Source organism: Amphiura filiformis, chromosome 12 (genome assembly GCF_039555335.1).
Source record: "Amphiura filiformis chromosome 12, Afil_fr2py, whole genome shotgun sequence".
Classification (NCBI taxonomy): domain Eukaryota; kingdom Metazoa; phylum Echinodermata; class Ophiuroidea; order Amphilepidida; family Amphiuridae; genus Amphiura; species Amphiura filiformis.
The window spans coordinates 60180905-60414693 of NC_092639.1; the positions used below are offsets into that span (position 1 = coordinate 60180905).

The window sequence follows — 233789 nt, forward strand, 5'->3', positions numbered from 1 at the left end:
ATTGCAAAGACTAATGAACTCGGAGCGTCAGGTGTACTCGTTACGTGGATTGAACCATCCGCGACCGATGTTTCACCTGTAACACTACACCGGTCTCACCAACCATCTACAGTGTTTCCTGTTGGGGTTACAGATGTTGCCTACATTTTTATCGATGCATCAAATAATGTTGCTACCTGCACCTTTTCAGTCACTGTAGAAACAGGTAAAGTACACTATTTTCACGTGTTCACATGTGAAAGTACGGTATAAGAAACAAAACTACTATTCAAACGGAGAAAATACCAATGATGGCCTTTATTATTTCCCTTGTTCACTTTGCATAGTGTCTTAAGGGGTCCGATAGCAACGTTTGCACAGTATTTTTTGTGTGTACCTTGAGAGCACATCAGGCACACCCAATTGCATTCTGAATACGAGGAATGTTCTTCCGATATCATATAATTATATTTTTTGAAATTCACAATATAATACAAATTTTATGGCAAATTATTAAAATTTGATATTTTTGACATTTAACCGTTCTAGAAGTAAATTCTATCTGATCTAATAATATGTATTTAAGTGTATGTAGCTGGGAGGAAAAGCCGTCCATGATTTGAAAACTTGAAAATGGTTCAGTTTTAGGAGGTGTGATCAATATTGCTTTCATTTAAAGGGCATATCTATTGCAAAAACAAGTTTAACTCCATTCGAAGAGAATAATGATTACATTACAAGTTGACACTCGTTGCAATTTTTTTATTCGTATTTCTCCTGAAAAAAAATTGTGTTGATAAAATGCTGGCTCGTACGACCCCCCCCGTTCGAAGCGAAATTGATATCCAAGGCTGACTGTTGACGTACAGTAAATGAAGAGGACACTATTCACGAGCAGTACAATAGCACATGAACCATAAAGAGCTCTTTTGATGTTCATTCATGTATAAATGCGCGACCTTCATCACGAGAGATTGGAAATGGACAACAAAAGGTTAGCTCCCGGGCCATTAAAATTGTTTATTTACATGATAAATACAATATTGATGTCACGCTCAAATTCTAAGCTCTTACGGTAACATTGATCTAAAATATTTTAGTCCAATTAGTTTTCATCAAGTTGATATACATATGAATAATGTAATATCACAATTTACCAATATATAATAAAGAAGCGGCCTGATTTTATCTATATGTGTAAAAACCATTAAATTTGTAATACTTGATTCAGTGTTTTCTTCTGATAACAAAAACAGTATACGTTCTGTGCATTGAGAGTGTTGACAGTCCATTCTCTCAAAGCTGGCACACCTCATTTCATGACATCACAGTAGTGTCTAGGTTAAATCTGTCTCGTTCAAACGAACTCACCGATATCAATTAAACGACATATTTTCTCAAAAATGGAGTCATTTTAATTGTCATCATAATATTAGCTTGCCAATGATATGATGTTGTCCGAGCAATATATATGCCCTTTACCTAAGGGGGGGGGGGGGGGCTATGTAATAAAAACTGATAATATATATGGTAAAAATTGAGGTTATATATCTCATTGTTTTAGTTGACACAACACCACCAACTGTCACCGATTGCCCCACCCAAATCGAGACAACAACTGAACTCGGTACTAACGGAACTTACGTAAATTGGACAGAACCAAGTGCCATGGATCTATCAGGGACTCCTGAAATACATCAAACACACACTCCCGCAACTCTGTTTTTACGGGGTGTTACTGTGGTCTCGTATTTATTTCTGGATATATCAAATAATACTGCAAATTGTACTTTTCAGATTGTCGTAGAGACGGGTAAGTTTATTGTCTTTCCATTTTTTATATCCTATTTGCTACCTAACATTGATACCTACCATTAAAACAATATGTTTCCAATTTGTTAGTTGTATTGCTTCAGCGGTTTTGATATGGAAGCAAAAACGTGTAGTATAACAATGTGATAGGACAGTACGAGCGTACATACACTACCGATGTATGAAGTTACCATAATTCACCACGTTTTTGTCAAATAAAGAAAATGAAAAAAGAAAAATGAAAAATGATTTGTAACAACACTCCGTTATAGAAAATTTGTCTTGTGTATCCAAAAAGAAGAGGGTATAGTTAAGTTTTTAAGGTATTAATACAACATGGTAGTTGTCAGTGGTGGACTGATTTCAACAAAAGGGAAGGAAAAAGACGTTTCCCTTCATTATTTAGCAAACAATCAATTTCTGCCTATAAGTACCTTTGTGTGTATGATTCCCCGATTTTGCGGGAGCACACTCATATTATTATAATTATGATGTTATAACTACATTACATGGGAAATGTTTGTACTTATGTCACGAAAATATAAACAGTATAGGATGTTTAATATCGAGAATCCAGCGGGGGTTCAACAACCTCTTCCCCTCGTAGTTAGTGTTACAACATTTGCCTTGAGAGAACGAGATATTGATTTATTGGTAGAGTTTAAACCTATACACACAACTAAAATTGTTCACTTACGTGAGCTTTCGACACGACGACTCTGTGTCTTTTTCAAACTGATGGTGATTGAGTTATTGATCTGGGATGTCACATGACGAGCTGACGATGTCATGTGACAGAACAGGTTCATAGACCGGAGGTAGCTGGTGGCGGCCTTTGTCCTTGTTGAGTGAACTGGGGTGGCGTCTGATGTTGATGGCTTCCCTTACACCACGATTAAACCAGTTGGAATCCTGATCGAGCACTTTCACGTCCTTCCACGCGATGGTGTGTTTCGCGGCTTGAGCGTGTTGAGCGACCGGCGAGGAGGCATTGCTCTTGCGTTTATGTTCCGTCAGCCTGGTGCTAAGCGTGCGTTCAGATTCACCCACGTATGCAGCGGGGCAATTTTCACATGATACCGCTACGTGGATATTGATTGTCTTTGGCTTTGACACTACAGTTGATACAACGCCACCAGTTGTCAGCAATTGTCCAACAGACTTTGACCAAGTAAGTGGACGGAACACACTGTGGAATGAACCAACCGTGTTTGATCTCTCAGAAAACATCACTGAATTCAAATCCAATTTACCTGGATTCTTCTTGGTTGATACAACACATGTCAGTTACTCCTACACAGATTCTGGTGGCAACGTTGCCTACTGTAACTTTACAATCAACGTAGCGTGTACGTATAAACTTTTTTGATAGGTAAACTTTTATCGTAGACTCTTTGAATAAAGTAACAGCAAACTTCTAAATATATAAACAGAAGCATCCACAAAGGGGGGGGTATATAGTATCACCATCCACCTAATGGAAAATTTTGAAATTTTCACTACCAATATGTTTGCAGAAACTATTATGCACAATTGAGTTATCGTCAACAAACAGTGCTCCTTGAGCATAGCAACATACAGTACTCCTAAAGCACCAGAACACGCAGTGTTCCTGCAGCACAAGGACACACAGTGCTCCTGGAGCACAAGGGTTATGGTTAGGGGTTAGAGCTCCAAGCTTATGATGCCTAATTGAGCTTCAGCACACACCCTGGAACGCAAGGGTTCGAGTTAGGGTTATTAGTGCTTCAGGAGCTTTATGATCACTGGGCTGCAGAGCACTGCGCTCTGACGATAAATCAATGTTGCAACTAATAGTGTATATCTTGCGATGTGTTTATAATCTGTAAACTGTTACAATACTGGCCATACGTCACGCACGTCACATACAGAGACGTGGTGTCTTTTGGACCCAATACCCACAATATCGATTAAATTACGCTTATATTACACTAAGGCTAATTTAAGGCTACAGGTCTAGAGACTTTGGGAGACGGTCCGGAACTTTTAATGTAACTAGTTAGTAACGTCAACTTTATTTGTATTGTCCAATAATTCTATAATACTAACGCTTTCCCTTATGTAGATGACTTTCGACCGCCGTTGATAACTGGCTGCCCTTCGGATATCTATACATATGCAGAATTGGGAGAAACAGAAGTTCCTGTTTTTTGGACAGAACCGTTTGCTGAAGATGACAACGGACGCGTGATGCTGATTTCAGTTACACATTCTCCGGGAGAGAGTTTTGACATTGGTTCCACTTCGGTCATTTACACTTTTGCTGATGATTCATATAATACAAGAGAGTGTCGTTTCAATGTGACCATTGACATAGGTTAGTTTTGTGTATCGTCGTGAAACCTGTATAATAAGCCAAATCGGCATTGGAATTTTGCAATGCATTGTGGGACAGTTTTTGCAGTTTTGGGACACTTTGTCCTTTGAAATATTGGGGTTTTGTATGTACAAAATATAATCTAAAATGTTTTACAATAATTAAAAAAAATATAAAAAATATTATTATTTTATAAATTAATTATTTAAGTATTTTTAATGATACATTATGACAATAATAAGTAAATTAATAATAATTACGTCAATGTCCCCGATATGTCAGAAGTCAAAGTGTCCCAAAACTGTTAGAATGGCGATTGGGCTTATATGAATTATTTGGTAACTATTAAATCTAAAAATTAAAAGTAGGTTTCAAAGTGACCGGTGTAATGAGCTATTGGTTGTTATTGTCAATTAATTTAGCCATCTATTGTTTAATGTATTTTTATGGTTATTTTAGTTGATTCCATCCCTCCAAACATCCATGACTGTCCGTCTGATATAGTAAAGGAAATCGAAGTTGGCACATCAAGTGCATCTGTATTTTGGATCCCACCAACAGCCACTGATGTGTCTGGGAATATTACACTCGTGTCACAGAGCCATCATCCGGGAGATACATTCGCAGCGACAGACACATCGGTTGCTTACATATTTTCTGATGGGAGTGGCAATACAAATTCGGGTAGTTTTGATATTGACTTCAATGAAGGTAAATTGTCTTGTTGTCAATGGTTTGTTGTATATGAAACGTCAAGAAAAGCAAAAGATCATTATTTTAAAGACATATTAAGTGGTCAGATAAGCTGTGACGCAAGTGGCAATAGGATGGAATATACGATTACGAAAGGCGAAAACATGCTATTTTACACACACACTGCAAAAAATATTTTACTCTCAACATTAAGTAAAAAGGCCACAACTCAACAGGTGAAAAACAATTACTCAACATTGAGCTTATTCACAACTCAAAAATTGAGTAAAAAATTACTCAACATTGAGCTCATGTTAAGTAATTTTTTACTCATTTGTTGAGTTGTGACCTATATGAGCTCGATGTTGAGTAATTTTTTACTCAAATTTGTTACTCAACTGTTGAGGTGTGACCATTTACTCAATATTTTTTGCAGTGCAGGTAGTAACATACATGACATAGGTGTTTAAGGATTATACGCATGATCAAAATGACGGATGACCTATGATTTTAGCATCGGCATCACAACAAATTACAAAGATGACAAAACAAAGCATGGATTGATACTAGGGGTTTGTAGAACTATATAGATTTGAAAACGCTATTGCCGCTATGATCAGTACAGGAGAAAATAATACAAGAACACACGGGGCCTGCAGGAATGAGGGAGAAATCGAGTTTGATCTTTGACAACAACGAAACGACAAGAAATGTAAGGGGATAGTAAGCGGAAAACGTTCATAATAGAGACATTGCGATTTCCAAACGTAGACATCGGACGTACGTTGATCTATTCAAAACCACTCTCCTGTATCGAAGCGAGGTCACGTATTTAGCTATTTTTGACGATATTCCACGTGCGAAATCGACGTAGATACATCGTTGAAAATGCAAAAAAATTGTCCATTTTACAATATATTAAAGACAGTCAAAGTTAATGAACATATGAAGGAAAGTCTAATTATTATTGTGATCCTTTTTGTTTGTAACAAATCATTATAATAAAGGTACAGCGATGTGTAAAAAATGGACTAAATTTAAACGCAATATTCACACGCAGAGATTGCCCATTGAAATGTGTGTGATACTTTGCGTTAAAAAATTACATTGCGATTTCCCATTTTGGATCCAACGTAGAATAAAAACGCAGATTTTACCTCATGTCTAAGTCCATGCAACGCGCCCAATTTTCAGGACGAAAAAGTCTCATTTTGAAAGTAAAGTCATGATGTATGTATGTAGTGATCTTTAATCTACTAAATATATGTTTTGGGGCAACTATAATATTTGGGGAGCACAAAAAACAATTAGGTTTAATCAGTATGTAGGTCAAATTTTTAATCAAAATCAAAAGCGGTCTGTTTGAATTTAGGAACAGACTCAGCTCACTGTTATTTTTTCAATCACTATGCCCTCTATCGACCTAGGTTAGAAGCTGTTAGATTAGATCAAATATTATAGTCTTTATTCTGGCTTTCTTGTTCTCCTTCGTGACGAATGAGCACAATCCAGTCTGGAACCGATACTAGCAATATTCAACACCGTATTAACGTACGCGAAAACGTACGTGCCACGTGCAGCGTTTGGAAAATCGCAATGGCTCTAACATAATAATATACGCCTGTACATTTCAATGAACGTTGACGACAAAATGTGATATATTAGCAATGATTAAGGGGTTAGCATAATGCGTAATTTATTAATTACATTTTAGTCGACACGCATGCACCAACAATTATTGGCTGTCCACCAGAGACGATTGAAGTGCAAGGATCTAAGCGTCTTTGGGTGCAACCATCTGCAATAGACGAATCCGGTAACGTTACTCTTCTCGTCAAAACGCACTCCCCTGGAGACATATTCCACGCCGGCTCAACTAACGTTATGTACATCTTTGCTGATTCATCCAACAACATGGCGGTGTGCAATTTCAAAGTACACGTTTTTTCTAGCATATCTTCAGGTATAAATATTACCCAAATATCTAATTTCGTCTACAACTTGTGATCCAGAACCACAATGATATAAAGGCCGCAAGCCCGGCATGGCTGAGGCTGCCGACTTTTATAGCAAAGACTTCAAGCTAATGGAGTTCAATATAGAAGAGCCCTCAAGACACTAATAGCATTGTGGTCCTCTACTGAAAGTTGGACGGAATAAGATTTTGCTAAAAATTTACTCCATTTAATAACATAGAATGAAATGCACACAATGTCATGTATAGATGTTCACGCTAATAATATTTGCCAATCATAACCAGCAGAGGGCTTTTCCATTATGAATTTGATTTGAGAAAAATCTGTACAAACTTACGTGTACGTACTACAAATTGCAAACCATACCATTTCGCAAATGAATCCTGCCGTATGATGTTAATCATAATTTGCGCCGCTAATTGACATGATTGATTTCTTTCCAGCAAATAGTTCCTATATCCAAATTGACAGCGTAGCTCCAGTCGTGATAAACTGTCCTTCGGATATCCATGAATTCGTTGAATTTGGCACATCGGAGAAGACGATATCATGGATGGTACCTTATGCAATAGACTTGCAAGGAACTGTAGACATGGTGTTTGCCTCCCATCAACCAGGAGACCAATTTCCTGTAGACTCGTCTACTAACATCTCATACATATTTGAAGATGATTCTGGTAACCAAGCATTATGTGAATTCTTAGTCTACGTCAAAGAAGGTATGAAGAACAATGTTAAAAATTACGAAAAATTCTCAAAACAACCAAATGTTAAAAGGCCACTCATTTTTTATGGGAGATAATTATTTTCAGCATGTGCCTTTCATGTCTACTATTGCTTAGCCATTTATATAATATTGAGTACATTGTGCATTGGTCAATAACGAAAGTCTCTGTTTTACCTAGTGGACACTATACCACCACTGATATCATTCTGTCCGGATGATATCAGAGAAAACATTGAAATGGGAACAATGAGTAAAGAAGTATTTTGGATGGAGCCAACAGCCACCGATTTGTCGGGCAATGTATCTTTGACGTCACAAAGCCACTATTCTGGTGAAAACTTTGGAGTAGGAAAGACAGAAGTCAAGTATACATTCACAGACGGGTACAGCAACAGCGCAATATGCACTTTTTACGTTATTATCATGCCAGGTTTGTTGCATTACGTATATAAATATAATCGTAGTGTAAGATTGAACATATAATATCATTCAACTGACTAAATAAAGAGGGGGTATGTGTATGTTCGTGTTGATTGTTGTGTGGGAAGGTGTGGGCGTTCGTAACCATCCCCCCAAACGGAGACAAACATGAAAAACCACCGTGGAAACTGCGGACGTTCCCGGTTGCCAGGAAGGGCCCGGTTGACCCAAATTGCACGTTAAAGCATATAAACATGAGTCCGCAGTTTCCCGGTATACCGCGGTATAGGCCGGTCCACGGTTGTATGGTGATTTCTCAAATGTGGCCCGGTTGTATAATTATTAGAAATTTAAACGTGTGCGTCCCCGCATGCTGGAACATTGTTGGTGTTTCGGTGGTGCGACAACATTACTTTAACGCTACAGCTAAGGCGCTTAGGATGTTCAAAATTTGAAGTCGCTCAAACCATTGAGGTTTTTACGGCATATAATGAGAAAGTATGGATACAGTTCTAATCGTATTGCCTTTCCCCCCTAATACCTTACATAGTGGATACCCTAGTACCAAAGATTGTGAATTGTCCACACCAAATAGAGAAGGAGATTAAGGTGTCAATGATTACAACACCTATAACGTGGACAGAGCCACTAGCTATAGATGCGTCTAGGATCATCGTTGAGAATGCTACTCACAGACCAGGCCAATTGTTCCAATTGGGATTGACTAATGTAGCTTACTATTTTGAAGATGAATTCCACAACAAAGCTGATTGCAACTTCACTGTCTATATCACAGCAGGTATTATGAAATACCAGTTTAAATAATCGAAATTGTATATCTGTTAAACGTATCTTTAAAATAGCTTAAGTACGTATTATTTGTATCATAATGATAAGAAGTCATCACTTATTGATGTTTATTGAGAAAGTTGCAGTTTTAAAATATCGGATCATAATATTATGTTGCTTTTGAACGTACCGAAATCGTAAATATTTGATACAAATCTTCAATCAAACAAAGAAGCTGTTGGGAAATTGTCTTGGTCTGCACTGGACTGCTTCCGCCTGCAAGGAAATCTACTTGTAGTTCATATTTTGAAAAAAAAAAAGAGAACCATCATAACATGATCTACATATATTATGTTCTCATCAGTTATATCTTGGAGACCAGTATATATAAAATAATCATTATTATTATTTTTTTTTTCACTATGCAAGAGGACACAATACCACCTACGATATTGAATTGTCCACCCTGGATCGACACTACCATGGATGCAGGTTCAACTTCAATTAACGTAGCTTGGGTTGAACCAACTGCCGTGGACGAGTCTAATGCCACATTACTATTCAAAACACATGCGCCTGGACAACCATTTGAAATTGGATACACATCTGTTATTTATCTGTTTGTTGATTTGTCACACAACTTGGCTGTGTGCAGCTTTGGTGTTAACGTAACCGGTAACCATGATAGTGTCAAGAACCATGAGAACGGTAATTAATTGACTAATTTTCTTTTCTTCTGGTATTTACATAGAATGACATTAAAATTAATCAGCGTATTATCCGTTACACATTATTTTATCACTACTTCGTAACATGAGGATGACAATTTTCTACGTGACATTGCGGTGATCGGAAATTACTCGGCGGAACAGCGTGGCACACTGGTTAAGGTATTTGCCTTTGGTGCGAGAGATCTTGGGTCCAATTCCCATTAGGACGAGAAAAAACACTAATCCGCTCTCCCCGTGGTCCATCAGGGGGCAGACGACCCAAGATTAAAGACCTTGTTGCAGTCGGTTCCGATCAGGATATAAGCCCGATTGCTGGTTACACTTGCATGTCCTGTAAAAATGCCCGGACCAGCTATCTATGGCGACACCCTTCACCAGGTATCGTGTGTCTGACCGGCATATCGTCATCTTTATTTCCTAGATTTCAGTCGTTAATGTCTAAATATGCATGACATAAAAAAAACCAAATGGTCAAAAAAAACAAACCCCGAAACGGTCAAGTCAAGTTACCATTGGCAAATGGGCAATCTTACTCATTTAATGGTCAAGATTGAAAGATAAACATGTACACAATACACCAAATACGTCAGGTATTGTCAGGCGAAACTAAATCTGATGTAAGAATATATTTCAAATATTTAGTGCATTAGTCCGATTAGAAAGCGTTATGGTTTATTAATACTCCTCATATTCTCTAAATATAATATTGAATGATCTATTTGGGAGCGAGTTGCATAAGAGACCTGCTAATAAGAAAAGTTGATGTTTTTTAATATTCCATGAAAGTGGACTCAGCACCACCAACAATACTGAATTGTCCGGCCAATACCGACACCACCGTGGAGGCAGATGTAACTCCAATCAGCGTAGTTTGGGTTGAACCAACAGCCGTGGACGCGTCTAATGTCACCTTACTATTCAAAACACATACTCCCGGACAACCTTTCGCAGTGGGATTTTCGTCTGTCATTTACCAGTTCACTGATTCATCAAATAACATGGCTGTCTGCAGTTTCAATGTCAACGTCAAAAGCGGTAATTTTAATGAAATTTTCATTCGGGATAAATCAGTGCATTTGTTTTGTAAATTAAAATTAATTGTTGAAACTTCGTTTGTTTTGAGACTGCGTTTAAGTCAGTGCCTGATTTTTACCTTTCTGCTGTTGATCAGTGGCGTACGTATCATCCGGCAAATTTATATTAAATGGTCAAATTTATATTAAATGAGAGAATGCTCTTGGTTTGTACGATGTCTATCTTTTCTCACATTCAATTTTAGTGGATACAACAAAACCAACCATATTGCTGTGCCCATCAGATATTCGCAATTCTGTTGAGGTCAGAATATCTCATGCATCTGTGTCTTGGTACCAACCTTCAGCATTCGATGATAACGATGGTCAACTCTCTGCAATCTTCTCAACACATGAATCCGGACAGACATTCCCAGTTGGCGTGACCCAAGTATCGTATATGTTTGCTGATAGAGCCAATAATACTGAATTCTGCAATTTTTCTGTCATCGTTAGTCAAGGTATGTTCATTTGAAATTGGAAAGTAATAATTCATCGGACTTAACTCAAGCAACATTGACTACAAATGTGTTGTCGTACATTTAAAATTCAGGTAAAAAATGTTTGCGGTTGTTGCATGTCAATTTGTCGTTAATTTATAGTATTGAGTATAGAATATGAAAGCTTTCAAATGCTTTATGCATGCGACAAATATTTTGTTCAAAATTTTGACTTTCCTACACGATCTTTTTCATTTAGTGGATACAACACCACCCTACGTCACCAGTTGCCCATCTAACATACAGAAGACATTAGAAGTAGGTGCACCAGGAATATCTGTGTCTTGGTACGAACCATCTGCTAATGACAACTCTGGAGATGTGACATTTTCAAAATCTAGTCACAAGTCAGGCGAATTGTTTTTAAAAGGTTCAACATCGGTTTCCTATACATTCATGGACAGATCAAACAATACTGCAACATGTGACTTTCTTGTGACCATTAGAGAAGGCAAGTGTTCTTTGTAAAATCAATATGATTGGCAATAATTATGCGACGTATTGACGGTATGATTGTAATAAAATGTCGGCTTGATTATTGCATAAAAATATTGGTCTGGTATTTAAATGTAATAATTAATGAAATTCTAAATTCAGGGAAATATTTCGCGATAAACGACGTACATTGCTTTTGAATCTTGGCATGTAAAATTGTTGTGAATTTATTCAGGTTTTGCACTTACAATTAGCAAGAGCTATTCAAATATTACAGCTAGGGTATTTAATTATCCCTTTTTAACACAGTTCTTTAAAGAATAATACTGATAATAATCATTTATTTCACGATGTAGAACCAAGCTTTACAACGATTTTTTTTTGCATTTTAAAATTATTTTACCTTACCATAACAGAGGATACAATACCACCTACCATAATGAATTGTCCGGCCGACATTGACACCACAGTGGAAGAAGGTGTAACTTCAACCAACATAGCTTGGATTGAACCATCAGCAACAGACACGTCGAAAAATGTTAGATTACTATTCAAAACACATACTCCTGGACAACTTTTTGGAAGTGGGTACACGTCTGTTATTTACCAGTTTGTTGATTCGTCACGCAACTTGGCTATCTGCAACTTTGACATTAATGTGACCGGTAGCTTTAAGAATGGTAAGTTTTTCCTACTTTTTGCGGACAAAGCATTGCATTTTATCTTAGTTATAATTACTCCCAACTCAACCCCCACAAAGCTTTCATATGTTAAAAAATAAAATCAGCACCGTCCCTTTAGTCTACAAGTTATCGCACTTTGAATTTGTACCTGTATTATGTATAATCTAAACACAAGCTACTGGTGTTAAGATTATACAGGTTGATGTTTGATATCTAAACATGTCATTTAGCTACACGGTAGAGTTGTAAACACTTTTTAGGCGTTTGTAACGCGTTTAGATACAAATTGTAAGTTTGACTAAAGGAATAGGGGGTATGGCAGTTATGTATTTTTAATTGCCAATATTTTATGCGTTATTTTTAGTATGGTTACAGTTTTTGAGAGTTTTATTTCCATATATTTCTGGGCTTGGCCGGCTTGCCATTTTCTTAATTGTCGTCATTAATACAGATCACCATCATTGGTCGTCATCATTAAACTCATTTTGCATGAGTATTGGATATTAAAATCCGTTTTTACTTTTTATATTTATAAAACTTTCAATAGTCGATATCATCCCTCCAACAATCCACCTCTGTCCACATGACCTAAAACGAGACATTGAAATCGGCTCATTTGGAGCAATCGTTGATTGGAATGAACCAAAAGCAACAGATGCGTCGAATGATGCAATGCTTCTCGTACAGACGCACGTTCCAGGCACGTTCTTTGCTGTTGGAACAACGATCGTCACCTATATATTCAAAGATGATGCAAATAACATGGAAAGATGTACGTTTTCTATCACCGTGAACGCAGGTAAGTTTAAAAGATGTCGCTTTTGCTGCGATATGTAAGTGTTTTTGTACCGTAATAAACAGCACAATTATTTGCTTCAGCGGTGAAAGGTACGCCGAACGTCGAACCCAATTCTGGTCCTCAGGCAACTTCAAGAGGTAATATTTAAGGTGTGTTAGCTGCTGCTTTAAAGTTAATACCCAATAGTAATCGTGGCTAAATTATTCATGTTATTACACAGTCTTTTTATTTTTACCAGTGGAAGCAGCTTCACAGTTCAAGATTTTCAACTGTCCTTCAAACATAGTGGCTACAGCAGAATCGGGAAAGAATCAAACGTTTGTTTCATGGGTGGAACCATTTGCCATCGGTCTTTCAACTGGATCAAGAATATCGAGTACTCATCGTCCAAATGACACGTTCGGACTAGGCTCAACACCAGTCGTTTACGCTTTTGTTAATGGTAATGGTGACCAACAGCACTGCAACTTCACGGTTAATGTTAGAGCAATTGGTAAGCATTAGTTGTTCGTTTTACCACTCAACTTGCTTTCATAACTGTATGTGCAATCAAGTATATATTAACGTGGAATATGTATAAGCATTAGTTCTAGAGTTTACGTAAACTCACCTTTGTTGTCCAAATACAACGATTTCGTTATTTGCATGGGTCCCTTTCATGTGTTTGTATGTAGGTGTATCGGAAGTTAAAGCGTCTCTGAGCAAGCATTAATGCGCAATATTCTAACTCGTCAGCAACCACATGTCATTTAAATGTTGACAAACTATTTTCTAAAAACGTCTGCCAAAACTAGTTTGCCATATGCCAGCATTGTCAAATGTTGATGAAGGGTGTCTTTTAAAAATGTTTCCATGATCTTTATAACCATGATAGCTCGACATTTAATTAGGGGCTCATTCATATATTTTTATGATTTAAGGGTGGTTTATGCCCGAGGGGCCGCTTGAGCGCGGGTAGCGACAATAGCAAATAAAAATTTCATGTTATGTGCTGAAATTTAACCGTTTGGATAAAATGTTCTTCTTTAAAACAACAATTGTAACGTTAGCGTATTTAACAAAGAAAATGGTATTCCATGTGATGCATTAGGATTGGTTTCAAATAAAAGGAATAAAGCTTAGGTTACCTTTTCGGTTACTATTGTAAGTATTGGTATATCATGTTGGTGGTGGGGGAGGCTGTTGTTGGAACAGAATTATTCTATTTAGAATAAAGCTTTGCATATTTAATTCTTCAGGATTATTTTTTCCAAAAGGGGTATTTATTTCTTATGATTGACTGTTTGGGAATAAAGACGAGAATAAAGAATCTGAACAAGTGTTATTTCGTGACTTTTGTTTAATCAATACTGAATTGTATTGCAAACAATACCTCGCCCTCAATATCATTATAATACAAAAGTGACGACTTGTAGTTAAGTGGGATGATCACGAAGATATTTAAGAACCTTCAAGAAACGCTCATGATCAGCTCTATTTTAATGAATGAAAGTTTCCTCTTATATGTTAAACGTATTGATATTAAAATGTTGTATTACCTGAATTCCAATTATTCAACTTCAGATTTTTGAAGTTGGCATTCAAATCAATTACCAGAGAACTTTAAAAATTGATTTGAATATTGCTTATTTTTTCAAGATAAAAAAAAAGACCAAGATGATGCTGGGTTTGTTAAAGAAACCAATCGGGATGCACAGGGGCAAGCTGAGAGAAGTGTGGATGCAATCGCTGTTGCAGGATTAGTGATGTCATTGCTAATTGTCATAATCGCATTTTTAGTTGCGTTGGTGTTGTATATCAGGTAAAGATATACGAAGATAATTATGAAATGGAATGTTTATTTCTTATAAGACAATTATTAGAGACCTTGCGAAATGAAGTTACTTTAACTTTAACTTTAACGTCTTGGTTTTGAATACATAATCCTCTATAATCCTCTAGACGTTAAAGTTAAAGTTAAAGTAACTTCATTTCTCAAGGTCTCTAATATTGCTTTAAATTAAGTAAAAAGGTAGAAAAACTAAATCAGATATACTAGAGAAATGGGAAATTCATACCCGATTCATTGTAAAATATTAGAACTCCGAGTATAGGCCCCTACTCCGGAGCGCCCACACCAAAAAAAAACACCCCAAAACAAAAACAAAACAAAACAAAAACAAAAACCAGATGCCCCCCCCCCCCATGTCTGCTTATGGTTTATATTTCATCGGCTAACGTGGTCAATGAATCTCTGTATAAAGCTCAGTGATCTTATGTAATTGCTCTACGTGTTTGTTTTAAAAATAAAACATCAATAATGGTGATCAAGTAATTGATTGAAATTAATATGACACAATTAGACATGACAATAAAGAAATTGAGATTAAGGAGCAAATAACAATAAGGGCATAATAGAGAATGGACATATAAAATGTTAATAACTTTGCAATCAGTATGCCATAGACTTGGAGATTTAAACATACGAAAACGGTACTGAGCAGGTAAATAATGGTAATAATAACTCAATTTCAAAAAGAGCTTACTTTTTCTGAGTGGATCATATAGTGTTACATGTATTTTTTTTTTCAAAAATAAAATTTAATATCGCCTATGATGATGTACTTTTACTTTTGTATAACAGAAAACAGAGGAAATCAGAATGCATGGATCTGGACGATTATAGCATGTCTACAATGTCATCCCAGAATCCGGCTTCAAAGATGTAATTAATAGTTAGGTCATTATAATTGTGCTTGAATTTAGCAAGTTACAATTTACTTACTTCGTAAGTAAAATATCATAAGAAGACAATGATACAAACACGTAATTGGGATTTTAGTAAAAAAATTACATTTTGTGCAGCCACAAATGAAGAGCTGATTTCCAAACCGTGTTAAGTCAACATCCACATGTTTCTCATTTACTTTTGTGATACAATCACAATTACTTTGACAAGTTTGTTGACATTAGCAACAATGAGTTGTACCATCAACAAGCCATTATTTACCATAACAATGCTGGTTAACAATACGAGGGTTGACAAACAGAAGGCCTTAACTCACTTTTGGCCATTTTGAGATTTTGGTACCAAAATAATCTGTAATACCACAGATTCTTAAAATCATCAAGCCTTAAGGTTGGTCTGAACCCTGGAATTATGGAAACTTTCGGACCTCATAACTGCTAAATTATTAGTCTAAAGAATATAAAAGTATACATTTTTAGAATGGAAATGACTTGATGAATTCATCTGTGAGGTCTGATTTGGGCCAAAATGCTCATTTTTGGAGAAAATCCCAAAAAACAGGTTTTTTGGCCCAAATTTTTTCGCGCAACGTAACAAAAAAATTATTTGGCCAAAAAAATTTTTTTAATTATTTTTAAAAACTAGATAAAAATATCTAGGACCCGTATTTTTATTTTTTTGAATTTCGACCAACTTTCAGAAATTTGCACCAAAAATGGTCAAAAAATGCAAATACGGGTCCCAGATATTTTTATCTACTTTATAAAAATAAGTAAAAACCTGTTTTTGGGATTTTCTCCAAAATGAGCATTTTGGCCCAAATTGGACCTCACAGATGAATTTATCAAGTCATTTCCATTCTAAAAATGTATAGTTTTATATTCTTTAGACTAATAATTTAGCAGTTATGAGGTCCGAAAGTTTCCATAATTCCAGGGTTCAGACCAACCTTAACTCAATTCAACTTCCTATTGCATCTATAGCACAATAAATACTTGGTCACATCTCAATGCAAAATATTATTTTACTCATTTATCTCAAGAATCAAAGGCCCCACACAGTATTGTTACTGCATCCATCCACTGTTCGCTTTGTAATGGTGCATCCAACTGAAATTATAATACATATAGCATCTTTAAAGATTATTTTCAATATATAATATAAAACGGTATTTATATTATAATTCATGTAATCTCATGTAATCTTAATATTTCTTTACAAACAATTACCAACTAAAGTAGTTTACAGATGGAGAATGTTGTTCTGCGTACTTTAGTACCTCATTCGGCAAGATGCCATTTTAGTTCTTAAACCTATACCACTTTGAATGAAAAAAGGACTTTACCTCGAAGTACGCAGATTATGATCCTAGGGCAGTGAGCGTTACTAGTCTGTCACACTATAAAAAAAATCGATACAAAAGGCAACGGGAATCGCCCTGAACGAGGAAATATTCACATTTGTCACTTTTGAAACTCTACATTTTGTCATTCAAATGCATATGGTCAATTCCAGCCAAAGCGGGCCAAAATTCTCTCTGGGGGCCATTTTGAAAATGTTTTCCTTTTCAATTCTAGACTTATCAAATGAGACGATCATGTCTAGTGAATCATCAGGTGGAAGTGCCATCGGATTGAAAAATAACTTTTCTTGCTAGACCAAATTAAGTGTTAAATGCGCATATGCATGTTACCCACGAATTCAAGCATTTTTCACCTGTTGTACGCCATAAAATTTCACTTTCTTTAATATCTTTCAATATTTTATGTGTGACTCATATACACTAGAAATCGGTGAAGACTTTGAACGTAAAATAGAATTTTATTACATATAACTACAAAGAAATATTTTGGTTATTACAAATTTTAAGAAAGAACCAGGTGTACAGTTAAGATTGTGTCAATTCTTCGAACTCTTTCCAAAGTGGCTGTCATTTAACATTACTGTATTATTTCAAAAGATTAGAATAAATGCTTCATATAAATATAAAGTTAGATTTTGTATCTCGTCGCAGGATGAGGATCTCGGATGGATTCGTGGGTAACTGCGTCTGGAAAATAGCAATTCCTATTAATTTTCTTAAATAAAAATACAAAATACTTTTCCGTATGTCAATAATTCAGGCTGCAATGGCACTAAAATGAATTTTAATCAAAATACAGACTACATGGAATATTTAGAATGGATCATTATGGCATTTTGGGTATAAAAAGTTTGAGAATAATGAAGTTGCCAAATTCAAATAGAGCAAACAGTTTTATATTATTATTTTAGTAAAATCATTCCATATTTTCATGCAGCAATATTCTATTAACTCGTGTTTGACAGTTCCTATGAACTAAAACACTATCAATACATTGTTAACTATAATTTATGTAGGGATTCGTGGGTAACCAAAATGTTCGTGGGTAACACATATCTGAAGGTATGTATTGGTAAGCGGCAAAATAGAAATATTACAGAAGGTTGGAAACCACCATGCGGTTATTCCTCCATTGTGTTTCAATGATTCCCGTTTCTCTAACCAATTGCATTTACCCAAAAAATGGTAATTTAGGATAATCAATCAAAACTTCATGATGCAGCTTCAGTATACCTTCAAGAGGACGCTATTAAACAGGACTGTTTTGGAACCTATTTCGCATGTTTTCAAAATGTTAAGATGCATAAGAAACATATAATTTACGAGTAAATCCTTGGATTCGTGGGTAACGCCGAATTCGTGGGTAAAGCTATAAGTACTATAGTACCGTTTGGGGTTTGCGTTTCTTAGGTGTATAAACTGTAAGTACTGTCAAAATTATAGCATACCCATGGCTTGAATATGTGCTGATTTAAACTTAAAATAAACAATCTCCTTATTTTTCAAGGTTAGCATCTATTCGGGATTCGTGGGTAACAAAAGTTTAAACCGTCGTAGATTCTTTTTTAAAGCGATGAACGTATTTTTACGATTTACAATTTTAAGCGCTTGTCAAACTAAATTCAGTGTCCAAAGTCATTAAATGTTAATTTAAGTTATGGTAATTATATTTGCTGGACTCGTGGGTAACAGTTGATACGTGGGTAACGTCAAATTTGATTTTATGGAATTTTATGGGTAAAACGTATTTGCATAAAATAATCACTTGGACCTCAGAATTATAGAACGAAACTTCGTTTCATGATATAGTCATGTATGGCATATTCACTTAACATTTTTCAGAACGATCATTTTATTTTTGATACGCGGGTAACAAAATTATTAGCCAAATTGACTTAATGGCCTCTAGAGTCCACAAACTTTGGTGGAATTCAATCGTTTTACATATGATGAGAGATCATGCAAACGTCTTTCTAACGGTAATAATTTCATTTTGATTGAAGGACATTCAATGACATATATGGTGCTTTATCTTTGAATTCGTGGGTAACGCCAATTCATTTAAGCTATCATAACTTGTCCCCTGGTATGACTTACTAGTAAAGGCCTATATGCACAAAGAGAGCACATTGGACGTGACATGATATGCTCCATCAATAACGTGATTTCCTTTATTAATGAGATTTTAAAGTGGAAAGTTAACATAGAGAGAATTTTGTCCCGCTTTCGCTGGAATTGACCATATACGTCGTAGCTTTGGGGAATAAAGTCTCATAGTGCCGAATCAGGTATCAAAATACGCAGAACAAAATTTCAATCTATCGACATCTTTGTTTTGTCAGTTTGTTAAGATACTTTTTGTGCGCACTATAAAATATGCGCAGAACCAAGAAAGATCCTTGATTTTGACTGTTCGCTGTTCCAAAAGACCCCCTTTTTCCTGTACGCCGTCAGCTCCCAAAGATTCCGGGGGAACATACCCACCAAAAGTTTTGATGTGCTCCCCCCTCGGGTCCCTCCAAAGCATTTAATCGTGTCGTCTGACGGTTACACTGTGATCATTGTATTATATCATATTATGGAAAATCCCTTTTGATATAAATGTGTATGTAAGGTAATGAACTTTCAATAGGACTGGGAATCTCCAGTTTTACTAGTTTGGCATTAAAAAAAAAACCCAAACAGAAGCACGAGATTTTAGTGGTTGATTTTATTTGAAGTTTTGTGTTTTAGAGTAATGTGAGTACTGCTATGTACCTTCAAATAAAGGTACCTGCGAGCCAGTCAATTTGCATAGCAAATATTGTGCTATTGATCAAGCTGTAACGAAGACGTTTGAGAGTATATAATAAGGGAATATACGATCGTATGTTTCTGCCGAGTTGCTTAAGTTTAGTTAATGAAACAACACATCTGTCAAAGTATGTGGAAACAGCGTGGATGAATGCCTGTTTCATGAGAAAAGTGAGTGAATGGTTAAAGCAGCATCGTTTTGCAAATTGTCATCTGTGCAAAGATGTGTACGCAAAGGATATATATATTACACAAGTCAACAGTCCTCTTCACTGCCCAAGTTTAAATCGGGATATACATCAGTCGTCTGGTTTTTTGAGTGCAACAGAACTTCGTAACCAACAACAAATTAATAAATAAATAAATGTCGGCGATTTAACGTGCGCTACACTTAAGTACCAGCACATTTCAAAATTGCCATTAGGATATATCAGAATCATTTCCGCTTCCACAAGTCCACAACTGATGCGCAGGTAGTGTCAGTTGACTTAGATTGTGATTGTCCCCAGCAGCTCCCCATTTTACACCTGGTTGCCCAAGGACGCAACACAATGACCTCGGTGGGGCTCGAACCCACAACCTTTCGATTATGAAGCTCACACCCTAACCATTGGACCACGGTGCTTCCCGTGATGATGAAGACAAGATGAAGACTGCCGGATAAGTAAACATTGAAAAAAAATTATCATTGTAATTTATTGATTGTATGCATGTTTGTATGCAAGAACATTGTTCAATCATACTATACTTTTCTTTAAAGATTAGAATTTTTTAACTTGATGAGGAGTGACTGCATTCTACTGACAACCAACGCTAAAAGGGCTTTCCAGCGTGATTTATTTCAGGAGGGGGGGGCAATAGATCATAGCAGCAGCAGTGAGCAGCACACTCCATCAGCTCTCACTCTATCATATGATTATACTGGATTTACTTACAACTACCACTTGATTTATATATGGAAATGTTCATCTTGATACCAAGAATCTGCAGATAAACTTTGTTTTATGGTTTTCATCATTATTTTGGAGAAATTTGTGACTTTATATCTGAATTTTCCTGTTATAATACAAACTTCAGCTATTGGTATACACACACATGTACATGACTGTATTGATTTTTTGTTGTGTCAATTGCTGAACATCCTGCCTCTTCACAATGGACTTAACGAGGATAACAGAGGGAGTCACCCATCTATGGCACTCCTTCAATGCCACATTCAATGGTACTTTTAGTGGTTTTACAAACAAGGAAATATATGATAACTCAATGTGGAAAGTAGAACCAAAAACACAGTCAACAACCATAGCTGTACATCCAGATATCTTCGAGCGCCTGAATCATGAATTGAATACACATTATGGTTGTCCGCAAAATAACAGAAAATGTGGACTTATCTACATCATCATCATCAGTCGGCTGCGGAGCAGGCGACTACAAGCTTTCTCCAACTAATGCGATCTTGGGCAAGCGAAACAATTTTGTTTGGCTGCAGCATCCCTTCAGTATCTCCCAGGAGGTGCTGGACATACTGTAAGTACAGTGTGCGCGGCCGTCCCGGTTTCCTCTTCCCATGTGGTGGAATATAAAGCGCATATTCTTTCACAGGCTCGCCATCTTCAAGACGCAGTATATGGCCGAGAAATTTGAGTTGATGAATCTTGACTCTGGCAACCAGTGGAGTGGTGTTGGTCAGGTTGTAGATGGTTTCGTTTGGAATCCGATCCACACGCTTGATGTTTAACATGACTCTGTAGCAAGATGTTGCAAATGCATTGATCTTGTTTTCCATGTCCTTGGTAATTACCCATGACTCGCACCCGTACAGAAAGACAGTAACACACGTTGTCTGAAACAGCTTTCACAGAACATTAATACCTGACACTCTAGAACAAGTCACAATCACCTGCTACTCATCAACAAACACAGTATCAGTACAGGGTACTGCACATTCAACTTGGGTAGACACTGTTCTTCCAGAAATTGCTGAGAAATTGTCTGATAAGAATGACCTATCTACTGGTGATCCTGTGACATCAACTCCTATGCCAGTAAATAACTTTTCTGCGCCAATACCTAACTTCTCTCTCAACTATGATGACTGTCCACCATCTCCTTGCCCTACACCACATGAAGAAAATGCTCTACATGTCTCAAGCTCTGCTCAAACTCAAGTGTCAACTAACTGTACTGAAGTCCAAGCATCAGTTAAATATGTAACAAAACATATTCAAACTACGTCTTCTGGGGACACTGATGCTAAACTACGGAAGCAACATATTGACACTAAAACTGACTTGCGCAATGAAATCAGGCGCTTAACAGACTCAAATAATGACTTGAAAAAGCAACTTACTGAATTCAGGGAACTTAGGTCAGCATATGTACAACTATCCTCTTCCTATAAGGAACTCTCCGACAGAAACGCGGTTTTGGAAACCAAATCAAAATCTCTTGAAAATGTTCCCACATCATCACAACCTTTCGTACATCCAAAGAAAACTGCACCCACTTCGCACTGTATATCCAACAGCATATCAACTGCAAATAGATGTTATACTCTTGAGGTAGAGGACTGTAATGAAGTTATACCTCCAGTTGGACCAGTAAGGCTGCCCCTGCATTCACAAAGCTACACAACCCCTAGCCATAAAATCGTCAAGAAAACTACAGCACAGAAAAATAGAACAACTGACAAAACTTATTTGGAAGCAGCATTGTCAAAACCATCAACCCAGGTACCTAAACCTTCATCACCGGCTGCACCACAGAAACCTCCTATCGATCCAAGAAAGAAGCGAGTTGTGCTAATTATGGGCGATTCCATCCCCAAAGGACTTATTGGTAGGAGACTGTCAAGTCGCTACCGAGTTGTTAATTACAGTCTACCTGGCAGTACTCCCGAAATGTGGCTGAAATTTGCACCTTCGATTTTGACTGAAATTCAGCCGAACATTGTCATCGTTCATTGTGGGACGAACAATATCCATCTCCAACAACCAGCATCCTGCATGAACACACTGCAACAACTTGGTGAACTCATAATGAGAAGCGATGATGTTCATCTTGCCTTCTCTGGACTGACTGCTCAGATGAAGATGATGAGACAATCATATGTTGTAAGCATCAACCGTGCAATCGCCCACCTATGCAAGACGAAGGGCTGGACATACATTGCCAATGATAACATTAATCTTCACCATGTAGCTTTCGCTGATGGAATTCACTTGAAACCAAGTGGACTTCTTGCTCTTGCTAAAAATTATATTGACTATCTTCGCGGACTGGATAAATCCCCTTTTCTCCAAGATCTCTCATCGTGGAAAAGGGGTTAAATGAAAATAATATTGTTAATGTGACTCTTTCAGATCAAGACTATGATAATGTAAATTATTCTGATACCTTGACAACAAATTGGTCTGATTGTGGTTTGCTGTTGATAATGATATGATTTATGATGTTTCTAATAATGTTGATAATAATATACAAATTGAAAATGATATTGATGCAAATGTTTCAAAGAAGAATACTGATATATTTTCTTATAGAAATGTTTCAAAACATGATTATTCTCATATTTCAGATGTTGAAGTTTGCTCTTCAAATGATAATACAAATACAGTGTTTCCTTGTAGCACATCTTCTAATGATGCATTTATGTCACCTAGTAATACATATGTTTTAAATGATAACACTTCTGATTGTAAACATAATGTAAAATCTATACCTAATGTAAAAGGTACTAAAATAATACATCTAAACATTGCCAGTCTCCCCAAATATATTGATGATATTCGTTATGTTGCTCATATTAATAATATTGATATCATTGGTCTTTGTGAAACTCTTCTTGATGACACATTTTCTGATAGTGAAGTTGCTATTGATAATTTTTCAATTCATCGTTCTGATCGAAATAGGGATGGCGGCGGAGTAGCTGTATACATTAAGGATAATATAAATTATAATATCCGCCATGATCTTATGCCAAATGATCTTGAAATTATATGTATTGAATTGATGCCTCAACATTGTAAACCTTATATTATGATTTATTGGTATAGAGTACCTAATTCATCTATTGATCTCTTTAATCACATTGACATTGTTCTCTCCAAAGTTGATTCAGAAAATAAGGACTATTTCCTCATAGGTGATCTCAATTGTGACCTACTCTCTGATCATCCTCATTGTTATACTAAGAAGTTAATGGATTTAAGTTCATTTTATAATCTTAATCAGCTTATTAAGGAACCTACTCGTATCACTCAATACTCTAAAACTCTTATTGATCATATTCATACATCAAATTCTAGTAAAGTAACTCATTCAGGTGTTATTCATAATGGTATTAGTGACCACTCACTTATATATTTTATCAAAGGGAAAGAACAGCATCTCAATAATGGTCACAAATATGTTAAATCCAGGTCTTATAAACAATTTGATCATTATTCTTTTGTAGACGAACTTAAGAATGTGTCATGGGTTTCTGTGTATCAAGCAGCAAATATTGATTTGGCTTTGGATAAATTTGAATCAATATTTTTAAATGTTGCAAATAATCATGCACCTCTAAAAAAGAGAAGAGTTAAACCAAATACAAGCCCATGGTTAACTCCTGCTGTAACTAATTTGATGCGTGATCGCGATAATGCAAAATGTAATGCTATTAAATCAAATAAATCTGAGGACTGGGCTCAATATCGTGCTATTAAAAATAAGGTTACCAGTGCAATAAGGAAAAGTAAGCGCACATATCTTACCGATTCACTTGCTTCTTGTAAAGGTAACACTAAGAAAACATGGCAGCAATTGCGCCACATCGTGCCATCTAAGAAATCATATTCAAAAATCAATTGTATTAAAACCAAAGATGGTGAGGTTAGCAATAACAAAGAAATCTCTAATGAACTCAATAAATTTTTCACATCTATTGGTTCTAATCTTGCTGCTGAACTTGGTAGAAATGATACTTGTAAATATAATAATGGTTGTGATGATGATGTAAATAATGTAATGCCTTTTGATATTATCCCAGTTACAGTTGACTATGTACTCAAACAATTATGTAATATTCCTACCAATAAGGCAACCGGTCTTGATGAGATTTCTGCCAAATTATTGAAAGCAGGAGCACATGTTATTGCACCAATATTAACTCACATTATTAATTATTCTATTATGTCATGTACTTTTCCTACAAATTGGAAAAAAGCCAAAGTCACACACCTATTTTTAAAAGTGGTCAGCATTGTGATCCAAATAATTATAGGCCCATTTCCATTTTGTCTGTTGTATCACAAATTATTGAAAGAGCCATTTTGATCAGTTTTACACTTATTTAAATTCTCATAGTCTTATTTCTCCCAATCAGTCTGGTTTCCGACCTCTACATTCTACCTCAACTTCACTTGCTTCCATAACTGAAGACTGGTATGGTGCTATTAATGATGGTAATATAATTGGCATTGCTTTAATTGACTTAAGAAAGGCATTTGACACTGTAAATCACAATATTCTGATTCAAAAACTGAAACATTTTGGAGTTAGCAAATACAGTATTGGATGGTTCAAAAGTTATCTCTCTAATCGTACTCAAGCTACTTTTGTAAATGGTACACTTTCTAACTTTGATTCTATAAATTACGGTGTTCCTCAGGGTTCAATCCTAGGACCACTCCTTTTCATTTTATTTATTAATGACTTGCCTAATTGTCTTCACTTTTCTCAAATCAGTATGTATGCTGATGACACTATAATTTACTGCTCTGCCAAAAATGACATTGATATTGTAAATAGCTTAAATAATGATCTGTCGAGTATCAAATTATGGCTAGACAATAATAAACTGAGTCTGAATGAGAATAAAACTAAATTTATGATGATGGGTTCACCGCAGCGACTAAGTAAAATTAATAACAATGTACATATAAATGGTAATGCTATAAGTCAGGTTTACTCCAGCACCCATCTAGGCGTAATAATTGATTGTAATTTAAATTGGCATGATCATATGGAAAATGTTTGTAAAAAATCTGCAAGAAACATCTCAATGATCAGAAGGGCTAAATATTTTGTCTCTGAAAGTACCCTTAAAATTATCTATAACTCTATTGTTGCGCCACACTTCAACTATTGTGATGTAATTTGGGGCAATTGTAGCAAAAATGATTCTATTAAGCTTCAAAGATTACAAGCAAGAGCTGCTAGATATATTTGTAATGTTCCTTGGGATACCCCAGGAGCTGAAGTTCTGGAACAACTTAAATGGTTATCTCTTGATAAGATTAGAAATATCCATCTTGCTGAATTTATGTATAAAGTGACAAACAATATACTTCCTGAAAATATATGTAAGGTATTTACGGAAAAGGAATATAAATACGACCTCAGGCGCAATCCAAGAAATGTTAATATTCCTTTTCCTTCAAATAACTATAAGAAGCGTAGTCTTTCTTACAGAGGTGCTACTATGTGGAATAATTTGTCATCTTCAGCACAGTCCTCTGTAAGTCTTGCTTCCTTCAAAAGACTGTTATTCAGTGATTATGATTTAAATTTTACCTAGTTATTTTGCATTATTTATTTTTCCTACTGCTTATGTATATGTTTTTTAATTTCACAGTGTATGTTCTTATTTTTTGATATTATATCGTTGTTTATATTTTTTGTAAAACACGGCCCCAGGGAAGACCAGCTCAAGGGCTGATCTGGGCCTTTCCGTGTATAAATAAAATTTGAATTTGAATTGAATATTGACGGAATTTTGACGTCGTCATTGGTTTAACACGTAAACACGAAAATGTCTTAATCAATTCCAAAAGTGTATGTATGTTATCAAGCACTATTTTATCAGTCTAAATCCGTTGAGGTTCGACAATGAACATTGTAAGTACTGTTTTTTGATTTTTTGTATGAATAACGCACGATATGTTATGATACATACTAAAAATTTCCCCTGTGTGAACAATGTACACGTGGTGTAATGGTTAGCATCACGCAAGTGGTGCGAGTTCAATTCCGGCGATAATAATTTTTTTCTTCACATTCATTTTGAATCCAAAATTATTCATTTTCATGTGAAAATGTATACATTGCACTGGGAAATATATTTTGTGCATTTTTCTTTCTGTAACGGGGCCAATAGAGCTAAAAACGCACCTCGGCTCGGGGGAAAAATAATTGCGTAATCCAACGTCCAGGCAGTGTTGCGTCATATTGTCTGTTTGGTTACGCTATTGGCTGTTGCCGTATTAAATAACGTCGTACAACGTCGTCTGATTTTTTGGGTTGCCAGTTGGTACCAGCTTTCTCATATTTTTGACGAGTTCCTGCAACAGGGATCCAAAAACTCCCCAGAAGGAAAACCAACAGGTAACTCAAAAAATACGTTGGAAAGGCTTCTAGCGTTGGTTGTCAGTAGATTGCAGTCACTCCGTATCAAGTGTTGACAAAGGCAACAGTGGTTGCTGAATCGTACACAATAAGTGTATTTTATCTGGATCAGATATTACGATCATTGGTTACTAGTTGATAGCTCAATTGTTTCAAAATTACGCTCTGGTTTTTTTTTCGTCGCCTAACAGGTCACATACTTTATCGACATTTTAATTATATAGGATAAATTCACACCAAACCACTCAATTAAGTCCTCCTTAAAAAAATTCCACTGCTTCTGCTTGATGGGCGACATGATTGATTTGATTCCCAGAGTAAATAAAATAATACGACAACTAATCCTGAGAAGAAAATAAACAAACCAAACATTAAATACGTGACCCTAATGGTAAAGTACAATTGGTAATTTGAGCGCTTAAAAGTGATACTCAATTTGGCCAACATTATTTCCTTTTCGAGGGAAGTATGAAACCACTAACCTTCTGATACGTACAGTCAACAACCCTCAAACATTATTGCATCAACTAAATTGGGGAAATACTGTGGTGTTAGTTACGAAATATTTCTCTTGTAATATCTGTCCTGTTATTGAAATATTTTATCAAAATATGTAAAACCACAATTATGTCTGCCATATCACTTGGAAGTTATCGTCGGTTGCTACCGTTTCTTCTTGCTTTTTACACAGTGAAAGGTTAGTTACCATTACTTCTTGCTTCATGTATATTATTTAATTTAAAAAAAAGTATGTCTAGTTGGAACTATGGTATTTATTTTCATACCGTATTATGTCAATTTATGTCACAAAAATAACTTCACTAAATAAAAATCTAATGTAACAATGACACCACTAATGGTGTAATAAAAATGGGACCTCAGATGGTCAACAAAGGAGTCAAATTGATACCCGCTTCACCTAATAACTAATATTATGGAGAAATCGCCAACAAGTATATTTTTGAAACAAATACTCTTTTCAAAAAAAAAAGAAGAAATACCAGAAAATTTTTTTATCTGTTTTTATTGGCCTAATTTTTTGATTTTGAGTTATTGACAATATATAAGGCGACAAAATGAACTTCTTAAAATTCACACTCGCCAATCTGCATAATTATAAACATCACAAAATGATGCATAAAATGGGAAATAAACCGAAAAATGAGAGAATTGTTTCTTGAGCCGATTACGCTTTTTACGATAAGCTTGATTGCTTACCTATAGATATAGATGCTGTATTCATTGAGGTATCGTGTATCTAAGTCATCATTTCACCGAGAAAATTAACGTGGAATTAATCGCCGTTGATATAAAAATTGGATGAAAAAACTCGAAAAAAACACACACCACATTTTTAACAGCTAAAACGGAGCCGTTCGACTACGAGGTTCTTGTGAGATCAGTGCTTACCACTGAGCAAACTAATAACACCCTTACCCTTTGTTTCATTGTATGCATATGATCATGTCAAGACAAACAAGTTCACCTTAACGTTAATTAATGCAAGAAAGGTAATTTGTCAGTTTGAACATTTTTTCGGAACTTTTTGTATATTTTCTACGTTTTTTAAATTAATGGCATTTTTTGTCACCAGTCATGCATCCTTCGCTTATTGAATATCATTGGAATAACAAAATTGAGGTTGTCATTTTACGATTACCATTAAGATCAACATTTATACAAGGTGTCCCATAAAAAGGTTACTTGTAGAAAACGAACCGCATTTTGTGATGGTAAAACAAAACAATGTCATATTTTTAGATTTTTAGATATTATTTATTCCTCCTTCTTGTAACTGTTTGCTAAGTTTCAATTCCGCATCTTGACAGCAACTTAACTTATAAGCGCAAGATGACAGGGGTGTCAAGAATGGCTAACTATCAAAATATCGCACAACGAAAGTTGAACACATAGACGACTTTGTTTTCATATTTTTTCTTTATTACCTTTTATGTTTCTCCTATTTTTCATTGTTGAACTTATTGCACAAAAGAAACATAATGAAAAATTAAATGTTGTACACTGAAAATAATTCAGTTTTAGAGGTTCTTGACACTTGGTGCCTGGTGGTAACAAATAAAGGAAGATGGTTGTTTGATAAAGACACGTTTTTGGTGAAAGCAGTTCTGCATGCTGTATCATGAATAAGTAACATAGAGCAAGTACTAAAATCAGAACTTTTATACTTTTTGACATATGACGCTAACTAGTTTATCTCCTATACCCACAGCACAGCGCTACCAGTACGGGTCAATTACCTATGTGAGTGTCCCTGTGTTGTGTGCATACATGCAGTTAACAATAACTGCATGATGAGTTATTTCTTTCTGACGAAACAAGTCTGAATTCGACTTGAAACTATGGGCGACACATATTTGGCATTTTGAACACTTTATCGGAGAAATGTGCCAATTGTTAAATGTATTTAAAGCAGATTGCACTAATTACTTATGTTTTAAAACATTCATTTTGAATGATAAGCATACAGCAATGGAGACCTTCGTCTTGTTCGTGGAGCACATTCCTGGGAAGGACGTTTAGAAATAAATCACCGTCAATATACATACTACGGGTATTCAGATGATTGGGGTACAGTTTGTGATGATGGTTTCACCGAAAGAGAAGGTGGTGTTGCTTGTCGACAATTGGGTTTTTATGGTGTATCAACGGTTGCCACAGTGACGTCTTCACAACGGGGTAAGAAATGCAAGCAATCATAACCATTTAAAGTTAGTGTTCCTTCCAGGGGCTGTTCGTTCTAAGTATGATGATGGATATCAACCTGGATCATGTACTTATTCATGTACAGACCATTCGCCACAGAAGTGTTGCGTGTAATCTGATAGTGCCATGTCAACTTGATAATGCTTTTGAGTCCTGAACCACGATCAAATTGATCGCCACACAAAGTATACCATATGTATGGTGAGCGTGGTGAGTGAGTCAGTTACCAGGGAGTTATTTGTTCGTGTCTACGAATGGGTAAAATATGCTGTAGGAACAGCATTCTTTGAGAGCCTACTATTAATATAAAGATAGGTATAGAAGGGATACCAAAGAAAACAAATAGCAAGGATCATGCAGCAGAATTACGACATACAGTAGAAAAGGAACATGAAAAGATTACATTTATACGTTTCACTTAAAGCCATATTGTAAACATTTCTATAAAAACAGATTAGTATTTCTTTTTATAAAATGTTAGCTATCACTGTCAGATATGTCCCTTTTTAATTTTGAGCCGAACAAGTGAGGTAAAGCAAAGAAGATTGGAATTTACTACCAGCGCCAATACGTGTTACTCCGGCGTGCGTAATACGGTACGATACTTTGATGTTTGTGTATGATTGTCACCGCACGCCGTGTACGGCTTGTGTCATGAACATCGCATACATGTTCGAGTAATATATCCATTGTAATAATAAACCGTTTTATTAAGATGGTTTATCCAAAATCGTATCTTTGTTTATATTACAATCGCGAAAACCAGAATTAGAAAATATTGAGGGCGTCCTCCTTAGGTAATGATACACAATGACTTAAAAACCACCCTGGCAGAGTAGCAAATTGGACGTCAAGTCCAAAACCGTTTTAAAGAGTAATGAGATTCTTTGTCGCGCTCTCCGGGGATCAATGGGGTTGATCAAACATTATGTATCATAATGCCCGGGGGGGGGGGGCACTCCCATTGTGGCCTGTACACCATCCGCGATAATGAAAACGCGTAAAAGGGTAGTTTTTCATGGGTATGCTTAGGGTGTCAAAAACATGAAAAGTTGAAAAAAAGGGTAGCAAAATTGCAATTGCTAATACCCGGAAATGAAATTTAGGGTATGGAATTTGATGCAAGGAATAAAATCCCTGTTTAGGGGCGAATGTTACCTGTTTTGGGTATCATTTTAGCTAAGGGTTAAATTCTTGTTTAGGGTGCTTTTCAAAAGTTGATTATCGCGGATGGTGTACAAGCCACAATGGGAGTGACCCCCGGGATCATATGGTCCCATTTTAGTTTTTATTTTATTTTATTAAATAAATTTGTTGTTTTGTTTTATTTTGATATTACTAGGAAGTGGATATATTTGGTTTGACGGTGTATCGTGCACCGGGAGGGAATCTCAATTACAAAGCTGCAAGCACAATGGTTGGGGATCACACGATTGTGGACACAGTGAAGATGTTTATTTAACATGTATACACACTTCAGGTAAGTGTATCTACGACTGTGTCTAATTAAAAGAAAAATATAGCCCGATCAGTTATTTGGTCACAATCAACAATACTATCAAAGGGTAAGGCTTCTAAATTCAAAGTTGCAAAGGCTGCAGGGAGTGGGGGGGGAGCACAAACTTATGATGTGCTCAGATGCTACCCGGCAGTGAATCGTTGCCAACCCAGATACTCCATGACAGTCGGACCGGACTGGACGTTGTTAATTCTTCACACAGTATAACAATAGAAACACAATTATCTTCAACCTACTACGCTAATTGTAATTTTGAAAACAAAGTACAAAATGTGATTCAAGTATACATCAGTTATGTAATCACCCTAATTATTTAGGATTATTCCCTTTCATTTGTATCATTATCGTTTGTTCTTGTGCAAAGATTGGTGAATCAATATGTTTAAAGGCATGTTTGAAACATATGTTGTACTTTGTTCTCAAAATACCGTACCAACAATAGCTCTTTTTCACAGACGTCACCGATCAATCGATATTGGGTCCAGCGCATACGAGTCATTAGCACCCAAACGCAAATACTGAACAACTAATAACGCGACGCTCAGTGATGTGCGCGATATTGCTAGCTCGCAGTACGCGTTAAGTTCGTCATGCCATAAGAAGTAAACAAAATGATAAAAACATTCTAACTACTGCGATCTTGCAGCATCCCTTCAGTATCTCCCAGGAGGTGATGGACATACTGTAAGTGCAGTATGCGCGACCGTCCCGGTTTCCTCTTCTCATGTGGTGGATCGAATATAAAGGGCATATTTTTCATAGGCTCGTCGTCTTCAAGACGATGTATATGGCCGAGAAATTTGAGTTGATGAATCTTGACTCTGGCAACCAGTGGAGTGGTGTTGGTCAGATTGTAGATGGTTTCATTTGAAATCTGATCCACACGCTTGATGTTTAACATGACTCTGTAGCAAGATGTTGCAAAGGCATTGATCCTGTTTTCCATGTCCTTGGTGATTACCCAGAAAGCTGCCCATGCTAGTGCTTTTCTTCTTTTTAGGTCTCCAGCACTAGAGCCCATCTTGAAAGCAAGTGCCCGTGGGTAGCTATCCATTAATGTTTCGTTGCCTTGGCCAGCGTCTTCATGCGTTATAATTTATGCTCGGATAATTGTGCAATCTTATCACGGATGATTGCGTTTGCAATTGCTTCGTGCTGTGGGATTTGGTGAGCACCAAATGTATGAAGACCCCCTACTGAAGCTGGCTTATATTTCTTATTTGTTTGTCTTACAATTTACGAGACAAAGAGGTGTCATCAATGTCTTCTTTAGTGATGGTGCCAAAAAATATGCTATTCCCCGTTATTTTGATCAATTAACTATTTCGAAACATCTGAAACATGTTCACGTCGCAAACGATACATAAACGCGTGAGTTTACTTTATTACTTACCATATAACCACAGACTCAGAGCCACCAATCGTAAGTGGATGCCCAGATGACATTAACACGCTCAATGAACTTGGAACGACCGGAGCTATAGTTTCGTGGATTGAACCAACTGCTACTGATGATTCGCGTGTTATACAAACCCGGTCTAATGCTCCGTCAACAGAGTTTCCTGTTGGCACGACAAATGTTGCCTATATTTTTACGGACACATCTGACAACATGGCTACGTGCACTTTTACCATAACAGTAGAAACAGGTAAGACAACATATTAGAAACAATTATTGTAAGTTGCAATTAGGCTAATTAAACGTGTTATAATTGTTTAGCGTATGTCATTATTAGTTTTTAAACGTTTCAATTAGTTTTTAGTTTAAGGTTAGCAACTATTTTAAACTGTTGCGATTTGGTAGTTCACACCATCTGGCGAATGGTTGTGAGCTTTCGCAAAAATTGCATTGATCATTTCATAGCGAGAGTGTAGAAGAATTCAAATATCTTGATTCTTGAGTTATGTTGTAAAGTGGGCTGAAACAACAACACTTTTGTAAAACTTACATACCTCATTAACAGCAATAAATCAAGCACGTTTTCAAAGTATATGATTTGTAGAATGAACTTGTGCAAAACAAGTGTTATTTTTCAATAATATATTATTTAAAATAATGAAAAATCGATATTGTGGCTGCTTCGACCAACAGTACCCTTAACGAGCTGCTCACTTTTGTACACCGGGTGGAGTTTAAAATTCCCATCTGGCGTGCCAAAAACATTGCCTTTTGGCCAGCCAATAAAATATTTAATCACCCCATGCTATTTAACCCTCCCGGAACATACTTTACTCCAGTAGTAACTATTGCTGCATATAGATATTAGACGTGATACTAGTAAGAAAAATCTTAGAGTAAGTCATTGTCAATAACTTAAAATTGTTTTTAAAGAGCGAAAATCGATGTTAGTATTCGCAGGGGAACTCTATTTATGTTTCTTACAGTTGACACAACACCTCCCACCATAACCAATTGTCCTCCTGAAGTTGAGACAACAACTGAACTCGGTACAAATGGAACATACGTAACGTGGACAGAACCAAGTGTCACAGATCTATCAGGGACTCCAGAAAGACATCAAACACACTATCCTGCAACCTACTTTCCACTAGGTGTTACTCTAGTTACGTACTTGTTTGTGGATAGATCAAATAATACTGCAAATTGTACCTTTCCTATTGTCGTAGAGACTGGTAAGTTACATAATAAGAGCAATATAAATATATGGTCTAGTTCGTTAGTTCTTCTCTAGTTTAAAAAAAATCAAATTCTAGCGTTAATATCCACGAGTTCATATACGTCTGTGATATGTTATTGATCTAAAGCTATTAGAATATTGCTCAAACCTTTTGCTATTTGATGATCAGATACTCGTACAGCAAACAAATGTTATTCATTATGATGAAATATAAGCACACACATATGCTAAAAAGTAATTACCCCTTTATTACGAGATAGTATTCTATGCATCAAATTTTAAAACCCCGTTTTGTTTCGCAAATTTTGATGCCTCGTTTGGGGTAGTAGCTCAAATATGTTCCCATGGTTACCCTTTTATTGAAAAAGATGCCTATTTAAAAGTTGTTGCACTTAATCCCAGTACTAGAGTGGCTGGTTGTCACTGGTCATCCTTGACCAGTCATGTGGAAATGTAATGGTACACTGACCTTTTTAGCGAAACTTTTGAAAATCCATCTTGTTTATTCAAGGAGTCACCATGGCCACACATTTTGAGCTATCCAGACAAATGGTATAAAAATTTTGCAGAATTAAACTGGGTTGTTTTGCTATTTTAGTTTTTTTAAATTTGATGCATAGATTTTGAGTTCTGGCGACAGAATATATTCTGAAATCACTGAATATAAGGGGGTGGTAACTTTTTGGTCTGTGTTTATTTCAGTTGATACAGCGCCTCCGGTTATCAGTAATTGTCCAGATGATTTTAAACACGTGAGCGGAAGGCATGTAGTGTGGACTGAACCGACTGTGTTTGACTTCTCAGAAAACATCACTGAATTTAAATCGCATTCACCTGGATTCTTCCTGGTTGTTACAACCCAAGTTAGTTATTCTTACACGGATTCTGCTGGGAACATGGAGTACTGCAACTTCACAATACGTATATTGTGTACGTACAATTCTTATTTGGTAATATATTAGACTTTTGTCATCAAACATCTCGTCGGTCGCCATATATAGTAGCGTATGATGATTTCGGTCATTTTTTTAAATGACATTTGGCACAACTGTTTTAGATATCAAATTCTTCAAGTACATCAAGTAAATAATCTCAACTCGTGTACGTTTTCACTATGTAGATGACTTTCAGCCACCATTGATAACTGACTGCCCTTCGGATACCTACATGACTGCAGAACCCAACGAAACAGAAGTACCTGTTTTATGGACCGAGCCGTTTGCTGAAGACGACAACGGACGCGTAATGCTGATTTCCAATACGCATTCTCCGGGGGAAAGTTTTGGCATTGGTTCCACTTTTGTTATTTACACCTTTGCCGATGATTCCTATAATATAAGAGAATGCCGTTTCAATGTGACCATTGACACAGGTTAGTTTTCATGAAACCTGTATGTGTGGCGTATTCAAGGGTGTGGGGTGTGTAGAGTCATATGACTATAAAAAGTAAATAAACAAAGTGATTAAAGCCTTAATATACGACCTTTTTTCAGAATATACCTTTTTTTTTCAAAACCGATTTTTTTGGGGGGCATATTTGTAATACTTTATAGTAAAACGGGATGATTTTCTGTTGGTCCGACATATTATCATATTTTTTCAGATTATGATAATATGTCGGAATGATCGCAAATCTTAATCTCCTACGAAGCCAGTTTGGTTACGCTCTCTCCACACATGTGGATGGAGCGACCAAACTGGATGTGTAGGAGATTAACTCTGAGGCCGCACTCGGCGGGGATTTGCCATTTGGTCTACTCCATTTGGTCTAATATCCATTTCGTCTACATCCATTTCGTCTAAACCCATTAGGTTTATATCCACTACGTCCAATAATCATTTGGTCCTATAATCATTTGATCCGATAACCATTTGGTCCGATAACCATTTAGTCTAATAACCATTAAGTCTAAAACCATTTAGTCTAACAACCATTTAGTCTAATACCCATTTGGTCTATAACCAATAGGTCTAATAGCCATTTGGTCTACAAACCATTTTAGTCTTACAAGCATTTAGTTTATTAATTAATAGACGAAATTGTATTAGACTGACTGGTTATTAGACCATACGAGTATTAGACCTAACGGTTATTAGACCAAATGGTTATTAGACTATATGGTTAGTAGACATACCGGTTATTAGACCAAACAATATTAGACTAAATAGACATTAGACTATATGATTATTAGACTAAGTGGCAATTAGCCTTTCTGGTAATAGACCAAATGAATATAGACTAAACGGGAATTAGACGAAATGGTATTAGACCAAATGGCAATAGACCCACTCGGCGTCGTAATCCAAAAAGTGCGAGATATTTCCAGTGATAGAGGTGACGTTTATGATGGTGTTTCTTTGCAAATTTCCAATGTTTTTCGCGTCCAAATGTATTGGGAACTTTCATAATGATTACATATTATCATTTTGGAAGAAAAAAAGAAAACTAAAAATTTAAAAAGATCGTACATTAAAGCTTTAATGATAAGTGACTGTTATAACTTAAAAGTAAAAGTCTAATCTTCATCTTATGTTTATTGCATTTTTATGGTTACTTTAGTTGATTCCATCCCTCCAACCATCCATGATTGTCCGTCTGATATAGTAAAGGAAATCGAAGTTGGCACATCAAATGCATCTGTATTTTGGATCCCACCAACAGCCACTGATGTGTCTGGAAATGCCACACTCGTGTCACAGAGTCATCATCCGGGAGATACATTCGCAGCGACAGACACATCGGTTTTTTACATATTTGTTGATGGAAGTGGCAATGAAAATTCGTGTAGTTTTGATATTGGCTTCAATGAAGGTAAATGGTTTAGTCGCTTTGTCGTGCATAACGTAATATAACAAAAGGTCTAGAATTTTGACTATGGGATGTACGGTATGAAGGCAAAAACATAGAAATAGTGTCATAAGTGACTTAGATGAGTTAGCCATGAAATAGGTGGTTACATGAGAGTTTTGGGAAGAGTAGCATGATAAAAAACAAACCAAAAACAAACAAAAACAAAAAAACCGCCGACCACGTCAAGTCGACAACATTATCTCATAGGTGATAAAAGGAAGGTTTTTATTTCGAACTCTAATGGTGACCCGCAGGTCAAATTGCTAGAATTGAACATTAAACACACCTAAACAGACACAACATTGAAACAAACAACTATACAAACATCTAATCCAACCCAAACCCAGTCGGCAATGGGGATAAAGTGCCTTGCCCAAGGACACAACACGTTGGCACGAGCGGGGCTCGAACTCACAACCTATGTATTATGAGTCGGGCGCCGTATCCACTCGGCCACACGTGCTCCCACGAATGTGTACACGCCATACTGGTGGGTAATGATAACCAGTACCAACGACGAAAGAGTTGTGATCTTGCAAAACACGACAAGATAAGAAAGATGGTCGGATACCGACTGTTGTAAAAGAAAATAAAAAGTGCGGTATTGGATAAGAAAAAAAGAAGAAAAATAAATGATTATTTAACTTCCTTATTCTGATATAATTTGATGAATTTTGCTGATAAATTGAATGACTGAATGATTGTTTTTACATTTTAGTCGACACACGAGCACCGACAATTGTTGGCTGTCCACCACAAGAAATTGAAGTACAAGGATCCAAGCGTCTGTGGGTTGAACCATCTGCAATAGACGAATCCGGTAAAGTTACTCTTCTTGTGAAAACGCACTCCCCTGGAGACATATTCCACGCCGGCTCAACTAACGTTATGTACATCTTTGCTGATTCATCCAACAACATGGCGGTGTGCAGTTTTAACGTGTATGTCTTTTCGGGCATTTCTTCAGGTATTACGTAGTACTCGTCATTTATTTTTTAGAATAAAATACACACACAGTCATGTATATTTTCAGACTTATTTGCCAATTGTAACCACGGCGGAGTGTTAATTGTCTTCATTAATTTGTTTAGAAAAACAAGTAGAACCAACCATATGATACTGATCATAATTTGCGCATTTGATTGATTTCTTGGCAGCCAATAATTCCTTTTTCCAATTGGACACCATAGGTCCAATAGTGATTAACTGTCCCTCCAATATCTACGAATCGGCTGAATTTGGTGTATCTGATAAAGTTGTATCGTGGATAATACCATCTGCAATAGACCTCCATGGATCTGTCGATATGGTTTACTCCTCCCATCAGCCAGGAGACCGATTTCCAATAGACTCTACAACTGACATCTCATACAGATTTGAAGATGATTTTGGTAATCAAGCATCGTGTGAATTCATGGTGAATGTCAAAGAAGGTATGGAGAACAAACAACGAGAAACATTCGAAAACTACTCCCAGCTATTCAAAACCGTGATATATTAAAAAACAAATTGGTCCTCCCATACCATGCATACGTTCCCACGTCAACTTTCTTCATGAAATGATTATATCGCTTCAAAACCAAATACAAAAGAATACCATTCGCGATTAATCTTACCTGCGTCGCTTTTTTGTAGTAGCATAAAGTTAGTTTTAATATAAAGCAGTATAAAAACCTAATAACAAAATATCACCTACATAATAATGTGTAATCAGTTTCGCGATACTTTGCGGTGGAATGAACTGAAACTCTGTGGAAGGAAGTTTGAGCAGGATTTGCAGCTAAATAATATAGCCGAACTCGCCCTATTCGAACGTCAGCGTGATTTTCGCTTACACGATGCTGCATTTTCATCTCATTATATTTTTTTTCAGCTAATATCTCTTATATCCACAAGGACACCACAGCTCCTCTGGTAATAAACTGCCCTTCGGACATTTACGAATCTTCTGAATTTGGCACCTCGGAAAAATCTATTTCGTGGGTCATACCTATTGCAATAGACCTTCATGGATCAGTGGAGATGGTTTCTGCCTCCCATCAACCAGGAGACCAATTTCCTATAGAATCACCAACCAATATCTCATACGTATTTGAAGATGAATCTGGTAACCGAGCATTATGCAAATTCGTAGTAAACATCAGAGAAGGTATGGAAAACAATGGCGAAAGAATATATTCTGAAATCACTGAATATAATTTGTTTAATATATATTGCATAGACATTACTAGAATCTTTCAATATACTTGGTCTATATTGTATAATGACGAAATTATTGTCTCCATTTTTGTTTAGTTGACACAACACCACCGATGATATCATTGTGTCCAGATGATATTAGAGAAAACATTGAAATGGGAACAATGAGCAAACAAGTATTTTGGATCGAACCAACAGCTGCCGATTTGTCAGGCAATGTATCCATGATGTCACAAAGCCACTATTCTGGTGAATACTTTGGAGCAGCAAAGACAGAAGTGAAGTATACGTTTGAAGACGTGTACAGCAATAGTGCAATATGCGCTTTTTACGTAATACTTATGCCAGGTATGTTGCATAACTGAATGACAAGTAAGAGTCAAGTCAATTTTCATCCTTGGTCGGCCAGGTAAAATCAAATTCATGTATGTGACATATTTATTGAGAGCTATAGTTCAGCAGCTCAGGGTCTTCGTAAGAGACCAGTGCAAATGTTTGGCGACCAAATGTTTGGAACAAAGGTTTGAAAGTATTTTTGGCATACCTGAAGGATATTGAACAAATTTGACTTGGGCTGGTCATGAGGAATCTTGTCTGGTCATAAGTCGTCTGGTCTGGCCTGGTCATAAGAAATCCAAAAATGTATAGTTTGCCTTATCTACTACTTTAAGTTTCGACGTTGTGAGTAGAAATGTGACAAACGTCAACGCACTTTCGGCTGGATGCAATTTTACTTAATGCCAATGTAACTGGTAGATGAGACTGTCAACCTGCGGAAAAGCTGGGCTAAGTCACCATTAATTGCACCAGAACCCATCCCGCATGCATCATGCATCCACTATGAAGGGACAAACTCTGGTGATAATTCCTACCATTGCTTTCCTCTCATAGTACGGATTCAGACAATTTAAAGTTTCATCTATCTCTGATGTACAGTTCGTGAGCTACAGGCAAAAAGATAAGCTGTCAAGTTTTAGTTTCCACGGAGGATTTTAATGAAAATGGTCTCAGATTGTTCCGCTTGAAAACAAAAAATCGTTTTGTTATCTGGAAACAGGGCAAATAATTCAGTTCTGTTGATCTTGACCTATTTTGTGATGTAACAAAACATCCAAAGCAATGTAACTATTATTTTCTTGTTGTTTGTTTGGTTTTGATCTTAACCAATTTTGACCAAGTAAAATGTCACCCCTGCATAAGGGACCATGTTGGATTTATGCAAATTAGGCACTGTTCCACTATTTAGATGTTAGTTGCAATTAGTATAAGTCAGTCCAAAATTTTACTTGAGAAAGAATTGATACAAGTATTAATCTTTTTTATTTCTTATTTTGAACCAATTTCGCGCAGTGGACACATTGGCACCGAAGGTTGTAAATTGTCCACGACACATGACCAAGGAGATTGAAATACCAATGAATACCACACCTGTAACATGGACAGAGCCACTCGCAATAGATGCATCTAGGATCATCTTTGAGAATGCTACTCACAGACCAGGTCAATTGTTCCAAGTGGGATTAACTAATGTAACTTATCAATTTGAAGATGAATTCGGCAACAATGCTTCATGTAACTTTATAGTTCATTTAACAGCAGGTATTTTATTTCGACTCAATCGTATATGTCTTTATTGATTTTATAATTACAAAAATTAGCGTTCATGACAGAATACAAGTTAATTGTTTAAAATCTATACTCATAGAAGGGGTTTCAATAAATTGGCTGGATATTATTTTATAGTGTATCTATATACTCACCATAACACAGCTTAAGAAAATTGTACGATTTTTTCGAATATTAGAATTTGGTATAACGACCCTTCCTTTTTGTTTAAATATTTTTAAAAAAAATGATATTGTATCTTCGTCACGTGTCACCATGGTCACTATTGGTCAGCGACCTGTATGATATTCTTCAGCTCGTGTAATAATTATGTTCTTGTATCACCCTCAAAATCATTCAGTTATTATATTATTTTGACCAGTTGACAGTACGCCACCAAGAATACATTTCTGCCCAGATGACATCAGTGGAGCCATTGAATTAGGGATACTGAAGAAGAGGGTTTCATGGGCCGATCCATTTGCATCCGATCTGTCAGGCAATGTGTTCTTAGTTTCACAAAGTCATTTTCCTGGTGGTTTATTCAGTGCTGGCAAAACTATGGTCAGCTACCTGTTTAAAGATGTAGTCGGGAATGAGGAAATGTGTATCTTTAAAGTGATACTCAAATATGGTAAGATTAGGAGAAATGTAAAGTTTCAATTGTTAAAAATTGTGTTAATATTATTTTAAACAAAAATTTTATGTACCAACTAGCCTGTTGAAATGAAAGTGAATTTGTTATTCAGATATATTTTAAGTTACGCTGAGGACACAAAAACATTCAAATTCCCGGAATTATATCTTGTAGTTTTAATGTTACTAACAGAAACACAACTTTTATTGCTTGAACACGAACAAAATTGAAAATATACAAGAGGATGTTTAATATAATTATTCGTTTTCTTCACTATGCAAGAGGACACAATACCACCTACCATATTGAATTGTCCAACCGATATCGACACCATCGTGAAGGCAGGTACAACGTCTATTAACGTAGCTTGGATTGAACCAACTGCCGTGGACGAGTCTAGAAATACCACATTGCTATTCAAAACGCATACTCCTGGACATACATTTGGAATTGGGTTCACATCTATTAATTATCTGTTTATTGATACGTCACATAACGTGGCTTTCTGCAACTTTGGTGTTAATGTGACCGACAACCCTGGCAACGTCAAAAACGGTACTTTTGAGAACATTTATTTAATTTCCTCTGGTATTTTAACAAATTAACATTCTAAAGTTTAGCCTACCATCACACTACTGCGATCAATTCTTCCCATCCTGTGAATTGACCTTTTTGGTTAGACCTGTGATGTCCTCGTTTGACTTCACCGATGTACACATCCTTTGGGCGCACTTCAAATCGCAATTACGATGTGCACATTGGCATGACGATATCTCATGACTACTCTCTTAATACCAAAGATTGGAATATCAATCTTAAATATTGTGTTGAGGGAAAAAGATTGAAAATACAATGGAATTTAGTTTGAATTTTCAATCTTAAAGACTGATTTCTCAATCTTAATTTGGACTTTTCCCTCACCCCAATCTTTCCATTCTAGAAAGTACCCGCAAAAGCTGATGGGAAAAGGTCAATTTCGGTAAACCCCATAATTTTCTTTCGGTTAGACCCGAAATGTCTTCATTTGATGTCATGCCGATGCGCACATCGTTTAGCAAACGTCGATACTGCGCATTGCAAATCGCGCCTAAAAGACCAATTAAGAGTTTTTAAATAATATTTTGGTCATCGAATATTTCTTGAATTTCAGAGACGTGGCAATAAGGAGTTACTTTTAACTTCCATTTTTAAACAATTTCTTCACAGTAAAAGAGGACACGATACCGCCTACTATATTGAATTGTCCAGACGACGTCGAAACCACCGTGGAGGCAGATAAAACTTTAATCAGCGTATCTTGGACTGAACCAACTGCCTTGGACGAGTCTCGAAATGCCACATTACTATTCAAAACGCATACCCCTGGACAAACATTTGGAATTGGGTTTACCTCTGTTATTTATCAGTTCATGGATTCATCAAACAACATGGCTGGCTGCAACTTCGGCGTTAACGTCAATAGTGGTAATTTTTGGGTGTAGTTTTTCTGTTTTTCGCTTGCAAACAATGGAATATATACCATTTTCTATATACGTTCATAATCATGCTCTTGAAATCAAGAATTATACCAGCAATGATCTTGCCTTCATGAAGGTTTAACTTTGGTTTGACATTCGAAACTTTCCCAATTTTAAATCCTAAAAGACCTGACTACTGCAATCCAAACCCACGCTAAACTTTTCGGTTTTTTTACGTTAGTTTTCCATTTACATGATTTAGTTAGATTCAGTCACCCACACCTAACAACAATCCTGACTTACAACTATAGCTATAACCAATTGCACAGTCAAATCTACCAAGTGGCCAATGGGATCCCTTTGTACCCAACATCTTTTAAGCGTTTGCGCGTAAACGCATTTTGCCAGATTTGTTTTGCGAATTTACTGATTGACTGATGTTGACCGTTTCCATCACTTTCGTTTATAGTGGATACAACAAAGCCGTCCATATTGCTATGCCCATCAGATATTCGCAATTCTGTTGAGGTCGGCATATCTCATGTATCTGTGTCTTGGTACCAACCTTCAGCATTCGATGACAACGATGGTCAACTCTCTGCAATCTTCTCAACACATGAATCCGGACAGACATTCCCAGTTGGCGTGACCCAAGTATCGTATATGTTTGCTGATAGAACCAATAATACTGAATTCTGCAATTTTTCTGTCATTGTTAATCAAGGTATGTTCATTTTGAGAATAGCAATTATACTCGGTAGGCATCGAGAAAACAAACTTCGGACTTAACTCAAATTTTCATCGACATTGCTTACTGATTATTGTGGGCGGTTAATGCAGGTCAATTTTCGTTAATGTATAGTAAACTTTTCTACTTGATCTTTTTCATTTAGTGGATACAAAACCACCCTACGTCATCAGTTGCCCGTCCAACATATATAAGACAGTAGAATTAGGCACACCAGGAACGACTGTGTCTTGGTACGAACCAACTGCTGATGACAATTCTGGAGATGTGACGTTATCAAAATCTACTCACAAGTCAGGCGAATTGTTTGAAATCGGTTCAACATCAGTTTCCTATACATTCATGGATAGATCAAATAATACTGCAACATGTGACTTTCTTGTAACCATTAACGAAGGTACGTGTACTTTGTAAAAGCAAAATACCTGTACAGGTTTTTGAGTTGTTTTGGTAAGAAATAGGAACAGTTCTTTTTCTAAAAATTCTGATGATGTTAAACTCAATCATAAGTACAACAAACACAAACATCAAATGAACGAAAGAGATTCTCTACTGTATTTCCTCATTAAATTTGATGATTTCGACCCATACAGTCTTCCTTGTATCCTACAATATACCCAATACTATGAATGTCTAGATGTTGAGTACATCACAGTAGTACCCGTTGACGTAGGTGAGGTGTAATGTTATGTAATGTTTCTGATTTTATTGGCAGATATGAAACAATGTGACATAAGCGGTAACTGAAATAAGATGTCGGTTTGCCTATTGATACGCAAATAATTGTTCTGGTGTTTAAATGTAACATACAATGAAAAGCTAAATTACGGGAATTTTTTGCCAACAAACGACGTAATTCACCTTTTCGATAAATCCCATAACCCTTTGCGAGTACACCTGAGAACTCGTCATTTTACGTCACGCCGTTCTGCGTCGATTCGCACATCGTTTATCGAACATCGTTACTGCGCATTGCAAGTCGGCGTGACGTAAAATGACGAATTCTCAGGTGTACTCGCAAAGGGTTATGGGATTTACCGAAAAGGTGAATTGCTTTTAAATCTTGGCATGTGAAAACATGGTGTGAATTCAATTCATTCATATTTTGTACTTCAAATTAGTAAGAGCGAGCTAGTATAATACACGGATTGTATAATTTGAATGATTTACTTTGATTTTCTGAAATATAAAAGAGGACACAGTACCTCCCGCAATATTGAATTGTCCGGCTGATATCGACACCACCGTGGAGGCAGGTGTAACTTCAATCAGCGTAACATGGGTTGAACCAACTGCCGTGGACGAGTCTGGAAATGCCACATTACTATTCAAAACACACACTCCTGGAAAACCTTTTGGAATTGGGTATACATCGGTTATTTACCAGTTTGTTGATTCGTCACGCAACTTGGCTATCTGCAACTTTGACATTAATGTGACCGGTAACGTTAAGAATGGTAATTTTGTAAAGCTCCTACAGGCTAAAAGCCTAAAATATTTTTGCTCATCGTCTATTACAGAATTGTAAACAGGTTCCTTAAAATACTACATTTGTGTACGCTCGAAAAGTTTATGATCGCTTCCAAAATATTAAAAATATGGAACTTTTAATTAAAAAGTGATGTGATTGCATTACATTGATAATATTGTTTTTTTTATCAATTATTTCAAGCTAGTGCATGTTTTGGTAATTTATGTTTGTGGACCCTTGCTGTTCCATTCGAAAGTGCCAGGTTTTTTACACTATAAATGGGTACCAGCCAGTTTTGTACTATTGTAATACAGTTTCTATGTATATTTATTGCATCCAGTGGATATAATACCGCCCTACGTTACCAGTTGCCCGTCTAACATATATAATACAGTAGAGGTAGGCACACAAGGAACGACTGTGTCTTGGATTGAACCAACTGCTGATGACAATACTGGAGATGTGACGTTATCAAAATCTACTCACAAGTCAGGCGAATTGTTTCAAATTGGTTCAACATCAGTTTCCTATAAATTCATGGATAGATCAAATAATACTGCAACATGTGACTTTCTTGTGACAATAACAGAAGGTAACTAAAATGAAAAACCAAGAAATAAAATAATCAAACAAACAAACGGTAGAATGCGACACAGTGATTTTTCATTATTGAGTCAATGAGTCTTGGGTTCTTCATTTTGTGGTAATGTACCTAGTGTTATTTTTAAGGCGTAGAAGTCACTTTTTTACTTTTTCCAAAATTGGTTATACTTTTATATATTGTAGGCCTTACACGCACAACAATGTGAGTATGTTGTGCATTGTTATATTGTTTATTCTGAATATTATTCTCACCGAATGCATTAAGATACCTTCCCTAGTTGACACCACCCCTCCAACAATATTACTTTGTCCACATGACATAAGAAGAGACATTGAAATGGGCTCATTTGGAGCAATAGTTGATTGGAATGAACCAAAAGCAACGGATGCGTCGAATAATGCAATGCTTCTCGTACAGACGCACGTTCCAGGCACGTTCTTTACTGTTGGAACAACGATTGTCACCTATATATTCAAAGATGATGCAAATAACATGGAAAGATGCACGTTTTCTATTACTGTGAACGCAAGTAAGTTTAATAGATGCAGCTTTTGCTGCGATATGTAACAGTATTTTTTGTACTTTACTAAAATAAACGTCGAACCCAACTTTTGCGTGACACTGTAAACTATTTAACTGTTAGCTTGACCACAAGGAGAAGATCAGCAACAACATGAAGCGATAAAGTTAATACCCAATTTGAAGAAAATAGAGTTCCTCGTGTCTGTTTGACCAAATTATTACACAGTGTTTTTATTTTTCCAGTGGAAACAGCTTCACAGTTCAAGATTTTCCACTGTCCTTCAAACATAGTGGCTACAGCAGAATGGGGAAAGAATCAAACGTTTGTTTCCTGGATTGAGCCATTTGCCATCGGTCTTTCAACTGGAACAAGAATATCGAGTACTTATCGTCCAAATGACACGTTCGGACTAGGCTCAACACCAGTCGTTTACACTTTTTATAATGGTAATGGTGACCAACAGCACTGCAACTTCACGGTTAATGTTATGGAAATTGGTAATCACGAACCATCAGTCCTTTTTTACCACTAACTTTCATCATCATCATCATCAGCCGTATTCAGCCCACTGCAGGGCGAAAGCCTCCCCAAGTTGGCACCAAAGTTTTCTGTCATTTGCTTTTGCCATCCACCTGATCCCTATGAAACTTGCTATTTCATCCCTCCATCTGACTTTCTGTCTGCCTTGGTGTCTTGAGCCCAGTCAAGGCCTCCATTCTGTGACATTTTTTGTCCATCTATTGTCTGTTGATCTTGCAAGATGGCCAGCCCAATGCCACTTCTTCATCTTTATTGTGTGGATTATGTCTGTAACTTCTGTTTGGCTCCTGATCCATGCCACTGTTTTCCTGTCCCTTTTGGTGTAGCCCAGCGTACATCTTTCCATGCTATGCTGTGCAGTTTTCAGTTTTTGCTCCATCCTCTTAGTAAGTGACCATGTTTCAGCTCCATAGGTCATGGCTGGTAGTACACATTAGTTGAAAACCTTTCGTTTCAGACAAGTTGGCATCTTACTTCTCATGATGTCATTGAGCTTGCCAAATGCACACCAACAAGCCCTAGTCCTCCTCTTTACTTCATCCATGTGGTTGTGAGTCATGTTGATTAGTTGATTAGTTGTCCTAAGTACACATATTGGTCCACCTTTTCTATTTCTGTGTTCCCTACCATGACCAGCTGTTCTGTGGTGAACTGGTTGAACATGACTTTTGTCTTTTTCATGTTTATCTTTAGTCCCACTTGATTGCTTCTCTGGTTGAGATCATTGATCATTTCTCTTAGGTCTTTAGCATTGTCTGTTATTATGACTATGTCATCTGCGAAGCGAAGGTGACTCAGGTTGTCTCCGTTTATGCTGACGCCCTTACTTTCCCAGTCTAGGTGACGTATAATTTCTTGAAGTGCCGCATTAAACAGTTTAGGTGAAATGGTATCACCTTGTCGCACCCCTCGTTGGATAGCTATCTTATCACTGTCCTTGTGGAGGCGGATTGTTGAAGTGCCCTTGCTGTAGATAGTATCTATTATCTGGATGTATCCAGGATGGACGCCTTGCTGTTTGAGGGCTGTGATGACTGCCTGGATCTCAATAATATCAAAAGCTTTTTCGTAGTCAATGTCTTAATCAATAATTAAATAACGAGTATTATGCTATTCTGCTTGGACGATATTCAATACCCTGACCACTAACTTTATCTGCAATCAAATATATATATTACTACGAGTATCATGCTATTCTGCTTGGACGATATTCAATACCCTGACAGTAAAATTATTGATTAAGACACGGAATAAATCTAAACATTAGTTATAGAGCTTACCTAAACTCACTTTCGTTGTCCAACCATAACGACTTTATGTTTTAACGGGTCCATGTTGTTTATTAGGATGTGTGTGGGTGGATTGTCCGAGTAAGACTTAATGCGCGGTATACTAGCTCGATACTATTCCAGTTTTATGACATTGAATACGGTTTTTAGCTATTGGGAAGGAAAGAAGGAACAAAGAAGGAGAGAAAAGGAATAAAGAAGTTGGACTGAGTTATCGCCCGGGTTTCGATCCTAAGACCCTACGCGTACCAAGCACTCAATCGGCGACAGGTATCGACGGATTTTCGCTGGATAGGCCAATGAAGCCGTGCGTTATATATGAGTTTAGGGTGATTGCGCGGGATCGCATCACGCGGGATGATGTATGCGCAGTGGTTTTGCTTCGCCAGATTGGTAAGATTTTATAGAGTTAGGGATAATGATATGGTCATGAATTCCGCAATGGCCATGATGGCTAATACCAGATTATTCTAAACATTCCCATCCAGTGCCTTATGCAATTCGCTGAGCGCGAGTAGCGACAATAGCAAAAAAGACGGTTCACTGTAAACGAAATCTATAGCGTTGCTTTCTATCTTAACGTATTACAAAATGGACAAATTATAGTTAAACTTATGCGGTTATCACGAAAATATTTAAGATCCTTCAGGGAAAAAATGATCAGCTCTATTTTAATGAATGAAAGATCCCACCCCCTTTTCAAATAAATTATCAGACATTTAAAATTTTTGAATATTGCGTTTTTTCTTCAAGGTCAAGAAAAAGAGCAAGAACATGCTGAGTTTGTTAAAGAAACCAATTTGGATGCACAGTACCAAGCTGAGAGAAGAGTGGATGGAATCTCCGTTGCAGGATTAGTGTTGTCATTATTTATTGTCATAATCGCACTTTTAGTTGCGTTAGTGTTGTATATCAGGTAAAAATATACGATGACAATTATAAAATTAAATGTTTATATTATAACAGGTGGAAAAACTTATAAAAAATTATCACTAGTGGACGCAGTTATCTTTCTACGTACACACAACCCAGTTAAAAACGCTTTTGTATTTAATTACATTTTTAAATGAAACTAATCCGGCAAAAAAACTAGCCCAGATATGGTATGGAAATGGGTCGTTTATACCCGACTCATTGCAAAATTTTCATATAGTTCCATTCCGAATATCGAGCTACATATTTCTTGGACCAACATGGTCAGTCTCTGTAAAGCGCAATGCTCTTATGCAATTCCGATATATAAATACGTTTTTTTTAAACAATAATGATCATATTGATTGAAATTAATATGACAGGATTTGATACAATCAGACCAAATAAGGAACAAAAATAAAGACCAAATAACAATAGAAGCAGAAATTGGATAAAAAGTTAATAGCTCCTTAACCATATTATGAGCTCATTGAGGTACTGCGCAATTAATGGTAATAACTAAATTCTCAAAATGTTCTACTTTGGTCTGAGTGGATGATATCGTGTCCCAAAAAGAGCTATTTGAGCGAAAAATAACTCTGTGTTTTAATATCATACATATACTTTTACTTCTGTAGAAAACAGAGGAAATCAGAATGCATGGATCTGGACGATTATAGCATGTCTACGATGTCATCCCAGAATCCGGCTTCAAAGATGTAATTAATAGTTAGTTCATTATAATAGTGCTTGAATTTAGCATTTGCCTCGTGGGGAAGTTGGAACGTAACACATTCGTTACTTTCCCGGATGAAAGTTGTAACTTAAGGTGGTACTACACCCTTTGATAAATTTGTGACTATTTTTGCATTTTTCTCAAAAATAAGAAAACACTGGTAACAAAAGTTATGTATATTATAGGGGCAAGGAATCAGTTACTACACTGGAATTTCAGTGACTCAAGACAAGAAGTTATTGATTTATTGATCAAATATTGGATTTCCCTCATTTTTGACTGTAAATCCACAACTGTTGTCTGTGCTGAAATAACATTTCCAGTGCAGTAGTTATAGTCCTTGCCCCTATAATATACATCTCTTACTTGTCACCAATGCGCTATAATTGGTCAGGGGTGTAGTACCACCTTAACCTCGTAAGTAAAGTAAAATATCACAAGAAGGCAATAATTTAAGACGTAGAAGTGATATCAGTAAAAACTGCCTTCGGAAAATTTGTACAGTTATATACCAAGGAACTTAAATGATGTATGAGAAGGAGATTTGGAATTGTGGGTAAATTTACTACTTGCTGGTGCCTTTCGATTTCAACCACATCCCAAAGTACTCAATTGGTGAGTATTATGGTATATAGTAGGCACATTCCTATATTAATTTCACAAACATGTACTAAAAACTATTCCTTTTTAAGTCGATGGCACCCAGGGATATCGATAGCACTAGTCTCAGATTTCACGCGTCATTGATTTTGAAAAAAATTCAGCCGGCAGTAAAAATGGTGACATCAAAACGGAAAAATTCTGACAAAACTATGATATATAGCTCACGGTGATGTGCGTTGGAAAGTTGGGAAAAATCTTTCATTAGCGAACTATATTACTTTGAAAAGCTTAAAAGTTGATCAAAAATAAAGCTCGAGGACAGAGTTGAAGCCTATCAAAATCGAAACTCTTACACTAAATGACTGAATTTCACGCCTAAGTTTAACACTAGGATTTGAAAAAAAATATAGTATCAAGCATTACAGGTTTTTCCTGACATTTACTGAAAAATGAAAATTATTGCTTCTCATTTGGCAGAGAAAATTGATTTTACATTGAAAAGGTGTAACTCAAAATTTTGCTCATTTCAACACCAAATTCTATCGTTTGCATTGCCTCATTAAATGACTGAGTGAGCCTTGTACAACAATTATAGATATCGGTTGACCACCGTTCAGAGGGAAGTAGCTATATATATATATATTATATCAGCATGGTCGTATGCATGGCAAGGTAAATGCATAGCATTAGCATACCGGACCGAGTTAGCTTAAATTCACTTCATTACGTTCACCAACTTCATCAGGCCAAACATAAAAAGTTAATTGCATCACACAATGACACAATAATTGCATAACCTACGTGCAGTGACGGTGCCATGGGGGTATGGGGCAGCAAATGCCCACAGTCAAAACTCTTACCCCCTGGTGCGACGCCCCCAGTAAAAACCCAAAATTACGAAAATATCTACTGTTTGCTGCAATCTTGCGCAAAATTTGTTGATTTGCCCCACCCCATGAAATTCAATTTGCACCCATTTCCGGGCAAAGTTTAACATTTGGCCCCATTTGACTTTTGACGTCTGATGACCTAAAATTGATTTTGTTTCATGATTCTTGCACATCAAGGGTTATTTGAACTAGGTTTAAGCACAATCGCACACTGATTTCAAAATTTGACCACTCCCAACCCCCACCAACCCTCTCCCCGAACTGGCCATGCTTCCCTCCCGCACTGACCTCCCGCACAACTCTTGCGCACATCCCCTATCGCCACGCATAATTTAAGCTCGATACGTCAATATCATAATCATCACAGCAATGTAAACACGATGTTGTCGGCCTAACATAAATATGACGCTTGCACTGATAGTCACAATGGAGTCAAGAGACTCTCGAAGTGGTGTAAACTAGCACTGACTCTCAAAAGGGGTCACCTGACTGTCACAAGAGAGTCAGTTGACTCTACCCGTGGAGTCAATAATGACTCTACCTGCGGACTCTCAAAATGAGTCGAACCTGGCTGTCACTACAGAGTCTTTTGACTCTACCCGTGGGGTCAATTGACTCTACATTCAGAATCGTCGACGGAATCAAAAAAATTATCACTCTTTAAGGGAGTCAGACTCTGTAACTGCTTGGCTTTTGATACCTTGGGAACGTATATTCTCCCATTCCAAGGGGATGGTGGTCTAGCCAAATTTTCTCCACCGTGTCGTCTGACGATCGCATAAACTGCGTGAAACTGAGAGTAAAGTCTGCTATTCCGGTATGTCTATACTTCGAATTTTATCTTGATGTACATATATGTGATGCGATCAAGCAAAATCAGTCGGAACTCGGCAATAAAAAAATGTCAGTTTCTTATAGATTAGTAAAAAGCATTAACAAAGCACGATTTTGCAGAAAACCCCATTAAAATTGAACAACCAGTTCCAAAGATATAAGCAATTAAAGAGTTTCTAAAACAAGAGGAAACAAAGGGAAATTTTTCATTTGTTTGGCTATATCTCAAAATCAATATTTCCGAGTTCCGACTGATTTTGCTTGATCGCATCACATATGTGTATCATTATCTTGTGCTTTTTCGGACTGTCGGAGTGACCCTGTAACGGAGTCAGGGTTACTCTAGGAGCAGAGTCCAGCCACTTTGCGACTCTTTGTTTAAAATGACTCCATATTGGGAGTCAAATGCCTCCTGTGTATAGTCATCAACGGTGACTCTTCAGCGGAGTCAAGACATTCATGACTCTTCAAGGGAGTCAGATGACTCACAATATGGAGTCATTCTAGACATAGAGTCGTAGAGTGGCTCAGCTTTTAGAGTCACCTGACTCCAGTTTTGCTTTCAGTGTGAGCTGTGGTTGTTCCCAGCATCTAGCGAATGGCAGTGAGCTTTGGCAAAAATTGCATTGATCATTTCATAGCGAGCGTGTAGAAGAATTCAAATATCACAGATTCACTTTTGTACGTTCTGTGATTCTTGAGTTGTAAAGAGGGATGAAACCACAAATCAAGCAAGTTTTCTAAGTATATGATTTGTAGAATAAACTTTTGCAAAACATTTTGATAATGAAAATCTAGGCTTGCCTACATGGTTTGGGTTTCAGAGCAGCAGACTGTCAGTATATTTCTCTATTCAAAGATATACCATTTCGACTTCTTGCATTTTATTTTTATTCTTTACAATTGGGTTATGAGCAATTTGTGCCTGTTTTTGTTGAACGTTAAAGAAATAAAATCGTAATTTGAATTTATTCTTGTCTCATTTTATTATTGCTGCTGTTTTTGTTGTTCTTATTATGAGGTTTATGATAAAATCACCTTTAAACCCTCAAATATTTTCCACCCGTAAACAAAATCATCCAAATATTTGCCTAGAGTTCAGAGAAGCTATCTTATAATTCCCACAATGCATTTCTTCCATTCTAATTTTCTGTACTGGTTTTCTATCCAGTACAACATGGCTGAATAGTGATAGATGTGAGAGCACACCCAGATTTTGCAAAATATGTTTACTTTATGACTATCGACCCATGTTTAGTCAGCTTTTTCTCAACATGAAAACAAAGGGTACCTGTAGAAAGTCATAATTATGCCCTTTGCTATAATGAGGTGATGCATCACGTTGCAAAGGATTCTGGGAAGGGTAAGACATATTCTCTGCCTTGAGTCCCAGAGTAAAAGAAAAAACACACCAAAAATCAAAACTTCTGTTGTTGAAAGATGGAACTCAATACTCAATAGTATGGCAAGTATGACTTCCTTTCCGAGGAAGTCAACCGCCAACCTTGAATAGTGGCGTGCCTGGAATATTTGTCAGCGGAACAAAGAGCGTCCCAGAACACCAAGTATCTTTACATATTTGGTAAAGCTTGGAAATTACAAGCTAAGGTAGGAAAAATGTCAAATTCGCAGCAAAGTTTGAAGTTATCTATAATTAAATAGAGGCATGTTGGAAAATACTTCAACCAAATTAATAAGGATGTTTAATAAGAATGGAGAAAGCATAGATTATGTAACGCATTGCTCCTTTGTGCCGATTTCATTTCCTGACAAGCTATTCATCCAGTAGTACCTTTTGTTCCAGAAAGGGTTGCCGACATTAAATTGGTAACTGACCTGACTGCGTATTAACGCTTTACGCGACTGTCAATAAGTGATCAAAAGAAAGTTATATGAAAGCGCCTACTTGAGCGTCGAGCGGTACCTTCCGTTCTAATACAGCACACGGGTACGGGCGTGGTTGAGTCGTGGCAAGCCGTCGATGTACAGTTATTTCCCACCCACCTTATTTTAGGCGCATCATTTTACATGAATTGAATCGAGTTGCTGATCGATTACCCGTAACAACGTGGTGTGGCCGCCAGGTATAGGTCCACGTCTATCTGTTTCATGCTTTATCAATTAAAATTGTGCAGTTTATTCTCGACTGGTTATGATGGTTATAGGCTTATTAAAAAATGTTTTAGTGGTTTTTTTTTTTAAATTTCACACATTTAAAGAAATAGAGCGAGGGAGTAATACACTGTAGGCATAAGAAAAAATAAGTGCAGAGAAAGGAAAAAAGGAAGGAATGAATAAATGTAATAATTATTATAGTCACTAAACACATAACAGCACATTTTCCAATATGTCACCGCTCAAATCGGCAGAATAGATGAATAGATGCTGCAGTCCATTGGAAATTAATGACTCGGATCAATGCATGGTACTTGTAGGCCAAATTTGTTCATAATTTTTGTGTAAAAACAAAAACACATGTTGGTTTAGAAAATTCAATAAAACGATTCAAGCTGCATCATTGAATGAAAAGTTATATATTTGTAAACAATTATCATGTCAGTGCGTTGTTCAACGCTAATTATGAATAATTTTGAAATTTACATAATCCATAAAGTTTCCATTTTGCACACATAATAACATATTTATTATATGCATATATCTGTAACATATGAATAGCTTTTATGTATGACCACTTTAAATAAATGTTGGTATTTATATAGCGCCTTTCACATGTGAAAATGTACCAAAGCGCTTTACATTTATGCCGCCGTCGTTAGAATATGTCAGCTGCCATACAATGCCCAAGGCATGCTCATACCTTTGGGCGGTGCTCAATGGACAGTATTCGTAACAGCTCCCCATTTCACACCTGGGTGGAGAGGAGTAATCGAGATAAAGTGCCTTACTCAAGGGCACAACACGATGGCGTCGCCGGGGCTCGAACCCGCAACCTTCCGATTATGAGTCGTAGCCCGTTCCGCTCGGCCACCGTGCTCCCATAATTGAATTTCATGTGCAAGCATATTTACATTTGAAAAGCGCGCCAGTATAAATCGGTTGCAGTTCATTAGTCTAAAGGTTCATTTACTCCGAAAATGAAATAAGGTTCGTTATGAAGCCTAATCCTAATCCTTTTCCTAATCCTAACACTATCATACCCCTAAACCTAGCCTTACACCCTAAAATATAACGGCAACCATAATCCTAACTCTGACCCTGACCTTAACCATATTCCTAACCCTAGAATACCCTTAAAGCTAACTTTAACCATTTTCCGACTATAAATGATCCTTCGAAATAATTGGTTGTTCCTATATAAAAAGCGAATAAATTATTGATCGTACAGTGAATCATTGCAAATTGCTTATAGAGGTTCCCGACATGTCTATAACGTTAACACTATGCGAATAGATATTCAAGATTCCAAGATCTTTCTATCATAAAATATTTGCAATTTGTGATTCCAAATTAAATCTGCAAATAAATGTTGAGTGTATTCTGGGACACACTGTATAATATTAAAGCAATATTGTTCAAAACAACTGGAAACAGTGCGGTGTTCGTCACGAGATATTTCTCTCGCAAATCTAGCCTGCTATCAGCCATGACTATTGAAAGATTTCAACCAAATCAGTAACACGCCAATAATGCCTGCCTTCTTACTTGGAAATTATCTTCGGTTGCTACCGTTTCTCCTTGCTTTTCACAACGTGAAAGGTAAGTTACCACTATGCTGATACTTGTCTCATTATTGAATTTACAATTTTCTCCGCATGTCTAGCTTCCAGTTGAAACTGTGACATTTTGTAATAGCAATGATTTTAATGTATGTCACAAAAATTAATTTGTTTGTTTAATATGTTTATTTTTTCACTACTTTATTTATACCTGTATTATTATTTTTTTCAATAATAAGCATGGTATTCTCGCTCGACTCCGACCCCGAACAACCATCTCGTTCTTGTTGGTGATGAGGAGTCGGGAAGAGGACGTCTATTTATACATGAGCAATACGGTTCTGGCTGGCTGAAAGTTTGTCATGCCGGTTTCACTTATAGAGAAGGTGCCGTTGCCTGTCGACAAAACTATAAACATGGTGTAATAGAGGTTGCCACCGTGCCATCCGTACAAGAACATGAAGAAGGTAAGATATAATAGACGCTCATTTTTGTAGACGAGAGACCTTTAAACTGATTCTGTGATTTTGAACCTCACCATCCCAATTTGATGCAATCCATATGAGTTACATATATCATTCATGGGTATCTCTGAGTTTAACATCAACACACTTTAAACCACTGGTCCATCGCTTTAGTAGGGTTTTCCTTATTTTTTACAGCGTGTTTTATGGCGAAGCACCAGGCATTAGAAAAAGTTAGAGCAAAGTATTCTACTTTGGTTAGAGGGCAATCAAATAAATTGTGTTTGACCCTCTGCGTCAATTTGACGTTTGCTTGTCAGCTTGTCCGCCTGCTCACTTGTAACCATGTTACTTCCCATTTCGTATCATTTTCTAGGATTTTGGAATGGAAATTTTTCGTATGCCCAGGTAACGTGCCGCACCGGTAGTGAACATGGAATTTCATACTGCAAGCGAAATGATGATTATCATGGTTATTGTGCAGATGTTTATTTAACATGTGCGACAACATCAGGTACTGCATAATAAAAGTACATAAAACAATAGATAATATTATTATTAATGTAGTTCTGACAACGCGTAACCATGGCAACCATGCCCTGCCTGCGGCTTACCGACTGCGTGTACAAAATGTACCCAGTGCGGTAGTAAAATTCAGCAAAGTATTTAATGTTAGGCAAAATATAAGACCTATCCCTTAATGACACTTGACCTCAAATTTTTGAAAGACGCATAATCACTGGCTATTGCTATTGCGTATTTGCCATCTAAGCGATGTAATAATCGGATTAACTAGCATAAAAATAGATGAAAACAGTTTTTGAATATATCTCGCTGCACTAGTACGTTCACGCGGTACCTCTGCATTGAACCATAGATGTCAAAAAGCAGGGATAAAGACCTGAATCGCAATTCTATAGAATATTCATATCATGCTGATCACTCGCAACGGCGAAGTTACAATACCGCTCTTTTCAAAGATACTAATCATACAGGTGCGAGTGATTAGCATTTTCTGTGGACGGATTATGGTTTAATGCATAGTTGCTGCGTGACGGTTGTAGTGCCGTGCGATCTATTAAAAAAATGTATTTGTCTATTGCTATGGTAATTAATCATGTTACATCATCACTTCGTCAAATATTTTCGGCCACGCCGTCAGACGCTCAGCTTCTCCTTTTTCTGGATAAATCATGGTAATATCTGGAGCTTATGTTTGTCAGTAGTAAGGACGTATCCTTCATGTAGACCTAATGGAACTTGATAACCCCTTTCAGTGGGCGTATTCTTGTAGACCCGTTTAATTCACTAATTGTGACCAAATAACCACGTAAAAGGCTTTAAAATGGTTAGAGCTCGCATTTCCTCTACATGCTCAAGGATACCCATTAATGCCCATTTTAAGTTTGGCAAATCAGTAACTTAACGTTCAATTTTTTGAGCAATTTGGTAAATATTCATTAAGTTTTTGTGAACAAATTCAACCAAAAATTGCAAAAATGACAACGTCTCTGGTATAGTCACACCAACTCTTATGAAATCAAGTGCATGCCACTGGATTCATGTATTGTTAGCTATTGTAGATACCACCCCATGTAAATTAGAAAACATAAATATTCAGAATTTGATTTAGCAAATAAACGTTATTTTGATTTAATGTTGATAATAACTCTTTCCCCAACTCATCTTGTATCTGCGTTGCTATTCTTCCCTTCCGTGGGCTAGTAAATCTTTTGATAATATTTTTAAACCCGTAAGAAAATAAACAGTTTTCTTGACAGATTTGTGAGTTCTATGACATTAACCCATAACCTTACTCCATTATTTAGTATAGTCCACAACCAAATCTCATTTACTTGTGTGATACAATCACAATTACTTTTGTTTGACATTAGCAACAATGAGTTGTACCATCAACAAGCCAATAGTTACCACAACAATGCTGCATAACAACATGCAGATTATTTCAAAGGTATATTTTAAAACTGGTCAACAACACTCACTTTTTGAACCGAATATTTCAGAGAAACCATTCTCCGTCCTCAGCGGTGTATTGCTGTTGGTAGACTGACTGATGATTCTCCAGTAACAGTGTTTCTAGATGTTGTTGACAATGTCCTTTTTGTCCTTTGTGATGGTGTTTCTAGAAGAGAATTATATATTCTAGAAAGTTTTCGGCCCCGTCCCTATTTAGGGTGGGGCTTGTCTCTTGTTTGATTTTAATGGCTTCCCTCACTTTCCTTGGCAAAAACTTGTCTTCTCTGCAGAGGACTTTAACATTTCCAATGTCCGGTTTATGTCCGGTGTCCTTGCTGTGCTCTGCTAACGCCGACTGATTTGAGGTTGTCTTGGCAGTGTGTTCTTTCAGGCGCTCACCGAGGGTTCGCTTGGTTTCACACACGTACACTTTCTCGCAGCCTTCACAGGGTACACGGTACACAACTCCTGACTTGTCTTCCTCGCGAGGTTTGTCTTTCGGGCAACAAGTAATTGCCGAAGCGTTTGGTGCGGTTTGAATACCACCGATACACCGTATTAACTGCCGAGTATTCTTTTGACCTTTTCTGATAGGCCCTGGACGTACGGAACTATAACAAATGTCTTATTTTTGGAAGAGGATTCCGAATCGCACTGTTTTTCAACCGGTTGTTTTTTGGGTTGAGCACGTTTAAAACTCCACTCCTCGTAGCCGTGATTTATTTCTTTTTCTCGATGTTCCGTATCAGTAACTAAAGTATCTGCCCGATGGAAAAGGGTTCTGATTACACTGACTTTGTGTTCAAGTGGATGGTGGGAATCAAAAGCCAAATACTGGTCAGTATGTGTAGGTTTCCGGTAAATACTGACCTTTACCGTACCGTCTGTTTGTCTTTTTACCAAAGTATCTAGGAATGGTAATTGACCGTCCTTCTCTGGATCGTTGGTAAATTTGATATGTTCATTTTGACTGTTAATGTGGTCAGTGAACTGTTGGACTTTCTCCTTATTGATTACCACGAAGGTATCGTCCACATAACGAAGCCAAATTCTTGGGGGTCAGCGGTGGATGTTAGCGCTTTGTTTTCAAACCATTCCATATATAAGTTGGCGATAATCGGGCTGACCGGGAGGCCCATTGCGCATCCATGATCTTGTTGGTATAATTGTCCTCTAAACTTGAAATAAGTGGTGTTTTAAAATATACCTTTGATGTCTATTCCCAACACGTATAAATCTCTTCATTCGCGATGCAGATTATTGTTCTCATTTAGGAAACAACAAAGGCCTCACATAGTATTGTTACTGTGTATCCACCCACTGTTTGCTTTGTAATTAATTGATATTTAATTTTTCCACTTTAAAAATGCATATCCAAAAACTAGTTAAGTTTTAGTTTCAAGTTTTCATAATTATTTGTGAAAATTCAATTTCTAATTTAATTTAACAAAATATTAAAATAGAATAGTGTTTCTAAACTATGGAAATAATTAAAAAACGCGACGCGACATCGCTGCGCGCAGGATTTCTCAAATACGATATGCCCAATGGAGATGGGATAAAAAGCAAATTAAAACATATTAGTTAGGATATAGAATGAAGTAAAAGCTTTCCATGAGTCCCATAGGAACCTATTGGGGGGGGCTCATTGTCCCAAATAATACAGTTTTTTAATTATATCCATAGTTTAAAAACACTATTTTAATATTTTGTGAAAAATAAGTTCTTGAATTTTCACAAATATTTCTGAAACTTTGAAACTAAATCTTGATTAGGTTTTGAGATATACATTTATAAAGTGGAACAAACAAATATCCCCTTCTTTAAATATATCATTTCTAATTTAAAAGGGCATTTTGTGATCCACAGCCTCATCCCCCACTTTTCTCAAAAAAGTTGAGATTTTTATATCACTGGAAACCTCTGGCTACATAATGTTTATGTACAAAATATTTCTTGCAGATTAATTCGTTTAGCAAAGATATCGTGAAATTTGAATTTCGTTCTGGTGCACCAGAACGAGATTACAACGCATTGTCTATGGAGCAGTGTAATACACATATCATGCATAACTCGCGAATGCAAAATCGGAATCAACTGAAATTTTGGGAATAGTTTTTTTCGTGGATATCCAATGAAAATGACATAAATAGAGGATGCTAGGATCACGAAATACTCCTTTAAGTCCTTGCAAGGGCATATTCCCAGGAAATAAGCTCTTCAATTATTGTATCAACAGGCGAAGATTTACCATGGGTAAATGGATGCCCGCATGACATTGTTGTCGTTACTGAACTTGGAACGTCTGGGGCAAATGTTTCGTGGACAGAACCAGTTGGTTCTGATGACGCTTTTAGCCACAGAATCAGACTACAACCCAAATACCGGTCTCATGCACCGGGAACAGAGTTTCCTACTGGGATAACAACAGTGTGTTATTGTTTCACTGACAAATCTTTCAACACGGTTGCATGTTGTTTTACAGTAAAAGTGGAAACAGGTAAAACATCTTTATCCAAACAATTTATTTGCAGTTGGGCTAAGGTAACATACGACAGCTTTCAAGCTTTGACTTACGTTTGGTAGCCAGAATGGTGAGAACTTAAAGTGAAAGATATCCTACTTAAAGGAAAATTTTCTAGGGTGAAATTTTGTGTAGAAACTGAATCTGACATAAAAAATGCATAAAATTCAACTTGAAAATTTTCCCCATAGCACTGTACAGGCATATTTCGGCCCGAAGTCTTCAAATTTGAGCAGAAATTGGTGCAAAAAAAATAAGTCCTTCAAAATGGGGATACTAAGGGCTAAACAAAAACATGTTGCTCTAGAGGGATGCATTGGTAAGGGCAACATGTCTTTTGTTTAGCCTCAAACCTCCCAGTTTTGAAGGACTTATTTTTTTGGCAAAATCCGTGACTTTTTTCACACCCTCAAAATCCTAAGGGGTCATGGGGTAACATTTTGCAAGTTATTTTTTTTTCTGTATATCTAGCTTACCTGTTTGTTATATCACCATTTAGCTATTGAAATACTGAGCAAACAAACACTTAAAGCATCCCTATAGCTCATACCATTGTGGAGATATGGTCTTTTCAAATCGAAAATGATGCGAATATTGTATTTTTTTCTAAATCAATTGTCACCCGAACCCTCAAGTTTCTACCCCTGCTACAAAAATAAAGAAATATCTGGATCCCATTCAATGCTTTTAATATCACAATTGTACCCTTGTTACACAATTAGTATAGAAAATTAGGCACTATTTGATAGTTTTCATGTTCATACATTCACAGGAAATCTGCAAGTCAAAATTTTTGTCACCCAAAAACGGCTATTTTCGGCCAAAATCGGACATAAAATTGAATTTTTCTTGAAATCTATAAAAGATAGGGAGTTTTAAGTGCTAAAATCTGATTCTAGATGATATTTTACCCTTGGAAAAATATAAACAATCAAGAATTTTTTTTATTGTTTTCACCCCTAAATCCTTTTTTTCACACCGGTGTCCGCCAAACGTAAGTCAAAGCTTGAATGCTGTCATACGTATTATTTTTTGACTATTATTGTTTTTGACGATTTCAATTTATTAAGGTTACACGAAGAAACGTATAAAAAACGTATAAATGACGTATAAAGTTGTTCTCTAAAACCGCGTTTTCTCAGCAATCAAATATCGCAGTGAGTCAAAAGTTGGTGCATGGATGTATCTTTACATTATTTTTGTGTGTTTATACACATTTTTAGAATCCGTTTGAAAATCCTTCGTTTAAATCATTTTAACGCACCATGTTCACAAGATCAAAAACACGTTCCATGCAATTTTTTCAAATGTTCGCTCCGTATAAAACCACGCAGAGTGATTGTTTTCTCCTTTTTTTTTTTTTTCTACAAATCGACCAAAGAAATAATGTTGCCATGGGGAAGAACCAAATACAGTACCGATTACATTTTATTAGCCCATTTTTGGGAACAATTTTCGAGAATCTTGTACCACAAAACACTGTTATGTTACATTATCGATATCTGGATTGTGGAACGTTAATTTTGATTTCTAACTGCCTACATTATTTCTCAAATGTCTGTCGCTTACTTTACCATTTAAATTTCACTCCAAATTTAAGCTACTTTTGCAAAAAGCGAGGTTTTTCGCCATCGATACCTCCGACATTTACAGCGGTGATGAGCTTGGTTACCATAAGAGCCTGTTATGCACTATTCAATAATAATCAGTTTGAGATCAATCAATTTCATGTGACCCCAGTGGCTCAATCGGTTAGCGCGCTGGACTCACGTTTGACTCTATAATACTATAGTTTTGAGCTGGAAAACTTTGGTATGTGTTCGAGTCCCTATGTGGTCCATTCCATTCCATTTATTTTTTTTTATTTTTCTCTCACTTTTTTTCCTCTTTCTTGTTCGTTTCTTTCTTTCTGACTGTAGCGATTGATTGTTTTTGCCCGTTTTTTTCATTATATAATTCAGGAATTTTTAGGCTATACTATCGTCTAATAGGCGCGGCCTATGAATATATTTTTACAAATTAGATTAACAAAATATTGGTTGTTGGTTTTGTTATTGTTGTTGTAGTTATTATTGTAGGCCTATATTGCATAATCAGTGTATAATAGGCCTATTATAGCCTATAGAAGCATTGATTTATTTCATGACAGATATCATCAAGGATAATTTTAAAAATTGAAAATTTAGAAAATCCAAAGGAAAATTGCCGAAAACGGCTGCCCACAATCAACCCCCCCCCCATCAGCCCATATGGTCCTATCATGGTCGCCCCTCCCTATCCCTGCAACATATAGGATGACTCACGAGCCGCGGTTTGTCCGTGGCCCTAGTTCAGATTGATACACTATTGTACTCGTGAGTTTATTCTTTTCTGCATGGCTGTTTACATTATTAACTTACGCCCCTCTGGAACCAAGCCTTGAAAATCAATTGTATTTAACCTTAAACGCAGTAACCTTAAGGGTGACGGGCTGTCTTTAGAAATAAAAAGACTTTTTCTGTTCAATCTTAAAACCTTGAGCAACCTCAATGTAACGAACTTGAAATGTAACTTATAAAAATACTAGTTTTTATATTCTATGGTGTTACAAATTTAAAATAGGACTACGTAGTTTCACAACGGGGTTCACCGTGTACATGCGTCCCGGGGGGTTCACTCCCATTGTGGCCTGTACACCATCCGTGATAATGAAAACGCGTAAAAAGGGTCGTTTTTCGTGGGTAGGCACGATACGCGCGTATCGCGTTTAGGGTGTCAAAAACATGAAAAATTGGTAAAAAGGGTAGCAAAATTGCAATTGCTAAATACGCGGAAATGAAATTTAGGGTATGAAATTTGATGTTAGGAATGAAATCCCTGTTTAGGGTGTCGTTTTAGCCAAGGGTTAAATCCTTGTTTAGGGTGCTTTTCAAAAGTTGATTATCGCGGATGGTGTACAGGCCACAATGGGAGTGACCCCCCGGGACATGCGTATCCTGTAATGCAGGATATAGACGAATCCAAGTAGCCAAGTCATGGTCAGGATTTGGTCGGACATCTTTGGGTAGCCGATAGCACCAACCTGGTGTTTTGAGCGTCCAATTGTGCAAATAAAAGCCGCCTAACACCTAGAGAAGATGTAAGGACGAGGAGGGTTAATAGAATAATAGCTAATAATGAAGATAATTCCGCAGGTAATCCCGTCGCATCTACATAGTCCTTTTGTTCGCAAGTACATCAATGCATAGATACCGCGTATAGTTAATCCGATTATTATGTCACTTCAACAGCGAATAGACCATGCTGTGTGTTTTGTCGAAGGGAACTGTATAATTGTGTTATTCTTTTGTCTACCTGTGTTTTCGCGGAAGGTGTAAAACGGGTGATGGAATGCAGTTTAAAATTTCCGCCAAGGCCGAATCATTTCACATTTTGAGTGCATTGTAGCCGACGGCTACCCAACTAAAGGCTGCTAGTCAGGTGTAGGAATGCGTGTATTTAGATTCGTCTATATCCAGCCACGGTTTTCCCCGTGTAGATATGGGTGTGCACGGTGTGTTCACGGTATGGGTGAATGGGGTCTAGTTCACGTAATTACTGTAGCAGCTACAACATCAACGTCCGATCTTTTCATACACTGACTACGTGTATCGTTAATATCACGGCGCCTTTGCTTCAGTAAATATTGCACACTCGCAGGTTTCAGAATGAAAACTTGATTTCCTTTCAACTTTTGCGAAATAAATGATTTCAAAGAACGTTTTGTGCTAAGAACAGTATATTATATTATTTTATAATCGTCGTAATTTTTATATACCAGATCATCCTCCCTAAAGACCAGTATTATAGTACGAAGCGAATACAAGATTAACGTTCCTAAAAACCAGTATGTAGTCAGACGTGAATATATTATTATACTATTCGGGTATACGGTGCACGTTTTGCAGGTGCACGCGTATAGCTTAAATCGAGCAAGACAATATCATAGTACCGGGTCACATAAGGCTACGATCACATAGAAGTATACTATTCGGGTATACGGTGCACGTTTTGCAGGTGTACGCGTATAGCTTAAATCGAGCAAGGTAATTTCATAGTACCGGGTCACATAAGAAGGCACTATTCGAAAAGGCCGTATACATGCGTATAGTAGTATAGTGGGAATAAGTGGGAATCGTGCGTGTTCGATTTTAGTGCAGCGTATACCGTCCTAATTTTAAAACTAAACCATATGTGGGTAAATTCATTTCTTTTAAATAGATGCACTATCTAATTCTGCACATTATGACACCTCATTGAATGCAATGTGACCTCAAGAAGTAAACTTACAAGCATTTGATTAGACGAAGAAAATTGGTAAACTGACCTATCATGCCTAGACTCGCTAATCGCTATACGAAATACGCTCATTCGATCAGGCTGAGTTCACATAGTATACTCCTATATGAACTCAGCCTGATCGAATGAGCGTATTTCGTATAGCGAATACCGTATACCGTATACTTCTATGTGAACTCAGCCTAAAGACCAGTATTATAGTCTGATGCGAATACCATATTATCGCCCCTAAGGACAAATATATAATCTGACGTGGATACCCGATTACCGTCCCTAAAGACCAGTATATAGTCTGACGCGAATACCATATTACCGTCCTTAAAGACCAGTATATAGTCTGACGCGAAAATCATATTACCATCCTTAAAGACCAGTATAATTTATAGTCTAACTCTCTATTTGTACATGAAATTTACCCCAAGGCAAAGGAGCACACGTGCGACATTAGGCGAACGTTTACGTTACCATATTACAGTCCTAAAGACCAGCATATAGTCTGACGCGAATTCCATATTACCGTCCCTAAAGACCAGTATATAGTCTGGCGCGAATACCAGATTACCGTCCCTATAAAGACCAGTATTATGGTCTGACGCGAATACCATATTACCGTCCTTAAAGACTAGTATATATTCTGACGCTAATACCAGATTGCCGTCCCTAAAGACCAGCATATAGTCCGATACAAATACCATAATACCGTCCCTAAAGACCAGTATATAGTCTAACACGATTACCATATTACCGTCCTTAAAGACCAGTATATAGTCTGACGCGAAAACCATATTACCGTCCCAAAAGATTATAGTCTGGCGCGAATACCAGATTGCCGTCCCTAAAGACCAGTATATAGGATGACACGAATACCATAGTACCGTCCTTAAAGACCAGTATATAGTCTGACGTGAATACCAGATTTTCGTCCCTGAAGACCAGTAAATTATATAGTCTGACGCGAATACCGAATTACCGTTCTAAAATACCGCGCGACTGTAATGGTAAAGATAATGTATATATGTTTCCTTACCTCGACAAAACATTTATCTGGTAAGTTAGCTTAAGTTGCACTTACTCGAGAATTTGTAGCTGGATGGCAAGGATTCATTTCATAATCAAAGGCACAGAATATTATTTGTAGCGTCTAAGAAAATGCGATGATAAAACAACAATAAATTATAATGAATAAGGTACTAAAAGTATTTTTTACAGAACTACTATGTCACTCTTGCTTATTATGGTAAAGGAAGTAATGATATTTTCGTGCCATATCTGAATATGAGTTTTACATGCATAAATTTTTGACATCATCTCAAGAACTGGCAAAAGTAAAATCCTGATGCAAAATATCAGGAATAATATTACCGTCTTCATATCATGTAAATAAGAAAACATACTTTTCCCTTTGTCATAAACAAAGCAATTGACATAGTGTGACTTTTGTTACCAGTGTACGTTGTTTTGTGTTACAAAGTATTAAAAGCACAAGCGTACTCATATCTTGCTCATCGCTCAAGAGACATTAAAGGCCCTATCAGAGTATCCCAGCGAAAGTGTTATAACAATTAGAGTTTGTAGGATTGGCTTAAAAGTAAAGGATAAGTTAATATAATGTCAGTAGGGGTTCCTTTAAAAACAATTTTCAAAACCGAAGAATACGGCGGTGTTGATGATAATAATGAAGCTCCATTATTGCATATAGCTAAATTTACAAGTGTCCGTACGTTCGAACCTCCCCTACATTTTTAAATACTAGGGCCTACCCATTCTCGTTACAAAAATGCAACAAATCTGATTGTGATTCTTTTGATTTTCTGTTTTAAGGAATCACTGAAAGGGCCTTTAGAAATACAGTATCATAATTTTGTTACCATCAGTTATCACGAAAACATCATCCCAACTAAGTGATGACGTCAGATGTACTGAATTAAAGCTCTTTACAATTTGATATTCTTATGGCCAGGCCGGTTAGTACCATAGATTTGTTTCGCGAGGGTTGAGGAATTTTCAAAATGTGGACCTAATTTCCCTCTTCCGATATGTTAACTCACATCCTGAAATGTAACTTTTGGGTTATTTCGAACAGTTTCAAATTAAAAAGTAGTACCTTTTCGTGTTTTTTTTCCTAAAAGGTTATGACAGTGGCCCTTCTTGTCGATTGGGGGAGAGATGACCAAAAATGCATGAAAATTCTACATTTTTTACGATCGCTTGACTCGCAAATGGGACTTTTTGGGTCCACCCACTCGCCCCCCCCCTCCCCCTCCCATAGTTACGGGCCTTGGTTTACTGGCCTGTCCATGACTTAAATTGTATGGTGTTGTCATTTTATCCACTTTATTTTCACTATCACAGTTTATTTTGATATTTTTAAGTGCTTTGAACTTTGTTTATTTCCCATTGAAGCATTTAGCGCTGGAGGTCTTCGTCTTGCTGGTGGAGCAAATTTATGGGAAGGACGTTTAGAAATGTATAGGTACTGGGAGTTTGATGATTATAGCAATCTTGTTTGGAGATCGAGATGGGGTACTGTTTGTGATGATTTTTTTACTGAAAACGAAGGTGCCGTTGCTTGTCGACAATTGGGCTATTATGATGTATCAGATGTTGCCATTGTGACATCCTCACAACAAGGTAAGAAATATGGAATCGATATTGTGATAAAAAATTACCAAACACCGTGTTTCTTCCCTGGCTAGCTCGTTCTTTATTGAGCTTTTACCTTAGCAATGTAACCATGTCACTTTCTCAGCTCACTGTTTTGGAAGATGAATGTTAAGTTTATTAGATCTTGGCTTGGTATAAATAACTCCAGTAATAGGGACATCATGTTTATTCCTAGAAAGTTTGGGGATTAGGTATTATCAATCCTACTACCACGTACATTGCTAAAAAGATTTCGTTTCTGTTATCGACTTTGAACTCTGATGATCCTCAAACAAGACATAGAGCACGCTCATCACTTGAGCTACATATGAAAAAGCATAAAGTGAACATGAACAATATTGAATCTTCATTTGCTGGCTATTGTACTGATGAAAACGGTAGATTGGTTAAGCAATGTGCGGTTAAGGGATGGGGTAATTTATTTTTAAATTGAAGAGAAATGGGATGGATTTTGGCATGTTTGCTGTGATTGTTTTTTTATTTGAGCATGATCACTTCTGTAAGGTCATGGGAAATTATGTAAATCGGCTTTTATATTTGATGTTGCATATCGGCTCACGCACTTTTTTTACAAAGTCCCTGTACTCTGATGACCCTATGACCTTTTGCTGGTATGTTGAGCACTTTAAACAAATAATTATAGTACTTACCTCCTACTTTAGGAACGTGCATATGCCTTAATCTTGAATCACAGGGAAGACTTGCGGACCTCGAGAAAGCAGATTATGCATGTTCGATGGAGCATTTAAAGAATGATGATTTAAGTGTCGACCTGATTAAGTTTATCACCAAAGCTAGACTCTAAATCGCTGAATCAAATTCATTGCTCCATGTAATGTTTCCTCAGGTCAGCAAGTCGTGCCCTCTTTGCAGAAATCCATTTGTTATTTCACATGTAGCAAACGGCTGCATGCAATTTCGTTACAATTACATTTCAAGACATAACCGGATCATCAATATCCTTGAAAAGGAAATTAAAAAATACAACAGGTGTGATATCTACCGTGAAAAGATCATCTCGGGTGCCCTGATCACGAATGACGATGATAAAATTGAATTCGCAAACATCTTTCAGGACATTCAAGCAAGTAAACCATTGATCACGAAAACATGAAGTGTTTCATCTTGGAAGTAAATTGTCCTTTCGATGCTTTCATTGAGGAAAGTTACAACACAAAGTTCCAAAAGTATACTCCTCTTTGTAACTTGCTCACATTGTGCGGATTTGATTGCAAAATCCTTGTCTTCGTGATTGGGTCACTCGGCCATATTCATCACTGTTTCCGAAGTGGGTTGAAGAAACTTGGCTTCCCCAAACGTGTTGCCAAGGCTGTTGCCAAGTATGCTTCTGTCAGTTCCATGATTGGAACCAACATCATTTGGAGACTGCGATACAGGCTCACCAAAATCAATTAATTATTCCTGTTCAATTTCATGTTGTTTGTAGTTTATTCATGTAATGATTTATAATGCCGCTTTGGTGGCCCAAATGTATTTGTTCATTATTGAATTAAAAATTCGTATATGAGGTCACTTTATCTGCCGGGATTCCACACCCGTTCAAACCCGGCATTATGAGGTTGCACCAAACATCTCCGGGACTGTCAGACGCGAGAGGTAAAAGTGACGTAACACATAACACTGTCGACAATACAACGGCAAATCTGCAAGCAGGTGTAGAATCAAGGAAATTTGACTTCTCTGAACATGTGAAGTTAACGTTCGAATTTGTGGAACACAGCAGGAAGCAAACGGGATTTCTATCGTATTGTATTTCGGGAGTGGTGAAGTGGCATGGGAGTATTAAATGGCAGGAATGGAAAACATAATTATGGAAGGATTTGAGGGAGAGTTTATGATTGAAATGACAGTCAGTGGCGTTAATACTAGGGGCAAGGGAGGGCACGTCCCCTGGACGCCGTCATAGTGGGGCGCCAAATCGGCGGCCGTAGGTCGATTCCGCGCCCCCTGCAAGCGGTGAAAGTCAACATTTTCAACATGAATTATCATTTAAGACCGTTTTAAGACCAAAATTCAACTTGATTATAACTCATGAACTAATATTACCCCATACCAAATAAAGCGCATGCTACTCGAAGTTTGCAATTCATCTGTCGGTAAGAGTAAACTCCTTTTATTTGTAAACCCCAATTTGGGTTTCCGTTTCCTTTTCGAGTTACGGGGCTCTCTTACATAAATGTTACAGGGCCACTCCCGGAAATTCCTGAGCCCTTCCCTAATTACTCTCCGTAAGGTACTGGGCCGTTCCGGGAATTTACCGAGCCCTTCCTATACACAAAGTGTTGATTTATTGCATCCATACATTTTTGACGTACAATTTGACATACATTTCACGTATGTGATGCATGGTTTATTCGGCCAGTGTGGCACGTTAGATCGTCATACATACTATTGTCGTGGTATACGTCAATTTGTGTCAGGTTGGTTCAAACGGCTTATAAAGTTTAATTTTACACGGAAGGTGGGGGGAGGGACGGTGACTGTGCAAAAATTATTATGAGTGTAAAAAGGGTGGGGTGGATTTTGTGTAGCAGAAACGGGGAACAAATATTATTTATAAAATAATAAGTAAGATCATAAGCAAATAATACTTAAATAAATAAACAAATAAGAAAAATAAATAAATAAATAAATACATACATAAAAAATATACAAAGTAAAGTTCGCCATTCGTAAATAAATAAATGAAAAAATAAATACAAATTAGTTATGTTTGTAGGGGGGCTGTGTAATAATCATGAGCCCGGTGTAAATCAAAGCATCAAAGGAACAATGCGTTACGTAATTTATTGCTTCTCCTTCGATATCAATTATCCTTGCAAATTAGCATCGAACCTCCAGCCAATATTCCTTTCCAGTGCTAGTAGGGATCGGAACTAACTTTTTTTGCTCAACAAAGTTAATATTTGTCACATTTTGTGACTTCAAAAAATGTACACTTTTTGTATATTTCTAGGAGGTAGTAAAGATATTTGGATTGTTGACAATGAAAAGTGCTCTGGAAGTGAATTTCAACTACAAGCCTGCATTCTACAGTACCGTTATCCAACGGATACGTGCGGACACCAGGAAGATGTGTATTTAACATGTTTGCCCACGTCGGGTAAGTAAAAGGCTATGCAGAACGAAAGAAAAGAACAGTTTAAACCATTCAAAGTTATATTACAATACAAGCGTAAGTGTCGCCGCAAACTCGAGAAACAAGATATTCCTGAAAAAATTGGTGTCAGTTCCAATTTACAATGTAATTATTATTTGAATGTAATGTTGAAGATGGAATTGCATGAGAAGTTTTGCACGGCAGCACTGACAGGAACATTTAGTGGTAGTTCATTTATCATTAAATAATTATACACTTACATACGTGTTTTGGCGCAGCGTCAGCCTTCTATTCTAGCTAAAAACGTTTTGAAAAATCAAACAATATGCAAATGAGGTAGTTAATTGGCATATTTTGCGAAAAAAATCGCATCGGATCTTACGGCTCCCCCTTACCACCACATCAAGTTACATCCCTATACACCTCACCAGTTCTGTGACATGGCAAAAACAAAGACAAAAATCACATGGGATCTTAAGACTGCCCTTAACCATCGCCCCACCAAGTTACATCTCTATATGCCTCACCAGTTCCGAAAAATGGTCAAAAGCATTTCGACAAATAAAAATATAGGCAAATTTGGTGACTAATTTGCATATCTTGCGACAAAAATCGCATCGGATCATACGACTGCCGCTTATCACAACCTCATCAAGTTACATCCCTATACGCCTCACCGGTTCTTCGAAATGGCAAAAAAAAAAACCAAAACAAAAGTTAAATATGCAAATTAGCTACCTAATTTGCATATTTTGCGCCAAAATTGCATCAAGTGTGGGGCAGCCACTTACCACCGCCCTACCAAGTTACACCCCAATACACCTCACCAGCTCCGAAAAATGGCAAAACCGTTTTGAAAAATCAAACAATATGCAAATGAGGTGGTTATTTGGAATATTTTGCGACAAAAATTACATGGGATCTTAAAACTGCCCCTAACCACCATCCCACCAAGTTAAATCTCTACACGCCTCGCCAGTTCCAAAAAATGGAAAAAAGCCTTTTTTTTAAATAAATAAATATGCAAATGTGGTGGCTAATTTGAATATTTTGCGACAAAACTCACGTGGGATCTTAAGAATGCTCCTTTACCACCACTCTACCAAGTTACATCTATATACCCCTACCAGTTCCGAAAAACCCATGTACCGGTGAAACAGAGTTTCCTAATGGGATAACAACAGTGTGTTATTTTTTCACGGACAAATTTTTCAACATGGTTACATGTAGTTTTACAGTAAAAGTGTCATTATCAAAACAATTTATTTCAGTTGGGCTAATGTAACGTGTATTAACCCCAGAACTACGAAGATTTTTTATCCGTCACAAAAAACAAAACAAAACAAAAACAAAACAAAACGCTCAATCGACCTGAGACTTTAATCGTAGATCCATCCTTTGCGCTCAATTTGAAATTTTTACCCCAGCACCTTACCCGGGAGTAGGACCGGTCATCAAAATGATCAAAGAAAAAAAAAAAAAAGGGGGGGTTGAGGCCCACCATTGGTTTCTACAGTATCAATTATTTTCATTTCTACTGTCTTTTTACTTGTTATGTTAGTTATAAAGCATTTAGAAATAAGCATTTTCTTTCATATTTAGGAGAAAATTTGGTGGGAAATCAATTTTGCCTATATTTTTGTACACAGTCAGATTTTCCCAAATTTGCATGGGCGCCCTCAAATTATGACGTCTATATCTTCAATACGAAAGGTCAAAACTTTCAATTGATCGTCGGCTTCTCATCCCACTTACATACACTTTAATATAAATCATTGGATTTATAAAGTTTACTTCGAGTACTGTTAAATATCAAAAATATCAATTTTTAATCATTTGCCATAAAGTGTGTATTACATTGCAAATTTCATAAAATCAAAATTATTTGATATCAGAAGGACATTCTTCGTATTCAAAATGCAATACGATATGTCTGATGTGCTCTAATGTCCCACAATAAATACTGTCCAAACGTTCATACCCCACCCCTTAAAGCCAGCATGTAAATTGACGCGAATACCTGATTACTGTGAAAGAACTATATCGTCGGAAACTGAATCGTTTGGGTACTTTAACGCATAAACCAAACATAACCGATGTGGTTGAGAAATATATCAACTATCATCTACTTTTTGTTGAATTTTGACAATCGACCGCTCCTTTTTTGAAATAAAAGTATTTTACGAAACTACCTCATTTTCAGCCCGTTCCACAGAGTCAAATATCTATCAATCACAGACGCCTCATGCGCTGACGATGAGCAGTACAGTCATCGATTGATATTAGAATCAGTGGAAAGGTTTGAAAATGAGGAAGTTTTGTAAAATTCTTATATTTCACGAGCGGTGTGGTCAATTGTCAAAATACCCAAACAATTAAGTGTCCAACGATACAGTTCTTTCAGGGACAGAAACCCTGTACCAGATTACCGTCCCTAAAGACTTTTGGGCTATTTCGAACAGTTCAACATGAAAAAGTAGTACCTTTTCGTGTTTTTTTCTAATTGCGATCTTCTTGGACATAGCTTGAAAGGTTATGATACGAGGGACGGTCAATAAGTTCGTAGAACAAGGTACTTGAAAGAGTGTGGCCAAATTCTTTCTATCTCACTCTTGAGCAAGGTCACTACAAACCTTAATGCACCCGTCGCAATTTTCTTGAAACCTTTTATGTTAACAAAGTGGAAGTCTTCCGATAGCTCCTTGAGCCACTCTTTGGTGAAGGCTCACCAGCATTGATCACCAGCAAACCTGATATTACGAAGGTAGAACTTAAAATTCTAAAATAGGTTTAACTAACTGGAGACCATGCCTGAACGACATTGTGGTTACTTTAGTTAACTGACCCCTCTTTCGTGAATGGCAGCTTGACAAACTAAGAATAGCGTACAGGACACACTCTGAGAACAGTCACATTCCTACCATCAACTTTCTGCACATAATGGCTTGCCTCAATTTTGCTATCAAAATTTTATGATATATGCCTGTGATTGTACTTTCCTTTGGCAAATGATCTGTCATCAAGACTCTCCCTGGATCTCAGAAACAGCGATGAAGACCTTGCACTATGGTGACCGAGTGCTGATCTTCTTAGGGGTGGGAGATCCAGGTGCTTCCACTAAATGCACTTGTATTTCCAGTGATTAATGTAAGTCTTATCACCTTTAACCACATATAGATTAAACTTGCCTCGGTCCTCATTCTAAGTGTATAGAAGGTGTGAACCTGAATATGTGAGTTGGTATCAATTTTGTACATGAAGATTCTGGGACCCCATCTAGAAGACACCCTGGAATACCCAATGTTAATGGCTTAATGTTCAAAACACATTCATCAGAGTTGTCATATTTTGTGGCTATCTCATCTTTCTTGTTTGGCTCTTTATTCATTATCAATGCCACTGTACGAGCACGTATATCATAAGTGGTGACGTCAGATAGTCTTTTGGACCTTGGATGATCTTCAAGGACGCTCATTCCATTCTTGAACTCTAAAAACCATTTCGTTGCTGTTGAATACCAAGGACTTCATTACCATTTAAAGCAACTGTACATTGTTAAATTTCATTTGAGTTTTCACCGCCGTCCGGAGAAATTTCCATAATGACCCTGTATTCACTTCTGGTAGTACCTGTGAATTCATGGAGGTAGGCTTCCTCTGAAGAGTGTCCTGCCCACATACATTGATGTATAAATCTAATATCTTTGCAGTAGTGTTTTGAAGGAACAAGCTTTCAAATGAGACCACATTTAACATGATGCAGTCATGTCTACAGTAGAATTCATCTCGACCTTTGCAGGACTTAAACCCCATTAAAAGCTATTAAACCAAGATAACACTCATTGAAGCAGCTCAACTGATTAAATCAGAGCTTCTCTGGTTGTTCACAAGTGTCTGTTTTCAATGTGCGACATCGCAATAAAGCTGGTATTATAGCTTCAGTTGGGTAACCGATTATAAAGGAAACGAAAGGAAACAATGGTATGTGTACCTTTGTTCACGAAATGAGACAAAGACCTGCTTTTTGTTAACCAGCATTCTTCAAAAAAGAGCAACATAATGATTGTTGACTTAAGGGTAGACGAGGTATTGTTGGTCGAAGCAACCTAAAATCGATTTTCATTATCTAGATTAATATATTATTGAAAATTAACACCTTGATGTTTTGCAAAAGTTTATTCTACAAATCGTATACTTTGCAAAGTTGCTTAATTTATTGTTGTTAATTAGTTATGTACGTTTGACAAAAGTGTTGTTGTTTCAGCCCTCTTTACAACGTAACTCAAGAACTGCAGCATCTATAAAAGTATATCTGTGATATTTTAATTCTTCTACACGCTCGCTATGAATTGAGCAATGCAGTTTTTACCAAAGCTCACTACCATTCGTAAGATGCTCTGAACTACCAAATCACAACAGTTTAAAATAATAAATAACCTTAACACGGTTTGGAAATAATTTTTGGTGTTATCTGTCGTTTACATATCCTTCCTAAAACACAAAAGTGCGACCGTCTCCAAACATCTAAATTAGCTAAAAATTTAGGACATGTTACAAAACTATATTTTCTAGAACCTATTTAGAATAGTTAAAATGTAGCTTGTACCGTTTTTTGTGGCATCCTTCAGAAGTGAGCGGTCCGATACCAATATTTTCGGTCAAATCTCCATTCAATTAACACGGGGAGTTGGCTAGCTATGCCTTGCCCTCACTCATATTTTACAAAAGTGCGACTATTTCTGAACATCTAACCTAGCTGTAATTTTAGGTCATGTTAGAGAAATATATTTGCTAGAAGTTTGGAGAATAGCTAAAATATTGGCTGGTTATTTTTCACACAGTGATGTTAACTAGGCAAGTGCCCATTCTTCCAACGTACATCATTTGTAGAGGTCACGCGTCAATGGTGAGAGCACTGTGTATTGTGTACCGGAAAACGGACAGTAACTGCAGTATGACACCGTGCGACAAAGTAGCATACCGAGTTCTACGAACTTTTTGACCGCCCCTCGTAGTTGCCCTTCTTGTCGCACCCTACCATGGTTTACAACAGGCCCGTTACCAGGATTTATTGGGGCGGGGGTTGTTTTGGAAAAAAGTGGACTGGGGTCGGATTTTGAAAAAGTGGACATTTTTTTTCATAAAACTCTCTTTTTGCTGGCTACGCTCGCAAATGGGACTTTTGGTTGCACCCCTGTTACGGGACTGGTTTACGGGCATGTCCATGACTTAAGGTGGCTGAGTACTCTCAGACATGCATGTAGTAAAATTGCCATAACGTTGTAATGGCAAGATGTATAAAAGTATACTTTTTTTAACGGCAAAACATCAAGGAATCTGAATATAAATACAGATTTGGGGTAAAAACAAGAGTTTTGAAGAAAATCACAAAAAATTGAGTTTTTGGCAATTTTCAAAAAAAATGCCAAAACCGAAAATTCACAAACGCCTATTTGCACAAAATGATGCCTAAAATCGGAAATAGACCAAAAAAAAAATAAAAATGAGAAACCCGTTTCTTAAGGGAAGGGGTATGAACGTTTGGACAGTATTTATTGTGGGACATTAGAGCACATCAGACATATCGAATTGCATTCTGAATACGAAGAATGGCCTTCTGATATCAAATAATTTTGATTTTTTGAAATTCGCAATGTAATACACATTTTATGGCAAATCATTAAAAATTGATATTTTTGATATTTAACAGCAAAAAACTTAGGTCTTTTGGAAAAAAAATCCATATCTTCAATATGAAAGGTCAAAATTTTCAATTGATCGTCGGCTTTTCCTCCCAGCTACATACACTTTAAGAATATATCATTAGATTTATAAAATTTACTTCGAGGACTGTTATATATATCTCCAAAATGTGAAAAATATCGAATTTTAATAATTTGTCATAAAATTTGTATTATGTCGTGAATTTCATAAAATGAAAATTATTTGATATCAGAAAGACATTCTTCGTATTCAGAATGCAATTTGATAGGTCTGATGTACTACAAAAAATGCTGTCGAAACGCTCAAAACGCTCATTCCAGTTCCCTTAAGGGAAGGGGTATGAACGTTTAGACAGTATTTATTGTGGGACATTAGAGCACATCAGACATATCGAATTGCATTCTGAATACGAAGAATGTCCTTCTGATATCAAATAATTTTGATTTTTGAAATTCGCAATGTAATACACATTTTATGGCAAATCATTAAAAACTGATATTTTTGATATTTAACAGTACTTGAAGTAAACTTTGTAAATCTGATGATTTATACTTAAAGTGTATGTAGGTTGGATGAAAAGCCGACGATCAATTGAAAATTTTGACCTTTCGTATTGAAGATATGGATTTTTTCCCCAAAAAGGACTGTTATATACCAAAAATTTGAAAAATATCAAATTTTAATTTGTCATAAAATTTGTATTATATCGTGAATTATTTGATATCAGAAAGACATGCTTCGTATTCAGAATGCAATTCGATACATCTGAAGTGCTCTCATGTCCCACAAAAAATACTGTCGAAACGCCATAAACGCTCATTCTAGATCCCTTTATTTCACATTTAAGCATTTAGCGCCGGAGGCCTTCGTCTTGCTGGTGGAGTAAATTTATGGGAAGGACGTTTAGAAATGAATAGGTACTGGGAGTTTGATGATTTGTACAATCTTGTTTGGAGATCGAGATGGGGTACAGTTTGTGATGACTTTTTTACTGAAAAGGAAGGTGCCATTGCTTGTCGACAATTGGGCTACTATGATGTATCCAATATCTCCACTGTGACATCCTCACAACAAGGTAAGATATATGGAGACGATAAATAAATAAATGTTGGTATGTATTCAGCGCCTTTCACATGTGAACATGTACCAAAGCGCTTTACATTTATTCCGCCGTCGTCTTGTCGTTAGAATATGTCAGCTCGTAGGCATGCTCGTACCTTTGGGCGGCGCTCAATGGACAGTATTCATAACAGCTCCCCATTTCACACCTGGGTGGAGAGGAGTAATCGAGATAAAGTGCCTTACTCAAGGGCACAACACGATGGCGTCGCCGGGGCTCGAACCCGCAACCTTCCGATTATGAGTCGTAGCCCGTTCCGCTCGGCCACCGTGCTCCGATATTTGTGAAAAGAATTACCCAACCACTTGTTACTTCTCGGGCTAGTTGGTTTATATATATATATATATTACATTTAGCATGTTTACTAGCTAGCTGTACCTTTAAGATACGTAACTTGTAGCTGACTTTCACGGGAATGGAAGAAGAAAAAACAACAGGGAGGTAGTGTGAGGAAGTGAGTAATGCTTGATTCGGGGATGAGACGGGAGCGGAGGTCACATCAGCGGAAGTGAGAATGGAGTGGATTGAGGGGGCTGTCATTTTCTTCGGAAGGGGGGGGGGGGGCATGAATATACTGGGCGGGGTCATAGAATTTTGAGACCAAAAATAGGGGGGTTGTAATTTTTTTATCAACCAAAATAGGAGGGTTATAGAATTATTAAGGGCTGGTGACCCAAAATTTTAAAACTTTTCAAAACAAAATTTGCGCACAATCTTTAGTTATACAATACAAGATTTTTGCGCACACCGCGCGCCTTCTTTACACTTACGATCAAAATTTTTAACGTGTTTCGCGCACTCCGTTCTAAAATTTTGGCCTGCGATAAGGGGGGGGGGGGTCGTAAAAAATTGACTCCGGTCACCGACATATTCATGACCCCCCCCTGCCAAAGAAAATGACATCCCCCTGAGGTCACTTTATCTGCCGGGATTCCACACCCGTTTAATCCCGACATTGAGAGGTTGTACCGATCATCTCTGGGACTGTCAGACACGAGAGATAAAAGTGGCGTCACACATAACACAATATAACGGCAAATATGCAAGCAGGTGTACAGGGTGTTCTGAAAGAACTGAATCGTCGGGAACTAATTTTTTTTGTTCTTTTATGCATAAACCAAACGTAACTAAATAACAGATGTTGCTGAGGAACATATCAGCTATCACATACTTTTTTAAATTTTGACTACTGCCCGCTCCGTTTTCGAAATAAAAGATATTTACGAAACTCCTCATTTTCAAGCCTTTCTACGGAGTCAATATCTATCAATGACAACAGAGGCATCATGCGTTGATAAGCTCATCTTAATTTTTAATATCAATAGATCGTCTAAAGCCCTCCCCAAATTAAAAACCAATAACAGAATGCGGTTTTGATTGATTTTTTTTAACTTAAATTTTGTGTACTTGTGGCAAGGATAGTAGAAGTTTTTTATTGAGATTTACGCTTTGGACTATGTTGACGTCTGACGATGTCAGACGTGAGATTTTTGTGTGGTGGATCGGGACAAAAATAAAACAGCGGAAAAACTGAAATTTACTCATCCAGCCGGAATAACGCGAAAAAACGGGCGGTAGTTACTAATGCGCGCGGGGGCTTTGAGACGAATTATTAAATCAAGATGGCTTTAGCACTCTGACTATAATACTGTATAGATCATCGATTGATATTTGAATCCGTGGAAAGGCTTGAAAATGAAGGAGTTTCGTAAAATTCTTATATTTCAAGAACGGTATGGTTATCAGTGTACTTCGGTTATATTTATAAATGCGCTTTTATAAATACGCACGTGACCCATGGGCACGACACACCATAACCAGCAAGCGTGACCAAATCCTCATGCATTGACCGCTATACAGAAAAGGATAGGAACTGTGTAGATGAATATCATCAAATTTACGTATTAATTGAATTGCAAATTTATTACACATTTTTCAATTCCGAATTTGTAATATATTATCAAAAACAACATTTTGAAAGTATTTGACGACGGAAAAAAATATTCAACGACGGAAACGTTTAAAATAATGTCACAAAGTTGAACAAATAAGCAATTTTGCTGCTCAGCAGTCTTATGTTGTTCCGCCTTTGAATTCAAATGTATAGGAGCACCACTCGCTATGTAGAAGGTCACTTCGAGACATACTGTCTATAAGCTGTTATGGCAGCGCGGAGGTGGTCACGTGCGTATTTATAAAAGCGCATTTATAAACATAACCGAAATACACTGGTTATTGCCAAACTTCAAATAGTATGTGATAGCTGATTTATTCCTCAACCACACCAAGCATTTAGTTATGTTTAGTTGTGGCATTAAGGTGGTACTACACCCCTTAATAAATTTGTGACTATTTTAGCATTTTTCTCAAAAAAAATAACACATTGGTAAGAAAAGTTATGTATATTATAGGGGCAAGGAATCCAGTTACTACACTGGAATTTCAGTGACTCAAGACAAGCGGTATGTTATTTATGATAAGAAAAGAGGTACCGCTAGAATGTACCTCATTTCTTAACATATATAATGAACTGCTTGTCTTGAATCACTGAAATTAATTAAGTAATTGGATTCCTTGTCCCTATAATATACGTAACTTTTAGTGTGTAGTTATTTTTTGAGAAAAATGCAAAATTAGTCACAAAATTTATCAGGGGGTGTAGTACCACCTTAAAATACCCAAACAATTAAGTTTCCGACGATACAGTTCTTTCAGTATCTAGACCATCGACCGCCCATCCAAACCACGGCACGAGATTAGGCGAAGCCACGTATCCATGATGATTTTGACAGGATGACCGGAGTTACCATGCGCGTAGAAATACAAGCCCTTTAACGCGGACATCTCAGTGGAAGTCAGTAGTCTATATTATACTTGCTGGTATGGATCCTTGCCCCCGGGCGACACAACCTCTAGTAACGCCACTGATGGCAGTGTTGTCATAAGATCAGGACTTGTCTCAATGGGGTTTTTAGGGATCGGGATTAACTTTTTTGTATAACTTGGGTTTGTAACAAAGTTAATATTTGTCCAATTTTTGTGATTTAAAAAACTATTAATAATTTTGTATATTTCTAGGAGGTAGTGAAGATATTTGGCTTGTTGATAATGAAAAGTGCTCTGGAAGTGAATCTCAACTACAAGCCTGCATTCTACAGTACCGTTTTCCAACGGATAAGTGCGGACACGATCAAGATGTGTATTTAACATGTTTGCCCAATTCGGGTAAGTATAAGGCTATGTAGAGGGAAAGAAAAGGACAGTTCAAACCATTTAATGTTATATTACAATACAAACATAAGTGTCGCCGCAAACTCCATATAAAAAATCGGAGATGTGCCGACACGGGAATCGAACCTGAGACCTCCCGCAATACTAGGCAGACCGCAGACGTCCTGACCACTAGGCACTCGACCATCGGCTCTCTGTGATAAACTGGTACCTTCTCCCATAGGCGTAGATCCCGGGGGGATGGGGGGCTGATGGGGGGGATTTATCCCCCCCCCAATATTTTGCCAGGGGGATGGTCCATAAAATCATCCCCCCACCCCAATGTTGACGCCTGATAATGGGTTTCTGACCAAATTAACCTCATATGTGCCCATTTTAGCCCCAAAAGTGCAAATTTTCGTTTTAGCTTCAAAATAGCAAAAATTTTCGCACGCATTTATATCATAAACTAATTCTGTCGCCAAAGGGTGCTGGATTGACTATACTTCAAGATTTTTTTCCAACTTCATCCCCCCCCCCCCCAATGTCAAAAAGAAATCTACGCCACTGCCTTCTCCGCTACTATTCCCCCATTCAATTCCCTTAGTAAAGTGTAATAATATGAGTTCAATTCTCATTTTCATTCCGATAGACACAGAACCACCGATCGTAAATGGATGTCCAGATGATATTTACACCGTAATTGAACTTGGAACTGAGCGTGCAACCGTTTCCTGGAGTGAACCAACTGCTACCGATAATTCACGTTTCACACAAACCGAGAATTATTATCCAGAGAATTATTATCCGTTTCTTGTTGGATTGACAACTGTTGTTTATGTTTTCAATGATATATTCAACAATAACGCGACGTGTACTTTTACAGTTACAGTAAATACAGGCAAGATAATCTTCGTATATTGTAATGTCGTCGGCCGTATCACATAAGCTCACATAGTAACGTATTTGCAAAATACGCATTTCGAGCAAATCGAATTTGAAAATTTAGCTGCATACTCTTAAAACACTATTGTCGATTAAAATGTAATGCAAGTATACCATATTTCCAATGTAATTCACTTACCACTGTCAGTTTAACCAAGGCAAAATAGTCCAAGTGCACCGTTAGGCAAATCTTTACGGTATGTGCTTTCTCGAACTACCAATACCGTTTCAGTACGTTATCTGCCCTTCATGAGCGACAAACCAAGATGATGAATTTGCTATAGCGTTATGTATGGTGAAATTTTAAAAGGGTATTTCGTGATCCACAGCATCATCCCACCACTTTTCACAAAAAAATTGAGATTTTTATACCACTGGAAACGTCTGGCGTCAATGTTTATGTGCAACAAGTTTCTTGTAGATTAACTCGTTTAGCAAAAATATCGTGAAATTTAAATTGTGTTCTGGTACACCAGAACGAACTCAGCACATTGTCTATGGGGGAGTATACACATAATCATGCTGAACTCGCAATTACAAAATCGGAATCAACTGAAATTTTGGGAATAAGCTGTTTTCATAGATATCTACAGAAAGAATGTCATAAAAAGAGGATGCTAAGATCACGAAATACTCCTTAGTGAGTAGTATTTGGGTATAATATCTTTGATCTCAGTAAATCAAAGTTATTGGCATAATGAGCTTCCAAAGCTTTCACTGGATGTTAAGTTAAATATTAGTGAAGTGTTCATCTTATGTTTAATGTATTTTTATGGTTACTTTAGTTGATTCCGCCCCTCCAAACATCCATGACTGTCCGTCTAATATAATAAAGGAAATCGAAGTTGGCACATCAAGTGCATCTGTATTTTGGATCCCACCAACAGCCACTGATGTGTCTGGGAATGCCACACTCGTGTCACAGAGCCACTATCCGGGAGATATATTCGCAGCGACAGGCACATCGACGGTTGTTTACATATTTTCTGATGGGAGCGGCAATGAAAATGTGTGTAGTTTTAATATCAAGTTCAGAGAAGGTAATTTTTTCATGTAGATGTAAGTAAAGTGATTTGTATGTACAGCCTGTCTCAAAAAAATGTGCACGTTAAAAGCGCCATCTTTGGCAATAAGAAAAAAATACTGATGTGACATGATGCTACATCAACGTCAAGGGATCAGTCCTAGCTTTCAAAATACCGTTTGTTTCATTTATTTTGGTTTCGGCAATCTAGAGATTTGCTTCAATAAACAAAAATGTATGAAAACCCTTTTGTGCTACTTTTTAGAACATTTAATAGAATGTTATATCCAAATACCTGTACAGTACGGTTAGAACATTCATTGCTCGTTAAAATGTCAAACGTATACGATATACATTTCGTTGACAGGATTTTGATTTTACAACAGAGTGTGTAATATTTCTTTTCCTTTTAACATGTCTTGAGTGACAAAGAGAACACTATTTACCATAAAAGTCATTGACATGTATTGAATTTTACAACAGAATGTGAAATATTAATTTTATCTTTTAATCTGTTTCAAGTGGAAAAAGAGAACCATTATACCTGTATCATGATAAAACAGTAAAAACAGTTATAACAATTTTGTATTGTTGTGTAATCGATGCATTCTATTGATTTCACGAAGGATAAACTTGATGATATCATTGATTTACATGTACAGCCCTTTTTCCTAGTAAAAGTGGCACAATTGTGATTTTACCCTTTCGTCAAAACATATCTCGAGATTAAAACAAGACAATTAAACAGCACAAACGGCATTTGAAAACTAAGACTGCCCCCTTGACGTTGGTGTAAGCATCTAATTGCCAAAGAAGTCGCTTTTTACTTGCACAATTGTTTTTTGAGCCAGGCTGCACATTGAAAGGTCGTGATAGGAAGACGAAATGAAGAAAAAATGAACAAATTTATTAACTAAATTAAACCACCAATGTATTACTTGATTTAAATTGTTCGTCACATCCTTAACTGATCAAATCATATCGAAATACGGTATTGTGTTCTGATTATTACAACAAATGTGTTTTCCAGTGATAAACAACATGGAGTTAAGAATCTGTTTGATTTACGAAATAAATGCATTAATTCCCGAATAATAATACCCTTAAAATTACCGAAACTGCAGACAGCAATGTTTTTGACGAATCTGTGAACTGATAAACGATGTGACGTTATCAAAATGTGCTCACGAGTCTGGTGAATTGTCTGACATTGGTACGAAACGGGTTTCTTATACATTTATGGACATATCAAACAATACTACAGCATGTGACTTTCATGTAACGATAACAGAAGCTAATTCTAAAGTTGGCTGACGCTGAAGCGTGGCTATTACTTCGTTTTAATTCGTTTGGCTTATAATTAGCAAAAATATTTACAGTGTAGAATGTTGTACACACATTAACGCAGTGTTACCTGTCTTAACTTAACTGGCGCGAGCGTATGTGAAGTTACACGAGCGTAACTTCACATAAGCTCCTAACTTAACTGGCGCGAGCTTATGTGAAGTTACATTAGCGTAATTTTGGACTTCACATAAGCTCGCGCCAGTTAAATTAGGACAGGTAACACTGCCTTAATGTGTATACACCATTCTACACTGTATATATTTTTGCCAATTATAAGCCAAATGAATGGTCTTTTCATAAGTAATAGCCATGCTTCAGCGTCTGCCAACTTTAGAATTAGCTTCTGTTATCGCTTATAAACACAAACTTAGAATATGTTTTGCCAATCATAAGCCGAAGAAAGTATACTATATACTGTGGCTCGCCTCAAGTTCGGTAGTGACGTCAATGCATTTTCAGGGTTGCACTGCATTAGACTTTACACCTTTTTTTTTTTTTTGCTATTGAATTAGCTTCTGTTATCGCTTATAAACACAAACTTAGAATATGTTTTGCCAATCATAAGCCCGAGAAAGTATACTATATACTGTGGCTCGCCTCAAGTTCGGTAGTGACGTCAATGCATTTTCAGGGTTGCACTGCATTAGACTTTACACCTTTTTTGTTTTCTTTTTTGCTATTGACATCCGTTGGCTTCAAACAGTTGACACCATCAGTCCACCAATTCTCATCTGTCCACATGACATAAAAAGAGACACATCAATTGGCTCATTGGGCGCAATAGTTAATTGGGAAGAACCAAAAGCAACAGGTGCGTCGAATAATGCAATGCTTCTCGTACGATCTCATGCGCCAGCCACGTTCTTTGCTGTTGGAACAACCATCGTTACCTATATGTTGTATGATTCAATTAACATGGAAAGATGTTCGTTTTCTATCACTGTTAACCCAGGTAACTTTTTAAATAATGTATTAAAATACATTATTTATATAATTGTAATGTTATGTTCTTAGAGTTAATGTATAGTCCGACACTTAAGGGGCTGTCATTTTTTTCAGAAGGGGGGTCATGAATATACTGGGCGGTCATAGAATTTTTAGACCAAATATAGGGGGATTATAATTTTTTAACACCCAAAATAGGGGGGGTTATAGAATTATTAAGGATTGGTGACTCAAAATTTGCACGCGCTCCGAGCGCATTCTTTTAATTTAACAATCAAAATGTGCGCACAATGTTTCGTTATATAATGCAACATTTTTGCACACTCCGCGCGCCTTCTTTACACACACGATCAAATTCTAACACGCTCCACACACTTTCTTCGCTCTAAAGTTTTGATGCGCTCCTCGCCTTTGTTCCGGCAATGAATAATATGTCTTGAGTCTGTGTAGGTGGAAAGGGAGGGGGGGGGGGTTGGCATAAAAAATGTTTGCCCCAAGATAGGGGGGTCGTATTTTTTTTTTGCCCGCGATGGGGGGGGGGTTACAAAAATTACTCCGGTCACCGACATATTCATGACCCCCCCCTAAATGACATCCCCATTATATGTGCAATTATCCGAGCTTATCCGTAGTAAAAACTGCCCCGTTTCCATCAGAAACGATTGCGTGTCTTGTTTTTTATCAGCTAAATATCTTATGGGATAGCTTGAAGACAAATCGAGGTTGCAAACGCCTTGATCGTACATCCGTTTAACTATTCAAAACAACTCTCTCCTGTCATGATTATTTAGTCAGTATTTAATATTTGGACGATGACCCGATTGACAGCCCTTCCCCCACTTTACCCCCATCAAAATGGAGATTTCGATATCAGGTGAAAGCTCATATTTTTCTCATTAACCTGTTAACATATTGAAATGAGTTCTCAATCAGTATATTTCCGAATAATCATCAACAATTGACTGATTAGTCTTAAATGTGGTATACCACGTTCGAGACTAATTTGAGAGTTCCTTGATGATATCTTCGGAAAGACACAAATTTAGTACTCCTAATTTAAACATGTTGATATCATTTTATTACACGCATATCATTAATAACAACACTACACTGTAGACATGTTAGACTACCAGTATCATGCTGTATATAAATGTCAGTAATTCCATAAGGAATTAATCAACTTTACAAGGAACATTTACATGTTCATTTTGCATGAATGTTTGACAGGGATTGCATTTTATGTTACACGTAAGTTTTTAAAGAAATCCATTTTCCAAATATCGGGCCACCTTCTTTTAAATAAGATCAAGGATATTGAAAAACAAAACACGAAAAGACTGAGGTCTAAATATTAATACGATCTGCAGCGAGGCGTGAAAATGTTCATACGCATGGTTCATACGTGCAGATTGTCCATTGAAATGTGTGTGAAATTAGCCGCATAATAAAGAGATTGCGATTTCACATTTTGGACACAATCCGCGGGCACAACACCCACCATGAGGCGTCGCAATCGTCTGATTTTTACCACATGCCGTGAAAGTGTGGTGTCATTGGAGTCATACAGATGAGAATCCTGTCGTATAGTAACGGGAGTACACAGGGTCTTATAATGTGTAACCCTCACAAACAGTATCAGGGTGGTTTCAAGCCCCGATCTGGCACTTGAGTTCCTGACCTCTAACACCTGAAATAGACTTTAAACAGAACAAAAACTAACATCAGGAGTGGATTTTGAACACCCCTAAACCCTATCGTGTTTATTTTTGGTATTACATACCTCATTGGTCAAGCGCTTGAAAAGTTTCATCTTGGATCTCGTGTTGATCACCAGAGTTGCCGAAAATTGGTATTATACATAATAGTCCCTCAGATATGATCAGGGTCGTATTATTATCAATTTGTTCATATATACGCGCTATATAACGGCGCACTTGATTGGTCGAGAGCCGGGCATAAACAACATTAATGCCCGGTGGCTCGGATGTGCGATGCGGTGTGATGCGGTGTAGGTAAAAACGAAGGAAATTCATAGTTTTTAATGATGTTACTTGTTATTATTTTGATGAAATAAGAATCACAAAATGTTCTGGTATGTAGGAAGGGGTTTCGTTCAGATATCTTCATGACTAAACGGTTGTATGCCCAAGCGGCCCTCGGGCATAAACAACCGTTTAGTCATGAAAATATATGATATCTTATTTGTTTCAGGAACACTAAACTCTCGTCTTATTGGCGGAAGCAAATGGAATGAAGGTACAGTTGAAGTATTTCACAATGGTGTCTGGGGAACAGTGTGTCATAACAACTGGGATAGGAATGACGCAACGGTAATATGTCGAGGGCTAGGATTACCACACGGCAAAGCACAGGCAGAATCGATTGCCTTTTATGGGCAAGGATCTGGTCCTATTTGGCTCGATAGGGTGCAGTGTTCAGGTTCAGAAAACAACATAGATGAGTGTAAACATCGTGGTTGGGGAATAACTGGGAACAGTTGGCAAGGTGGCTGCCAACACTGGGCAGACGCTGGTGTTGCATGTATAGATGGTGAGTAGTGTTGTTATTCGATTATTCAAAAATTTTACTGTGGGGGTGGTCACATAATGGATCCCTGATTTGAGTTTTCTGGGATTGGGTGTTTACGCCCATATTTATTAGATGGATCCCCATTGGAAATCCTGTTAGTTACCAACGGGAGTGTCAATATTATATATAATAAAAGATTTAAACATAAACCATGTTGTTTTTTCCATTGATATGGATAACTATTAATAATAAATAATAATAATAATAAAGAAACATTTATGAAGCGCTTAAAACATAAGTCGCTAAGCGCTTTACAAAGCATGCCTTAATTACAAAAGTATACAACAAATTACAAGTACAACAAACATGATATACCGGAAGCGATTTACAAAGCATATATAGGCCCTTAATACAAAATTACATATCAAAATAACATAAACTACACCAAAACTATATAAAGCAGGTAATATTGAAACAAAATTATAGCAATATTAAAATAGTCGTAGCAGAATTCAATCAATATCATCGTAAAAATCAATGTACATGAACGTATGCAACAGAGTTTAAAAAGAAAACCACCGGGGTTTTCAATAAAAAGCAGGACAAACATCCGTGGGCCCGTCACACGCAGTACCCGGTTTCCACGTTGCACGCTAATATTAAAAATGACAATGCGATAAAGAAGTAAGGGGAGAGGTTGCTAGTACTCCACCCTTTATGGATACACATATCCAAAATTATAAATACAAATGGCAAGGCATCAAATGGCAAGGCATCAATAATAGCGCACACTAAACAGATTGCACACACAAAACATGGTAACAGGGGAGAGGTTGCTAGCACTTCACCCTTTATGGATACACAGATCCAAAATATATAAATGGCAAGTCATCAAAAGCAGACACAAAAAACAGAGCATGTTATAAAGGGGAGAGGTTGCCAGCACTTCACCCTATAAATAAGGATACACAGATCCAATATAAAAATATATACACAATAAAAACCATGGTGGTAAACTGATGTTTTAACAACAAATTCAGATTAACAAGCGTAGCAACTGCGAAAAAAGATGCGTTTTGAGGCGCGATTTGAAAATTGATAATGTTTCAGCATGTCGAATCTCACTTGGTAGGCTATTCCACTCGATTGCTGCTGCCGCAGTGAAAGATCTAGCACCGTAGGATTTTGTGGACCAACGGAGAACTTTAAGCAAGTTTTCAGAAGATGATCTTAAGGTCCGCTTTGGAGCATACCGGTGAACAAGATCGGTAATGAACACGGGTGCCATGCCATTTTTAAAAAGCCTTGTAGGTGACGAGCAAGATCTTATAAAGCGCTCTATACTCAACTCGAAGCCAATGCAGTTGGCGGAGGAACGGTGTTATATGCTCACGCCTGGGTACACATAAGACAAGACGGGCAGCAGTATTTTGCACGGGTTGTATCTTTGCGAGCTCACATTGTGGCAATCCAAACAGTAGAGAGTTGGTGGAATCAAGTCTGGATGTTACGAAGGCATGTACAAGCGTTTGAGTGGTATTGCTATCCAGGTACTGGCGGATCTGCCCAATTTTCCTTATTGCGAATAAGGCAGATTTGCAGACACTATCAACATGTTTGCTCATACGCAAAGAGGAGTACATGATGACACCGAGGTTTCGAGCACGCGGAGATGGAGTAATTACCGAGTCGCCGATAGTCAGGGGTAGGATGTAGCGTAGACTTTTTGAATTGTGATGAGAAGTGCAGGAGTTCTGTCTTCTTGTCATTTAGAACTAATTTGTTTGAAGAACACCAGGATTTAATATCAGAGATGCAGGCTTCCATCTTCTTAAGTACAGCGTCACATTCTTCTGGCTCAAACGTTAGATACAGCTGTGTGTCATCCGCGTAAACAACGTTGCTTATGCCATGAGCGTTGATGATGTCCTGAAGGGGAGCACTGTATAGTGTGAACAGAAGAGGTCCTGCGACAGATCCCTGAGGAACACCATACAATAGAGGCAAGCTGTCAGATTCAACATTTCTGACACACACGGATTGCGTTCGGTCACTCATATAAGACTTGATCCACTTTCTAGCTGTACCAGTTATACCATAACGAGTGGCAAGACGTTCGAGTAAAGTTGTTTGCTCGATGGTATCGAACGCTGCTGAAAAATCCAGCAATACTAACAGCGCTTTCTTGTGCTTGTCGAGGGCACATAGGATGTCATTTTGTACCCTTAAAAGAGCCGTCTCCGTGCTGTGGTAACGTCTGTATGCAGATTGCGTGCGTCCGTGGAGATGGTTGATCCTCAGGTAAGATTGAAGCTGGGAAATGGCAACTCTCTCGACCAAAGGTCAAATAGGAGAGGTTGGAAATGGGACGATAGTTGGCAAACTCGTCTCGATCAAGTCCAGGTTTCTTCAATAGTGGCACAATGTTTGCGTGTTTGAGAGTTTCAGGCATGTTACCGGAGGACAATGATGTATTTACTATCCTTGTGATGATTGGTACGAGTTCCCCCATACACATATTAAACACCTTAGATGGTAAAGGATCGAGTCCACAAGATGTTACGGATGAAGACTTCATTACTTTCAAAACATCGTCCTCTGAGACTAACTCGAACTCAGAGAAAGAACTGGAACATTTCTCGTCGATCACGATAGAAACTGGTGTGAAGATCTTATTTTCAAGGCCAGTTTCTTGACTTTGTCATCAAAAAACATGGCGAAGTTATTAGCCAATTTGTTTGGACTTTCATGCGATGGAAGAACTTCCTCTACCTTTGGCTTCGAGAGCTTGTCGATGACGCGGAAGAAGTTGCGTTGATCAGTGTCTTCCACTTGAGATCGATGGTAGGAAGTCTTGGCTTGATTCAGTAGATCCCTGTAGTGCTCACATTGGTCAAGATAACATTGCTTATAAACCGTTAGATCAGTCTTTAACCATTTACGTTCGCGACGCCGTTTTTCCTGCTTAGCAGCACGCATGGCATCAGAGTACCAGGGTGCGTGGGGTCTCAGTACAACAGATCGTTGGACCACAGGAGCATGTTGGTTAATGATGTCCAACAAGGTGGTATTGTACTGCTCAACCAAGGTCTCGGAATCTGAGGCAGAAGACTGTAGCAAACCTGAAGTTTGAATGCCCTTGATAAACGTTTCAGAGTCAATATCGCGCAATCTACGAGATTCTACACGCTTGATACTCGTACTAGGACCTGGTTTGAAGATATTGACGTAACATTTAACAGCCGCATGGTCAGATGGCATATCCCAATACACTGAAGGCGATGTCACAAGGTCATCCTCATCCCTGGAAATAATTAGGTCTAACGTGTGTCCTTTCTTGTGCGTTAGACCAGTGATATGCTGGCAGAGTCCAAAGGATTGAAGCAAATTGGAGAACAAGAACGCTTCGCGATCTTCTTCGTTGTCGACATGGACATTGAAATCTCCGGTCATGAGCAATTTTCCAGGAAGCACCGTAAGAGATTCCAACAGAGAAGAAAACTCTTCCAGAAACATACTAGATGTCAGTTTGTTTTCATCATTGCGAGGCGGTCGATAAATCACGAAGAGTCGCAAAGACGTTGATTTCGATGTAACAGTCAAGTCACGGTGTTCAAAAGATCTAAACGAACAAGCCTCATTAACATGAAAAGACAGTCCATCGCGAATGAAAATACCAACTCCTCCACCTCTTGAAGGACGTGGGAGATGATGGAGAGTGAAATTCGGAAGGGTACGATTAATGTCGGCAATAGCACAATTATCTTGAAAATCACCGGTGAACCATGTCTCAGATTATAGCGCTAGAAGATCGACTTGGTTGTCGATGACAAAATCACAAAAGGGCAGCTGACTTGATTCCAGATTAATTCCGGAATTAATGTTAATCAACCCAGTTATCCCGTTAAATGCTGACCTGAGTGTCTTTCAATTTTGATATGTACATGTGTGACCAAGTGTTATCCCATGGAAGAAACAGTGGTCATCTTAAAATTCTAAGGACTCTTATTATACCAATTGAGTAGAACAGCATTATGTGGACACTCATTATACAGGGTGTACTTCTTTACGATTCTAAATAGGCTAAAATACCGTACTGGTATATTCAGATTCATCGTCAAACTATTACGAAGCACCAATTTGTTTTGTGTCGCATACGTAATGACACTCAACTGGTTTGGTGATTTTACAGAAAGCATCATTTTTCAAATCAACAAAATGTGTGTCAAGTTATGCGAAGAAATGTTTTGTAATTTTAGGGGGAGTAAAGTTTTAACCCTTTATTTCAATAGATTTACATCTTAAGCTACTTCTCTACATGTATATAACATCGGAAAGTTCATGTTTTGCTAAAAAAATACAATTTATGAATGACGGACTTTTTCAACACGCCTACATTCTAAACTATCCGTCTAAAAGACGGATGGACGGGTCTTCAAGAATCGGACTTTTGCTTCCATATAAATTCAATTAAACTTACATTTGCTTTATCTTAGAGTCAAACGTATTGTTAAATTAAGGTATTCACTTTAACTGTTATATAAACATGATCTGGTGCGATTTTAAGAGGAAGCCTAAAAACTTAACTTTCAATAACCTTAAGTGTAATCGCCTAATGGTAATACGTGTTCATATCGTCAACGTACTCATCAGTAACGGTGAGTATTCATTGCACTGTACAGGCATTTGACACTCCAAAAGCGTATATACGAGACTATCACCTCAGTTTTCATTGTGGTGGATAAAGGTGGTCATAATAAACGGCCGTTGATAAACGTGGCTCTCTAAGGTGCTTATTAATACAAAATGGATAACTGTTACCCGGAGCTCGCCAATTATGCGATGATCACGAAGATATTTCCTAACCAATCCACGGTTGTCTGATAGCATGTAAAACTACGTCATTTTTAAGAAAAGGTGAACACTGATGGCGCTATTTATCTTAAATCGTATTTTCATCTTTACAAGGGGTAAACACTGGTATAATGGCATTAAAAGAAAAAGATAAACAAATAGTAACGACATTTTCAAAAAAATTTTATCATGAAATGTCAGGAATAACTTATATTATTTGGCTAAATTAAATTTAAAACATATGTAAATAGCGCTCTCAAAAATACCACAAAAAAGCAGAAAAAGATGAATTAGTTGGAAAATAAACGAAAATCTAGTTTAAAAAGAGATGGAAATATAATGTACATATTAGTGTGATAGTTGTTGGATTTGTCCAGGTCTAGAATTGAACATATATAATGTTTTGTTAGAAAATTTAATACATCAAACAACCATCAGCTCTATTTCAATGAATGAAAGTTTTCCACTAAGGTGTTGATTTTTTTTTCATTTCTGATTTACAGTTGACATCACGATTACATCTCAAAACACTTTTAATATTTTTTGTGTATCTGTAACAGGAACCAATCAGGACGCACAGGAGCAATTGTAAGAGAAGAATGGTTGGATAAGTTGTATATCAGGTAAAATATCAAAATTAAACACATCTAACCGGTGGTGTATTCAAACAATCGGAGTGCTGCTACAGGCGCGTGTCCTCAGGTAAACACACATTTATTTAAGAAAATAGAACAGTAAAAAACACAACATGATAATGTGCTGACATACTAGGAAATAGGTATCATACCCTCTTTATGCAAACATTTTCTCCCCAGAGAGGGTTAAATAGTAGATTTCTTTGTTCGCGTCTGGTGGTTTATATCAGGCATGGGCAACCCACACGTGCGGTGCTGGGACCCACATAAATATTTTGTGATATGTAATTGCGCGGGTTTATTGATAACAATACAAAACAATGATGATCAAATTATTAATCAATATACTTTTTTAAACCTTATTTTTCATAAAATCACAATTGTACATAACAGAACAATCTATTTTATTAATTATTTCTGCCAATCGGAGTTTAATATCGCATATGATGTACTTATACTTTTGTATAACAGAAAACAGGGAAAACCAGAATGCACGGAACTGGAAAGTAACAGCAGGTCTACAATGTCATCCCAGCGTCCGTCTCTAAAGGTGTACATAAAACTTAGTTCTATCAGAATTTGCTCGAATTTATGTTTTGCCTCATGCAAATTTCGAGTTGTAAATACCAAGGGCAGGCTGCAACCCATCCGTTACTTGCCCGGTAAAGTAAAGTAAAGTAAAGTAAAGTAAAGTAAAGTAAAGTAAAGTAAAGTAAAGTAAAGTAAAGTAAAGTAAAGTAAAGTAAAGCAAAGTAAGTTAAGTAAAAGTAAAGTAAAGTAAAGTTGAGTAGAGTAGAGTCGAATAGAATAAAGTAGAGTAGTCAGAGTAGAGTAACATAAAGTAACCAAGTAATATTATTATTATTATTATTATTATTATTATTATTACTATTATTATTATTATTATTATTATTATTATTATTATTATTATTATTATTATTATTATTATTATTAAATATGATCTTTCTTCTGATGCCCAACTCGCCGAAGAAGTGATGTAATAATCGGATTAACTACCATCATACTGCAGTTACTGTACGTTTGCCTATACACAATACACAGTGCTCTTTCCCATTGACGCGTGACCTCTACAAATAGCCCTACGTTAAAAGTATGGGGATATGACTAGTTAACGTCGCTGTGTGAAAAATAACCGGCCAATATTAAAAGTACTCTTCTAAAATTCTAGACAATATAGTTTTGTAACATGTCCTAAATTTTTAGCTAATTTAGGTGTTTGGAGAGGGTCGCACTTTTGTGTTTTAGGAAGGATATGTAAACGACAGATAACACCAAAAATATGAAGAAATTATTTCCAAACCGTGTTAAGTCAACAATCATTATGTTGCTCATTTTCAAGAATGCTGGTTTACAAAAAGCAGGCCATTGTCTCATTTCGTGAACAAAGATACACATACCATTGTTTCCTTTCGTTTCCTTTATAATCGGTTACCCAACTGAAGCTATAATACCAGCTTTATTTTGATATTGCACATGAAAACAGACACATGTGCACAACCAGAGAAGATCCGATTTAATCAGTTGAGCTGTTTCAATGAGTGTTATCTTGGTTTAATAGCTTTTAATGGGGTTTAAGTCCTGCAAAGGTCGAGATGAATTCTACTGTAGACATGACTGCATCATGTAGCAATAGGTGAAAACAAGTTTTGAATATATCGCGCTGCACTATAAGCAGCTTGCACTCATCACTTGTGTATGTCTGCGATCATAGATTATTACAATACCGCTCTTTTCAAAGATACTAATCTTACAGGAGCGAGTTATCAGCATGATATAGTTCAATGCAGAAGGTACCGCGTGAGCGTACTAGTGCAGCGCGGTATAATCAAAAATTGTTTTCACATATTGCTATGGTAGTTAATCCGATTATTACATCACTTTGACGGCGAATTGTGGCACCAAATTTGATACATCTGCAGTACAAGTGACCACTTTACTGACCGAAACGTTCTGTCCCATACAATGGTACCACCGCTTTCATGAATAGCCTTACGTAATCTGTTAAATCTTCATGTTTATCCTCCTTGGAAAAACTGGCATGTTTTCATTCGGTTTTATATCTACATGTACATCAGGCGGCAAGTGGCATGATAGAGCCGGCAACTTGTGAAACCGCCCGGCCGTATGACATTTTCCATTTACTCGGTTAGTTTTGTTGGGTTCATTATCGAACCCCAACGGTTTTAGCTTGTATTTATATTATTTATTAACATAGGCCTATTTGTTTGTGATATTTCAAGCGTTTTAAAATTTCAAAATAATCCCATTCAATTACACGGTTGACGATGGAAATTTACTGAATTTAGAGAATGCACGGCGCATACCACCTGATGTACATGATGTACAAACATAGGCTAAATGATAAGAAAAATTACTGTCATTCAAAATTCGTTTCTAAAGAAGTACACATTTTGTTGATACACGTACCAAGCAAAAAAGAAAAAGAAAAAAGCAGAACAATAAAGTCAGTTACATCAACCGAAATAGATTAGTTTTCAAGTTAGGTGATATATAACATGACAAGTATCATTTAACAATAAATTCATTTGTTCATAACACATTGGTACATTGCAGTACGAATATGCATGCTGCGAACAAACTTTATCTACCACAAACGTTTCAAAACGTAAAAAAGGGGCCAAAGTTTCAAAGTTTAAAAAAAATTCCTATGCGGCTTTTCACCCTTTTTCACCCATTTAGTAAAGTCGTAATAACACGAAGAACGGGTCATAATTTTTACATGCAATCATTAACACTTATAGTTTTAAGACTGTTCGAAAGCGGTGCAATATGACGTAGGCTATCAAAAACATTTCAAGGTTTTGTCTGTCAACCTGCTGCATATAGGCCCTACACCTGTACATAAGGCGCAGAATCGCACATGACGATGAAGAATTTAACAAAGTGAGTATTTGCTACTTTACTTAAATCAAAATACATTATAACGTCTATACGGAAAAACGCACGAACATTCATTTACTCTAATAAATAAACACTGACAACTAAGAAAACCAACAAGTAGCCTATAGATAACTTTGTATGGGTCTTTAGAAACTTTAATAAATGGGACCAAGTTTTAAAAAGGATGAAAAGCCACACAGGAAAGATTTTTTAAACTTTGGCCCCTTTTTTACGTTTTGAAAGGTTTTTTGGTAGATATTGATTCCTTTTTTATGAGTTGGATATTCATATTACGCGGTTAGTAGTTCTTTGTAGCCATGCAAGGCAAACTAGTTGGATATCCATATTTCGCGGTTAGTGGTTGTTTGTAGCCCTGCGGGCAAACTAGTTGGATGTCCATATTTCGCGGTGAAAAGCCACACGGAAAAGATTTTTTAAACTTTGGCCCCTTTTTTACGTTTTGAAACGTTTTGTGGTAGATATTGATGATTTTTTTTGAGTTGGATATTCATATTGCGCGGTTAGTGGTTCTTTGTAGCCCCGCGGGGCAAACTAGTTTGATATCCATATTTCGCGGTTAGTGATTCTTTGTAGCCATGCGAGGCAAACTAGTTGGATATCCATATTTCGCGGTTAGTGGTTCTTTGAAGCCCTGCGGGGCATGCTAGTTCGATATCCTCATTTCGCGGTTAGTGGTTTTAACGACCCGTAACCACCCCAATCAGCTGCATCAAGATAGACTATTCCAATATTTCAAATTTTTTCGCACATAATTTCTGTGTAGCGTGGAGAATCATTTACAAGGGATTTTGGAGATAATTTTAGGGAAATATAGAATGCTGGAAGAAACAGATTAAACATTTTCCTGGAATGAGTACACCATACTCTTTCTGTTCCTATAGATTTCGAAACTGATATAATTCTTAAAATCTCATCATTATAGGCAAACATCTTATGTAGGCTTCCATTGCATCGTCAAAACAAATCACGCACCGTCTTATTCTATTAATACGTTTACCGGACCTTTGGACGTCCAGCCGATCGATTCCACTTTTTTTGTTGGGGTCTACGTCTGTGAACTAAAATTGAGCCAAATTATAGGCTTTGGATCTAAAAAATTTCAATTTTTTCCATAATTTTCAGAGTTTGAGGCTGGAGTATGATGCAAATGACGGTCTTGAAGAACTGCCGGAAAGCCTGAAAAGGGGATCCTTGACCGCCGCACATACCCGTACCATCTTTTCACGTGAGTGCCCCCCCGCTCAATGCTAGCCTTTCCAATATGCTTCTTGCGTGGAGTGGGTAAATAAACGTGTCAGGTGTGAAGCATGAATAGAACGAAAGATTAACATCGTTATATGTGATGCGATCAAGCAAAATCAGTCGGAACTCGGAAATATTGATTTTGAGATATAGCCAAACAAAGGAAATTTTTCCTTTTGTTTTCTCTTGTTTTGGAAACTCTTTAATTGCTCATATCTTTGGGACTGGTTGTTCAGTTTCAATGGGGTTTTCTGCAAAATCCAGATTTGTAAATGCTTTTTACAATCCTATAAGAAACTGACAATTTAATATTTCCGAGTTCCGACTGATTTTGCATGATCGCATCACATATACGTCTGCAGATGCTCATATTCTAGTATGAACTTCCATTTGAAATACTTGGGCACTTGTGGGTTCGGTATAGATTACTATATACAATTAAGTATGATATATTTTCGATGGTAAATATATATTCACTTTAAAAGTTTGTAGTTTTCATAATTGCAATTTGTTAATATTATATAAAAAGCACATAAGTCTATAATTGTAAGAGTATCGGATCATTTCGAATGTTATATATTAACTGCGAAACGCCGGCGGTAGAGACAAGCAATAAATGTGTATCTCAGTAATTACCGCGATTCCTGCAGTAGTTTTTATGAATAGAATGCAATAGCGGATACAATAGAACTCTATTACAGGCAAATAAACCTCATCGCGTTGCTTAATTTCACTTCTTCTTTTTCATTAACTAACCGTTATTTTTAAACTTTAGAAAACCTCGACCAAGGTTTTTAATACTTAAGTCAAATCACACAATTATGTAAAATTTGTTTAGAAGCATGTCTTACAATAAAGGTATTATAATATATGAACTGTGCATCTTGTCTGCATAGAGTGTGACGTGAGCTGAGATATTTGGGTTGAAATGCAGTTTTTGTGGTTTTTTACCTTTATTAACAAAATTCATTATGACAACTTGCTGAAATCAAAGGTTTTTGCCCTATGACCACTTCAAAATCGAAAGGACAACATAAAATGATCATTAAAAAATAATTATAAAAATGGATTATTATACGAGTTCTACCTCCATCATCACATCTCTGTTATTTTACGTGCCAGATATTGAAATTACTCATGATTATACTCTGAAATCTCAGCTATCAAATAAAAGTTGTTTGATGAAAAAGTAATTTTTGGTTCTTTAGGTACAGATTTGGTACGTCGAAAACGGTCAAAAACTGAAGCCGAAAGTTGAGTAAGCATCATTTTGAAGCTTTGGATATAGTCTCCATAAAAACATTTTTAAGATGGGGTTGTCCCACTGCTTACTCAGGATAAATATTTTGTTCCTATTTGAGCTCTATGAGTTGCCTTGGGATTTCAAAACAAAATAAAACACGTTTTATATCAGATGTAAACATCGAAAGGTTCAACAGACACACAAATCTTGGTGAAATTTGGATAGCTTTCGACTAGACCACGTTTAAGGGTAATTCGTAATTACGTCTTTATTGTAAGCAATGGATGGATTTAATGTGCAAATAAGATGAACAGTTTGTTAATATACTATACTTACAAAATAAAAAAAAATATGCATCTTATTAGATGTTAACTTATGATCCAATTAATACGACTTCAATCAACAAGTGCTCACCCGATCGAAGTCAGCAACCTATTGAAAAGGTAAATATGAAAGCTGTTCTGAACATGTATCGGTTTAGTTTGTGCAAAAGACACGATACCCAGTAAAACTACAATCTGCAAGCATTAGATATTGATTAAATTATTTGAACAGAAATAAAGCAATTTGATAATTTTGAGAAATAAACTTGTACTGATATCCACATAGACGTATGGGCAACCTTTTAAATCAAAATCTTTATTTTCAAACCGTTTTCGACGTACCATGTATGTATTCATTTTCACCAACACATCTAAACAACCAAACATCACATTTTAATCAAATAACTTTTAATTTGTAGCCAAGACTTAAGAGTATAATCAATTTCCTGAGACGTAAGATAACAGAGATGTGATGATAGAGGTTGAACTTTTTGAGTGACCCTCGTATATTATAATGAAGAATAGTTTGGACTACCGAGAATGTCTCGATACCTAGGTAACGCAGCAAAATGGGTTATTTATGTCATAATACTGACGGCCTACGGGTTGTTACAATTATTATTTATTAGAATTGAGATAACACAGCACCAATAATTTGAAACTATTTTCATCAAAATTGGAGCAGTTTAACTTCAAATTTAACCTTTGACTTCATGGCTCATAATTCCGTGAAGTCGGAGGTAGGTCAAACTATTATTTTCTGAATTATTATAATCAGAAGAATATTATGTACACGAAGGTCCATATTAGATACAAATGAATCACTCTCTCATGTTCTAAATGGACCCCAAAAAGTTCATATTAGACGGTTGGAGTTTTTTTTTTAATGCAAGCGATATTTCAAAGGATCGAGAAAGAATTCAATTTTTTCCAATCCTCCCAGCCTGCGTACGATTGTGTCTATTATTTTGATAGATTACAATTTCATAAAATAAAAGTAACAAATATTGTCTCTAGATGAGAAATGGTTAACATTGAAAATAAAAACAAGTTATACTAGTTTATATTGTATGTATATCGATTTACTTAAAAATGGGGATGTGGGATCATATCATATATCATATACCATGTACTAACGATTACAATTTGACCAGTTAATATTTTGAAAATATGTTAATATATCTGTGTTTAAATTCTAACAGGGTTCATTACATCTGTGTCTTCTTTAAAGTATAAACAACAACCACAGAACATCGAGGGTTGAGAGCCAGAAACCTTAAACTATTCCTTTGTGAGTTAAGGGGGTACTACACCCCTGTGGTAAATGTATGACTATTTTTGCATTTTTCTCAAATAATAATAACACACTGGTAACAAAAGTTATGTATATTTTGGGGGCAAGGAATCCAATTACTACACTGAAATTTCAGTGACTCAAGACAAGCGGTTCCGTATATATGATAGGAAATGAGGTACATCCTAGCGGTACCTTATTTTGTATCATACATAACGAACCACTTGCCTTGGGTCACTGAAATTCCAGTGTAGTAATTGGATTCCTTGCCCCAATAATATACATAACTTTTGTTACCAGTGTGTGATTAGTTTTTGAGAAAAATGCAAAAATAGACACAAATTTATAGAGGGGTGTAGTACCCCCTTAAGGCTTTCTGGTTCTCAACTCTCAACATGTGCTAAAAGTGTCAAATAATGAATACATTTGAAAGAATGTGTTTCTTTGTCTCTAATATTTTTTTGAAGAATGAGTATTAATTACAATTCTCAAAATACTAGAAAGTAAAAGAGAGTAAAAAAGTAAAAAAGTAGTGGCTGCGTAGGTTTGAAAAATGATAAGTAAAAGAGTCCAAGAGCAGAAATATTTGGTGTCAAACCACATTTGTATAAATTTATTTGCGTAGCAGAATTAAACACGAATTTTCGGTCATAGATCTTTGTCAAGTAAAAGAGAGATGTATATGCACACATACTGCATTTGGGTATAGAGTGTGATAATAATTATCTGGATTAAGGGGGAATAACACCCTGATTTTCATCAGTACCCTCTTCTTTTTTTTTCTTGCAAATTTATAAAGTACATATCTGTGTTCATCACCTCATGTCATATGAACTTATAAAATATATCTTCATACAAAGTGTTTTTAAACCATTTTAGTAAGCCATTTTAGCCCTATATATTTTTTGTTTACTGTAACCTAGTAACTGAGATGTGTGTTTCATAACAAACCATAATTTATTCTATTGAACATGTCCAAGTAGAATACATGAATAGAATACATTAAATCCTTTGTTATACTATCTATAGAAATGTACTCACTGATTATAACACTGAATAAATTAAATACCCCTAATCTCTTCCACATAGACAATTTAATACCACACCATGTATGTATCTTGTATAATGTGTTGTTAGGAAAAGAGATTAAAAAAGGCTATGAGGTCATCAAAGGTCAGGTTATAGGTCAATTGGTTCAGGTCAAATTCAGGCATCAATTTTGAACAAATGTGATAGTCTGTGATATCATACATGTCATAATGAGGCATCAATTTTGATATTTTGTCTGTTACTGGATATATAATGGAAATTTGTGAGGTGGATATACTAAAATACCTTGGGATGTAAATGGTGAGTACAATTTAGATTGCCTAGTTGAGATGGATTGGGCAAATAAATATAAAATAGTTACCAAAATCACAAAAATGAAGCTTACGGAAAACTACCTAATATGGTGGTATAGATGACAAAAAATACAATCTTTTTCAACATTGCTGTAGTGTGGTTGTGGTAACCGGTTACCTATTGCTTAATTAAGTTTCAGTGAAATAGTGTCGCAAGTTCAAAATACAAAATATAGCTCAACATTGAAAATAGAAGCATTTTAACCGATTCGTTTTTTGATAGTTGTGGAGCACCAAGTTCATGAAGTCATAAAAGAAATCAGGGACCACTTATTCCCATTTTACATATCAACATTATTTCCCTAATGTGTTAGCAACACATATCCAAAATTTTAACAAAATCCGTTGATAGTAAGCTTTCCAAAATGAAGTGAATTTAAAACATCAGTGATGTACCACTTTTTGGCTTATACCAATAGAAGTATGTACGCGTCATTGATACTGATGCCACTTGAACGAGAAGATTTGCCCCTTCATTTTGCATACCACTTTGTCCAATTTCTTTTTCTCATTTCTTCACAAAATGCAAAAAATGCAAAAAAAAATGCAATGGGTGTAGTGCCCCTTAACCCATGAAAACTGACAAACCATTTATAGTGTTGACCCATGTTGCAATCTTGACAGTTTGTTGCAATATACAAACATACTAAGTAGCTTAGGTACTGCAATCTCACCAAGTTTGGGTAAATCCATCAATTATTTCAAGCAACTGATCCAAAATCAAAGGGCAATGACTTATATGTATTACAATATCACGGGTAAGCTGAGTATATCGTATCAGGATGTGCAAGGTATCATCATCCGCTTCAAAGTTTCAAATCACAAAGATTTTTTGAAGTTAGAAACTTGGGAGCGTTGTGTAGAATCAATCCAGCATTTTATGCAAGATGGTACTTGAGGCGGACATGAAGCTTTTTGTTCTCTGGTTTCAAATCGGTACTTTGATATTATCTTTGGCTGGATTAGTAGAAGGTAAGCAAGATTTTCTATACAAAAGTTAAATTTGTACGGTTTTAATCACTTACAATTATGTATAAAGATCAAAACAGTATAGTATATACACGTGTCGGTTTTTAAGGGTCTTAAAAGACTTGTCAGTATGGTCAGACATTGATGAAAAGTATAAAAAGGGGGCTTATTTAGTTTAAAGCCCATGGCTAACCAATACGATCTTAACACTTAAAACAAAAGCAATTTTTTAAATGCACTAAAACTTAACTACCAAATAAAGAGGTCGAAAGATGGCAAATTTCGTTCTTCGTATATTTTTGATACCTCATTCGACACGATGCAACTTAATTTCAACAACTTAAACCAATTTAAATGAAAACACAATTAGTGAAGCTTTTCGCTTACTAGACGGTGAACCAGTTCAAAATGTAGTAAAAGCATATTCCACAATTTAAATGGATAAAGCGAGCATTTCGAAAATGATAATTTACACATGCTTTTCACTAGAAATACGCAAATTAGAAACAAAGCGCCGTGAGTCGTAATCTGTCACGCTTAATGATCCTGTTACAAAAGGCTGCGGGAATTCCCCTGAGTAGACCCCCCTCTGGTCCGTGGATAAATACCGGTAAGGTAGACTATACCATTTTTAAACCACCCAAAACATGGACCCTCTACTGTAGACATTTTCCCTTTTTACCTGGGAACCAAGGGAGAACAGTGCCAGTGCATTGATTGGTCACCCCAGATTAAATAATAAATAAATAAATAAATAAATAAATAAATAAATAAATAAATAAATAAATAAATAAATAAATAAATAAATAAATAAATAAATAGACATTTTCCCTTGCACTTCCAATAACTTTATGTGAAGTTCTCTTTTACCGAGGAAGGTGCGGGATTGGACCTTTAGCGTATTAGCGCAATTTTGCTAATCACGCTATTAGCATAGGATTAGCGTATAGGGTCTATGTAAATTAGCGCTAATTGCAATGCTAGCCAAAAGATGCACTAATTCGCTAAAGGCCAATAATTTTTTTGACCAAAACTGCTCTAAGTGAGAGGAACGCAATTAGCGCTAATAGCGCTATTAGCGCTAATTAGCGCTTTATAGCGTTTTAGCGCTAATAACGCTAATTAGCATGACCTAGCACGCTGACGTTAATTTGCTAAATTGAAGGTGAAGTCCCAGTGAGAGGGGCGCAATTAGCGCAATTAGCGCTATTAGCGCTAATTAGCGCTTTATAGCGTTTTAGCGCTAATAACGCTAATTAGCATGACCTAGCACGCTGACGCTAATTTGCTAAATTGAAGGTGAAGTCCCAGTGAGAGGGGCGCAATTAGCGCTAATAGCGCTATTAGCGCTAATTAGCGCTTTAGCGCTAATAACGCTAATTAGCATGACCTAGCACGCTGACGCTAATTTGCTAAATTGAAGGTGAAGTCCCAGTGAGAGGAACGCAATTAGCGCTAATAGCGCTATTAGCGCTAATTAGCGCTTTATAGCGTTTTAGCGCTAATAACGCTAATTAGCATGACCTAGCACGCTGACGCTAATTTGCTAAATTGAAGGTGAAGTCCCAGTGAGAGGGGCGCAATTAGCGCTAATAGCGCTATTAGCGCTAATTAGCGCTTTATAGCGTTTTAGCGCTAATAACGCTAATTAGCATGACCTAGCACGCTGACGCTAATTTGCTAAATTGAAGGTGAAGTCCCAGTGAGAGGGGCGCAATTAGCGCTATTAGCGCTTTATAGCGTTTTAGCGCTAATAACGCTAATTAGCATGACCTAGCACGCTGACGCTAATTTGCTAAATTGAAGGTGAAGTCCCAGTGAAAGGGGCACAATTAGCGCTAATAGCGCTATTAGCGCTATTTAGCGCTTTGTAGCGTTTTAGCGCTAATAACGCTAATTAGCATGACCATGACCTAGCACGCTGACGCTAATTTGCTAAATTGAAGGTGAAGTCCCAGTGAGAGGAACGCAATTAGCGCTAATAGCGCTATTAGCGCTAATTAGCGCTTTATAGCGTTTTAGCGCTAATAACGCTAATTAGCATGACCTAGCACGCTGACGCTAATTTGCTAAATTGAAGGTGAAGTCCCAGTGAGAGGGGCGCAATTATCGCTAATTAGCGCTTTATAGCGTTTTAGCGCTAATAACGCTAATTAGCATGACCTAGCACGCTGACGCTAATTTGCTAAATTGAAGGTGAAGTCCCAGTGAGAGGGGCACAATTAGCGCTAATAGCGCTATTAGCGCTATTTAGCGCTTTCGTTCTTATCGTAATCGTTCTTATCGTTCTTGGGGCGGTTTTCGGAGTTTGTTTTTCTTTATAAACATCCTCGTAGGTATCATTCATGAGTAATAGCGCTAATTGCGCCCACTGACTGGGACATCGGTTTTAAACAACGCGGTTTTCGAAAGCAATGGTGTAGCGCTGATGGACAAGAGCGTAATAGCGCTAATTGCGCTCCACTGACTGGGACATGCGCCCCATGACGCTAATTAGCGCTAATATAGCAAAGTAGCGTCAGATTGCTAGGTAACGCTAATTAAGGTTATTAGTTCTAAAAAAAAACAACGCGGTTTTTGAAAACAATGGTGTAGCGCTGATGGACTTAAGCGTTATCGTTGTTGGGGCGGTTTGTGGAGTTTGTTTTTCTTTATAAACATCCTCGTATGTATCATTCATCCATAAATTTTATTGGTTTTAAACAACGCGGTTTTCGAAAGCAATGGTGTAGCGCTGATGTACTTTAGCATAATCGTTCTTATCGTTCTTGGGGCGGTTTTCGGAGTTTGTTTTTCTTTATAAACATCCTCGTAGGTATCATTCATGAGTAATAGCGCTAATTGCGCCCCACTGACTGGGACATCGGTTTTAAACAACGCGGTTTTTGAAAGCAATGGTGTAGCGCTGATGCACTTTAACGTTATCGTTCTTGGGGCGGTTTTCGGAGTTAAAACGCTAGATCACGCAAAATAGCGCTAATTAGTTCTAAAAAACAACGCGGTTTTCGAAAGCAATGGTGTAGCGCTGATGGACTTTAACGTTATTGTTGTTGGGGCGGTTTGTGGAGTTTGTTTATCTTTATAAACATCCTCGTACGTATCATTCATCCATAAATTTTATTGGTTTTAAGCAACGCGGTTTTCGAAAGCAATGGTGTAGCGCTGATGTACTTTAGCGTCATCGTTAGTTCTAAAACGCTAGATCATGCTAGATAGCGCTAATTGCGCAATTAGCGCTAATTAGCGTAAGAGTGCTAGGTACCGCTAATTAGCGTTATTAGCGCTAAAACGCTACATGACGCTAAATAGCGCTAATTGCGCTATTAGCGCTAATTGCGCCCCACTGACTGGGACATCTACAATTTTCTAATGTAGCGACAGAATGCCAGGTACCGGTTATTAGCGTTATTATCGCTTAAACGCTAAATGACGCTAATTAGCGCTAATAGCGCAAAGTAGCGTCAGAGTGCTAGGTAACGCTAATTGCGCTAATTAGCGTAAGAGTGCTAGGTACCGCTAATTAGCGTTATTAGCGCTAAAACGCTACATGACGCTAAATAGCGCTAATTGCGCTAATTGCGCCCCACTGACTGGGACATCTACAATTTTCTAATTTAGCGACAGAATGCCAGGTACCGGTTATTAGCGTTATTAGCGCTTAAACGCTAAATGACGCTAATTAGCGCTAATAGCGCAAGGTAGCGTCAGAGTGCTAGGTAACGCTAATTAACGTTATTAGTTCTAAAACGCTAGATCACGCTAAATAGCGCTAATTGCGCTATTTAACGTCATAGTGCTAAATACCGCTAATTGTGCCATAATTAGCGTTATTAGCACTAAAACGCTACATGATGCTAATTAGCACTCATTAGCGCTAAAACGCTACATGACACTAATTAGCGCCAATTGTGCTATAATTAGCGTTATTAGCACTAAAACGCTACATGATGCTAATTAGCACTCATTGTAATTATTAGCATTAGCGTTGGTGCTAACTCTCGGCGCTAAAGTGCTAAAGAGCCAATCCCGCACCTTCTACCTTTTACCAGTCGAGTTTTCTATACGCCATGTTCGTGCTCTCACTGCCTTGCCGTTTGTGTAAGCGGCTATACTTAGCCTGACCAATCAATGCAGATCTCGATAGTCTGTCTATTGATTACAACTTTCCGCGGGCGCAAAATGACTATAGACCTTTTTCCCTTCTTCCCATCATGCACTATTCCAGGGGGGTATGAGTATCGCAAAATACATCATCTCCCCATGGGAGTACAGAGTTATGTACATTACATTCTGGAATACGGACATTTCGGCTGGTGCCTTCATCACAAAAAAGGAATCACCGATAATCATGATAATGGCGCACGACTCACTAATACCTTTCGGGGGCAAAAAACAACAACATTTCTATGCCTTATTGACATGGTGTAGTCGCAAAAAAAGTTTCCTGTTATTGAAACCTAACTTTGTATACATTTTATAGACCGAGAGGTGAAAAACTAATGACGGGACACGCAGTGATATATGGTCGGCGTCCGTTTCACATTTTTTCGGAGATGAAAATAAAATGTAAACAATAATCTCTTACACAGATGTTCTGCATCGCTCTGTAACTGCATCACTCGTGTATTCAATAATTGCATAATTAGTAACATCGATGGCCTTTACGATAATCCGCATATATGGAATCAGTATGCCCATATGTGACCATCCATCTCAAACCGCTCGTAAAGTCGGCAAATTGTATTTCGAGTTACAGTGCAAAATATGCATAGAGGTTGTATTCATATGTCCCTAATATTTGTCCGACATGTTTCTCATTTTAGTTCAGTCAAACACCAATCTTTAATCCTATTGTTGAAGAGGATAATAAGCTTATACTTATGTATAGCATTAGTAAAAAGCTTAAGTCTTTGTTTACTCTGGCTAAATCCTGTTCAAGTGGTGGGTTAACCAACAATTAACAATGAGAGGACATTCATAAACCTCGTTCAGTTGGGGATGATTTGAAGTGACCGCCAATTATGACCATTTGATATTTAATACCAGCAATGTGGAAAAAAAGAAATAATGTAGTGCCAAAATAATGTACCCTTTTACTGATAGGTCTGTCACACTACGACGGACTGGATCAACGTACATCACCGAATACAAAAATATTTTATTCGGTGGAAAAATCACCAGTCCGGCAGAAGATTCGGTGGGATTTTGGGTCCGATTCCCGTTCGTCTCTCTATGCGTTGTGGCCGCTAATAATCCTGCAGGCGTCTTATATCCGATCGTTCAACGTCCGACAAATGACCGGATTTGGGGGTCAACGTCCGACAAATGTCCGGATTTGGGGGTCCGATTCCCGTTCGTCTCTCTATGCGTTGTGGCCGCTAATAATCCTGCAGGCGTTTTATATTCAATCGTTCAACGTCCGACAAATGACCGGCGAATCCGTCGCATGTGGCACCAACAGGGACGTCCACCCTATCAGAAAAGTGGGGGAGGAGAGGGTGTTTGAGAGGGTTTTTGACCCCTTAGAGGCAGTGACGTAGCAAGCACTTTTTCAGAGGGTGAACAAAGTGGGGAAAGACAACTTTTAAGGGGGTAAATTTTGACGAAAATGGTCAAATATTGGCTAATAAGTACAAAAGGGCTACAAATCTGATATATCAGGGCTCGTAATTCCAGGTAAAGCATGCATGGATTGCTATGTTAAAGTCAGGAATAGACCTATAAGCCCGTCTTAAATACTGACTTTGGTGACAAAATATCACGGGCCCTGCATATGGACTGGCCGGCAGTAATTTTCACAGGCTTTTGGGCCAAGGAACCACATTTAAGCACTGTCTATAATAATCACAGGCCTATACTTAGGCTTACTAGTACTACTATCCTGGGCCTACTCAATAACGTATACAATTTAATCTTTTCCATGTTTTCTCTTCTTTTTTCTTTCTTGTCAATCACTAAAACTCTACCCTTCAGAAAGTGTCCCTCCCTCAATACTACTTACATGCATAGGCCTACTACTAAATTACGTGCAATTTAACTTTTTCCCTTCTCTTCTCTCTTCAATTTTTCTCACTTTCGTTTCTTTTTTTCTCACCTTTCCGCCTTTTTTCTACGTGTCAGTCACTAAAGTACTGGGGGAAATATGATATTGCGTCACACACCCTTCAGAAAGCCCCCCATGATCGATGCACATGTTCGCCATAGGCCTACATCCGGCACAAGCGCCTGCGAAACCTTGCAAACACCTGCGGTATATAAACGAAAGAATAACGAACAAACCCAGGGTATATATACAGAACAGTACGAACACACATCGGACAACTTCCGAACATGTGTATTCGGCACACTCCGTTTCAAGTTTTGTGCATGCACAAAACTTGAAACGTATTAATCGACGGACTAAACAAACATCACCTAACACGAAACGCATTTGGCGGATAATAACAGGACATATGAAGAACATAAAACGAACATTGACGAACACTAACGGATTTCCTAAAATACCATCCGTTTCTTATACGGAAGACCGATCCGGTGTAGTGTGACACTAAGACGGTCTGGGTCAACGTACATCACCGAATGCAAAAATATGCTATCCGGTGGTGAAGGCCTCACAGGAACGTATTTGCAACGAACACGGGCCGAGTGCAACGAACAAAGAACGAACATGAACGAAAGGAGAGCGAACAAACTCCGGCAATATGCAGCACCATACGAACACACATCGGATAAGTACCGAACATGTGTATTCGGTACACTTCGTTTCAAGTTTTGTGCATGCACAAACTTGCCGACGGACTTAACGAACATCACCTAACACGAAACGCATTTGGCGGATAATAGCAGGACATAAAAAGAACATAAAACGATCATTGACGAACAACAACGGATTTACTAAAATGCCATCCGTTTCTTATCCGGAAGACCTATTCGGTGTAGTGTGACAGACCTATCAAGGAGCAAAGTTTAACAAGTTATAACTGGATAGCGTTTGAAGTCAAATGATATATCATTGTAAAGCTTATGATATATATTTTCTAAACACGGAAGAAAACAAATTAACTAGGGGCCGACTTTACGAGCGTTTCGACCTGGACGGTCACATATTAAGACAAAATAATTGCAAAGACCACCGGATGCACACGATCTATGAGGTTAATTGACTACGCCATACCCCCTGGAATAGTGCATTGTGGGATAGAGGGAAAAATGTCAATAGGACTGGGCCATGCATGTTGTGTGCAAATCATCGTACGTAGTTTTAAAATTATTTGGAAGGGACTTTTCTAACAAAATAAACAGTCTCGGTGGAAGAGATTTAATAAAAAGAGTACTTCTAATGGGAAATGGAAGTAAAATGTCTACAGACGAAGGGCCCTTGTTTTGGGTTGATTATTGTATAGTCTACATTACCAGTCGTTAGCTTAACTCACCAATTTTAATTGGCCAATCAAATGACAAGAATCTTTGTATGAGTTATAATTTTTAAAACTATTATTATCGTAAGTCAGTTTGAATGGAAATATTACATTTATTTTGGAAAATCAGAAACCTCTTATTATAAATATTTTTATTAAGATGATTACATTGACGCATTGTTCTCTCTATTTTAAGGTTATGGGTGTGGAACAACCTTTCAATTACAATATGGTACACCGATTATTATCCAATCGCCATATTACGATAATAATGTCTATTGTGCCTGTACAGTCAATGCACCAACAGGAGCGCAGATTAGTGTTCAATTCCTACATCTAGATCTGGAATCGAATTATGACTACGTCAATCTCAATGGAAATAGTTATAGTGGTGACGTAATTCCGGACGTTTACCTAACATCAGGAAATCGCCTAGAGATCTTGTTTACAACCGATGGTAGTGTAACAAGGAGTGGTTTTCGTTTGAACGTGTTTATAGGTATGTAAGAAAAAGTTAATTTCTAAATCATTTACATTTTTAGTTTGGTAATTAAATATGTTTTGACATACCGTAATGTTTGAGGTCAGACAACAAGGTACATTTCAAAATGTTTAATAATTTGCGGATCATGACCAAAAGCTTTTATTATATTTTTTTATTTGCTATAAAATATCTAATTTATTCATTATCCATTGTTCATTATAAATGTTATTTTCTTATATTTTGTATATGTCAAAGTTCCTTATTGTAAAATTAATTTATATTGACAAATTTATACTATCTGTAGCAAAAAGCAAGGGAAATTGTGTATTATCAAGGGAAATTTTGAATTTATGGTTACATTACAACCCGTCTTTACGAGTATTAAATCGGAATTCTTATTATTCCTAGAGAATTGAACCCGTATTTGAATCGAGAATTTCGAAATATTAGGGAGAGTTGCACTGTCCAAAGATCGCAAACCGAAAGTTGATCAGTGTTTTATTTATTAATTTTATTTTACTTGTTCCGATCTGCTCCTAATATAAATAAATATTGTTATGAATCACATTATTGTTTTAAAGATGATGAAACGGCACCAGAAATAGTGGGCTGTCCCGATGATATCACTATAACAAATGAGTTAGGCACAGCAAGAACACCTGTTACTTGGACTGAACCATCTGCAACAGACGTGTCTGGGGTTCCACAGAAAATGCAATCACATCAACCAGGGGCGGGGTTTTCTGATGGAGTAACAACGGTACAATACACTTTCACCGATGCATCGAATAATGAGGCAACGTGCTCTTTTTCCGTAACAGTCGTAACAGGTGGGCAATTTTATGTGGTTGAAAGTAGCAGTATTTTCAAAAAGTTTATCGGGAGAGACGATATTATGATTTATTATTGTAAGATCTTGTGGGTAGTTTAAAAGTATTGTTAGTTATTATTATGCGCATGATATTATTAGACACATCATATGTGACGTGTCACGTCAAAAGGAGACACTTTTGGGCAGGTTATCAATTTCTCAAAAAAATACAAGATGCCAGTTATATTCCTGTCTGAAACTTTCAGACAATATTTTTAACATTAATAACATCACAAATTCGCAACAAACCCAAATTGTGAAAAAATTACCCACGGGCAGATTTTTGGCTATTTCTCCATTAACGATCCTGCCCAAAAGTGTCTCCTTTCGACATGACACGTCACATATGGCGAATGTTGTATCTCAGACTTGGAATGTGTAATAAAGTCTACATACTGTTACGTGCAAACCAGTTTTTTTTTGTAGAAATAGGTTGTTAGATAAACGTATGTGCCATATTTCGTGAAGAGGTCAAACTTTAGCATACGCCAGTATTTGATGCGTATGATACATGATGAGCATGGCTTAAGGGGACTCGATCTTTTGTGCGTAATAATAGAGTGCCAGGGGATTCACTCTATCATTAAAAAAATTATTTGAAGAAGTCAAAGAGCCCTAGGAATAAAAACTGTGGTGTAATTCACGCCAGATACAATTTCTTTATACGACAAAAATTCATTTTGGTAATCGATCAAAAAACAAACGTTTTATATCAATTTTAAATTTAGCCTGAATCCATAAATATGGTACCCGGGGGGGGGGGCACTCAACTTAAATTTTGGTATGGGTGTGCGGCGCGGAGCGCCAAACTTTGGGAATTAAGAACTGATTTTCGGGCAAAATAGGGGCTCTAAGAACTGATTTTCGGGCAAAATAGGGGCTTGAAGAACTGAAATTAGGGCCAAATTATAGGCTGTTGAGCTAAAAATTTCTAAATTATTACCAAATTTGAGCTTAAAGAGCTACAATGTCAGAATTTGAGGCTCAAAGAACTGGAGCAGATCCAAATGTGGGGCTTAAGGAACTGCCGGAGAGCCTGAAAAAGGAACCCTTGACCGCCGCACATACCCGTACCACCTTAACATGTGAGTGCCCCCCCGGGATGGTACCTCTCGCCCTTTTTTAGGTCAAGGCTATTTTTACCATTATGCAGCGAACCATTGTTGAAGCTATTTCACATACATGTACAAAACATTCTAGAGAAAGAATGGGGACATATAGTGTTGAAATCGTAAATTTTAAGGTCAAATTCCTAAAACCAAAACAAAACATTGCGACGCAGATAATTCCCGACTTACGCAATTTCATCATCACATCAGTGTCTTTATTATTTGTTTGAAACCTTTTCCAAACGTTCGTGCTATTTATGCATAAAACGGCTAATCTATCTTTACAATTAAACGCGTCTTTTTTTAGTAAAGAAAAGGCTAAAGATGGCATAATGAGATTTATCTTTTATCATTACACTCATACGCTCAACTGCCACGGCGGCCGACCGGTAAAGCGCTTGACGCGTAATCGAAGGAAGTTTCGAATCGCTGGTTCGAGTCCCAACGAAGCCTGTGGAAACTTTTTTTTCTTAAAAATTCATGATCGCATTCCGAAATGAGTCACTTGTCGGTAAATCATGTATCGTATCCTTAAAAAAGAATTTTATTTTCTTTCTTTTTATGTACATTTCCAAGTTGATACAATAGCGCCACAAATAATCGGATGTCCAGACGACTTTAACCTTACAATTGAACTCGGAGTAATGGTTAAACATGTTAACTGGAGCGAACCTACAGCTACCGACGCTTCTGGAAGCCCAACAATGCTACAATCACACTACCCGGGTACAGAGTTTCATATTGGAAACACAGCCGTGTATTACAACTTCACTGATGCCTCACATAACACCGCAACTTGTATATTTTCTATAACTTTAGAAACAGGTTAGATTGATTGAATATACAATATAAAATGATTTCATCATGTAAAAATATATGTGTTGTATGATGACAACTATGAAATCATAATGCCCATTGTCATAAATATAAACCTGAATTGATGAGTATCTATTGCGTTGTAAAAGTGTGTTTTCATTATATCTTTCTACAGAGGATACCATCCCACCTCTAGTGTCACAATGTCCATCTGACCTACACACTTTTGTTGGAAGGTTCGTGACATGGGCTGAACCGACAGCATCCGATACATCCAACAACGTCACCGTGACACGAACAACTGTTCCGGGCACATTCATAACAGTGCCGACAAGGGTTGTCTATACATTCTCAGATTCATCTGAGAATAAGGCATATTGCAATTTTACAATATACGTTGACAGTAAGTTTCACATTTATTCCTTGTTAATAGATGTGTCATAGTCAAGTTATTCGTAACTGGTCCAAGGGCCAATGTAGTCCGGCGTTATTGCTGCATTTCTTCCGTTGCGACAATAAAGGTCCGTTCATACTACCACCACATTTGCGATGCGCTGCTTTGCGATGTCAATATATCGATTACTTTTGCCGCAACTCAACGCAACTCGTCGCATTTCCAAGTTAAAATGTATTTAACTTTATTGCGATATCGCAATGCAGTAGTTTGCAGTACGATGCAATGCGACAACACACCGCATCGCAAAGCAACGCATCGCAAAAATGCGGTAGTAGTATGAACGGACATTAAGGCTGTTAAGGTTAGCCGAGAGTTTTTCATGCGCCTGATTTCAGAGGGGCGTAAGTTCATAACAGAAACAGCCATGCAGAAAATGAACAAGCGTACTGGGACGTAGGCCTACTTACAATAGAATATTGATCCACGGTCAAGACATGAAACTTGGCTTAGCTCGTGCCCGGAGCTCGTGAGTCGGGGGCGGGCGGGGGGTTCCATGGGGGCCGACATGCCGGCTCGGATGCCGGGGAGGGGTACAAGCGATTTTCGGCAATTTTCATAAGGATTTTATAAATTTTTAAATTGATTGGGGCACTTCGTCAAGCTTCGCCCTGGAAAATGTGTTGATTTTGAATTTATAGCCTTGATATCTTTGATGAAATAAATCAATGATGCTATTCCCCTGATTACAATGTAATAGGGTACAACAATAACATCAACAACAATATCAAAAAGCAATTATTTGCAAATCGAATTTGGGAAGAATATTCAAAAAGACAGACTTAGCAGGCCTACAAATTTCTGAATTATATAAAGTGAAAAACAATCAATCACGATTCACTGCAGTCAGCGAATCAAGCAAATAAAACTAAAAAGAAAGGAGCAAGAAAGAATAAAGAAATAGTGAAAAAGAGAAAGAAAGAGAGAGAGAGAAAGAAAAAGAACGAAAAAGAAAGAAAGAAAGAAAAAGAAAGGAAGAAAGAAAGAAAGAAATGAAAAAAAAAAAATGAAAAAAAAAAGAGAAAGAAAAGAGGAAAGAAAGGAAGTAAAAATGAGAAAAGAGAGAAAAAAGGAAAGATAATTCAGCCACATGGGGACTCGAACCCACAAAAATTGTTCATAACAGATTCCCAGTCAAACGCTCTATCCACTGGACCATACATCAGCTTACGCAATTTCTTATTCTCGAGGCGGATATGTAACTATAATTTGATGTAATTACTTGATTACAATCGCGTCCGCACAATGGCTCTTAGAATAAACACGCATGTCGGCGCTGAAATTTTGAACGAACTGATGGAGGAAAAACCTCGTTTTTTGCAATACCAGCTTCAATTTGGAGTGAAAATCAAATGGAATAGCAATTGGCAGAATGTTGAGAAATAATGTAGGTATTCAGATGTCTAAATTAACGCCCCGTTATCAAGATATCGATAATTTCACAAAACAGTTTTTTCTCAGACAAGATTCTCGAAAATGTTCCCCCAAAACGGGCTTTTTAAATTTGATCGGTACTGTATTTGGTTCTTCCCCATGGCAACATTATTTCTTTAATCGATTTGTAGTACAATACAAAAAAGGAGAAAACAATCACTCGGCGTGGTTTTATACGGAGCGAACATTTGAAAAAAACTGCATGGAACGTGTTTTTGATCTTGTGAACATGGTGCGTAAAAATGATTTAAACGAAGGATTTTCAAACGGATTCTAAATTTTTGTATAAACACACAAAAATAATGTAAAGATACATCCATGCACCAACATTTGACTCACTGTGATATTTGATTGCTGAGAAAACGCGGTTTTAGAGAACAACTTTATACGTCTTTTATACGTTTTTTGTACGTTTCTTCGTGTAACCTTAACCGCAACCAAACATCCAAAATCAGAATTTACAGAAAGTAATTGACTTTATATCTTTGTGTGTTAAGGGGATACCACCGCACCAACGATCATCGATTGCCCTACAGATGTACAAGCATCAATGGAATTAGGAGAAATATCAACACCTATTGTTTGGCAGAAGCCTTCTGCGAGAGACCAATCCGGACGTGTGATACTTATCGATTTCACCCACTTACCGAGTCAATTATTTTCGACTGGATCCACAAGAGTAGTGTATACATTTGCGGATGATTCTTTCAACTTGGCTTTCTGCAACTTTTCTGTTGTCGTCCACCAAGGTCAGAATTTCGTAGTTTCCTCTGTGTCTCAATACGTCTTTGATACATACATATTTATATCCTTACAGCAAACTCTCATTACATTCCTTAGTGTTTGATATTTTTCTTTTCTTTTTACTCTTGTAGTTGATACAACTCCACCTACAATATCTGATTGCCCAGCAGAGATTACCATAGAAATCGAAATGGGTACACCCAACATTGCCATTTACTGGACACCACCATCTGCTACTGATTTGTCAGGGAATGTATCTCTCGTGTCGCAAAACTATTCTCCTGGTGATAAGTTTACAGAAGGGAGGTCACGTGTCAGCTACATCTTTTTCGATGGGAGTGGCAATAAAGCATTTTGCGAATTTGACATCAATGTCAAAGAAGGTGCGAGCCAAATCTTTAAAAGTGCTGTTAAAACAGTCTATATTGTGACTATTCTAAAGAAACCTTTAAATCATAAAACATTATGCCGTATTACCAGTGTACTTCGGTTATATCTATAAATGCGCTTTAATAAATGCGCACGTGACCCATGGGCAGGACATGCCAAGACCAGCAAGCGTGACCAAATCCTCATGCATTGACCACTATACAGAAAGGGATAGGAACTCTGTAGATAAATATCATCAAATTTAAGTATTAATTGATTATTACACATTTTGCAATTCCGAATTTGTAATATGTTATCAAAAACAAAATTTTGAAAGTATTTGACGACGGAAACGTTTAAAATATAATCACAAAGTTGAACAAAATAGACAATTTTGCTGTACAGCAGTCTCATGTTGTTCCGCCTTTACATTCAAAATGTATAGAAAGACCACTCGCTATGTAGAAGGTTACTTCGAAACTTACTGTCTATAAGCTGTTATGGCAGCGCGGAGGTGGTCACGTGCGCATTTATACAAGCGCATTTTTATATATAACCGAAGTAAACTGATTAAAACTATTAAAACTGCCATAATATTTTCCATATTTCACCATTTAAGTGGACACGATACCACCGTCCATTGAATATTGTCCAGAGAATATGGCGCTAACCATTGAAGCTGGTATATCTACAACAACTGTGTCTTGGATAGAACCACAAGCGTCGGATTTGTCTGGCAATGTGACGATATCGTCGGAGTCTACAATACCGTTGACGTTTTCACCGTTTTCCGAAAATATCGTGAAATATGTTTTTAATGACGATTCGGGCAACCAGAACATTTGTCAGTTTTCAGTTTCATTTGAAATTGGTAAGCTCGTGAACTTTTAATAATGAAAATGAAATGCGGGCAGTATTTCACCTTGATGACATGGCTGGTGTTGTACACGCTGTTATCATCGTATAGTCGTTGATGTTGGTTGTGGTGTTGGTAGTGGTGGTAGTGATGGTGATGGTGATGGTGATGAAGGAGATGTTTCTGCTGCTGTGTCGTTGTTGTCGATAGTGGTGGTGGTAGTGGTGGTGGTGGTGGTGGTGGTGGTGGTGGTGGTGGTGGTGGTGGTGGTGGTGGTGGTGGTGGTAGAGGTGGTGTTGGTGGTGGCCATGGTAGTGATGGTGGTGTTGGTGGTAGTGTTGGTGGAGATGGTGATGGTGGACGGTGTTAGGTGTAGTGATGAAACAACAAGCACTAAACGTTTTCATAAAAGTTAAGAAAATGGTTGCCAGGTGTCGGGGTATGAAATGTATAAAAGCTGGTGGTGGTGGTGGTAGAGGTGGTGTTGGTGGTGGCCATGGTAGGTATGGTGGTGGTGTTGGTGGTAGTGTTGGTGGAGATGGTGATGGTGGACGGTGTTAGGTGTAGTGATGAAACAACAAGCACTAAACGTTTTCATAAAAGTTAAGAAAATGGCTACCAGGTGTCGGGGTATGAAATGTATAAAAGCTTTCAATAAAAGTTTCCAAATCGTATACTCCAACTGTTAAAAACGTTTTTGTGATAATTTTTGTGACATAGTGGTTTTATGACCTTTTATATACATTTTCAATATTATTAAAACAAACACAAAAAACGTTCATAAAAATGTTCACTATGTGATATTTATGTTGTTGTTGTTGACGGTGGGTTATGGATGTAATGCCTGTGGCTTGTTCTGATTGTTGAAATTATCCTTGTTATCGGTAGTAATAGTGATGTTTGTGGTGAAAATGTTACTGGTCGTTATCATATATTGGCCATTGATTATAATGATCATTACTATATAGCACACATAAATAACTACTATTACATTCATTTCACCTTTGACTTTCACTTTGGCATGGTTTATAGTTGACACTATCCCTCCGGTCATCACCGGCTGCCCATCCAGTATTCAGACAACGTCAGAGGTTGGTACATCTGAACGTGTATCATGGTCCAGGCCATATGCCACGGATCCTTCTACTATAGTCAAGTCAAGTGCTTCACATGAACCAGGACAACCTTTCTCAATTGGATCGACTGATGTTGTTTACATTTTTGAAGACGAATTCGGAAACCAGGCTCGATGTGACTTCTCTGTACAAGTTGAAAGTGGTAAGCATAGCTTCAAATTACAAAAATATAGATAAAGAACATAACTTTTACAAGTTATCAACAGCAACACATATTTTAAGAATCGTTTTTATTCTAATCAACTTTATAAACCTTTGTTTTCAGTGGATTCCAATCCACCAGAGATTATTACTTGTCCAAACGATATCAACGAGGAAGTTGAATTTGGCAATGAATATAGCAGAATATTTTGGTCTGATCCCAATGTTTTTGACAACTCAGGAAATGTTTCATTGTCGTTCCAAAGTCATCTATCTGGTAGTACCTTCAGGACTGGAAGAACAGAAGTCGGTTATCTATTCACTGATAGTGCGGGGAATCAAGCATCCTGCAATTTCAGCGTTATGCTCATAAACGGTAAGAACCTAATATGTTTATTTGATGCATTTCAACTACCATTAATTAATTAGTGTTGATGAATATCTTTACTTTAAATAAAAAGCAAATTGTGTCTTTAATTAATTGTTGTTTAAATGATGAATATGGGCTATTTATTATCAATGTTTTAACCAATGTTCACGTTGTATCTTCATGAAAGAGTGATAAACGTATAAAATTAACTAAATTCATACGTATGCGAGTTGCAAATCATAGCGTTCGAATGCATATGATCGATCTATCAAATAAAAGGTTTCGGAATAATGTCTTTACTACAGTGGATACCAAAGCTCCCGAAATTCTCCAGTGTCCAGCCAACATCGTACAAACAATAGAAGCAGGGTCGTATGGATCTGTTGTTTTCTGGAAAGACCCTGTTGTCGTTGACGCATCTGGTAATGTTTCTCTGTTAATTCAGTCACATTCATCTGGAGAAATATTTCCGGTGGGGAAGACTATTGTGACCTATATGTTTACGGATCCTTCAAACAATCTGGCAACATGCAGCTTCATTGTAATCATAGACATCGGTAAGTGTAGAAAGTAGTTGGATTCGAAACTAGATGGATGACTAATTACATCATTGTCATAAAGTTATAAAAAGATAGGTACCATTTTCAAGAAGAAAATGCATTTTCGTCCACAATATGTTTGCGGATCCCCAAACTATCTGGCAACCTAATGCCATTGTATCCATCATTGTCCATTGCAAATATAGTTGACTAGGCGAAATGAGAAACCAAACTAGTGAGAACCGACAACATTGTCTAAAAGTCATGGTTCGGCGTAAATATATATATATATATATCAAGCCTTTACTGACGTTAAATTGTGTTACTTTGTAATAAATGTATGTATCCTTGGTATCATGTGAAGCTGGTGAGTGTCGAAAGACTGCTGACAATGTTCCGTATCTGTTTAATTATCATTTGCTGCCAGTCGACACGACCTCACCGATCATCGTCTACTGCCCTGACAGTATACAGACAACAACAGGAGTTGGTACATCTGGAGCAACAGTGTCATGGTCCAGGCCATTTGCTACAGATCAGTCTGCTATAGTCATAGAAAATGCCTCTCATGAACCAGGAAAAACATTTCCTGTTGGGACGACCGACGTTGTTTACACTTACGAGGACGCATGTGGAAATCGGGCTCATTGTAATTTCTCTGTGCGTGTTGAAAAGGGTAAGAATCAATGGCATTTCCTTCAGCATGGATATACACATGTTCCATCATTCGTCGCTATTTAGAAATGTATTTGAAATACAATGTTAAGACCTCGACGAACTACGATCGATAAAGGTTTACACATTTCCCTATTCAAACTGTTGTTGTCGTTACCTAAAGAATTAATATTTTGCAAGGGGAATAATTCCTTTAAATTGTGTAAACCGGAATTTCTCCAAGTATCACATGTCACTTTACAGTGGTAAGTTCTTTAATTTGTAAAATAATGATCTGTGAAGACGTTTTCATCAGTTGTTTGTAAAATATAAACTTGAAAGTGAGAAATATTGGAAAGAAATAATGTACAGATAAGTCACTTCTTTTTTTTTTTAGTTACTGAACATGCTCCCTCGACTACAATGGATACTATAGGTCCTGAAATTCTCCAGTGTCCAGCCAACATTACACAAACAATAGAAGCAGGGTCGTATGGATATGTTGTTTTCTGGAAAGACCCCGTTGTTGTTGACGAATCTGGAGATGTAGCTTTGTTAATTCAAACACATTCTTCTGGAGAAATGTTTCCGGTAGGGAAGACCTCTGTCACCTATATATTTACGGATCCGTCAAACAATCTGGCAACATGTAGCTTCACTATATCCATTGCCACCGGTAAGTATTAAATTATTGTGAATGAGCGAAAGGTTGATATAAAATTATGACATCGACGTGACAGCGCCAAGTGCTGCCTTGCATTTCCTTAAGGGCTCAGATAGCGACGTTTTTACGTATTTTTTTGTGGGACCTGAGAGCACAACAGACACATCGAATTATATTGCATTTGAATACGAGGAATGTCCTTCTGATATCAAATAATTTAGATTTTTTGAAATTTGCGATTTAATACACATTTTATGGCCAATGATTAAAAACTGATATAACAGTCCTCTAAGTAAATCGTATAAATCTAATGACATGTATTAAGGTGTATGTAGCTGGGATGAAAAGCCTTCCATCATTTGAAATTTTGACCTTTCGTATTGAAGATATAATTTTTCCCTAAAACACCACAAAATGTAGGTCTTTTGGGGGAAAATGTATATCTTCAAGGTCAACATTTTGATCGGATTTTCATCCCAGTTATATGCACTTTAAGTACATATCATTAGATTTATAAAGTTTACTTTGTTATATCAAAAACATCAAATTTTGATAATTTGTCATAAAATTTGTATTGTATCGCGAATTTCAGAAAATCAAAATTATTTGATATCAGAAGGACATTCCTCGTATTCAGAATACAATTCGATATGTCTGATGTGCTTTCAGATCCCACAAAAAATTCTGCGCACACGTTGCTATCCGATTCCTTAAAATACGTTATTTGTTTATTGTTGTTGTGTTTTTGTTGTTGTTGTTGTTGTTGTTGTTGATTATGATGATGGAGATGATGATGATGATGATGATGATGATGATGATGATGATGATGATGATGATGATGATGACGATGATGATGATGATGATGATGATGATGATGATGGTGATTTTGTCGGTTTATATGATACTGTGCATAATTCTTCTCGTGCATTTTAGCTAAGAGCACTGGTGCGGTAAAGGTGCGATAATCGTAACAAAAGAGTATATTTTTCATTACAGTGGATACCACGTCTCCGGTCGTCATCAACTGCCCTGACAGTGTAATAATATCTGCAGTTGGCCCGTCTGGAGCAATAGGGTCATGGTCCAGGCCATTTGCTACAGATCACTCTGCTATAGTCATATCAAATGCCTCTCATGACCCAGGACAAGCTTTTCCTGTTGGATCCACAGACGTAGTTTACATTTTTGAAGACGAATTCGGAAACCAGGCTCAATGTAACTTCTCTGTGCGAGTTGAAAATGGTAAGATACATTATCATCAATGTAAAGGAAAAAAGTTGTTGGGCTATTTATGTTTTTTTTTAAATCGTCTTTAAGTTGTGCAATATTTTCCTTTATGACATTTCAGTTGATACAAAGAGACCTCAAATCAACGGTTGTCCTAATGATATACATACATCAGTAGAAATCGGCACGCCAGATATAGCGATATCTTGGTTGGAACCATCGGCCTCGAACAACTCTGAACAAATTACGACGAATTCTACCCATGCGCCAGGACAACCGTTCTCAGTTGGATCATCTGACGTATTATACACATTCACTGACGTATGGGGAAATCAAGCTTTTTGTCAATTTTTAGTTACTGTAAAGGAAGGTGAGTTTCTTGGCAAATATTTTATCACATTTTCACATTTGGATCTGCACAATCTTTATACATTATTATTTACTACTTAAGTGTGAAAGTAAATCTAAGTTCGCATTGATATCTAATTTGCAGCTAATGACAATCTTAACTTTCATTTAAATTTTTCAGTTGATACCTCGCCTCCTACAATACAGGATTGTCCTAACAACATCGATACAACGACTAATCGCACATTTCTGGATCCAGAGTATACTGGAAAGAGCCATCTGCTTCTGACTTATCTGGAAGTCCAAGTTTATTGGTGCGCACACATGTTCCTGGCGCAGCATTTCTTCCTGGGGATACCTCGGTCACTTACATCTTTAAAGACAACGCGAACAATTTTGCATCTTGCGTGTTTTCAGTTAGTCTTACAGCAGGTAATCATGTATGCCTTGACACGTATAACCCTCGTACTGTACTTTAAAGGCAGAAGGTTGCACAAAACTATATGTTTATTATCTCTTGTCCTACCATCCATTCTAACACAGTCTGTCTCTGCCGCACTAACCGTCGAAAACACAGATAGTTACCAATAGAGGTAGGTTAAACAGCCTTTAAAAAGGGTCATGTTTCAAATTTCTTACGGAGCCAGCTTATTTGATGCGGTATGATCTCCTGAGCATTTCAAAAGGAGCACATCCCTCTTAGAGCTAGACTATTATGATCATTTATCCGCAGCTAGTTTGGTTGCGCGTAACCAAACTCTCTGCTGCATTGCAAATCATTTTCGCTTCGAACGCTTTGAAAGTGCCTACGAGCCAGCATTTTACCAACACAATTTGTCTTTTTTCAAAAGAAATACGAAGAAAAAAATTGCAACGGGTGTCAACTTGTAATGTAATAATTCTCTGCGAACTGAGTTAAACTTGTTTTTGCGATAGATATGCCCTTTGCATACAATAGTATATGAAAGCCAGTGGGTAGATGTCGGGACCTATTAATTGGGAACCCCTGCTCTAAAAATTATATGTTTTTTTCTTCTTAGCAATGACAGACATTCCATCGTATGGTAGCTTGGATGGCAGCAAAACAACAGCTTCTGGTGTACCGAACTATGAACAAGTAAGGTTGATGTCCGTAGTAGGAATCACACTCGCTGTGATCATAGGCGGATGTCTTATTCTGCTGATTATCTCGAAAATATACAACAGGTACGAAATATTTCCTTTTGCTTCCTTTTGTTTTGAAAACTCTTTAATTGCTCATATCTTTGGAACTGGTTGTTAATTTTCAATGGGGGTTTCTGCAAACTCCACCTTTGTAAATGTATTTTACTATCCTTCAAAAAATAAAATGTTGTATGATAATATCCAAATACTAGATCGAAGGTAGCTGGGCAGACGTCTTCTTCTGACTCTATGACGGGCCAGCGGGAACCTGGCACACCATCACAGACTGTTGGTCCTGATATGTCTCGTCTACCTACCTTCAAACCACTTGTAGTATCCACCTACAATGTGCGTACACTACACCAACAAGGAAAAACCCATCAACTATTTACGGGTTGTAGCGATGCAGGCGTCGACATTGTCGGTGTGCAAGAACACCGTCTTATTACATCATCCCCCACTGACGAGTTATGGTCAGACGACAAGAACTGGGTACTTATTTACAGTTCTGCCACAGACCAGAGGCAGGGCGGTGTTGGACTTCTAATGTCAAGGCACATCCATAGGTGTCTTCAGAGCGTGCAGACCATCATTAAAAGAATACTAACAGCTTCATTTAATGGGAACCCCCAGCTTACGGTTACAATTATTTATGCCCCAACTGAATCAGCAACCTCAGGAGAAAAGGACAGTTTCTATAATCCACTAGAAGACCATCTTGAAAAGGTGAAGAGGCACAACATCCACCTCATCATTGGTGATTTCAATGCCAGAATTGGCCAAGATAGCCATGTATCTCATTCAGCTGTGGTTGGTCCTCATTGTTTTTACGACACAACAAATGACAATGGAGAGAGACTAGTGAATTTATGCCAGGAATTCAAGCTCCGTCCTTCACAATCAAGATTTCCCCAACCCAAAAGTCGTCTCTGGACATGGATGCACCCAACGGGCTCAAAACACCAACTGGACCACATCCTTGTCAACAGCAAGTGGGTTAATTCCCTGCGCAATTGCAGAGCTTATAACTCTGTAGAGCTGGACTTAGATCATCGAATACTCAGCATACGACTGCACACCAGTCTCCGAACCACCAAAGGTAAACCTTGTAAGAGGCCTAAGTACAACTGGAAGAAGCGGCTTCATGCTCCTACTAAGAACCGTTTCCAAATTGAACTTTCAAACAGATTCCAGGTCCTCCAGTGTGACGACAACGACCAGTCACCAATTTTTGAGAGATATGAAATGTTTGAGAAAGGATTTGAAGAAGTCGCGGAAGAGGTTGTTGGAAAATGTAGCCCTTGTGGAATGCCAAGCTGGGTGACAGACAAGACCCTCAAGTTAAGATCAGAAAGAGATGCAGCCACGAAGACATATCTACTTGTTAGAACTCACCATGCCAGAGAAGTGTGGAGAAAGCTCAACACCCAGCTCAACGAGTCATATAGGGCTGATGAACTTGCCTCTATACACAGGCAGATGGAAGACCTGCAAGTAGCAAATGAAAATGGCAATTACAACACCACATGGAAAATAATCCATGACATCTCGGGGAAGAAGAAGAGATCAAATCCCAAAGTGAAGAAGAGAGATGGGACAATCCCCTCAAGCGACAAAGAACTACTTGCTGAGTGGACGGACTACTTCTGTGCCTTGCTGAACAATGACAATTGACCACCAACATCTGATCTCCCACCACCCGCCGACCAGGACTTGCCTATTTGTGCTGATCCCCCTACCCGGGAAGAGACAAGAAAAGCCATTCAAGCAATGAAAACAAACAAAGCTGCTGGACTGGACTGTGCGATTACCACTGAGGCACTCCAGGGTGGTGGTGAAGCTATGGTAGACATCATCCATAAATTCTGCGTGGAAGTTTTTCACCAGAACAGTGGATTACCAATGTTATTGTTCCCCTTCCAAAGAAAGGAGACCTCAGCCTCATGAACAACTATAGAGGAATCACACTGATGTCAGTTGCAGCTAAGGTGTACAATAGGATCCTACTGAATAGAATTAGGGACCATGTTGATCCTGTAATAAGAAGTAACCAGGCCGGATTTAGACCAGGCAGAAGCTGTGCACAGCAAACGCATATCCTCCGTAGAATCATGGAGGCTTTCCATAGTTACCAACTTCCACTAACTATAACATTCATTGACTTCAAGAAAGCCTTTGTTCAATCAACAGGAAGATGATGTTTTCTGTTTTGCGGCACTATGGTATCCCTGAGAGCATCGTAAAGGCAATACGTGTACTGTATACTAATTCGCAAAGTGCCGTATTGGTAGATGGCAACATCTCGGATCCCTTCCTTGTGACTACTGGAGTATTGCAGGGGGATGTTCTAGCCCCATTCCTATTCATTGTTCTCATTGACTATTTGATGACGATGGCTACCGAGGGGAATAACAGCGGTGTTGAAACACACCCGCGTCGCTCCAGGCGTTATCCTGCCAAGGTTTTGAACGACTTGGATTTCGCTGATGATATTGCCTTGCTAGAATCTTCCATCCCGCGGGCACAGGCACAGCTGACCAGAACAGCGGCTGCAGCAGAAAGCCTGGGTCTCATCATCAGTGTTCCCAAAACATGAGTACATGACCATCAACTGCAATCCTCAGCCACCATACGGAGAACCCATCAAGTATGTCACTGATTTTAAATATCTTGGTTCCATGATGGGCTCTAGCACCAGTGACCTCTCCCGACGGAAGGGGCTTGCTTGGTATGCATTTTGGAAACTTGAGCATCTGTGGAGAAGTCCAACAATCACTGTTGCAACAAAAGTCAAGCTGTTTAACACCACTTGTGTTACAGTATTGCTCTATGGCTGTGAGTCCTGGGTGATATCTACTGATATGGAAAATAAGATCAACGCTTTTGGTACATCATGTTACAGGATAATGCTGAACATCAAGCGCACCGACCATGTTAGTAATGAAAGGGTCTATACCATCACCAACACTGTGCCTCTTATCAACTCTGTCAGATCACGACAACTACGATTCCTGGGACATATCCTGAGGATGCAGGAAGATGAACCATGCAGAAGATATGCTCTCTACACCCCATTACATGGTAAAGAAGACCTGGAAGGCAAAGAACATCCTACTTGTCTTATGTGCAAAAACTGTTGGGGGATTTGGACAACTTTCTACTGCCAGATGCCATTGCCACTTTGGCTTCAGATCGTAGTACATGGAGAAACTTTGTAGTCGCCTGCTTCGCAGCCGAATGAAATGAATGAAATGAAAAATGATAATAAATGATGCATGTAATTCGTAACGACTACAACAAACAAATACATAAACGAAAAAAGCAAAACAAAGGAGCAAACATTCTTCAGTGCAAGCTTTAAGTTCATAGAATAAGATTGGTTTCCTTCTGTACCAGTAGAAATTGATAGGGAATAGTCAAATGCTCATTACACATTCTTATTGTCTAATTATTTCGTTGAGGATGTGTTTTGATTTTTATTCTTTAACCTTTAATTACGATATACATGTTGAATATAATGCGACAATGCATTGGCACTAGCATTTCGGCCCTCTGTGTAATACGTAATTTAGTGTCTTCTGACAGGCAAATTTTTAGTTGTTGCAGTATGTTGACAGGTTAAGTTGAAAAACCAATCTAATTGAAATTTGTATAAAAATTGACCCAAGCACTTTGGTTAGGTTTCATACATATCTTGATCATGCTGTGATTTGGTGGTGAATCGTCACGACTAGCTCTCTCTGGTTAAAATCAGTTGAAAACGATTAATTTTCAAGTTAAAGATTGCCTGATTTTGATTGGAATAAATTAAATGGAAAATGATTCTCGACAATTGTTTCTAACTTGAAGTGTACAATTGAATATATGAATACAAAAGCCACCTAAGTCCATACTTTGGCCAAATTGAGTTAAGCATGGGAAGTTGTTGCTATACATAGGCCTGTCATATGTATGAAAGAACAACTCAAATTCATTCTCTGTGTCTATTAAGCATGTGAAAAATAGCATGTATGAAAGAATCACCCAATTCCATGATTTGAGTCTTGTAACACATTGATTGAAATCCATTATGTATAAAAGTCCACTTGTAACACATTCATTGCTAGAGAGTGAATTTTGAAAAAAAAATGGGTTTAATAAAGGAAAGTGTGTGGTTTATATTACATGGCAGAATGCTTATCAACATTATACATACCTGTGTGCTTTATTTTGTATTATCTTACTAGTGGTAATCTCATTCTAACATTGTTGTCTTTGTATATGATTCAAAAAACCACCTAAGTCCAAAATTTAAAATGAACCCCACGAAGTCCATGAAATGCTAATCGTCATACCTAATACAGGTTAATCCACTCATTTGCACGTAAAACTTACCATATTGACCAGGTAAATCTAACTGAAGGAATTAAAATGATACACAGGTTTTTCTCTCAAAATCACTTCATATGGACTTAGGTGGCTTTTGTATTCATGTATTCAATTATCGTATAAAGTGACCTTTTTGTTGTTGTTCATTTCAGAAAGAAGAAGCACGCCGATGCCAATGAACTCGAGGATCACGTGATGGACGTTTCTGGAGGAGTTCAACTGCTAGATATCGATTGTAGCTCAACTTGATATTTAATTACTTCTAATAAATAAAAATATCGGTAAAAGATGCTCAAAATGCACAGATACAGAATTAATTAATGCAATACAATACAATACAATTCAGCAAAATTATTGTTTAGTTTTCCAGTTTTTTAGTTATTTAGTTTTAATTATTTAATTATTTATTTTTGCGTTTAAAGCATTCAGCCCTTATTGTTAGGCCCTTATACGAGCGTATGCGGCTGTTTCACTGGAACGTGACTTTATATAGGTTGGAATGGACGAGGATTAAGGCGAGTCGGAGCAGTGCCTGAACTAGCGGTGTTTGTGATCAAAAATTGCGAAAAAATAAAGCCCACAATCACAGGGAAAGGTATGGGTTTAATACGTGAGAATTCAGCTTCAATTGTAATGCGTTTTATTTTTCCCCGTGTGTTTGATTTTCCTTGAAAGGAGGAAATCGCGAAAACTTTCGATTTGGCCTATTATTTATCATAACTCAATCACTGCAATAACTGCAATACATATAGAAATACAACCAGTGATGGCTCCCTTGACTCGTACGTTTCCTATAAGATCAATGTATTACCTGCAGAAATAAACTATATTACTTAATCAAAATGACTAATACTGGACAAATATGGCCTGAAGACTCCGACTCGCCTTAAGAATTACAAGGTTACATGGAAAACAGTGGCATAATCGACCGGAATTAAATATAATGGTAAACATAATTTTTCACCAGGTTTGCCGTCTCAAATAATAAAGGAGACAAGTAAAAAAAAGTGATCACGCTTGAAAAATCAAACCCACCTCACAGGTCTCGTGAACCAGAGGTTCTGGGTTTAATTCTCGGATGGGATCGCTTTTGTACTTGTCTCCTTTGATATTTGCGACAACGAACTTGATGACTGACATATTGGTGTTTTTGAAGATAATCATTTTTAAATGAAGAGTAACTCGGCTAGGTTTGTAAAGTATAAACTTGCTTAAAGACCTCATTTAGGGTTAAATTTATTTTCTTTTTAAGGGAAGGGGTATGAACGTTTGGACAGTATTTATTGTGGGACATTAGAGCACATCAGACATATCGAATTGCATTCTGAATACGAATATCCTTCTGATATCAAATCATTTTGATTTTTGAAATTCGCAATGTAATACACATTTTATGGCAAATCATTAAAATTGATATTTTTGGTATTTAAAAGTACTTGAAGTAAACTTTATAAATCTGTTGATTTATACTTAAAGTGTATGTATGTGGGATGAAAAGCCGACGATCAATTGAAAATGTTGACCTTTCGTATTGAAGATATGGATTTTTTTCCCAAAACACCAAAAAAAAAAGGGTCATTTTGGGAAAAAAATCCATATCTTCAATATAAAAGGTCAAAATTTTCAATTGATCGTCGGCTTTTCCTCCCAGCTACATACACTTTAAGAATATGTCATTAGATTTATAAAATTTATTTCGAGGACTGTTATATATCAAAAATTTGAAAAATATCAAATTTTAATAATTTGTCATAAAATTTTATCATATCGTGAATTTCAAAAAATGAAAATTAGTTGATATCAGAAAGACAGTCTTCGTATTCAGAATGCAATTCGATACGTTTGTTTGTTTGTTTGTTTATTTCTTCTTTATACTGGGTCCATATTCAGGGGAAAATTTAAGTATTCCCCTGTTCTTCCATATGGCCCAGTTATTACATACAAAAATACAAATAAATAATTACAAAACACTTAGAATAATTTACTATATTACTTAAATTACATGAATTACCAAAATTAATTGGGTACAACAATAATATTAAAAGATAGGTACAAAATAATACATAGCACACACTATATTGCATTAATTAGACTACATTTTCAAATACATTGACAAAATTCATATTATTATTATTTCTTATTGCACTATGAGAATTTAAATTTTAAAATGATAAAACATCATAATTTAAATCAGGATTTCAAAAAACAACAAACTACATTCAAATAATCAAAGGAAATGGATAAAAACTTAGTGGCTACAAAATGAAGGATAGAACACAATAATCAAACAGCAAAAAATTTAAACAAAAGAAATTTGGCAAAAGTTGATCCTGTAACAATCATTGCAATGCCTATTATTTAAAAATACTCAACAAAAGAGCCTAAATTTTAAACCAATGTTTGGTGGCAAGAGAAATTTATAAACCTACTATTTTGGATAGAATCTTGATTTAAAAACACCAGTACTGGTTGGTAACGGAGAAATGATTGAATTGTGGAGTTGATTCCAAGCAAGAGCCCCCCTATATTGAAATGAGCGCCTGCCATATTCAAGAAAAGGCCTAATGGGTCTAATTTTCCCGTGAGCACTCGAGCGAGTATTGAGAGCGTGTGAATTCCCTACAAGTGAAAAATGATTGCACAAAGCATTTGGGACCAGCCCAAATGACAAATACGTCTGAGGTGCTCTCATGTCCCACAAAAAATACTGTCGAAACGCAATAAACGCTCATTCTAGATCCCTTAATGACACCAAAATATCAGTTAGAACCTTGTAAAGTTCGCAACTTTGTCAAGAGCAGTATAATTGATGAATCTTTATCTTCCAAATGACTCAACTGTGAGTGCACAATAAACTGTAATTAATGTTTAGAAATAAGCTTTGTAGAAAGTTTTTTTTAACCAGCAAAATAATTCCCGTGTAATTTTGTAATTAATGTTTAGAATTGGTTTTAATATCATCAACTGATTTCAAGAATAGGAAAGGTCTAGGTGGGAAAATTGAAGCCTGCTCATCAAAGTTAACAAGATTTTAACAACTGTAAAATTTGACCCCAGTATGTTTTTGGAGCGAGGTAGGTTTATGTTACCAAAGTTTTGCTGGTTTTTAGCAGAGTTATAACTTGATTACAAGCCTTAATCACAAAAACTGCACGACATTTTACAGCCGTATAATTTGCTGTTTGACTAAAATGTGTTGTCTTTTCCGCATGTCTTAGACAAAAAAATAAATAAAACCAATCATTGAGACGAGACAAAGAAACTGGTTCGTTTACATGATATCTTATTATCTTAGACTGCAAATATTTATTACGAGAGTTGATTCAAAAGTATACAATCTTCTTATTTCAGTTCTGTAAATGGTGGCTTCTTAAATTGGTTACATGTCGATAGTATTCCGAAAACCAAATAATCAGGGCTGATAATATAGTTTAAAACCCTTATCCTTACCCTAACCCTAACTCTTAACTTTACCCTAACACTAATTTATAACCTAAGCTCTAGCCCTAACCCCAAACACAACACTGACTCTGATCCTAACTCTGGCCCGAGCCCCAGCCTAACCCTATTCCTAACACTTAATTGCCCTAATGCTAACCCCAACCCTAACATTATTCCTAAACCTAGTCATAACCTAAGCACCCTAATCCCAAACTTAAACCCTTTTCGACAAATGACCCCCATGCGCTGTTCCCCTTAAAACGCCTCTAGACACTTCTCATGAATACACATTGGAATGTGTCCCATAGTATTCGCTGTCGAAGTGACGTATAATCGGATGAACTACCATAGCAATAGGTGGATACAATTTGTGACTATATCGTCCTGCACTACAACATTCACGCGGTACCGGTGCATTGAACCATATCATTCTGATCACCCGCACCTGTAAGATAATTATCTTTGAAAAGAGCGGTATTGTATTCAATCTATGACTGTAGACATACACAGGTGATGAGTGCAACCTGCTTCGTCTATTGCTATGGTAGTTAATCCGATTTATTACGTCACTTCGACAGCGAATAATTATTAGGTGCAACTATACATTGATACCATTTCCAAATTCTTGTAGATGAACTAGATTTTATGAACCAGAAACATTAAAATAGTTGTTCACTTTTACATGAATATTTATGTTTCATAATGAAGTATTTTTATGTAACTTAGCAGCAAACGTCAGAAATAGAATAGTCAATATGTTTATAAATCCTTTTCATTCACCCTGTTGTGTGTTAAGCTATCAAATATGTAATCAGTTTAGATATAAATATTCACTCCTGGAAAAAAAACGTTTCAAAGTAAGACTTACCAAAGAACAGAAAAGGGTTCTGGAAAGGATAAAAAGAACCCTTTTAAAACCTTTTTCTGATGAGGGTTCTACATACAGGACAACTAAGAAGTATTTTTTAAAGAGTGTTGTAGTCTTATATTTAAGCCATTTAACTTAAATATTGTATACACATAAGAATTTCTTATTGAATAAGTGGCGTCATTTGAGAACCTTTAACTCGTCAGCCTTCTTACGTAAATCATGAAACAAGAAATATTTTGTCATACTGAAATACCAATACAAAAATGCTACAAAGATTCATATAAAACTGACATATTATACAAACTTATAGTATACAAATAAAGCAAGTTCACCTATTTAAACATCTTAAACGCCCAATCATAGGTTCATATCTCCAATGGACTATTCCGGTTGAAATCCATACACCCCTATGGAAGATATGACCTTAATCTCCTACATCTGGGGTGTAGATTTCAAACGGAGCCTCCCATTCAAGTAACCCCATTTGGAATTCACACTCCCTGTGTGGGAGATTAAGTTCATATCTTTCATAGGGTATATGGATGTCAACTGGTATAACCCAATTAAACAATCATGGACTATGTTACATTTTTATTCCATCTACTAAAATGTTTAGTATCCGACACATTTTTAAAGATTAACTTCCAGCAAACACGTTTTACAGAAAATGTGTAAATGTCTGGTTATATAAAGGGTATATGGTATAAATGGTATACATGGTATAAAAAAAGGGCATAAATCGTTTTAATGATATCAAAACATTTTTTTAAACTTGCTTCAGAACATTTTAACATGTTATTTAGGCCTATAAGTATTGACAAAATATTTGCCATAAATGTTTGCCAAAAACAATTACAATAACATTTTGACATTTAAAAAAATTTATGTTGTTGTAGTTTTTTTATAACAAAACGTTTTTTAAAACGTTTTTTAAAGTTTAAAAAACCTCTTTCATGACCTTTATATAACCAGAAATTTAAATATTATTAACGTTTTATTATGTATTAAAAACTGAGCTGAAGAAGCAATTCTCGCTATTCACAATAAAGGGCGCCGCCAACGGTTTGCGACTGGGATTTGCGATACATCCAAGTCCGCGCAATACGAATACATGGGAAAAACGTGATGTATCATGTCAAAATAAAGGTCGACATCAAGTCGCGAATCGATACTACCAATACTTAATAATGTGATTTGAAATGTGCAACAATTAATTTTTTCTTTATCGATTTGCGTGTAATACCATTATATTGACAAACTAAAAATATTGTCACGTGTTCCTATGTAATAGCATGGTAATATTCGTATTGCGCGGACTTGGATGTCGACCTTTTCCCATGATACATCACGATTTTTCCCATGATACATCGCAAACCGCTGGCGGCGCCCTTATTGCGAATAGCGAGAATTATTCCGTCGCTGGATATATCATCATGGATGCAAAGCTTTGTTTATCCTACAATTAGGAAGAATGAATATTCGGGGGTGGGGTCTTTAGAATTATGGACCATCATATCTATATGGATATGAGAAGATAGTAAAAAAACCAAAACTCTAATCCATCTTATCCATATCAAGTAAGACATGGAGCACAGGTTCAACATTTCTCAATTTATTTTTCAATTGATCATTTTAATGATGCTGTGCTCGTATTTGGAATAATCAAAATGCCGTTTCTACATAGTGTCACTCACTGAACATTGGGAAATGACTAACAAATTATGTTACAGATACTTGTAGTCTGTTACCTTTATGAAATATATATTAATGTTACTTAAATATTAATAGGCTATTAAGGTGGTACTACACCCCTTGAAAAAATTGTGACTATTTTTGCATTTTTCTCAAAAATTAATAACACACTGGTAACATACAAATGTTATGTATATTATAGGGGCAAGGAATCCAGTTACTACATTGGAATTTCAGTGACTCAAGACAAGCGGTATGTTATTCATGATAAGAAAAGAGGAATGTACCTCATTTCTTAACATATATAATGAACCATTTGTCTTGAATCACTGACATTTCAGTGAAGTAATGGGATTCTTTGCCCCTATAATATATATAACCGTTGTTACCAGTGTGTAGTTATTTTTTGAGATAAATGCAAAATTAGTCACACATTAATCAGGGGGTGTAGTACGACCTTAACTTCTTATTAATTTAATAATGACACGACTATACTATATCTCGTCGTCGCCTATGATGCACTGATCTTGAGTTTTCATTAAAAACATGTTAAAATCGCTCCAATGGGCATGTTATTAATACAGCATTAATACATTCAATGTTAATTTTTCCAATATTCTTTTAAGGTTGGTCTTAACCCTGGAATTATGGAAACTTTCGGGCCTCATAACTGCTAAATTGTAGGGCTTAAAGTATATAAAAGGTCAAATTTAGGCTAAAATATATTTTGAAATTTTGGCGAAAATCGGACTTTTTTATGACTTTTTTGACAAAGCATATTTTGACCATTTTTAGTGCAAATTTCTCAAAGTTGTTCAAAATTTAAAAAAAAAGGCTCCCAGATATATTTATTTAGTTTTTAAAAAATTATAATAAAAAAAAAATTGGCCCAAGAATTGTTTTTGTTATGTTTAACGTAAAACAAGTGAGCCAAAACCCGTTTTAGGGGGATTTTGGGCCAAAAATGAGAATTTTGGCCCAAATTTGACCCCACAGATGAATTTATCAAGTCTTTGTCATTCTAAATATGTATACTTTTATATACCTTAGACCAACAATTTAGCAGTTATAAGACCCAAAGGTTTCCATAATTCCAGGGTAAAGACCAACCTTAAATTCGGGTAAACTAGACAAAGGCAAGACACCAGGAAACAAGAAAGGCACCTAAAAGGGCAATGGCACTAGTAACAACAGTAGCGCCTTTATTGCATAGATTGCCAGTGCAACATTCCACCTCCTTCATCATCATCATGTTTTTATTATCACTCCCTTTTTCTGCATCACATACTTTGTTCAGAATAGGAGGAACACAATCACGGAAGAAGGTCTCCCCATTTTCACCAGTTTGAATAAAGCTCTGAAAAAGAAAAAAAATGAGAATTAATTTGGATGTTAGATATAACGGTTTTATGGCACTGAGGTGTTACACGCACTTGTCCTTTCCGTTAACTTTGTGAATTAGTTTACAGGCACGTGCTCCGATACGGTTTCATTCCCGCGCCATCTTATTTAAGGCGACGTGATCTTTTGTTGGTCGAAGCAACCAAAAAACGATTTTCATTGTCTATATCAATATATTATTGAAAAATAACACTTTAATGTTTTGGAAAATTTCATTTTACAAATCATACTTTGACAACGTGCTTGATTTATTGAGTTTTGTACTTTTTACAAATGTGTTGTTGTTTCAACCCTCGACATAGGCGTAGATCCCGGGGGGATGGGGGATAAATCTCCCCAATATTTTGCCAGGGGGAGGGTGGTCCATACAATCATCCCCCCCAATGTTGACGCCTGTATGTGGGTTTCTGACCAATGGCTTTTTTAGCCCCAAAAGTGCCAATTTGCGCATATCTTCCACTTTTGGACCATATTTAATCATTTTAGCTTCAATATGTCAAAAATATTCGCGCCATTCGCGCGCATTTGTTACATTAACTTATTTGGTCGCCAAAAGGTGCTGGATTCACTATACTTCAAGCAATTTTTGCCAAAGCTCACTACCATTCGCAAGATGATGTGAACTACCAAATCGCAACAGTTTAAAATAGTTGCAATAATGCAAAAATGAACTGGGGTTCAAAAGAATACAATACAATACAATACAATGCAATACAATACAATACAACACCCCTTTTTTATGCACAGCTTGAAGCTCTTAAAGGGATATAAGCAATTTCGAGAGAAAATTGATATAAAGTAAATATCTGGTCCTTAAATTTTCACAAATCATACCGTTTTGATAAAATAAACATTTTGCTGGTTGTACACATCATGGAATCAATGTATTAACATTCTAATAATGTCAGATTACCATCCCCAAAAATCAGTGAATGTGAGGGTCGGGGGTTAGATTCCACGATAACGAACCTTGCTTCATATTCGACAATTAACGAACCTTATTTTCTACGTAGCAAAACGTCACGCAGCATAACGGATGCAACTTTTTAACCGGTGTTAACTTGTACTTGCATATACTGTTTCTGTATTTTCTTTGATTGCTGTGAGCTAATCTCCAATTTAAAGGTTCGTCATATCCAAATGATGAAAATACTAAAGGGGCCTACTTACGATGCATTTTCCTGTTGGGCAGTCAACTTTAGTGCTTGTATCGGTGTTGCCTTTTTCACACGCAGATTGTTCCGATGTCTTATTTGTTGCCGTTGCATTACACTTCCAGCATTGAACTGTAAGATAACACAAATGATGAACAATTATTTTTGTATGTATACTAGCCCCTTATACATGTCGGTACAATAATTTAACCGTTTCTGGATAATTTCAAAAGAACTGAAGTATAATGTGGTTCCTCAAAACAAATCATACTGAAACACTGTTTGGTACGGTTAAGAACTCGGGATCTCGTGAAAATCGCAAAAATAGGTTTGAACTTTTGTGTTGACTAACAATTTAAATATAAAGGTCCACTACATACTACTGCGGTGCGAGGCCGGTCGGGCAACACACAGTGCAGGTCCCACACCAAACCACCACGAGGACATGGAACAAAGATTATATGAATAATGATATTGAAGGTCTTATTTGGGGGGGGGTTACAAGAATACAGTGCAGTTGCTAAAAAATCTCTTCTACCATTCGTACGATATTTTTTAACTCGTGCAAAGCCATTACAGTAAAAATTACTGATTCATTAAAAAGCGAACAGATAAACTAGTGAATGGTATTGGTCACTTCCTGTTAACTAAACTGTTCAGATGTCATCTTTTTTAATTGGACCAATCTTTATCATACATTGCCCCTGCCCCCTGACAAACCGGAATATCTGGTCAGTCTAAATAAGAAATCACAATATATAAACGTAATTACGTTCTACCATACACTGATAGCCAGACTAGAGTCACGTGACTCTTTAAGAGGAGTAAACTAGCACTGACTCTCAAAAGGAGTCACCTGATTGTCACAGGAGAGTCAACAGGAGAGTCTACATTCAGAGTCGTCGACGGAGTCAAGAAATTTATGACTCTTCAAGAGAGCCAGACTCTGAATAGTTTGGCTGTTGACACCATGGAATGAATATTCTCCCATTCCTAAGGGATGGTGGTTCAGCCTAATTTTATCTATCCTGTGATTCCTGTCGTCTGACGATCGCCTATATGACGTGAAACTGAAAGTAAAGTCTTCTATTCTGGTAGGTATATACTTCTATGTGTATCATTATTTGCTATTGCCGAATTGGAGTGACCCTGTAACAGGTGACTCTATAAATGGAGTCGGGGTTACTCTAGAAGCAAAGTCCAGCCACTACGCGACTCTATGTCTAAAATGACTCCATATTGGGTGTCAAAAGACTCCTGTGTAGAGCCATCAGTGGTGACTTTTCCGCGGAGTCAAGAAATTTTTGACTCGTCAAGTGGGTCAATATGGAGTCATTTTAGACATATTTAGAGTCGCAGAGTGACTGGACTGAGTCACAGTGACTCCAGTTTAGCTTACAGTGTATCGTTATATCTTAAAGGAGAACTTGAGTGTTAACATCCCGGATACATGGATATTGCAAATCTTTAATTGTATAGTCTTGTATTGTCTGTGAAGTTTTCAAATTCTTATCATACATACTTGCTTTTACGTCACCATTACCATCACCATCACCATCACCATCGGCTTTCTCCCCAACATTACATTCATTCTCCATGCAGCAAGAAACACCTGGTTCCCCACAATTTGCACCCATGAAAGGATCACATCCGCGCATCACAGATTCAATATTTCCTTGAGCATCGGGCGTCTTTAGTGTCTGCAAAATTCAACGAATATTAAATGAGTATTACTCATAATGATTGATTCAATGTAAACAGATGTGACTCAAATCCATAAAATTGCAGTTCCAGATCGATAGCCCAAAACCTTCGTCGTTATAAGCCCTAATCCTTACCCTAACCCTAACATATAACCTTAGCCCTAATCTTGAACATGACCTTCACTCTAATCATACTAGGAACTCTGTCCCTCATTAGGCTCCATAGCCTGAACAGAATTAATAATTTTTCACTTCCCTTTTCAATCAAATCGATGGTAATATCAACATTTTACGACATGAGGCCTCTTTGCAGCAATTTTTCAATATACGATTCCCGGGATACGATTATCGCACCAATCATTTTAGCTGAAAATCTAATAAAAGATGAAGTCAGTTAATGTCTGTTGAGAGTTTATGTAATTATGGTAATGCAGTTGAAAAAGCACAAATTATAGAGGATTATCTATTCAAAACCACTCTGAACGCGAAAATCTATAGTGTTTTGTTTTATGTATAATAGTAGCCCGAATGTTCTTTAACTATTAAAACCGAAAGAAACTGTTTTTGGGTCACTATGTTTGAAAAAAATATTTTAATTTACAAATGTTGTAGCTTCGGAATTTAATTACAAAATCATAATAAAAAAAGTAAGTGGGATATTTCTTTTTTTTTTCTTTTTGATTTTGAAAGCATTAGTCAAGTTACAAATGCAGTGCAAAAATGGGCTCAAATTTGATTGCAAAAGTGGTTTTTAGAAAAGGGGTAAATTTATTTGGTTGCAAAACGCCTTTCATCCACAAAATGCGCGATATAAAAGAAATAATAAAATAAATAGGAAGGCTTGAAAATTGTACGATCGAAATTATTTTTTACGATTTATTAATCAATTCCTAGAACACTTTCGGCAACACGTTTTGTACAGAATATTTCTTCATGTCCCTTATTATTGGTCAATTCAGTTCGGGTACAATATTGAAGTCAACTTGATAGTGCATTACGCATATTGGGATATATCCTCTATCATCGAATCGACACAATCTAGTCATGTTTCCTGGGGTAATCTGTCACCGAATGCAAGTTCCTTTTTAATTTCGGTTTACACTTAGGAAACCAGCATTTATTTACTATAACGTTACAAATCCTTGAAATAAAATGTCACATTTCACCAACGTTTAATTAATTTAATTAATTAATCTAATTGATGAAAAGGTGGTCTCTGGCCCAAAATACGACACCTGTAAGCCTCAGGAGAAGGTCATTTTCTCCAATGCTGGACTAAACAAGGTCATTTAATGTATCAGGGTCACTTACTGCCGTTGGTGGTATTCCATTACAGCCTAGTCAAATTAATAGTCCAATTAAAAAGGGTGAAGACCTATCACTAATTGCAAGTCAGAATTGTATTCTATGCATTTCAGAAAATGAGCAATCTGGGCCCGTTTCTATCAAAATCAGAGAATTTTTCAATTTTTCTCCCATGGAATCCAAATTTTTGGCATTTTGATCTTTTCCCCTATTACTCAACAATTGTGAAAACGGAGATAGGTCAAGCTATACTTTTTCTGAATCAGGAATACATTGGTATGGTTTTTAACAAGATTTTGCCGACTTTAAAATTTCACCCCTGTATATACATTTTGGATTTATGCATTGTTCCCCTTATTGAATTTTCCGGGACTTTTTAATATGTTTTTGTATAAGCTTTTGGGAGATGGATTCTGTTGTAATAATTAGTGGTGGGTCATCATTGACTTCTTCCAATCCATATGTGGTTACCACGAGGGTTCGAAGGTCTCTCATTGAAGCCAAAACTTGTCCCACCATGTTGTAATGTATCTCAAATTGTTCCTCTCATCACAAGGAATAAAAAGTCAACTGTCATATTTTCTACGGTGCTTCGTCAAATGTCAAAAAGTTCGTACAAATAAGTCAAAAATTAAAAAAATTAAAATGGTCCGATTTCAGCGAAACTGGTCTTATATTACTCCACTTAATTTAAGGGATGAGCCTATAGGAATAACGACCAAACAAAGAAATTCTTGTTTATGCCGTAATATTGTAGTCTTTCAACCCTTTCACAACTTCAGCTGTGTAACTTACAAACATTCCCGCTAAAAAGTGGTTCTTTTAATGTTAGAAAATATATTAATAATCGCATTGGACTTTTCGTACTGATCGTACTATAAGTGACCACCAGCCTATAATGTTCTAATCACACTATAGACTGGGATTACATGTGACGTCATTGCCAGGCAATTGGTCTCTATTGTTCCTTGTCCGGAAATATGCCCACGCAGTAAGGGACCGTGCTTTTAAAACGCCCGCCAGATCACAATAAGGCCACTGAACTGCGTAGTAGCCATACGTACTCACTGAAGTATAACGGTAGCACGTTCCCTTACCGACTCATTATTAATGTGTGGAAAGGGGTCAGGGACGGCATTCTGATCATTCTAATCCTTTCTTTTGAGGTCAATAGATAAAAGAAAGGCCTTGAACACAGGTGCCGAGTTGTAGATAATATTTAATCATCAAAGCTGATGGCATAAGAAATTTCGAGGAGGCAGCGCTTATTATTTCTTGTAAACACAATCTAATGTGGTACTCACTACATGTAGAAGGCCGGGAGGGTCTTAAAATTAGTGCATGAAGCTAGTAAAGATATAGCTTCATGTTCAGTTTAATCAATTAAAATACTATGGCTGGATATCAAAAAAATCGCGAGGCATTATTTCTTGTTATGGACGACAAGTATTAATTTTTATATTATTATGACAAAATCCAGTCCCTTCTCAATTGAATAGGCTCCGAGATTAGACTTTCCTTTCCAAAAATAAATTATATGGCCTAGAGGACATGATATAGGCCTAATCTAAACCCATATTCGGTATCCAGCAACCTTCACAGTCCGAGCGGCGCTTGCACTCGCATCGCATTAAACTAGACAAAGTTCGCTAAACTGAGGCCTGCTTCAATTGTCAACCTTTATCGAGGGGCGAGTTTGAGGTTTCATAGTCATCTATTACCTATACCATTTTTCACCCCGATGTGGCAGTGATGTCAACGCGTTGTGAACAGCTGTTTCGCTCGCGCATCTATGCGGTGTCTTTAAGCGCGTGCGTATGTACACCAGCGCCATCGAACTCCAGCGAGTGATGCTGCGCCTAATAAAATTCGTATAGACCTTTTCCCCTCTTTCCCGCCATGCACTATTCCAGAGGGGTATGAGTGTCGCAAAATACATCATCTCCCCGGGGGAGTACAGAGTTATGTTCATTGCATTCTGGAAAACGGACATTTCGGCTGGTGCCTTCATCACAAAAAAGGAATCCCCGATCATCACGATAATGGCGCGCGATCACGAACACCCGGCAAGCGGCAGAGCGTTTCAACCAATGACAAGCATTGATTGTGTCCGTTTGTCTGCAATGCGCGTGCGCCACGCCGCTCATTGCAACCGGCAGGGTAGTATGAAACCAGCTTTATACTGACGTGACCCCGGATGTGACGTCATTGTCACATCAGGGTGAAATGGTATTGAACAACGCAAACCAGCCAAATTTGTCATAAGTTTGAATAGCCATTAGAACAACCGTGAATATAGTGTCAGAAAGTCTTACACATCTTAGTATAACCTTGTCGTTAGTGTGATACTGAATGCAGCGCCATATTTGGAATATATTCGTACACGGTGTGGGCAAATAGTTGGTCAAATGTAGGCTAAGTAGGCCTAAATCATGAAAATCGCTTAATCTGAATAATACCAACCAGTAACGGACACTGAGACAGCACTACGTTTGAAGTTTGAGGTAAGTAAAGCTTTTCCTTGTTATAAAAAACAAGGAAAAGGCAGTCATTTTTATCACAACGCGATATTTTAAAAAAGTACATTTTGAGAGGGCCTACGCTGGTTCTTTTGATTCTAGTGTAAAATCTGTTCATCACATGCAGTCCGATTTGGTATCTATGGTTTCATCGAAGTCTTGAGAACTCTTTTGGATGGTATGTTGGTTAACAAAAACGATACTGTTAAAAAATAGCGGTATTTATGCAAGCGACGTATCTATTGTGTAAAATGCATTGAAAATTGCCGGCTAAAGAGGGCATAAATTAAAATCGCGAGGAGTAATAGCAACAATATCTATCTACATTCCAAGCGGAAACGCTTTTCAAAAACATACCACCTTTTTCGGGCAATCGCTGAAACCGAAATATGAAATTCCAGGCCATCTGTAAAAAAGTGCGTGAGCAGAAATGACCATGAACTTGGGTCACCGAAACAAGTGTTTATATTGGTGTCAGGCCTATCATAGTGATACAACAATTAGCCCCCAATAATGGCTTTCATTTGAACCGTTATTTGTTAAACTGCGATTTTTACTTTTTGAGAAATCAATGAATGTATCAAAAAACTTTTCGAAAGTCGATTTAAAATGGCCTAATCCGTTAATATAGGAAATCTCAAACATATACTTACTTTGCCATTATTTTATTACCATGTCCCCCTTCAGAGTTAATGCAGTCAAAATCTAATCATGCTAATAGAAAAATGTACATGCATAACCTTTGACCCATGATTTTACCCGATTCTGAGGTTATACATTTCTCAAACAAATTATTTCCCTATTTCGTTTGCCGAGAGGAGACAATTAGGCCTCTGTGCATGAGATAATTGACATTTGACCTAATTTCCTATATAACTCCTGAACTAGGCATTCTAGTGCAAAATGACAGGAAGATGAGGAATGAGAGGAAGATTTGAGGTATACAACATGATAGAACATATTTGACATTTTGTGACCCCATTATGATATTCGACCTCTCGTGGGAAGCATAGGGGGACATAGAAAAAATTGAACCAATTCTAGTTTTATCATTTGAGGTGTAAGGCCGGGGTGTAAGGATGCAAAAAACATTGGTTCCACTAATCTAGCAAAACTAGATGCTAACTCAAACATCACCCGATAGCGCCATGTACAATTAATCTGAAACTTGTAGGTCATGAGTATCTATTACTTTTAACGATTTCATGATGACGTAACCACTATTGGACTGCAGCAGCGTCATGGCTGACATTTGACGTAGCCGGATGGTAAGTGTTCATATTTAAATGTGCTACTCACCACGCATGACGACTGACATGGTATCGAAGTCGCATCCTTTCCTTTGAAATCATCGCTAGCACACGATCCTGCAGGTAGATCATCGGTAACAGCCATCTGGCATTGCCAACAGTTTATCGGCTCTCCCGCACCGGCAGTAGCAGTTTCTTGTACATTGTCCGAGTTGCAGTGATCACCGTCACAGCAGTACGAACACAATGTGGGCATCGCCGCATCTGGAGGCATGGTCCCCATCATCTCACCTGGTGGCATGCCGGGTGAAGAGCATCCTGTTGGACAGCCAGTTGGGTCAGGCCAGCAACCTCTTTGAACAACTGTGGATGGGCCAAAGGTCGTTGAGTTTGCCTGCGGTAGATAGTCACAACAGTATTTACACATAATAACAATGCCTAATTGAGGGTCATTGACCATGAAAGAGGAACTTTCTGGGCAAATATGTGCAAAACTTTTCGAAAACTTGCAATTTTGAAGCTAAATTGGCTATAAAAATGTTAAATTCGTTTGCAGATTTGGTGAGATGACCCTCGGGTGGCAGATTTGCCGAAAACGGGGTCTATAATGACAGGCACACGACGCGTGCAATATACATGTATGCGAGTGACCCCCCCGGCATTGAGACAATAAAGAAAAGGCACTCAGTAACTTACAAAGCACTTTCCATCACATTCAGTTGTTTGAATCCCCTCGGCGTTGAACGGATCTAAACAGTTAGAAGGTGCCTCTTGCGGAGCCGTTGGAAGTCCCATACAATTGTAACATTGGATTGCTGTGACTGGTTCTGTAATTATTATAGGAAAATAACCATAGATGGATTACTAAAAAGGAAAATAAACAAGCAATAATATTCCCATAATATAGGTGGTTCTGGATTTAGTACATTAATACTTTAATCTGTAACACAAGTTTTAACACAGATGCCGAAGCCGACGGTAGGAGTCAAATTCGGCATCCAGTAACGGGATCACGAACATCTTTATTTCATTCATACATTTTACCTTTATTGTTTGCAATGTGTTTTTCAGTCTCGGCGACATTATTGAGCATACACTTCAAACCTTGAATATCCAGCTTATTTTTATTACATCTTGCATTGTAAATAAAACTTTTCCCCTGAAGAACAACAAAATTATAATGACAATAATCAACATCTAACTCTTTTTTTTTTTCAAGATATTATGATCTTGAACCTTCTTCGAAAATTTAGCAGAAACATTGCCAAAAATAAATGCGGGATATTTCTAACTCCTTATTACAAACGGTACATAGATCCGAATCGACATAACCATATTTAAACAGATTTTCATTTATAGCAATAATTCTGTGCAGAATTTTGAACTGAAAAAGACAAAGGAATCATGTAAATATCATTCCAATTTAAATTCATATCATAAAAAAGACAGCCCATTTGGCCTCGTCTTAAATAAATTTTGTGAACCAATTTGCAGACCTTCTTAGAGGAACATCCTTTTTTTTGCATACCTTTGTATTTTTGTAGTTGATATGCAATAAAGAAAATAAAATTCAAATAGGAACAACAATTAGATGTTGATCCACAAGACTCAGCACATTTTACAGGTTATAGCTGACAACTACGGCCCCACATCATTCAATAAACCATTTAACGACAGCTCAGGGACTTTGCCTTATCGTAAGAATCTTGACACGAATGAATGTAGTGGTAATATTCCACTCCTTTGACAATTAGAGAATAAAGGTATTGATTTTTTTTTTTTGTATTTCTGTTTTTATTGCCCTGTACTTTGAACTGGTGGGTGGAGAAAGATACATCGAGATAACCACCACACAGTGTCATCGACCCTATATCTTCATGGCAGGAATCGCCATGGTAGGTTGAATCCATGGCCACGATTAGCCATTTGGTTCAAACCTTTAAAGCTCTTTAGAACTAATAATAAGTCGAGGGACATAACTAAGGCTACTCACAATGCCGGGTAATTGATCTTGGTTGTGCGTGAATAAGCTTGTATACTCCATTGAGGTCAATGGTCATCGACTTTTATACTGCCTACAGTGAGTGCAGCTGTACTACACGCTGTAGTCCATACAGGGTATTACAGGACCAACGCAATATAAAATGGTCCGATTTTGAGTTCAAAGCGCACGGCCAATTTTCAAAGCGCATTCTAGCGAATATCATATCTGTTCAACACGTATTTTCAAGTGTATGAGACCACATCTGGTTTCTTGAGAAAAATTCATTTGCGGGAGATATTCATCAATTTCTAACCCAGTATTCGACGATTTTCGTCTGATATCAAAATCGTGCATAGCAATTCACGTGTATCGATCCCGTGTATTCATTTTAGTGTCCCTTCTCCACCAAATAATTATTAGCCAGGCGGTGTCGGTGTGCACCAGTCCCCTTCTTTAATTCAGCTACATGACAACAACATTAGAGTGAAACTATTAATTGCAAAGCATTCAAATAAATTGCAATGAGGAATATTAAAACAAAGGTAATTGATTCTCACCACTCGTAAAAGATGCTGTGATATAGGCCTATAGCTGCAAAAGCTGAAGTCAGGACAGATGAAACAGCGAGCCTATGGCAAAAGGACAACGCAAAAGCTAAATGCCTGGCTAAGACACATGAAAAAGGCCATCACAGCCCCCTTAGAAGTGATAAGTCCCAATTTGAATATGCAATGAGACATCACAGTCATGAAGGCGTCAATATTAAAGGCATCATGTAGCTGCATATAGCTAGAAAAAAAATATGTCCAAAACCAGGGTTTTTTTTTTTTTTTGACAGACAAACAACCACACTCACTCCTATACACTGCACACCCAAATGTACCATCACCCACTCTCATCACATAAACAAGGCAAATAATACACACTAATAATAATAAAAAGGTATTGGTTTTTGCCACTGGAGTGCATCTATCGTCTCATATAACACGGGCGAATACGCCTCGTTGTTTTACGCCAAAATAATGATGTCGCCCGTGTTATATGAGACGATAGATGCACGACACACACCGTCATCGTCCCTATATCTTCGTATCAAGAATTGCCGTGATAGTACGATGAATCCTCACGTTTTTCAACAGCTACGCATGGTGATTTTATTCGAGATAGGCCGAGCGACTTAGGCTAAGCATACAATTTGAGATTTTGAGAGCCTGCCACACTGTTTCTATTCTATGTTTTTACGATTTTCGCATGATCAGTATATGGCTGGCCGTAACCGCCATAACGTGGAGCTGCTACGCGTAGCTCACTTTTCGCTTCGCGGAGCTAAATTGACCAATCATGTTAGATCTTTTCATTACGCGGAGCCAGTGGATGCATCCTCGTTCCAGAGGGAGAAAACTCTTGCCAAAATTAATGTTTACTATGTGGATTTTAAATGAATCGATTGTAAATAAACCACGACCAGTTGTACAGGATCAATACCATTGTTTGATTAGTGTATAGTCAATGTTACCTTGCATGCATGTGTCATGTGTGTGGCGTGTTTGTTTGTTTGTTTGTCTACTGTGTCAGGCCAGGATCACTGACACCCACGGTACTGATACTGTCATACTATCACGGTGATCATATTGTTGAATGTTGTTGACTTTAAAATAATCATGATGCAGTCATGTCTACAGTAGAATTCACCACGACCTTTGAAGGACTTAAACCCCATTAAAAGCTATTAAACCAAGATAACACTCAATGAAAACAGCTCAACTATGTTACATCAGATCTTCTCTGGTTAAATACACACTGCACTTGTGTCTGTTTTACCTGTGCAATGAGCAATGAGCTGGTATTATAGTTTCAGTTGGGTGAACGATTATAAACCGAACGCAAGGTAACAATACTGTGGGCTTTTGTTTACGAAATGAGACAATAGCCTGCTTATTGTTAACCAGCGTTCTTGAAAATGAGAAGCTTAATGACTTAACACGGTTTAGAAATAATTTCTTCATATTTTTTGGTGTTATCTGTCGTTTACATATCCTTCCTAAAACACTAAAGTACCAATATTTCCAAACACCTAAATTAGCTAAAAATTTAGGACATGTTACAAAACTATATTTTCTAGAATTTCAGAGAATACTTTAAATATTGGCCGGTTATTTTTTACACATTGACGTCAACTAGGCAATGGCCTATACTTCTAACATACACTATTTGTGGAGGTCACGCGTCAATGGTGAGCGCACTGAGTATTGTGTATAGGAAAACGGACAGTAACTACAGTATGTATGGCCTACTACTAGTATATAAAGTAAATCCGAACTGGTTTGCAGTTTGCTGAAGGTCGAATTCCGCAGGGACACCGCGCAAGTTATACAAATTAGCTCCCGGCGATACACTGCATGATCGCAGAACTGTGTGCATAGTTTACCACCACTCTGCCTAGCTATATAGTTATGTACAATACTGTATGAGTTTCTTATGAGTGCATGTCCATCTTAATAATAAGTCAGTTCGTACTTTTCATAAACTACTTTTTGAATCATAACTTTCGTGACCGATCTTGCAACTACGTGACGCTCGTCTGGCAAATTCTTAATGAATAAATTCGCTTCACGTAATGAGTAAGTCGTACTTAATTGGTCAGTTTTACCTCCGAGTATTGAAAAACTCTAACATGATCATGATTGGTCAATTTGGCTCCACGGAGCAAAACGTCAGCTACGCGTAGCAGCTCCACGTTGTGGCGGTTGCGGCCTACCATATTAGTATCCCATATGATATTTCTATTGCAAGAAAATTTTATTTGTTGTCAGGTTTTATCTTAAATACACTAACTGGAAATTAAATACACTAATTAGTGAGGACCGGTATTTTGCGGTGGATATGTTTAACTGCAATTTGCGGGTAAAAAATTTGAAATCCTGGGTAAAAATTGTGATCATATTCAACTCTTTGAGAAATAATAATATAAAGGAAAGCATGTAAAATCCAGCTGCAATACAATGTGCATTATTGACACACTATCACTCTCTTTATCTTCGTCAATAATAGAATATCGATTTCAATCGATTTGAATACATTGCTCAGTTTTGAGTTTGTAGTTGACTACTAAGCGACCTAAGCGATCGATTGCTAGCCAATCAGATAGAACTCCTTTTCTTGCGTTCGGTGAAATACCACTCGCCCGTCGCTCACCAACGGATTATTAAATTTATATTTATCGTATAGGACGTCGACACTGTGCGACAGTGGCTAATAACAATACCTTTATTCTCATTCTTAAACACTTCAATTCAAATAGAAATATCATATTTACAAGGAACTACCTAGGGCTTAAATTCGATCAGTCCCGTTGTTGCTATGCGCCTCCGATTGGTTCAAATAGCGAGCACGCGTATCGCATTGATGCACACGTGCCGACCCGTGTGATAACGTGTCATACCACACGGGTAAGAACCAATGAGATTGCAGGAACGTTCTCAAGTGTTTAAGAATGAATAATATAACTCCTATAATCCTTTTAGTCAGTGAAAGTTTACAACAAAAATAGTCGTCCCTCATTTCCACTCTTTTCACTACATTAATAATAATTATAACTTAAGGGTTTCTCAATTCATTACCATGATTACCTGGATAAGCAATACGGACCTGGTAAATATATCCTTGTAAAAGCTTTTAATGGATGTTTATTAATTGATGCTCAGTGTTTCGAATACTTCTTTTCATCATTAATTATGTTAATCATCGCATGTCCATTATGTTGTTAGTTTAATTAGAAAACAGTCATTTTGAAATTGATAGACTTGCCTTATTAGTTAATTAGTGTATACTTTGATGATAGGGCTCTTTGTACATTCGTGTATCATATAATTTTAATTATGTTGTCAAAATGTACTATGTTAAAAGTAATATGAAAACAGCTCATGCGTTGAATTTAGAATTGGATACGGCTGGTTTATTTCAACTGAAGTTACAATAGCCATATTGTCACAAAAAAGGAACTGGAAGAGATAAGCTTTACCTATTATCTTTGCAATATTCCAATATTAATCAAGTTCCTACATGCCACAGAACATTCAAATGCCTATTATGCATGATGCACATTATGCTCTACAAAATGTATATCTCTTTCTTGGCTAGTTAAAAAGTGGGCTCACGACGCGGTTTATTTTGAAACCTCGGGGGAGGAACAATTGTTAAAGTCTTGGGAAAACAAATAAAATCGGACCAACTCGGGCAGTACCAGGCAACTATGAAATTCATCTCGTTTGATAGCGTACACGAGACTAATTTTTATAACCAAATTGGGGGCGGTATATCGATATAGAAGAAGAAATAAGATTGGTGGAATATTTGTTCAATTAACCAAATTGACCAATAGAGAAATTGGCCAATTGACCGTGCTGTTCAAATCATATGTGGTCAGTTTTCCGACAAGGATTAGCCTCCAAATAAGGCAAAAGGCAAAGTCAGATCATAAAATAAAATAATCACAAGATTCCTCGACTCGTTTCATGCAGTAACAGCAGGGTAAGTAAGAAAACGTGAATAAACAAATTGGCCCTAGAAATCGGTGTTTGAACCCAATAAGTACAAGTTCGGGCTTTTCGAAATATGATGTTATAGCTTATACTCGTTGTTTTTATCACTTGCAAACTTCGATAACGACCAAAGTGCACTCGGAGAGTGATTTAAAATAAATGCGGATGTAGTCTGTATAATGTTTTCAAGAATTTCCGACGGTCAAACCAATATTTTGAGCACTGATGCCATTGTGAAAAATGATTCTTAATTCAAGTACAAGTGTAAAACCGTCAGAAAACAGTGAAATGGGAAGACAAATCAAAGTGTAACAGTAAATTGGGAAACTCACAGCTGCTAAAACCATACTGAAATTTTGTGTGTATGTATGTATAACAAATGTCCAAAAGCGATTGTTTCTGACATTTCTCTTGTTTGAAAAATGTGCAAAGAACCGGTTTTTTTTCACTAATTTGCCCCAAAAATCTTACCAGATACAAAAGTTAGTAAAAAAAGAGTATACCAGTTATGTACTGACCCATGGCACTTCTCACACTTAATAGTAGGTGTAGGTCATGTTTACTTTTCAACAGGGGCTACCCTAAAGAACGTCGCTATACCTCAGCCCTTAAATCTTTAACTGTATAATAATTTTGGAATCAAGGCATTAGGTTAGTAATATAATTGGCTCGTATTATGGCATTTTATTTAAAAAAATCTGAAATTGTTTAAACAAAAGTTTTATCCCACGTTTTGTTGCTTGCCAATCTTTTGCTTTTTGATTTTTTGAATCTTTCAATTTCTTATTTTCCACAGACTTTCCATTTGGCGAGTAGAAAAATAATATTTTCATAAGGCGACGAAAAAAACCCTGTTCTACAGGCGGACGAATCTCTCAAGTCAATCAGGTCGCATTTTCGCTCGTGTTTTGTTTGCAATCAAAATGAATATACTTTTTGCCCAAAGAAGCAAATTTTACATACAGCAATTTTCGTCAAACTCAGTCCATTTTTAGGTCAGTTGAGCGTATAGAACAGGGTTAATGATATAAAAGTATTATTTATGGTAGAAACAATACCCATTGCCCTATTTGATTAATTAATAAGAAGTCATTACAAATGAGTGATTTATTGTTCAATAACATCATTATAAATGCTGAAAAATGACTTGAAAATGAAAAATTTTATCAAAAAAATCTAACATGCATGGCATTTTGAAAAGGCTGTTTGTGCCATTTCAAATGAGAAATTATTATTTCATCGTTTAAAAAATTAGTTGTCACGCAACCGTTTAAAATTGCCTGACAAATTCATCTACGGGACTCATCAATACTGACAAATAGGCGTGATATTCACGACTAGCTATTAAACGTAGCTTTATTGGTTTTCTGTAGTAACATGGATAGTTATATTGTCGCATACATTATTAATCACTTGTTTCAGTCTTACAAATCATTTGAATACCTGAACAAATAATGACTCAAGTCCATGTTGGAAGTAGTCGCCTCAAGTGAAACCGACGACGATGTTTCTTCTAAAAGAAGTCCTAGGCTAAATTAGATTATATAATCATCTTTGGTTTTGACAAATTTCCAAAATAGACTTGGATCATTGTTGTGTTCAGGTATTCATTTGCTTGAACGAAAATAATAATAATAATAATAATAATAATAATAATAATAATAATAATAATAATAATAATAATAATAATAATAGGCCTAATAATAATAATAATAATAATAATAATAAAAATAATAATAATAATAACAATAATAATAATAATAATAACAACAACAACAACAACAACAACAACAACAACAACAACAAGCCTACACAATAATAATCATACAATACAAATAATCAAATAATACAATCAAAAATTCACTCAACGGTAACGATAAATATTCATAAAAGACAACGCTATTATATATACGCCTTTATATAATTATATTAACCCAGCATATACTTTTTTCACGATTTAATGAGTCTACTGCCTATTATTACCAGTTGCACAGCGTACAATTAATATCAGTAGTTTTCCCGCTTCATGGAGACATAGCGCCAGGTTCTATATTTATTATCTCAATCAGTGACCCTCTTCAATATCATACCATGATCACATACACATTGACTATGTTGACCAATGACTATATGAGGCGTTCCCTGTGCGTAGCGAACTGAAAGCAAATACCAAGAAGAAATAAGACTCTTGTCAAAGACTTTGCTCTTATTAATTGCATATTGCTTATATAGCAAAAAGGTTAATGGAAATGCTTTAAAGGCGAATTGTCCGATTATGATAGCACTCTATTTCTACCTTAGTTGACCGTTGAATGACATTGACACGCATTCCCCACCTGTGGTGTTTCATACCGCCGGATAGGCGAGTCAATGTGTGCGAGGTTTACTTGTAGGCTAATTTTGTTGTACAAAATCCTCAGAAAACATCGCCCACCAAACACAAAAGTGTTTTTAAACAGGTATAAATGTGTTATAAAACCGTTTTTGGTTTGATCAAAACATTTTAATAACATTTAAATATCGGGTTTATTTTAATATTATAAAGGTCATGAAAACATTTTAAAACGTTCTATATGAAAAGAACACTACAATCAACATTTTAAAAATGTCAAATTGTTAATGCAACTATGTTGGCAAACATTTTGGCAAAATATTTTGTCAATACCTAATAATTTTATGTTAGAAATGTCAACAAAAAAAATTCTGATTGGATGAAGGAAACACTTGGGTTTTGACAAAAACCAATCAAAGAGGCCCATTTTTCTTACATTGCTCTTATGATACTATGCCTTCAACCGTCTGACCGTGTAGTGTAATCAAAGACTGTGTAGAGACAATTCACTGCTTGCTTGAGAGCTCTTTGAAAAAATGTGTGCTCAGGTCTATCGAGGTAGATTTATCAACAAAGGCAAGTGACAAGTATATTGATATGCTTGAGTAAGCCCCGTGCAACCACTACAATGTTCAATAGCCTTATTGTGATGTGGCGGGAGTTTTAAAAACACGAGCCCTGAACAAAATATGATGCGCGCGCATACTGCCAGGCAAAAAACAATGGAAATTGTAATGATGCGTGCGCATACTGCCAGGCATTGACGTCAGAAGTCACCTCATCTATATGTTTGTTCATGAACGCAAACAAAGTTCCGGATAGAACCAACAGGGATTCCAAAGTACCTTTGGAGAACCTTTATCATGTTTATAGGTTCTATTTGGATGAGAACCAAAATTACCTTTTTATAAATATATATTCTTTAATTGACTCTTTTTTTAAATCATATTTGTAAATATCGGACTCTTAATCGGAATCAGACCAAATCGACGTTTGTAAATTTGTTATAAATAGGCCACGCCTAACTTTGGATTGGAGTGGTGGCCTTTATCTATGACAGTGGATACTCTGCGTTATATGCCCATTTTTACCTTCTCAGGTATTACTATACAATCATCTGTTTTCAACAATCTTCAACCCCGGTCTTCAACGTCAAAATTTTTGCAAATTAATCACCGTACCCACATAATCCATCCGACATACTTTCCTTCAATTATCTTCAAAGTATATTATTTTCCCATCACAATATAATTTGCTTTAATCTTGTAAACTTCTGGAACTAAAATAACTTACCAGCGGCAAGAAATGTCACCAACACTGCACCTAAGTATATCATCTCCATTTTAAAGCGTAAGAATAGGCGGTATCCCGTGGATGGATGTCTAAAGAGCACGATGTATCATAGACAAGTGATATGAGACAGCGTTGGTTTATGTTGATGAATGTCTACTGGCTATTAAATCATACAGATGCCGGTGAATATTTATTTCAAGTTCATGTGCATTTAACATTTTCCAATGAGTCACGTGTCTTAAACATCATCCCTAGAATACAAAGTTGGATTGTTTACATGTGTTTCTGCGTTCTCGCTTGAATGAGAGTCGGCTATATTGAAGTGTTTAAATGTGTTTTTGAGTTGAGTCTCAATATAGCTTACTGATATAGTTTTTATTCATTTACAACAGTGTTTTTGATTTAGGCTTATAAAATTCTGCCGAACACAGTCAAACCCCAGTTTTATCATCAGCAACGCCGTTGACAAACTACATTATTAAGCGTTCATAATTATTATATTATTAGACCTATACACACTTGTACATAGAGACTTTTGTCTGATAATTATGCCTGAAACAAATTGGCTAAAACAATGGACATTTCAAATTTCTACGATTTCTATCATTTCCATTACATGTAAATTACAAAATGTAATCAACGGGACGAAATGTGCCGCACGGGTGATGCATATTGAACGGCGTATCCAACGATGATGTACTCCACCTGGTTCTATTGTATGCATGGTGATCGGGTTTTTTTTTCAGGATCTACGTTGAAATACTAATTACTAATGTAGTCTTTTCGAAATTTCATCTCCAATCATGCATTAATATTGGTGCTCAAGGAAAGTCAAGGCAGTGTTCTCGTGTCATCTATAATACACAAAGGCCTAATGATTTAGCTGCATTCACCCATATCACATTATTATTATTATTGTATGATGGTGAAGCTATTTTAAGTGGTGCTGAATTGTCTAATTTAAGGGCCCACATTCTATATACAGTATTTTTGTGCGACCTGAGAGTACATCAGACACATCAAAATGCATTCTGAATACCATGAATACGAGTAATGTCCTTCTAATATCAAATAATGTTGATTTTTAGAAATTCGCGATATTTTATACAAAATTTATGGCAAATTATTAAAAAATTAGTTCTTCGAAGTAAACTTTATATGAATCTGATGATATATACTTAAAACGTACCTGGGAGGGAAAGCGTCCATCATATGAAATTGTACTTTTGTATTAAATATATACATGAAGTTTCATAAAAGACCCAACACATTTTCGTATTCCCCCTTAAAACCCCCACTCCACTGGCGTAAATATTGAATGGTCCCGAGGTTTTATTTACTTGAGTGCGTAGAACCTTTATTTAGGTATATGCTTAAAAAGGGTATTTCGTGATCCTAGCATCCTCTTTTTATGACACTTTCAGTAGATATCCACGAAAAGTTTATTCCCTAAATTTCAGTTGATTCCGATTTTGCGTTTGCGAGTTATGCTTAATTCAGTGTATTACACTGCTCCATAGACAATGTGTTGTCATTTCCTTCTGTTGTACCAGAACGTAATTCAAATTTCTAGATATTTTTGCTAAACGAATTAATCTAGAAGAAATATTGGAACATAAACATTAGCTAGAGGTTTCCAGTGGTATACAAATCTCAACTTTTTTTTTGTTGAGAAATGTGGGATGAGGTTGTGGATCACGAAATGCCCTTTTAAATGTTTTTATTTATACTATCTATTTGTACGGCAAGGGAACAAGTGCGGTTGTTTCAATGCACGTTTAACATACACATCGATTCGGCGCCCCCCCCCCTCCACCGACGGCGCCCATGGCGTGTGCCCATCCCCACCCCCACCCCGCCCCTAGCTACGCCACTGCTTCGGTAGATACCAACCACAACACTGCTCCATACAAAAGTGTTGCTTATTTTAGGTTTTTATTTCTTTAAGGGGGTACTACACCCATGTGGTAAATTTGTGACTATTTTTGCAGTTTTCTCAAAAAATAATTACACACTGGTAACAAAAGTTATGTATATTATTGGGGCAAGGAATCCAATTACTACACTGAAATTTCAGTGACTCAAGACAAGCGGTTCAGTATATATGATAGGAAACGAGGTACATCCTAGCGGTACCTTATTTCTGATCATAAATAACAAACCGCTTGTCTTGGGTCACTGAAATTCCAGTGTAGTAATTGATTCCTTGCCCTATATAATATACATAACTTTTGTTACCACTGTGTTATTAGTTTTTGAGAAAAATGCAAAAATAGACACACATTTATCGAGGGGTGTAGTACCCCCTTAAACCATTCCAATGATATTTCCAACTCAATTCCAGTAACATCCTCCAATATTTATTTTTTTACATTGAATTACCAGTTCAAAACCAATTTCAAATATAGATTTTTTTAGCTGCACAAAATTACATTGACGATAACATTTTCAATTACAAAAGTATTTGAATAAAATGTGTTATGTTCTGAACACCAAGAATTCGTTTTTGTGTCAGATCCAGCTTTGTTCGCCTTTTTAATCATTAATTCCAAAAAGACCAAATTGATGTCTTCATTTTCAAAAACAAAAGCTGACAAGGATACTTACCTATTCATATAATGGTAATTTTGTTACAAATATTTCAACTTCTATAACTGAATAATCTTATCTTATTTTTCATACAAATTCATTTGAAAACTCAAGAGTTTGATTTTAGTAAAGAAGCGTAGTTTTGAGATAATAGAGTTCCATTTATACGTTTCATAATACCAGTATAAAAAGATTTGGTGGGCAAAATACTAAACAGTATTAAAAGCTTTCATTGATACTTCCTTTCAAAATTTTGGTAGCTTGCTTGATTTATATTAAAACTTCATTTATAATGAAAATGATCAGTCATCGTATGTCCATTATGCTATTAGCTAATTAGAAAAAAAAAATGTTGTAGTCAGTTTGAAATTGTATATCATTGGAAAACAACTCAAGCGGATCACTGTAAACTAACGGCTGGTATCACTTTGTGGGTATGATAGGATCCCGTGCAATAATTTTGGACAAAGGTGACAGTGGCCGTGTTTTATAGAATTAATCATTACCAGTGGACTTCGGGTATATATATAAATGCGCATTTATAAATGCGCATGTGACATCTACAAGTCGCCATACCGTGTTCAACGATGTAAGGTACCCGGATGTGCACAAATTCCACACGCAAAAGTATAGGCGAAAATGACAGGTTACAAGGAAAATTGGTTTTGCAAAATAGTGGCATTGATTGCAAAGGGCAAAATAATTTGACCCGAAACATAAACTCTTTATTTGGATTTTCCATCACGGAAAAAAATTATGACGGAAAAGCTAGATATAGCTGATTTAAAAAGTTATATTTCATTATTTCCGTGCTAAATGGGCGTGGCAATTGGCCATATTGATGACGAAATGTGATTCTTACTGGCATTAAGGTCAGAACTGGGTAGCTGCCGATGATGTTATTTGATAATGTTTGCACGTAGGGAACTTAGGGGCTGTCATTTTCTTCGGAAGGAAGGGGTCATGGATTTATTTATTTGGGAGTCAAGATAAGTATCCCCCCGTAGCGCCGCCAATGAACATAACTCTGACCCTAATTTTAACTCTAATTATAACGTAAATTGAGGAAACTATAACTTTAGCCCTTTTCGGTATAATGACCCTCTCAAACTAATAGGCTAGATGCCCCCCCCCGATGTCCCCGCCCGACCTCCTCAATTCTAATTTACTCATTCGCTCGCAAATGGACAAAAACAAATTCAAAATGTGTTTTTAAGCACCTTTTTTTTTTTTTTATGCTAAATCGGTAATCTGTACACCCTTTGTCACCCTTTGACGTACAGTTTAGAGTATAAACACGTAGATGACTGTACATGATCTAATCATTCCGACTGGAAGATGTTGAGGAAGACTTGTATAGTATACATCACGCTCATACGTTATATGACAATATGACGTACAATCACGTATGTGATGCATGGTTCGATGTTTATTCAGCTAGTAAGTTAGATCTCGTCATACACATTATTGTCATGGTATATTGTTATTGTATACGTCAATTTTGTTCAGTTTGATTCAACCGGCTTATAAAGTTTTACTTTACACGGAAGGGGAAAGTTAGCAAAAAAACAATTAATTTATGAGTGTAAAAGGGGGGAGGGTGGTTTTGGGGGAAGGGGGGGGACAAATAATATTTATAAAATTATAAGTAAGGCGAGAAAGAGAGAAACCCTGTTCTATGGGCGAACGGAGGGTCGGTCGGTCGGTTGGTATTTTTTTTTTTAATTTTTAAATAACCCAAAAAATCACAAAAATCTGTAAATAAATTTCAATTTGAGAAAATACAAAAAAAAATTGTCCTGAAATTTCCGAAATTTGGGGTCGGCATTCATTTGTACAGGAAAAATTTGTTTCCCAATTTGTTCAAAATAGAACAGGGTTTTCGTTTTTCGTCGATAAATAAATAAATAAATAAATAAATAAATAAATAAGTAAATAAATAAATAAATAAATAAATAAATAAATAAATAAATAAATAAATAAATAAATAAATAAATAAATAAATAAATAAACATTAGTTATGTTTGTACATGGGGGTGCTGTGCAATAATCATGATCCTTTGATATCCATGATTTATCCTTGCAAATTTATAGCATCGAACCTCCAGCCAATGTTCCTTACCAGTGCTAGCCACGAAACAAGGTCACAACTGTAGCCACTCCTTCAATGGTCGCCATTTCAGTGATTGACAGTGATGTCATGCAAATATGGCGCTGGCCATCTGGTCACGTGCGCATTTATAAAAGCGCATTTATATATACAACCGAAGTCTACTGATTACAGTCTCTTTCTCTTTCTGTGTGACTTTTTCAAATTTGTACCCCAAAATGTCAAATATTAATGCCATAGTATTCAACATAAAAGTCCAAGTATGGAGATATTTTCTCAAAATATCAAGAGCTATATTAAGAACCATTGAATTAATAATAGGCTTGCTTGTACTCATTGTAATGCATTTTTCATGTTGATTCCAAATATGGTCATGAAAATTTACTTTTCTGAAATATCTGAATTTGTAAAACAAAATTTGAAAATATTGTCGTCTGCAGTCGACACACGTGTTGATTGGGTTTAATTGATCATGCCGGAGAAAGCCAGGCAGTGGCAGGAACATCAAGGTTGTCCGAATTTGCCCATATTTTGTGTAGTAGGGGTGTTTGATGAAACATTCTCACTGAAACTTTTTCAGGATTCTGACCCCCTTGTTAAGGGTTTATAGCCCTTATTTGTTTTGGTACAATCTACCCCTTAAAATGGATGAATTTTTCCTGAATTTAAGCCAATTTTGTATTCTCATTTTTCACAAGTGGTTGAAGTTATTTAAGTAAATTAAGTATTTGTAGGAAACATCTGCCCCGGGCATTACAGAGAACAATTGACATTCAACCAACCCCTATCATTTGGCTCTGGGGGTGTCTAAACATACCCCCCCTCAAAATGTCTTAAAAATTGAATTTTTATTTGATGAATTCAAATGCAAATATAAAAAATATACATCAACATTTTGAATTTTTGTTGGTGTCATTAGAGTGACCCAACATGTGACTGTGGGAAACAAATTAGAATATCTTGGGGCGGTGTTGCTTTTTTTAGAAAATACAGTGTTTCTATATGGTATTTAAGCAATATTACAAAGCTTGAAAATATTGTAATATTAACGAAATACGTGATTATTTCAACTTATTACTTTATTTAGAGCTGGTTATTAAGTTGAGTAAGGTTAGTAATTATAATATCTTTGGGCGGTGTTGCTTTTTTGAAAATGCAGTGTTTCTATATGGTATTTAAGCACTATTACAAAGCTGAAAATATTGTAATATTAACGAAATACGTGATTATTTCAACTAAATACTTAATTATTTAGAGCTGGTTATTAAGTTGAGTAAGGTTTTAAACTTTAATAACATGGATAACAAAAGCAAAATGTTACTAAAATTTAAGTGTTTCTAGATTTTTTTCGATCTAAAATGAGAAAAACCTAAAATACTGATCAAACACTCAGGAATTTTAAAGAACAGTTTGATTAAACAAACCGTTTATGAACAGATGCAAACAAAAGTACGAAATAAACAATTATTTGGTAACATAAGTAAGAAATACACAATTATTTGGTAAGCAGCACTCCCTTAAGATTTAAATCATGATCAATGATCATACAACATTACTTAGCATCACTATATAAATATGAGTTATTATAGACCTAGCAATTCAGTTATTTATTAGTGCATAATCATGATTACACTTTGCATGTTACCGTTCTTTTCGACGCCTATTTGTACTACATGGTGTCGCAGAATGTTTTATACCGTGTTTGAACAAAATATCAAAAATATGTAGTCAACACTGTATCTAATTTTAATATGTGCAATACAATGACACATAATGTCTCCTACTTATTCTGTAACTTCTATTAGAAACGTCCAATTTCTAAAATCTAAAATTCCTAAGAAAGCTAAATATATGTTAATTTTAGAATTTAAAAAATACAACCGATAGTAATGCCCTTCATACCTAAATAAATACAACTTTCCTGGTATAAATAATTTTGGGACACCCTGTAGTTGAGGACAGGCAAGTGTCAAAATGATATTCTAGCTTACACATTACAGGGTGTCCCTCAAAAAAAGAGGCCCCTCATTGCGCCCTCTTTTTCTCCTATTTCTGAAAAGTTGATTAAATACTCGTATATTTCGGTATGTAAAGAAACCTTTAATCGTTAGCTTTAATAAACCAAAACAATTATTTCAATCGGCTCATAACTTTTGAAGATATGCTCTTTTGAATAAAAGTACCTGTTTTTCACTCTGTCCACGGATAGCAAACAGAGTGGTTGGGATGGCTCATGCTGTGGAGTGGCCTGCACGATCACCAGACCTCACAACACTTGATTTGTTTCCCGGGTTTGTTTCCTTTGTGACAAAATCCAAGATCTTTGCAAACGTATTACTGAATGCATTCGCAAGTATCTGGCGCACAGGGATTGATGCAATTGATGCAATGAGAACCAGGGCTGAAACCCGGGGGGGGTCTTCGAAAAATTTTGTACGGGGTGTGCCACGCAGACTTTCGGATGCTGACTTTCTCTATACCTACTTTGCTGTTTTTGCTACCCATCAGTATACCAATTTTCAAGAAAAAGCACCCAAAAAGCACCCAAGTTTGCCATAATTGGGCGCTTTAAGGGCACTTTTGCCAAAATGCGCCCAATTAGGCGCATTGGTCTCCACTGAAAACCCACCCATCGATATACCAAAATCGCTGAAAAGGTACCCCAAAACCGTGGCACATGCCCGTATACCTTCAACCAGGAACCCCCCCCGGGGGGGCTGAAACCTGTATTCGCCTAGGAGGCAACCAGGTAGAGGGCAGAGCTGCACAGTAAACTCACTTCAGAAGAACCAAAGACAAACTAAACAGCCTTTTAGGGCTACCTTTTATCCTAAAAAGAGAAATGACTTATGTTGTAAAGAAAAAAAAACCGAAAAAACAACAAAGTAAGAAACATAAGGAAACAAACAAGATTGATATTTCTGATCCTGATAATATAGAACAACTCATCCCAACTTACCCAATATTTTATTGAAAAGTATACCATTTTATAACTCAAACATTTCAAGCACAATCTAAGTATTCGAGCCAGAATAGATACTTTGATTCAAGCATATACATCAAACAAGTATTTATGATGTCTTGCTGTAATGTTATTTCCAGTTCAAAGATGCATTCAAAGGTCACTTGATGACTGTGCAAGTTATCTAGGTTATTTTATTCTCAGGAACAAATAACATAACATGTCTGATATCATGATGTTCCAAGAAGTTTGCTTTTTAATAAACAAAATATGGATTGGTACCAATCGTTTTGATACAGCCTGTATATCTCGCATGTAAATGTAGGCCTATGAATTACATTCCAGACAGATGTCCAAAAAATACATTTCTAACATTTGATTTGTTGTCACTGTGTTTGAGCCCCATACCCTTACAGTTTGAGTCCGGCCGTTCCCCTTACAAATGTACAGAAAATGCATTTCTAAAAATTGACCTCTGCATGACCTTTGACCTGACCCCTGTAAAATGTTCCCCTGGTCATGAGATTTGTTGTCACCGAGTTTGAGCCCCATACCCCTTACTGATGTTGAGATAATGCAATTGAAAGATTTTACCCCCTTAATGACCAATTCTTTGTACAACTTTTAGACATTGGCTAAAGCCGATGCAGGTATGCAAGTCACGTCATTGTGTTATGTAATTTGTGGAAGAAGAAGCATTTTTAGTGAAAATCACATTTTGGCCATAATGACCTTTGGATGACCTTTGACCCCAGTTGGTCATGTAACATTTGTGCCCCCACCCATTGGTCCTTGTGACCAAATATGGTTACAGGGTCCTAAAGCATATGGCTAGGCTACGATGGCTCGTTACAAGTTTGACAGAAGAAAGAAAGAAGAACTGACCAAAAACAGTACAATCGCAAATTGGAAATTTGCGATTGTAATTGAATAAAATCCTGGTTTGATTTAGTGGTTAATCCAGGTTTGATATTAGTGAATACTTCAGTATTTATAAGGCAGTTGCAGTTCAAGCAGCATAGCATGAAATAGACGATCATAAAAGACCATATCTGCCCCAGCTACTAGAAAGGCCTATAAATGGAACTACATCCTATGGCTAAGATTCTTGGGCACTTGCAGTATAGTGTTTGTAGAATAATTATTTGTGAATGTAAACTGTGATCCAATTTATTTGAAATGATTAACTTACTCCTTTATAAACTCTTGTGATTTATGTTAGTTAGCAGCTATTATCACAGTAGCCAACTAATATCTTAGTTTCTTACTCTTAACATTGAGGGCTTTTAGGCATAATTTTTATTAATATATAAAAACAATATATATATGATATACTTTAAAAAAAGCATAAACAGTAGGTCTACATAATGGACCTACATTTATATTGCAATTTTGTTCATCATGGTTTATCACAAGGTAGTCTTGTATTCAGTATTTCTGTTTTACTCAGATAGCTAAATATGAATTGTTTTGTAATTTGTATTTAGAAACACTTCTGCAGACTTGACATGATTCTGTTTAGAAAAATCTAAAACAATGTCACCATATGAAAACATTTTAAGCATTTTAAGACTAAAAAATAGACTTGTCACGTTCAGTTTCCTCCAATTTTTAGACTTACAATATCATTTACAAGAAATTTATTAGGCGAAAATACTGTCTAGAAACACCAATTTTATGCAAATTCGTTACACCGCCCCAATCTACCATTTATTGTTTGGAGTAGACCAATATATCCTCAAAATGTTGACATTAAAAAAAATCAATATTTAAGATGCATATTTTCATAAAGGGCTTTAAAATTACCCTTTTTTACATTTTTAAAAATGCTAAAGAGGGTTAACATTGATGACCCCCTCCTGAAAACCCAAGACCCCAATCATTGCAATTTCAAGTTCTATATTACAAATAAACTATGTTCTTGACAAATATTTCAAAAAAAAATCCAATCGAGAAGTTGCTGATAGAAAAAAACCTTCATAAACTTTGCCATTTTTCAACTGTTTTCATAGCAATTTTCCTGTGTCAAAAGCCCCAAATTAGGGGGTACCCATATCTCCCTACCCAGGGGGTCAGGTGGGTCTAGTCTGGCATGTGAAAATATGTCATCCAGTACATCAATCTTACAAAGTATGAACCGATTTGGCCAACCTTCATGTTCCCAGATTTTGTCATATCACCTGGATCTCTCTGGCATGGACAATTAAGTAGCCATAAACTTTAAACGAAAATAAATTAACGGCAACCTTAATTTTTTTCTATGAATAACAGAGCCCATTATATGAATATTTTACATTTTATTTTTTGTATGTGATATTCCGTCAATTCAATAAATTTCCATTGTCAACCGTGTAATTGAATGGGATTATTTCGAAATTTTAAAACGCTTGAAATATCACAAACAAATAGGCCTATGTTAATAAATAATATAAATACAAGCTAAAACCGTTGGGGTTCGATAATGAACCCCACAAAACTAACCGAGTATATGGAAAATGCCATACGGCCGAGCGGTGTTGCCGGCTCTCTCCGACCATCATGAGTCTATCATGCCACTCGCCGCCTGCTATGAAGTGAGCAACAATAATGTTTTGCTTTGCAAAAGGATTCAAATTTCACGTCATTAGTATCCAGCAAACACAAAAATATTTTAAAATGTTGTAAACATGTTATAAATTGGTTTTGGTTTTGATCAAAACGTTTTAATCAACATTTATATATATATATATATATATATATATTAAGGGATCTGGAATGAGCGTTTTGAGCGTTTCGACAGTACTTTTTGTGGGACATGAGAGCACATCAGACATATCGAATTGCATTCTGAATACGAAGAATGTCTTTCTTATATCAAATAATTGTCATTTTTTGAAATTCACAATATAATACAAATTTTATGACAAATTATTAAAATTTGATATTTTTCACATTTTTGATATATAACAGTCCTCGAAGTGAATTGTATAAATCTAATGATATATTCTTAATGTGTATGAAGCTGGGAGGAAAAGCCGTCGATCAATTGAAAATTTAGACCTTTCATATTGAAGATATGGATTTTTTCCCAAAAAGGCCTATTTTTTTTTTGGTGTTTTGGGGAAAAAATCCATATCTTCAATACGAAAGGTCAAAATTTTCAATTGATCGTCGCCTTTTCATCACACCTACATACGCTTTAAGTATAAATCATCAGATTTATAAAGTTTACTTCGAGTACTGTTAAATATCAAAAATATCAATTTTTTATCATTTGCCATAAAATGTGTATTACATTGCGAATTTCAAAAAATCAAAATTCATTGATATCAGAAGGACATTCTGCGTATTCAGAATGCAATTCGATATGTATGTGCTCTATGTCCCACAATAAATACTGTCCAAACGTCCCTTAATAAGGTCATGAAAACATTTTTAAAACGTTTTATAAAAAAAACCAAAAAAAAAACCGCTACAACACTATTTTTAAAATGTTGTCATAATGTTATTGCAAAATATTTTTTGGGAACCATTATTATTTGAAAAATATTTTGTCAATTTTGAATGTTTTGCATTAAGTTTTCTAAAATGTTTTCTGAATGTGATTAAAACGTTTTATACCTTTTATATAACCCGGACATTAAAAATGTTTTGCAAAACGTTTTGTGTTTACTGGTATTACCTTTTTATTCCGTTGTGCCACGCCTAAATTTTGATTGATTGCGGCTTATCCGCGTCCGCGGATATTTTGTGTTATCAAAGGCTTTGTACTCCGATGCCTTAATTTTTTTACTACTTAGTATAGACGAATCCAATTTCACGCATTCCTACTCCTCAATGGCAGCCATAGCCGCGACGGGGACCCAACTATCTCACCTAAATTATGAAATGATGCGGCCTTGAAGGGTATTTTAAACTGCATTCTATCACCCGTGTTACACAAAAGAATGATGACAGTTTACAACACAAAAGAATCTAACATCGAATTTTAAGAGGGTTTAATCCACCCAATTGGGCACTCACAACACCTGTTTGGTACATGCGGGGAACCAAAGATGGCCGACCAAATCCTGACCATGACTTGGCTCGTTGGATTCGTCTATCAAAGGTCCTTTCTTACCTTCTGAGATATTAACTACATGCATACAGGTTTCATTGAATACAATCATCTTTTTCAAATCTTCAGCGTATAATTTTAACATGAATTCATCACTATAGAAAATAAAAATCTATGTCACTACCCGCAAACACATGATTCAATCCGATATTCATTATTTCAATTATTTTCAATGTCTTATTCACTCACTATATCACTATTTCCTATCGCTACATAATTCGCTACAATTGCAAACTTCTGAACTACTCCCTATTCCAGAATAAAACAACACTAATCTTTTGGATTTGTTTTGCCAATTGAAACATAGCTTAATCCTAATTCTTTCTTAATCCTAATTCTCACTAGCAATGAAATTCAAATTTTATTATCTGGTCAAATGATTTTGGGAAACAAGGGCCAAAACATGTGTTTTGAGGGCATTTTCATATGCTGTGACAAACAAGCCCAAACAATTATCTAATCTTTTTCATAACCAATTATCAAAAATAGTATACTAAAATTATAGCCTCTTTACCTGTACTCAAGATTTTGATAGCTTAGACTTGTGCCAAGAATTTTATGACTACAATTGTAAGGAAACATGCAAAATTGCATGTTTTTGGTCCATTTTTCCTAAAATTGCAAAACTATTAAAATGTGACTCTTATTGCCAGTTAGAACTAATTAAATGATTAATAGTAAGCTACATTTCATTTGGCAAAACGGGATAATATTTTTTTAATCCAAATAAAAAAATTCTGTATTTTTCTGGAATAGGGAGTAGGGCTAATCCCGTGAACTATTATAAACTAAGTTAGTAACTTACCAGCGGCAAGAAATGTCACCAACACTGCACCTAAGAATATCATCTCCATTTTAAAGCGTAAGAACAGGCGGTATCCAGTGGTTCGGTGTCTAATATTAATAAGCACGATGTATCATACACAAGTGATATGAGACAGCGTTGGTCTATGTTGATGAGTGTCTATAATGACTATTAAATTATACCAGGGATGTCACTCACATCCCTGGTTTTAATACACCGATGCTAATGAATATATATTTCAAGTTCATTGACTTAACATCCCCCAGAAGGACTTAATAGGTACGCCGCCGCCGTTGAATTCCAGAGGGAGTTAGTTTGTAACAGAAATAGCATTCAGATAAGAATCAACATAGATTGCGCGCGAAATAAACTTGAAAAGAAGTTGCTTATAATCTCATATGTGTTTTTGTTTTTATTTCTTTATACTTTTCCAATCCACCAATTGTTGCAGAGATTATAAATATGTTAAAGATTGTTCTTAAATATTATTTATATAGGTCCAAAACATGAGAAAGCTATTTTATTTTTGTTGGGGAATTATTCTGTTCCTTTTTATTGCATGTAATTATGTTCTGTTTTTTATCTATGCCCGTGCAACGGGGCATAGATATTTTATTTGTTGTGTTTAGTCTTCGGCTTCTCCTTCTCCTTCTTCTCCTCCTTCTCAAGATCAGTCCTTTGTACTCCTCTAGCTCAAGAACCAAAGTAGCCTCGGGGCCCATACTTGGTACAATGATGGCCCCCGACCCCAGAGGTCAAAGGTCATGGGCTACAGGGGGCAATATGTGTAAAATTTCAAACAGCTCTAGCCCAAGAACTATAGCGCCCTCAGGGTTCATACTTGGAACAATGATGGCCCATGACCCCTAGAAACATCCTAGGGTACCCCCGACCCCAGAGGTCAAAGGTCATGCGCTACAGGGGGCAATATGTGTAAATTTTGAAACAGCTCTAATCCAAGAACTATAGCGCCCTCAGGGTTCATACTTAGTATAATGATAGCCCATGACCCCTAAAAGTAACTTATGGTAGCCGCGACCCCAGAGGTCAAAGGTCACAGGCTACAGGGGGCAATATGTGTAAATTTTTAAAACCGATTTAGCTCAAGAACTATAGCGCCATCAGGGTTCATGCTTGGTACAAAGATGGGCCATGACCCTTAGATATTTTCTGCAGTAACATCGACCCCAGAGGTCAAAGGTCACAGGCTACAGGGGGCAATATGTGTAAATTTTTAAAACCGATTTAGCTCAAGAACTACAGCGCCCTCAGGGTTCATATTTGGTACAATGATGACCCATGAGCCTTGATGTATTCTATATTAGCCGCATCCTCAGAGGTAAAAGTCTAAAGGCTTTAAAAAGCAAAATAGGTACAACCTAGTGTAGTGTAGCGCAATAGGTAGTATTTTGTTAGCTAGGCCTACCTGTGTTTGCAATGATAAAGGTCTGAATCGCACGTCAAGGAAACTGATCACTTGACAAAGCCTCCCTTAAAAGGGAATGTGTATGCAGTTTGATTTTGGTTCCATGGACCACTTCAAAAGGTTGTCATGATGGGAAAAGGGATGTGGTTGGTTAAGGGGTGGGGTATTAGAGAGAGCGTGGTCCAGTCTGGTGGTATTTTAGAGAGAGTGAGGGTCTGATGGGGTATAAGAGAGAGTGAAGGCTTGGTAGGGTATTAGAGAGAGAGTGTGGGCCAGTCTGGTGGTGTTTTAGAGCGAGTGAGTGTCTGGTGGAGTATAATAGATAGTGAGGGTCTGGTGGGGTATTAGAGAGAGTGTGGTCCAGTCTGGTGGTGATTTAGAGAGATCGATGGTCTGATGGGGTATAAGAGAGAGTGAAGGCTTGGTAGGGCATTAGAGAGAGTCTGGGCCAGTCTGGTGGCGTTTTAGAGAGAGTGAGTGTATAGTGGAATATAAGAGAGAGGGAAGGCCTGGTGGGGTATTAGAGAGAGTATGGGTCAGCCTAGTGGTGGTTTAGAGCGAGTAATTGTCTGGTGGAGTATAAGAGAGAGTGATGGGCTGGTGGGGTATTAGAGAGAGTGTGGTCCAGTCTGGTGGTGTTTTAGAGAGATTGATGGTCTGATGGGGTATAAGAGAGTGTGAAGGCTTGGTAGGGTATGATCCAGTCTGGTGGTCTTTTAGAGAGAGAGAGAGAGAGAGAGAGAGAGAGAGAGAGAGAGAGAGAGAGAGAGAGAGAGAGAGAGAGAGAGAGAGAGATGGTCTGATGGGATAAAAGAGAGTGAAGGCTTGGTAGGGTATTAGAGAGAGTGTGAGCCAGTCTGGTGTTATGAGAATTACATGTATATCAAATGAAAGCTTAAAACAAGGGCTTTCACATGGAGCTCACCAAGTTTTCGTTTGTGAATAGGGGAAGGGGGGTTTAGGTGTGGTCACGGGCATAGATATTCGTGTTTGGTCAAACACAACTGTGGTTTCTAGTTTTATTTTATTTTTATTTTTTATTATTATTTTCTTCTCTGGTAATTTTAAGGTATGTAGACCTTATAAGTTCTAGTACCTAAAATCTGTTTAGATGGCTTCTGTATCACCAATAAAGCCACCCAAAGACGTTTTGTAACTCAGTGCATGACATGATATGCCAGCTAGGTGATACTGATGATATTTATTTATTTATTTATTTATTTATTATTTATTTCTCAATATTTCAACAGGGTAACCTGCTCAATAAAAATTGATTTTCAGCAGGGCCCTGCATAGTTTTACATGTTAAAAGAAAATAAATATTTACATAAACATATAATCCATCCATAAAACCATGATTAAGAGACACGTTGACGTAAAAGACATAAAAGATATGTATATACATTATTGAATATTTGATTAAAAAAAACATTAGAAACTTCATAAGAATTGCATAAGAATATAAATATTGACATAAACATATAATCGAACCATAAACACCATAATATTAGACATACTGATGTAAAAGACATAAAAGATATATATATATACATAAATAGGATAATTGATAAAGCTACAAGCACAAGCAATGGCTGTAAAAGAATGCCAGAAGCCGACTTCACAATGACCATGTTTTCTTGTTATCGCTTTTGTAACATAATGACCATGTTACCAATAGGTTAGTTGATGGAGTCACATTTTGTTATCAATCAAGTGACTAATCAAAGTCGTGTTTACACGGTCGAGCATAAGTGAGTTATTACCAGTAATAAGCGACTTATAACCGGTAATAGCGACTTATTACCGGTAACAAGTCCGACTGTGTGAACACGACTTTAGAAATATACCATGAAATCAGTTCTATAGACACAATATCGAAACGAAATCACTCTACCGAGAAATGTTGCTGTAGGGGATCGCCACACCTCCTCCAGTGTTAGCATTGTGATGTGCCCTCAGTAATTTAATTTGATGATTTATCTTTGTTTACAAAGTTACATGAGTGATGACATTTTGGGGGAATTCCCCTCTCAAATTGAGCAAAACAAGTTGAATCATATCTAATTTGGAATATTTGGAAACCCCTGAGGTTGTAAAATGAAAGTGATGTAATGGAATTCCCCTAAGGAAGTGATGTAATGAGAAAGGTTAATGTTATAATTAAGACTTTGGAATTCCCCAGATTGAATATAATGTGAAGGTAGTAAATGGCCCATAATAGAATGGGTTTTTTCCAATGCTTAGGATATAAGAAAATGTAAACACAATTATTGTCACAGTTGATAGTGTTGATCTGGGCTATGCTTACAGTCCAATTCCTTCAAAGAAAGGAAATTGCAAACCAGAAATATTTTATGTAGTCAAAGTACTACTATTTGCCGGTGTTGTCGGAGAAGATCTAGAATACGTCAAAGAACGTACTTCTTCCAAGAAAGGAAAATATATTCTTCTGTCGACTTGCTGAAGTCTGGTATTTTGATTCAACGCAACTGTCAATATAAGTGGGGACAACTGCATCGCAGTCCTGCTTCCTGAAGATATTGTGTGAAAGGTGGAAATAGCACCAAGTTTGGAGAACTGCGCAAGGAGTTTAGCATAGGAGAACGGCGCAAGGAGTTTAGTATAGGAGAACTGCGCAAGGAGTTATAAACGTGTTTGGAGAACGCCATTTTCGTATAAGGATTTTATACGCAAGGATTTATCAATGCAAGTGCACAAAGGACTTCGCTGATTTTCGCAGGACAAGTGAATATGGATATATTACATCAGTCGTCCAGAACATTACAAGAACTTTATGATCGCCAAGAAGAAGAATGCTGGCTAAGTACAAAATAGATAACGAGTGATTATATTTGATTAGTGTATATGTGCATTTGTTGTCATTATATTGTACCAAACTTGCTTTCAATTAAAGACTTAGATTTTGTTAGCTTAAACAAACAGTGTATTTGTGTTGTGCATTCGTGTGAGTTCGGGTAAAAGGTGATTTTGGCCTTGAGTCAAGTACGACTCGTAACAAAATTGGGGGCTCGTCCGGGAAATACACTGTAAAAAAGTTGACATTAATTTACTAAGTCTTGAAAGTGAAAGTACAGTATGGCAGAGTTCAAAGCAGAAGAGTTTCTTGAAACTATAGATTGGGAGAAATTTGATAAGTTGAAGAAGCCTGATTTATTAGCACTTGCCAAACATTATGACTTGAAAGTAAAGCAAACTACAAGAAGACAAGCAATCAAAAATGTCTTGATTGATGTTTTGGTTGATGAAGAGTATTTTGAGGATTCCATTTTGGGCAAGAGAAAAGAGGTCGAAACTGAAATTGGTGGGGACTCAGCATTTAAATTGAAAGAGTTGGAAATTCAATTAGAAATGAAGAAAATGGAAATGGAAATGGACCAAAAGAAAATGGAAATAGAAATGGACCAAAAAAAAACTGGAAATGATCAAGTTAGAGAATGAAAAACAGAAAATGGCTATGGAAGAAAACGCGCGCCAAGAAAAGATGGCGCTTGAACAAAAGGAAAAGATAGCAAAATTGGAACTTGAAAAACAAAAATTGGAAATGGAAGAAAAGGAAAAATTAGCAAAACTAGAAATGGAAGAAAAGGATAGGCAAGCAAAGCTCAATTTGGAAGCACATTTGAAAGAAAAAGAAATTGAGGAAAAGTACAAGTTTGAACAAGAGAAATTGGCAAAACTAGGTGACAAATACTCATCAAGTTTCTCCTCAAAGTCAGGGTTTGATGTTACAAAGTATGTAAAGCTTGTGCCTAAATTCAAAGAGAAAGATGTTGACGAGTATTTCCAACATTTTGAAAAGGTAGCTACAAATTTGAAATGGCCTCCAGAGCATTGGACCCTACTGTTACAAAGTAGTTTTGTGAGGAAGGCCAGGGAAACTTACTCAGCTCTACCAATAGAGAAGTGTAATAATTATGAAGAAGTCAAACAAGCAGTCCTTAAGGCCTATGAACTGGTGCCTGAAGCATACAGACAAAAGTTCAGAGATTCAAGAAAGCAAGCAGATCAAACCCATGTAGAATTTGCTAGAGTAAAAGAACACATGTTTGACAGGTGGCTTGGTTCAAAAGAAGTCAAAGATGATTTCGGCCAACTTAAGCAATTGGTTCTTATAGAAGAGTTCAAGAAATGTGTCCACGCTGACATTAAAACCCACTTGGATGAAAGCGCTAGCAAAATTAAAACGCTAAGTGACGCGGCGACAATGGCGGACGACTATGGCTTAACTCACAAATTGAATGCGAGTAGATTTAGTCAGAACAGAAGTTATTCAAACAGGTTCAGCCATAACCAACCTAGAGCAAATCAGGGTGGTACACAAGAAGGAGATCTCAGTTTAATCACAGATCCTGGTCTAATTCACAGCATAGTGCTGGTGGTAGAGGGCCCCCATGGAGTTCAGGTACCAGACCAACAGGTGGGACTGAATTTAAATCCCAATTATTTTGCAATTTCTGCAAGAAACCAGGACATACAGTGACCACGTGTCGGAGCTTAAAAGCCAAACAAGACGCACAAAAACAGCAGCAAACTGCTAGTAATACTGTAGGATGTGCAGTGTCACTTGAGTCAAAGAAACAAGTCAGTCAAATCAAGAAACAAGAATTCCCACAAAAGGGAGGTGACACAGACAAGGTGTGTGAGGAATTTGAACCATTTGTGTTAGAGGGAGTAGTATCACTAGGTGATAATGGTAGTCCAAAGCCCATTAAGATAGTGCGAGACACATGTTGTGCACGGTCTATGATTCTGGAAGGAACTTTGCCCTTTAATGAGGATAGTTCAGCTGGTAATGCTTTGATCCAGGGTATTGGGATGGAAATACTTAATGTACCTCTCCATAAAGTTAACTTGACATCTGACTTAGTTTCTGGTCCTGTAACCATAGGAGTTAGACATGAATTGCCAGTCAAAGGAGTGTCCATGTTGCTAGGAAATGATTTGGCAGGGGGAAAGGTTTTTCCTGACCCAATAGTCACAGATAAGCCCTGTTTACAGGATGACAATAGTGAGGAAAAGGAGATATTTCCTGCATGTGCAGTGACACGGGCAATGAGTAAGAAGGCCTCATTAGAAACAATTGAGGACAACCAAATTGATGACATGGGCTACAATTTGGAAGACACTTTTGTGTCAAAGTTAAATGAGAAAGAAGATAAACTTCCTTCTCCAGGGGATAAAAAGACCCCTCAAAATGACACAGCCTCTGAGCATGAACAAATTGGGGAAACATTGAGGGACCCATTAAGTCAGGACAAGCTGATTCTGGAGCAACAAAATGACCCAGAACTGAAAGAGATCAATCAAAGGGCATTGACCCTAGAAGAAGCAGAACAAAATTCTGTCTGTTTTTACAAACAAGATGGTGTGCTAATGAGAAAATGGCGCCCACCTGATGTACCTGCCGATGAAGACTATGAAGAGTGGAAGGTAGTGCATCAAATTGTGGTACCAAAAGTATACCACACTGAAGTTATTAACATAGCACATGATAGTCCCATGGCAGGGCATTTGGGTGTTAAGAAAACTCATGAAAGAATTCTGAGACATTTCTGGTGGCCCACTCTCAGAAAAGATGTTTCTGAATATTGCAAAACATGTCACATATGCCAAGTAGTAGGGAAGCCAAATCAGAAAATACCTCCTGCTCCATTGAAGCCAATTCCAGCTTTTGATGAACCATTTAGTAGGGTTATTATTGATTGTGTAGGCCCCCTACCAAAGACTAAGTCAGGTAATCAGTACCTTCTGACAATTGTGTGCGCGTCAACACGCTTTCCTGAAGCCATACCCTTGAGAAATATTAAAGCAGTGACTATAGTGAAAGCTTTAACTAAGTTCTTCACATGTGTGGGGCTCCCCAAGTCCATACAGTCAGATCAAGGATCAAACTTTACTTCTGGAGTATTTCAACAGGTCATGTATCAATTAGGTATAGAACAGTATACCTCAAGGTTAAATACCACTAATTATGTATTACACGTGTTTCAATGGGAAAATGCCTAATTTCGGGTGGAATTTTCTCCTATTCAGAACTCTCACAGTTCAATGTCACAAATATCAGGTGAAACTATATGATTTAGATGCCAAATGATCAAAAATTCAACATAGGTTGACCTGAGACTTTTCTTGTTTTAACGCACTGAACCGTAAACACCTTAAAATGACAGTGCGCTCTCGAAGCTGAACGTTACAATATGATAGGGCGACTATTTACTAAAAACCGAAGCCGTGCGTATGAATTTTGGTACTATTGCATCAAAAATGTCATATAATGAGAGAAAATGTACCATTTTGAAGCATCAAACTCTAAAAAGTACTTTTTTCGCTATATAACTTGATCAATTTCAGCGATTTTAATGCAGTCTTTTCGAATGCCATGAAAACAAATAGTTCCTCGTCGTATTTCAATGTATCGCCCAGGCCTATTGGTGGTCTTTAACCTCAAGTGCTTACCATCCAGAATCACAAGGTGCACTAGAAAGGTTCCACCAAACATTGAAAAACATGATCAGGACATATTGTTTGGAATTTCAGAGGGACTGGGATGAGGGAGTACACTTGTTGTTGTTTGCTGCTAGGGAAGCTGTTCAGGAAACTTTAGGATTTAGTCCTTTTGAGTTAGTGTTTGGACACACAGTGCGCGGGCCCTTAAAGTTGTTGAAAGAAAAGTGGCTCAATGAGAAATCAGATATCAATTTATTGGATTATGTCTCCAATTTTAAGCATAGGCTTAACAGAGCAACTGATATCGCCAAAGAAAACTTGAAACAGGGTCAGGCCAAAATGAAACAATGGTATGATCAACATGCCAGAGAAAGAGTGTTCAAACCAGGTGACAAAGTTCTAGTACTGTTTCCAATTCCAGGACACCCATTGCAAGCCAGATATCATGGCCCATGTGAGGTAGAGTCAAAAGTGGGTGAAGTAGATTATATTATCAAGACTCCTGGTAGACGCAAGAGCAGGCAGTTATGCCACATAAATATGCTCAAAGAGTATGTTGAAAGAAGTGACAGTGGCATTTCAAAACCTGTGTGTACAGTAAAACATGCTGATAATGTAGACAAACATGCCGATGTAGACAAAATCGCCAATGTAGACAAGAGTAAAGATGACAATTCTGATGTCACACTTGACCAGGATAAAGAGCTGGAGCACAAAGAGTATAATGTAAAATTGAACAATTCTGATGTGCTCACTAATTTGGACTCAAAGTTAGGTCATCTTTCTCAAGATCAACAAAGTCAAATTGCAAATTTGATTCACAAATTTGACAATATATTTCCTGATACGCTAAGTAGAACAAATGCTGCATTTCATGATGTAGATGTTGGTGATACAAAACCAATCAAGCAGCATCCTTACAGAGTCAATCCATTGAAAATGGAACATCTCAAAAATGAGATCAATTACATGCTAGACAATGATATCATAGAACCAAGTAGTAGTGAGTGGAGTTCACCATGCATTATTGTTCCCAAGCCTGATGGTTCATACAGATTGGTCGCAGACATGAGAGCTGCAAATGTTCATTCAAAGACAGACTCGTACCCAATTCCAAGAATTGATGATTGCATTGACAAAATTGGGAATGCAAAATTTGTTAGCAAATTTGATCTTTTGAAAGGGTACTGGCAGGTTCCACTCACAGACCGTGCCAAAGAGATTTCTGCTTTTTGTACACCATTTGGTCTTTACCAATACAAAGTTATGCCATTTGGATTGAAAAACGCACCAGCAACATTTCAGAGAATGGTAAATCAAATTGTGGCAGACATAGAGGGATGTGAAGCGTATGTAGATGATTTGATTGTTTACAGTCAAACTTGGGAACACCACATGGAACATCTCCATCAATTGTTTAAGAAGCTGTCTGAAGTACAATTGACAGTCAATCTGGTAAAAAGTGAGTTTTGCCATGCCACAGTCACATACTTGGGGTATGTTGTAGGTCAAGGGCGGGTGAAACCTATCAAAGCCAAAGTTGAAGCAATTGAGCAAAACCCCACACCTGTAAACAAGAAGGCACTCATGAGATTTCTAGGAATGGTTGGCTATTATAGAAAGTTCTGTCCAAACTTTTCAGAGATAGCAAGTCCTTTGACTGATTTGTTGAAGAAAGATGCAAAATTCATTTGGTCAGAACAGTGTGAAAATGCTTTTCACAAAGTCAAATCTATACTCATGAGTTCACCAGTACTTACTGCACCTGATTTTCAGAAGCAGTTCAAGTTGACTGTTGATGCTAGTGACATAGGCTGTGGAGGTGTTGTGATGCAAGAGGGTGAAGATCAAATTGACCACCCTATATGTTACTTTTCAAGGAAATTCAACAAGCACCAGAGAAATTACTCCACAATTGAGAAGGAGTGTCTAGCATTGCTATTAGCATTGCTACATTTTGATGTGTATTTGGGTACCACAGTATACCCTGTGCTTGTTTTCACAGATCACAATCCCCTCCCCTTCATCAACAGGATGAAGAACAAAAACCAAAGACTGGTGAGGTGGAGTTTGACCTTGCAAGAGTACAATCTGGACATCAAACATATTAAGGAAAAGACAATGTAATGGCTGATGCCTTGTCCAGAATTGCATAAAAACTGACAAACAAACAAAATTCCTTTAAAAAGGAACTTGCGTGACAAGTAGTCACTGTGTATGTTGAGTTAAGCACTCAAAGTTAATATTATGTTGAAGTTGATGTAAAAGAAGAAAACACTAAGAAAGTTTTCATTACATTCAAACTTTCTTCTTTTAAGGGGAGGGTGTGATGTGCCCTCAGTAATTTAATTTGATGATTTATCTTTGTTTACAAAGTTACATGAGTGATGACATTTTGGGGGAATTCCCCTCTCAAATTGAGCAAGCAAAACAAGTTGAATCATATCTAATTTGGAATATTTGGAAACCCCTGAGGTTGTAAAATGAAAGTGATGTAATGGAATTCCCCTAAGGAAGTGATGTAATGAGAAAGGTTAATGTTATAATTAAGACTTTGGAATTCCCCAGATTGAATATAATGTGAAGGTAGTAAATGGCCCATAATAGAATGGGGTTTTTCCAATGCTTAGGATATAAGAAAATGTAAACACAATTATTGTCACAGTTGATAGTGTTGATCTGGGCTATGCTTACAGTCCAATTCCTTCAAAGAAAGGAAATTGCAAACCAGAAATATTTTATGTAGTCAAAGTACTACTACTTGCCGGTGTTGTCGGAGAAGATCTAGAATACGTCAAAGAACGTACTTCTTCCAAGAAAGGAAAATATATTCTTCTGTCGACTTGCTGAAGTCTGGTATTTTGATTCAACGCAACTGTCAATATAAGTGGGGACAGCTGCATCGCAGTCCTGCTTCCTGAAGATATTGTGTGAAAGGTGGAAATAGCACCAAGTTTGGAGAACTGCGCAAGGAGTTTAGCATAGGAGAACGGCGCAAGGAGTTTAGTATAGGAGAACTGCGCAAGGAGTTATAAACGTGTTTGGAGAACACCATTTTCGTATAAGGATTTTATACGCAAGGATTTATCAATGCAAGTGCACAAAGGACTTCGCTGATTTTCGCAGGACAAGTGAATAGGGATATATTACATCAGTCGTCCAGAACATTACAAGAACTTTATGATCGCCAAGAAGAAGAATGCTGGCTAAGTACAAAATAGATAACGAGTGATTATATTTGATTAGTGTATATGTGCATTTGTTGTCATTATATTGTACCAAACAAAACTTGCTTTCAATTAAAGACTTAGATTTTGTTAGCTTAAGGGATCTAAAATGAGCGTTTATTGCGTTTCGACAGTATTTTTTGTGGGACATGAGAGCACCTCAGACCTATCGAATTGCATTCTGCATACGAAGCATGTCTTTCTGATATCAAATAATTTTCATTTTTTGAAAATCACAATATAATACAAATTTTATGACAAATTATAAAAATTTGATATTTTTCAAATTTTTGATATATAACAGTCCTCGAAGTAAATTATATAAATCTAATGATATATTCTTAAAGTGTATGTAGCAGGAGGAAAAGCCGACGGTCAATTGAAAATTTTGACCTTTCATATTGAAGATATAGATTTTTTCCCAAAAAGACCTTTTTTTTTTTTTTTTTTGGGAAAAAAAATCCATATCTTCAATACGAAAGGTCAAAATTTTTTATTGATCGTCGGCATTTCATCCCACCTACATACACGTTAAGTATAAATCATCAGATTTATAAAGTTTACTTCGAGTACTGTTAAATATCAAAAATATCAATTTTAATGATTTGCCATAAAATGTGTATTAAATTGCGAATTTCAAAAACCAAAATTATTTGATATCAGAATGACATTCTTCGTATTCAGAATGCAATTCGATATGTCTGATGTGCAATAATGTCCCAAAATAAATACTGTCCAAACGTTCATACCCCAGCCCTTAAACAAACAGTGTATTTGTGTTGTGCATTCGTGTGAGTTCGGGTAAAAGGTGATTTTGGCCTTGAGTCAAGTACGACTCGTAACAAAATTAAAAGAGTCTGTTAGCATTAAAGAATGCCGGTACCCATTTATACACCTGGGTGTAGATGAGTAATCTAGATAAAGTGCCTTACTCAAGGGCACAACACGATGTCGTCGCCGTGGCTCGAACCCGCAACCTTCTGATTATGAGTCGGAGCCCGTTCCACTCGGCCACCCTGCTCCCTAATACCATGAATACAGTTCGAGGGTTGAGAGCCAGAATGCCTCTACTCACAACCACGTACAGCATCGCCAAGGCACTATTGAAGATACAGTCCATTAAGGGGGTACTACACCCTGGCCAATTTGTGCCTATTTTTGCATTTTTCTCAAAAATTATAGCACATTGGTGACAAGTAAGATATGTATATTATAGGGGCAAGGACTACAACTACTGTACTGAAAATTCAGCAACTCAAAGTAAAGCAAGTAGTTATTGATTTATTGATCAAATATTGGTTTTCCATCATTTTTGACTGTAACTCCACAACTGTTGTCTGTGCTTAAATAAAATGTCCAGTGCAGTAGTTGTAGTCCTTGCCCCTATAATATACATATCTTACTTGTCACCAATGTGCTATAATTTTTGAGAAAAATGCAAAAATAGGCACAAATTGGGCAGGTGTAGTACCCCTTAATCATAACAAAATTCAACAGAAAACAAAAGACATTGTGGAGGAAATATTGATTTTTGAAGGCCAAAGCAAGGACCTTTATGCTCATTTGTGAGGGCTGTTCATAGTGAGTTCAGCTTTCTGGTTCTGAACCCTCGAGTTTATTGTCGCTAGAAAGGATTGCATGGTCTTTTATAACACTGATAGCAAAATGTGTCTCCATCAATTATAGCCTTGGCCTCTTGAAAACAATAAACTTAGATAGAAAGAAGAGGAAATAGATTACGTAACGCATTGTTCCTTGATCATGTTGATGCCGATTTGATCTGCCGACAGGCTATTCACAAAATCGTTTCGAACAAAGTGGCTTCGTCATTAAGGGTACATGCCACAAAATAGCTTTCCATAGACTTTACGTGCAAAATAGGGGTCACGTTTTAGGCTATAAGTCGAGTTACGTCTTACTTTGAAATATATATTTGATATCATCTTAATCAGAACGAAATTCTGCATAACATATCTGAAAATGACACCATATTTTAGGTCTACTTTTTGAGAAAAATAGCGCTATATAAAAAGGCCCGATTTTCCCGTGTTTACGTCCGACTGCTAACCGCGTTTTGACCTCGTGTGTTCATGCGTTCATCATCGTAAACATCACTCAAATTTTCGCGTTTTCTGTTCAAATTAGTATAGAGACCACATTCACAAGTTCTAGCAAAACACGATTTGCAACACTAAAATTGTTAATATTGTACCGATTTTGCACAATTGTTATGTAAAGTTGGGACTATAGTCGTGATAAACTTTTACCGGAAACCGCTTCACAGGCAGCGGATTTAGTCGTATGCACCCTTGAAGAGGCTAAAACATCGTTTTTAGGCCTTGAAAATGATTTTGTTATCTTTTTCACTACATTTTGAATTAATTGTAAGAAATTTTGGGTTATTTTCTTTCATACTTTAGACAGGATGTCGATTTCAAGCACAAGCATGATAGCCGACAATTGCCATTTTTCGATATTGATGCACATGAATGCACAATGGTTGCTGATTTGCTATTTTCATGAAGATATTAATTGATTTTAAGAGTAAACTTTCTTTGAACATCTTTTACAAGTGCATAGCTTCAAAATTAAAACATTCTCAGTACCTGCAGAATATTTAAAAAAAAAAGAAATGTCAATCAAGTAGGCCTACCCCCCCGCGTCACTTTTAACCCGTTTTGTCCAAAAAGCAAATGTATGTAATGAATGGCTATTTGAAATTAAATATTAATATAAATTAAACTTTGAATGTTATAACAATTTAAAATACTGGACAGTGGTATAAATAAAGCAACCTAGAAACTCAAATATCTTAAGTATAATTTTTTATGTAATTTTATTAAAATTGAAGGCCAAAACTTGAGTTTAAATGACAAAAAAATTGGTTAAAAAATAACAATGAAATTGAAAAACTTCTCCAATAACCAATGTTGTCAATATTTTGAAACTCTTCTTAATTCATATCAAAAGGTTTCAAACTTCTACCAAAATCGGAACTTTTATTAAATTGGAAATAAAAGCAGGCCTATTCGCGGCACATACAGCGAAAAACCTGGCGGCGTCCATGAACGCGCTTGTTGATGTCCCTCAAATTTTTGTTTAAGAAAATGGTATAATAATTGAAAAATGTATAACATGAAATGTGTTTATAAGATACTCTTGGAAACATTTATCCCATCAAAGGTATCCAAGTACCTCCAACTGCCTTATCAATAGCGTTTTAAGGGGACATGTCTTTTTTCCTCTCAATTTTAACGAAATTTGGTCGGTATATGGCGATATTATTTGCAATGCGGCTGTTTTCAATTCTCTGGAGGGAAATTCATTAGCCAAGTTTGTGATGAGTTTCTTTGATTAAAGATATTGTAATATTATCAGACATTGGGAGAAAATAAGCACTCAAGGGTGGGGAGGTGTCGTGTCTTTATACCCCTACCCCTAACGTTTCCGACCTAGGCATATACTGTGCAATGAGATGATGCTTGTCATAGGGGGGGTTCAGAAACCTTTGTGCATTTTGCTTATATAATGTGCAACTTAAGTTATTTGACTCAATGTTGTTAAAGTTTAACTATTATGACGTCATTATTGTATTTAAAGATCGATCAAACCTGCTTTAAACTCTGTTTATATCTATAATTGCTCAAAAGTACCCAAAATGGCGGTTTTTCTCAATGTATCAAAAATTGTTTAGAGAACCCTTATAGGAGATTGGTGTAATGTATGAATTAAAGAAGTGACACTTTTTCTAAGAATGGTTTATTGTTTCCAAAAATAGAGAAAAGTTAAAAAATTCAAACCTCTTGTGCGGTTCAAGGGCGCATGACACCAAATCACTGCGCGAAAGGTGCAATGGTGATGAGTTCCGGTTAAAAGTATATGGCTACTGGAGACAATGTGGTGTCCTTAGGGACCATGTTCATCGTGAGGTTGGCATGTTCTGATTTAAATGAAAGATGCTAACCTATTAATGGCTAAAATAGATATGACATTATACAAATCGATTTCACAAGAAAAGTAGGCCCTGTCCGAATTACTGCTAACGGAACAAGTTTTAATGCTAGTTTTGGCGTTGAAATAGCGGCGTCGCTTTTCAACATTTTTTAATAAAAAACTGAATTTGTAAAGTTCCCCAAAATTGAAGCTAAAATGAAATTCCAGTCCTTAATTAATACAGGGATGACGTTAAAAAGTGAAAAAAAATTGTCACGCCTGGTAGAAAACGCCGTTTAAAAAAGTTGATTTCTACGTGCTTTTCAATGGAGAAGTTATTTGGTGGTTTACGCCCTTGAAAGGGTACATGCCACAAAATAGCTTTCCATAGACTTTACGTGCAAAATAGGGGTCACGTTTTAGGCTATAAGTCGAGTTACGTCTTACTTTGAAATATATATTTGATATCATCTTAATCAGAACAAAATTCTGCATAACATATCTGAAAATGACACCATATTTTAGGTCTACTTTTTGAGAAAAATAGCGCTATATAAAAAGGCCCGATTTTCCCGTGTTTACGTCCGACTGCTAACCGCGTTTTGACCTCGTGTGTTCATGCGCTCATCACCGTAAACATCCCCGGAACCACTTATTCCCATTTTACATATCAACTTTATTTCCCTAATGTGTTAGCAACACATGTCCAATTTTAACGAAATCCGTTGATAGTAAGCTTTCCAAAATGAAGTGAATTTAACTCATCAGTGATGTACCATCTTTTGGCTTCTACTTTTAAAAGCATGCAAGCTACGTTGATACCAATGCCACCAATAAAACGAGAAGATTTGCCCCTTCATTTTGCATACCACTTTGTCCAATTTTTTTTTGTAATTTCTTCACAAAATGCAAAAAAATGCCAAAAAAATCAATGGGTGTAGTACCCCTTAAGGGATCTGGAATGAACGTTTTGAGCGTTTCGACATTATTTTTTGTGGGACATGAGAGCACATCAGACATATCGAATTGCATTCTGAATACGAAGAATGTCTTTCTGATATCAAATAATTTTCATTGTTTGAAATTCACGATATAGGCCTAATACAAATTTTATGACAAATTATTAAAATTTGATATTTTTCATATTTTTGATATATAGCAGTCCTCGAAGTAAATTGTATAAATCTAATGATATATTCTTAAAGTGTAGGTAGCTGGGAGGAAAAGCCGACGATCAATTGAAAATGTTGACCTTTCATATTGAAGATATGGATTTTTTCCCAAAAGACCTAATTTTTTGTTGGTGTTTTGGGAAAAAAAATCCATATCGTCAATACGAAAGGTCAAAATTTTCAATTGATAGTCGGCTTTTCATCCCACCTACATACACTTTAAGTACATATTATCAGATTTATAAAGTTTACTTCGAGTACTGTTAAATATGAAAAATATCAATTTTTAATCATTTGCCATAAAATGTGTATTACATTGCGAATTTCAAAAATCAAAATTATTTGATATCAGAAGGACATTCTTCGTATTCAGAATGCAATTCGATATGTCTGATGTGCTCCAATGTCCCACAATAAATACTGCCCAAACGTTCATACCCCATCCCTTAATGACAAGTAAAAACATGGTCACTGGTGACAAAAATATTTCATTTTTATTTGGGCAACTCTGACCAATGTGGGTAAAGAAGAAGATTTATTGAAATAAATTTGATATTTTGATATCCTTGTGAATAAATAAGAGCATCGAGGCGTCTTCCCCCCCATGCTCCTATGGCGATTTTATAACAAAATTTCTTTCTTTAGGGATACGTTGTTCCGTTTTCTTTTAATTTCTTTTCTTCTTTTTTATTTTATTTTTTGGGATCAGCCAAAAGGGGAGAGGGCACGGGCCGGCAGCGCCCCTAGTCTAAATCCGCGCATGGATTTAGCGGTAAATCTCCAGAGGCTCTAGACAGATGTAGGCCCCTATCATGTGTTGAATTTCAGAATTTTGCCATTCAGTGCGTGCCATAGAATGATTCATTCAGGGTCAAAGGTTACTCATTTACTTTCGCTGCGATTGTTTACATGCATGTACATGTACGTGAATACGGTTCACAGCGCACAGCTCACATGATCGATTAGAGATCAGTGATTTCACCGTGCAAATATCAACTTTATAGAATCGGGGATAATTTAGTTGTTGACGGTGAACTACTGGTAAATGCATCGCGATTCATTAATTAAACATTTTCCGCCTCTGCATCACATCATCGTTGACATCGTATATCCACCAGAGCTTCGCGTACGGTAGGCCTATAGACCTACACAGGCTGCATTACACTACATGACTGTCATTCATGCATTGATGGAAGCTTCAATCATGATGGTCTGTAAGATCAACAAGTAAACACCATTCATCAGTCAGTGAAAATTCAATATCAAACTCGACCAAGGTAAGTTTAATCGCTGTTATCTACCGCTCAGATTTATTTCAACATTTTGAGGACGATCCAGTATAGAAAATCGTGTAAGCCAAGCTGTGTGAACGGTATACTGTGTACATACATGTAGATCTATGTAAATCATTTAATACTAAATGCTATGCTTACATTGAATTGGCGTGTCACAAGTATAGCACGCACATACCTGTATTTTAATAGCACTACTACCGGTAGTCCTGTCCACTAGTCAACTTGCTTGACAAAAAGACACCCCACAATATACTTATTTCCAAAGTTTAAAAGTAAGTAAATTTCATAGACTTGCAAAGACAAGTGATAAACCATGCAGATTTTTACAATTTGGTCCATATGCACAAAAGAGTTAGACTACACCCATCGAATGTGTGTCATCAGCCCTCAGATCGGCCCTCAGGAACCCATGGATTCGATCCATGTAGAGTTAGACCAGGTCTAAAGTTAGACCCCCGGGTTAGACCTGGTCTAAGTGGAATTTAGTACCAGGAGAAAGGACATTTTCCGTTTCATTTTCGTAAGTTAATTTATATCAAGTTTACATTTTTTTAAGGTCCGTAACCCGATCAACAGCATCATCCCCAAAATTTTTCTCATTGTTGATGAGTTTTTGATATCATAAAATGAATCATATTTTTCTCATTTCCTGCAATTTGACGCTTCAAATCGATGTATTTCTGAAGAAATCTTGAAAGAAACCACCTTGTTAGAGGCTACCACTTTTACACGACACAGGAGTTTTGGGTAGTCATAGAATGAAATTGGGATGAATTCGGAAGACTTCACCCCAGTACCAATTTGTCTCCCCAAAATACATCGAATAATGTTAAACTATAGATGGTGCTATAATGATATAAAACAAAAATAAAGAAATAAATACGGGCCAAATAAATAAGAAAACACGACATATATTGTCAAGCATGATACAAGGAATATGAAAAAAAATATGAGCACCCCCTCCATTAAACAAATTAGTTAAAAATAAAACAAAGAAAAATCAAAAATGTGCATGATATACCTAAAAATAAAGAAATAATTCAGCAAAATAAATACAGCATGAGCTACCGGTATCTTGTCAAGAATGATAATGGGCGCAGGGCCAGAGCCAAAATTCCTGTTTGTGGCGGGACGGAATTTTGATAGACCTTTTAAATTGTAGCTCTGTGACTGTTTATTTTATGGATTCTACATGTTCTTAAGGGGGTACTACACCCATTGATTTTTTTTTGCATTTTGTGAAGAAATTACAAAAAAAAAAATGGATAAAGTGGTATGCAAAATGAAGGGGCAAATCTTCTCGTTTTATTGGTGGCATTGGTATCAACGTAGCTTACATGCTTTTAAAAGTAGAAGCCAAAAGGTGGTACATCACTGATGATTTAAATTCACTTCATTTTGGAAAGCTTACTATCAACGGATTTCGTTAAAATTTTGGATATGTGTTGCTAACACATTAGGGAAATAAAGTTGATATGTAAAATGGGAATAAGTGGTTCCTGACTTCATGAACTTGGTGCTCCACAACTATCAAAAAGGAACTGGTTAAAATGCTTCTATTTTCAATGTTGAGCTATATTTTGTATTTTTAACTTGCGACATTATTTCACTGAAACTTAATTAAGCCACAGGTAACAGGTTACCACAACCATACTACAGCAATGTTGAAAAAAATTGTATTTCTTGTCACCTATACCACCATATTGGGTAGTTTTCCGTAAGCTTAACTTTTCTGATTTTGGTAACTATTTTATATTTATTTGTGAAATCCATCTCAACTAGGCATTCTAAATTGTACTCATCATTTACATCCCAAGGTATATTAGTATATACACCTTGCACTTCTCGATATATATCCAGTTAAAGACAGAATATCAAAATTATGCCTCATTATGAAGTTTATGATATCGCAGACTCTCACATGTGTATTCAAAATTGATGCTTAAATTTGACCTGATCCAATTGACCTATAACCTGACATACAGTGACCTAATAGCCTTTTCTTCTCCTAACAACACATTATAGTATTAAATTGACTAATGACTATGCATCCATTGTGTAAGTGTTTATTTAATTTATTCAGTGTTATATATTTTGCATGCACCACTAGATTTTCTATAGAGAGTATAACAAAGGATTTAATGTATTCTATTCATGTACCCTACTTGAACATGTTGAATAGAATAAATTATGGTTTGTTATGAAACACGCATCTGAGTTACTAGGATACAGTAAACAAAAAATATATAGGGCTAAAATGACTTACTGAAATGGTTTAAAAGCACTTTGTATGTAGATATATTTTATAAGTTCAGGACATGAGGTGATGAACATATTTATGTACTTCATAAATTTGCAAGAAAAAAAAGAAGAGGGGTACTGATGAAAATCAGGGTATTATTCCCCCTTAATATAAACAAGTAAGTTACAGACTACATTCATATGCAAGAAAAATAGTCCAAAGAATCAACTTGTTGCCACGGTAACACAAATTCATCGATATGGCGGGACGGAATGATAAACTTCATGTATTTGTGAACGCAGTACATTTGTTGAATTTTTATCAAAAGTACTGGGATAAAACATTTGTTTCTAACATTGGTATTAACTTCAAATATCCTTCTTTTGTTATGGAAGGAATTATAAAATTCACCCCCCTCTTTATGTACGCTCATTAATTTTTTTAAATCATGTCATTGTGGCGGAACGGACTTTTGTCCACCATGTCAAAATCAAGAAAAAAAGCAATTGATTCACTTTGAACTGACAAAATTGTCGTTTCTTTCACTTCCAATGAAAAATTATTGCAAAATATTAACTGAGAAAGAAAATTGTCATCCCTTCCTGAACTTTAAAAAAATCTTCTCAAAATGTGGCAGGGCCATGTTTTACACCACAGACCCTGAAAATAGCCTTATTGCTGGCAAACTACCACAAAAGCCCTGAAAAAGAAGAAGTTTAAATGGCTCTGAGTCTAGCAAAGTTGATGAATTCAATTTTTGTGTACTCGGGAATGTTTATTACCATAGTTGATATTTTGGAAAGTTTTGACTAAAATTTTTTTTCGTCCCCTCCGAACGTAAAAAACCACCTCAAAATGTGGCGGACGGAATTTTACACATATTTTAATTTATTTCTTTATTTTTGCTAAGTCCACTGACATTTTTTTTTAGTGCTGAAATTGTCTATACCGAAGACATTTTATAATCCTATAAAAAATTTGTTTATCTTTTTTAAATATGTAGTAACATCAAATTTAGCAATTCCGTCCCGCCACACCAAGAGGGCGCTACATGTGCATTTCATTGCTTGCAGTCCGAAATTGACGAGCAAATTTTACTTTTTTTTTGCTGATTCATAATCTTTGGTTAGTAGTCTATTATTCCAGACAAGAAATTCACTCCTGTGACAATTTCTAAATTTTTTCTAACTTTTTTTTTGCTGATTCATAATCTTTGGTTAGTAGTCTATTATTCCAGACAAGAAATTCACTCCTGTGACAATTTCTAAATTTTAAGTTGAGTGATGACCATTTTTGGTTCTGGCCCCGCAGTGATATGTAATGTTAAATGATTAATAATAATAAGTATGAATGACCGGTATAAAAGTGTACAGGGGGCGAGCTGGTTGTCAGTGCCACAGCGAAACATGCACTCAGCTTGGCCGTAGTTTCGGGATGCCTTACCAGAATGCATTTCACGCGTACCAACGTATTGGCTTGCTAATTATTCACATTTGCGCTAAAATTGTTTCCGTTTTCTCACATAGATGATAAAGGGGACGATATTTGAGATTGTATGTAAGTTACGAAGTTGTAGATAATTCATATCCTAAACCGATAAGGTTGCCCATCTTTAAAGGAAATTTGATGAGGAATTCAAATATGCCATTGGTTTTTGTGTTGGGGACAGAGGGAAATAGTTTTGATCAATGAAAAAAAATAAAAAAATAAAAAAAATTATGTACAATTTTTGAACACCCTGTATAACATAACCCATCAGTACAAGTTTTTTTTTTTAAAGCCTACAATAATGTCCATAACAATTCTAAAAAGGATTTAACATAAAAAGTTTTTATGGTAATAAACAAGAGAAGAACAACTTTTTGTACTTTTTGGACCAAATTTTAACTTTTCCACCCTATATGATATTTGTGGCATCCTGTATATCAACTTACAAGTTGCAAATTGTCTTCCTTACACTTTCAGCTTTGCAATGATTAAATGGCTTTGTAGGTTTCTGACAAACCTGAAATGACTTACAATCATTTTTGTATGAAAGCATGATTATATTTATAATTTTGAGCATGTAATGCATTTTGCCCTCAATTCATGGCGCATGACCATACAATGTACATAAACATGATATGTGTATCTAGGCTTGTATAATCATAGACCCTGAAAGAAACCCAGGGTCTATGGTATAATGCATGAATTTCATATAAAAGACCAAATTAGAAAGAATGTAAAAGTGTACAAGTGCAAGTCTGGATGAATCTGGGCAAATTTGCCAAATTTTGAACAGACATAACTGGTGGGGCCTCTTTTAAATCAAATGTTGCATATATGGGGGGGGGGGAGTTTTCACAATCCCAGCTGCACAGGCTACACAATACAAAATCACCTGATGGGCTCGTGCAAATTCCAAACATGTTTATTATACATATGTGGTACATTATACAAACCGAGCTGTTCATCAATATCTGAATTCTTAACCTCAAACAGATAAGGGTTTAATGCACACTTTGACACTTCCTTTATATAAAAGACTACCATGAATGATTCAATTGCAAAAAAAAGTAGCAATAGAACAGCTATATCGTAGCATTTACATTGTATACATTTATAAGAATCCCCAGAGTGACTAGTCAATTTGGACAGGAATTCTGCAGTTTTTTAGTGGCTATGCTCATACATAAATGTACAGGTTGTATCGATAATATAATTGGCCCCCAGTGTCCCCCCCCCCACACACACACACATACAATTATATAACCAAAAAGCAACTAATCCGCAGGACAGGCTGCTCTTTAATTCAGTGATTTGTTCATCCGGACGATCGTAAAAAAACAACAACTGGTTTTGGTACCTTATTGTCACAGATGTGCTAACATAGCCTGCGAGTGGTTCAGCCAAAAGCTGTGTATTTAAGACAAAATGAGGCATTTTACACGAATCTGTAATTTAGATACTGACAGTATCTAAATTAGCTACATGTATTTGAATGGGGCTTCAACTTCATCAGTACTGCTGTTTTCTTTGTTTTTTGCCAAATTTGTCATTTCAAAAATACCAAATGACAATTTGAATGACTTATCCTTCATTTTTAAGCAATTTATAATTTTTTTACACTTGCGCTGGGATCACTGAATGGGTCTTTAAGAGCAGCCCATCAAAAGTAACCTGTCACCGAACACTGATGGGTACCAATCATTTTGATTATACATGTCATGTACAGTCTGTCTTCATACATGTACAGATAGTGGCTGACTTTGGGACGGCATTATCACTCAAAATAGTTTTAACAACAAGATTTGAATATTATGCATTGTTGAACAACAATAGGTCATTAGATTTGTTTGACCTATGGCCATGAGTTGTTCCTGGCATCAAGAAATATTTAATGGTAGACACATTGTAGCAGGGTTGTTTGATTAACTGATTTAAATCAACTTTTCATTTTTTTTTACCATTTTTGATAAATGTAAGTTAATTTCTTTCTTAAATTGACTTTTGGATACGATTAAAATACCTCTATAATGTCACTTTTATCTATTGCTAAAAATTCATTTTCAAGGTGCAGAATTAAACAGGTTTTGATTTTTTTGTAAATACCTGGTAGGACTGTGCATATGACTAGCATTCCACTGGTACTCTTTTAACTTTATCATGGGGTATAGCAGTTCTTGGAATAAAAAAAATTAAATTTTGATTTAAAATTTAAAAAAAATTGATTTACAATTTAAAAAAATCCGATTTGAATTTTTAAAAAATCCGATTTTTTATTGTTTTAAATCAACAAAATCAACAACCCTGCATTTTAGGGAGTGGATCGTTATTAACATTTTACGTACCGGTATATTTGAGAAAATTGCAAAAGTTGATCTCTGCACTGGCACCATCTAAAATATGTAAAGTGGCAAAATGCTACGATAATTTTGATAGCAGCATCCCTGCAAACACGGAAATGTTTTAAAATGTTTTTAAAAACATTTCAAACAGATTTTGATAATCTTTTAAAATTAATAAAAACTTTTTTAATAATCTTTTCATGTTCCATTTTAAAGACCATCAAAACGTTTTGAAGCATTTTGTGAAAAAATTGCAAAATATTTAATATTGACAAAATGGTATTTTGTAAATTATTTGTTGCAAAACAACAGTATGTTATAAACGTTTTTAAGTCAACTTTAATACTTTTTCAAAACGTTTTATAACGTTTGTAACCCAAGTCTTTATTCCAACATTCAACCTACATGTATAATGTTAGGAAACGTTTTGTGTAAAATTTGATTTTATATAGACATTCTTACGTTTTTCATTTTCATGATTAATCAGAGAACCAGCTCTGTACTTTCATCGAGTTGTCACAAAATGATAATTCAATTAAATAGATTGGCATTTTAAATGGAAGAAACCTACCCTTCTAAGTAAATCCAAACATTTTTTTATTATTATTACATTTCACAGACATTAATTTAGTGCAATTGTAGGCACCCCTGTGTGCATTTTATACATTTTTTGCAGAGTTTTTATTCATTTTTGCATTCTGATTAACATTGTTTAAACATAATACCCGTAAATGTAATGACATTAGTGAACCTGGTGTGTACTTTCATGCAGCTGTAGGACACATTCCTCGTATTCAGAATGCAATTCGATAGGTCAGATGTGCACAGGTCCCACAAAAAATACTGTGCAAACGTTACTATCTGATTCCTTAAATGTCTTTTTTTTAAAAATAATTTGACATCAAATAAATTTAAGTATGTTGTTGCTTCAATGCTACTGACTTGAAAAAAACAACTTCAAAAAACAACAACAACAACAAAAACCCAGAACTTAATCAAACAAGAAATAATTATATTGAATAATTACAACCTGAATGTACAGGCCAATACAGTTACGAAGTACATACAAGCGTTTGTAGCCTTTGTAGAGCGTTTTATTTAAAAAGCGCCCCATGAATGTGTGCCAAAAATCGCTTGCTTCCCCCCCCCACCTCGGCTTACCAAAAATTGCCCACCCCCTTTCGGCTCGCCAAAAAAAATCCCCCCCCCCCATTTTACCCTCCCACTCATAACTATTGCATAGCCCCTATTATGTATGTACTACATGTAATAGGGATACATGACGGAAGTTGTTCAGGAAAATGCATTGAAAGAACGGTCTATCAGTGTATATTTATAACACTACATTGTTAAACATGGTTAATACTAGACTAAACCAATAGCAGCGTGGTATTTATTTTAAAAATCGTTTGAGGGGTTGATAAATTCATAGGACTAAGGTTGATTTCAAAAATGAAGAAATATATTAACAATGGTTGGATTCACTCCAATAAAAGGCCACGCTATTAAATATTGCATAATTGTATTCCAGTATCTGTGATGGCATGTTCAGCATGCACCAGTAAAAATGGTGCAAACCAAATCGGCTGATTTGTACTAAAAGCTGATACACTGTATAAAAACAACTGATACAAGTTCTAAAATAATTTATTTTCATATTGTACACGCTAAAGTATAAGAGGTATTTGTGATACAAATATAAACACTCCAACACGTTTGTATCACCGATATAAACATTAAAAAGTGATACTAATCCATCAAAAAATCCTTCTATAAACGTGTTATAGTGTTAATCGTATGCAACGCCTCCTTTACTTTTACGTGTAGAATATACGCGTTTTAGTGTTTATTTTAATACACTTAAAAGTGTTATCCGTTGTTATGTACAGTGTAGGCGTAATTGTTTTCTATACCACGTTATAGCTAAACTATTCAGATTTCCAATACATTTTATTTGATACAATACGGTATTACGGTTGTATTGTTGGTGAGATAAGTTGTTTTATATGGCATCGTCCAAAACCTCGGATGACATAGGCAAAACGTGTGGCGCTGGCATTTGAGTAACATAAATCATGATATGCAGGCATAAATATTCATAAAATAAACACTGTTATCGCTGACCAATTGTTAGCAATGGTGAACTTGTGAAACCATAACTAATATAATACAGGAAACTAGTACCTGTCTGTAATCTTTCGAGGGGAGGGACACTCATTGAATGGGCATGATCATGATGGGTGACAAGCAGGTGTACGGCAAAATATCTAGTTTGAGATAATCCTTCAACCATTATCAACGAATGAACCCTCTAGGTTTTCATCAAATGTTCACAACTTAAAAAAGCTTGATTTAACTCATTCGGATCCCCTTTCGGATCAACAATACCATAACAATGTACCATATTTTCCGGCAATATTGTCCGGTCACCTTTTAAGGGACTTCTCAACCAATCCCCATTTTCTGGTGACAAGTTTTACTGAAAGACCGATATTGTAGAACGCAGCCCGTAAATACAAGAGTTGAGTACCCCCGGATATTCCGCAACCATTTTTGATGATCTGATTATAATGACAAATAAACGGATATTTGCGGCAGGCATAGCCACCTCAGATTGCAATCTTTAGAGAGCTCCGTCGATTAAAGGCATTATTAAATTTCATGTTTTTCTCTTGAACATTCTTGCAGAATATACGACCAAACCAACATGAAGACCAGAAATGTTGATCACGTCGACGATCACGAAGAAGACGCAACTCATATCAACGGAACCAAAAATGGCTATGTGGATGACAAGCAACATCTACTTGAGGATAACTCAGTAACGTTACAGCCCATCAATTGCCGCACAAGATGCTTAGGTCCAGCAAGGCATCGACTGATAACAATCGAACCCGCCATGGCCTTCTTTATCATTGCCTACGGGACTATGATCAACCTGCGAGGACAATACATCAGGCAACAAGTTGCTAAAGAATATGGTATTGACGGCGATCCTGGTCAGGCATCTTGTAACGGAACCGATTTGAACAATACGAATAGTAAGCTCATGGCTGAGGTATCTGATTGGAGTATGTATTGCTCTGTTGCTGAATCCATACCTGCTTTCTTCGTTGTGCCAATATTAGGTGCATGGAGTGATCAGATTGGACGTAAAATGGTCATGTTGATTCCGCTTGTGGGTTATCTAATAGTCTGTTTATTATTGATCCTCATCGTTGCACTCGGCCTGGATTTATATATGTTTGTCATAGTTTCGTTACTACAGGGTCTGACAGGTGGAGTGGGTCTATTCTTTGCTGTTTCTTTATCGTACATTGCTGATATTACGACCAAAGAAAAACGTTTGTTTAGAATCGTCATCATAGACATGATCTTCTTATTAGGCGCTGGTGTTTCCCAAGTAGGCATTGGCTATTTCCTGAAATATGAAGGGTACATTCCGCCAATGCTGATGGCGGAATGCTTTGTCGTGCTGGCGTTCTTCTATGTAATAACGCCACCATTTGTGGCAGAAACGATCCAAAAACGCTCTACATCCGAGACATCCCGAAACCCCAAACGCGAGATGCTCAAGAACATGGTGGCTATGTTTAAAGATAATAGTAACTTTCGACGGCCAAAACTGGGGATTTTATTCGCAGCAAATCTCATGATAGCCATTGTGATTTCTGGTGGTGGAATTATATCATTGGAGGCATTGTACGGAATGGGGGAGCCATTTTGTTGGTCTGCAGTGACTGTGGGTTATTTCACCGCATTGGATTTGGGAGCAAATGCTATAGGTAATACGTTGCATCATTCATTTGACATATTCATAATATCGAAGCCCCCAGATCGAAGCATGTTCCAAATTGCCATCAGTCATATTTATACCAAACTGTGTCTCCAAACTGGCATCAAATGGTACGTCTACCTGTTAGACGTGACGTGTCATGCTTGGAAACATGAACATTTTGCCAACTTTTGTTCATTGCAGTCCCGGGGGGGGGCACTTCAATTTGAAATGGATATAGGTGTAGGGCTGGCGCTTTCGCACTAAGGGGCATTCGGTGAGAGCAACATGTAAAAAATATGGGGTCATTGGGTGAGAGCATGATTTTGGCATTCGGTGAGAGCAAAATGTCAAAAATATGGGGTCATTGGGTGAGAACATGACCTTTTTTTAAATGGAATCTTTGGGTGAGAACCAAAACAGCGCCACAAAAACCTCGAAAATCGAATTTCTAGTTCTAAATGGCTTCAAATTTCTTTATTTTTTCAAAATAAGTAACAAAATCAGTGATAAATGAAAGTTGCTGTTCAAATTGAACTTGTAAGGGTCTTTGGGTGACAGATCAAATGGCAAAATAGGGGGTCTTCGGGTGACAGAGCGCGGAGCGAGCATGTGTTCGTAAAAAAATATGGGGTCTTTGGGTGACAGCGATGCTGAAAAAGGGGTCTTAACAGCCCTACATACGCGTCACCTCCAAAGTTGAGTGCCCCCCCGGGATTGCAGTACGTTTTCAAAAAAGATGAATTTAGAATTTAATACCCTTACTACATGTACACACTTCATAATTATAACCTGACATTTTTGGGAATAATTTCCCCTCCCCCTATAATTCACCACCCCATGGGTACATATAATTATTGCGCCACCCCTAAGCCCTCATGTTGTAAAAATAAGTAAGGCCAACAGAGAGGAGAATCTTACAATTTTTTTTTATATGCAGGCGCTCTTTTTGGTGGATACCTTCTGGGCAAGTGTTTGCAGGATATATACATTGCACTCCTATCGATATTGGACACCGTATTGAGTTTGATATTCGTGGCTACAGCACAATCATCAATATTTATATTTATCTGTAAGTAGGGCTAGTAGGCATGGTTCTTGTTATTTATCTTTTAAATCGCTGACAATGTTGAACTAAACTCTGATATAACTGATTATGTTGTCTACATGCATGATCTTGATAAAATCATTTCATTAATAATGCGAAATACATCGATTTTATTGTTTTATGCTGGAGATCTTGGTCCTGCATTACGTGCACCATAAATGATAAAACTGAAATTGATATTCCATCGTTATTTCACCTTCACAGTTTGGTCTCCTATTTTCGAAGTGTTAAAAGTGGATGTATGTCCATCACAAATTTAAAAGGAGAAGAGAAAATATACGTTCAGTAGTGAAACTTGCACTTAATTTTGGAAAATTATGTTATTTTCTGCATTGTGAACTACTGAGTATGCGTTTGTAGGATTTTTCATGGAATTATAAAATCCAAAGATTTAAAACTCACATTTCTTAGCTTTCGATAGCAGGTATGTCATTTTGATCGCAGGTGCTTTGAACTACTGTACTTTGATAAACTTCTTAATGTATATAATGTCGGGATTTAATGTATTGCATATCTCTATACCGCAATATAGCAAGTCCAGTTGGAATGCTGCGGATTCTGTCGAGTCCAGTGATAAAGACGGTGGCATCCAAATTAGTGACCGACAAAGAACAAGGTTAGTAGAGATTCTGCAGAACATTTAAACGATTCAAAGCTTGTAAAACAAATTATGCTAATGAAAAGCATTTTGGTGAAGCTGATACATTTCTAATAAACTGATATCACGGGTATTTTGATAAAGGCCGTTTTTTTTTCTTGGGCGCTGCAATGAGTCTTTCAATCTGATAACGGTTCTACTCCATCCAGTAGCTACAATGTATTTTTTTTATAAAGATATTGAAATAAATAGCACCGTATAAAACATTCATTTTTGTGTATAATGTATAATAATCTTCAACCAGACGATTTGCCAGAGGTGTATCAAGCGGGTGGACAGGGTGGACGAAGTCCAGGTGCCCCGAGCAAATAAGAGATGGACCCAGGAGTATATGGGTTAGGGATAAGGTTGGTAAAGGAGAAGTTAAACATGTTAAAATGGTTCCGCACTGCTTTTTTTTTAGCATGAGCACCCAGGTTCTAGCTTGACCATAATACACTAATCAAACGGTATCCTATGCAATCTTTGTGTTTTATTTTACCCTCCTTTCAATTACTGATGTTGATTGCAGTTTTAATATTCTTTCCTGCCAGGAGCCATGTTTGCATGCATGGGAAGTATTCAAGCTTTAGGGAGTTTGCTCACACCTATAATGCTAAACGGGGTATATTCTGCGACAGTTGGCTTCTATTCACCGTTTGTATTCTACTACTTGATTGGCTTACTTATAGTGCCTTTGTTTCTTTTATGGTAAGTGTCGTAATATATGATATTTTCGTGATCCCAGCATCCTCTTTTATTACAGTTTTCAGTAGATATCCACGAAAAAAGCTTATTCCCAAAATTTCAGTTGATTACGATTTTGCGTTTTGCGAGTTATGAATGGTTATGTGTATTACACTACTCCATACAGTGTGTAGGACACGGTTGTAATTTCGTTCTGGTATACCAGAGATTTCGTTCTGGTACACCAGAACGTAATTCAAATTTTTCCTAAATGAATTATTTTGCAAGAAATTGTACACAAGCATGTTTGTACACAATCATTATGTAGCCAGAGGTTTCCAGTGGTATACAACTTTCAACTTCTTTAAGAAAAGTGGGGGATGAGGCTGCTGTGGATCACGAAATACCCTTTTAAGGCCATGGGATCTTTTGTCAAATTCTGTCCTCAAAGTTGATGCAGGTAGCCACCTTCAAAATCACCATCTAAAAAAGCCGAGTTGAAATAAGAACGAAATCCATAATTTTAAGTGCATTGTTTAGGAAAAAATAATGCCCCGAATAATGTTATGCATAAAACGTAATCGCGCACACCTCACGGAGGTTCACCTAATTTCATGCAACAAAAACCGGTGGACCATCATCACCTATTAGACCTATCCAATAACCGGAACGGTATAACAACTGAAATGGCAGGACAGATTGGTGGACATATTTTTTTGCTAAATTCGATAGGATCTATGCCCTAAAGTGAGAATGGACCGTCCCACTCGATTTGTGAAAAGGTCGCGAACCCTTTTGGTGGACCCAAGTAACTGCCTAAAATGAGGCAAAATTGAACAGAAATAGGGTTTTTTTAAAACCCTATTTCTTTTCAATATTGCCTCATTTTAGAAAATTTAAAAATTTAGAAATTTAAAAATTGCACTTTGGAATTTGAAAAGCGTAAATCACGTTGTGTCTAAGGCTGTGCTAACACTTTTGATGACTTTGACCACAATTTGTTATTTTTTTTTTTATTTTAAAAATACAAGAATCTAAGCTAATTGCACAGACAGTAGCAATAAGTTTTGATTTTGAGCCAAAGGGAACCCTTAGTTGCACAACAGCGTTTGAAATAAGCCCTATCGCAGTGCAATTTGCACCCCAAAGTTCACCTGTTGTGATACAACTTCTAAAGTGTGGTGCAAAATTGCAATAACACACTGTACTGCATTGTTCAAGTTGCTCTGCATTAGATGAAATTGCTCAACTTTTTTTAATGGGTTGCCAAAGTACATCCCAAGGTAAAAAAAAGATTGGTTGCACATGTTTTGATATTGTGTCACATAATTCACATTCATGCTCTTTAAAAAATCAATTCATTTTTGAAAGCTTACTATCAACAGATTGTGTCCTGGGGGGGGCTTTCAATATGAAATGGATATAGGTGTAGGGCTGGCACTTTCGCACTAAGGGGCATTCGGTGAGAGCACAATGTAAAAAATATGGGGTCAGTGGGTGAGAGCATGATTTTTGGCATTCGGTGAGAGCAAAATGTAAAAAATATGGGGTCATTGGGTGAGAACATGACAAAACAACAGCGTGAAAAAACCTCGAAAATCAAAAGGTTGCTGTTCAAATTGAAAGGTAAGGGTCTTTGGGTGACAGATAAAATGGAAAAATAAGGGGTCTTCGGGTGACAGAACATTTGTTCGTAAAAAAATATGGGGTCTTTGGGTGAGAGCGACGTTGAAAAAGGGGGTCTTAACAGCCCTACATACGCGTCACCTCCAAAGTGGGAGTGCCCCCCCCCCCGGGGATTGTGTTTCATATTAGGGAAATACATCAACGAAATGGCCCGGATTGTTTTTTTCAGTCTTCACCAACTGTTGTTCTATTTTCATTGTGGAGACTTATTTTGTATTTTTTAACTAGCAACGTTATTTTCCTGAATCTTACTCAAGCCATCCATATATATAAAGTTTATGTTCAAACTACAGCAGCGCCATCTCAGTTGTACTCAAAATTAATAGGGCCTACAGCTTTTCAAGCCATATGAAAATGGACCTCATGTAAGTGACCCGTGCATAGATGAACTTATAACCTGATATAAAAGGTCTCATTTACAAGCCACGCTACTCACACTAGTCTGTGTACTGTGATTTGAGTGTATTAAATTGCTGAGGAGCCTGCGATTTCAGGACAAATCACAATCCCACAGTGCAGTCATGACATGTAGGCCTACATGTGTGCTGACAAGCGAGTCTCTTACTTCCATGACACTACAGCAGACCACATCTTTGTAAACTTTGCTGCAAGCAGATGAAATGTCGGATTCAGTTCATTATTTCATTGTTACACTGAAACACGTGTTGTCATTCTCTTCTTTTTTTTATAGAATAACTTGATTTGGTTATTTTGTCTGGCTCGGGATTGCATCCAATTTGTGAATAATTATCAAAGAAGTGTGTTTTCTGTGAAGGGATTATATGGTCACTTGTGTTCGAAAATGTTGCACTGATAGCAATTTTACTCTTAAAAGAGAAAACAAACATGTGTTTTATTATATTATGTTAAAAGGATTTTGCTCCACGGATTTTACAATGTGCATAATCTAAGTTAAATACATTTGTGTACTTCATAAATTTGCAAAAATAGAAAGAATTGACAGGTTTAGTAGAACCCAAGCCCCTTTGCTTAAAGATAGATGAATGAATTAAGATCAAGTTGTTCGGTTGCACATTGTGCGGTACCCCATGTATACCACAGAGGCAGATTTTTTCATGCAACCATAGTACTAGACGGGGACAATTCAATTAAATTTACGTGGGATTGGACAATTAAGAAAATCTCTAATATATGTACATGAGAAAATGACTTAATACGTAGTGCGTCGTCAGGGTCTGATGAAACATGTAGTATTGAATTTAGGGGAAAATATGTATATATATATGTATAGAGTAAAGTAATCAACTTAAAAGAGTATTTCGTGATCCCAGTATCCTCTTTTATGACAGTTCTCAGTAGATATCCACGAAAAAAGCTTATTCCCAAAATTTCAGTTGATTCCGATTATGTGTATTACATAATGTTACATTCGACTGTTCATCTTTTTTTTTCACAGCCTCCTACAGGTCGTCATCCAGGCCACCGCAAGCAAGGAACCTACCAACTTGACAACGCCAGTATCTGATGAAGAGACGGTGCCAAATATTAACTAAATGATATATTTTTTATACTTTTGTATTAGATATCTTACTCGAGAAAATAATGTATACAAATGAATGTATATTTTGGCGCTGCTAGTACCCGCATGTCTTTCCCAAATCACCCAAGTCTGTCGCGCAAAATATTTATAAATGTGTACATATGCAGTAAATATTAATAGTAATTACAAATATTTTACAAAGATAATTTTTCAAAACCAAGTAGATTTCTTTACTGACAATTTCAACGTCATGGTCGAAATTCTTCCACAGATTGTTGAACTATGTCCCAACACCTTTCCCGACAAACTTCGGCGGGTAGAGGTCGCAGTACTTGCCGACGATTATCGGGGAAGATGTTGGGACATTGTCAGTGAAGAAATCTACTTGGTTTTGAAAAATGAACTTGTAAACTGATTTTCTGCAAACCTGATGAATCTATTTACCGACTTCATCTACGGACTATCTACGACCAATGCCAAAGTTGTATCTATCATTTCTACGACCTAAATTGACATAGGTCAGCCAGTATCCTTCCCAACACGTTCGTACATGATATTATACTTGTATATGTGGTTTTTGTTTTTGTTTGTTGTTGGTTTTTTGGTTGTTTTTTGTTTTGTTTTTACGAAAGAGACGGAACTCACGAAAGGCAGAGACACCCTCAACAATCATTATTTGGAGTTTAAGCAACTATATCACTGATACAGGCAGCTGTATAAAACATATAATAAGACTAAATTACACTGTATTGCATTTCTTTGTGGAGGGTGTCTGCCTTTTGTCTCTTTCGTCAGAAAACACTAAATTTAGAGGCATATTTGCTTGTAGGTAGAATTCTACGCTATGTACAATATATTTTGTCACATTTGATCAATATGACAAAACGTTATTACAGTAAACATGGTATAAGAACTATTATAAAAGTTAAAGCCATATTATAACATTTGCTGAGGAAGACGCCCTCACTGAATTTTTAAAATTCCTTTTTTTACACGATTAAATTGTACTTTATTAAACCAATATATCCTGCAAAAATCAAGACTCTAGGTGCTGTAGTTTTGTCAAAATCCGAGATTTTGAATAAAACGCCGGAATCGGCGCTTTATTATTACGATGGAATTATTAGTCGAACGCATACACGATGTTCATAACACACAGTACGAACACGGCGTGCGGGACGGTGATATACACAACAAAGGGTCGTACCACAACATGACCGAAGGAGTGGTACGTATTGGCGACATGTGCGCTGGTAGTAAATTCCAATTTTCTTTGCTTTGCCGTAGTTGTTCGGCTCAAAAATAAAAGGGGATAATATCTGACAGTAAAAGCTAACATTTTATGGCAAAGAAAAGCTAATCTATTTTGTTTGAAAAAGTTATAATATGGCTTTAACTGAACATATAATAGTTATAGTTACATGTGTATATTGATATATAGTAATGATATACTGTATAGTACCTCTTTACATTATAGCATGTCTTTAAAACCAAAAAAAAAATGCAGGCCTTTAATATCCTTTGATATACTAATACCTATATCTTACCAAAGACGTCCATGTATACCGTTTAATACCTTATTTACCTGTATTATAATGGTTGTATATTGGACAAATTAATATGAAAAAAGTATATTTTTGGTTTAAAAAGGTGAAATATATATTTAGGGGAGACCGGGGCAAGTCCGCCCACCCCATGTTTCTGATCTCGTGACTGCTGGAAAAGTACAATCATGATGTACTAAGCTGGCTCACGTCATAGCTAAGTACCCAAGAAAACAAGACAGTCCGACACATTTCGCCAGAGTAATTATCGTCAAAAAACGTTTTTTAGTTTACATTTAAAAAATTTGTAATAGATCCTGTGTCATACTGGGTTATCCAAAAAGGTGCTTTTGTTATATTTTGATGTGCAGCTTGGACTTCAAAACAGTGTCACTTGAGTATTCCTTCACTTAGAAGATTCAATTAGGTCTTAAATTGAGGCTAATTTATTCTATATTGCTCATGTTTTTATCCTGTTTTAAAGTAATTTTTAATTATTTTCTTATGACGTTTGGCATGAAATGTGCCAAGGGTGGCTGAGGATTAGGGGAGGAGGATTAGGGGAGGGATTTTTATCGTAAATTTGATCTAAAACCCCCATTAAAAATTTGAATCTAGTAAACAAATGTCTAAATGAACTCCTAGACATCTAAACCAAGTAAATAAATGCAGAAGGTCATTTAAAAGACTTATTCTTGCTCAGAATGATTGTAAATGTGGAAAAAATAGGTGGGGTTAAATCCCACCTACTTTGTGATTGTTTTTGCCCGCACTCTCTCATTTTTAAACCGATTTCCATTTTTTAAAAAAAGGTGTCAAAATGCTCAGGAGGATGAACCACTTCAAATGAGACGTGTAGGTAAAATGTTTGAAACATTTAATTTTTTTACTATGTAACACAAAGGTACCCCAGGTTGTGGCACAGGACCAATATTGTAATAATCTCAAGACCTTGCAGAGACGGTTTTGGCTCTTATATTCATTTGGAAGGTGAACGTTTTGCCCAACATATTATGCAATTAACAGATCGACATAATTGTGTTTAGTAGGCATAACACAAGGTAAAGAAAAAAAGTACCGTTGGGGCAAGTCCGCCCTGTATGTGAAGGGGCAAGTCCGCCCTGTGTTTTCCCCAGGCGGACTCCCGGGGCGGATTCGCCCCATCGGCGTATTATGCAAAATATTGATAACATTACCTTTAAGAAGGGTAAAACTGCATGCAAGCATGTTTTTAAAGTTAAGTGGTATCAGTATTACTCATACCACCGTTTATGCTCTAAAAATATAAATGTCGAAGTTGTAAATAAAGGTTTTGCTCATTTTGGTCCCCTACATTTATTAGCTTACATTATATCCCTCCATTAAATTTAGTAGACTCTTTGGAAGAGAGTGAGTGCCTAATATACCCTTTACTAAACGTTTGCATTAAATTGTTTTGCAATATTATAACCTTTTCTTTTTATCAGGGCGAACTTACCCCACCATAGGGGCGGACTTGCCCCAGCACGGGACAAGTCCGCCCTGTCATCGTGATTTTTATTTTCCCTTCACCTGCCGTTACTGAAAGCTCAATGTTCTTACAAATGTGGTAGTATTTAGCTATAGTATACAGCCTAAAAATGTAGAAACTATAGCCTTCTAACATGAGAATTGCCCTCTCTAGGCGAGATTGAAGAAAATAGGGCGGACACGCCCCGGCCTCCCCTAATGATAATCGATATCGATCATGCTTACCTATTTTCCCTAAATGAAAAGGGTTTGTATATGTGTATATATAGCAGAATGGTCGACTGCAGATCCGTCGGATAACGCTTTTTCAATGGGAAATGAACTTTCCTGCTTGGATGATGTCACGATGAGGTTAGCATTTATGCCGTATTGAAAAGCGTGTTCCGACGGATCTGCACTCGATCAGCCTCATAGTATTAAGGTGCCTTAGTTTGTATTTTTGTTTAAAGATATACTATTTTTCTCAATTTTCTGTACATTTTCTATGCACATTTTGCTAATAATCTTTGAAAGGTGACTTACCTAAAAGCTTAAAAATTGAAGAGTTTATTTTCATAAATGTAATATTTAAGGCTGCACAGCAACATAAAACTTTGTGGATGTTTTTAAGGGTGATAATAAAATGTTTTACTAACCCAAGTTCTGTGACGTTTGAAACGGAATGTCTTGTTTCTTCGTTATCTCATTAGTCATGGGCTGTTCCAGTTGAATTCCATACAACCCCTATGGAAGTCATGACCTTAATCTCACACACAAGTGATGTAGATTTAAAATGGAGTCACCCATTCATGGAAATGGAATGCCATTTGAAATTCCCACTCCCTGTGCAGAAGAATCCAGATGTTTTCCATATAGGGGTGTATGTATTTCAACTGGAATAGCCCAGTAGGATTTTCATAGAAATGATTGAAATATATTTAGCTGACGTCATACTTCTTATATCACTTATACATTAATTCCAGACTGTACATTGGTGACCAGAGGCTCCGGAAGAGTTTAAATAGGGGGTGGGGGACGATGGCACATGGCTTTTAAATTATTGGGGTGTGGGTTTACTTGCCCATAGTCACCAAAATATTGGAGGGGGCGATGTAGACTATAAGGGATATTTGGAGGTCAAAATTTGAGTAAAATCAGGAGGTTACTTTCATGCTCAAAATGCACATTATAATCACGTGTAAGGTCAATAAATAGTTGTCTCCCAATCCCGCGGCGACAGGCCTAAGTATGCGAAAGCCAGCCTAGCGTGTGTGTTATGTCATAGCCCTATACGCGCGCTGGGGTAAAACTAAAACACACGCACGCACCCCGTCCGTGCCGCGTAGCACTTTTTTTTCGTGTTTTTTTTGGCCCAAGGTATGCTTAGGAGGAATAAATGACACAGGCAATAAATATATGTACAAAGTCAGTTGTTCTCTAATGCGCGTAGGCGACGTACTTGAACTTCACTGCAGCAACAGAATAGCCTGCTGCACCTCCCTCTATCATCAAAAAGAACGGGCACCTGCGGTGAATTAATAAACAACCTTTATTCGGTCAGCCTTAATGACGTCGTATTAAACACTAAATACGACTTAATAGCATACCGTAAAACCCCGTCTACAAGGATATACCCAAGAAACGCCCTCAATAAAATTGGTTGCTTGTTGTATTTGGAGTTTGAGCAAATATATACTGGCACTGGGTGGCTATGCATTCCATCTAAGTATGTTGTAACACCAATCAATTGTATTGACATAATAACGACTGTTTCGTATATCAGGATCGTATAGCTCAATTGATAGAGCGTCAGACTTTGGAACTGAAGACATGCTGAAGAGAGCATGGTCCGGGCACCGGTTCCGTTTTTTCATTCTCGTTTAATTTTAACTTTTTGACATGTTCTTTTTATCTTTCTTTCTTTTTTTTATAGTTTTTTTTAGTAATTTTGTGGTTTTATAGAAACTAGTAAAAGCATTTATTCTAAATAATAGCGAAACCCACGGTTAGACAGATGTGTTGTAACTACTTGTCTGTCCTCGTCTTTGCAATAAAACCTATGTTGCACCTTTGTGCCATCCCAATTCTTGAGGTAGGGTGCGTTTTTGGCTTAAGCACGATTTTGTTTCTACTTGAAATGAAATCAAAATAAATATTGTTCTGTTGCCACAATTGCAGTTTTTTCAAAATAGATGAGGAATAATAATTATTCCATATTTGAATCTATTGTCCCATCAAGAATAGAGTGTCTTCAAAAACTTCAATCAATTCATCTGACAAAGGAAACTATTCTGGTCATTCAATTTTGTTTCGCTTGCACCTGTTATATCACAGGCGTTGGTAGAGAAGGCACACTTCTCTTGTCTTCACCGAAGTAGTGATGTAAACACTAACATGATTAATTACCATAGCTAGCAATGGACATACACTATTTTTTGTTCCACTTGAACCCATACTATAGGCTATTCGCTGTCGATGTGACGTAATTAATCGGATTAACTACCATAGCAATTGATGAATACAATTTCGAATATATAGCCCTGCACTTCATCGTTCACGTGGCACCTATGCATTAAACCATAGCTGTCAAAGAAATGCTAATCACTCGCCATGTAAGATTAGTATTTATGAAAAGAGTGGTATTCAATCTATGTTTGGTGACATACGCGGGTGATTAGTGCAATCTGCTTGATGGTAGTTATTGCGATTATTACGTCACTTCGACAGCGAATTGTAGTATAGACGAATCCAACAAGCCAAGTGATGGTCAGAATTTATTCGGCCATTATACGCTGGTGAAGTTGCGTAATTAATCGGATTAATTACCATAGCAATAGGTGAAAACAATTTTGAACATATCGCGCTGCGCTACAAGCAGGTTACACTCATCACCTGTACTGTGTATGTCTGCAATCATAGATTGAATACAATACTGGTCTTTTCAAAGATCTTACAGGTGCAGCATGATATGGTTCAATGAAGAGGTACTGCCTGAACGTATCAGTGTATAACGCGGTATATTCAAAAATTGTTTTCACCTATTGCTATGGTAGTTAATCCGATTATTACGTAACTTCGCCAGCGTATTGGAATAAAACAGGAGGATGTGAGTTCATAAGGGCAATGTCGGGGATAGGTCACAATCGATGTGGAGAGATGAGAGGTCCGACCAACAGCCATAGCGATTCAACTAATTCCAGCGGACGGTCTGTGGCTAGTAAGGAATCGTCTTTGACCACATGCGCAGATCTGTCTCGTCAGGAAGATATTTAATATCCCGAATTTATAATAGGCCTATGCCTACCAGTTCCATCGTATAACCGATCTGCTAGAGAATATTTGTTACCATGTTTAATAAATTCGTATTTATCGTATAATAAAATGTAGCCAAATGTATATTATGTGTCACACGGTTTTCTGCTAAACCACTAGCAGGCTATGTTACCACATCTATGACAATGACAAAGGTGAATTTTGATGATTTTTACGATCGTCCGGATGAGCAAATCACTGAATGGGTCTTTAGTTCCTCCTCTCCTTATCCTGCCAATATTATATGAATCAAAGAAAAATAAAGAAAAAATAAAATTAAACAAGAAAAAAAGACAAAGAAAAGAAACAATAAAAGAAAAACAATAGAATAAATTAAACTAAATATGAAAAAAAAAATGATCACGAAAGGAGTCTTTAGAAAATGCAAGAAAATATAAATGAAAAGTTTGAACAATATTTTGTTTATAAAAGTTTGTGTGACCGTGATGAGGCTCGAACTCACCATCTTCCGATCTAAAGAACCAAAGTCTTATGCCTTGCCAAGTGAGCTATGCTCGTGAGATGCGAAATAAAGATAAAATAATACATTGTATACCTGCTTGTGTCGGTAAATGATTTGCTCAAATTCCATAATGATATAATATTGTGGAGGGCGCTAGCGTGAAATATGCTATCATCACAGTCGCTTCTATTCCTTATAGACGGGTTTCTACGGTATAGGCCTAAATTTAGCGCAGTTATTAACTTTTATGCCTTTAAGATTCTTGATGGATAGATGGCAATCAATACGAAGCAGTCTTATCAGCAATAGGCATTCCCAAAAAGCACCAACAGAAGTGCATGTACACACAACACTAGGCTCATGTCATGTGAATATGAATGTCTAACAATAATATTGATCATACTCGCCAATTTCTTCACAATTTTCCGACTTGCATCAATGTCAAACATACCATAGGAGCTCAGCTTTGGAGCAGATCACACTGACTAGGCGTATATAATCATGATTATCAACTTACCAAATTGGTCATAACTTAAAATGCTGTTCAACAATCATAAACCATGGCAAAACATCCTCTCATCATGCTCATTACCCCGTTACATGCAGTACGTTATTCAAGTGCATGGGTAAATTACTCGAATCTCTCTCTGGGTCAGATGACACAGGATTGCGCTTCTGTGGTCTTCACAAGAATACGCCAATTACTTCAATCAAAAGCCAAACGTGTTGCACCATACATTTCGTGTGATGAAACATTCTTCACATCATTTATCCAAGATGGTAATGGACGTCCCTTCCACGATAGCCTTCCACGGCTCCCTGAAGATTCTGCCTCTCAACTCCACCATCCTTTCTTATACAGTGTGGCCGAAGTAGCGAAATTTCCTATCAATGATGGACTTTCTGATGTTTAAGTCTGTGCCAATCTTATCCAGGCCACATGTTTGTCTTCTTGTCTTTCCAAGATACTCCCAACAGCCTCCTATAGCACCTCATCTCAAATGCCTCTATCTTCTTCCTGTCATTCTTTGTCATTGCCCAGGACTCGCACCCGTATGTAGCAATTGAGAAGACTGCAGATTCCTGGTCCTCATATAGTTGACTAATGAGATCAATAATGTGACCAGGGAGTCCTATCCTTCTTATTGTCTTCCACAATTGGGGATGGCTGACATAATCAAAGCCCTTGCTGTAGTCAATGAAGCACAAAGTGGTACATGTAGTCTGTGATCTTTACACTTCTCAATTATATTCCTGATGTTTACGATCTGGTTTCTAGTCCCTCTTCCTTCTCGAAAGCCAGCCTGCTGCTCAGAAATCTCCTGGTCTAGTTTTAGCTTAGCCTTCTGATGATGATCTTTAGCAGAACCTTATTGCATGACATATCACGCTGACCATGCTGACGGTGCGATGGTTGGAACACTCTTTTAAGTTAGCCTTCTTGGGGAGTGGAACACATACAGTTCTGCACCAGTCTTTGGGCAATTCCTGCTCCTTTCATATGCGACAGCATAAACGCCACATTTTGTCAACATCTTCCTTGCCTGTCGCTTTCCATAGCTCTGCTGGTATTTCATCAATGCCAAGTGACTTTACATTCTTCATTTGACCCATTGCCTGTTCCACCTCTGGTCGAAGTGGTGGCGGCTCCTCTTCCATAATTTCACCGCGAGTATACACTTGTTGGTCTTGTGCCTCCATCAGTAAGGCTCAATATTGGATAAGAGTAATGTCCTACCAAAGGGCTCTGACTGGCAAAAAAATGGACAATAAAATTATTTTTACTTTTGGAGTTTTGACCCCCCAAAGTTGGTCCTGGATGGACGAAGTTGCATTTTGAGGGCCCTATATCTTTTAAAGTAAAGGAGTTACAAGTTTTCTGATGCCAGATTTGAATTCTACACAAATAAGTACCCCAGAATACATACTTTTCAAAGTTGTAAATGGTTCTCTTTATACATTTATGGACCTCCAAACGTTGTCTTTCGCGTTGCGACACATTTTTACGCTGACCCCCTAAATTTCAAATTGATGCCACGGGAAAACGAAATGGAGTATGAAGCTCAAATTTTCGGAATTTTACTTTCTCATCAATATCTACCACCACACAGAAAAAGAAAAAAATTGAAGAGGTGCTGCGGTGCACATCCCTGGAGTTGACATGGAATGGGTCCCTTACATTTTGGAGTGTTGACCTCCATCTGCTCTGAACCATGATGTTCTGACACCGGGGCTTGACCAAGTCCACAGCCTCCGTGGATGATGTTCGAAAAGTGTGTTTTCGATGACCAAGTTATTAGTCGCCGCACAGAAATCATACAGTCTGTCGCCACGTACATTTCTGGTTCCAAAGCCCATGTTTGCCTACAATGTCTGACTCTTCACTGCTCTTTCCATTTTTGGCATTCCAATCACCCAGTACGATAATGAGCAGGTCTCTCTTTGAATACTATCTAAACCTCCCTGGATCATATTATAGAACTCTATGATCTCTGTTGTAGGTGTATATACTTGCATCACAGAAATATTGATTGGATTTCCTTGCAGTCTTAAGAGGGACCCCACCTAACTATCATACATGGTTGGCCAAGGTCAAAAAAATTTTATGGTGTTGGTCGAAAGGGCTTTGGGTGTAGATTGTAAAAATCCACTTTGCTCGCTCATATGTTACCCGTTGCCATGGTAACGACCCGGAATGTATTTTAGGCGATTTTAGCTCATTTCAGGCTGAAAATGCTGAAATTTGCCTAATAAAGAACGGGCCATAGCTCCATTATTTGAGAAGATAGAAGAAATTTGATTCGATCCTTACAATGAACCATCCATCTACTTTCCAACAAAAAATACAAATTATTCATGAGGTGTTCGATTGTATCTCTTTTTGACCTGGCAACACTTATAGTTTTGCCATTTTGAAAAAGTGGCAATTTTGACCTATTTTTGAGGTGCAAAAAGACTATTGGCCATGACTCCCAGAATATTGTAATTGTGGTTGTGAACAAAGCAGACCATGCCCCATTCAAAATTGATATAAATGGCTTGGGGGATTATATTAGTAAAGCGGAGTGTTGCCAGAAAATAACACATTTATTGAAAAGGGCTATATTTGACATGGAGTGTTTTTCCCCTGTATTTAAGTAATACTAAACATATTTGTTATGCTTGTGCATCATGTTATCTCACAATTGAATGTTTTTGATCAAGATATTAAATATTAAACAAATTCAATTTCTATTTCGATATTTAAAGTGTTGCCAGTATTCAAAAACTGTGTTTTAAGGTATTTTAGTCAAATAACTATATGTAGTAATTGGCACATATTTAAAAGTCTAAAACCAAATGATAAAGTATAATCACTTGGACTATACGTCTGAATATTGATGTAGCAGGCCTTACGTCATTCAACAATAAGCTATGGCAACTGCAGTGTTGCCATAAAATAATCAAATTTAATACTTGGTCACATTTTTAAGTTGGTACCCCATTGGTGAACATTTGGAAATTTGGTTGAAATCACCTCCTTTTGCATCTTTTTGGTTATATCTCAAATGTAGTTCAAGAAAAGTATGCAAACCCATACATTTCTGGAAATCTTATGCTTCAAAGATGGCCATTACATTAGTTAGCATTTGAATAATTATACAGGGTGATCGATAGGTAATATATGTTATAACAAAGTAATTTCACACAAAAAGTTGAATAGTATTATGCCAATCTCATCATTTCCCAGTAACTGAAATTCGTTGGGTTTTTTTAAAAGAAAGTACACAGTTTGCCCTTTCTAAAACTACAACATTTATGTCAATTACTTATCTGTACAATCACTATATTACAGGGTGTGCAAAAAAGCGAACATATGCTGCATATACTAGTCTGAAAACAGAATGATTTCATATGACATGAAACTACAAAATGATTGCTTATTTTACAGGGTGTGCCAAATTTTACAAAATTACAAATGAATAGAACATATAGGGTGTGTCAAAATTATTTTACTAACTAAATATAGCATGCAAGTTATGGCTGACATGTACAAAGCAGGGGCGTAGCAAGAGCCTCGTGGGCCCATGGACAAGAAACAGTGCGGGCCCTTTTAGCAGGGCCGTATTTACCATTGGGCCAGAGGGGTCCCAAAAATTGCCCTGTGTATCTTCTTAGCCCACAACAGCATGTTTGGGACCAAAATATGGCAAAATTGCAAAATTTTGCGCAATTCGCGCATATCATACTAGCACTCAGCCCTTCACACAACAAATTTCACCTTCATTTTGGTCTAATAAAATGGCCCGAAATTAAAATTTTATTTCGCGCGCAAATGTTCTAGTAAGATCGGAACAAAATTATGCTTATCTTCCTCTAATTTGCAATGCTTCTGCCACCACTGTCGATCTTATAGAAGGCACCCAATTTGTAACCCAAACTGACCTCTTGCGTGCAGCACATGCCTTCCTCACGGTGAGTTTGGGAACTCCAAATTTTAGCCAGACCAAGGTAAATTTGGCCCTGCCTTTTAGCAGCTACTTAATCAGTTCTTATTTCATTTTCTCTTTTGCTTGGGGCCCCTTAACCCTCGGGCCCATGGACTTCGTCCACCCTGTCCCCCTGCTTTCTACGTCCCTGGTACAAAGCATGTCAAGTACACTTTTATATATTCTAGGATAATTGTAAGAATTACAGAGAATTCTTTTTTCATTTTAAAATTACACCATTTTTATTCCATTTTTATTACTTCAAACATACGCTACATTGAAGAAATGCATTAACCGCATAGCTTCTTCCATTCTCCGACTAATTAGGAGTATTAAGTGACTGATTAATGGAAACGGTTGAAGAAATTAATATTCTTTCCCCATATGCTCCCCCAAATATGCCCCCCCCCCTCTGAACATATCCTGGTTATGCTACTGTATCGGCTGGACAAAGGTGGGATAGAGGGCAATGATACATTGATAATCATGTTACTCTTACTTTCTCTTATGTTCATGATATTCACAATTTAATTCCATTTTTTTCTTCTTTGTTGCATGATTTTGCCAGTTAGGTTTTCAATAGGCCTATATTTCAAGGGTTCGATTTAGCATTAATTTTAGGCTGCAGTTTCTTGCTTATTTCTCTTCCATATTTTCTCAATATATTCGCATGCCAGCGCCATCCGCACTACGGTGTTTTGATGTTTTCAGATTATTGGTTTATTCCTTTTAATATATATGTTTTCCTAATGTTCATTTGAACTTGTTTTTCTTCAAAGTTGGAATGTTTCTACCGTTCCTAATATCGTTTTTTTATATTTAAAAGAGAAGAAGTGTTTAAAAGAAGTGTTTAAAATTTATTGGGAAATGTCTATATAGCCTGTGCTGTGTTTCAACCAAATATACTCACATTATTTAAACATAAATATATAGAGAGCCAATAAAATACAACGTAAAGCCGAATGATGCAAATCCGCGATTGGGCAACTTTTGATGCTTTTCACCTTTGGACAATTCTTTGTTCAATAGAGGCATCAAAAATAAAACTATGTCGTTATGCACCGACTAAAAAACGGGGTCAACATTTTGTTCTGTTTGCAGTAGCGTAGCTAGGGGTGGGGACAGGGAGAAGAGTGCCCCCCTGAGTGAGAGAAAAAAAATTAAAAAGAAGTGAGAGAGCAAGAAAGAAAAGAAGGAAAAAAAAAGAAAGAAAAGAAACGGCGCAAGGAGCATGTTTTCCCGGGTGTTTTCCACCAAAATTCACCCCGATCATGAGCATGTTAAATAACTCTTGTTAGGAGAAATAGGGCAGACAAATTCATATTATTTGTAACGTTTGCAATGCAGAAGAGCTCAGAAGTGTGTCTTTTTTCTGTTAACACAGGTCGTGTATATAGTACATTAAAACATAATACACTTTGTTTAGAATTGAATTCTCAAATTCCCAAAAATCAGGGCATAACAATGTAGTCTGTAGAAAGAAAGTACTAAATTTGCTTATTTTATGGCAACACTGCAGTTGCCATAGCTTATTGTTGAATGAGTTGAAAGGCCTGCTACATCAATATTCAGAAGTATAATCCAAGTGATTATACTTTTATCATTTGGTTTTAGACTTTTAAATATGTGCCAATTACTAGTCATTTGACTAAAATACCTTAAAATGCAGTTTTTGAATACTGGCAACACTTTAAATATCAAAATAGAAATTGAGTTTGTTTAATATTTAATATCCAGATCAAAAACATTCAATTGTGTGATAACATGATGCACAAACATAACAAATATTTTCAGTATTACTTAAATACAGGGGAAAAACACTCCCAGTCAAATTTAGCCTTTTTCAACAAATGTGTTATTTTCTGGCAACACTCCGCTTTACTGATATAATCCCCCAAGCAATTTATATCAATTTTCAATGGGGCATGGTCTGCTTTGTTCACAACCACAATTGCAATATTCTGGGAGTCATGGCCAATAGTTTTTTTGCACCTCAAAAATAGGTCAAAATTATCACTTTTTCAAAAGTGCAAAACTATAAGTGTTGCCAGGTCAAAAAAAGATACAACCGAACACCACATGAATATTTTTTATTTTTTGTTGAAAAGTAGAAAGATGGTCCATTGTAAGGATCTAATCAAATTTTTTCTATCTTCTCGAATAATGGTGCCATGGCCCGCTCTTTATTAGGCAAATTTCAGCATTTTCAGCCTGAAATGAGCTAAAATCACCTAAAATACATTTCGGGTCGTTACCATGGCAACGGGTAACATATGAGCAAGCAAAGTGGAGTTTTACAATCTACACCCAAAGCCCTTTCGACCAACACCATAAAAAATTTTCGACCTTGGCCAACCATGTATGATAGTTAGGTGGGGTCCCTCTTAAGGTCATCACCCTCTCATTGACTGGGTTATATCCTATCACATACTTGGAAAATTGTCTTCTCGACAATAAAAAATGGAGGGATTTTAGAAGTATAGGGGGTAGCTCATTTAAAAGATTGGTAAGATAGGGTAGCGGGCTGTTCTTAAATCGGTCAGTTTTGAACCGGTATGGTTTGAAATGTGCTTGTTTCAGGACAGGGTAACCATCTTGAGAATCTCTCAGAGCTGCTAGCTGCGGTCCACAAGAGGTTGAGGACTTCCAACATTGTCATGTCCAATGCATCCGAGTAGGTTGTATAATTTGAGGAAACAAACGGGCATACACGCTTGTGAATCTTCTAAAGGGGGCTCAAATGCTGCTGAGTTAGGCCAGCACTCCAGAGTTCAGCATACTCTAGACATGTGCGGATAAAACCTTTGTAAACTGTAAGGCCACATGTCACAGGGGAAGTTGCCCAAAGGTGTCAAAATTCTCCAAAAATGTCTGAAATGTTGCAACATTTTTTAATGTTACGTAAAGTTCCCCAAAAGTGCGTGAGGTTGCCGACCTATTTGTGCTGCACTGGAAAAATTTTGACAATTTGATGGAATCCGCGCTCACTTTACGCAGCTTGCGCGGGAGTTGAAGCAATTTTGAGTAATTTTGAAAACTTTTGAGCATCTTTTCAGCAACTTTAAGCAATTTTGAGAAAATGTTAAGCAATTTTGTGAAATTTTGAATAACTTTACGCGATTTTGAGAAACTTAAAAAGCAACTTTGTGCAACTTACCGCAATTTCGAGGAAGTTTTAAGCAAGTTTGTGAAACTTTGAATAACGTTATACTATTTTGACAATTCTGGACCAATTTGGGCAACTTCCCCTGTGACATAGGGCCTATTTTAACTTTAGAACTTTTGCACCAAATCATTATTTTTAGGTTGTTTTTTTAAAGAAGAAAATCATATGTTCCATGTTCAAAGAAATATTTTTGGAAAAAATCCGTTGCTTAGAGTTTACCCACTTTTCGAGAAAAACGTGATTTTGTGGAACATTATCCCATAGAAGCGCGTGTTATAGACAAATTTGTAATTAATATTTCATAAGAATGGAATGACCAATAGCGTTGCCAATCACGGACTAGTTGGGCGTTACCATGGTCATTGTTATAAACGAAAATGACATTGACCCCCCAAAACTCACAAAACCGGTCAGTACACACTTTCCAATTTCCTTATTCAGAACAAAATTTATTTTTATTGCAAAAATGTTGATTTTATCAATTGCGTCATAAAAATGGGAATTTCGGGTTTTTTTTTCTTTTTTTTTTTTTCTTTAACGTTCCGGAAATAGAGAATATCTTGATTGATTATCGATTATCAATTATTGATTATCGATTATCGATTATTGATTGACACGACAACCCCTCCCCTCCCAATAGACCCTTCGTAAGGGATCGAATTGACGGGTTTGAAAATCATTTCCGCATGATTTTGAATGAGAAAAATTGAGATTATCTTGATTGATAATCGATAATCGATTATGGATTATTGATTTTTAATTGACGGGACAAGCACCACCACCACCACCCACCCACCTCCACCCGGAATAGACCTTTCGTAAAGAAGCGACCCGACGGGTTTGCAAATCACTGCCCCCCCCCCCCATCATTTTAATCTTTTTTGAAAAGTAGACCTAATCTTGATTGATTAAATATTGACTGAATAGTATCGATAATCCATCAGTAAGCCCTCGAGTCCCCCCACACATACACCCACCCCATGCAGAGAGATAGAGAGATCACAGGTTAACAGGCTGCCTTGCTCATAACGTGAATGATAAATGCGTACTATGTTAACAGTCTATTTTCACGTGTTTTATAAATTAGAGATGTTTACGTTCTAATTATTTCATATAAAATAAAAGTTTATTTGAACTTTTCATGAAATCAACCTTTTAGGCCACATGTCACAGGGGAAGTTGCCCAAAGGTGTCAAAATTCTCCAAATATGTCTGAAATTTTGCAACATTTTTTAATGTTACGTAAAGTTCCCCAAAAGTGCGTGAGGTTGCTGACCTATTTGTGCTGCACTGGAAAATTTTTGACAATTTGATGGAATCCGCGCTCACTTTACGCAGCTTGCGCGGGAGTTGAAGCAATTTTGAGTAATTTTGAAAAACTTTTGAGCATCTTTTCAGCAACTTTAAGCAATTTTGAGAAAATGTTAAGCAATTTTGTGAAATTTTGAATAACTTTACGCGATTTTGAGAAACTTAAAAAGCAACTTTGTGCAACTTACCGCAATTTCGAGGAAGTTTTAAGCAAGTTTGTGAAACTTTGAATAACTTTATACTATTTTGACAATTCTGGACCAATTTGGGCAACTTCCCCTGTGACAAAGGGCCTACTGTAAGGAGATCACGGTAAACAAAGTTCTTTATAGCTGATCCAGAAGTTGAACTTACTTTGTGTACGTTTCAGCAAAACTGTTGCCTTTGTCAACACTTGATGATGAGTGATTACTCTGACTGGCAACCGATGCTATATGTATCTCCAGCGTAGGTCTTGGTATTGCCAGTTGGTTTCCCATCTGGGGATTTTCTTGGTCCCAGTTCTAGAAACTCATCAAAAATGTGTGAGAGTTGATCCCGGGGAGTTGATACTGTCCGTCGTCTCTGTTCATGATGGTGCCCTCTTTCTGATTTCTATAGCCTCCTTTATCTAGCGTGTTATTGCTGACTTGTTAACTGTTGCAAGGGACTCTTTTCTACCTGCTCTGGTTACCACTGTGCTGCTAACCTGCTCCACCACTTTTCCGTGTTCCTCAAGCCGCGTACCAAATTATTAAGTTCCCCCTATGTAAGGCAGGTCACAGTTCAAGCAGGGGATCTTGTAAACAACCTGGGTCAAGTGGTTGGGATCACGTTTGTCGTTCGGGCGAACTAGTTCCCTACGGAGAGTGTTGTATGGGGCTTCATTGCTGTTGACACATTATATTTCTTCGTCGTTCTAGCTGACGCCCTTTCTGAGGCCCCACGACAGGGTATTAATTCCGATTTCGGAGTCCGATATTGGAGTTATCGGAATTGCAATATTTATTTGTACTTATTCCGAGTTATCGATATTATTTGGAACAATCCGCAGTTAGTTGAAATTAGTCGGAACAATTTGGAGTTATCAAAATTAATCGGAACAATCCGGAGTTATCAAAATTAGTCAGAACAATCCGGAGTTACCGGAATTAGTCGGAACAATCCGGAGTTACCGGAATTAGTCGGAACAATCCGGAGTTACCGGAATAAGTCGGAACAATCCGGAGTTACCAGAATTTGTCGGAACAATCCGTAGTTATCGGAATTAGTCAGAATAATCTGGAATTAGTCGGAATAATCTGGAGTTATCAGAACAATCCGGACTTAATGGAGTTAGTCGGAACAATGCGGAGTTATAGGAATTAGTTGGAACAATCCGGAGTTATCAGAATTAGTCGGGACAAGATGGAGTTATCGGAATAGTTTGGAACAATTTGGATTGAATTGTAGAAATTAGCCAAAACAATATGTAGGCCTAATTGGAATTAGCCAGAACAAATCCAGATTTTTGGAATTAGAACAATAAAAATTAGAAGGGGACCTTTTTCTATCCCATTTTTTATATGGGATGAAAATTTCCAACATAAAATCTTTCCTTGAAAAGGCAATTCAATCTCATTATTATGTTATCTACATATATAGGCCTATTACAAGCTAGTTGCTACATGGATTCCAGGCTCTGTGCTGTGGCATTATGGCTGACCTAATAATGAAACTCCCAATGGGGGTAGGCGTGTGCCTCTCACAGAACACTAGTAGAGGCTTCAGTTTCATGATCTACATTTAACCACACGTACAAAGCACTGACCCTCCTATGGGTTCAGTTTGTGCTGGATGAGGCTAAGGTTTGGCATAATAGTACAGGATCTTCACTTCAGACTTCAGTGTAGCTAGGCCTCAAATAATAAAAGCCTAGGGCTCATGTGGTCTCATACTCAGATTTGCAACTGGCTAGCCCCCACTGTATCACAAACGCTCAGTGTAACAGCTTCTTACCATGCAGCTCCAAGTTTATTGCTTCTCCATTATCCATTTAAAATTATTCTTCTTTCCCCTTTATAACTCATTATTTACACAATATTCAATGATATGGACTTTTAAAAACACTATTAAAAACTGTTAAACATTATTAAAGACTGTTTTTATAATAACTAGTGCACCTTTAATGGCAGTGTACGACACATTCCATTATCATGGTACCATGTTAACCTCTGGCCTCTAGCTCACCCTATTTGATCTTCTGCAGTTAAAAGTGGGAAGTTTGAACTGGCTGAGTGTGTACTTGCTAGTATTAGCATGTTAGCCACACATTATTTACACATGCACTGTAAATAGTAAATTTATAATAAATTATCTGATGAAGTAAATACAAAATCCTGGTACAAAATCTATATAAAGAACATGGTATGGTGGGTATAATTATTTGACTTTGAAATACCCTGCTTCTGGCTTTGCTTCTAAAATATATGTTTAGAGCCCAAAAAACAAGTGTATACTGTTTGACACGCGAAAGTATGAGTATAATAGTGATGAAATTCCTAAGTGTTGTTGTTGTTCCAGATTTTCCTGTCATTGTTTTTTGGACATGCTATATAGTATACAGCTATGACAATGGTGACATTTAGGCCTATATAGAAGTTAATTTGTTCGCAGATGGATTGTACCATGGAAGAAAGACATTAAAAAAAGAAACGGTCAAAGGTGGCCCAATTAACTTGTTTTCTGGATTTTAAGTAATTGAGAATTTAGTGTTTGAGCTTGAACTAGTAAAGAAATCAAGGAAAGTTTTTTTTTCAGTATTATCCAAGATGTTTCTGATTCCACTGTATATAACATTGTTGTCTTGATCTCTTTAATTTTTTCTAAAAAGCGAAATTGAAATTGTAGGCATTTTATGCATTGCAGGGAGGTATAAGGATAATTTACTGGGTTGGCAATTTAATCTATTTTTGCCCTCAAATTAGGGAAAATAATTTACTGGGTGGGCAGCAATAATTAATGGCATCCAGGTGCTTGATTTTTGGAAATGTAGACCTGGTTTTGTGTGAAAGTTGGCTTTGATATAAAAAGTGGACTTCACCCCCCCAAATGCATCTATATATATCGATATTTAACATATTCATGTTGCAACTTCCAAGAAAAATTATATATCGTATTCACTTTGGACAAAATTAAAAATCTTACACTAATTATCACTCACCATTGCTCCTATAGAGAAAAAGCAGTAAAGTTATATAGATGGGAAGGGTAATGTTTTTATCCAGTATTACAATGTAATAATGATTTGCCTTTTCATCTGTAACTTCTTTGTAACAGACAAACATCACTCACATGATAAATTTAATTTTTTTGGATGAATGGCATTTTCTAAAATGTATTGAAATTATCTGATAAGAATATGAAAATGTGTTAAAACATGAACAAAACTATTTCTAAAATTTATACATAAATTATTGCAAAACCAGTATTTGCCCAGGTATTTACTACTAATTTCAATGTTTACAAGTATTTCCCAGTATCACAGATGCAGCAGATGCTGCCTTTCCTTCTCATGCCTGAATTCCTTCTTTTATTAAGTCAAAATGTCCGTACTTCTAATTATCTTTAGGCCATTTTTGGGAATTGTTATCCAAATTTACACATTATTATGCAAGCTATTCCTATAGCATCTGTAAATAATTGTTCCAACTTAATTGTTATGTTTTCTATATACCATGTATACATTTCCTAAAAGCTCTTTTGTTACTTTTGAAGAGATGGTGCTGGTGGTAATACTAATTCAAAAACTGCTCAATATAAGTGACCCTTCCTGCATTCTTATAAATACTGTAATTAAAACATTTGAAAAAAATTTGAAGCTACCGGTTATGAGAAATTGAGGACGAATGGCTTTTAATACTTATTCAATTGAATATGTCGGTCAGCAGACAACAGTGTGAAACAAGAAATATTATTGCCCAATACGCACTGTTTTCAATATGGAATGTCATAACTTCATGCATCTTGATCTACATAGATATATGGTGTTTGAATTACCCCGCTCTGTGGTGAACCTGGCTAGGGGTCAAAGGCTAATAGCATTTTCAGAGCTAGAGTAACCATAACCATTAACATGTGCAAATACTGGGATATATTATAAATGAAATGTAAATTTCCTTTTTCATGTGATGAAAGAAATAACTTGAAAATATAACATGTATGCCTAATCCTGAGTAATCCCTACAAAATGTAGTAGCTATTGGGAAAAAATATTGGGAAAAAGAACATCTGTAAGTATTATTACCAGTCATTGACTGGCAATACAGTTCTAACTTACACAAAAATTGCACTGTCACGGTGTTTTTTTCTAATAATTGGGAGTTTTACTATTGATGATAAATCAAAATGGCACAGACAATCTGAAGAAAATAATATTAGACTAGATTTGAATTAGTACTGTTTTTGTATTCATTATTTTCATATAGGTCTTACTTAGTTATGTGTAGGTCAAGAGTAAATAATATGTTGTTGCTCTTATGGGCCAAGTTTTCAACTTATTGTTGACCCCCGTTTTTCAACTGCCTCTCATCAAATGATCCCCGGGAAATATCCCTTCAATCTATTCATTTCACGTCCATTCCTCAATTTTCATATTTAATTTTAAGGTTAGGCCTAATGTTGATAAACAAGTTAAATTTTCACCATGAATCACTTGCAAGTATTTCTGTAGAACTCTAAAAGAGTCTAACCCTTCATAATCTTAAATATAAAAAGGGCCTCATCATTTTCCTGTCAGATACTGAGAACTGCTAGCACTGTCAATATCACATGGAAACTGCAGTATTTTTTTTTCATTTAGCAAAAAAATAAATAAATGTTGGGACGTGAAACAAATTTTCAATTTATGTGGCCTCACCAGACACCCCCCCCCCTCCAATTTCTGATAATCTAAACAAGTATTTTTCTTCAAATGTTTCCCATGACTCTCACACCCCTTCCTATTTGGGCCATCTCATGCTATTAAATGACTCCATCTTTTGGTGTCAAGTATCTCATCGAGATCCCTAGTTTCAAACTGGTGTCTGTGCACATCCCCATATCTTCCAAACTGTTTTGATTAAAAAAAATAAACAACAAAAACAGAAAAAAAATAAAATAAAATAAAAAAATAAAAAAATTAAAAAAACACAAAACCTGTCAAATCCTTCCATTTGTTCACCATGTATCATAATGTGTTATTTTAAAAGGCTTATTCATAAAAAGTATGATTACATTCTTGCTAAACTTTTCCTACCCTCATACAGCCCTCCAACCACCACCCTATGCACCCCTGTCAATGCATACATGTTTGGGCTTATCCCCAAAGTATTCTTGGGCGGAGTCATCTTCCACAGGGGTAAAGGTATTTTGCGAGTTGCGAGTACGAGTTGCGAGTTGCGAGATGCGAGTTGAAAATCTGCGAGTTGAGAGTTGAAATTTGCGAGTTGCCAAGGGTAGTTGCGAGTTGATTTGCGAGTTGCCATTTGCGAGTTGAAATTTGCGAGTTGCGAGTTGAAATTTGCGAGTTGTGAGTTAACATTTGCGAGGTCTTCCGAGTTGCTAATTTGTCAAATTTTTACAGAAATTGTTTTACCCCCATTGGAACTAGACCTTCATTACCTGTGCTCTAGTTGCATGCATAACGTTGGACAATATGTTGAGAGATAAAAATACGACCATCGTCTATGATTCCCTGCTCATACCTCAAGCTCAACCACATTATAGTGTTTGATTATTTTCAATTATATAATGAGATGTAGTGGGGTATCAAATTTTCCAGACAAAGGAATAGAAAGGTTCAAGCATGTGCTACTGTAAACATTGCTTTAATTGAACTGACTAATGTGATGTCAATTCCAAACAGTTTTTCTTCTCAAAATTAGACAAAATATAAATGTTCACCAGTTTTGTTATAAAAGAGAGCAGCCCTGAGAGAGCAGTGAGCTTTTTAAACAGAGGAGAAACAATATCAACACACTCACAAAAATGTGAACTAAAGATTCATTTTGATCATGTTGATAGGTGACCTGACTCTATACAAAATATTGGAGATGTGTTGCATTAACAGTTATCACTTCAAATTATTTTTTATGAATGGATGTCCTATTGAATTCCTCATCTATTTAAACAACACCTCTGAACTCGATCCAGCCACCTGAAAATATAGGTGAAATGTGAACACAGAAAATACATTACAATATATCAGTTATAACATGTATATGTAGCAGGTAGCACAAAGGTTTCATAATACATGTATGTACAATGTAGGATGGGGCATGTGTTACGTATGTAACATGTACACCTGTGCAGTCAGGGCCAGATTTACCAATTTAACACATGCACACATTGTACACTAAAAATTTTTAAAAAAATAAAATAAAATAAATAAATGTTGGTGATTTAATGTGTGCTTCAACTAGGCATGACCTAATTATTAGCACACTTCAACAATTCCGCTAACATTAGGATATATCAGAATATTTCCGCTTTACCAAGTGCGCAACTGATGTGCAGGTACTGTCAGTGACTTAGATTGTGATTACCCCCAGCAGCTCCCCATTTTACACCTGGGTGGAGTTAAGCAATTGGGAATTAAGCTATCTTGTTCAACGACGCAACTCACTGGCCTCAGTGTGGCTTGAACCTGCAATCTTTCGATTATGATGCTCTCACCCGAACCATGGGGCCACTGTGCTTCCCATACACTATACATAAATAGGATTGGTTCAAATTCATCTCTATTTGGAGTCTTTGATATTATGTTCATAACTTTAATTTTGAACATGGACTCGGACTGAGTCAGGACTTGAGCCGAACTCAGTTCATATAGTTTGCTGGACTCGGACTTGGCTCAGACTTGGCACCCTGGTCTGGAGTTCGGACTCTGATACAAAAGGACTCTGACTTGGCTCGGACTCAAATTCGAATCAACTCAGCTCGACTCAGACGAGGTAGACTCGGGCACAAGTCTAGGTAATTTATAACCTGTTTGTGCAGATGTGAGAGAATCAATGATGCATGACATCACTAGAGCTCTTTCCTGTTATAGGCCTATATGTAGCACAGACTTATACCTATGATGATCCAAGATATATTCCACCAATAGTAGCCCTCGCTAAGCTCGGTGCTCGCTTCACTCACAACCAAGATGAACACAACCCAGCTTGATAGTATACTACTAAAGCAACAGAGCCCAAAAGTAGTGCTACACAATGTGTACTTGTAAAACATCACCACAAAGTCACCTGCAACTTTAACTTTAAAGATATCGGCCTATCATACATGTATCATAAGGAGAAATATTTTCAAAGCAACTGTCAATACACTCAATTGCATGTAGTCTTTAATTAAATACCCATTGTGAACAACACTCGCAAATCATCTTGAAACTCTTCTTAGCAACTCGCAAAATGTCAACTCACAACTCGCAAATTTCAACTCGCAACTCGCAAATTTCAACTCGCAACTCGCAAACCAACTCGCAGCTTCCTTTGACAACTCGCAAATGTCAACTCGCAACTCGCAAATTTCAACTCGCATCTCGCAACTCGCAACTCGAACTCGCAACTCGCATCTCGTAACTCGCACTCGCAACTCGCAACTCGCAACTCGCACTCGCAACTCGCACATTATCCACACCCCTTCCACAGCATGGGCACATTATCATTTTTTACTGTAGTGGGGTAATGGGGGTGATTTATGTTTGTATGTCTCAGATGTCTGTGCAAGTGCCTGTTCATATGTTGGTGAAGATGATCAAATGCACAGCATATTCCCCACATCAAAGTGTAGATTTTTGATTGCATCAGTAGAAAACTCATTATTATCATTGACCCTATGAATGCTATGTGAAAGTGAAGACCTGAGCGCAAGAAAACTGTAAGTCCAGAAATGATATATCGATCAATATTATAGATATTTACTTGGTCGATAATATCGAAATGGTGCCAAATATCTGTGCCAAAAATCGCTTGCCTCCCCCTTTAGCCTGCCAAACAATCACCCCCACCCCTCTGGCCTGCCAAACAATCTTTCAAGTTCAAGTTCATGTTTTATTTGTTTTCATCTCAATTCACAAAAAGTTATAAATGGAAATGCAAGATAAGAAATACTTAATGATAATTACTTATAGAAACGCAATATAAGGACATGAGAAGTGAAGAGATGTGGATGCCGCAAAGACGCAGAGCGTGAAGCTTGTGGCACCCAATCTGAACAAGATGGCAATTTAACTTACGCTACAATATTAATATGTACTACAATGATGATATCATGTTGCCGAAATAAGAATAAATGAAATTTAAATCAACGGAATCATTAAATCAGATATAATAATCAAAAGTACAATAACAAAAAAATATATAATAAATCACATATTTTGACACAAAGCAGAATGAAAGGAGAAGCGTATGATTCCTTCACATAAAAATAATTTGGACAAGATCGGAATCAAATATATTGTGCCAAAAATAAATTAATGGGGTATGGACAGACTGAACAGTACAAGACAGGACAGGACGGGACAGACCCAAGTGAGATGGAAAGTTTGAAAATACCCTTAATCAGTTGTGGTATAAGATTCGATTAAATAAGTCTGTGTTTGAAAATAGCCAATGTTGGAGACTGTTTCAATGATTGGTCGAGGGAGTTCTAGAGCAGGGCACCCTGAATCCGAAGGATATTTTCAGCCTGCCTGGTATTGGTAAGGCTTACATGAAGGTCATTCGAAAAACGGGTTTCTCTGGGTGTGGATGTCTGGTTGTCTTGGTTGTAAAATAGTCTGGGTCAGTATTATGAGATGGTAGTTGGTCATGAAGGTAATTGAACATAAATTGGGCAGTTTCGAAAATGTGGAGGTCTTGGATTTTAAGCGTCCTGAGATACTTGAATAAGGCCGGGGTCGGTGTGAGCGAGCCAAACTGAATAGGTACATGTGCTGATAATTTTCTTCTGCATTAAAAAAAGTGTATGGAGATGGGAATTGTTTTTGTCAGCCCAGATCATGGCGCAGTAATTAAGATAGGGGAAAACAAGAGTATTGTGGAGAGTGATCAAAGAATCAGTGGGGAGAAAGGGTCTAACCTTCCTAATGATACCATTGTATTTCGAGACAATTTTTGTAACATGGGATGTGTGTGATTTCCACAACATGTCGTCGTCTATTAGAATGCAAAGAAATTTAGTTACATTAACTTGTTCAATTAATTTATCATCAATGCAAATTTTAATAGTTGACGGGGGAAAGCGGGTATGTTTCTTTTTAAATAACATGAAATCAGTTTTTTTAATATTTAGAGAAAGTTTGTTTAGTTTATAACAGTCAGATATAACACTGAGTTCTTTATTCAGCTTAGACTCCAGTGATTTTTGGTCTTTATCCGAATAAATTATATTAGTATTATCTGCAAACATGATAAAAAGGAGATTTGGAGCGCATTTAGGGAGGTCATTAATATACAATAAAAAGAGTAGGGGGCCTAAGATCGATCGAACCTTGGGGAACCCCGCACTCAATTGGTAAGGTGGGAGAGCGATGTTGATTTGCTCCCCCCTCCTCCTTATTCACCATGCTAGGGGTATACATAATTATTGAACCACCCCTAAATGCAAGTGCACTGTGCACATATTTTGGGCATAAAAGGTGAAAACCGCACGTCTGTGAAGAAATCGTACCATCCTGTCGATCAGGAGATATTGGTCAAATCAACACTTTGATGTAAACACATCATAGCAAACATAACAAAAGTAGTCCTAAACTTTATTGTGGAAGACCTAATATTTCCAGCAAAATGACGCGTTTGAATACCAACCCCCCCCCCAATATTTCTCGCCAATTCATCTGTGAAAATTTCATGAGTGCATAAAAACCTGTATGGTATATTGAGGGTAGTGAATGTGACACACGACCAACACACCCCAGCACACGACTGGGCTATAAAAATACTACCAATATTTCCCAATGGGACATTTACTCTAGGTCAAGACACTGGCTGGATTTTTTTATATTCCACAACTGACTAAATTGAACTCATTGACTGATATCGACTCATTGACTGGAAAGTAATTGTAGATTTGAAAATAGCTATGAAGTTAAGAAATGTAAATCACTGTAAACATTGACTATAGACAACGAGTTCCTACTTTTTAAATTGATAAATATGATATTTACCATGTTTACAAAAGCTATATACAAAAATACTTGACACCGAGTTGAAATTTAAAAAGGACATTTCAATTAAAATCGATGCAATTTTGGATTCACTACAGCTATATTTGACACCAAAGAATACCAATAAGACAGCGTTCAAACTTTGACTTACATTTGGCGGACAAATGTGTGAAAAAATTATTTAGGGGTGAAAACAATAAAAATTCTTGATTGTTTATAATTATGTTTCCAAGGATAAAATATCATCTAGTTTCAGATTTTGGCACTTAAAACTCCCTATTTTTTATATTTTTCGAGGAAAAAAATCAATTTTTTGTCCGATTTTGGCCAAAAATTGCCGTTTTGGGGTGACCAAAATTTTGACTTGCTAATTTCCTGTGAGTGTATGAACATGATCACTATCAAATAGTGCCTAATTTTCTATGCTAATTGGGTAACAACGGTACAATTTTGATATTAAAAGCATTGAATGGGATCCATATATTTCGATATTTTCGTAGCAGGAGTAGAAACTATAGGGATGTTTTAAGTGTCATTTTGCTCAGTAATTCAATAGCTAAATGATGAAATAACAAATAAGTAAGCTAGATTTACAGAAAAGAAAATAACTTGTAGTATGCTGCCCCCACCCTAAGAATTGTGAGGGCCTGAAAAAATTAATGGATTTTGTAAAAAAAATAAGTGGGAGGTGTAAGGCTAAACAAACAACATGTTGCTCTTACCAATATCTTTCTCTAGAGCAACATGTTTCTTGTTTAGTCCTAAGTATCTCCATGTTTTGAAGGACTTATTTTTTAACAGCAAATTTTCGCTCAAATTTGAGGATTTGGGGCAGAAAAGTTGATAATTATGCATTTTTTATGTTAGATTCAGTTTCTACACAAAATTTCACCCTAGAAAATGTTCCTCTAACCCTAACCGCCTAAGGGCTTTTTGGCGACGGGAAGGGAAAGAAGGACTCGGTCGGCGACACTTTGCCACGGGTCTTGGGTTTCGCTGGCCAGTGATTCGAACCCGAGACCCCTCGCATGCCAAGCACTCGGTCGGCGACACTTTGCCACGGGTCTTGGGCTTCGCTGGCCAGCGAAACCGTATATATCACTTAGGGCAATTGCGTCATCACACCACGTGGGATGCATGCACGAACAGCGCATATATCAAGTAGTATTTTGTAGTATTTAGGAGGGTTAGGGTTAAGTAGGACATCTTTCATTTTAAGTTTCCACCATTCTGTCTGCCAAACGTAAGTCAAAGCTTGAACGCTGTCATAATTAGTTGTTAGAGAGATTGGAGATTAAAATAAGGATATGATGTCACAGAAGTCAAAATGTGACACGATCTGGTCCATAGGGGCCAAAGGCGGCAAATTTGAAACCGAGATAAAGGTAAAAATATGGAGTAAAACATGCCCCATGTATGTATTTGTGAGTATAAAATATATAATGGTGTTAGATAGGGCCTACCCATCTCAGGGTGAGACTTTCGTCAATCGATCAATCAATGGAGAGTGCTATCTTGGGTAGATAGCAAGTTTACTTCACTTGTATAGCTTTGTATTATATAGGAGTCTACAAATGCTACCAAAACTTGCAGGTTCATTACCTTCCTTTTTTAATATTACAACCACTTGACCTTAGAGTAGTCTATACTAAAATTTCACAGTACAATACATTAAAAACATTATTGAACACAATTCAATAAACAGACACATTATGGAGGAAAATGCTGGAAGGTGTATGGCAGCTCTTCCTAGATATTATAAGTTACCAAACAATGAAGCTTGAAACCTAAATAAAAATGCAAGACAACAACCCATATGAGACTAATGATGCTCAATGAGGACAAATTAACTGAGCTGAGTTTATAGTCAGTAACCATGGTGCTCAATCAGGACAACAGGGTGCAAAATTCCTCAGGAGCAAGCGTTTTAGGCTCAAGATTTCCTCAATCATACCAGACATAAAAGTAGCTTTATTCAGATGGGCCTGGCCCAGCCCCCCCCAAATTTGCCCTGTGTAATGTGCATCTTCCATTTTAGCCGAAAACGATGTTTTGGGCCAAAATAGCCTACAAAAATTGCAAAACTTTGCGCGCTTCACGCGCACTGGCCTGTTGTATAGCAAAACAGCTTTAAGTTGGCCTAAAATAGTCGCGCAAATGTCTTAATAAAATCTAAAAACATGGCCACTTGAGTGCACATGCCTTCCTCACGGTGCATTTGGGGCCTCCAAATTTTGGTCTGGCCCAGGGCCCCCAAAAAGGTAAATTCTGCCCTGGGTTTGAGTGGTGAGTAACATATGGATACACATGGATAACTCTTCACATGGATCCACTAGCCATATAGCAAGTGCCCTAAATTTTAGCCTGGCCCAGGGGGCCCAGAAAAAGTTAAATCTAGTCATGGCTATACAAAATGTACATGGTCAATTCCACCGAAAGCGGGACAAAATTCTCTCTATGTTAACTTTCCACTTTAAAATGTCATTAATAAAGGAAATCACGTTATTGATGGAGCATATCATGTCACGTCCAATGTGCTCTTTTTGTGCCTATAGGCCTTTACTAGCAAGTCATACCAGGGGACAAGTTATGATGGCTTAAATGAATTGGCGTTACCCACGAATCCAAAGATAAAGCACCATATATGTCATTGAATGTCCTTCAATCAAAATGAAATTATTACCGTTAGAAAGATGTTTGCATGATCTCTCATCATATGTAAAACGATTGAATTCCACCAATGTTTGTGGACTCTAGAGGCCATTAAGTCAATTTGGCTAATAATTTTGTTACCCGCGTATCAAAAATAAAATGATCGTTCTGAAAAATGTTAAGTGAATATGCCATAAATGACTATATCATGAAACGAAGTTTCGTTCTATAATTCTGAGGTCCAAGTGATTATTTTATGCAAATACATTTTACACATAAAATTCCATAAAATCAAATTTGACGTTACCCACGTATCAACTGTTACCCACGAGTCCAGCAAATATAATTGCCATAACTTAAATTAACATTTAATGACTTTGGACACTGAATTTAGTTTGACAAGCGCTTAAAATTGTAAATCGTAAAAATACGTTCACCGCTTTAAAAAGAATCTACGACGGTTTAAACTTTTGTTACCCACGAATCCCGAATAGATGCTAACCTTGAAAAACAAGGAGATTGTTTATTTTAAGTTTAAATCAGCACATTCAAGCCATGGGTATGCAATAATTTTTACAGTACTTACAGTTTATGCACCTAAGAAACGCAAACCCCAAACGGTACTATAGTACTTATAGCTTTACCCACGAATTCGGCGTTACCCACGAATCCAAGGATTTACTCGTAAATTATATGTTTCTTATGCATCTTAACATTTTGAAAACATGCGAAATAGGTTCCAAAACAGTCCTCTTTAATAGCGTCCTCTTGAAGGTATACTGAAGCTTTATCATGAAGTTTTGATGATTATCCTAAATTACCATTTTTTTTTTTTTTTTAATTGGTTAGAGAAACGGGAATCATTGAAACACAATGGAGGAATAACCGCATGATGGTTTCCAACCTTCTGTAATATTTTCTATTTTGCCGCTTACCAATACATACCTTCAAATATGTGTTACCCACGAATATTTTGGTTACCCACGAATCCTTACTTAAATTATAGTTAACAATGTATTTATAGTGTTTTAGTACATGTCAAACACGATTTAATAGAATATTGCTGCATGAAAATATGGAATGATTTTACTAAAATAATAATATAAAACTGTTTGCTCTATTTGAATTTGGCAACTTCATTATTCTCAAAATTTTTATACCCAAAATGCCATAATGATCCATTCTAAATATTCCATGTAGTATATATTTTGATTAAAATTAATTTTAGTGCCATTGCAGCCTGAATTATTGACATACGGAAAAGTATTTTCCAGACGCTGTTACCCACGAATCCATCCGAGATCCTCATCCTGCGACGAGATACAAAATCTAACTTTATATTTATATGAAGCATTTATTCTAATCTTTCGAAATAATACAGTAATGTTAAATGACAGCCACTTTGGAAAGAGTTCGAAGAATTGACACAATCTTAACTGTACACCTGGTTCTTTCTTAAAATTTGTAATAACCAAAATATTTCTTTGTAGATATATGTAATAAAATTATATTTTACGTTCAAAGTCTTCATCGATTTCTAGTGTATATGAGTCACACATAAAATATTGAAAGATATTAAAGAAAGTGAAATTTTATGGCGTACAACAGGTGAAAAAGGCTTGAATTTGTGGGTAACATGCATATGCGCATTTAACACTTTATTTGGTCTAGCAAGAAAAGTCATTTTTCAATCCGATGGCACTTCCACCTGATGATTCACTAGATATGATCGTCTCATTTGATAAGTCTAGAATTGAAAAGGAAAACATTTTCAAAATGGCCCCCAGAGAGAATTTTGTCCCGCTTTGGCTGGAATTGACCACATATGCTACACTCTGTGCAGATTGTGACAGTCTCCACACTGACTGCAGTGCACACTTTATGCCATGCCCCCATACATGATGTATAGATGTCGCATTCACACTCTGATACAGAAAAAAACAGCAAACTGGAAAAACATTTCAAGAATTGTCCTTTGTGGTGAATTTCAAGTTATCATATTTAATATCATTATTATAGCTTTTATTCATCATTTTAATATTCCCCATCCCAATACACTGACTCTCCTGCATGCACAAGTGCACACATGAAGAACTACATGTCAGTGTTTGTGTGAGCACTCTCCGCCACATGCTTGTGCATCAGAGTCAAATGAATAGAGTTCCTTTACCGCTATGTTTACAGAAATTTATGATTTGTTTGTTTGTTTGTTTCAACGGTCGCTCCGAGTGGAGACACGCTTGGGTCCTGATGGGACCAGGCTCAAACAAAATGCTCAAGCCAGGCTACAAAGCCTATATATAAGCATGCTGGCCTGTATGGAAAGAGAAGTGAGAAACAGATTTGAAGATAAAGAACAGGGAAAAGAAGGCCACTCCCAACAATCAAATTAACAATTTTAATGTCAGCCTTTAGGTCAAGAGATTTATAGAAGCTAATAGGTAAAGTATTAATAAAACTTCGATATAGTTATCCAGATTTGCATAATTAACGATATTATTAATTATATTAAGGGAAGGGGTATGAACGTTTGGACAGTATTTATTGTGGGACATGAGAGCACATCAGACATATCGAATTGCATTCGGAATACGAAGAATGTCATTCTGATATCAAATAATTTTGATTTTTTGAAATTCGCAATGTAATACACATTTTATGGCATTTTTGATATTTAACAGTACTCGAAGTAAACTTTATAAATCTGATGATTTATACTTAATGTGTATTTAGGTGGGATGAAAAGCCGACGATCAATTGAAAATTTTGAACTTACGTATTGAAGATATGGATTTTTAAAAAAAAAAAAAAAAAAAAAATTAGGTATTTTTGGGAAAAAATCCATATCTTCAATATGAAAGGTCAAAATTTTCAATTGATCGTCGGCTTTTCCTCCCAGCTACATACACTTTAAGAATATATCATTAGATTTATAAAATTTACTTCGAGGACTGTTATATATCAAAAATTTGAAAAATATCAAATTTTAATAATTTGTCATAAAATTTGTATTATATTGTGATTTTCAAAAATGAAAATTATTTGATATCAGAAAGACATCTTCGTATTCAGAATGCAATTCGATACGTCTGAGGTGCTCGCATGTTCCATAAAAAATACTGTCGAAACGCTAAAAACGCTCATTCCAGATCCCTTAAGCTAATGGATAATAAGGGATGTGTGGATGTGCATGAACATGATGAAAGGCTCTTGTTCGGAAAATTGACAAAACAATTAAATTGGATCAAATTGCTAAATGTATGTTGAAATTATTATTTGCGCAGTCTGTGTGTCAATACACATACATAGTTTTTTTCACATGATGATTTTCACATCCCAATAGGGGCCTATATGGCTCGAAATTCACTAAGACCACATCAAAACTCTTTTTGTACTTGATTAATTCCACCACAGATCCTGGAAAAGGATCTGATTCCACAAAATTAAACCAGTTCTACATTTTTTTGTAAATGAGAGTACTTAGCAAATAAAAATGTCCCAGCAACTCATGGTTCACATAACAACTTACAACTTATGTTGCATATCATGATATGATTATGACATAATACATTTCTCTTTGTAAATGTTTGTTGGTGCGGAATGTAGTTTTATTCATTTGCTGTGGTATAAATGACATCAAGAGTGTATTATTAGCATTCAGGTATAATTGCCAATAAATTAATGTTTACACCAATAGCAATAGCTTTGTTTATACCCATACCCATAATGGGACACATATAAGTATTTGAGTCCGAATTTCCGCACCTGTACCCATGGCCCGTATCCGTACCCATACTGGGACCCATAGGCCTACCCGCACCCGTACTTGAGTCCCAATTTACGTACCCATACCCGTACCCGTGGCTCCGTACCCATACTTGCACCCTATTTTGGGTTCGGACCCTACCTATGGCTAGGACTGTACCCGTACCAATGGCCTGGGACCCGTACCTGTACCCATGGTCTGGGCTCGTACCCGTACCTGTACTCATGGCTTGGGACCCATACCCGTTGTTAGTGTCCCTCTTAATACTACAAGTGTGTGATATACTTTCCCATGACCAATGATACGGAGTCAGTCATCTTGTATCATCTTTTTTCTAAGTAAACACTATTCACTTGAAGTATATGCATGTCTATTATAATGCTGCAATTTAATCTTTGTAAAGAAAATCTGATGTTGAAACAATACGAGTTTATATGTTTCCTCATTCCTTTCTCAACAACACTAATCATGTTTTCATCACTCTTGTTTGTACTCTATGATATTGAAACTCGAATATTCATCATTCCTCTAAATTGATCAAGTAAAATCCCATTGAAATGTTTGTGAAATGGGCAAAGCAGTGCACATTGCGAATTTTTAGCATGCTCAGATGTAGCCAAGCTTGTTTGCGTAATGTTATGCCTTATTTGGCAGGTTAATTTGCTGTTCCCATCAACAATGTAATCCATTCTCCTCTGTCTTCAGCTGTTTACTTTAACCATAGACCCTGCTTTAACTCCACAAGCGACTGCCTGACATGTCCTTCATCAGGCATTTCCCTTTTTGCATGTTCTTTGTTTCTTAATCCCTTCCCTCCTTCCGCTGTTACATCTATTCCAGTCCAATTCTTCTTTCTGATTGTATACATATTATCAACCTCTCTTTCCCCACAGTATTGAAAGAGAGAAGACAAATGGGTTAAGTGTTAAAACACTTTGTCCTCTGTCTTTCCAAAGTACTTTTTTCTCCACACGCATATTTCACAAGCTTCCAGTTTCATCACATGTATCCTCTTTCTGCAGTGTCCATGTCTCAGCTCCATGTCAGGCCACACTCCAAACTACTGACTTACTACAACTCGCATCTGTTTATGTCCTTCTTGTAAGCTTTGGAAAGCAGAGTTTTCTTTTGTTTGTCATGTCAATCTTTGCTCTAGTCTTCGGGCTCTAGTACGACTCTTCCCATCATGTCCCATGCTGAGTTTATTGCTTTTTCTGCTGTCCATTTATGGTGATGCTTAAAATTCGACCCACATCGTGTCTCCACTACTTTGAACTTCTTTACATGAATTTTCATGTCATATTCTTTCAATCTTCCATTGTAGACCTGTACCATACTTGCTTGGTCATCTGCAAATCGCACATCGTCCAATAACTCCCCTCCAAAAGTACACACTCTTGTGTTTTCCCCATCCTATTTACCATGATTTACTCTACATATCATCTATCATCAATTAATAATATAATGCAGAAGTGATCAGTTACAGTCCTGGGTTACAGTAGACACCCTTGACACACACCTCTCCCATCACTTGGGTTTGAAACTCCTCTGCCACTTGTCCCATGTATTGTTGGATTATTTAAAATATTCTGCCACTTCAGTCAACATGGCCAATTCCAATCCCCCTCAGAATGTCAGACAATGGCTTACAGCTTCAGTTCACCCTGTCTAAGACTGCATGTTTCAAAGTTTACAAAGGAACCCAACCAAAATTGCTTCCTCGACCTACTGGGATTTTCCAAGCTTTTCCAATATAAGTTTTTAGCCTTTTTCAACAATTTTGACTTTCATCACTTGGAGGGGTGCAGAATCGATGCACATGCCCCTCCTTCCCCCATACCCCTTGTCCCTCCACATGCCCCTTCCCCAAATAGATCTAATCTTGAATAGGAATTTGGTTCATGATTAATCCAATCCGGATCAATATGATGATAAGAAAAAGAACTTTGCAGCCAGAGACACAGTATACATATAGGCCTACTAGTGGATGGGGGGTACTCAACTTTAGAAGTGACGTCGCGAAGTAGGGGCCTATCGGGTACAACGCATTATTTTAAAAAAGGGGGTCATTGGGTACAAACAAAATAAAAAAGGGGGTCATTGGGAATAATTTTTTGAAAAAATGGGGTCATTGAGTATAAAAGTTTTTAAAAAAAGGGTCATCGGGTAGAAAATTTTGAAAAAATGGAGCAAAATTTCGAAAAAATTGAGCAAAAAGTTATCGGCATTATTTTTTGGCATTTTGATGATGCTTTTCTAGAAAATCTGGAAAAAAGGGGGTCATTGGGTAGTCGCAACCAAAAAAAGGGGTCATTGGGTAGCCGCAACTAAAAAAAAGGGGGGCATTGGGTATGACTTTTAAAAAGGGGTCATCGGGTATACTCGACTTCAAAGAGGGCCTATTGACAGGCACATACCTTAAGTCGAGTCCCCCCCCCCGTTAGACCCTACTTGTAAAGTCCCATTGTATACATAATACTCCTCATGGGTATAGATGCATTAATCATGACAGGTTTTTGGAAAATATCAATATCAGTGTTTTTTATGTTTGAGTGGTTGGAAGTACCTTTAATTTTTGGTGTTCCGGTATGTTACCGTATGTGTGCAATGAATGTGTGCGTATGTTAATGTTGGGTGTGAGGGGGCGGGTATGTTTAGGGGTACATGATGTCCCTGTGATGGTAAATTGCCTGAACTCATTTTTCAAAATTTTGAATTATATGGACTTATTTGGAATTAACATG

General features: G+C 36.7%; 9 protein-coding genes across 10 annotated transcripts in view; 8 read left to right on the forward strand and 1 right to left on the reverse strand.

The window, feature by feature from the left end:
- The window catches only part of LOC140166966 (hyalin-like), a 47560-nt gene extending 42276 nt beyond the window's left edge, over positions 1 to 5284 (forward strand). Inside the window, exons 3-8 of the mRNA XM_072190449.1 lie at positions 1 to 205; positions 1544 to 1792; positions 2913 to 3140; positions 3878 to 4129; positions 4589 to 4840; positions 5259 to 5284. The exon at positions 1 to 205 is cut by the window's left edge and continues 44 nt beyond it. Of these exons, the coding sequence (XP_072046550.1) occupies positions 1 to 205; positions 1544 to 1792; positions 2913 to 3140; positions 3878 to 4129; positions 4589 to 4840; positions 5259 to 5284 (1212 nt within the window). The remainder of the gene's footprint in view (positions 206 to 1543; positions 1793 to 2912; positions 3141 to 3877; positions 4130 to 4588; positions 4841 to 5258) is intronic.
- Positions 5285 to 10244: 4960 nt separating this feature from the next.
- Positions 10245 to 11506, forward strand: LOC140166967 (hyalin-like). The gene is made up of 3 exons (XM_072190450.1): positions 10245 to 10500; positions 10745 to 10999; positions 11238 to 11506. Exons 1-3 carry the CDS (start codon positions 10245 to 10247, stop codon positions 11504 to 11506), a joined length of 780 nt encoding a protein of 259 aa, XP_072046551.1.
- Positions 11507 to 11895: 389 nt separating this feature from the next.
- Positions 11896 to 15979, forward strand: LOC140166518 (hyalin-like). Its single transcript, XM_072190000.1, has 5 exons — positions 11896 to 12153; positions 12704 to 12955; positions 13194 to 13448; positions 14594 to 14756; positions 15579 to 15979. Exons 1-5 carry the CDS (start codon positions 11913 to 11915, stop codon positions 15661 to 15663), a joined length of 996 nt encoding a protein of 331 aa, XP_072046101.1. The 5' UTR covers positions 11896 to 11912; the 3' UTR covers positions 15664 to 15979.
- An 11871-nt stretch (positions 15980 to 27850) lies between these two features.
- LOC140166516 (hyalin-like) lies at positions 27851 to 52986 on the forward strand. The gene is made up of 24 exons (XM_072189997.1): positions 27851 to 27931; positions 29716 to 29931; positions 31301 to 31438; positions 32884 to 33126; positions 33863 to 34111; positions 34819 to 35046; positions 35237 to 35488; positions 36677 to 36928; positions 37686 to 37934; positions 38125 to 38400; positions 38841 to 39116; positions 39263 to 39514; positions 40517 to 40765; positions 41154 to 41405; positions 41691 to 41963; positions 42615 to 42872; positions 43335 to 43589; positions 43759 to 44010; positions 44807 to 45070; positions 45425 to 45676; positions 45966 to 46217; positions 46454 to 46708; positions 48794 to 48956; positions 49591 to 52986. The coding sequence occupies exons 1-24, from the start codon at positions 27862 to 27864 to the stop codon at positions 49673 to 49675; spliced, it is 5511 nt and encodes a 1836-aa protein (XP_072046098.1). The 5' UTR covers positions 27851 to 27861; the 3' UTR covers positions 49676 to 52986.
- A 2578-nt stretch (positions 52987 to 55564) lies between these two features.
- LOC140166517 (hyalin-like) lies at positions 55565 to 95668 on the forward strand. Its single transcript, XM_072189998.1, has 14 exons — positions 55565 to 55732; positions 55932 to 56159; positions 56533 to 56670; positions 60373 to 60633; positions 67378 to 67605; positions 70616 to 70762; positions 77330 to 77557; positions 80681 to 80827; positions 81465 to 81713; positions 82543 to 82797; positions 84832 to 85080; positions 87285 to 87623; positions 93017 to 93079; positions 93563 to 95668. Exons 1-13 carry the CDS (start codon positions 55663 to 55665, stop codon positions 93046 to 93048), a joined length of 2571 nt encoding a protein of 856 aa, XP_072046099.1. The 5' UTR covers positions 55565 to 55662; the 3' UTR covers positions 93049 to 93079; positions 93563 to 95668.
- Positions 95669 to 102140: 6472 nt separating this feature from the next.
- On the forward strand, positions 102141 to 123348 carry LOC140166520 (hyalin-like). Its single transcript, XM_072190001.1, has 17 exons — positions 102141 to 102511; positions 110123 to 110425; positions 110992 to 111240; positions 112967 to 113215; positions 113382 to 113609; positions 115592 to 115843; positions 115970 to 116221; positions 116827 to 117078; positions 118096 to 118341; positions 118465 to 118716; positions 119016 to 119267; positions 119677 to 119925; positions 120301 to 120579; positions 121564 to 121809; positions 121916 to 122164; positions 122324 to 122574; positions 123183 to 123348. The coding sequence occupies exons 1-17, from the start codon at positions 102427 to 102429 to the stop codon at positions 123186 to 123188; spliced, it is 3900 nt and encodes a 1299-aa protein (XP_072046102.1). The 5' UTR covers positions 102141 to 102426; the 3' UTR covers positions 123189 to 123348.
- Positions 123349 to 123555: 207 nt separating this feature from the next.
- On the forward strand, positions 123556 to 124980 carry LOC140166968 (craniofacial development protein 2-like). Its single transcript, XM_072190452.1, has one exon. The coding sequence runs from the start codon at positions 123556 to 123558 to the stop codon at positions 124978 to 124980; it is 1425 nt and encodes a 474-aa protein (XP_072046553.1).
- A 9545-nt stretch (positions 124981 to 134525) lies between these two features.
- On the reverse strand, positions 134526 to 165897 carry LOC140166524 (uncharacterized). 2 transcript variants are annotated; one of them, XM_072190007.1, is made up of 6 exons: positions 165723 to 165897; positions 143707 to 143837; positions 143060 to 143404; positions 137756 to 137933; positions 136250 to 136365; positions 134526 to 135035 (listed from the first exon to the last, which is right to left on the reverse strand). In XM_072190007.1, the coding sequence occupies exons 1-6, from the start codon at positions 165769 to 165771 to the stop codon at positions 134805 to 134807; spliced, it is 1050 nt and encodes a 349-aa protein (XP_072046108.1). In that variant the 5' UTR covers positions 165772 to 165897; the 3' UTR covers positions 134526 to 134804. The 2 variants fall into 2 exon arrangements, with proteins under 2 accessions (XP_072046108.1, XP_072046107.1); XM_072190006.1 differs by lacking the exon at positions 165723 to 165897 and adding an exon at positions 153161 to 153346 and having other exon boundaries at positions 134533 to 135035.
- Positions 165898 to 182845: 16948 nt separating this feature from the next.
- On the forward strand, positions 182846 to 202411 carry LOC140166521 (lysosomal proton-coupled steroid conjugate and bile acid symporter SLC46A3-like). The gene is made up of 6 exons (XM_072190002.1): positions 182846 to 183225; positions 192001 to 193097; positions 194028 to 194159; positions 194728 to 194811; positions 195387 to 195543; positions 198623 to 202411. The coding sequence occupies exons 2-6, from the start codon at positions 192020 to 192022 to the stop codon at positions 198717 to 198719; spliced, it is 1548 nt and encodes a 515-aa protein (XP_072046103.1). The 5' UTR covers positions 182846 to 183225; positions 192001 to 192019; the 3' UTR covers positions 198720 to 202411.
- Positions 202412 to 233789: the final 31378 nt, after the last annotated feature.

Bases quoted from the DNA above. Each gene is read 5' to 3' on its own strand.
- LOC140166516 (XM_072189997.1), top strand. From the start codon at position 27,862: ATGTCTGCCATATCACTTGGAAGTTATCGTCGGTTGCTACCGTTTCTT. The intron at 35,489-36,676 runs GTTAGTTTTCAT...TGGTTACTTTAG, and splicing joins CAATGTGACCATTGACACAG to TTGATTCCATCCCTCCAACC. The intron at 40,766-41,153 runs GTATTTTATTTC...TATTTTGACCAG, and splicing joins TATAGTTCATTTAACAGCAG to TTGACAGTACGCCACCAAGA.
- LOC140166518 (XM_072190000.1), top strand. From the start codon at position 11,913: ATGAATTGTCCGGCCGACATTGACACCACAGTGGAAGAAGGTGTAACT. The intron at 12,154-12,703 runs GTAAGTTTTTCC...AACTTTCAATAG, and splicing joins GACCGGTAGCTTTAAGAATG to TCGATATCATCCCTCCAACA. The intron at 14,757-15,578 runs GTAAAGATATAC...TTTGTATAACAG, and splicing joins GCGTTGGTGTTGTATATCAG to AAAACAGAGGAAATCAGAAT.
- LOC140166967 (XM_072190450.1), top strand. From the start codon at position 10,245: ATGAAAGTGGACTCAGCACCACCAACAATACTGAATTGTCCGGCCAAT. The intron at 10,501-10,744 runs GTAATTTTAATG...ATTCAATTTTAG, and splicing joins CAATGTCAACGTCAAAAGCG to TGGATACAACAAAACCAACC. The intron at 11,000-11,237 runs GTATGTTCATTT...TTTTTCATTTAG, and splicing joins TTCTGTCATCGTTAGTCAAG to TGGATACAACACCACCCTAC.
- LOC140166521 (XM_072190002.1), top strand. From the start codon at position 192,020: ATGAAGACCAGAAATGTTGATCACGTCGACGATCACGAAGAAGACGCA. The intron at 193,098-194,027 runs GTAATACGTTGC...TTTTATATGCAG, and splicing joins TTTGGGAGCAAATGCTATAG to GCGCTCTTTTTGGTGGATAC. The intron at 194,160-194,727 runs GTAAGTAGGGCT...ACCGCAATATAG, and splicing joins ATCAATATTTATATTTATCT to CAAGTCCAGTTGGAATGCTG.
- LOC140166520 (XM_072190001.1), top strand. From the start codon at position 102,427: ATGGTACTTGAGGCGGACATGAAGCTTTTTGTTCTCTGGTTTCAAATC. The intron at 113,216-113,381 runs GTTAGATTGATT...ATCTTTCTACAG, and splicing joins TTCTATAACTTTAGAAACAG to AGGATACCATCCCACCTCTA. The intron at 116,222-116,826 runs GTGCGAGCCAAA...TCACCATTTAAG, and splicing joins TGACATCAATGTCAAAGAAG to TGGACACGATACCACCGTCC.
- LOC140166517 (XM_072189998.1), top strand. From the start codon at position 55,663: ATGCCTGCCTTCTTACTTGGAAATTATCTTCGGTTGCTACCGTTTCTC. The intron at 60,634-67,377 runs GTAAAACATCTT...TTCCCATTGAAG, and splicing joins TACAGTAAAAGTGGAAACAG to CATTTAGCGCTGGAGGTCTT. The intron at 81,714-82,542 runs GCAAGATAATCT...TGGTTACTTTAG, and splicing joins TACAGTTACAGTAAATACAG to TTGATTCCGCCCCTCCAAAC.
- LOC140166968 (XM_072190452.1), top strand. From the start codon at position 123,556: ATGACGGGCCAGCGGGAACCTGGCACACCATCACAGACTGTTGGTCCT.
- LOC140166524 (XM_072190007.1), bottom strand. From the start codon at position 165,771: ATGGAGATGATATTCTTAGGTGCAGTGTTGGTGACATTTCTTGCCGCT. The intron at 137,934-143,059 runs GTGAGTAGCACA...TGAATTTTGCAG, and splicing joins CATGTCAGTCGTCATGCGTG to ACACTAAAGACGCCCGATGC. The intron at 135,036-136,249 runs GTAAGTAGGCCC...TTTCTTTTTCAG, and splicing joins GCCCAACAGGAAAATGCATC to AGCTTTATTCAAACTGGTGA.